Below are 264148 nucleotides of genomic sequence, written 5' to 3' on the forward strand. Positions count from 1 at the left end.
AGTAAGTTAGGAAGTTATTTAGTAGTAAGCAGGGCACACTAATTGCAAGTTGTTTGTTTCTAAAAAAGATTAGGAATGACTTTTACTTGAAAATTTCTTAAATTTACTGGAAAATTGCAGCTCAATTCACAATGGCTAAGATACAGAATCAACCTGGATGATAATTAACTGATGACTGGATAAATAAAATGCGGTGTACATACACAATAGAATACTCCTTAGCCATCCTGTCTTTAGCAACAAAGTGGATGAAACTGAAGACCATTATGATTAAACAAGGCAGTTCCAAAAAGATAAATATCATATGTTTCCTCTGATATGTGATAGTTAATACAGAATACAAAAAATGTCTAAAAATGAAACTGGCATCTTACGATTTGATTATTGTGTTTAGCCCTTGTCTACACTCCTGTGGAATAGTGGTCATTTGACTTGTTGAAAATTATATAAAGTATATTGAAATCATGTTATTCCAGAAATTAAAGGAAAAAGGAAGAAAGAGGGGATTAAGGGCGAGAGAGCTTATTTTCTTAGAATTTTATCTATGAGGGGGCTGGAGCTGTGGCATAGCGGGTAAAGCCGCTGCCTGCAGTGCCAGCATCCCATGTGGACTCCAGTTGAAGTCCTGGCTGCTCCACTTCTGATCCAGCGCTCTGCTATGGCATGGAAAATCAGTGAAAGATGGCCCAAGTCCTTGGGCCCCTACACCCGTCTGGGAAACCTGGAAGAAACTCCTGGCTCCTGGCTTCAAACCAACAGCCAACTGGGGTGTGAACCAGTGTATGAAAGACCTCTCTCTCTTTCTCTCTCTCTCTCTCTCTGACTCTCCTTCTCTCTGTGTAACTCTGACTTCCAAATAAATAAGTAAATCTTTTAAGAAAAAAGAATTACATCTATGAAACACATGAACTCTGTTCTCTTTATATTAATAAAAATTTTAGGAAGAAAATTCCTTTTATCTATTGTCAAATGACCTTGGAACTTTCACTTCCCAGTATACACTATATGCATACATACATATATATATATACCTTTAAACATATATAAATATATTTACACATAATTCTGCTTACTTCTGAATATAGAAGTATTATATATGTTTATGTATTTTATATAAAGCAAATAATTTATATATATCAAAAACTTATAGGAAGCTTATTTTTCCTGAAGGCAGTGTTCCCAACATGTTCTAAACATAAGAATTATCTGATTTTTCAATTTTTTAAAAAGTTCTGTAGATCAACTGATTCCTTGAGAGGAATGTCCCAGGAATCAAGGTCTTAAAGTAGTAGGAATTTATGTGATTTAGCAATTGGAGAAACAATACTTTGAGAGAATATACACAAGGGTTCTATAAAGATATTAATTGAAAATGAAATTAAAAATAAAGCTTATTTTGGTGCAAAACTTTTTAAAATACATGCTAGTCTTTCATAATATACATTTTCTATAATCATTTTGAAGACCCACACATAGGCATGGATTTCAAAATTTTTATACCAAAATAAATTTCTCTTCTAATTCCATATTCCATAAACTTTTATGAGTATCTTCGTGTATAGGAACCTGAGACACACACCATTTTAAATTATTATTTGATTGAGTGGCTAACCTTCAAAAGTTAGTTTGAAACATGCTGAGTACTTAAAGAAGTATCTGGCACCTAAGTTCTTTAAAATGTTGAGTAGTATTGCTTTCCCTTTTCATACTCTGTAGACACGTGTTGTCAACTGCCTAGGTCTAACTTCAGAAACTATTAGCCCTTCTCAATCAGTGTCCCAGAGCCCTACATTGATTAAGTCCATGATTTTGTTTGTCGTCTTACTCAAGTACTTGTCCAACTCCCTGTCTCCTTTCCATTAACTTATCTATTGTGGCTACTTTCTTATCTCTCCTGTTAACTAAGTGTTCCTCCTGATACTGACTCTTTCCAAGGGTCTTTTTAGTCTTAATCTGTGCACACAGGAGTCTTTACTGAAAGCTTTAATATCCGTTGATAACCATCAAGGTATGTGTCTTGATGATCTAAACTCAATTTACTTGCTACCTGAAGTCTCAGATGGGTTACTTAATATTGATCTGAGATTTCCAAGGATTTATGTAGCTTTCCCCTCTGTAACTGGTGTTACTTCAATCCACACATTACCTTGGAGTCTTTCATGTGAGTAGTTGAAACCACCCACATGTTGCTGAAGATGTGAGACATCCGTTTAATCTGGGAGTACCCAGAGAGTGTATGCTTGTTTGTTGCTATAATTCACAAGAGCATCCCTATAGTCAGTCACTGACTTATCTAACGGCAGCTTACATCACAAATCACACAAGTAAAATCTGTGTCACTGAACTAAAGGGAGAGAGAATGAAGCTATAACTTTAGCTTACTATCAACTTATATATGTTTAACCTCTGTACCTAACAGCAGTCACCATGTAGTCAGGGTGTATCTTATAATGTAGAATCCTTTCATGTTTTGATAGGAATTCACACTTTATTCACAAAGAATAAAGAGTATTCCTTTACAAAGAATGCTTTAATTCTGCTGTAGAGAGAAGAAAACAACAATAGCCTTTGTTTTATCTACTGATTCAATCTTTTCAGATATTAATGAAATATATTAGTGGCATGTCAGGAAATTCCTAAATGGCCAGGGTGACTTCCATTACCCCATGTTGAAAGAGGTTAAACTGCCCAAAGCCATAATTTCAAGTCTTAATTGAATGCTAGCAATTCAACCATGAGCAGGATCCCAGAAGAATGGCGAAGTTCTCTGTGGGTTTCACACAATGGGAATGCGTGGGCAGATGCCATCTGCAGCTCAGGGGTGGGGGAACAAAAAGACACTTGAGGAAGAGGGAATTTCTTACAGATATGATATAATGGGAAAGATCTGAAAGTCATCCATCATGACGGTGACACGCATCACATCCAACAACAGCCAGAAGCCACGAGATGTCACGTACCGCCTGCAGCGTGTCAGGCCTTCTGGCATCAGCACTTTTGTGCATCCGGCCACCTCCCCTTTGTTGCCTGCTCTATTTCATTGCATAGGGAAGCCCAAGAATGCTTCTGCCTCTCCCAACCCCCAACATTTGGCCATACAGGCTTTATTATCCCACACCACAACAGGCATTTAGGCCATATTCATCTGGTGACACAGAGTGACAATCAGAACTGGATAAGGATGCCAACGCCACCAGATGTTGGTGAATTGGTTAGCACAACCACACTGTTCCAGGAGAGTCAGAACAATGCAGGCCAGGCAAGAGCACTTGGTGGCTCACAGCCCTCATATACACAACTGCTCAGGGACACAGAGAACAGGTGAACGTTTCCATCAACTTCCTTTTGGTTTTCCTTATAGACCTTCCTTTTAAGTAACTATCTCAAAAAAATATGAAATACAGATAAGATTAAGAGGACTAGAACATATATAAGCTATGTATTACACCACTGTGCAATATCAACCTGCCATTTATATTCAAGTGTTTGATTTCAAAATATTACATGGCATGTACACAAACACACACGCACACAATGTGAAGATAAGTTATAATTAAATTTGAGTTATATTCTATTGCTTTAACCTCTGAATACTGTTTACTTTTAATCTAATTTTCTATGAAAATTGCAAGCTCTCCAGGTCGGGCGCCCTTGGCAGCTGTTCCTCTTCGGCCCTCACAGTGCCTAATACAATATCAAACATATACTAATTGCTTGGTGATTGATCAGCCTATTTTACTGAGACTTTATTTGTTTGTCTTTTAAGTATTCCCAACAACTATATAAGAAAATACAACTTTAAAAGTGAAAAAAAGAAAGAAAAAAAGTAGGAAAAGGTTGGCTTGGACCGTATTGAAGAAATATAAAAGATTTTATCCCTTGATTGAAATATTAGTAGCCTGAAATCTCTATGCATATTCAGAATGATTTTCCAGGTTAATGTTCTAAGAATTGTGCCAGCATACTCCAGGGTTGTTTATAAAAACGGGCTAACTTGTCTAGTTTCTGGTGCATTTGTGTGGGCTGGTTACTGCTCATGGAAGTCCATGTAAACTACAAATAAAGGGCATTTCTCTAGAACAGTAACTTGATTGCATGCGAAAATGATTGGATCTCTTGCTAATTCAATGATTTTTTTTTTGAAACAACCCTACAAAAATGCCAGCCATTTCCTAAAACTGACACTTCAAATTTACCCAGGAAAATCCATGTTATCTGGGCATAATGAACTATTTTCATTTCTACTCCAGTATCCTTTGTATGTGTCCACAGTAATTCTTCCTAGATCTTAATTATTATTCTTGTTTCTTCTAGAATTTTGTAAATCTTAGCCACACACATAGAAAGAATTAAGTTATATTGTAGTCAAATCTGTTTCTGAATACATTGTTCATCTGAGCTGAATATGGCGCTACCATATTATTATTGCACCATGAAGCAACTTACATGTAGGGCACTGTTGTGATAAAAATGTTTTATATTTATCATGTATACAAATGGCAGATTTGATCTAGTGGAAATGACAAGTCCTTATTCTGTTTGATGGAAATTTAATTATTTCTCAATTTATAAATTGTGAACCAAAATGTGGGTTGGGAGAGATAGCAAAACAAAGTCAAGTATATGACTGCCGTAATTATTGAGAAAAAAATCTCATATTATTTAATCATCATAAAATAGCCTTTCTGAGCCAGTTTTTAAATTGTGTTATAGGAGCCGGCTCCATGGTTCAGTAGGTTAATCCTCTGCCTGCCGCACTGGCATCCCATATGGGCACTGGTTCTAGTCCTGGCTGCTCCTCTTCCAATCTAGCTCTCTGCTGTGGCCTGGGAAAGCAGTGGAAGATGGCCCAAGTACTTGGGCCCCTGCACCCATGTGGGAGACCCGGAAGAATCTCCTGGCTCCTGGCTTCGGATCAGAACAGCTCTGGCCGTTGCAGCCATCTGGGGGATGAACCAATGGAAGGAAGCCCTTTCTCTCTGCTTCTGCCCCTCATTGTCTGTAACTCTACCACTCAAATAAATAAATGAAATCTTTAAAAATAAATAAATAAGGCCGGCGCCGCGGCTCACAAGGCTAATCCTCTGCCTTGCGGCGCCGGCACACGGGTTCTAGTCCTGGTCGGGGCGCCCGATTCTGTCCTGGTTGCCCCTCTTCCAGGCCAGCTCTCTGCTGTGGCCCGGGAGTGCAGTGGAGGATGGCCCAAGTATTTGACCCTGCACCCCATGGGAGACCAGGATAAGTACCTGGCTCCTGCCATCGGATCAGCGCGGTGCGCAGGCAGCAGCGGCCATTGGAGGGTGAACCAATGGCAAAGGAAGACCTTTCTCTCTGTCTCTCTCTCACTGTCCACTCTGCCTGTCAATAAATAAATAAATAGTGTTAAAAACAAGAACCTAACTACAGTAAAAATTTATTCAATGTATGTTTCTTATAAGTACATTTTATGTGTTAAAATTATAATCTAGGGAAGGACATTTGGTGCAGCAGTTAACATCACTTGGAATGCCCAAATCCCATGTCAGACTGCTTGCATTTGAGACCTGGCTCTGAGTCCCAACTCTGCTCTCAATTTCCGCTCCCTGCTAATGCGCACCTTGGAAGGCAACAGATGATGGCTCATGTGATCAGGTCCCTACTACCCAAGTGGAAGACCGGGATGAAGTCCCTGACCTGACCCAGCCCCAGCTGTTGCAGGCATTTGAGGAGTTAACCAATGGGTGGAAGATAACTCTCTTTCAAATAAAAAATGAAAATAAATAGGAATCAATATATATAATTTAAATAACCAGATCAAATGCAGGCAGGATACTATGATAAAATAAATTAATCAATATTTTAAATATGTTACTTTTTAATCAGGCACTTGGACGTTGAGATTCAGACTTCAATGGGTAAAGTTTGGTTTTAGCTCAGTGCAAATATGTATGGCAATGCAACTTATATATTATATATATTTTTTATTTAACTGAGGACATGCCAGAGAATAAACTGCTAGAATATATGTTTATTGCCCACATTTAACCTATTTATTTTGGTTTAATTTATTAGTTTAATTTTATTTATTTAATTTTGGTTTAATTTATTAGTTTAATTCTAGTACATAAACTTTATTTATAGGAGATATGCATACATTGTATAAGTCTTTGGGTTCATATTTTTTGTTTGACTTGGGGTTTAAGAACCAGATTATAGATATCAGAATGGTTTACCCTGACACTGTGTTCCTGTAGCAGCATGACCTCTCTCATTTTTTTATGATGTGCAGTTTGTTCATTTGCTTTGCTGTTCCTCTCCCACACTAGAAGCTTACCTCTTAGAGGACAAGGACTTTGATGCTTTGATCCTTAGAACCTTCATCACGCTCAACACAATGTCCGGCACTCAAAAAGGTTCGTGTGAAAATTTGAATATATAGAGAATGACAGATTCTTTTGCAAAAAGATGAAAGAAGAAAACCAAGGAGGCTTTGCATTTGTGTAATTATGATCTTCTAATGTCAATTATCGTGTAAAATATTTCATTAAAATTAAATGCTTTACATGGAGTATTTCAGTAAGCATTGCACAAATAATCTTTTTCAGTGAATCATTTTCAATAGGTACTTTTCAGAGAGCAAATCAAAAGGGAAAGTGAAAAAAGGTTATAGATAAAGCATAATAAACTTTTATGATTAAAATTTCTGAAATCTTCAAGGTATTATTCCATGACTTGGGAACTAAAGGCCCATAAAATCAATTAAGTGAAACCACATACAGCATGTTATATTCAATACTCAGACTTTCAGAATTTATATAAAATTTGTTTTCCAAAAAAGATGTATTATTTATACCTTCATTAAATTTGCTGATGGAAAGCAACTACAATGATGAAAGGGAAAATTTTCTTGATTATGAGAGTTGCTCATGTGGTATTTTTAAAGTTTCAGGGATTGTGTGCAATTGTGGTATAACATGATAAATTACCATTAATCTGAAATTTTTGTAGGTAGTAAGCACCTCTGATTCTAAAAATTAGCTTTAGATACACAGACAAATGTAAATGTTGAAAAAATGAAAAGTAAATTCCATAATGAGAGATTTTAGCTGTTGAAAAATCATTCCTCTAAGGATTTTGATATTATATTTTAGAGAAACTAGGAAAAAAGAAGGGAGGAATGACTCTATAGATTTAAAATTTACTTTCCTTTACAATTGTCTAGGACATTCTCCTTTAGTTGCATTTACTTATGACTAGTATGGTCTTCCGGCTTCAATATCCAAATAACTAAGGCAATTGGCAAAAGACCAATTTTATACAGTCTCACACCCCCAGTTTGTGCGTCTTAAAAATTGTGCAGTGGCAAATGTTTAGCACAGTAGGTAAGATCCTGCTTATGACATCAACATTCCATACCGAAGTGCCTGGGTTCTAGTCCTGCCTTTGCTTCTGACCTAGCTCCCCGCTAACGTGCACTCTGGGAGGCAGCAGGTTCAAGTTCCCCAGCTCCTGCCACCCTCAGAGAGACCAGGATTGGGTTTCTGGTTTCATCCTGACCCAGTCCTGGCTGTTGCAGGCATTTGGGGAGTAAATCAATAAATAGAAGATTAAGATATCTCTCTCCCTTTCTCTCTCTCACCCCGCCCCAACATCCTCCCTCTCCTTCTCTCTGCATTTAAAATTAAATAGATAAGCAACTAAGTGAATAAACAAATAAATTTTAAAATTTTCACAACATCATTATAGAATTTCTCTTTGAGGGAAATGATAAAAGTTCATTTTATTGGGGCTGGCACTGTGGCGTAGCAGGTAAAGCCACTGCCTGCAGTGCTGGCATCCCATATGGGTGGCAGTTCGAGACCCGGCTGCTCCACTTCCCTTCCAGCTCTCTGCTGTTCCTGGCTCCTGGCTTCGGATAGGCACAGTTCCAGCTGTTGTAGCCATCTGGGGAGTGACCCAGTGGATGGAAGGCTGGAAGACCTCTCTCTCTTTCTCTCTCTCTGCTTCTCCTCTCTGTGTAACCGTAACTTTCAAGTAAAAAATAAATAAATCATTTAAAAAAAAAGTTCATTTTATTTTTCAACTTTTACCATTCTTTAAACAAAACTGCTTAAATTTCTTTTTGCAAAAATTAACACACATTTCCATGCATCAAACATCAAAAAATACAAAGGTACAAAAGGCATATGGCAAAAAGCCCCTTCCCTTACAAATTGGCTTCCAAATTTCTCCAAGAAGTAAATTTGTGTTGGGCTCTGTATCTTGGAGGAAAAGGTTCTTCAAAGTGATGTTCATCCCAGAGGTTCCGTTGCCTTGTTTGAATTTTCCCCAAGACACTGGCCTCTCAGGTGTCTCTCCCGATTCCAACCATCCCACCTTTCCTAAAATTTGCTGTTATTTCGTATCATAAAAAAGGAAATTATTCCCTTTTAGTCTCCCTTGCCATTTTCAAAGGTGCCCTAATCTCTTCAGAATTGTGTCAAACTTCTACAAAGCACAACCTAGCACTGTCTTTCCATCCCCATATGCTCAACCTTGAACTTTCTGAAACCTACTTCCAACCTCATAACCTCTGCTCCGCCTGCCGACGCACACACACATACATAGAGCCCTTGGTGGAACTCCTCTCTGCAGAACCATTGAGACCTGCTTATCATTCCCAGCAACAGTGTCCATCAGCCTGGTCTGTCACTCCTGGGCTGCACACACACCCTCTTCACTCCTGCCAGCCCAGGTCCCTCTCTGGGGTCATCACATTGCTTCCTCTCCTCTCCTCAGGACAGTGCCTTCAATGGCATTTTTCCCGTCTTTTGAGTTTTGCTTATTCCAAAGCCTTGTGATTTTGTCGGTGTCCTAAACCCCCACTTCAGATAACTCACCCACAATTGCTTCACTTCAGATAATATAAAATCTCTACATCTTCACCTGTAGCTCTTATCTCTCTGGAATTTCAGGGATGTGTTTCCCAGGCCTCCTGGCTATCGTCACCTGGATGTGCTAACTGTAATTCACAGTCTAAAATCATAGTCATTTCCCCAAATCAGTGTTTCTCAATGGAAAGTGACTTTTCTGCCGTCCCTGAAGCCCTGTCAGAGGCATCACGTATCATCCTGGGAGGGGGTGCTCTCAGCACCTCCAGGGTAGAGACCAGGGCAGCTGGAAAGCACCCGACAGCGCCCAGTTAAGAATTGCCTGGGCCAATATGTCAGCAGTGTCCAGGCTGAACGTCTGGTCTCCACCAATTGTCACTGAAATTTCCCCATTTCCAGCACCTGGTCATATTGGCAGCAAGGCTCAGATGTAATCCAGAGATGTTATCGTTTTTCTTCCTATTTTCTTCATCTCTCCCACTATATTCAATATCCAGAATTTCACTTGGGTTTCTTTCTTGAAAACATTGATGATTTTCTTCATACCTATTTCTGCGGTTATTACCTGTAGATTATAGCTTGACTGATCTCGGTAACAGAAGTCTCTTTTCTCTCCCAAACTTAGACTCCACTGGCAAATTAGATTTCCTCAAATACTGTTTTTTATACATTAAAAATTTTCAGTGGCATTTTTGTGGAACTCGTCTGGGGATTTCTTGATAGTTGAGCCCTGAGTAACACCTTCCCTTTTTGCCACATGCAAACCTTCCATTCTAGACAAACTAGCCTACTCACTACCCTATTTTTGTTCTACCTCTATCACCAAATTAATTCATTTTACATATTGGCACTTCTACTACTTGGTGAAGCAGTTGATCAGTTAATCATTCACAAAGATTAGCTTCTATTTTTGAAGGGTCTAGCCTCAGCACATGTTTGAAAATTATCGAAACCAGCGAACTGTGTTTGTTTCTTGGCTCTGCTACTTATTAACTTGGACAAATTATTTTCCCATCTGTAAAATCGGCTAACAAAAATGCTTGCTTCCAGGAATTATTGTGTAACGTGGAACTGTCCCTGATATATAGCAAGCTCTAGGATATTAGTCCATTATTCCAAAAGAAAAGAGAAATATAACATTTCTTTTATAAACTCACACTTGCTAGCCATAAACTGATAGATAGTGTTAAAAATATTATGGTTGGGGCTGGCGCTGTGGCACAGTGGGTTAATCCTCTGCCAGCATCCCCTATAGGCACTGCTTCTAGTCCAGGCTGCTCCTCTTCTGATCCACATCTCTGCTAAGGCCTGGGAAAAGCAGTAGAGGATGGCTCAAGTCCTTGGGCCCCTGCACCTGTGTGGGAGACCTAGAAAAAGATCCTAGTTCCTGGCTCCCGATCAGCTCAGCTCTAGCCATTGCAGCCATTTGGGAAGTGAACCAGCGATGGAAGACCTTTCTCTCTGTCTCTCCCTCTCAATTTCTGTAACTTTACTTCTCAAACAAATAATAAATAAAATCTTTTTAAAAAAGTTACAGTGTCTATTGGTTTGTTAGCCAAAGCTATGTAACCTACAACACAACTTTTTGTATGTTCTGAAAACATTCTGAATGTACCATTAGTCATATTTTATATATGTTAATATATTTTAATGTATATATATATAATTTTTAAAGATTTTATTTGAGAGGTAGAGTTACAGACAGTGAGAGGGAGAGACAGAGAGAAAAGTCGTCCTTCCATTGGTTCACTCCTCAAATGGCCGCAATGGCCAGAGCTGTGCTGATCCAAAGCCAGGAGCCAGGAGATTCTTCTGGGTCTCCCACGTGGGTGCAGGTGCCCAAGTACTTGGACCATCTTCCACTGCCTTCCCAGGCCACAGCAGAGAGCTTGATTGGAGGAGGAGCAGCCAGGATTAGATTCGGCGCCCATATGGGATGCTGGCACCACAGGTGGAAGATTAACCTACTGCATCACGACACTGGTCCCATATATATATATATATATATATATATATATATATATATTTTTTTTTTAAGAGACAGCAACATTCTGGAAACTTAAAAATCCTTAAAGATGCAAAACCTCAGTTTTCGTGCTATTTCCACAACAGCTAAGTGCTCCATGTTGTTAGGTGATCAAGCTTCTGAAGTTCAGTATTCAACTTGTTCACTGTTAATTACAAATGTGGCTCTGATCTACTTGGGGAAAACTGCAAAAAGCAATTAAGAGCAAACCAGAACAAGAATAAAGGACAGGCTTTCTTTCTCCTTTCTATCTTTTCCCAGAGTTTCAAAGTTCTTCCCTGTGGCTCCCCACGGATAGGTTGAGAGGTAGAGCAATTCACAAGTAATTTATTTTGAAATGAGGTGGGAGGAGGGCTCCACACTTCTTCCCAATCCTGCACCTTTCCTGCAGAGTTCCTGATGTCTTCCTGTTCTTTGTGTTCCTTCCCCAGTGATTTCTTTTCTTCTAAGTGAGGATAAGAGCAGGAAAGCCAAACTGAGAACAAGGAGAATATAACTACAGGACTTTTATTGCTTGTCGTAGAGGCTCCAGATAACCATTTCATTTTGTAACTCAAATTCTTTGCTCTTGTATATACTCTGTGAAGTATCAAACTCTCCCCAACTCGCTTTTCTACCACCACCCTCTCAAGTGGAGCTGGTAGAACAAGTAAGGATCTGCCTGTAATTACTGTTTAATTCATTTGCATATGGATGTTCTCATTATAATGTCATTAGCATGGGGAGGGAGTCTGGTTGCCAGAGCAACCAGGAGTGGGGCAGGTGCAGTTCAGCCTCCATTGGATTCTCTGCGGTGTTTGGTCAAACTCCACCTGTATTCCTGGCTCTTATCACTCTTGTGGCTGCCAGAATGAAAACATTCCACAGTGTTACCCTCTTTATTTTGGCTGTGTCTTTGGAATTTCTTGGTAACCTGTACTGTTCAGCCTTGATTTTTGCTAATAACCCTTTTTACTTTAACTAGCCGTGTTTGAGGACCACAGGTTATAGTCAGAATTGTTTTGGATGGTATCCACTTACCACATGTAGCTGGTAACCGGAGCCCTGAAAATCAGATTCCTCTGAATTAAGATGGGCTGTAAATGTAATCTGCACAAAGGTCTTTAAGGACTTTATAGAAAAAAAGAACAGAGAGCAGGAGTTTGGTCTGGCAGTTAAGATGTGCATACCCCACATAGGCGTGCCTGGGTTTAATGTCAACCTCTAGCTCCTGACACAAGCTTCCTGCCAAAACAGGTCCTAGGCAGTATCCATGATGACTCAAGTGACTGGGCTGCTGCCATCATATAGGAGACCTGGGTTTTGATTCTGGTTCTTGGATTCAGCCTGACCAGCCCCAGTCATTAAAGACATCTGGGGAGGAAACCAGTGGATTTGAACATACTCTTTTTCTCTGCTTCTCAAATTAAAAATAAAAAGTTCCAAAAATATTCTAATTAATTCATTAATTTTGAGTCTATGTTAAAATGGCAGTATTTCAGATATATGAGATTAAATGAAGTATATTGTTAAAGTTAATTTCACCTAGTTCTTTTTGCTTTTTAAATATGGCTACCGAAAGATTTAAAATTACATATGTGGCTTACATGTATGTCCCACATCACGTTTTTGCAGGCAGCACTGTCATGGATAATGGATTCCTCTTCCAAATCCCTCCTCTAATCAGCACTGCCTTCTTGATAATTATAGACACTTTGAATAGCTGTCATCCCATGCAGAACCTCCACATCTAATCCTTTCTGGATTGCCTAGCAATTTGCTTGTTTTAGCTATCATTTTATACAACATTCGGAGGTTAAGGAATTCGATTTTCCTATCAACACAGGAATTCTCTGGTACAGCAGCGCTGATAGATGGTTAACCAGGTCTTGTCTGGGTAACAGGGGAACTACTTAACACAAGAGCAGATAGAGAATGACTCAAATTCTAAGGAAGTTTTTCTGCACTGGCAAGATTTATGCTTCCATGTAAATCTCCCCACTGATCTCAGTTTTGCCTTCAGAACAAAATAGAGGAAGGGCGCTGCTTTTCCACATGACAGCTCTTCATTTGCTTGAGGAATGCTGTCAGGCTCTGCTAGGCTGAGCTTCTCTTTGTTAAACTTTACCCACTCTTCTCAACAATCTCTCATAAGACATGGCCTTCAGGCTCAACCGTCCTTATGGCCTCCCCCACATTTCCGTCATTTGTCAACGTCTCTGTAAAAACGTGGACTCCGGAAGTGAACGCCCAGTTCCAGATGCAGTGTCACACACTAGGCAGAAGCGAGTAAGGCTCTTCTGCCTCTTCATCCAGACATGGAGTTGGGGGGTTTTCATCTCCTCTGCCTTACTGTTAATATATTGATCGTCACATCTACTAAACTTAACTAATCTCATTTAACATAAATGGCTATAAAGTCACAGCTTCCTTATCTTGTATATTTATAATTAATCCTTTAAAATATAAATACAGGACTTTGTGCTTATCTCAGTAAAATGTCGCGTTGAGGCTTAATTTCACTCTTCTAGTCTAAGTCTGGTTCTTCCCAGCTGCATACCAAAGATATGATATGATGGGTGTTGGATTGCAGTGGGTTAATCCACAGCTTGGAACACCTGCGTTCCATATCAGAGGACAGGTCCTGGCTATTCTGCTACTGATCTAGCTTCTTGTTAATGCGCCTGGGAAGGAAGCGTATCTTGGCCGCAAGCTGGGCCAGCCCAGGCTATTTTGGGAATTTGGAGAATGAAGGTAAATGTGGGCAGTTGAAATATTTCTCTCTGTCTCTCCCTGTCTCTCTACCCCCATCATTCTTCCTTTCAAATAAATAAGTAAATCTTTTTAAAAAATGATAAATATACTCTTGATGTCATCTTAATTACTGAAAGATATGTTGAACTAGACAAAGCCATTTAGCCATTAAGATACCAGAGATTCTATCAATTGTCTTTCTAAAAACAAGATACACTATAGTGTTATCTGACCTAATTATTCTACAAAAGAAGAACAAAGTAAACAACACTCTTCTGAGTGCCTACTGTGGGTTAGAAATTTCCCATACATTGAATTAGGTGAAGCAACTAAAAATCACCTCTTTTGTCTCCTTGTTCCTCAGATGTCTAATAATCTTTTAAGATTATTAGGACATTTTGCCAGAGATCATTCTTCATTTAATGATTGATTGTTTCTGTAGTCCAATCTTCTCCCTTTTCAAATAATGAGATGCTATTTGTCACTTGCTGACTTTTTCATATCCCTTTTATTCTCAGGGTACAGTATCAATCATGATTATACAATTGCACCTGTAAATTATTTTATTTTCTTGGGAAACAGTTGGACTGTCCATAGAGATTTATAGTCAGTTAAGGTTGCTATCTTCTTTTCTTTTTTCTCCCAGTCTAGAGAAACTGTGCTGCTTTGCTGGTCATTGTAGCTGGTATCACACTCAGGGATTGATTGTCAACTACTTGAGTTTTCAATCTTCATTCCTGCCTTTCCCTTCCTATTTTGAAAGTACAACTCTTCAACTTAATGAAAAAAGAGAAAATAAAGTTATACATGGCTCTGTCTTTTCTCTTTTGTTATTAAAAAAATTAACAAATGTTAACAATTTTCCCGAGATAACCAAGAAATCAGTTTCTCATTTGTTTTCTGAAAGAAAAAGACACATTCAGTTTTACATACACAATTTTCATCAAGAAATGAAACTAGATTTCAGAAAATTTTGGGGGTTCTACACCTGGGCTAATCATTTGATGGCTTTGTTTAGATGTTTTTCTCCCTTCTATTCTGTGCCTCTAATTAATTAAAATGTAAAAATGCCATTGTATAAAATGTAGAGTTTCTACAAATTCTCATCAGATTTGCTATTACAGTCTATTGAGTTTTCAATTTATAACTGATTTCTTTCCCTGTGTATTTTTGGCAGTTTCTCACAAAGCATATAATATTTTGACAACAACACATTTTATTAAAGGGACAAATAAAATGTTGTGAAAATCATTATCCATCAATTCTTCACCCAATATTTATATTGTTACTTATATTTCATGCATAGTAATTGGTAATATGTGTTTGAATGTAATGGTCTAAGATCGCACATTGAAATCTTGTACAGCAAAGTTTCAGAGTCTCAGAGGAAAAATTCTAAATAGGTGCTTTTGAGGAAGAGGATGATAAATTGTTGCTACCTCTGTTGCCAAAAGGTAAGTGATTATATATAATTGGATGAATCTTGAAAGGTACTGTAGGCTATGAGTTTAGTGCTCTGCATTTATAAATGTTATATCCACACTTAGATTGTGTCTACTCATGTAACGAGAAGGCAAACTGTGAAAGAGTAATTTGACTAATTCAGTCAAAATTATCATATCAATCATTTGGATATTTCAGAGGAAAGTTTTAAGTGCCTGAATTATTGAAATAATTACTTGATTTCTCCATTCCCTTTACTCCTTGCATATGAAGAGATAATCTGATAGACTGTTCTTTTTTTTTTCTTCTTTTGAAAAAGGCAGGCATTTGAAATAGAGAACCACCTAATATAATTTCTGAAAACCTTTCACCGTTTTGCATCTGGCTTCTTTTGATAAATGTTATCTTCTCACTTTTATAGCAATTTTTCCAAAACAAAGAACACCTTTTTTTCAAAGTTATTTTGTCAGTATAATGCAAATTAAAAAATGAAGCATAATATTGTGGAGTCTTTCCTTACAATTCTGCAATAACAGCCTTGAATTGAATTGGATTGTACCAGCTTCCTTAACTCAGTGAAAATTGGTAAACATAAAAGAAACTAGATACTGATGTTAATTTTATGCATGTCTCAGATTTACAATAACCTTAAATTATTTTGTTTGATTTGTTTTTCCAGCAATAATTTAGTTTAATTTATCACTATACAAAATCTGAATAGGTTATCAAAGTATTGAAATATATAATTCTTTTAAGAAACTAGTGATTCTGGCATTATTTTTCCACCCAATGACAGATTTTGTTACAAGTTGCAAGAAAATTTTCTAACCAAAAGATAGCAGTGCGTTGACTAATTAAAAATGCATCCATCTGTTGGTTTGCTTGTTGCCTTGCCATTTGAAACATGCAGATCCAAGTGGGTTGTTTTATTTATGAAGACCCTCTAACTGTGAGAGTTATGAATTCATAAGTCTGCATTCATAAACACAATAAAGGTTAGCATTATAACAAAAGTTAAATATACAGGGCATTTTATATACTTCTTTAATAGGTTTGGATTTTTAAACAAGTAATTTTCGAAAGCAGATCTTTTATATAAAATGCAAAACAGGATTTAACTGTTCTCCTTAAAGAAGTTTTACAGAAAATAAGAGATTTACATTCAAGTGGCATATGACTGGCATAATTTTTACTTTGTTTGTGAATAGTAGGTAATTACTTTGAAGTGACTGAGTATGAACCTTTATTCTTCCCCGGGGGGAAATATGTAGAAATTGCTAGCAGTAGGATTATGTTTTTTTAGAATTGAAAGGAACCCATCAAGATGATCTAGATTGAAAACTAAGGCTTAAAGAGATGCAACTGCTTAGCCAACATCAAACAATCCAGAATCCAGGGCCCATGGTTTTCAACAGGATGTTCCTTTTATTGTTCAATGTATTTCTGTAGAATCCTGAGCTGAACTATTCGATTTCCGTGCTCTACTTTGTGATGCTATAAAGACAGCATACTTTCCATTAAGATATCATCTATGGGAGACAGCAATTGTAGCTATATTTCAATACGAATCTCAGATATAGGTATGTTTCAATAAATATTTCAGCTTGTAGCTCGCACTTTGTGAAAGTCAAGCAAAGACTCAGTTTGTATTCACACACACACATACACACACACACTGCAGTAGTTAAATCTGACATACAAAGCATCTAAATATAAAAAGATTCATCTCCCCAAGAGAAAGCAATGGGAAGAAGATGATTTCTGATACAGTACAGTGCATCTGTTTCAGCTTTTAAGACTTATGACAATGTGAAGAAAAAGGAACTCTTGTACTACTTTGGTGAGAATGTAAATTAGTGCATCCATTATAGAAAACTGTATGGAGGTTCCAAAAAAAAAAAAAAAAAAAAAAAAACAAGTGAAATTATCATATGATCCAGCAATCTTACTTCTGGGTATTTACCCAAATGACTTCAGATCCATTTGTCAAGGGGATGTCTACACTCCCATATTCGTTGTAGTACTATTCATGGTAGTAAGTTATGAAATCTACCTAAGTGTCTGTCAGGAGATGAATGGATGGGAAATACCATCTACATACACATTCAGCCTTACAAAAGAAGGAAACTCTCATTTGTGGCAAATGGATGGAATTGGAGGACATTATTATACCCCACAGATATCTACAATGATGAAGTGAAAAAAAAGACCATGTGATCTGACTTACATGTGAAATTTAACACAATTGAACTCATAGAAACAGAAAGTAGAGACTATACGGCTGAGGGAGTAGGGAGATTGTGTTCAGAAGGTACACAATCTCAATAAAATAAGATAAATAAATTTTGGCTTTTCTTTAAATTGATTGAACAGCATGATGAAAATAGTTACTAACAGTGTATTGTGTATTTCATAATTGCTAAGGGCGTAAATTTCAAAAGTTCCTACCCCCAAAAACATTATAAGTGTTCAAGGTGATAGATTTGATAATTAGTTTGGTTTAATTATTCCACATTGTATTCAAAAGTCATAAGATCATTTTGTACCCAAATATCTACAATTACAGATTGCCAATTTATGACAAAAATTTAAGGACTAATGACAGATAGGTACAGTACTCTTTGATGGAAAAGCACTTACAAATTTCTTTCAAATCATCTTTAGGTGATATTAAATCATAGAATGTGACAGTTGTAAAGAGAATTACTGTGTGTGAGATGACAAGCTAGGTACATGTGGACTGAGCTGAGGTTGGATCTCAGTGGGCAATGAGGGCCCTTCAATAACTCCTCTCGTTTAGCCTCAGAGAATTCGAGTTTGAGTCTCAATAAAGTCACAAAACGTGTATCATGAGCCATCAAGGTTACCAATGCTCAAAAGCCCCAAGGATAAATTTGTATATTAATCCACAGTGCTGCAACATAGAGAAAAGGTCGGCCAATTCTAAACTATCTGTGAGTACTGGAAAAAAATGAGAACAAGTGTAAAAATTGTAAAATACTGGTTTCTCCAAACTCCCTTCTAATTATCAACCTGAGTCTTTCAAACCATCAAATTTTTAAGCACAGTTGCCAATAATCAAAGCTACTTGTGTTTGGTTTGGGTTTTATTTCTTTCCTGTCTTTGTTGGGAACAAGTAATCAGCTAGAAGAAGAAGCAAATGTTGGTGGCTTCTGGGATCATCTTCAAGCCCTTGAAATCAAGAATTGACTACAGAGAGGATGGGAAACCTAATGAGATATTCTGTTTACAGAAGTGGGCACATTTGTCCAATATGGCACAGCACAAGGCCATTCTTTTGGTGTGGCAGCAAGCTAGTAACTGCGTGAACCTTTACACTTATTCCCCAAATGGCTATAATGACTGGGCCCCATAAGAAAAATCATTGCCGATCTTATGTGATCACAGAAAAGAAGCAATGTTTCCAAAGATTTGGGAAAATTTTCGCCATCAGCTAGTTCTATTTTATTTCATGGGATGGTTCTACCTGGATCATTTAGGAGTACATAAAAAGATAAACACTCCTCCACACACAGTGTGACTCCTTGTGAAATTTGTTTTTTATGATTATTTCCCAGATTAAAGACACTGAACACACATGGAAAGATGTATGTTTCCCCTAAAAAATAACTAAAGAGAAATTCAATAACATGGACATAAAAACAGAAAATCAATAGCTTGTGTGGAGGTTTAAAGATGCAGTCTTGCGTAGGTGCTCATTTTTGTTTATTTTTCTTTAGCCAGCTTTTCCCCTCCTCCATTTGCATGGTTTTGTTCTTAGTTGGAAGGCAAGAAGTATTACTTAGAAAGCATATTATCTGGAAATCATGAGCCTCGGTGACTTACAAACAGTGTTTCACGGTTTGTGTGAGTTTGTGCCTGTGTGTGCACACAGGTGTGATATTTGTACAGATAATCTCCAGGTACACTTTGCATTGAAATACACCAAACCAACTCAGATTGAATTCTAAGGACCAATATTATTCTTGGCATTATCTTACTAAGAAGACAATTTACCAGAAGCTTATGTCTTTCTGTAACCAAGAGTAATTTACTGGGGGTTTCAAGAGTTTTTAAATATTAATTCTGAGTACTTCTTCATTTGTTCACACCAATATCATCATTTTGAAAATTAACCAACTGTCAAAAAAAAGTTGAACTCTGATATTAGATTTAAATTATGCATGTGTGTTTTATCAGAACATGAAGTGACAAACATATTACAGAATTATAAATAGGTAAATTATCCTTGGAGAAGCATCTGTGTAAACTGAGAGCACTCAATAATATGGTTTTAATTTTAAAAATTAAAGATTAAACATCTTTGTAACTCTTTCATCTTGCATATATAAATACTTGATTTCCCCCAATTCTTTACATTTCTTAGACCTTTTTTTTCCTATTTTTATGCTAAGTATCAAAAGGAGCACTGTTTTTGAAGATTAACTGTGTTCAGATAAAAAGAATCACAAAATTATTTTCTTGTAATTATTCGCTTTACACTGAGTAAGCGTAAGGCTCTGGTGAATCAAAGGTTTGCCAAACATTCCCCATGGATTTGCCAAGCATCTGTGTTAACATCTCGAGTAAGCTCCAAGGTTATAAAGTTATTTGCTCAGGTTTACTGGTTACACTCTTGCTCCTAAACAACTGCTGCTTGCCTTTTGCCTGGCTAGATGAGAAACCCAATTGTTAATAGTACTCCTAGATACGCAGCAAAGTGGTGTGTTTACACAGGAAGACAAACCATAATATTAAATTTATGTCATTTCTAGCTTTGATTTTTATACCTCCTTATCTCTAATAAAACAAAAACAGGAATAAAAACACAGTCAAGTAAAATTTGAGCACAGCTCATGTAAAAAATAAGTTGCAATACCTTATCATGTTATAATGTGCTAAATATTTTGGGTGACATGTACCTTAACTGAAGCAGAGGCAAATACATTTCACCTCCAGGGACAACGTCAAAGTTCATCCGTTTATTTTTAGAGAATACCAGGGCTCCTGGTGATTTTTAGTGTAAACCTGGAACATTTTGTTTAAAGATTCCGTAATGTTAGCTGTTAAGAATGCCAAGTAAAATTTAAGAGACTCTAGATGATCAGAATGCAAATGGCATCAAATAAAAACAAAGTAATTAAAATAAGGCCTACATCTCAATTCAAGCTTTTTTTTCTAGAGGTTAGAATCTAATTTGTGCTAATGAACCCTTTGACTTTTCAGGAAAGTAATCTACTGTAAAAATAGAAATGCCCCAGTAGTGTGGCTTCATGTTATAGGATACCACTTCCTTCCAATATTAAGACATTAAATTACACAAGATGAAATCTGTACCAAGCCATAAGAATGTTCCTCGGGCTTCTCTCCATTTAGCAACAACAAATGTTCCCAAGTCATTTTACGAGTAGGAAGAGACGTTAGTACTTACATGTCAGCTAAGAATCAGTCAATCCGAGAAAGGGAAAGCTAGAAACATCTGATTCCTCACACTAGGAGAGAAACTAGGACTATTCTGTTAAAGTACAGCAAGGCTACTTTATTCTTTGCCTCAACAAGTCTTGGAATGCTTGCCTTCCCAGGGTGATTTGACAGTACATTGGTGCTGGGCTGCAGATGTGTGGGCTTGGTATATGCGTTTGCATTTTTGGTTTGTTTGGGAAAGCAGTTTCCTAAGGAGCTGTGCACCAAAACCCTCCCACCCATAGTCTCTCGCCCCCAGCTTTCCAAGAATCTCTTGTGTTCTGCCACCCACCCTTTTTTCCATCTAAATGTAGTGCTGGGCCTCAGGAGGCCTTGGCACACAAAGCCTCCCTCCCAGCCTGTCACTTGACTGACAGCAAAAAGGTTATAGGGAGATGGACAGCTGTGTGTAGGTGGACAAGAAAAAAGAAAAAAAGACCTGAGCAGATGAAATCAGAATACGGCAGGGGAAGGTTCTACATCACAGTCCTTTCCCGACTTACAGCTAACCCACAGTGACTGTTAACCCTGCGAAGCACTTCACAGAGGGACTTTAAGCCTGTCTCATCTTATTTTTCGTCTAAGTCAGAGTTTTAAAGCAAATACCCCAGTTTATATACACATAGATATCTATAACACATCAACACATGTTGTAAAATGATGCAAAAGGCCAATTACTAAAGAAAGCTCTGAATGGGGAGACTCTAACAGCCTAAACCTCCTCTTTACCTCTGCAGTCTGCTGTGGTTTCTGCTTTTGCAATGTGTTCTGCATTGCAAATTTAGTTCACCAGTGTGGCCTGCTTAGCAGTACCCACACAACTGGGCATTCATCAAAGTATTTTAAATTGCAACAATTGGAGTGAAAACTATAACAGTTTCAGATGAGAACATAATGAGAGACACAGAGGAAATGGGGCCCAGCTTCACTGAGCTGCAGTAAACTGACCATTTAATGGAACAGACTTGATTAATTTCCTGCTGATGTTCAATTACCTCTGATAGGTGTCTAATGTAATATAAATAGACAGGTTGTGTTTGCGGTGATGAGACCTTCCTCTTAAAGTTAATGTATGTTGGAATCCCTCTCATAATCACCTGTGCATGTTTGGATTCAAATCTGTTCTAATTCAGGGCTGCAGACGATAAAGGTGATAGAAACTGAACCTGTGGCTACAGAAATATTATTCCACTTGCTAATCTTGAATGTCAAAGGGAAGCGTTAAATCTCAAGAGATAAATCCTGTAATATTAATAATGTACAAGTATATTCCAAAGGAGAAAGATCTCTCTCAAACTGGGACAACTAGGCTTTCAACTAGGCTGGAGATATTTGTGGTGTTCTTCTAACACAGTGCCACAAATTTAAATCATACATGTCAGGGAAATACCATATTCTAATTCTGAATTTTTATCTTCTTCATTGTCCAGTAAAATGAGAACCTGAGTTGCAGACACACTAGGTTGAACATGATAAAAAAAAAAAAAAAAAAAACACAAGTGGTTGGATTGATATACTTTAAATGTCAGTTTGAGTCAAATGACCCATTACTAACTGAATTTCTTTTTACCTCCCTACTTCAAATAACTCATTGTTGGCCTGAATTAAGCCATCTATTTGTGCAGATATGGTCAAAGTCTAGGAGAAACTGATTCCACATACGACTAAGCCAGAGGGCCACTTAGCACATTTTACAGTTTTATGACACATGTGTGTCCATAGATGGCTGAGTTAACACTATTTTAAATGACGTCTTCTTTGTTATTAAACATTCTATGTCCAGAAAGTCTCAGAATAGTGCAGGCTCTAGTCAAATTATGTTTATGAGTTTTGTTTTTATATTCTTCTCTTTGAAGTTTATGTATGTTCAGCTGATTCTAATAAGGTTTCATTAATTCATTGTGGAATCCAATGAGTGCATCATTTGGGAAGAAGCCCATACTAAGTTTCTTGGAATTTTAACTGAGAATCTTCCTTAGTCTTTTTGAATAAATGGTCAAAAGGTATAAGGTTTGGCAGGCAAGAGACTCTTCTTACTGACTAACTGGCATAAATGAGATGTTAAAGAAATAAGATAGAATTTCAAATATAACTTTTTCTCTATAAGTACACTTAAAAAATTCCACTATCTAAACAAGCATTTAAACGATTTATATTGTACATAAAGAAATACATTATCTTTCATTAAAGATGTCTTTAGAACATTCAGAGATTTTCTTAATCTGCAATATAAATGTTTTGGACATAAACGCTTTTTCTAAATGCTTTAGACTACGATGTGGAAGGAAAATTTTGGTTGCCAAATTTACATTCCATTATGTAGTAAAACATAAATTATGTTCATGGTCATATTAGTTTCTTACTAACAAAATTTCATTGCAACTATATGTTGTGTTTCAGAGCAAAAGGTGAGGGAGAGAGCTTTTGCAATACTTCCATAAATTGGTGTTCTGCACAGATAATTATTTCTCTTTAAAGTGGCTAAAAAATATTGTGCATCCTTATGTTCTTCACATATATATTACCATTCGTTTTTCTTAGAATGACTATAACTCCAAAAGCTCTTTTAAAAAAACCATACATCTACATAACATCTAAATATTAAAGTATTAATAGCTAAAATATTTAGCAGCTGTGACTTGCAGCTTTTTGTTGGCATTTTGAGTTAGGATAAGAGACCCAATTTCAGAGGTGTTGTATGGAAATATTCTAAGTAAAAAGGCATTTCATGGGGCTGGTCCTGGGGTGCGGCGTGTTAAAGCCCTGGCCTGCAGTAACACAGGCATTCCATATGGGTATGGGTTCAAGTCCTGGCTGCTACACTTCCAACCCAGCTGCCTGATGTGCCAGGAAAAGCAGCAGGGGATGTCCAAGTCCTTGGGCCTCTGCACCCACATGGGAGACCCAGAAGAGGCTGCTGGCTCCTGGCTTGGGATCCACCCAATGCCAGCCATTGAGGCCATTTTGGGAAAAAATCAGCAGATGGAAGATCTCCTCTCTCTCTCTCTCTGCTCCTGCCTCTCTCTGTAACTCTTTCAATTATATAAAATGAATCTAAAAAAAAAATAAAATAAAAAGTATTTCACACAACTTTTGGGGCATGGCTTTCATGACTGAAAAAATAAATAGTCCTGCTGTTTAACTCGTGTGCCCCATGATGTCAAAAACAGTCGCACCGACTGTCCCATGAAGTCTCCTCCAGTGAGACTCGTCTCTGCACAACGTTAGGCAGAGGGTTCTGGAGTTGGTGCCTGACAGAACTGAGCAGGTTTCATGCATCATCTCTCTCTCTCCACTTCCCTCTCCGGCTCCAGGAGAACACAGATTCCGAAGGGTTTCTGCTGGGCTTCCAGATCCTCACGCCACAGATGTCACACACAATGAGGGCTGAGAAGAAAGCTTTGACATCTTGGACATGTGATGCTTGGTACGTAGTGGGCATTGAGGAACATTTGTTAGAACTGGGTAAAATTCAGGGAGAGCATCAAAGGTTCTGAAGAATCTTGCCTGCCTCAAGACACCAACCAGATGACTGGTTGCTTGGACTCTTGCTGTTGCTGGCTTTCTCACCTCCTGATCCAGCAAGTCCTGAGCTGTGTGGCCCTCATTCCCACTCAGGTGTAAATGGCTAATGGAAGCCCTGCTTCTTATTTGCATAGGAAACAGCATCAAAGCTTTCACATCAAAGGATAACATCTCTAATTGGGTTTCCTGGGGGCTTCAGGAAGCCCACCAAATGTTATTTCAGATTATTATATTTAAAATCAGAGCTGGTGACAAAGCTGGAGATTCCATTCAGTAGAATTTTGGTTACTAGTACCTTCATCGTCTGGTTGTGGGATTTTTGATTCTTCACATGTTGTTTTAATTATTTTCCAAACTATTATATTCGAGTTTCACTTACCTATTTTTGAACCTATGATTAGTACAACCCCTAGATTCAAATCCAGTTACAGCATCTAGGAATATGAGTTAGATGTAAATTGCAGTAAGAATGGAAGAATTTAGAATTTATTTCTTCCCCTAGTCTGAGTGTTGGTAAAATAAAGCATTCTCTGCTCATGGAGCATGAAACGTAACTCATAGTGCTTGGTTTCCTTGCAGAAGGCAAGGGTCAAGCTGAATAAGTTATTTCTCAGGTATACTATTAGCAGTTATTAATGCAATGTCATTTGAGAGTAACAATAGATGTCTACCATGTATGCCAGAGACGACATACGCTATAAAACTCATTCAATGTTTAGAAGAACCATATATGGTAACTATCTATAATTTACCAACGAGAAATCATATCTCAGAGACGTTAAATAACCTACTCAAAGACACACAGTTCGTACAAGGTCAGCTGGAATTTTAAAGCAGAGATGTCTGATCTAAAAACCCTGGCTGTCAAAATGACAGGGATTCATTGGCACACAGTAGGCATACTCCATTTGTTGCTGTAAGACTGACATCCATGGAAGTCTGGCTAAGCTAGCTAGGAAATCTGCCACAGCACTTAGAAGCAGCGAAACGGATCCACCTTCTCCTTCTTGCCCTCCACACATTTTCCTCATCCACAGGCCAAGGGACCGTGCCTCATTACTTTGGTGAAACTGGTCCTCTTCTTAGAGGCAGAAACCCTGGGATGCTTGATGCTATTTAAAAATGCCTTTCACAGATGAGAAATACCTTTGAAATTCAACCTTAATTCAAGTTAGCGTTTTCAATGTACTTGTACTCTGTACTCAAATCTTTGTGATAGGCACAGTACAAAAAGGAAAAGTATATCAAAGTTTTCAAATCATTTAATTACTATTTTCATTAGGCTTATAAATGGATATATTTTGACATGTGTCCTGGTGGATTCAAAGTACCCTTGAAATCTTTCTGTATTGGAACACTTGCTTAACTCAAAAAAGACAAGTTATTTTACTTTAAAAGTGAGTGATTTTAGGTAGTTTTCAAAGTAAGGTTTTCTAGTATATGCCTTTGACTCCACTGATTTATAAACACTGAAATATTTGTGAATCCCAGAATGTTTTCCAACAATGTGTCTCTGTGAAGGGTAGGGAGAGGTGGGGAGATTATACATATATAGTGGACAAGGGCTACTATTACTTTTTCATTATTGCCGTAATTCATTTTGAAAATTTGTTTATTTATTTGAAAGAAAGAGAAACAGAGGCAGCCAGAGATCTTCCATTCTGGTTTACTCCCCAAATGCTGGCAACACCCAGAACTGGGCCAGAACAAAGTCAGGAGACCCCAACTCAATCTAAGCCTTCCAGGAGGTTGTCAGGGACCAAGGACTTCAGTCCTCACCTGCTGCCTGCCATGGTGCACATTAGCAGGAAGCTGGAATCAGAAGCAGAGCCAGGACTGGAGCTCAGGCATTCCAGTATGGAATGCAGCTGCCCCAAGCAGCCTCAAACACCTGCCCCTCATTTTTGCCCGATTTTTAGAGGGAACTGTATCTGTTGGAACGCTTTTTCTCTGTGTCCTAATGCACACATGAATTTTCAACAGTTCATTTCTAATCTGCAGCCCAGTGTTTCACAGAGGAGCTTATAGTTCAGTTCAGTTTTTTTTGTTGTTGTTGTTGTTCGCATTTCTTGCATGGTAGTGCTCCTGTTTATTGGGCTGCTTTGGGGTCTGAGATGAAAAATAGGAAGAAAAAAGAGGAAATCAGTGAATGTACCCTAGCAAATGATGCCTTTGCTTTCAGGCGGCTGTGACTGCAAAGACTTGGTTTAATAATCAGTGTGCATCTCCTGGGGGGGTGGGGGGGGGGATGGTACATGTTTTAGATGTTTTGCCGTTTTTAACGGCAGGCAGTTTCCATTTCACCCACGGATACATGCATCCCTGAAGCTCCTGCACCGAGGCAACCAGTCCTATTGTTAGAATGCGAATTGCTCTTTTCCCTTTTGAATTTGTCTGCCAATGACAAGGACCTGTATTCATTTCCTTTGCCTGCACAACTCAGAAAGACACATGAAAGAATCTAGAAATACATTGGGTTATTTTAAATAATGTACACACGCGAGCGCGCACAGGTGTATGCCCCATGTGCACCGCTCTCGCCCCCTTTCCTGCAATAACTCAGGTCCCCTTCCCGGGACAGCGACAGCCCCGTAGTTCTGCCTCAGAGACGCCGCGCACGCAGTCGTCTCCTCGCCGTCGCCCGGCGCTCGCCCCGCGCAAAGCCAAAAGTTGTCCGCGTCCCCGGCCCGGTCGGAGTCCGCCCGAGAAGCCGGTGCAGCGCAGTGTCCGCTGCGGAGGCAGTGACCTGACCCTGCGGCCAGCGACCTGCGGGCTGCTCTCTCCGCAGCGCCCGGCACCCCTCCCGCGCCATCTAGGATTCCATTTTCGGGAAGAGCAGCAACGCCCGCAACCCCTCTGGTGTAGACTCCTCGCGTTTCTCCTCGATTGCTCTTTCCGATTTCGGCTTTCGCCACGCTGCTGGCGGGAGGCGCGACGGAGCCACTGGGGCCCCTGGGTCGCCGTGCGTGCGCGGGACCCCGGCCGGGGATGGAGAGCCAGCCCACCGACAGGTGCCGCCTCTCCGCCGGGTCGTCGGTAGCAGTCTTTGTCCGCTCGCCCTTCCTCCGGGGCCGCGCACTCCGGCGTGCGGCCGGCAGGTGGCGCGGACGGTTCACGGAGAGCCGCTGCGGGGGCTGGAGAGAAGAGACCACCCCCCCCCGGGAGGTCGCCCTCCCGCTGGGACCCAGGCCCGTCCCAGGAGGGCGCCAAAAGAGGGGGCGGCCTGGGCGGAGGAAGGGAGGCCTCGGCGCTAGGGATCGGGGCTCTTTGAAGCGTCCGGAGGAATGTACGGGGCAGCGTCCGGGGGTCCGTTCGCGCCCCGCGCGCTGCGGTGAGCAGACCACGGCCCGAGTGGCCCGTGGTGCCCCGGAGGCGCAGGCTTGCGGGTTTCTGTGGGTCCTGCTGCGGCCCGGGATGCTGTCGGAGCGCGGAACTGGTGCAGGTCCCGCACGCACAACTCAGCCTTTCGCTTCGACCCCCTCCGGCGCGCCTGCGACTCGCTGGGGCCGGTGTCAGGGTCGCCCTCTCCCTCAAGCTAGCCCCGCGCAGCCAAGGCCCGTCCCGAGGTGTCTGGCCGCGGCTGGAGTCCCGGCCCCCGGGCGAGTCCCACGCGCGGACAACGTCGCTGGCTCGATTGCCCGAGGCAGAGACTGCGGCCCGCTGCAGACTGGACGTCGGGGACCGGCTGTGTCTCCATTCCCTTGGGCAGCTGGGCACCGGGACAGAGTCGGGGGAGCCCAGGCTCGGGGGTCCCCAAAGAGCGTGTCTGTTGAGGCGCCCCGAAGCCCTCACGCAGGCCCGGACGCAGGGGACCGTGGTGCGGAAAGCGGTGGCCGCGAGGGCCCGGCCAGCCTGACGCTCTTTGGACTTCACCACCAGTGCCCCGCAGTGCCTCTCACACCGCCCCCTGGGGAGACGAGGCCGCCCACATTTTCTAGGGTTCCCCCCCAGTCCATCACGAGCCTTGCGGAGCTCGCCCCGTTGCCCAAGGACTTGACCCCAAGAGGTGACGTCGGGAACCTAGCCAGTGCCGTCTCGCGCGGGCGGGGACCGGGGCCAGGTCGCCCCCTCGAGCCCCCCGAGACTGCGCGCCCCGCGGAGCCTGGGGGGCGGGTCCGGGGGCGGGCTCCGAGCTGGGGGCGGGGCCCCGGCCGCCCCGTCTGCGCCGCCATTGGTCGCGGGGCCGAGACTGGCGGGCGCGCGTCACGGGCGGGGCCCACCCCCTTGGCAATGTCTTCAGCCCGCTGCTCTCCTAACTTAAGCATTTATTCCACTGGGATAGGAGCGGCAGGAGCGGCGTTGGCACCGGCGAACCATGGCTGGGATTTTCTATTTCGTCTTCTTTTCGTTTCTCTTTGGGGTCTGCGACGCTGTCACCGGTTCCAGGGTGTACCCCGCGAATGAAGGTAGGAGCGCGGGCAGCCCGCCTGTGGTAGGGGGCCAGAGGTCGGAGAGGGGACAGTCCGCGGGTGCGGAGTCCTCGGAGCGCGGGGCCGGCTGGCACGGGGAGGACACAGGCGTGCGCGGTGCGTGCCCGACTCCCGAAGGGGACCGCAGCGAAGGGATCCGCAAAAGGGGAGCGGGGAACGGCCGGGCTGAGGGCCCCGAAGCGGTGACCCGTGCCAGCGGCCGGGCTGCGCAAGTTTACGGCGAAGGCCAAAGTTTACCAGCATCCGCGGGCTAGGCGGGCTGCAGGAGCCCCGAGGGATGCACCGGAGCCGACGCCGGCACTTAACGGGGCGGGAGGAAGTGGGGGCAGAAAATCACGGACCAAGTCCTCCCGACGACCAGCCCTGGGCGAGGGGGCGCGCACTCCGGGGGCGAAGGCACGGCTTAGCGCCCCCGCGTTCTTGCGAAAGCCTTGCCAGCAAGGGTCGGGTTCTGCAAAGTTTCCCGAACCCCGCGCTTCCCGGGACCCGGCGACGGGGCCTCCGCAGCGTGGCGGTAGTGGCGCCGCTGACCTGATTTCTAGCACCCGGCCTCTGATTCCTTAATCCTCGCCTGGCCCGCGCTCCGGGGGTACAATCGCCTTCTATCGCCCCCACCCCGCGTATATCGGGGAGCCCGAAGCAAGTTGGCTATAGTCGAGTTTTCACCCGAGAACAGTGCACCAAGGCTAGTTGGAGGAAACACGCGCGCCCGTCGGGATTTGTGTCGGTGCCCGGTTTTCTGCGCGTCTTTTCGGACGGGTTGGGGGTGCTGCGTGTGGCGGGAGTGCCTGGGTCGCGGGTGGGGGTGGGGAGGGGAGCGCGACGTCTTTTAGTTTCGGTGAGCCCAGAAAGAGACAAGCTGTGTGCGTGCGTGTGTCCGTGTGCGCGCGCGCAAATGCGTGCATGTGGGTGCGCGGAGTCCTGCGTGGACGCGAACGATTGTGTGTCGGTGCTCCTGCACCAAGTGCGCGTGTTCCCGCGTGCACCCGGCCTTGCGTCTGGCTGGTGGGCTCTTTTCCACCCACTTACCCCATCCCTCCGCCGTCCACCACTCACCCCATCCCTCTGCCGTCCACCCTCGCACCTCATCCATCCATCTGTCCGTCTCTCCATCTCTCGGTCTCCTAGGGCATCCCTGTGCAAGCTATCATTTCCCCTGTTCCGAAGGAGGGAGCCAAAAACCAACTTAGGCTTGGCTGGGCAGCGGGTATCCGGAGCTCTGCAGACCGAGGCTCCGAGAGAGGCAGGCACCTGCGCGCAGACGCTGCCTGGGAGCCAAGGAGCGCCCTCCCGCCGTCCCGAGCCCGCAGGCTTTCTAAAGCGGCCTCTGGGGCCGCCTCGGCCTCCGCCGCCGCCCCTCCGTCCCTAGGGTCTTTTCCCCCCTGAGTGGAGTCGAGGATTCCGATTCTCCTGGCGACTTCGCACACTTGTTAGGACGTCCCCTAAGATCGCTCGCCCCAGACGTGCAAACCGTGTTTCTTTCTACCTTTTATCTTCCACATTTCTCTTTTTGAATCAAAACTTTGGAGCCCTAGACAAAAAGGGGGAGCTGAGGCAGCCGTAGGCTAATGTTGAAAGAAGCGGATGGGGGGGGCCTACCCCCTCCCGACGGCTCCTCTCCCTAAAAATTAATTCATTTTGTTGCTCTTTATTCCTATCACGTTTCCTTTTTCTCCCTTTTACCCTCCCTTTCTACTCCCTCCCTTTTTTTGTAAATTGGGTCTTATTGTTCCCTTTGTGTCCCTAATCCACCTTACATAAATCCAAATGGATGTAGCGGGCTTTTCTCTTGGGATCCAGAAAGGAGAATGAGTAGGGGGGCGCAACTCCCTGCGGGAGCGACCCCAGGGAAGGCTGTACATTTTAAAATAATTAACAGACCCCAGGAATTCCATACTCCTCAGGAAAACCCGGCGGGGGGCGGGGAGGGGAGGAGAGGGTGGGGGTTGATTGACTTTAACTCCAGGGACTAAGGGTGGAAAAGAAGAAAGTGGGCAGAATTGGGGGCCTGGAGGGTAGACTGAGTTAGGGTGCACAGAACCCAGGACTGAGGTTTTCCACCCCCACCCTTCCCCCAGCCTAAGGAGCCGGCCTCGCTGATGAAATTAATAACCTAGTGGTTCCTGTGAGAGAGGCCTTTGGGCAGCCCGGGCCTGCGGATCGCGGTGGCCTAGGGGAAGGTGGAGGGGTTTGGAGTTCATCGCGTCCTTTTTCGTGTCCTTGATCCTTGCACTGTTCCAGCCTGATCGGGCTCGGCGCCTCTGTAGGCGCCCTTCTCCATCCCCCGCAGCCGGGACTCAGACTCCAACGTGCAGCACCAGCATACTAAGTCCATTAGGCAGCACTCCACACCTAAAATTCAAACGAGCGAATTCTTCAAGGGAAGAGGACGGCCTGCAATTGTCCTCCCAGAGACCTGGCAAAGTGAGGACACTTCAGTGCCATTTGCATTCTAATTCTCGTAGTCTGGCATTCCCCCCTTTCTGCAACTTTGATATTTAAAAAGAGCAGCCCATACCACATCCGGGGCCTATTTATTTGCAGCAGGAGGAGGAGGAAATGTTTAGGGGAGGGGAGCCTTTCGGTGACCCTTTGGATACTCTCTGGGAGCATTCCCTTGTGACTCTGTCACCATGATGATGAGTTATGTGGTCATCTGAAACTTGCAAAAGCAAATAATCCGAGTAGATACCAGACAGAGATGAATGCAAATTTTGCTCTGGAGTGTAACTTCCCTACCTAGCTGTATTTATTATTATTATTATTTGAGCTGTGCTGGAGATCCTCTATTCATCCTTTTTAGAAAATGAATCAACTGAGGCCTGGGATGGAATTTTAAATGCTAAGCAAGTTAAATAAATAAGAACCTGCAGATTTCAAGAGGGGAGAAGATCAAGTGAGTAATGATTATTTACATAAGTGAGACGAAGTTTAGGTTTTGATCAGAGTCGGCACATATGGAAACGTTCAGGCAAATGGTTTTTGTGTTATTGGCTTTTTGCGATTGGAAATTAATCTATTTTTCTTTTTTCTTTTTTTTTTTTTTTTCTTTTTTTTTTGCAGTTACTCTATTGGATTCCAGATCCGTTCAGGGAGAACTTGGGTGGATAGCAAGTCCTTTGGAAGGAGGGGTAAGTTGTGAGTTGCTTTCTGATCCAGAGAGTAAAAAAGGAGTGATTAGCAACGTTCTGAGAGTCCTAATGGCTTGATTCTTGTTGATTGTGGTAAGGGGGTCAGATTTCCATCATGGCCTATGAAGTGAATTAGGCTTTGTTGGAGAAATCCTATACTCCCTTTGGATAACTCTGTCATAGAAGAACTAGAAACCAAAAGGGCAAAAGGGGTTTCAAAATTAGGAGATTGGTGGAGGCATAGACCTAGATGGCTATTTAAAACTGAAATACCCACAAGAAATACGATCTGGGGACCAAGTTGAATTTGTGCCTACCACTACGATGACCCATGGAGTTCCAGTAGGGTTAGTTTTAGAGCAATTGTTTCGCTTCCAGATGAGGAAAATGAAGAAATAAAGATGCCTGAGAGGATACATTTCTAATTGTACCAGCACATGCAGCCAGGAGGCTCCTGACCTTGCTCCTACAGCCCCAAATCAGCTATTATTCTCTTCTGCAGTCTGAAAGAAAATCCTGTGAACCTGTTCCAGGGCCCTGTGGATATGGACAGGATATTGCCAAGTTTGTGCATTGCTAGTGTTGAGTGTACAAAACTTAAGTATTTGGACCCTTGGATCTTTAGGGATCGGAGAGGCTGGATTACAAAGTGTGAAAACTCATCCTTGTTCATCTATTCGTGATTTTGTTGCACTTGTCCTCAATACCTCGGTGAGAGGATTCGGGGGAATATTACGAGGTCCATGACCACATAATCGCTACCTTGCAACGGCAGGTCAGATTGAATCAGCTTTGGAAAGAAATCAGTACAACATGGAACTCTGAATTCTGCCAAATTGAAATAACACTCACCTCCTTTAAAAATCAAGCAGATCAGCCAACATTCGCATGCTTGACAGTTTAAGACTGAGTCAATTGATTAAAAACAATGGGGGTGAAAGATGAGGATTCTTTACTGGACAAAAAATTGTTAATGCCGGAACCCTGTATGGCACTTCACAACTGTCTTTTGAATAAATCATAAAGGATTAAAAAAATAAAGATTCCTAAGAGCCGTCGAAGATGTGTTTCAGAAATAAAAGTAGATGAGAAAACAGTCCAGGAAATAAAGAATTTTAGGCTGCATTTTCCCCACGCAGATTTTGTAGTCCATCTGAATGAGATGGAGGTAGCCCTGCCTTCCTGTTTTTCTGCCTGAACTTGACTGCCCTTGGTTGTGGTCTCTGCTAAAAAATTCTAGTAGGCCCTTACAACCATTTTTTTTTAAAGGGGTAGGAGAGTGATTGGCAGGCTTCTGGCAGTGTAGACAGGCTGTATTCACTGCTGATTGCAGGCAATTGCCCTCATCCTTTGAATGTGAAGAAAGGTACAGCTTTATCTTGGTGAGAGTTGGACTCATTGTTAATCCCATACCCTGGAAAGGTCACTGAATCAGGCCGCGCTTTCCCAGGCTACACCAGGGGTGTCGCTCCCTAGGTTAAAATGTAGAACTGTGAGCAAATAGGGCATGGAAGATATCAGTACTCGTATTAATAAGTTTAATGAGCCTTATTTTTCCTACTGTCTGCTCGGAAGTGTGAAGACAAAATGCATTTAGTATGATTTTGAGCCTGCCTTTTCAGTAATATACAAATGACCTTTATATAAAAATAAGAAGTGATATGAGAGTGCAGTCTGTGGTCTAATTTCTGGAACGCTTTCATTTCAACTTAATAACTTAATATGTTGAAAACATCAACAGTCCTCCCTCCCTCCCCCGACCAAACACTGAAAAAGCATCTGGTCATTTTTTCTGGACACAAAATTTCTTTGGGTTGTCTTGAAATCTATTTTAAAAATACTATGCGTAGTTTATTTTCTGTAACTGAAAATCCTCTATTGGCTGAAGGTAGGCAGGTTTTTTTTCCTCTTTCTCTAGATGTTAGACTTTTAAGTTTATGAAACTTTATGACAAATTATAAGGTATAATCTCCAGATTTTATCATTGAGAAAAGACTCCAGGCTCAGAGTGAAGGGATGAAATGGGTTTACACAAGCTTCTGGTGGGTTGTTTTAAAAGTTCTTTCTAGCAGGGGTTAGAAGCATGCGGCATCTTCTATTACTCAAAATCACTACTTGGAGTTAGAATATTTCACATCTTTCTTTGCTGTAAAAGGAGGCTAGAAGTTTTGCCTGATAATGATATTTACTTCTTGGTACAGATCTTATCTTTGAGGAGAAAATGTGGGACAGGTGTACAGCAGCTTAAGAACCTAATTGGGACACCTAGTCCTGCCTCCCTCTACTTCCAGTCCAAACCCTGCTGATGCACACCAGCAGAGGCAGCAGCTACTCGGGTCCCTGCCACCTCCAGGGAAAGACCTCAATGGGGTTTCTTTTTCCTACTTTGGCCTGGCCCAGCTCTGGCTGTTGCAGGTATCTGGGGAGTGAACTAGTTGATGGAAGAACTCTGTCTCTCTGCCTTTCAAATAAAATGTAAAGGAAAATATAAATAAATAAAGAGAAAATGAAAACTTGAGTTGACAATAGCACCAAGTAAAATATGAAATAGAGTCAGAGGCAGCTCACGGTCCGTAAGAACAGCTAAGTGGAGCATGAGAATAAAGGAAAGTGCTGGCTCCTCATGACAAGGTTGTACCAAAAAAATTAACTTCTTGGTCATGTTCACCTAAAGGAGTCTATTGAATTACTGATGGTGATTTCCAGTCTAAGGGAGGATTTGAGACTATTCAGGTGAATTGATTAACATGGTTAGAAAATTAAGTGTAGGCTGGGAAGTGTAGTCCTGAATTACCCAGTTCAAACTGGGGAAATAGCTCTGTGTTCTCATTTACACTGATAAATATATTTTCCATGTTCTCTTTGTTCTGAGATGAGAAGCATACTGAGTTGTTTTTTTTTTTTAAAGTGGGGATCTATTTTTGGATTTACATGAATTTCTCCAAAGAGTAAATTACTGATGATTTATTGCTTACTGGATAAAAAAAAATCACCACAGGGCATTTATCCCTCCAAGTTCCAAGTTTCATAATGGTAACAGATGAAAGGAATACAGAATTTTATGCATTTTGGCCTTTCACATAGTAACATTTCTGTCCATTAAAAGTTTTCAAAGGCACACATGGGAAACCTGCTAAAAGATACATTATGAATCTACGTACTTCATTGGATGAATGGAATTTTAAGTGGAATTATTGTAGAATGCAATTTTTTAAACTATCTTTTTTCTTCTAATTGTATTCACGTAGTAGACACTTAAGTTGATTTGTAGCATAACTATATCAATGCATTACTGTATATGCTAATGAAGCATAGGAGGCTGCCTCCCAGCCCAGTAGGAACCCCCAAACTGTTGTACTGCTTTTAGGATTATTTTTAAAAGCAATGCTGGGAGTGAAACTACTATTTTAGTCACAGTGAATTCTGCTGAATTCAGAATTAGCCATTAGAATCTTTGTGTTAGAAAGTAGATTGCAAAGAAAACACTAAGATTCTCCTGTAGTGTTCTTAAGCTTGCAATTATAAATAACATATTTTTAACATCCACCAAATAATTAGAAACAAAATATATGCATATTTTTCTCATGTGTTTATTTTTAAAAATAAGAGCAAGTACAAAAAAAATTTTTATTGAATACATACTCTTGAAAAGTTTTCTACTATAAATGACAGCTTATCTGAGAAACCTAATCATAAAATTCAATCTATTTTTCTGGGATTACCAAAACCAGAACAGTAGGGTTTTTTCTTTCCTCCTTTAAAGAGTAGTAATAGTACCCCCCCCCGCCAAAAAAAAATCCAATCGACTTTTTTTAGATATTACAGAGCAAAGTTCTGACAGGAGCTCCACTAATTAACTGATAATTGTCTTTCTTTGGCAAGCTCTTCTCTTCCTGCTCTTAATTTGCAGGTCTCTCTGTTCAGTGGTTGCAACAACACACATACTAGTTTTTCACTTATGAGCAAATTTGAACTGTTGCCACTTGAAATTGTAGCTGTTGTAATAGGTGAATTCGAGGTTGTTAGACCACCACAAGGAATGGCTTGCAAACTCACAAGCAATAAATCCACCATTGCCTCAGGATTTGGGGCAAAAGAATGAAACCATTTAAAATTAAAAAAAAAAAAACCTACCTCCCTAATAAAATATTATCTTTTTTCCCATAAGATGCTTTATTAATGAGGAATCATACTCAGAAGTTTTCTTCATTATTGAAAGAAAAATAATAAGTGTCCTATGAGAATAAAAAAAGATTGACAAATCCCTGTATGATGAAACTTTGTAATTGATACATTTCCTTTGGATCTTTGCAGTGGGAGGAAGTGAGTATTATGGATGAAAAAAATACGCCAATCCGAACCTACCAAGTGTGCAACGTGATGGAACCGAGCCAGAACAACTGGCTACGAACTGATTGGATCACCCGAGAAGGGGCTCAGAGGGTGTATATTGAGATCAAGTTCACCTTGAGGGACTGCAATAGTCTTCCGGGCGTCATGGGGACTTGCAAGGAGACCTTTAACCTGTACTACTACGAATCAGACAACGACAAAGAGCGCTTCATTAGAGAGAGCCAGTTTGCCAAGATCGACACCATTGCTGCTGACGAGAGCTTCACCCAAGTGGACATTGGTGATCGAATCATGAAGCTGAATACGGAGATCCGGGATGTAGGGCCGCTGAGCAGAAAAGGATTTTACCTGGCTTTTCAGGATGTGGGGGCCTGCATAGCCCTAGTGTCTGTCCGTGTGTTCTATAAGAAGTGTCCACTCACCGTTCGCAATCTGGCCCAGTTTCCAGATACCATCACAGGGGCTGATACCTCATCTCTGGTGGAAGTTCGAGGCTCCTGCGTCAACAACTCAGAAGAGAAGGATGTGCCAAAAATGTACTGTGGGGCAGATGGTGAGTGGCTGGTACCCATTGGCAACTGTTTGTGCAACGCTGGGCATGAAGAGCAGAGTGGAGAATGCCAAGGTAAGAGGGACCATGTTGCACTTTTCATTAGGGCTTAGTGCACGTAATTAAATCAGAGATGAGACTAAATGGAGTAAAGCCAGTAATTAGCTGCCCCTGTGGGATGTGGTCGGACAGAGGGGTCTAATGAGTAAGTGCTATAGCTCCAGGTGGCAAGGCTAAGACGTTTCTAATACTGACAAAATAAATGACGCTGCTGTAATCAGCAGAAGGCAAACACAGTTGCTAACAGGCACTTAGCTCTGAACCCGCATGATATGTCCTCTGAAATGTAAATGAACTCGCTGAAGAAATGGGCTTGATTGATCCTTCCTTAAAGAGGGTGGACATATTTTCGAGGCATGGTTTTCATGTCCATAGATTTGGTAAAATGACAAAGATGGTAAATTTCTCTCATGCATACGTACATGACTGATTTAAATAGGGAATTGTGATTGGTTGTTTCACTTCCCTCTCACTGATTGAAATTGAGCTATCTGAAGAAAGTCCATTTGTTTTCTGACCTTGTGGACCAGTGGGGATTCTCCCCAGCAAAGTGGAGTAACAATATTCTGAGTGCATTCTGTTCCACTGAACACCCGTTGATAGGGTCTCTAAGTGAAATTAATCCTGATGAAAGACCTCTTTATTTCTCTTAGGAGGTGATAATAGAGCTACTAAGAGTCTTCTTATTTCATCAGTAGTAAGAGGCAATCATAAATTGTGATCCATTTGGTTTATTGAGTTTTTCTAGACATCTACATATTTTTATCATGTTCATTACTATTTATCACATTACTAAGGTGATTTTTCTTTTCTCACCTAAGGTTCAGGTCGGTGTATGCAATTAATTCTTGCTTTGTTTCCCCTTTATGGTCTTTTGTTTGTAGCATTTTTGTATTTGAGTGTGGATTTCTCCTCTCCTGTGATTAAGTCTTGGGGTTAAGTGTTTAAAACAATCAGTTATCAGTTTTTGTTTTGCTTGGTATTTATTTTTATTGGTTATCAGAAGTTGCCTGTTGCCAGCCCTGTCATGGTTACCACCAAAGAGTTCAGTGTAAGCGGTCCCTTCTGTGGGACAGATCAGATTAATCTTATCGCAGGGTGATTATGGAGCTGTGGATGGCATTGCCACATGGTTCATCTGATTTGGTGATTAAAGAGTCTGAAATAACTGACTGCCAAACAATTTGTCTGGCATTTCAACTATCTTAATAATAGGGCAGGATTAACTGTGGGACATTCCACTTGACTGACTGAAAATCAACAGTTATAACCTAAGGAAAATTGCATTTTCGGTGATTTGCTGTCATAAATTTATGTGCTTCTCCTTTCATACTTTGTACTTTACTAAATACCATTCTTGATTTGCTGTAGTTATTTCTAGGAGTAACTAATAATGAATGCCATTTAATTTCATTATAAATACAATAGACTGCTGACTTTTGCTGTTGACCTAGAGCTAGAAAAAGGGAAACTTGTAAACTGTCAGTTTGCTTTCAAATAAATAGTTCTTCCTTTTTTGTTTGCCCTTGACTTTGCAACCACTAGATGAAGCTGAAAATGAATTGAAAACCCTGAAGTATATTCTGGTAATAGTATTAGAAAGCAGGTGACTGCATTATTATTGGCACCTACATTTCAATGATCATAGCAGGAACAAGTGATACGAACAGGAGAGAGGCACCCCACCCTGTGTTATAGTAAATTGCTGCACTTTCTGGTTTTTCTAAGACAGGAACTTGAGTATCTTATATATATGTGTGATATATATATACACATATACATATATACACACACACACACCCATCTCCTTTGGCTTCCATTTCCTGCTAAAATGTTCATTCTTCCAGCATTAGCACATCTCTGTATCTGTATCATTGATTTTCAATTGTCACAGAGCCCAGTAACTCATACATTGCTACATGTGCAACTCCTTGACATTTTTATAACCCAAATTAGAAGGAAAAGAGAAAAAGATGGAGGGCGAAGTGAATGTAAAGGCAATTGAACATTTTAGTGGTTTGCTTTATGGAAATAATCTTGAGAATACAGTTAATCATGTGCTTTGTGGAAGGGAGGGGCTCAATGTTTCAGATCCAGTCCATTTCTGAGAAAACTATTCCTAACACAAAGCCAGTTGCTTAATTGAAGAGGAGGATTGATTGAGCTATTTTCATACACATTACTTGGATTTTATTTTCCTGCTCATATAATGATTACTTCTTTTAAAAATATATATTTTTACATGAAGCCTTGCAGTTTGTCTTCATTGCTATGAAATGAGAATCTCTGATGATCTCAGGGAAGAAGGAAAAACTTGAATGACAAAGGATTCTTAAATCCCAAACTTGGGGGTACTTTTTAAAGATGACTGTAAAAATCTTGGGAGTAATAAAAATGGTGGACCTTACTTTTGACATCATTACTGATATCAGGGAAGAATCCAGTTGTCAGAAAGAGTATGGGGACAAGGGAATGCATATCAATTTGGTCATTTAGCTGTATGTCCTTCAGCAGATTTTATAAGCCTTCTGAGCCTTTGTGTGTTCATCCATAAAATGGGATGATAATTCCCATTATGGAGCAAAACCACATGGATGGTTTTGAGAAATGTATCATGAGGCAGTTTTGTCCTTGTGTGGAACATCTAAGTGTAATTAAGCTAAGAGACCTGTGTTGCCATAAGCAATATAAGGAATACAATCTTAAGGAATACAACCTTAACTGTTGTATATGGTAGTCTGTCAGTGACTGAAATATCATTATGTGGCACGTGGCTGATGTACTTGGCATGCAGACTTGCTTTGAGGAGGTGGTAGAAGTCATCTTAGAGATCATCAAACACTGTACCTGGATTAATATCAGCATTTCTTTTACCTTATTCTCTTCCCCCGGGTATACCTGTTGACCTGGAAGAGTGTTGAATTCAGACAGTGAAAGGGATGTCCACCTTGGAAGCCACTCCTCAGAGTGAAGGTTAAAGATAGGAAGCATCCCTCTTCCTTACCTAACAAACAGTACTGTCCATCTTCTCCTGTCATACGGAAAGCAGTATTTGGAGAGTGTCTTTTTTTTCCTCTTTAAGACAAAACTTTTCTTTGAATGAGGGAAAAGTGATTTGGGGGTGGGACAAGACAGAGGGTGTAAAGAGAGCTGAAGAAGGGATATAAAGGAGAACTGGCCAGGTCTTCTGAGCTCTGGCAGTCAGTCCCTCCCTGATTGTCTTTTCAATGGGTCCACTGTGACAGGACAAATAGAAGAACAGGTGAAAGGTCACCTACTTCCTCATCCATCTTCCTAGGGGTCAGAGAGGTCAGAGTGAAGATTGATTAAGATCTTAAATGTTTGACAAAGGATCCTTGGGCAAAAATGGCCAGGGCGGATGGGGGCCTGGGGTGTGCTGTTGTTTGAATCTAACCCTGGTCATCCACCAGAGTCCTCAAGGGACCTTGGGGACAGAGGGACACTTCCTCTTGCAGCTCTTGCTCCCCAGCCGCACATGCTAATGCAGAGGAAGGTGTCTCACAGGTGTCAAGAGCATCAGGGTGATGACTGGCCCGCCCTCCTAAGCAGCTGCAAGTTCATTGTGCCTTGAATAACAGATCTGAAATGCTTTGATTTGGTCTCAGTAGGTGAGCTAAGCATGATAGCCAGTCAGGACTGGAGTTAGCGGCCTTTTGCGCTTGCCTCGTGACTGGACACAGAGGATAACTTAACTGTGCTAGTTTATCTAGTTACCAGGCCCCTGCAGTCTGTCAGGAAAAGGAAACAAAATCCACCTCAGAGTCCCCTCCTCCAAACCAAACCTCAGTGAGGAAAAGTTCCAGATGTTTCACAGGATTGTTTTCATTACCTCCAAAATATTAAGCAGAGGGAGCAGAGGAAAATGTTCTGTATTAACTTATTTTTTGCTTAATTAAAAAGTTGAAAAATGAAAAGAGAGCCCTAGACTTACTCTCTGGGAAATATTAATAAGCAATGTTTCCAGAGAGTATAATATAAAAATAATTCTGGTAAAAAGAAAACATTCTTATGGAGTCATTCAGAAGGTCACATAATCACAACTGTGACAAAATTAAGCTAGGCAGACAGCAAGCCTTGCTGAAATATGCAATTTTGCTATGAATTGAGGCCATAGAGATAAAGGACATAGACTATATATTGTTGCATATTTAACAGAGTCATAGCATCAAAAGGTGTCTTGTTAAAGGCTCTTATAAGATAGAATGAGATAGAAATGCTTTGATGGTTATAAAATAGAAAAAAAGAGAAAAAAAGAGAGCTATGTCAAAAAAATATGATTACTTTGTTTTTCTAATACCTATAGGAAGACCTTAGAGAGAGAAGTAATGGAAAGGGGGCATTTTAAATACAGTTCAGAGAGATGCTGTTTCATATCCTTTCCACTTTTGAGGTTTTTCTCCTGCCTTTGAATCATGTCTTTAAGAATCAATTGCTTGAATCACACGGTTGCTTTTATCTGCAGCTTTGAAGCATGGCTGTGATCACTGAAAAACCCAATTCTTCATGTCTGAGAACAGGGTTTAATTATTGTCCTTTTTCTGTCATACTTTTTTATTTCTCATTCTTTGTGTGACCAGGCTTCTTTTGTGAGCGTGAATCACAATGGTCTCTATTTGGGGTTCACCACGTATTGCATAGGAATTATCTCAGGGATTTTGAAATATGGTATTTAAGGTTTGATGACTTCTTTTAGTCTAACTGTTCTTCCTTGTGCCTTTCAAAATTGTATTAAGACATAATTATTTTGTTAAGACTGGAGCATTTAGGAGAAAGGCTAACTAAATGGTTTCTCAGTTACTACTGAGCAAGCACAGATGACTGATATAAGTTTGACCTTCACATCTTTGAACTTTAATACTTAATTTTTTGGGCATAGTTGATAATTTTTAACATTACTAAAGAAGTACATGCTTCTCAGAAAAATTTCAAATGCACAATTTTTTTTAATGATTTATTTATTGAAAGGCAGAGTCACAGAGACAGAAGGAGAGATAGAGATAGAGAGAGAGAGAGAGAGAGAGAGAGAGAGAGAGAGAGAAATATCTTCCTTCCACTGATTCACTCCCCAAATGGCCTGAAACAGTTAGGGTTGGGCCAGGCTAAAGCCAGGAGCCAGGAGCTTCTTCCAAGTCTCCTATGTGGGTGCAGGGGCCCAAACATTTGAGCCATTTTCTGCTGCATTCCCAGGCACATTAACAGGGAGCTGGGTTAGAAGTAGAATATCTAGGACTTGAACCATATGGAATATGGCACTGCAGGCAGTGGCTTAACCTGCTGTGACATTAGTGCTGGCCCTTGAAATGCACAGTGTTTAAATTAAGATCTGTAAGTGTTCCATTCTGTACACACACACAGGTGTCAAACTCTTATTCTAACTTTCTTTGTTACCATTCTTAATTTGTCAGGTAACCCAAACACCTACATAGATGTATTTTAAAAATAGCAAATTAGGCCATCGCCGTAGCTCGCTAGGCTAATCCTTCGCCTGCGGCGCCAGCACTCCCAGGTTCTGGTCCCGATTGGGGTGCCAGATTCTGTCCTGGTTGCTCCTCTTCCAGTCCAGCTCTCTGTTGTGGCCCGGGAGGGCAGTGGAGGATGGCCCAAGTGCTTGGGCCCCTGTACCCGCATGGGAGACCAAGAAGAAGCACCTGGCTCCTGGCTTTGTATCCGCACAGTGCGCCTGCTGCAGCACGCCAGCCTTAGTGGCCATTTGGGGGATGAACCAATGGAAGGAAGACCTTTCTCTCTGTCTCTCTCTCTCACTATCTAACTCTGCCTGTCAAAATAAATAAATAAATAAATAAAATAGCAAATTAATTCATCCTTTTAATTGTCATCTTGTCTTTTGGAGGCTGACTATCCTGAACATCATTCCAAATTAGAGAATATAGATTTTTTTCATTCTTTAATAATAGTCTGTAGTATGAATACCATACTTTAACATTATTGGCAGATACTTAGGTTGTTTTTGTATTTCCTGGTAATACTTTTAAAGAAACACATAAACTTCTAAATTATACATGTATGTTGGTATTGCAAATAATTAAATGATTAACTTTGCTTTTTTTTTTCTGGTTTAACTGGGTTAAGTGAATTTAATAATACTTTCTTGTCATGAGAATGTAAGTGGAAAAGTGCAGTCCATTTAACTAAACTAGTAACACCAATAATGATTATGGAAATACGAAATCTCATTCACTGAGTGAATGAATGAGTGAATATGTAAGGATCTATAACCAGTGTCATATTATTTGTTGGAGTCCAGTGTCTTGGAGTCAACATGATTTGTATCAAAATCTTTGCATATGACTAATGTTTTATTTATTTATTTTAATTTTGCACAGATTCAATGTGATTTGTAGATACAATTCTATGAACATAATTTCTCCCCCCCCCACTCTCTTCCCTTCCCACTTTTTTTTTGTTTGTTTTTTGAAGTAACATATTGTAAAAATTACAGTAAAAAGACTTACTACTTCAGCGAATAAGAAGCTTATCAACTAAAAAGCAAAATAACACTAGTTTAGTGGGAATATTGACAATGACTATAAACAGCAATTGAATGGAAAAATGACTCACCCATATACAGTGAATTTTAAAGTAGTCACAGTTCATTAAAACTATACTAGTGTAACATTCTTAACCATTGGTTTTTCAAAGTTATAAAATAAAATTTTAAAAAACTATGGAGAAATACTGATGCACCCAGGCATTTTTTTTCTTTTTTCTCTCTTTCTTTTTTGTTTGTCCTTTAAATTTTAGCTCCCCCATGTAAGGGAGATCATGTAGTGCTTGTCTTTCTGTGTTTGGCTGTTTTTGTTTGTTTGTTTGTTTGTTTGTTTTTTTTTTTTTTTGGACAGGCAGAGTGGACAGTGAGAGAGAGAGACAGAGAGAAAGGTCTTCCTTTTGCTGTTGGTTCACCCTCCAATGGCCGCCGCGGCCGGCGCGCTGCGGCCGGCGCACCGCGCTGATCCGATGGCAGGAGCCAGGAGCCAGGTGCTTTTCCTGGTCTCCCATGGGGTGCAGGGCCCAAGCACCTGGGCCATCCTCCACTGCACTCCGTGGCCACAGCAGAGAGCTGGCCTGGAAGAGGGGCAACCGGGACAGAATCCGGCGCCCCGACCGGGACTAGAACCCGGTGTGCCGGCGCCGCTAGGCGGAGGATTAGCCTATTGAGCCGCGGCGCCGGCCCTGTTTGTTTTTATTTGACAGGTAATGTTACAGACAGTAAGAGAGAGAGACAGAGAGAAAGGTCTTCCTTCCGTTGATTTACTCCCCAAATGGCCGCCACAGCCAGCGCTGTGCCAATCCTAAGCCAGGAGCAAGGTGCTTTCTCCTGGTCTCCTATGTGGGTGCAGCGGCCCAAGCACTTGGGCCAGCCTCCAGTGCCCTCCCAGGACACAGCAGAGAGCTGGACTGGAAGAGGAGCAACCAGGACTAGAACCTGCCGCCCATATGGGATGCCGGCGCTGCAGGCGGGGGATTAACCAAGTGAGCCATGGCGCCGGCCCATGGGTTTGGCTTTTTTCACTCAACGTGATGTCCTTCTGTGGCATCCATTTTGCTGCAAGTGGTAGTATTTCATTCTTTTTTATAGCTGAATAATATTCCGTTGTGTGTATACACCACATTTTCTTTATCCATTCGTCTGATGATGGACTCTTTGGTTGGTCCCAGTTTTGGCTGTTGCTTCTCAGCCTTTTGGCTAGATCAAGTGTGGCTAACATTTTAGTGAAGTCCTTGTTTATTCCTATTTCAACCAGCTCTTAACTATTTACATCATGTTAACTATTTATGAATCATCCCTAATCCTGAACATTGAAAGTTCTCTGTAAACAGAGTTAGTACAAAATGGCATGTACCAATGCCATCTCACTAGTCCAAGTGATCAATTTCAGTTTGCAATTGATCATAATGAAAGGACTAAGAGTCAAAGGGAGCACATAAGCAAGTCTAGTACCTGCTAACACTAACCGATAGAATAAATAAAGGGGAGAGTGATCCAACATGGGAAGTGAGATACTCAGCAGACTCATAGAATGGCAGATGCCCTAAATAGCACTCTGGCCTCAGAATCAGCCCTAAAGGCATTCAGATCTGGCTGAAAAGCCCATGAGAGTATTTCAGGCATGGAAAGCCAAGACACTCTGGCAAAAGATCTCTGTGAGTGAGATCTCAGTGGAAAGAACAGGTCTTCAAAGAAGGAGGTACCTTTCTCTGAAGGGAGGAGAGAACCTCCACTTTGACTATGACCTTGTCTAAACAAGATAAGAGTCGGAGAACTCAAGGGGCTTCCATAGCCTTGGAAACTCATGACTGGAGCATAGGGAGATTACTGATGCCATAGACAGGAGTGTCAATTGGTAAAGTCAACAACAGGAGTCACTGTGCACTTACTCCTCATGTAGGATCTCTGTCCTTAATGTGCTGTGCATTGAGATTTAATGCTATAACGAGTACTCAAATAATATATTTCACTCTGTGTTTCTATGGGGGTGCAAACTGTTGAAATCTTTACTTAATGCATACTAAACTGATCCTCTGTAAAAAAAAAAAAAAAAGAAAAGAAAAGAAAAGAAAAGAAAAGAAACTATCAACTCCCAACTTGACTCTCACTGGGATTAAACATGACAATAGGTCTGATCTGATTTCATCATCATTAAAAAAAATCATCTATTATTTTTCACTTTATGTTTCTGTGTGGGAGCAAACTGTTGAAATCCTTACTTAATGTATACTAAGCTGATCTTCTGTATATTAAGATAATCGAAAATGAATCTTGATGTGAATGGAAGGGGAGAGGGAGTGGGAAAGGGGAGGGTTGTGGGTGGGAGGGACGGTATGGGGGGGAAGCCATAGTAATCCATTATTCGTACTTTGGAAACGTATATTCATTAAATAAAAGTTAAAAAAAAAAAAAAAAAAAAAAACAAAATGGCCAAGAATGACTTTGGAGTTTGAGACTTAGGTATAGTTTCTAGTCATGCCACTTAATTCCTTAACCACAAGTTCACATATGCAAACTAGGTATGTAATTCTAGTTTAATATAGGATATACAGGTATAAGCATGTGTGGTATAAGCGGCTTGGCACAGTCCCTAAATCATTAACTACTGACTACCTGGAAATTGTTACCTCTATTTTTATTGTTGTTAGATGGAAAGTGCTGTTTGGTGTTTGCCAACAAGAGAAGACTTCATTTAGGCTCTAGAGCAGAAGGGTGGTATGTTTGTTTCTGTGTGTGTGCGTTTATGAGGGTGTTAGGGAAACAGGACAGCACAAGGGTGTGATTGGTTTTGCCTATATTGATTTTTGATCCCCAAGTCACTGTTCTAGAGCACAAGTTTTCAAAATATAGTCCAGCCAGGTTCCTCGAGACTGCTCATGTGGTGTGCAAGCTCCAAACTTTCTTAATAAACCTGAGATCTTATTTACTTTTCCTTCTCATTCTCTCAGAAGTGTGTCGTAGAGTTTTCCAGAGGCAACATGTGATTGCTCCTTAGGTTGCTTAAGTGAGTATGACAACCCAGGAGTCTTCTATTAAGCTGGACATTAAAGAGCTATTCAATAAAAAGTAAAGCAGTGCCACTCTTCTCATTGATTTTGTTTTGAAAAATACAATTATTCAATAAAATATACTATTTATGATAATATATAATGGATTTATCATTGTTATTTCCAGATGAATTGAAAGACCTAAAAAATTGGCAAGTTTCAGTTGGTGGTGGTGAATATTGATAGCTATTACTCTTACAAACAGAAGCACTTCCCATCAATCTTTTTTTTTTTTTTAGGATTCATTTATTTACTCAAAAGTCAGAGTTACACAGACAGAGAAGGAGAGGCAGAGACAGAGAGAGAGAGGTCTTCTATCTGCTGGTTCATTCCTCAATTGGCTGCAATGGCCAGAGCTGTGCCAACCTGAAGCCAGGAGCCAGGAGATTGTTCCTGGTTGCCCACACAGGTGCAGGGGCCCAAGGACTTGGGCCATCCTCCACTGCTTTCCCAGGCCATAGTAGAGAGCTGCATCCGAAGTGGAGCAACCTGGTCTAGCACTGACACCCATATGGGATGCTGGCACTGCAGGCAATGGCTTTTACCCCCAGGCCACAGCACTGGCCCCTCGCATCAATCATTTTTAAGAGTAGAAAGGGATTTCAGGACCAGTAAGTTTGAGAATCACTGTACTCATCCATCAGCCTTTTAGTTTTTCTGGCATATTAACAATAGAGCGTACTTCTGTCCTTCTGTTCATTTAGATGCTTTAAAAAATAAAATGAAATAGAAAGCTCTGAAGACTTTTTCATAGTCTGTAAGATTTAGGTAGTTAAGAAGAATGGCATTTTATTTATTCAGCCCTTTAGATGTTTCTATAAAATTAGGCAGCAATTTATAGCTCTCAGCTTTCTAGAAACTGGTTATCTGTGTCCAATAACATGGCTCAGTGCTCTCCAGTTTTATTGTACTTGTGAGAAGGAATGATTAAAGAAGGCCTCAGCTGTCCCCTGCATGGGGAGAGACTGTATCTTTTTCACTTAGAGCATAAAACCTTTCTCATTGTATCCTTCTGAGCTGTTTTAGGGAGCAGAGCAGGTGAGGTCACTTGGTTCCCTGATCTTGAGGGTAATTAATAGTCCCATGACTAAATGGACATTCTATGAATATTCAGGGTCTATTTCGCCTTCCTGGGAAACAAACATGTTGGTACCACTTATAACTCCCTTTGGAGACACCAAGCGTTTTCTGGGTGAATGCGGGTCGCCAGCTGTCTGCCCAGCGTTGCTTTTCCATGCAGCAGATTCTTCATTTGCATATTCTGTATGCACCCTCATGCAAAACAGCACACCCATTTCCCCCATTCACAAAGGCAAAGAGGGCTTCCTTTGGAAACTCTAGCCAAAATCTCCTTCTGTTTATGCAGAACTCAATGATTTAGACACCATGCAAATTAATTCGGTTTTGATTTGAATGCTTCCAGAGATTGGGGGTGGGAGGCAAAGAGTCCACTATTTGCACAGGGCTGGTTTTGTGTAGTTCTCCCCCTCCCCACACCGGACACTGCCCCAGTGTGATTGGTCCTCACTCCCTGGCCCCTCACCCCATGCAAAATAACCCAAGCCTCTACTGCTTATTTCATTTTGACCTTTGGAAAAGGAATCCACCCCTGGTGAATCCCTTGGCTTGTCCTTGCAGTGACAGCTTCAGCTGGAATCTTGCTGTTTTTCCCAAGGAGGGAGAGGTCCCACTCTTCCGATTATGCCAGGAATGTTTAGAAGTGTCCCAACAAAGGGCTTTCCAAGTCGTAAGGCTAAAGGACGACATTCTTTAAAGGAGAATTGTCAGATCTCAGGAAGTTCCAAAACTAGGCTTTAGGTCAACCAATGGGCCAGGGTCCATTCACCCTTTTCCACAATAGATATTAAAACAAGGTAGTGCACAAATCACCACTGGTACTTTCATCTGTGTTTCTACATTCGTGAATGAATACTGAGTCTTTACACCTACAATCACAATTAAAATCTCTTATTTTCACTTTCCTCCCCGATAACATTCTTTAAAAGGTGTATTTACCTTCTCACAATCATGTGTTTGGAATTCCTATCTCTACCCGTGCCTCTAATATCTCCAAATTTACCTAGCCTTTGCTTTATTTCTTCCAAAATGGGAATGCAAGTATAGACGGTACATCTTATGCAATAAACTTCACTCTTTGCTTGAAAACAGCACTATCTTCAAAAAGCCCATGGTCATATGCATTCTATAAACTAGAAGAGGATTTTGCATGAAATGTTTTTGAAATTCAATTAATCTTGAGTTCAAACTAATTTCACAGGGCAAGAAGTGGGCATAGCCAGACGTTGCAGTGTAATTAAGTGGAGGCAAGATCAGTTAAAACAACATCAAAATGTGGAAGAGCTTTGGTTGAGCTCCACATGGTTTGATGAAGTTTGATGATGCTGTTCAGAGTCCATTTGGGATGGATTATTAGGATGAAAGAGCAGCAGAATGCTCTGTGCTTGGTACGTTCTCTGGTGTCATTAGTGGATGAGAAAATTCAGCTGCTTATCTGGCTCTTGTTTTGAAGGCTGGATTGCAACAGACACACACTTCTCAAAGGTGATCTTACTAACCTCTTCTTAATAAGTTACAGATCTCAAATTGCTCAAAATCCCTGGAATACCATTTGAAATAAGTTGATTGATAATGATCATTTCCCTTACTTCTATCAGTGTTTTCTGCACCAGTACAAAGCTGTGGTACAGTTTCTCAATTACCCAGATAATCCTGTTTGCCTGTATTTTTAAACTATGAAGTGCTGGGTAATTATTCAATTCTTAATAGAAGGCAAATGGCAATGTAAACAATAATTAAGATGTTCAACAGACTAATGCGCTTCAAAGCAAATTGGATTTTTTTCATACTGTTCAGCATGAAGTCCCATAAAACTAACAATTTAGAAGCAAGGCGAAAGGTTCCATTTTGTTCATATTTTATGGCGTTATCTCTTCATGGCTTGTTTCAGTGAATAGCAGTTTGCCCCAATGAGGCTGGGGCTGCATCCAAGCCAAATGTTTCCGTCACAATCGCTTCCCTGCTGCTTGACATTTGGCTGTGTTCTCCCGGGGCCCCAGATTGGGCCTTTGTCTCCCTCAGATCCGAGGGGTCAGAGGTTAACAGAATACTGATTTCCTCCCATAATACCATGGCAGGTAAATATGGACAACCTCACGATCACTTAAGACACGGCTGAGTTAGGAATGCTTTTCTTTTGGGCTTTTGTCCTAAAGAACTTCCCTGAGCTGAGACTTCAAGTTTCCCAGCTATTGCTTCCACGGCGGAGTCTTCATTAGGACCACTCTGTCTCTTTTTTGTGACTTCTCCCTTTAATAATCACACACAATGAACAACATATCCCCAGAAATACATGACCTGAAAACTGCGAGCAAGTGACTGCTTATGGCGAATTAATTTTGCAAATGTGATATGTTAATCCTTCACAATCTTTTAACACTTAATCGTGTCTTAGAGTCTTATCTGTTTTATATGTTGCATTGATGAAATAATAGACCGACAACAAAGGCAGTAAACAAAGATGTTTTAATCATGTGGCAGTTCCTCAAGCCCCTCCCCCCTCCCCTTTTCTTTTTTGGGGTAGCCTTCAGGATATGTTGCCAGTTAGAAGTGCAATTAAAAGAACAATCAGTTTTATTTTCCATTTTCATCATTTAGGGAGATGCCCAAGCATTCATCAAGATCAATGTTATTAATGTTTTACATCAGTTTAATTATAATTATATCAGCCTTAGCTTTTTCTCCCACAGATTAATATAACTCAATGGGCTCCATCCTAATTGAGTATGATGCACACACAGCCAGCCTTGGAAGTTTAAAATCTGTTTCTAACTTTCAGATTTCTTGCAATGGCCAATTAATTTTAGGCCACCCTGATGTACATTAGCTATCCTGTTTCTGTTTGGCCAGCCTCATCCACATTGCACTGTGAACTTGAGGCTTGGATTCATTTGTTTTCTGTTTTAAGTGTTTGAAAAAGACATCGCCACTTTGAAAAACAGTTTCCTTTTGAAGTGTCCAGCTTGGCAATGACTGAAGCAGCCCCAGGCAAATTAGCATGTTAAAAGAATGGATCAATATCTTTCTGGCTCCTCTACCCTCTCTGCTCTCTTCCAAGGGAGAAGGGTTTTGAAGCACCCTAGGAGGCCCTTGACAGATGTGCCAAGAGGACTGTCAATAGCCAAGTGGGGAACATTGACAGCTTGATCTAGTGCCCACACCGCTTCTCCACTGGCCATTTGAAAATAGATGCAAGAGGAGTTGACAGTTTCAGGAAGGCTCTAGGAGTTCATGTAATTATGGAGAGGATTAGAAGAAAAGTGTTGGGAAAAATAAGAGATCAATACAAGGGCACTAGTTGACTGAACTCACCTTTAGCTGTTAGAGCACTTCATTTTGTAACGTTTAGCCTGTGCTTAGGTAAGAATATTTAATTTATAAGATGATTTTTTAAAGAGTTCTATAAACTTGTGCATAAGAAAAAAAGATATAAGCAGTCACTAATTTTTGAGAGCAGGCTTATAGGTAATTAATGGTCTAATGCTTCCAGTCCTTGAGATGGGAAGGTGCTAATTAACTAATGGGAGAAATTGAGATTTCATTACTCTATGTTCTTTTATGAGGTACTGGCAAACAGGTATAGCTGAAAGTAATATTTAAACATTTAAATTTCCTTTTAAAACACTTTCTTATGGAACTGCCTGTCTGTGTCCTAGAGTTTAAAATGAATATTGATGCAGGGCTACAGTAAAACAATATGAGTGTGTGGTGTTTTTATAAGAAAAGGCACTTAGTGTTGATGGGAAAAAAGAGGACATTATCATTGCATGAATGAAAGGTGCAGCATTTTAAAAAGGTTTGAAACAGACCGGATGGTGTTAAGTGGTTTTGTGTACTTTGGGGAAATTATCTCCCGTAGAGCAAAAATAACTACTATGCCCAGTTGAAATAAACCCAAGTACCTAATTTATTCTAACTTTTGCAAAACGTTCTGGGATCCTGTTTCATAAGTGTTGGTGCTGGGACAGTCTCAGTAGTTTGTAGATGGTGACTGAATATACCAAGGAGTTCTGTGGTGTGACTTCAGCACTTGCACTAAAACATTTTGAAATGCATCGTTAGGTCTTTGCCTTCCATCCCCTTAGAAAACAGAGATTTGTTTCTGAAGAAAAGTGGTATCTTAACCTTATTAAAATCGCAACTGTTATTGCAACCTTCAAAATAGATATGTACTAAAAAAGGGCTTCCCCATCAAGGACTGTTGGCTTTTGCTGTAGATAATGATTTGAAAACACAAACTCGTTGACTTTTTCCAATACTTTCCATTATATCTTCTAGCTGGTTATCACTGACCAACAGGAAAGCTATTGATTTTTTTGTGGCTATCTTACATCCAATCTCTTGTTGAATTATCTCATGAATACTAGTAAGTTTTCAGTTAATTCGCAAAGGTTTTCCAAAAACAGCCAGTAATTTTGATTGCAAGATTTTTTGTTTCTGAAATGTGGACCTCTTGCTTCTGCTTTTTGTGTTAAAACACTGGTGAGAATTTCCAGATCAGTAATAAGCACTAGTATAGACTGTGAACATCCTCATTTTGTACCAAATTTTAGTGGACATGATTTAATTATGAGATCAGGTCTATTTTCTCCATATCATAGTTTCAATTTTAATTATTTATTTAAAAGAATTGAATTTTAAATTACTTCAAGTATTTCTTTGGTTAAGTGACATTTTTTGGTTTGCTGTATTTGAGATCATAATTGTACGTATTATATGCCTTATTTATTTATTTATTTGAAAGGCAGAGTCACAGAGGGAGAGAGATGGGGGGATAGAGAAAAATTTTCCACCTGCCGCCTCACTCCCCAAAGGCCACAACAGCTGGGGCTGGGCCAGGCAGAAGCCAGAAGCCCAGGACCTACATCTGGGGTCTCTTGCATGGGTGACAGGGGCCCATGCACTTCAATCATCTTCCGCTTCTTTCCCAGGCATATTAAGCAGGGAGCTGAATCTGAAGTGGAACTGCCAGGATATGGGATGCCAGTGTCACAAGTGGGGGCTTAACCCACTGTGCCACAACACCAGCTCCCTAGTACATATGTTTTCTAATAATCATCCATAAACCTTTACATTTGTGGGGGAAGAAAAACCCATTAAGTGGCAGTGGATTTTGAAAAATTGTCTTTAAAATTGATATGTTAATTGTAAATGTTGATTAACAGCCAGAGCTTAAGAAAAGAACTGAGTTTTCATCTTAACCCTGACACATGCTAAGTGACTATGGGCTACTGTAGTGCTGTGGTTTCCCTCTTATATATAATGGTAGTGATGATATGTCGCTCCCCCTCTTCATGGAGGAACGACACAGGACCCTGCGCTGTTCTTTTGTCTGCTCGGCCCTTCCCGGGTTTGCTGCTGGTTCTTCCCGGGTTGGCTACTGTCCCTTCCACCTCCGTGGAAGGGCGGTTCCCCCTGGCCACTTTCCCCACTTCCGCAGGGGAGCGGCACACCGCCGGCCGGCTCTCTCGGGGGCTGCACAGGTGTTCCCCTTAGATGTTCCTGGTGCATGCCGTCTCTCTCCTCCTTTATAGTCCTCCTCCGCCAATCCCAACTCGGCTGCCCACACGCCGAGTACGCTGCTCTCCTCCAATCAGGAGCAGGATCAGCTCCTGGAGGTCAGCACTCAAGTTGGCAAGAGGCAGCTGCGTAGAAGCTGCTTTCTCCTCTCCCAGCGCCATATTGTGGGAGAGCAGATGCATAGAATAAGTCTTAATTCCAGTAACTTAGTCTAGTCCGAGTTGCTCCCCACAATGATACCTTGCCTTGATATACTTGTTAAACTGGACAGTTCATAGTAGTCTCACCTAGAATGTGATATCTAGAAGAGTACTTCAGAAAGTTCAAGGATACAGTTATTTTTGTGCAAAAAAATTGGAATTCATGTGTAGTTTTTTTCTTTTCTTTTCTTTTTTAACTGTTATTTAATGACTATAAATTTCCAAAGTACAGCTTATGGATTACAATGGCTTCCCCCCCCATAACTTCCCTCCCACCCACAACCCTCCCCTTTCCCGCTCCCTCTCCCCTTCCATTCACATCAAGATTCATTTTCAATTCTCTTTATACACAGAAGATCAGTTTAGCATACATTAAGTAAAGATTTCAACAGTTTGCACCCCCATAGAAACACAAAGTGAACAATACTGTTTGAGTACTAGTTATAGCATTAAATCACAATGTACAGCACATTAAGGACAGAGATCCTACATGAGGAGTAAGTGCACAGTGACTCCTGTTGTTGACTTAACAAATTGACACTCTTGTTTATGGCATCAGTAATCACCCTAGGCTCTTGTCATGAGCTGCCAAGGCTATGGAAGCCTTTTGAGTTCACCAACTCTGATCATATTTAGACAAGGTCGTGGTCAGAGTGGAAGTTCTCTCCTCCCTTCAGAGAAAGGTACCACCTTCTTTGATGACCCGTTCTTTCCACTGGGATCTCTCTCACAGAGATCTTTCATTTAGGTGGTTTTTTTTTTTTTTTTTTTTTTTTTGGCCAGAGTGTCTTGGCTTTCCATGCCTGAAATACTCTCATGGGCATTTCAGCCGGATCCGCATGCCTTAAGGGCTGATTCTGAGGCCAGAGTGCTGTTTAGGACATCTGCCATTCTATGAGTCTTCTGTGTATCTAGCTTCCCATGTTGGATTGTTTTCTCCCTTTTTTATTCTATCAGTTAGTATTTGCAGACACTAGTCTTATTTATGTGATCCCTTTGGCTCTTAGTCCTATCATTACGATCAATTGTGAACAGAAATTGATCACTGGGACTAGTGAGATGGCATTGGTACATGCCACCTTGATGGGATTGAATTGGAATCCCCTGGTATGTTTCTAATTCTACCGTTTGGGGCAAGTCAGCTTGAGCATGTCCCAAATTGCACATCTCTTCCCTCTCTTATTCCCACTCTTATATTTAACAGTGATCACTTTTCAGTTAAGTTTCAACACTTAAGAATAACTGTGTATTGATTACAGTATTCATTATGTGCATTTTCCATGAACTTTTTGAACATTTTTTATTAAATGGAGAAAGTTTTATTGTTATTTTATTTTGAATTTTTAGTAAATATTCATATGGTATTAGTGTAGTTATTTTTTCTCTCTCTCTCTCTTTCCATATATCTCTTCTCATTTCCTTTCATCAACAGGTTTTGGTACTATGGTGGATTCATCAAGTTAAGGTAGTTTTCCATTTTTTTAAATTCACATCAGAGAGAGTTAGGCGCACATTAACTCATGCACAGACAACTATCTTTTCTTTGCAAGTTTGAATGGGTCTGCCGGCATTTGTGCTTAGGATTTAGACGTTTTCTATTATATGTGTTTTCATTTATATGTTCCTTTATTTGATGAAACATGGAACAACCACACGAAACTAGTTCTAGGACCTTGTTCAGTTGATTTTTAAATCATATAAATGATTTTTTAAACTCATCAGAGTAGACAATGTTCTTGGACTGTGATTTGGGCTGTTCTCAGTCTCCATTGTGCTTATGGTGAAAAGCCACAGTACCACTTTGCTGTCATCCATAATTACGTTATTGAAATTCCTTGTTACTTGTGTGGATTTTAAACATGTAAGTTAGAGGTAATGGGATCATTAAGCTGAGAGTCTGTTCATAGGCATGGTTCAGCTAGTTATTACTCAGGAGCCTGGCTGTTAATGAGAATCTAGTTGAGAAAATATTTAATATCCCATTAGGGAAAGCTACTTTTCACTACAGATGTGGGCAGTCAGTGCGGACGCTGTCCCTCTGCACTATGGTGCTCTGCTCTTCTTTATTTTATTATTATTGAGAGAACAATGTGGGGGGCATGGTGAGAAATGAAATGACTGTGGAAACATCTGGTATTCCTTAGAGCAGCAACTTTGACATAAAAATTTGTAAATATTTTATATTGGTTTTGAGGATTGGCAGATTTTCTTTTAAATCTAACAGAAGAGACAAATTATTCTGTAGACTACAGAGGGCAGAACGAAGGCCGGAGGACAGATCCTGCCTCAGAACTGTCTAACATTTTGAACCATGTGAAAGTGAAGTACGTTGCTATTTGAGCAGTGAGTTCCTATTTTTGAGTGTGTGCACGCTGGCTGGGTGACCCAAGGATATCGAACAGTATCCTTGCAATAAGGGATTGAAGGCCCTGTGTTTCCCACAAGTGGCCCCATTGGCATTTTGCGAAGCACCTTTCCTCACTGAATAGTATTCTGCCAGTCTTTGCAAGTCTGCCCAGTGCCCTGTGGTCATATATACTGCCAGGCATTTAGTATCCCTGGACACTAAGGAGTCTTCCCTAGTCATTATGGTAGGCCATGTCCTCTCATATTCCAGATGCCCCAGGATAGACACCCACCTCATTTATAAACTTCTAGACTAGAAAGCATAGGGCTGCTTGTAATACCAAAATCCAAGATTGTGGAGTTTGGGGTACTCCTGTTTTAAATATTTCATTTTTTCCAGGGTAAGTAATGTAGATATAAAATCTTGTAGCATAGAAAAGATGCAGAAATTCTCCCACTAATGCCGGATGGAACGTTCTGTTTATTTTTATGCTCCTTAAATCTCATTGCATACCATAGCATCTCTAGTTCCCCAGTAAAAGTTAATTGAAGGTGATGGGGAATTTTTTTGGAAGAAACTACTATCATTTCATACAAGCATCTCTATTGAAGGCCATCAACCAAGTGCTGTACCAGTTTTAACTTCTTTAGTCTTGAAACAATCTTTTAAAGAAGGTAATGTTATTATCCTCTATTACAGATGGAGAAGCTAAGATACAGAAAGATGTCTAAGGACATGTAGACAATGAAAGATGATTTGAGACCAGATAGACTGGCTTTGGCCTATGTACTTGCCAACTCTTTATCCTGCTTTCCCCAGATAGAAGCTGGTAAAAAGAAGCCTCTCTTTAAGTTAACTATCAAAATAGGATTTGCCTTGTATTTTTCCATGATAAGAAGTGTTTTTAAAATGCTTGAGTGATAGATTTATGCTAACCATGCCCCATGTTTACTCCATGATTTGTCAAATACTTACCTGCCAATGAGTGGCCTTTGCATTATTGGTAATGGCTTTGCAAGGAGCAAAATCTCACATTGCATGGTTGGAGACCTTGCTGGAAACTATATAATTGAGCAGATTATTCTTATTTTGATGCTGATTCATAGCAGAAAGGAAAACATGATACCTTTCCCTTGAACTTGACTAGTGAGCAATAGGGAAGTGACAAGCACAGCTCCAACTTCACAGAAGACAGAGTGTCACATCACAGTAGCAAGAGGGCAGCCTACACAGAAGAGAACTGTTTGATTTCTTAAATGTTTATGCAATAAATCCAAATATATTTAGAAGGAAAATCAACCTAAAAAGGAAGATGAACTTCTAATATGTAAATGTTGGGTTTGTGATTTTAAGCTGATACCATGAGATTACTTATTTGCAAATGTGTACAGAAAAATATGTCCATGAAAGCATTCAGCAGGTTCGTTTATTTAATAAGGAGAAATCAGACAGTGGGGTGATCTTTTGCAAGGGAGGTTTGTGTAGGTGTCTTCCTCTGGGTCCACACTCCGTTTTCTACTTTCTACCTGCTATGCTGTTATCTTGTGGCTTCATTGGCAATAACTTGTCTTTGAGGTCTTAAAGTCAGCTATGTCCTGCACTGCTGTTAGCCACAGAAATTCTTCCCTTTATTTTCCACCTCAGCTATTTACAGCTAGGTTTCCTATGTCATGCAGCACAACCATAATTAATAAGAGACTGTCTTACTGCAATATTTTAACATGGCAAGCTCACTTTGTATACAAATGTTTCACATATGAACATAATATACTTGCCCAGACTTCGTAGTTCTTCTTCCAAAAGATTTCTTTATAGTTCTGTAAACAATGAGAACATCTTGTTTGTATGTCCTATCCTGTCAGCTTGGTGGCAAGATGGGATGGTTTGAGTTCAGGCTGGGGAAGGCAGAGGTAATGATTCTTCCAGTGTGTGGCCCAGGGAAGGAAGCCATCTCTTTTCCCAGAGTTGGAGGATATTCCAGCTGGAAGGCCCTTACAAAATCCTTTAGTTAGTTCATGCTTTTCCTTTTACACAGGGGAAAACTAAATCTCAGATTAAGCAAGCATATCACAACTAAATAAAGATGGATGTTTAAATGTTTAAAGTCTTTTTATTTTTTTTGAGTACTGCCTTCTTGCTAGTGCTAAAGTTAGGATAAGCCCAGAAAAGAAGAAAACAGCCAAGGCAAATTTGCATCTGCCCATCTTTGAAAGTGGTGTTGGGGAGCTGGATTAATCAGTTTTTCATTACTACAATAGAATACCTCGGCAGCCCAAGTTTATAAAGAAAAGACGTTTATGTTGGCTAATGATTCTGGAGAGTCACGAGTCCGAGATCAGGATTGCCTCACTGGCTTTGTCTCAGATGATAACGCCCTTGCTGGCAAGGTCCTGAAGTGGCCCATGGCATCCTGTGGCAAGAGACAGGGAGTATGCATACGTGACTGTATCTAGGTCTGCATGTCTCACAAAACCATCAGGATTCAAACCTAAGGATTCCACTCTAATAATCCAATCACTTCCCAAAGGCCCCACCCCTAAGCACCATAATTGGATTAAGTTTCCATCCTCTTTCTTCCATTAAAGTAAGACGCTGGGGATTAAACTCTTCAGTTTGGGGAGACAAATATTCAAACCATAGCTGGGCCTAAATTCCAAATGCTCAAACCTACTCAACAATTTAAGGCTTTTGAATTGGGATCAAATTCCGAATTCCATGATCACTCTCATTGGGGTTTAGAATGCTGTTTCTTTTCCTAGCCCACTGTAGACATGAATGCCTGGTTTTCCTGGGTCTTTTTGTATCTATTCCAAAGCAGGCTGAGGTCTCCATGTCCTTTGCAAGAGTTCATAATTTAAGGGAGGATGTCAGAACTGTAAAAACTTTTATAATATCTGATAAGTGAAGTAAGCTTAGGTGAGAACATGATGGAGGTGCTGAGCCCTGCAGATAAGATGTGAAGAGAATTTAGGGAAAATTAAAGGGAGTTGTGACTATCAGATGTCTTAAACATCTGAAGCAGAAAGACATGACATAACTTTCAAGTGTAGAGTCTTGTGAATACACAGGAGTTTTTCAGGTGGACTGAAGGGAGACATTGTTGTGTATGTGTTTTATGTATGTGATGTTTTGGGGTGAATCTATCAATGGATAGTGGTGAACAATTGGATTTAGGGAATGTATGAAAGTTACTCTTGAATGACTTCTAAGTTCTAGGCTTGGTCTATTGGTGCATTATTATTCCATTCTTAGTTTTAGGAAATGCTAGAAGATCTGATTTTTAAGGGATGGTAGTTTGGAGGGACAGGATAGAGGATATGTTTATATTTGCTAAATTAGAGTATATGAATGGATGAGGGTACTGGTTCAGAAAAGGAGGATGCTCATATTTTAAATTGATTTTTAATTTTGAATTTGACTATGTAGTAAAATGAGTTTGGGTGAGACTTTGGAGAGCTGTACTAGGTCAGTCTGCCATAACAGGGCGTTACTTTCACAAAGCTCTGGAGTCTGAAGCCATGCCCAAGATGCCACCAGCACTGGTCTCTTGTGAGGCTTCTTCCTTGGCTTAGAGATGCTGCTTCCTCACTGTGTCTTGACATAGACTTTTCTCTATGTGCCTAAGAAGAGAGAGAGAAAGAGAGAGAGAGATCTGGTATATTATTCTTTTTTCTGATAAGCATGCCATCTCTATCAAATTAAAGTCCCATCTGATGACCTCATTTTAAATTATTGTCTATTTATAGGCCTTATTTCCAAATATAGTCAAGAGGGAGTTGGAGGGATGTAGTTCATGGCTTTCTCCTTGTTGATACAGGTTGTGAACATGTGGCAGATCAGTAGGATTAGTCTTTGGATCATCCACCTCTGCCTGTATGTGTTTGTTGGTGAACAGTCTCTGAGTGCTTGTGTCCCCCACAGTCAGAGGTGTAGAACCTGTAAGGGGATGGTATTAGGAGGTGTAGAACTTTGGGAAGGTGATTAGGTCATAAGGGTCCTACTCTCAGGAAGACGGTTAGTGCCCTATGAGAGAATCCCCAGAGAGCCAGCTAGTCTCTTCCACCATGGAGTCATAGCAAAAAAGTCACCATCCATCGGTGAGCCAGAGAACATGCCCTCCCTAGATACAGAATTGGACCTGATCTTGGGTTGTCATAGCCTCCAGAACTGTGAAATAAATTCCATTATTCATAAGCTACCCAGTTTATGATGTTTTGTTGTAACAGCTGAAACAGATGAAGACACTTATGTCCTGAAACTTCCACCCGGGTGCCCAGGGCTCTTCCAGGTACATGGATCTTGTAGAAATCATTTCAGTCCTGTAAGCCCGGTATTCCTCATCTGTGAAATGGAAGTGATATCTACTTTTAAGTTTCTGCTATAAGTCATACAATTCACACACATATTGATCTTATTTATACACTTACTAAGTCTGAAGAAAGGAGTTTACTATTGTATTTATATATCATCTATTTCAGCAGATTAATACTTCACTAGATTATAATGAGCACTATTCTGATTAATTACACCCTGCCTTTATCGTGTGCATAGCTGGCAAGCAAAACATTGAAAACTCCACTTGGGGCTTTGAAGTATGGTTAAAGCCATACTCAATGCTAGTAGGTTTAGAAAGCAAATCATAAATGTGTGTCGTTTATAGAAAACTGTGGAATATAGGCGAGTCAAAAAATGCACAAAGTCGCTTATAATCTCACTACACAATGGGAACCGTGCTTGTCATTTTGCTTTCTGTGCTTGCAGACCTTTGACGTACATACAGACACCCACACCCACACACACAAACTAGTTAATGATCATGCAGCATGAGACCTTTCCGAATTAATAAACACAACCCTACACTGTTTGTAATGGTCGGAGACTTTCTGTTGCTTGGATATACCATGATTTCTGCAGCTCTCCTCCATAACTGGACATTTAAGTTGTTTTCAGTTGGGTTCTGTTAACACTGGGCTGAGTCCCAGTCAAACCTTAAAATGTAGCCTAAGTTATTTCCATATAATTGGTGGGTTGAAACAAATATGCATTATAAAAAGGCTTTAATGCATACTAAGAGGCCTCAGTTTTGAGATACATGCCTACCTCAGCGTGAAACAAATAAAATAAGAAGTAACATCTACATATGGAGTCATTCTATATTTATTTTCTACCCCCCAAAAATGTCCATTAGTGAAGTGAGTTCCAAAGTGGAGACAGGTTTTCTCATGAGCACTTGCATAGGAAAAAACTTCTTTTGAGGATTTACTTTTTCCCATTAAATGCTTTCTTTTCATTCTGAGTAATCAATGATTTTTTAGCTTGCTTTCACACAAGTGTACATTCTTTGGCTATGTGTGACAGCTGCTAGCAACTATTCTTTATATTAAAGAATAGGATTATGTATTTTAGTCATCTTGTGCACATTATTGCCTCTAGTTCTGTTATAAATTTTCTCTCCCACAGTTTTAGAAGCATCAAGACTCCTGAAGCCCAGAGAAAAGCTGCCTTTCAAAAAGCCATTGTTGGAGAGAACTTGATGAGGTTGATTGTTTTGATATAATCGCTTACACACTGTTGTCTTACAGTCTTACAGAATGCCTTCAGGGGTTCACCAACTGGAGAGGAAAATGACTTCATGGGCGAAGCATAGACTTATAATACATACACATACAGAAACCAGGAGTTCAAATCCTTGTGGAGTTGACTAATTCTCCTTCTTTATGAGTTAAATGCATACATAGCTGTGTAATCTATTGTTTCTTTGACCTGAACATTCATCTTTACCTAGAAACTGAGTTGTACAACTACTTACACTAACTACTGTTCCTTGTACTTCCAGGATCCACTTACTAATTATCCAGTGTTCATCTTGTTCTTTAATACAAATTAAACTTCTCTAAGTTAGATTTCTAGTTGTGTGGAGAGAATGTGCAGAAATGCTTCATCTTTCTGTCTCATCCTCTCCTATACATTTTTCTTTCATTGTGAAAGATTCCTGCATGGAGCAGGTATTTGGCTAAGTGGATAAGTTGCTGCCTGGGACACCTGCATCCCATATTGGAGTCTCTTGTTCAAGTCCTGGCTCTGCCTCCCATCAGGTTCCTCCTAGTACAGACTCTGAGATGCAGCAGGTTGGGGCTCAAAAAGTTGGGTTTCTGCCACCCCATGGGAGACCTGGATTGAAGGTCAAGTTCCTGGCTTTGTCCTGTCATAGCCTTCGTTGGGGTACTTGAGGAATAAAGCAGTGGAAGAAAGATCTGTCTGTCTCTCATCATCTCCCTGTCTTTCAAATAAAATAAAAATACTCAAGCTTAAAAAAAATAAGGCTCATGAACATGCTGGCTCTGTCCTGAAAGGCCCTGATAGAGTTTCCAATAATGGTGAAATCATGGGTGTATTTCATTAGACCTTCAACATTCATTCTGCTTTCTATAGATCTTCTCTTAGCAATAAGAAATATCAAATTGATTATTTTTGGAATTTTTACCTCTTGAATTAACACATTATATTTATGAAAGTAATACTGTTTATGGTGGAATATTTGAACAGTACAGGGAAAGAAACATACTGCCACCTAGGAAGTTCATCTAAAGTTATGTTTGTTCACCCCTTAGTATGCATGCCCTGTCTCCTTGCTGTACATGCCCTGTTAGAGAGTAGTTTCATTCCATCTGGGTGCTGGCACCTGCTGTTTCCTTTCCCCTACCCCTACAGACCAAGGATAATCGTTTGTTGGTAACTTCAGAATCACCTGGAGCAAGCACTGTGGTACTGTTGGTCAAGCTGGGGCTTGAGATGTCCGCGTCTCACATTAGAGTGCCTGGGGGTGAGTCCGCCTCTGCTCCCATCCAGCTTCCTGTGAGCATGCCCGGGAGACAGCAGATGGTGTGCCAAGTATTTTGTTCCTGCCACCCACATGGGTGGCTCCAATGGAGTTGCTTGGCTCCTGACCCAGCCCCTGCTCTTACTGGCATTTAGGAAGTGAACGAGTGGATGGAAGATCTTTTTGTCTTTCACCCACTCTCTATCACTCTCTTCCTTTTACATGACAAAACAAATGCAAGCTAAAGAAAAGTAGAATCACCCACTTTCTGAGCAGGGAACTCACTTTGCTGTTGGAGATTATGTTTCTGTTTTTCTCACGATGGACATTGGCATCCACACACCTGCGGAGTTACAGCTTCCCTAAAAACTAGAACTACTTCTGTCTCTCTGGCCCAGCATTCCAGCTGCCTACTGGAACCAGCACCCTGGTTGGAACCCTGAAATCCTCTGTGAATGAGATCTTGGCTGTTCCCTTCCTCTGGGGTGCTGCATCCTGTTTCTCCATCCCAGAGACTCTCATTTTGAATCATTAAGGAGCGTGTGTGTGGCCCGCTGATCTGTGTTCTGAGGAACACCTGCTACTTCTGTTCTCTTCCCTCTCGCTGGATGTCCTGAACGTTTTGTGTTGTCCCAAATCAGGATTTCATCCTCCCCAGCATCTTGGACAGTCATTTTGCCCCTGTATCGGTTTCTTTTGATCTCAGCCCCTTGGATTCCAGTTGCTTTCCCTCTTCTTCTGTTGCCTATGTCAGTGAGGTTTCCACAAGCCTGAACAGACGACTCTTCAAAGGTGCAAGATCTGTGTCATGGAACGTGTTTAAATCAGAAGCTAGAGGGAATCTCGAGTAAGAGAAGCTTCAACAGGTATCCCCTTTGGAAAGTGGGATTGTGCTGGTCCTTGCTGAGACTGCTCTAATTCAACTTCCTACTTAACAGATTTAGGGGAAACTCCTTTGCTCTTTTCCTGATCTGTGCTGAGAGAAATAGTTGATATAGTTTTCTTGTGTGCTTTTAAAATTTAAATTTTACAAAGTTTGCATTAACACAAAATGGAAAATGTAAGTTGGTCAAAACTGGTATGGTTGATGCTTTAAATTGTGTTGGCCACATTATTTGTATTACCCATTGATACTGTTTACTTGTCAGGCAGAGTGAGGGCCCAGGCTTGGATTCACAGGCTGAGGTCAGTCTCTGGTTGAGCTTGTACCTGTGTGTTTTGCCTTTGGAAACAGTCACGGGAGTGGCGGCTGGATGCTTTGTTTTGAATAGAAAGAATGTATTGATCTAAATAAGAAAACTGTCCTGTGAAAATGCACAGGTGGAGTATTTGGGTATACTGATGAGCTCCCCTCCTCCAGCTCCCTCTGCCCTCCAATGTATAGGGACATTACAGATCTTCCCTAGCCTGTGCATTGATCACATGTTTATTCCTGAACATGACCATTTCTGTGAAACTGTGGCTGGCTTTTCAATAGGTATAATTTCACAGGGAAAGTTCTCCAGCCTATTCCTTCAGTGTTCTTGGAATCTAGCTGCTGTACTTTTTGTTTGTTTGTTTGTTTTTTATCTGGCCACACAGTTTATGCTGCCCCAAATCTTCCTGCTTGTCATATTTTTACACATTTTACGAGACCCTGTTCAAGTATTACTTTCTTCTCCTTTGTGACTCTCATGAGGGTTTTGATTGTTTTCCTCTATGTTGCTTAATACTTCCTGGTGGTATTTTATCTTACGTTTCAGGACAGAATATTGCTTGGTGAGAAAATGCACTACGACTTCTTAACTCTTTGACTTAAAGGAAGTCAATTAGCTTCCCCATACTTAGTTTACTCACATGTAAAATATAGCTGTCTATTCTGGTTGTTGTGTGGTTTAAATAAGTAATACATGTGATACCCCTCATGCCTGTGTCAGGGTCCTAACCTTGGTGAGAGGAATGTAGGTTGAATTTAGACCCCATTTTTCCCATCAGTTGGGTCCTTTTGTTCAGTGAACAACCTATACAACTGTAAATGGAACTTCTGGGCTATAAACTATGCTCCTCCCAGGCTAAGTCCATGTTTTATTCATCTTAGCATCCAATGCAGTTCCTGAAACAACACTGCACATAGAGGCCTGTGTAGTACTTGCATTCTACATGTGATCATTGATGTGAATGAATAAACAAATGTAAAAATGGAAATATAAAAATGTCAATGTGGTTTTGTTTATTTGTGAGCAACCCATTGATTTTTGAAGCATACTCACAAAATGTATCATGTATTTTCAGTAGGAAACAAGTATTTGTGACCATCTTATAGTACTGGCTGTGTCATAAATTTAAAGAGTAATTGAGGCTGAATTTTCTACAGTTTTATTTACCAGATCAAAGAATGACTGCAACTTTCAGCACTCATTTTATTTGCCAGCATAAACTTATGGGTTTAGCCAAGTGCCAAGAAAAGAAGTTAATCATCTGAATGATGTAGGTTTTGGCAATTCACTCTTTTTGGGGGAAAAAAAAAAAGCTTTAATCTCCCTTCAGCAAATCCAATTGATTATAGTAGTAAGAATAAAACTCTATTAATTAATCTAATAGCTCTGCTGCTAACCATTCCAGAGAAGTGACGTTACCCAGAATGTACCGGTTATTCTTATTGCACGTCATTGATATAGAATTCAATTGATTTTCACACATTTTACATTCTGTTATGAAATACAACTTTTTTCATGTCACTGGATTGTGTATCTTTCACAATATATTAACATGCCAAAAAAAAACATTACCCACAAGAATAATGTGGAAATAAATTACAGGTAGAGCTGTGTCCCTAAGGAGATTTTCATTTGTGTCTTGGGACAGAAGACTTATAACCCTACTCACACGTCTACTTTCTCCCAGTATGTTTTAAGGCTCTTAGTCCAATCCAATAAATTACTCATTTTGTGCTTGCTGCATAGCCAGCACTGTCAGTTTTACTGGGCAGTCTATGTTCACAAAGGAGTCTGGGTAACTCTGAAGTGGTATTTTTCTGAAGAGCAAATGCAGAGTTGCTCATGCAGATGAATCCCTGAAGTGGAGGTTTTGTAGGTTGCTGTAATGTTGCCCCTACTTTTGGGGAAAATTTTTTGAACTGTTTTGAAAAGGTTGGGGATCTTCTTTTCAAATGTGCTGAGTCCTAGACAGATCTGTCCTTTAAGGGGTATTTAAATTAATCGTGCTGTGTAATACTGTTGGTCAAGAACACTGTGTGATTGTGAAGCACCAAACTCTCGTTAGGGATGACTTTTTGAAACCATTTATTGCCACGTATTAGAAAGTCAGAATTACAGAGAGAGGGAGAGACATGTTCCATCTTCTGGTTCACTCCCCAGATGTCCTCAATAGCCAGGGCTGAGCCAGGCAGAATCCAGGAGCCAGGAGCTTCATCCAGGTCTCCCACATGGGTGGCAGGGGCCCAAAAACTTGGGCCGTCTTCTGCTGTTTTTCCCAGTCCATCATTGGATTGGAAGTAGAACAGCCAGGACATGAGCTGGCACCCATATGGAATGCCAGTGTCACAGGTGGTAGCTTTACCAGCTATACCACAATCTTGGCCCCATGAATGACTTTTTCTAAAAAAAATTATTTTTAAAGATTTTTATTTAGTTAGTTTTTTAAAGATTTATTTATTTATTTGAAAAGCAGAGTTACAGAGAGGCAGAGGCAGAGAGAGAGAGAGGTCTACCACTCGCTGGTTTACTCCCCAGATGGCCGCCAACAGCTGGATCTGCACCTATCCAAAGCCAGGAGCCAGGAGCTTTTTCCGGACTTTTTCTCCCACATGGGTGCAGAGGCCCAAAGACTTAGGCCATCTTCCACTGCTTTCCCAGGCCATAACACAGAGCTGGATCGGAAGTGGAGCGGCCGGGACGCGAACTGGTGCACATATAGGTTGCTGGCACAGCAGGCAACAGATTTACCCGCTACACCACAGCACCAGCCCCTATTTATTTATTTATTTGAGAGATAGAGTTATAAACAGACAGAAAGTTCTTCCATGCACTGGTTTACTCCTCAAATGGCCATGATGGCCAGATCTGGGCTGATCTGAAGCCAGGAATCAGGAGCTTCTTCCAGGTCTCCCACATGGGTGCAGGAGCCCAAGCATTTGGGCCACCTTCCACCGCTTTCCCAGGACGTAGCAGAGAGCTGCTTCAGAAGAGGAGCAGCCAGGACATGAACCAGTGCTCATATAGGCTGCTGGTGTCACAGGTGGAGACTTAGCCTACTACACCATAGCATTGATGAATGACTTTTAACTTGCTCTGAGTGCAGGATGAAAACAAGTATTTGGAGTGTTGGGAACACAAATGGGGTGAGGATAAAATAAATTTCCAGTGTTCTTGGAGTTAGCTACCAATTGCAGTGAGACCTCCATGAAACCACCAGATTTCTTGTTTGTTTCTGCTGAACTCTCAGAGTCCAGAACTGAGCCTTATGCTCAATTGCTTGCCATTGAAATGGATGAGCTAGTAATCCAGTGTGTGCATTAGTTAGTCGTCACAGAAGCTTGCAGATAAATCCAATGGCCCATGGCCTAAGTAGGATATTTTTTCTTCCTTTCTGGCATTCATTTAAGTCATTTTTGTTGAGGTTGTTGTACATTTACCTGTTGTGAATATGGTTTTGTTCTAAGCACTTTTACTTTCAGTATTTCATCATCTCCTCCAGAACTTGCTGAAATACTGACTGTAAGTGTCCTTTGTTTATAGATGAGGGAACTAAGGCCCAGAGAAACTAAATAGTGTGCCCAAAGTCATGCAGCTAATAGACCAAGAGTCTAGATTTCAACTGAGAGGTCTGACTGCTGGCCACGTCTACCTACTTAACAACAATTCTGTTTCCTTTCAGTTCATTGTTGTCGTTCACATTTGATGTATGCTCTCACATGTGGCTTTCAGTCATCCTCTACTGGGCATATAGTAATCATCTTTCAGAGAGAAAGGAATTGACCAATTATATTCTCTAGAAGGATTTTTTTTTAAGTTTTAAAGACAGAGACAGAGATAGAGACAGACAGAGTCCCATCCACTGGCTCTCTCCCCAGAGGCCAACAGCAGCCAGGAGTGGGCCAAGTCAGATCTGGAATCTGGAAACTTAATCCAAGTCTCCAATGTGGTTTGCAGGAACCTAAGTACTTGAACCCTCACCTCTGTCCCCCAATGTTTACATTGCAGGAAGCTGGAATCAGGAGCCCGATATGAGACATGAATATCTTAACTGACATCTTAACTGCCAGGCCGTATGCCTGCCCCTTGTAGAGGGGTTTTGAAATTGAGAATCAATAAGGATTTGGGGAAATACCTTTCAAGAGTGCCAAGGGTCTCCTTTAAATCATCTCAAGGCAGGTAATCTGAAGGCCAGTTTCCAATAAAAGGGGAAGCACTAAGTGTATTTACAAAATTTATTTTTCCTCTGGATCTTAAACTCTCAAAAGGTGTTCAGTCTTGAGAAACACCTTACAGTCAAGAACAGATCTTCTAAACTCTGTTCTGAATACATCGATTAACTGATCAGAAACATGTTTCTTAGCTTTTCTATGCCCGTTTCTTCATCTAGAAAGCAGTAAACTTACAATAAGTCATGTACTGGTTGCTCTTTAGCTCTTGAATGTCAGAATGTGTGATATGGTAATAGGTGCTCTTCCTCAGAGATCAGAAAAGACCTATCTGTGTTGGCTGTAGTAATCTGGAAAGGCTTCCAAGGAGAAAAGGAACTTGATAACCTGAGCTGAAGACAGAGTTTGGTAAAGGCTTGAGTATCCCTTGATCCAAGAACAGGAGTTACTTCCCAGCTGGGGTTGAAGATGCTAAGGTGGCGCTGGGTTTGGAAAGACTTTGAAGAACAGGGAAGGATTTTCATCTCTGCCCAGCTCATTTATCAGGTATTCCTTGATTGCCTGCGGTCTCTCAGCCATTGATCATAGAAGATTCTTTTCCATAACAGGGCTGGGATGGTAGTCGCTTCATCCTACCAAAGGGAATTTGCCATTGATAGGAGGATTTGTAATGTTTGCCGAAATCTTTGTTCTACCACTCTAGGCATGCAACGCAAAGATAAGGAAAGCCTCAGAGTAAAGTTGACTTGAAGGTTATATTTAAAGGATGATTTGCTTTATTTAAACAAAAGGAGAAAATCACAAATCAGTTGTTTGAAGAGAAAAAAAATGTGCCCTTGATTTGGCGTGATTGATGTTTATTGCCTTGTAGATGGGTGGTATAAGGGAGTGGACAAGAAATGATATTTATTTAGATTTGGAATTTGGATCTGTTCTAGAAGGTAAACACATTGTTGTTACTTTTTGCAGGTCAAAGAGTGGCATAAGATAAGTTGGTGGAAGATAAATGCTTTCTGGACTTTTCTGTCTGATAATGAGCCCTACTGATTCCAAAAATGAGCTTGTACATTTGAGTCAATTGATGTGCTTGTTACCAATGTCCATTTTTAAGATCACATCAAGAGTTGCCGTCTGTGACCTGTTTTTCTTCATAAACTGTCTTTATTTATTATCATTGTCAAGCAAATGCACCACCTATAGTTTTATGTGTTATACCTTTAAGCGCTGTGGTCATGTTTACACTACGTCATCAACACTTGAATAATGTGCTGCACTATGATATTGTGACTTCCCTGATAGCACCAGGTGATAGAATTTTTCACCGCCATATATATAGTCCATCATTAACCAAACCATTGCTATATGGTGCATGAACAGTTTCTCATCTATATTTTTATTAGTACAAAGAGAACAAATTTAATGTAGTTCACATATACAATTCTAAGAATGATGCTTCCTTTCCTACTTTCCTCTCTTCTCTCCTTCACTCTTTTTTCTTTCTTTCTTTCTTTCTTTCTTTCTTTCTTTCTTTCTTTCTTTCTTTCTTTCTTTCTTTCTTTCTCTTTCTCCCTTCCTTCCTTCTGTCTTTTATGTTTCTTTCTTAATTCTTAAGATAACATTTTAAATTGACTTTATAATCAAAAGCTTAGTGTCTCACTAAGTAAACAGTAAAAAGACCACTGCTCAGCAGGAATATAGACAAGGACTATAAATAATGTTTAAATCAAAAGATGCCAATTTCTCTCATACACAGTAAATTTTTATATGCTATATTTTAACTACCACAAATCAGACAATGTGGTATTTGCATTTTTGGCTCTGGCTTATTTCACTAAGCGTAATGATCTTCAATGGGCGATCTGGGTTTTAACAAGCTCATGCAGAGTTCTGATGATTTGAAGTCGAGGAATTGCATTCAGAAGCCACCCTGCACTTGACTTTTGCCTATACCACTGAGTGATGCAGAATTGGAAGTGATTGGTAGATCCTCTTGATAACCAAAAGATGCAGGGAGCTAATAGTGCTGCTTGTTTCTTCTTAGCTTGATAGAAACAGAAGGATCTGTGGATTCAGTAGCCATATCCAAAGTGTAGAGCCTGCACCCCAGATGGCAGATGAGGTCCAGCTCAGACAGGTAAAAATTATGAGGTCCAGCTCATACAGGTAAAAATTAGCCAGTATACATGTGTTTATCTTGAATGCTGTGAAGAAGAATAACCTTTCTAGTCAAGTGAAGAGCAGTTCTGTCTGCTAGAAAGGTATGCACTACTTCCCTTGTTTTCTATGGACGCTTGTTTCATGGGAGAAGGAGTAATTGGAAATACAACTACACAGAAGTAAAAGGCTGTTCAGTTGATTATAGGCATACAATTATATTATCAACTAAATATTGTAGCTCTGGTAGAACAAAGAGAACTAATCAAAAAGTTACCAACTACTGAAGCTTTTGAACTTATCTAACAAACTGACTGTGTGTCTGAGAGATGATCAGAGTGTGGGAGCTGTTAGTTCTTCTCCTTCTAAGGTGTAGGAGAATTCAGCCCTAGCCATGGTAGCCAGAACAGTGGCTGCCAGCTTTTCCAGCAGTGAAGAAGGCTGATTGAGGCTGTTGTCGGAGATTCTTCCTGGGTGCCAGAGTTAGAACTTGGAGCACTTGCAGAGAAAGAGTCCTGCAGTCAGTCTTTGGGAGTTGGCATAGCATTTGGGTTAAAAGGAAAATGTTTAGAGCAAGGTTGCCCATGGATTACCGCAAAAGACCTACAAGTGGAGCTGGGATAAGGGCAGAGAATTTTTTCAAAAACATTTGTAGGTATCAAAAGCACAAATGACTTATTTATTTCAGATATGCTTCTAAAATTTCATCCTTTTTTAAAATAAGATTTTATTTGTTTATTTGAGAGGCAGAGTTACAGAGAGAGGGAGAGACAGAGAGAAAGGTCTTCCATCCTGTGATTAACTCCTCAAGTGCCCGCAATAGCGGGAGCTGGGCCTGGCCAAAACCAGCAGCCAGGAGCTTCTTCTGGGTGTCCCACATGGGTGCAGGGCCCCAAGCAGTTGGGCCATCTTCTACTGCTTTCCCAGGACATCGGCAGAGAACTGGGTCAGAAGAGTAGCAGCCTGGATGAAAACCAGCACCTGCCAAGTGCCACAGCACTCGACCCCTAAAAATACATCCTTTAAGAAATAGGATACTGTTTATTCTACTTGTAGGCCATTCTAAAATCATCCTTTTAAAGGCATCAGTTAATGTGATCCATACAGGCATCCTTCAGGAGAAATGAGTGGATTGATTTTTGCAGTAGAAGTCTGTGCTTGCCCGGACTGGACAGAGCAACAGAGAATTAGCAGTAGAGATCAGGGTCTTCATAGGGCTGTTCTTATATGAGTATTTTATTTACTTAAGTGGGAGACAGTTGGAGAAAACCCCAGAGATGAGGGAAAAGATGATCTCTCAAGGGTCTGATGCCCTTTTAGCTTTTGGTGCAGCTCTACTGGCTCTTACAGCAGGCCCCTGTGCTGGCAAGGACTTGGCCTGTCAGTGTAGTGGCCCTGTAGAAGGCTCTTCTGATTTTTCAAAAGTGAGGGATTCTCTATCCCTTCTTTACACTTTGAAAACCCACACAGGTGCACTTTGACTGAGTAGTGACAATACAAAAAGTCAGGAATCATTTGAAATCGGGTTGATTGGCTTGGAAGAGCACAGGCCCAGGTGGCATCATTATTATTACACACACATCAAATATGTCAAATTTGATTGATATATATATGTATGTATTTGATATTCCATAAACTGGAACTCATTGTGTGTGCTATCATTCTGTGTCTATAAAATGTGTTGACTTTAAGAGTCACAGATGGGTGTAGACTGGGTTCCAACATTTTTTCTTTCAGCGACACACCTTTGAACTTGTGCTTTGCACACATCAGCTTCTTCCTCCCTCAGAGTCATCATCCTCCTTGGTCAAGTGCACATCTGCATTTTTATTGATAGACATGGGGACAGAAGAGGGGGTGGTTACTAGCACTGCCTCTTTCTTCATTCAGACATTAGCAGAAGGCCACAAGCAGAAATAGGAAAATGAACCCAGAGAAAAGCAGACTATGCTTGCAATGGGCTACATTGCCAAGTGTGAACAGTAACAAAACAATGCCAGTGTTTGAACATGTGGAGCTACCTGATGGTAGGATAAACAGTGCATTTATCATAATGCCTGTGTATATTTTAAATATGATTTCCCATAGTTTATATGCCAAAGCTATTTGTGTGACTCAAATGAAATACAGTATTACAGTAGACATTTTTGTTTTATTGTTCTTATTTCTTTTTCAGTTTTTAAATTAAAAAAAAAATTCTGCATGAATGGAAGGCTGACAGAGGAAAAGAGAGGAGAGAAATATCGTCCATACACTTGTTCACTCCCCAAGTGCTCACAATAGCCAGGGCTGGGCCAGGCTGAAGCCAGAGTCAGGAACTCCATTTGGGTCTCCCATTTGGGCCCAGGCTCTTGAGCCATGATCTGCTGCCTCCCAAGGCTGTATTAGCAGGAAACTGGATTTGAGTTGGAGGGGGCAGAAGTACTCAAGTCAGGCACTCTTGTTGTGCGATGCAGACATCCCAAGCAGTGGCTCAACTCACTGTGTCACAATACCTTCCCCTGCCTTTTTTCTTAAGCCCCTCTCTGCTCTAGCTCTTGAAAAATCAGCCAGAAAACCAAGTAATTAAACTCAAAAGAGCTCAAAGAACCAAAGCAAACCTGCCCCAAGTGTAGCAGGCTGCCTTCCTTCCACGGGAGTCAAAAACCAGACACTGGGGTCTCCACTCAGAGCCTGGTATAAAAGCTGGTGCTGTATATGGCAGCTGCAGAGGCTGAAACTAACCAGGCCCAGCAGGGCCTTCTGCATGGGCACTGCTAACCAGGCCCTGCTGGATGAACGGACTTTGTTGGCCTTCTCAAAAAGCTCCTTCCAGTAGGCATCTGGGAATAGGGTGCCCTGCACCTTAGGAGGCCAAGCCGAAGGCCCCAGCCCCACATAAGACACCCGGATGTCAGAAAGCAGCCCCCAGCCCCACCATGGCGCTGGATGTAGAATAGGCAGTTTTGCTGTGACTGCTTTGGTTGCATGCTGGTCTTCTGGACGTTCACAGAGTGGCTCTGAGATGTTGGTTCCTTCAGCAGAAACGGGAAGTTAGTAGTCTGGCCTGAAGGTGATGAGGAATTTGGCTTATGCAGACACTTGCTTAGCAAATGAAAGTGGCCAAGAATCAAAACTAAATTGCTCAACCGCAACTGATGAGAGTTTCTCTCATCTTTTCAATAGAATGGAATGAAGTTTGTATGTGACTGCTGATTGGTCCTTGAAATTCGCCTGTGCAAGCACCTCAATACCTTGGGTTTGTCTCTGTGGATCTCCCTTTAAAAGAGCACTGACTACTCCCTTCATAAAGGGGAAGGTTGGTAATGTAGCTGGAGGTCTTTGCTCCTGATATCTTATCATTAGAAATTTAGCACAGGGATGCCTCACTCTTTTGTCCCTTTGCTCAGCAAACATTTTTCTTCAAAGCCTCTGCGTCCACTAGAAAGACAATCAAGCTGTGACTATTGCAAAAAGACAAAATTCTGTTTGTGTTTGAACAGTTGTAATAGATAAAACAAAAACAGGGACAGGTATTTGGCATGGCTGTTGAGGCACTCCTTGGGATGCCCATTTCCCATATCAAAGAGCCTGGGTTCGAGTCCAGGTTCTACCACTGGTCTTGATTCCAGCTTCTTGCTAGGGTATACCTTAGACGTAGCAGGTGATGGCTTAAGTGGTTGGGTCTCTGCCACTGACGTGGGAGTCCTTGATTAATTTCTCACTCCTGGCTTCAGCTCTGATAAAAAGTAGACATCTAGATAAAATATTTTAATGTGCCTAGGTGAGTATACATTACTTAGAACAGACATACAAGTGAGTGTGATATGGAGAGATGAATATCACTGCTATCCAACTTTTTATATTATTATATATCATGTTCTTTCAAAAAATGTTGTTTACATACATCAATCAAGACGAAGGATAATCCACAGTCAGCCCTGAATTGGAAAGCAAATGTGCCTATTTGAATAAGAAGTAGATTCATATATTTTTCCCTATCGTAGTTCATTCTTAGATTAAAATACCTTTGTTTTTCTACTATCATTTGTGATTACTATGAAATTCCTGCCTAAGGACTGTCAGGAATTTTGTAAAAATTTTGCAAAAACTCCTTGCAAGAGGATTTTGAGTGCGCAGCATGCTGACTCTAGGCTCAGCAGGAACACATGGCTTTTGCAAACAGAAACAATACTTTGAAGAATGTTAAGAAGTGGTCAGTATTTCAGAGGAGTTGAAGTGGTTAATCTATTAATTTATACTATGGCAATAAACTCTCATTTTTCACCTGTAGTTTGGTGTTCTCTGTTTATCTTAGACAGTTTAGCACTGCTTTTCTAATTTTACAGTTGCCACACTAAGCACAGGTGGATTTTCTGTGGCTGTCTTGTGTCGTCTCAAACATACTTGTGCTGTAACTGAAGCAGTTATACACGTATCTTCTTAATTTGATTATAGCTGCATATAACAGACTGATCATGTGACTCTCAAAATTAGCCATTTGAAGTTCATTCCTAGGTTTTTGAGAAGTCAGCTGTCTTCAGCCACTTACAGCTGGTGTCTGAAGGGTGCTGGGGTGAGAGATGGTGCTTAGAGAATCCTGTGTGTCTACAACACAACGACGTGGAGGAATCCGGGCTTGAGTATAGGATCTGCTGACATTCCTATGCTCCCGGGAAGGATGCTCAGGATTCAGAGGCCTCCTGGGATCCCCTTGCAGGCCTCTGCCCATGGCAGAGCCGCCTCTAGTCCATTGTCTGACCCAGGTTTTCACCTATCCCTAAGCTTCCCCCTGCACTCAAGTATCTCAAAATATCTCGAATGTCTTAGAGAACATTCACTACCGTCTTCCCTGTCGTGGACATTGCTGAGCGTGACGGCCGATGAAAGTAGCAGTGTGACCACATCCTTTCTCTTACTGTGCTGAAGCGTGAGTCGGTCTCCTCGCCTTAATGTTTACTCAGATCCTTAAAAATTAATAACAGCTGATGGTGACTTGCTGAGGCACGTACAATAAGGAAAGAAATTGCATAGTGAAAGATTTGGACTTTGTCCCAATTTTTTTTTTTAAGGAAAAAAAAAGGCAAGGAGAGAAAACCTTGTTGTAATAAGCAGTTTGTGCAAGAGTTCCTTATGTCAAACCTAACAAGGTCTGATCCCTGCAAGTATTATGATTGATCACCTGCCCTTCCTGGACTGTTTGCTTTTGGTGTTTTTGATTTTGATACTTAGTTCACACAACACTAGGGATAATTTTGCTTTCTGAATTGGTTTTTCTTCATTTTCATGAATGGTTTTGTGGTAGGTCGGATTTTCTTATAAGAAAACAGCACTCACCTGGAAACACCTTCTCTGCCATGTTCTGTCCTCACATTGAAGAGGATATTGGGGAAATATGTGTAAGGGTGGGAAAGTGGTTCAGTTTGTCTCAAAGCGCCAAAGTGCAGCACCTGGAAACCTCACAGCGTGGATGACTTGTCTCCCCTTTGAGGCCATCAGAAACGTGCATTGCTTTAGAGGGTGTAGCTTCAGAACTACGACATGTTTGAAAGGCTGTAGCCTTCAGCACTGTCTCATTGCATTTTAAAGTCTAGGCTTAGAATGTCTCATGACCTCTCTGGTGATGTGGAGCCACAGATTTGCTACCGGGGGCTCTCAAAGAAAGCACTAGGATAAAATAAAGCACTCTGTCTGCAGGATGATCAACTCCCTCTCTGCCCGGATCCAGAAAACGTTTAAGCTTGTTTTAGAGACAGGCATTCTCTGTTGGCACACATTGGCATGTTTTGGTGTGGAAAGCGCTCGTTGCCCTTAGGGAGAGTGCTTGTTTCCCAGAATCACAGTTCCTGGAGGAGAGAGGAAGCCGTCTACTCAATTTCCCTCCCGTACTCCGTGAATGGTGGCGGCTACCTCCACCCCACCCTGCCTACAATGCTCAGGCCTGGACAAAATCAGTCCCCTGCTGTGAGGTCCCTTTCCTTCCTCAAGAGACTTGGCATTTCTCAGTGCTTTCATTGCTTAATGTTTTTTAGTAATTTTTTTCTGATGTCACATGGTGTAATATATACAGTTAGAAAATTTATGAAGTATAGAATATTGCAGTGGAGGGGATCACCCACAATCTCCTTACTAATGGAAAACTACTGTTGCTATATGGTGTAACACTGGGATATTTTTGAAAATTAATTATTAGAGTTTTTTGATATAGAAGATATTTTTTATGATGTATGCTTTTGATCTATTTGAGACTTCAGATGCTAATTTGATTCCTTATCTGGTGGCATCAGAGGCCTTAACAGACAGAGGCCAAGAGCGTGCCATTAGATGTGTAGGCATTTGAACAATATTTAAAATCTGGGCTGTTGCATACTTGGTGGTGGTGACAAGGAACTTGGGACCCAGAAGGCGAACGTGGAAAAGGAAACTTTTGGAGATGGCTGCAGGAGGAGCAGCAAAATGCAAAATGCAAAGCAGCACTGGATTTAGATTCAGAAGAATGCGATTCCTGCTTCTACTGCCAGGGGTATGTCCCTGAAACTCAGTTTCCAAATCTGGGAAACAGCAGAACTCCTACTTTCCGGTGCTGATGATTCAATTCAGTTCATTAAATGAGGCACTGTGTAGGAAAGTGCTTTGCAAACAAGTACTGCAAGAATCGATAATGATATTTTAATGAAAAAAGGTGTTCAGACATGGCCATGGTGATTCCAAGGGAATAAGGATAAAGTGAGCAAGAGGATGCTGGGAGTTGTGTTATGTGGATGAGCAAAGAAAACGCTCAATTTCTGTTTGACTTTTTGGGGGGGAGGGGTTTGGCGTCTAATGGTTAACAGATACTTTCTGCTAGGGTGGTTCTGTAGTCTGGAAACAGGATTATTGGTGTAGGAGGTTTTATAGCAGAAAGGCATCTTAGCAAGGCAGCTATTTGCTGTTTGGAGCTGATCACTCTTTCTTCTTCAGTCTGTGTATTTTTAACTCAATGAGTACATTCTCCTGTAAAGCTAATATGTTTGCTCTCTCACCTAAGAGACTCTTATCAGACTTTTGCTGTGGATTACAGGTCTCCTATCAGGAATCTCGCTGCATTTACACAGGAGAGAACAGGATAGGCAGAACTCCCCATTTTAAACAGCAGATAAGGCCTGTCTGTTGTGTGTGCAGAGAAGGGAGGGGAGGGGAAATGGAGAGTAGCTGGGTTGGGGTGGGGCCTGGGAAAGATGTATAAACACCTTTAATATGTGAAAGAATGTCTTTGTCTCTGTTCACAGGCGTCAGAACTTGGGGAAATAGTAAAAGGAGGGGTTTGCAGGGCAGCGCTGGGGGCTATGGAGTCTGACGGCCTCTGTGTAATCCTGCTCCACCAGCCACTTAGATACCTGACAGATAAGTCACATCATCTGTTTGTGCCTTAGTTTCCTCTTCTGTAAAATACTGCTACTTCTGTTGACCTCATAGGGCTTCTGTGAAATGTATATATATGTGCATACACACACACACACACATATATATATATATATATAAGACATTGATATATTCAGGACTGATTCAAGCCAAGTTCATGTTGAATCCTTGTGAAGGATTTGAGAAGGTGGTTTTAAGGAGGCATGGACATCTCATGCCCCCGGGGTCTAAAACTGGACATGTGCCTTCCTGGGGCTGGGGACCATCATGTCCAGCTGTGAATGGCCAGATGGAGATGAATAGACCATCAGGGGGTTCACCTCTGACTTCCATTCTGTGGGGCTGCATCATTGTCCCAGATCTGGAGATTGCGAAGGTCTGTCCAGGGTTTCTTTTGAGAAATATGTCTTCATTTCAGGTGCCTCCTCCCAGGGTCACAGTGTCATAATTCTCCTTTGCTGTTCTCTTCCTCTTCATGTTTTCTGATGAGATACTGGGCAGGTGGGCACAAGTACTTAGACATTAATCAGAGCAGGACTTCAAAAAGTAGGTTTATTAATAAGAGCCCTCTGAACTAAGAGAAGATGGAATGTGTTGAATCCATCTAATTTCTGCAGTATTCTAGTTTATTCTCTAATGCTGGCCTACAAAAAACTTGTAGAGTTGGACTTTAGTTTTTCTTATGTTAGACGTATAGGTGTGTGTGTGTGTGTGTGTGGGAAGTTTTCGTGACCTTAAGCTCTTATATTTCCCAAGCAAAAGAAGAGACTTCGGAGGTATGTGTGCATTGTGTGTGTGGCCCTAGAGTCAACTGCCTTGGTTCAAATCCTGACTCTCAATTTATTAGGCTTGTGTACTCAAGCAACTGTTTAACTCAGTGCCTCAGTTTTCTTAGTTTAAAATGGGGATAATGTTTTTCCTTATTCATTAGCTGTTGTAAGTATTAGCAAGATTATTTATATTAAGAACTGAGCTGTATGAGCTATAATCATTTACAAATATTTATTATTATTTTTGGTGAATGACAAACCTCAGCTTGAATCTCACATTGGTCATTTAACTAGTTGGTATCTTTGTTGAACTCTGTCTTATGCAGGAAACAAAATGGGAAGCACAGGCACTAATTTGGAGTGGTCAAGAGGATTATACACCAGATCTATCACTGTGGAGACAGCTCCTAAAGTACTCAATCAATTCTTTTTTCTTTCATGTCCACTCCTAACTTCTTTTCTTGGCAACATTTTTCAAGGAATCTTAACTTCAGGAAGAAACACTTCTATAGAGCGGATGTAGTCTCTGAGTTCATGTTTCCTAGAGGGGACCTTGGGGCAACCAGTCGTGGTATGGAAGGACTATGTCAAGTACTTTGTGTGCCAGTTCTTATTATTCCTAACATGACATCAGCCCCATTGCACTGAGTGAGCTGCAGTGTGGCTTTTTTTTTAAACTTTTATTTAATAAATACAAATTTCGGAAGTACAACTTTTGGATTATAGTGGCTCCCCCCCCCAATAACTTCCCTCCCACCCGCAACCATCCCATCTTCCACTCCCTCTCCCATCTGATTCTTCATCAAGATTCATTTTCAATTATTATTATACACAGGAGATAAACTTGGTATATACTAAGTAAAGATTTCAACAGTTGCATTCACACAGATACACAAAGTATAAAGTACTGTTTGAGTAGTAGTTTTACCATTAATTTGCATAGTATAACATATTAAGGACAGAGATCCTACATGGGGAGCAAGTGCACAGTGACTGAGCCTATGTCTAACCATTGGGCTGTTCTGTCCTGCTTCCACTATTGAAACACTGGGAAGGGGTGACCATGAGTATCCCTGCTGCTGGAACTAAAGGATTAAATGAAGGGCACATCCTCCTCTCACCTCCCTCGTCTTCTTTAACTGAAAGGTAATTTGGTGAGCTTGTGATCACTCATTTTCTCCCACAGCTCTGATATCCAGATCACAAGTCAGAAAATTAACCTTTCAGTTGACTATATATACATTGAATCTGGCGCCAGTTTCCCTCTGCCTAAATGGGAGGTTTCATGCAACATAATGGAGGCACCCTGTGTGCACACATAGCAGGGGCCACATGACCCACAGCTGCTTCTCCCTGAGGCCATTGTGAATGCCACATTCTTCCACAGATTGGTCTGGTTTACATCGTCAATTTTTATTGCATTCTTTTATGAAACAGAAATTTCGATCATGGGCTTGTAATTTGGTGAGCATTGAAAATAGTAAGCTGTTTCTGAAGGCTGTAAAATTACATATTTATAGATGTATGAAATTTTCTCAGCATTCCTCTCAGGTGATTGAGGCAATGGGTAGAATATTTCTGAGAACTCAGGACTTAGAAAAGCAATCATTACTTACAACACTTCATTTTAAGTCCTTGAATTGGAAAACATAGATTATGAGCTTGTACATTGTAATTCATGGACAGTAGCCATAAAATTCTATTGAATCAAGGTTTGGGATCAACTGTGTTGCCACTGGTGGTGTTTAGCAATTTGAATTGAACCTTGAAATGTTCAAAGTACTGACAAGTGAAAGTACAAATTTCTTACATGTTGTATCTTCCTGGCTTAAGTAAAGCCATTAAGATATATTTACACTTTTTGTAGATTGCTCAGCATTTAGTAAATTCTGACTACAATGCACTTCCTGTCTTCTCAAGTTTGCTTTTCCATTTGGCATAGGCCTTGCTAGGAAATAACCACCACCCTTCCCAGGTGGCATTCAGGTTGATGTAAAACTGGCTATTAGTCTAAAGAGGGTTATAACAACATATTCTAAGATTTACCACAGACTAACCATTGCCTGCATTTTTGTTCTCATTTTCCTCAACAAAAAGACTTGGAAAAATAGGCAAACATTTGAGGATTTATTTCACAGATCATGCACCTCATTGACTTATGCAGATGACCGAGATTTTTTTTAAATTTCATTTTTCATTCTTTTATGCAAAAGCTTGGTATCAAAATGTACTCAGAATCGGATGGGATTAATACTCAGGTATTGTGCGGCTATGGTGCTAAGAGGTGGGGTTAGCTCCTGTGGGGGTGGAGGTGTCTCATATAAATGTCTGGAAGTCTTTCTCAGGAGTCATTCTCTGCATCTAACCCTCTTCAGTCCCACTTAGCAAGTACTGCATTGCCCTAACAAGCAGCCATTGTTGACATACTTCAGTTTTCTCCATAGAAATATATCTTCTTATTCTTTTTTTTTTCTCCTTCAAAAGTTTCTCAACATTTGTTTTTGTTTTGTTTTGTTTTCTGTCTTCTACCCCTCCTCCCTTCAATTTAACAAAGGGAATTTTCAAAGATTTATTTACTTGAAAGGCAGAGTGACAGATGGAGAGAGCGGGAGAGAGATCATCCATCTGCTGGTTCACTCCCTAAAGACTGCAACAGCTGTGGCTAGGCCAGGCCAAAGCAAGGAACCAGGAACTCCATTGTGGTCTCCCACAAGGGTGGCAGAGGCTTGAGTACGTGGGCCATCTTCTGCTGCCTTCCCAGATACATCAGCAGGGAGAGATGGATTGGAAGTAGAGCACAGGTAACTTGAGCCATATTGGAGTCTGTTATCCCAATTACTTGCTGTGCTACAATGCTGCTTCACAAAAGGAGTTTTGATTGATCTTTAGCATATGAAGCATTGCAGATAGTATGTGTTCAAAATATTCCTTGAATAAGTAAATTAGCTAATCAATGAATATTAGTCCCTAGTTCTCAGGCTGTTGGAAGGATCAAATGAAGGAATGAAAGTAGACATCAGAAGCCCCAGTAACTGCTTGCTCTGATCATTTCCCAAGCCAACAGTGTAAGGCAGGAATGAATTTCCAATTCCACAAGGTGATAGCTTTTTCTTAAATTAGGAATTTTGTTTTATTGTAATTTTCCACATATGGCAAAGGATAGTGGTTTTTGACTTAAACATCAGGAATAAATGTTGTCAGAAGATAAAATTTGTGAATGTGGAGTCAATGTAGGTGGGAAACTTTGCAAGGGCTGTGTTCCTGAGTGAGAGTGGGCATTTACTGGGTATGCCAATTCAGGTTTAGAGGACACGGTTTCACTCAATGTTTAAATCCTTGCAATGATGCGTTGTTGTGACATGAATGTATGATGTCATTTTCTAGATTATTCATTGCACAGGTATTTTAGCTAACTTGTTTTTAATGGGCATTGGAACAATTTTTAATGCCACATAAAGCATTCCTTCATAGTGAGTCTTTTTGCAAACCCAAATGCGAAGAAGTAATTTATTAATCTTTTTAAAATTGAAAGTTATCTAACTTTTGGATTCACTATAGTTCGTCAGCTGCACCAGTGCTACAAGCTAGCTTCTGTATATGTCACTCCCCTGATACTGCTGTCCATGATTACAGGCATCTTTGACATTGATAATCCAAGTCTCCTCCTAGGCTCATCCTCCCGGGTATCTTGCTGTAGGGTTTGAATTCTGATATCCTTTGGCTTTCTTCACATTCTCTCCTATTTCCTCAACAATGAGTGCAGCACTTGATCTGGGACCTTGATCCCTGAAGTTGCCAGGTGCCTCTTATGTGCAACGGGCATACCTGGCAGTGCCCTTGTCAAGAGAAAATGGTGAAAATGGCCTGCGCTGCGGCTCACTTGGCTAATCCTCCACCTGCGGCTCCAGCACCCCGGGTTCTAGTCCCAGTTGGGGCACCGGATTCTGTCCCGGTTGCCCCTCTTCCAGTCCAGCTCTCTGCTGTGGCTCGGGAGTGCAGTGGAGGATGGCCCAAGTGCTTGGGCCCTGCACCCCATGGGAGACCAGGAGAAGCACCTGTCTCCTGGCTTCGGATCGGTGCAGCGTGCTGGCCGTAGCAGCCATTTTGGGGGTGAACCAATGGAAGGAAGACCTTTCTCTCTGTCTTTCTCTCTCCCACTGTATAACTCTGCCTGTCAAAAAAAAAAAAAAAAAAAAAAGAAAAGAAAAGAAAAAAGAAAGAAAATGGTGAGAATTACATGAGGAACTACATTTAAAATACAAGCTTAGTTGTTGATAATGCCCAGTGGACCCTAGTTTCCTTTTTACTCTGTAATTCTTGTCTATGGCTCCTCTTTTATTCTTTTTTCTCCAGTTGCCTCTGAATTATGGTATTTGCGAGGTTATTCCCTGAATCTACAGTTCATCTACTGCTGTGACTCTGTGCTTTTTGCAGTTGTTCTCCAAGTCTCTGTCTCTGCCGGTGCTGATCTCCAGAACTGTACTTTGAATTGCTTCCTGAACATCTCACAGCCTCGTAACTGACCTTCTGTCCTTCCTTCCAAAACTGACACCTCTTCCTCTATTCCCTATTTTGGTTATAGTATCTATGGTTTCTGGCATTGGGTGTGGAAACTTTTAAGGCTAGCTTCAATTTTACTTTTTTTTTTTTATGTCCTGAGGTCCTCCTGTTGGTTTTGTCTTGGATAAATTGTCTTCCTTTTTTACTCAAAGGCAGACTTGGAGGGACTTAGGCTAAGCAATAGCTATGGCATTGGCATTCACAACATAGGTAATTTGGCCCTGAGATAACATCATATAGACCAAACCTTGTTGTGCATAAAATAATCAGAATTTTATAATATTGATTTAAGAAAAAAAGAATCAAAAGAGGGAGATATAATAAAATATAGCCTATAGCAAATTTCAAATAGATGCAGATGCTATTATAGTTAATAAATTATGAGTATATTTTAAAGTTATTGAATATGTACTAGCCTTTTGTCATCATATACTTTTTCAGAGTGCATACTGAAAGTGGAACTTTTAAGAGGGCTTCATCAGAATGTTATGATGTCATGTTATGAAACACAGACTTCAGGAATGATTAACGACTTTCTTTAATTTGTTCAGAGTCATCAACCCAGGAGGAGAAAATAAGAGAGTATTTGAATTTCCAAAAATAAGATTTTAAGGGGAGAGAGATTTGAACTGAAAGTCTGAAAGCATTTGGCTATTGAGTTTAAAACTCCTGCTTGCTGAAGACAGCTCTGCTGTGGGCAGAGGAGCAGCAGGGGTAGTACGTCTTGCACTGTGGGCCTGCCGGATGCTTGCAGTATAGTGAAGAAAATAAATGTATGTTCAAGGGTACATACAGGCAGGAGTGCTGTGTACACAAAAATTTGAATTTTGATTCCTGAATGTGGTAATGCTTGATGGGAGAGGTGGTGGCTGATTTTAAACTTGGAGGAGAGGTTAAGATTTCACTATTCATCCGTGGTTGGAACTGTGTGAAGCACAATCCAAATGAGAGCAAGTAGCATGCAGTCTGTGTGATTGATGTGTAGGGCATTTGAGGAACAAATTGGGGCTGACTCTGGGGGGGTTTTAAATTTCTCTACTCTTCAGTTTGAATTTCATGGTACAGGAACGACAAGATGAGCTTCATAAACATTCTATTTTCTTGTTGCACAAAATGAGCCTTTAAAGATTAGACAATGGCCCATAAAAGAACAAAGAGAGGAAGTAAAAGAGGAAAAGAGCAGAGCACCAAAAAACTGGGAAACAGTGCAGTCCAGAAAGATGGAAAGGGTGACACGGGGCTGATGTTGGAGGTAAAGTGCCTTGGTCTGCTTGGGCTATGCGTATAGGATGTTTTCTGGCCTCGCATTTGCAAGGTTTTGGTACCATTATGTACAGGTCTTTTAAGGTTCTTTATTCTCATCTCCTGTGGGGCTTCCTCCCCAGGGAAGGGTTAGCTCTGGAATTGACATTGGGTGGCAGGGCAACTGCCTTCATGCCATCCACAAGCAGACTATCCTAACGAGACTGTCCTTATGGCGAGAACAGAATAGCTTGTGTTGGCTTTGCCAGAGGAGTCCAAGGAAACCAAAGGAATTGTCTCTGCCAGTTTGTCCCGTTCTCTTCTCCACCATTCTCCTGTCTTCAGCTTCTTACCTTAGATCACTAGATGTTTTCCATGCTGTAGTGCACTAGGGTGACTCCGGTCTAACACCCCCTTTTCTGACACTGTGTGTCAGTTACAGGGAGGAAATGTGGGTTTCGTTTGTGGCCATAGGAGCCCTGTATCCTCAGATTTCCTATGGATCAGGTTTTGTTATAGCTTGGCCTCTTGAGTGCTTTTGAAGAAAAATGTTTGACATTACATTGGTAGGCACCCTCACTGTTGCATGGCACCGTTTCCTTGGTTAAAACGCGAGCCTGCTTTGTTAGGAATGGAACGTGGGCTTCTCTGCCAAGTGAATTGTATGTGGGAGGGTGTGACTAACTCAGCAAAGGGACTTATCGCTTATCCTATCTGCCTGAGCTCCCAAGCCTGCCTTTGATATGACTTATTCCTTCCTCTACCAACACCGCCCCCTCCAACCTCTTGCTGCTGTCTTTCCTCTGAAAATTATTCACATCTAAATATTTGAACTTTTGAAAACGACTCTGCTCTCTGGATTCATTTTCTGGTGGGTGATCTGAACCGTACCTTTCCTCCTCCTCTGGGTGACGAAGTGCTCCCAAGCAAGACAGCATGAAAATTCTGCCTCCCCTATGCCTCTCCCCCTTTAGTGTTATCAGCAGAACTTCTTGCCTGCCCCTGTGAGATTGTCCGGTTTCCCTTTTGGCAACCAGCATAGAACTGGTCATGCTGCGAGGCTGTTCGAAGGGAAATCTAAGTCACAATGGCAATGCGAACAGGAAAGCAGATCTGAAATGATCTTTGTACAGCTTGGTTCACAGAAGGGGTGGTCTGAGATGCCTTCTGGGTCCAGACTTCCCGGGATATCATCATCCACACTCAGATGTTCGAGACACTCTGTCGTCATCCATTCATCCAGTTATGCCGTCTACATATTTGTAGTGAGTAGCTGCCACCAGATGATACAGGACTGCGTGCAAAGAACAGCACAGTAAACAGTAAGACTCATTTGCTGCTGCTGTGCTGGGAGTGAGGTCTGCAGAGGAAGAGGGACATAAACCTCGCCCCGCACAGTTCATTACTGAATTACGCACATGCAAGGGAAGGGGTGCAGAGTGGGTCTGGGTGAGAGAGAGGGAGACTTTCTCCCCACGTCTGTAGACGTCAGGGGAAGGTTCTTGTTTCTCAGGAGCTGCAGATGATCATTTTTTTTTAAATGCTTTTATTTATTTCTTTTTACTTATTTGACAGATAGAGTTACAGATAGTGAGAGAGAGAGAGAGAGAGAGACAGAGAGAAAGGTCTTCCTTCCATTGGTTCACTCCTCAAATGGTCGCCACAGCCGGCGCTGCGTCGATCCGAAGCCAGGAGCCAGGTGCTTCCTCCTGGTCTCCCATGTGGGTGCAGGGCCCAAGCACCTGGGCCATCCTCCACTACCTTCCCGCTCCACAGCAGAGAGCTGGACTGGAAGAGGAGCAACCGGGACTAGAACCCGGTGCCCATATGGGATGCCGGCGCCATAGGCGGAGGATTAACCAAGTGAGCCACTGCGCCAGCCCCTGCAGATGATCATTTTGCGCTGCTGGATACAAGCTGAGCTCTGTGACAGCAGGAGCAATTTAGGAAAAAAAAAAATAAATAAGGCACGAAGCCTACCTGATCTGAACAAATCTACTTCTCCCTTTCCCAGCTTTCCTAGAAACCAGCCAGTAATCTGCTGTCTCGCAGTTAGGTCAAATTCTGGTCGGTGAGGAAACAGGAAAACAAAGACCTCACTTAAAAAACAACACCGCTGCCCACACCAGCAGCTGCCTAATGTCAACTTGAAGCCTAATAACTCTTCATTTACGCCCGTTGCTGTTGACAGGTGCTTGTCAGCTGCAGTCTGAGTTCCGGTTTGAATCATGCTCAGGAATCTGGCCCCTCAGCTGGCTGCCTCGTCAGTGGGTGCTGTCATGCAGCGGCTGTCAAGGTGTGGCCCACCTGTAAGCAGTCTGGACTCAGGGCCTGGTTTCCAGACTGTTGCGGCAGCACACGCAGGAAGTGTTGTTGAGCTGTGATTGGCTGTGGAAGTGATGGTGCCTTCTGCCCAGGTAGCTGGAGACGTGACTCATTTTGAGGTGTAGAGCCAAAGGGAAAATGAAAATCTGCTTCTGAAGTCACTTGTTTGGAATCCTCATTCCACTTAAAGGACCATCTTGTGACTGCGGGTGAGAGCACTAGTCCCTTATGTCACTTACTTGGAACCTGGCTGGCAGCTGTACCTCCTCCGCTCTGGCTCAGGTGACCATTGTATCTCCCCGACTACCTCAATGGCTTCCTACTAGTCCTCCTGCTTCTAAAAGTACTTCCTATGGCCCGTGTTCCACCCACAACTGTTGGCATCTTTTGAAAAATCTCCAGGCATCGTATTGCCATTTTGAGAATGGAAACCTATACTCCACACCAAGCCACGGCCATGACGTGGACTACAGTGACCTCTCTGATCTTAAATAGTCTTTTTAAAGATTCTTTTTAAACATTTATATTTTAATTGAAAGGTAGAGTGATAGAGGGAGAGACAGAGAGAGGGAAAAAGAGAGAGATCTTTTATCTGCTGGTTCACTCTCCAAATGACTGCAATGGCCAGGGCTGGGCCAGGATCCACTTGGGTCTCCCACATGGGTGGCAGGGGCATAAGCACTTGGACAGTCCTCCACTGCCTTCCCAGGTGCAGTAGCAGGGAACTTGATAGGCAGCTGTGTAGCCAGGACTTGAACCAGCACTCGGATGTGGGATGCCTTCAGTGGCTTAACCTGCTGTGCCACAATGCTGGCCTCTTGGCATTTCCTAGAAGAATTTCCCAGTTACAGGAGTCTTCTGTCTGTCCCTCCAAGACACTTGCTCACTGCAGTGCCTCTGCAACTTTCCCGTTCTTCTTGAATGCTTCTGTGAGATCTTCACATTTGCTCACCTTTTCTTAGCTCAGGTCCCACGAAACACCTTGTCTGAGCATCTGTCGTGACATTCCCAAGATCACCCTCAGTCTCTGTCACATCCCCAGTTTTATTCTTCTGTTAAAATCTGTCCTCACCATGAGAAAGCACACACCTTGTCAGTTATCTCCTTCCCAAAGCAGGCCTGTGTGGCTAGCAACAGTACAAGTGGGACAAATGCACCTCAACGCCATAGAGAAAAGTCATCCTCCTTACTGACCTGGTTTTTAGTAGTGGCAAAAAGGGCCTAACAGTACTTGGTGATCTGCCAAGATGGGTAAGAGGAGGTTCAGGATAGTCTGAACAGATGCATTTGTTGGAGAGGGGATTGTGATAAGAAGCCCAGGGCTCAGTCCTGGCTCCTGGTTGCAGGGCTAGTGAGTGGCAGAACTCAGATTCTCACCTCTGTGTATGAGTCTGTGCCAATCCAGGAAGGAAAGATGCACTCGCACTGGTCTAATCTGCTTAATCGTGACTGAGCCAAATTGTAAATGGCTTCAGTGTTTATGAAAACATCCTGGGTTAGTTCAGAACCATTGGGTCTATCAGATCTCAACAGTAGTGCAGGACTGGGATTTTAGAGGTTTGGAAGGCGTGCTTTAAGTTGTAGACTCTTGTGCCCTCGTCACAGAAGACTGAAGCCTAGAGACTTTACATTGGTAAAAGCCAAAGCAGGAATCCAGATCCTCACTACCTCTACCCTGTCCTTGCACTTCCAGTATCACTTCCTCCACTTCACGTATGTGTGGAATGGCTTCTTGCTTGTGTGTTTGACAAGACAAGTGTAACTGTAACTTAGCCTAGAGGGAAACAGCCTCATTCTGTTCATGGAGGTGATCACCTGTCTGCCAACATTTTCAATGCTTTTTTTTTTTTTTTTTTTCTGGGAGGATTTATGACTTCATGGTTTTTTTTTGTTTTTTTTTGTTTTTTTTTGTTTTTTTCTTCCTTCGAATCTGAGCCTCTTTCAGAAGGATCTTTCCTTAGGGCTAGGGAAAGAATTTCCTATTGTAATAAAACGTCAATCTTATGGTCTCAGTTTTGTGGGCAAAAAAGTGATCTACTTTTGATAGCTTTGATAGCTGGCTGGAAGGCCTTTTTAAAAAAAATTGCTAAGAAATTTACTTGAGAGACAGATGCATATCATATATATATATATATAGAGAGAGAGAGAGAGAGAGTTTTTATTTGCCAACTCACACCCTAAATGCCCACTGTGGCTGGGACTGGGGCTGGACTGAGACAGGGACTTGACTTGATTTGAAATGTGATAGCCAGGAACTGAATTCAGATTTCCCATATGGGTGACAGGAACCCAGTTACCTAAACCATCAGTGCTGCCTCTCAGGGTCTGGGTTAGCAGGAAGCTGGAGTCAGCAGCTAGAGGTGGGTATCCAGTCCAGGGGAATGCAGGGATCTTAACTGCTAGGCCAAATGTCCACCCCAGGAAAAACCGTTTTAAGTGACCTTCAGCTGCTTTATAATGTACAGAAAGGAAGCATCAGTTCACTAAGCAATATAAAACCCTTTTTCTTAAATCCCAGCTAGGCTACATCTTGTAAATATAATCCTAGAAAAAGGTTTTCAACTTCCTGTAGTGTTCATAATCATTTATGAGGGTTGATCTAGGGATTGCTAGAGGTATAAATACATTTGCACATCTGAGATGAATTTAGGTTGCCAGTGATACCCCTTTCTTTGGTGTTTGATAATAATCCTGATTTGCTCTCCTGCTTTCTTTAAACGGGTCTACTCTGGCTTCTGACCCTTCCATATTTTACAATGGGCAATTGTTCCAGTTTTTCTTCCTTCAGAACCCAACACTTTGGGTTCTTATCATCCATTTTCATCCCAGTTGCTTGAGTTTAATATTTGAGATGAGTTGCACACAGATTATGATTTGATATTTCTCTTTCTGCCTCGCAACCCTTTTGCGATTTATAATTTATACCTGGGAAAGATTTACTGACCCAACTAATAATCCTTCCCAACAAAAGATAAACACACTTTTAAGTCATCAGTGTAAGTCAGATGTACTTGAAAGGGACAAAGAATTCACCTGCAAGCACTTTTGGCATCTTGCCCTTTCCCATGAATTCAGAGTGATGACAGAGGATGCCTAGGCTGCCAAAGCATTCTCCACAGAACCTCCCAGAGCCCCCGAGGGTGGGACCAGACTGACTTGCTCTACAGTAAGGAGAACCTAGGGGACAGCCCTTGGCCCTCTCCAAGAGGGCATCAAATGAAAGCAAGGAAACTGTCCTGTGCTCTGAGGCAAAGCGTACCTCCCTTCCCTTCCCTTTGGTGCATTGGTTCTTATGGAAATCTCCCAGGTGAGCTGTGACAGGTTGCAAGTTTATCCTTGTCCAGGTGGGAACTCTTGCTGTCACACTGCATAACGATGAGTTCAGAAGGCCTTCAATATATTTTCACCTTTCCCCCTGCTCCCTCCCCTCCCCCACCCCCAGCTTGCTGGACTGTAACTGAGTCAAAGGCAGAGGGTTGACTGGTACTAGCACTATTTTGTCTAATAGCAGGATTGTTAATGGTGTCCCAAGTTTGGCCTGTTGGTCTTTGCTACAATCCCTTGGGCTGATTCTGTACCACACAAAAACAGACAAACAGTGCAAATTCCCCATAAATTTCACTTGGTCTAGACTAGGTCTCTTCAGGGAACTCTTGGAGAGTTTTCATTTTATTCTCCTCAGACATAGCAAAGTTGGAATAGTCAAACACATATAATGGTAAATGTTGGCAGATAGTTATATAAAGTCATTAATCTGCTACATGCAATACCAAAACCAGATGTTTAACCTGATCATATCTGTTAAACATAAATCACTTTTTATTATGTGTACTCAGAATTTTTAAATCCTTTCAAAAGATTCTCAATGTACTAGTTTTTAGAAAGTAAACTACGAAGGACTCCATGATCCAAACTCTGGCAGAGGATCATAATGCATTGCTAATAACGCTGGGGAATTCCGTCCTTTAATGCTTCTGCTGCTTCTACTTCTCCTTCTTTTTCTTTTTTTTAACCATAGATTTTGGGGAGCTTTGGGGAGTTTATTTTTAAACCATTTAGTCATGCAATTAGGAAGTTTAAAAAAGTAAATATGACAAATATGCATTTCTGAAGTATAAACTGACATACAAATATATATGTTTTCTTAATCTTTTTTGAGATCTCAGGACCCCATCTACATAACAAAAAAGAGGTTCACTGAGCAGTTATTACTCCAGTCATTTCAGCTGCATAAATCATGATTCCTGACAACTCAGGCTATAAAGTCCTTTGGATGACAATGACTAGCACACTGTCGGAGCTAATCAAATAATTATTTAACACGTGTTTCTCTTGCTCTGGCCCTGGCTTCAGACCATATTTCTTTCCCAAGTGTTTCCTTGCAGCCTCTAGTTTTAAGTAAATTGAGGAACCTGAGCAAGTATAGGTAATACTTGAAGTTAATGAGGGAGCCACTTCTGTCTTCACTGGGGTTATGAATGCCCTAAAACGAGGGTCCTTGTCTGCATCTGTTTGATCATTATCAACAGTGCCCACCAGAGTGATTTGCTCCTGGTTGATAATCATAAAACATTATTTTAGTTTCTTCTGGGTTCCACTAGCTTCCTGGCTAAACCTTTTTATTCTGCTCAGGTGATACTCAGGGGTCACTTTTTTTTTTTTAGATTTTTCCCCCCTCGTTTCTTCTACAAGCAGACAACCTGGGGTGAGTGCATAGGGTGGGTCTCCCAACAAGCCTGCAGGCTCCTCTGCCTGAGAGCCCCTCCACAGGGGCAGAGTTGCAGTGATCTGCTTCCTTCTGGAGATAGGAGCTTCATATTCCCAGCCTCTTGGCTCTCAGGTTGTGCTCAAGGCAGTCACCGGCATTATTACTATTACTGTTATTTTCTAATGGCTTAATAAATGTTTGCTAGAACATGAATGGCCCAGTGAATTAATACATGCACAGACCTAGTACAGGGTGCAACTTTTATATAATAGTGCTAATCCACATAGACCCACATATGAAATTCAGATGGGTTAGTGCACGGCATAGAAGAAGAAAGGAACAGCTGCTTCCTTTATTCAGCACTCTGACCTGTTGTTTGTAATCAGGGGTTACGTAATGAGCCGCTCCTCTTTATATAGCCCCGGCATCAAAGGTTGAAGAAGACAATAGCAACTCATCAGAAAAGCCTGGTCCGCTGAAATGTCATGGGTAATCAAGCTCCGTGTTAATGGCTCCTGGTTTGCATGTTCCTGGCTGTGATTGATGCGCTGTCAGTGGTGAGGATGGATAGTTTATATGACAGCAGTTATTCTAGTCTTTCAAAAGTATTTTTTGATACTTTCAGTAATTTTAAATTCAAATTCAAGCAGGGATTTGTGGTGGTTGTTGTTTTAACATGATTTTGCGTGGAGCTCTTTTTAAAGCATTTGGTTTTCTTGATTTGTCTTTACATTGTGGTCATCTGTGACTTTCAGCTCCTTCTCTCTCTTTTCCTGAAATAAACGTCAACATATTAGACAGATAAGTTTATATCATTTTTGTGACCTTCAAACACTATTATTGAGTCAATCATTTAAGTTCTGCTCACTGTGATCAAATGTATGCTTTCAGTAGGTTCAATAAATTGCAAACAGATCAAGTTACTCTCTCTTTAATCTCCAAGTTTACCAAAGAATGTCATGATCATTATTATGTGGAATTCTTGTATGACGGAAAAAAGCACCCCCAAAACTATAAAGCTTTAGGGATTAGAACTCTTCCCTAAATTAATTGTTTTTCAAGGCAATATTTAAATCCATTATTTGTTTTCCTGATACAGTAAATATTCAGTGAACTAAGAGGAGGGAAGTAGAAAAGGGTCACAGTAGAAATAAAGGACCTTTGTTTGACAAAAATACGTTTACAAATTATTATAATTGCAGGTTGCTGTGTTTTCTTCTTTTTTTTAGATTGCCATTTTTTATCATACTGAAATGATTCCATGTGATTTATACAAATTCATAATAGCACCCACTTAGAGAAAACTGCAATGACCAAACTAAGTAAAAATTGTTAACTCTGCTTTTGTCAAACCCAGTAGCAACTTCTGGGCTTTAGGACAGAATGCACTGTATCTTTTTTGAAATTGCTGGAGAGCATCCCTTGTCCTATCAGTCACTTCCATGTAAATCTAGCAGCCTAATTGCCTTTGTGTGGAGCCCTGATGGGTAGGAAACCTGGGCTTCCTGGCCCAGATTGGAGCTAGTAGTCTTCATTTGTTTACCTCTACATATACATGAAGCAGGGCTGCTTTGTTATAAATGAAAACTAAAAGAAAACAAAACAAAAACTATATTATTTGTTAAAGAGAAAGAGACAGGTGGACAAAGCTCTCATCCCCAGGTCCACTTCCCAGTAGCCTGCAATATGGGCCATGGCACAAGCAGGAAGTAAGGAATGCAATCTAGGTCTCCCACAGGGGTGGCAGGGACTTAATTACTTGACCCATCACCACAGCCTCTCAAAGTCTGCATTGGTGGAAAACTGAAGTCAGGAGCCAGAGCCAGAAATGGAACCCAGCACTGTAATATGGGCCATGGGTGTGTTAACTGCTAGGTTGACGATAGAATTGGGCCTTATGCGTGTGCTGAGTGTACTAATGAATTTGCTTCTCTTTAGTGTTTAGTTGAATGTTGTCTGCTTTGCAGCTTATACTGTTTAAGTTCACTCCCTCCGAATTCACCTAAGAGAAATAGCTCCCAAATAATGAGATGATCTAGTTTAAAGACGAGATGGGAAATAATATTTAACTACCTTATTACATTCTTTGGTTTGTGCTCAATAATTTTTATGGAATTAATTTAAATTTAGAAAGCTTTGAATTTACTTCTAGAGGACTTGCTGTATTTTATGTGAAAACCATCTTCATGCGACCTTTCAGAATCACCCACCTAATGATGGGATTATGCTTCATTCTGCTCTTGAAAGGGCAAGACAATTTTCAACATAGTTTTTTTTTTCCCCCCTCTGTCTTTTCCCTCCTTGTCTGGTGTTCTGAAAGCCACTCCTGGGAGAGAGGGAAAATAATGCAAGGAGATGGAGGGTAGAAAATAGAATAGAACTGTGGCTTGAAGAAAGAGAAAGTTTGCATCCTAAACTATTCGTGGAGAGAGAGAGAGAGAATCGTCCATCCACTGGTTCACTCCCCAAATGGCTGCAATGGCCAGTGCTGGGCCAGCAGGGCCAGGAGCCCAAGCTTCTGGGTCCCCCACATAGGTGCAGGGGCCCGAACACTTGGACCCTCTTTTCCAGGCACATTAGCAGGGAGCTGGATCATTAATGGAGCAGCTGGGACCTGAACCAGTCCATTATGGGAAGCCAGCATTACAGGCGGTGGCTTAACCTGCAGCACAACTCCGGCCCCAGTGATACCTTTCAAAACTCTTGAATACTTCTCTGCTTATGCATATCCCTGACTTGGATGAAACTGAGAGTGAACCATTGTCCACAGAGGGAAGGTGAAGGTTGCTCCATCTACAGGAGCCACAAATGCAAAGCATTTTGACTGCTTCTGTGGTTGTTCGTGAATTCAGTGGCTCAGAAACCAAAATCCAGTGTCGTCTGTTTATTTCATAGTTGAAAACAGCTCAAGCTCAGGATTCTCAACTAAGAACTCTCAAACAATGCTCATTATTATGCATCATTGCACAAATCTGAAGTGACTCAAAGAGAAGTCCCCCAAATAGGATAACAGTATCCCTCAAATCAGGCTACATCATTTAATCAAAAAAGAAAAGAAATTTAAAAGTGATTTTACTAGTAATAGTACCAAACAAAATCAGTGTTTTCAGTGAGAACTGGCAAATCTTTAGCAACAAGACTTAAAAATAAAGTGCTGTTTATTAAACTTTGTCATTTCAGCACTCAGGAGGCATTGTAGAGTGACTTGATTGTTGCAAATCCACAAAGAATCTGTGGGCAAGTCATTCATCTTGACAGTGAATACTAGTATTTTAACAAATCTGTGGAAAGTGGAAATAAAAGCTAACTTATGCGGGTGGCATTTTAACAGGTGAGGCTGCCACCTGTGATGTCAGAGTCCCATGTGGACGCTGGTTCAAGTCCCAGATGCTCCACTTCTGATCCGTTCCCTGATGGTGTGCCTGGGAGCACAGTGGAGGATGGCCCAAGTCCTTGGGTCCCTGTACTCACGACGGGGACCTGGAGGAAGCTCCTGTCTTCTGGCTTTTGCTGGGCTCCTGGGTTCCTGGCTGGCCCAGCCCTAGCCATTGTGGCCATTTGGGGAGTGAATTACTAGATGGAAGATCTTCCTGTCTCTGTCCCTCCCTCTCCTTTAAAACAAAAAAAGATAATTTCATGGGGCAACTTTGTGGCAATACTGGCATCCCATGTAAGCAACAGTTTGAATCCTGGCTGCTTTGTTTTTGGTCCAATTCCCTGCTAATGTGCCTGGGAAGACAGCAGATGATGGTCTAAGTACTTAGGCCCCTTGTATGCATTTGGGGACCAGAGGGAGTTCCAGGATCTTTGCTTCTTCTTGGGCCAGCCATGGCCATTGCAGCCATTTGGGGGAATTGAATTAACAGATGGAAGATCTGTGTGTGTGTGTGTGTGTGTGTGTCCCTGTCCCTTTTAAATGAATAAAAATTTTAAAAATGTATCATTTATTTTGGTGCAAAATTTTCTTAAATTCATGCATTTTTTTCATGATACACTTTATACACATTTCCCTATGTCTGAATAGATCAGTAATCAGCAAAGTGTGGCCCCCAGCACCACTCCAGCTGGCCACCAGTTTTTGTACGATATGAGAGCTAAGAACGTATTTTTATAGATGACATTTGCAAATTAAATGAGAGGTAGGAAACATGTTCTTTGAACCACAAGTAAGTAACATGTTATCGCTCTAATAAAGAATCCATTCTCCTCTGTAAATCTGTATTTTTAAAAAGTACTTAATTATTACTATGAAATTTTGAGTTTCATTGCTAAAATACTTTGTGGAAATTTGTTCTTCATCTTATTACATAAATGCCTTTGTGGTATCCTTGGCCCCACACTCTTGGCCTGCAAAACCTATTTACTATCTGGCTCTTCTCAGAGGTCTTTATGGATGCCTGTACGTAGTGATCTGAAAGCTTCCTTCAGCTATGCAGATGTTGATTAGTCTCAGCACCAGGGTCATAAAGCACATTGTGGAGTGCAGGTGATTCTGGCAATATGAATATGCCAGGGATTGGCCATGTTTTGCTATGTGTGAGTGTAATAGTCTCAGATGGACCCAATAACAGAGCTCCATCTTCCTGCGCAATTGTCTGTCTTCACCCTGTAGATTTGAAAGTAAGGAGAGGTCTCTAGCACATAAGATTAAACCACATTTGCTGGGCTAGAAAAACAAAAGCAAACCTCTTTGCCTCAGTTTCCCCATCTGAACTCAAGGGAATTAGTTGGCTAATGTTCACAGCTTCCTCAGGGGTGACTGTGGCTCGCACATGTGCACATGTTTACAAAAACTTGAAACAGACAGTTTTGCTATTGTTTCTTCCTACATTATTAATATACTAAATTGTCTAACAAGTGAATAATTAATCAGAGAAATGATTTCATGATGATCATTAAGTATCTTTTTAAAAAGACTTATTTATTTGAAAGGCAGAGTTACAGAGAGAGGGGAGGGAGAGAGAGAGAAAGAGAGAGAGAGAGAGAGCTCTATTCACTGATAATCCCTCAAATGACTGCAACAACTGGGGCTGGTCCAGGCTGAGAGGTCAGGAGCGTGGAACTCCATCAGGGTCTCACATGTGGGTGGCAGGGACCCAGATATGTTAGGCATCTTCCACTATTTTCCAAGGCACATTAGCAGGGAGCTGGATCAGATGTGGAGCAGTCAGGACTGGAACCCATGCTCATAAGGGATGCAGGTGTTACATGAACCTATTGTGCCACAACACTGGCTCCCATTAAGTAGCCTTGCTAGTTCTAGTACTCCTCAGTGTACTGCATGTAGTGTGTTTCCAGTACACAAAAGACAGAGATTCCTGCCAAATCCATTTGGAAGTATGTGCCTAAAATCAAGTCCACATGATAAAGTTGGAGAGACCTACTGGTCTTCCTGAGCCAACATTCCTTGGGGACCGTTCTGCATAAATGGTTTAAATTCCCCTAGAGCATCACTGTTAGAATTTCACTTTGACCTTCAGGAGACTCCATATTAAAGTGTTAAATCATTACCTGAGCAGGTAATTTTTAACCCTCCATTAATGTCTATTTGTTGGTACTTTAGTCCAAATTAGATCTTTCAAAGTAGCTAGCTGACGGAAAGCAGAGTGTAACGAAGTCTATCAGATTCTCTGAGTGGGATAGGTTTTGGAACAAAGGTCCTTGGATGAATGTGATACGCCCTTCATCATATGCAGTGCTCTGCTTTTGCGAGAGAGCTCGTGACTGTACGTATGCACACACACAGGATGTAGTGCCCTAGTCTCTAGTGCAGCACTGCCTGATAGAAACCAGTAGTCACAGGGCCTGCACCGTGGCTCACTAGGTTAATCCTTCGCCTGCAGCACCGGCATCCCATGTGAGCGCCGGGTTCTAGGCCCAGTTGCCCCTCTTCCAGTCCAACTCTCTGCTGTGGCCCGAGAGGGCAGTGGAAGATGGCCCAAGTGCTTCGGCCCCTGCACCTGCATGGGAGACTAGGAAGAAGCACCTGGCTCCTGGCTTCGGATCGGTGCAGCGCCAGCCATGGCGGCCATTTAGGGGGTGAACCAAAGGAAGGAAGACCTTTCTGTCTGTCTCTCTCTCATTGTCTAACTCTGCCTGTCAAATAAATAAATAAAAATAATAATAATAATAAAAAAGAAATCAGTCACACTGACAAATATTTTTAAGAGATAAAATTAAATTTAATCATACAACTTAATTCTGTATTTAAATATTATTGTTTTAAAATGTAAACAATATAAAAATTAGTGAGAGACATTTTATTTCTTTAAGACTTTGAAATCTGGTGTGTATTTTACACTTATAAGCTGGTTTCCACGTGGACCAGCCATGTTCTGAGGGCTCTATAGCCTCTTGTAACATGAGTTGTCAATTTACTGAATGCATAGCTCTGGAAGGACTTAAACTGGAAATTGGATCCCAGGAGCAAAGTAGGACAGATGAAGGCAGCAATGAGATGAAGCGGGGTAAATAGAACTTGGGACCTCCCTACTTCCCTACTCTTACATCTATTCCTAAGTCGTATTTTTGCTGAAAGTCATTCCTAATCCTACAAAACCACATACAAACTTTTAAAAGAACATAAGCACTGGAGTTAGATGCTTGATATTGTCTTGAACAAGTTACTTAAAACCCTCAGTTTCTTCATCTGCAAAATGGGAATAGTATTAATACCTCAAGCATAAGGTTTATTGAGAATTAAATGAAAAAATGAATGTATACACAATAAATAATCCCTGGTTTCTGGATATTTGTTATTGCATTTGCTGTTATTAGCTACTTCTACAAACTAAATTTGTTTAAAAATGAACTATAAAACAGACAATCAGATATTTTTAAGAGTAGGAAAAATCAACTCATTTAATTGGATTTTGCATCCTCATGTACACAGTGTATTGCAGAAAAGAAATTCAAAAGATACTGCATTACCTTTAAAAACACTTTTGTTTTTAATCAAAAGTAATTAGAACTGAATACAAATGAATGATTAAAATTTACAAGGAAACCTTGCCTTATTTTTTATTTGAAAGACAGACAAAGACAGGTACTCCATCCGCTGGTTCACCACCCTAAATGCTCCCAGCAGGTGGGACCAGGCCAACCCATGCCAGGAACCAAGAACTCCATCCAGGTCTCATGTAGGTGAGAGGGACCCCAGTGTTTGAATCAATAGCTGCTGCTTTTCAGGGGACGCATTACCAGGAATGCTGGATTAAATGCAGAGGAGCTGGGACTCAATTAGAGACTTAACCGCTATGCCGAACTCCTGGCCCAGAAACTCTCTGTTAAATGCCCTATTGTTAGGGTAGTGAGTGAGCCAGTGAAAGGAGTTACTCTCGTTTTCTGCATGCCCTCCTCCTCTGTCTTTTACTTAAAGTCCTGAAAGTCAACAAAAAGAACTAATTCAGGCAAAATCTAAGTTCAGTACGAATGTGAACTAACTTTTTCACAATGTAAACTATGTACACTTTTTCATGTACACTTTTCCACAATGGCATGATCAGAAGGCCAAGTAAAGAAGCATTCAGGCCAAACCCCGTCTATTGAAGCTTTGCTGGGAAAAGAGCAGGAGAGAGATGTTTCCGGAGGATGCACTTTAGACTGGCACACACAGTCCTTTGTATTCAAAAATAAAGTGTCATAATTCTTACCCAAAAGAGAATGATGAGAGAGAACGCCGTGCCGATGCTCATTATGCCATGTGCATCTTTCACAGGGATATTGTTTAGAATGAAAAAGATACTGACAAATTTCAGATGCAGGTAAGTGGCGAGTAAATGCAGGATGTACTTACACATCCATGCACCGAAGGCTGGAAGGCTGTGAACCACACTGAGTGAAAAAATGTACTGAACCATCAATTTAGTAGGTCATTTTAAATGTAGGCAGCAAAATGGCTGTGTGCATGAAAAGCCACTGCTGTATTTTGAGAGAGCCTTTCTAAGAATCCTGAAATATTAATAACATGGTCTTAATGTAGTTGAAGACAAAAGAATGTGTTAAGGGTAGCAAGGGTTGCCGAGAATAGCACAATGACAATTTTGTATTTCCTGCTTGTGCTTGGAAAAGCAAGAGGAAAAGAGGGTAAAAATAGCATGTTTAAAGAATAGCAGCCTTCAATTTTCCAAATTGATATTAAACTCTAATGCCCATATGAATTCATGGACATTTATTCTTGTTAATATAGTAGTACCTGCTTTGAGGAAAAATAGAAAAAATGTAAGCTTACACATTCATTTTTTTCTTTAAGTTTATGTACTATGAGGGGACTTCAGGAAGTAAATTAAAAAGTTGCGTTATCTTTTAATTCCCTCTTCCCGTGAACCTTTTAAAGCCTCCTCAAATATACATACAAAAATTTCTGCTTTAACAAATTGGAAATGACATCCTCTGTTTTGATTTTTGTGAGTTCAGTTTTTGAAGTGGAAGTAAGTAGTCTTATCAGATTAGAAGTTGAGGAAATAGCAATGCCCTTTTTTTCCTTACAAGTATTTTGATTATGCTGTTTTCACCTGACGATGATTCGTCACTGGCCAATTTTTGTTGCCATAGTTCTTCAGTTCTCACTGTGAGTTTTTAGATTTTGATGGTTGATAAAATCGAGGTGTGCAAGAATCAGTCAGGACCATGCAGAGTTTTCTCAGAAAAAATAAATAAAAGCCATTTGTGTCTTCTTGGCAGCAACACAAGTTGCCCCAAGTGGCTTGTTCTGAATGCGACTGACTGAGCGACAGACGGGACCCAGTGGATTTGCAACTGTGTGCAGGGACTCATTGCTTTTGATGTGGGAAGAACAGGCTTGACCCTTTGTGCTTCTTCCTGCCAAAACCCAGGCTTCTGATTTTAATCGAAACCCTAGGGCCATCTTAAGCATGACCAAAATGCACCTTGCAAGTTGAACCTTATCTAATTATGCGATATGTGTAAACTCAAGACACATAAATCTCAGTCATTGGAGCGATTTGTTTTTCTAAGATGCTCTGGTCCAGTGAAAGACGAAAGCAAATAAGGGAGAGATTGATCTCTGAGTGCTTTTATTGTCGGTGCTCCACACATCATAAAGTTTTGACTCGTTAAAGGAAATTCCATAAACAACTTTAGTTAATAAGAGTGAAGTAACTGTGCCTTTCTGAGCTCCTGCTAAACTCCCTTTCCTCTGGCCATTACAAGAGCCTGATTAAGAAAATGCCAACAGGATATGCCAGAGCAAGGAGCAGGCTTCAAGTGGAAGCCATATGTATGCTCCATGGATAAGAAACAGCAGAGACACTGTTACCATATCTCCTCAGAGAACCAAGCGGTTTTGTGAATCTCTTTATCTACCGATTTCTGTAAGACCTGCTGGATTGCTAGCATGGTTGATCACTTTTGGTGATCAGGCCAACGGGAAATGTTTGATGGGTCTTTATCCCAGCTGGTGGTTTTGATAGTATATCACATCCTAGGATATGATAAATGGAGAGAACAGAGAGTGAACAATGACGCCAAGAGTGTGTGTAGCTGACAGTTTTTTGAAACCTCTGGTGTAATGCAATAACTTTATTTTTAACGGCCTTGCCTCTGTGGATAGTGTTAGTCAATTTTTATTTCAGATTGAGACAGATTTGGGAGGTGATCATGATGGGTATAGAAGAGGGGAAAAAAAGAGGGGAAGTAAAATCGTATTAATTATTTTTTTATTTTGAGGTTGCATGGAATTATTGAGTCTTTCCACATTAGTAAAAGTAGTCCTGAGTGTCAATGCGATGTTTATGAAGGTGAGATCATGGAAAGCATGTCAGGTGCGTGAAGAACTATATGACCCGTGTTCTGTGCATCAGCCTCTTGGGGAGGTGTGTGCATTGCAGGAGAGGGGTGCGGAAAAAACAGAGGGAGAGGGAAAAACGGAGTGTTTATTGACTTGAAAATAAACACAAAATATCTCTTTGTACATCTAAAAAATTTTTAGCATGTTATAGTCCAGAATTTATAGTCAGTAGTTTTTAATTACTCGTCCCTGAAATTGTGACCCAAGTCTTATAAACTCCTGGCCTTTTATACTTCATCGCATTTGTTGCTCTTTCGATTTGGTCCTCTCTGTAGCTGTAATTAGGAAATAATCACCAACCAATTTTTTGTTAGCACTTGGACACACTTCCAACTGATTGGCTAGAGACCATGCCTGCTCTCAGATTCCATTGCATGTGCCTAAGAGGCTTTGGCTGCAGGACACTTGGGGTTCAGAGCTGGTTGCTGACACTCACCAGATGCACGGTCTTGCCCTAGTAATTAAGTGCTCAAAACTAGAATTCCTCATGTCTCATGGAAAGATGCTACTATGCCTAAGGAAAAGGCGTGCTGTAATGATTAAATGACATGATGCATAGGAAGCGGATCTGGCATGTAGAAAGGCGTGCAGTAAACTGTAGTTGTGATTTTATTTGATGCCACAAGTTCCAAGAAAAATCCCTGCCCTAGGTTGTCTGTCTCCTGATCCGGAATATTCATGATCCTTAAAGAGTGACTTTGATCAGCCAGTGTTTTGGGTTGCTGATCTGCAAAGCCGGCCACATGGATCACTGATGATTAGCAAAAGTCTCCCTTTATTTGAACCAAGGAAGTACCTTCACATTTTGCTTTGCTGCATTCACAGTGTTTTAATTTTTTTTTCTTCTTCCCTGTAGCTTGCAAAATCGGATACTACAAGGCTCTCTCCACGGATGCCACCTGTGCCAAGTGTCCACCCCACAGCTACTCTGTCTGGGAAGGCGCCACCTCGTGCACCTGTGATCGAGGCTTTTTCAGAGCCGACAATGATGCTGCCTCCATGCCCTGCACCCGTAAGTGGTGTGCTTCTCTTGTTTCTGTGATGCCGACAGCTTTCATTACCACCTAGCAGGGTACTACCGTGATGGAGGTGTGTGGGGGGAGGGCAAATTAAATCAGACATGCATCTCTTCTCAATCATAGCAGAGGAATGCATATGAGAAGAAAGGGTCTTGTCCCTGTTTGTGCCTTCAAGACACAGCTGCCAACAGACTACTTTGTGCAGCAGACATGGAATATTCAGGGTTTGTCTGACAGTGTAATTAGAGCTGAGGCTGAAATTTATAAATGGTTTTACCATTACATCGAGGACTCAGGGAAGCTTGACAGATGCAGGAGGAGCAGGTATAGGGCAGGGTTTGAGAATGTGGTTTCAGTGTGTAAAAGGCGCAGCTCCGTGTGCACTGAGATCATTGCTTGTATTGTCATTACACGTCTTCCTTCTTTCCTCATAGTTTTGTGTTCATAACACTGAGGCCTGGAACCTAATAAATGCTTGCTTAATGATAGGCACTTAATAAATGCCAGGTTAATGAATGGATGGGGCCGGCAAGCTTGGTTTGAAGGGGTAGAGAAATCTCTTCTCATACTTTATATGGACAATGTTCCAGGTATTCCTGTCCCTTTTGTGTTTGCTCTGGGCATCACAAGCCCACAGTGGCTATGATATTCACCAGGACAAGGAACATGGGCCCTGACGTTCTACCTGTGTGTGTCCCTTAGGTGAGGGGGCCCACACACCTTCCAAAGACTTTCAGTTTGTTTATCAGCTCTCTGTTCAGTGGCTGAGACTGCTGAGCCTTTTAAGTCTCTGTTTCCTCCTCTGTAAAATGGACTAAAAGTAGATGTTGAGACTTCCTTATCTGAAATTCATGGGATCAGAAGTGTTTTGGATTTCAGATTTTTTTTTTCTGGCTTTGGACTATCTGCAAATACATAATCTGGGGGATGGGATCCAAGTCTAAATACAATATTCCTGTATGTTCATATATGCTTTATACATATAGCCCGGAGGTAATGTTATACAATATTTTAGTGTACTTTCATTTTGACTGGTTGTCACATGAGGTTAAATATTGAAATTTCTACTTGTGGCATCATGTCAGTGCTTCAAAAAGTTTTGGATTTTGGACCGTTTTGGATTTGAATTTCCAGATTAGGGAACCTGTGTTTTCTCCATGACTGTTGGACAGTTTTCAGTAGCCTCAAGTTATTTTTATGCTATGTAAAATGGATAAAATGATGCTACTTGATACTATATAGCTTTACTACTATGGTTGTTGTTGTTTTGTTTTCTAAGTACCATAATTTCATTTTAGCCATCCCAATATCATGGAAAATGAAAGTTTTTTTTTTTTTTCCTGGTTTTTAAGTGGTTGAGGCTGCTGTGAGACAATTGTGTAGCACAATAACCAGCCACCTCACAAATAGCAGTGAGACTGCAGGTCCAACCCAAATTTGTAATAAAATTGCTATAACCTCGTTTCTTTTATAACAAGAGACAACAGTAGTGGTAATAAAAATGATGATTTTATAATTACACCCAGGCAGTATATTAGGTACTTTCAATAAACCTTATCACATGGTTCACACTATAATGAATCTGTAAGGTAGGAATTATCTTCATTTTATAGGCAAGGTAAGTGCAAGCTCAGAGGTGTGAAGGAACATGACTGGACCACACCCCATCCGGGTTACAGAGCAGTCAACCTAAGACTCACATAGTTTCTGCTTACTGGAGGGTTCTGTTGTGTATTCTGCCAGGCCAAGCATAAACTTCCAGAGTTAAGGTATTAGGGTCAGGGTCAATGGGTTAAGCTGCCACTTGGGACACCCGCATCCCATATCACAGTGCTGATTCCTATTCCGGCTCCTCTGCTTTCCATCCAGCTTCCTTCCATCATATCCTAGGAGGCAGCAGACAAAGGCTCAAGTGCTTGGGCCCCTGACACCCACCCATACAGGAGACCCAGATGGAGTTCTGGGCTCCTGACTTCAGCTTGGCTCAACTCTGGCTATTGTGGGCATTTGGAGTGAACCAGCAGAGGAAAGGTATCTCACTCTCTCTTTCTTTGTTGATCTGCCTTTTAATTAGATGAAAATAAACAGGTAAGCATTAAAAAACAAAAATAAAGCCAGTTTTTGGTGTAACTGTAAATAGTCCAGCGTTTCTTTATTTCCTTATCTTTCTTTTCTCTGGCCACTTTTGTTTGACCTGCTCAAGTCTCAGCTTTTTTGTGTCCCAATCTAAATATTTTTATGCTATGTTGCATTTTGGGTGAATAGTTTAGTAAGGTTTCCCAACTCTATCCACACCATTACCAACAACTCTAGTTATGGGATTTAGGACACAACAGCAAATTCAAGGGGAAATGCTCTGGTCTGATATTTGAATAACTGTCCTCTATTTGCATCTTGTAGTCTACTACTTACTTTGCACACAGTTAAAGATTTCATTTGGTTGAGGTTTGGTTTTGTTATGAATGTCATGAAGTTCATTTTTTTTTTTTGAATGGCTGTGGGGCCTGGCTCTTTCTCCTGGGTACTTTTCTGTCTCATGATTCTTACAGTTGTCTAGCATTTTAGAGGGTTTTGTGCCATTCATGCAGTTCCTAAATTTTGCTTCTTGCAAGTTTTGGGACCCTCCAATGATTTCTATACACCTGTGTTGAAGGAGCATTTGCCATATGCTTAACACTTAAATGGTGTTTCTTGTGTTTCTGTAAGTATACATTGTTAGCTTTGTCCTGAGGATGCAAATAAATAAAAGAAAATATTAAGTGTATGTAGATGACCAGAAAGTTTAAAATTAAAATAAGTTTTGCATTTTTCTGAGATTTTTCTCAGCAAAGTTATGGGAGGAACACTGGTGGCTTTTTGGGTCACTGAGTAAAGCTGCTTGAAAATACCAATGCAAAAAGTGATCTTTTTCCTCTTGCTCTGAGAACTGCTTCTCCCACACTTTACTGTTTCAAGGTCTTGTGCATTACTTTAGAGGTTATTACAACCCACTGACTTGACACCCAGTGCTTCTCTGTTGAAATGAAGCAAAGTACTGATGGCAATATCACAGACCTGCCAGTCAGACAACCTTGTCTCTAACCAGGAACCAAGCTTGCGAGGTTGAGAGCGTGTTTAACTTTCCTACGATCATTTTCCTGATCTGCAAAAAGGAATTCTCACTACCTACCTATGGGGTTGTTTTAAGAATCAAGCAAGAGAATACTTGCGAGGATCTCACCTGTACTAGGGAGCCAGCAAATGTTCTTTTCCTCCTTTATCTCGAGCTTGTCACTTTCTTCCCCAAACTACCTCCAGATTGCCATTGCATGTCACTGTCTGTCTATTTGTGGTTGTCAACCTTGGCTGCACAATTAAATCTCTCAGTAGCCACACAGCACCCCAAGATCTCTGGAGTACTGCTCAAGCATCAGTAAAAGTTGAACATTCCTTATCCAAAATGCTTAGAATCAGATGTTTCAGATTTCAGAATTTTCTGATTTTGGAATATTCGTGTATACAGAGTGAGATATCTCGGGGGTGGGACCTAAGTCTAAGCACAAAATTCATTTATGTTTCTTATACATCTTATGCATATAGCCTGAAGGTAATTCTGCACATTGTAATAGTTTTGCGCATGAAGCAAAGTTTCATAGTGTGGATCTTGCCACTTGCGGTATCATGTCGGCTGTGCTCAAAACATTTTGGATTTTGGAGCATTTCAGATTTTGTATTTTCAAATCAGGATATGCAGCTTGTATTTCAAAAGTTGGTCCCTTAATTTCGTTGTACAGTCTGTATTGAGATGACTTTTTCGCACGGTTGAATTTTTAAGTTCTCCATCTCTCCTTTTCTCTCTCTCTCTCTGATTGTTTCGACATAAATGTTAACTATATAAATTTAAGACACCTTTTGAAATAGGGATAACCAGGGGGTCGGCCATACTTTGTTAATAGATACTAGTAAGTTAGGAAGCAGAATTAGAATCTACTTCTAAGCCTCTTCCTCTGCCTCTGGATTTCTCCCATGCTGTTGAATTAGTGGAACTGCATTGTCCACTGCAGTAACTGTTAGGCCCATGGGGCTATTTAAACTTAAAGTCATTGACATTAAATCAAAAATTCAGTTCCTTATTTACATTTGTCACTTTTCAAGAGCTCCCTGGCCACATGTGGCTGGTGGTGACCTTTCTAGAAAGCACAGCCATAGATGTTTCTGTCATCACGGAAAGCTGTATTGGCCACTGCTGTGGTAGACATTTCAGTAGAGAAGACAGTGGGAATCTCGGGAAGAAGCTCTTGCTCAGATACCCCACAGAGTAACCCTCCTTCTGGCACCCCTCCCCCTGCTTTATCGGATTCTCTTGACAAGATGTGAGGATGGAAAGGAACATAAACATCAGGGATCCTTTCAAACTGATTCCAGCTTCTAATCAGTTCTTACCAGTTGGTTAAGCCAGGTGACAAACCCAATTCCCTTGTGCTGACAGCCATGATAATCAGGCACCCTCTTTGTTCATTATGCTGTCTTTAACCCCAGCATTCTTATGCAACCCTGCATTTAGTGATCGCTCACTGTGACGGCACACTAATGAAGAAATAAAACACACTATCTGAGACTCATTCTTCTAGCCAAAGAGAGACTCTGCTCCACTGGCTTGTAAAATCAGGTTTTTGTTCACTTGGAGAACGATTAGTCCAGGTGAATACAAGTAGCATTGGCTAATTTAGAAGGAGATGCCTGGGAAGTGTACACCATCTGCACTGCTGGTGGACTTAAGAGAATTTATAGTAAGTAAAGTTTAACTTTGAGAAGATTTTTGATGGAGTCTTGGTTAGGTTAGCATACGTGACGGCCATGAGAGGTACTGAGAGAGATTTCAACGTAAGCATCTTCTGAAGGTTTCCAAGAAAACAACTCATACCTGTTTAGAACAGGGAGTTTTAGAACAGTGCCTCTTAAACATCAATGTGCGTAGAAGTCACGTGGAGATCACCTGGAGATCAGTTCACAGGGCAGAGGCCAGGCTTGAAGTTCTGCAGTTCTAACAAGTTCCCAGGGTGATACTGAAATAAATTGCTGGTTGGATCCTCTTTCGGTTAGCAACGGTTTAGACTTGTTGTGCAGTAGATGGAGGGAGACTGGAGGTCCTCTCTGTGTCTGCTACTTTCAGGTCAGTAGTGACTTCTTCTAAAGGTATTTCAAGGATTCTGAACATTCTCCCATTATAGAAATTGGATACTTTGTCTCCTATGTGGAAAAAAGTAAACTTGTTTTGGCATCACATAACCAGTTGTACACGTGGTAGAATGTTTTTGCTCTGTGTTCCTTGTTTGGGTTTTGGTAACCCATTTAGGCCAAGTAAATGTGTAGGTCGACTACCAACAAAAAGTCAAGAAAGCTAACAGAGTTTTCTGACAACATTGTGAGTAGGACAGACTCCATTGCTTTTACGCACACAAAGATGCTCTTTAAACTGATAAAGGAATGTTGATTTTGTGAATCATTTCGCAGCATGAATTTTGATGTGATCTTTATTAGTGGAATTGATATCCTTTAACTCTGCAGGTAACTGGCCCCCTCCCCATCCAGATCTCGTTCCTTTCAGTTTGTAGTGCAGCCTATCAATCAGTGGTATTGGGAGGGGCCACTGCATGCCTGTGCAGGGAGACTTTTGATTGCCTGAGTCATTTAGATGCTTGTTTAATGATTGGAGTCAGAAATGTCTTTTTTGTCCCCATGGGGAGACTGAGCCAATGTTATAGTTAAGGTAGCTTTCCAACCCCTATTGTGTTTCAAAATATGCTAGAAAAATGCATTATAAAGGTAGTAAATTGGATTTGTATACCTAGAAAAAATATCTAATTTGTTATTTTGCACGTTTCCTTCTGAGCACCATTACCAGAGTGCTTTTCTGTTTCAGTTGGAAATCTGTCCTTGTGCTTTTGGGTGCTCCTTATTTAACTTGTTTGATGAAACTTATTAGAGCCTTGTGATTGGGAGCGCTCTGTAAATGAGAGATTATTATTTGAGATTGCCGACTTGAAGGGCCTTCACCAATCTGTAAGTAAACGGCCTTGAATAATTCAGTCAGCTGTGCCAAACAAACAAAGAGTGATTGATTGATACTTACATGTGGCCTAAAATATTCCAAAATTGCAGCTTTTAAGACAATTTATACTGGAAGAGCTTAGAGCTAATGAGGGCGAATTTACCAAGATCTATGACGAAAGGTCCTGATTTGAAAATGCTTTCTGCAGGTTTAGGTTATCAAGAAATTGAAATAGCCAAGCTCCAAACAGCAAACATCACTTACTTTGCCTTTACATTTGCCTTTTCTAATTGAATTTAGTGCACCGCTCTATTTCCTCCAGAAAGTGTATTGTTTTAAAATCACCATTTCACTTCTATTACTCAAAGTCCTCGCTCCTAATGCCTTCTGACAGTTATCAACATAATGAGCCATAATGAAATGATGAGCAATCTTCAGTGCAAACCCAACGTCAATCCCACTGGTGCTGTGTGACTGTGTTGTTCAAATTTGAATGCAAATTAAAATAACATCGTCCTTACTTGTTTCCAAGGTCAGGAGAAGAAAGTGACTCTTTCTCTTTTTCTTTCTTTCCTTTTTTTTTTAAAGTGCTTTAATATTGGGAATCTCACATTCATTTTCAAACAACCTCTTGAAGGTGCCCCTGATGTTCAGTTTAATTCTCTACCCCAAAGATTTACATGCTTAACAGTCTGGCTAAGGGATTTGGAGAGGGTTGTCTAGAGTGAGGCTTTGATGTATAAACCATAGGATAAAAGGCAGCCTTCAGTTTCAAGTAAACTATTTTTTTCCACCCAACAGCATATTTCTTTTTGCTTTTTAGCTGCAAGTAACTAATAATATAATGATCAGAGTGAGGTTTATTCCATGGAATAAGTCAACGAGGGTACAGTTAGCTTTAGTGAAGGACTAGTTAGTAGAATCGTGAGAACAAAAGCCCAAGGTTACCAACGTGTCATTAATGAAAGCTTTTCAGAAAATACTTGGGTTGATCTCTGACTCTTCTACGCAATCAGTCATTTTTATGAACATATTTTTATGAAAAATCTTAAATCCAAGATTTCCACAGGAATTTATTTCATGTCATTTATCAAATTTGTGATGTAGTGCTGCAGTTTCATAGTGCATTCCATTTGTCATAGGACAAAAACTCAAATTGAGACACCCAATCCCCATTGCCAGATTATGTGGTTGGTTTTCAGTTCCGAACATGTGGTCTCACTGCCTCTCAGCCAGTTGATAAGCCAGCTAATGTGTCTATCCCTGGCCCATGCAAACTGATCAAAGCAACTGAAGACATTTTGATGATTCGGAAGCAGCCTCCAACCCATTTCTTTTCTAGTTGTTTCTTCAGTTAGATCTCAATAGTTCAAGGCCTGACATTAGCTAGTGAGTAATCCACATCCTTGTCTCTTCCTTTTGGATCACCCTTCAGCATTTTAACCATTGGAATAAAACATCCCGAGAGAAGCAATTCATGATTTTTGCTTATCATTAAGGATGCAGGAGAAAAGAGCACCAGGTTTACTTGCTGGAAGGCGCTAGTTGGATTCCATGCTGATCACCTGCCATTTGCTTTGCAAAATTTTTAAAGCTTCACAATACTTCACAAAAGTCAGCTATAACTTCATGGAGTTTTAAAAAATAGGCTGTTTTAGCTTTCCCTTTTCTCTCCATTCTACTTTTCAGTTTATCAGCCCAAGACTGTCCATTGTGGATTCACTGTTTAAGGAACACTAGCGTATGCTCCAGTGAAAGGCTTAAATCAACTGCCCATGCCACTTGGCCAGGTTATTACTATTTTTCTACCACCATGAATAATTAAGAGTGGCTTGTCACCAGACAAGTCCTGTCATCTCTGGATGGCATTTTGACACTATTCATGGAAGTCATACACTGGTTACTCACAGCATGCTTCTATGAAGCAGAGTCAATTATACAGTTTTCTGAGATCCCCTGGGGTGACAACTGGGTATCTTCTTTGCTATCAGCATGTTGATTTTTCTTTCATAGTTCATTCTTGGTCCACATTCTATCAAAACCCATCAGAAGGTGAGCTGGGGGAACAGTCCCATTATAGAGATATAATTGCTCCACCCCTCCCCTCCTGTGAAAAGAACCCTGGAAAAGAACCTTTAGTATAAACTCCTGACTACTGTGTTGCACGAAAGGAAGGAAGTAGGCACAAAGGATAACCCAGCTAAGACAAGAGCATCATTCAAGTGATACTAATCTTGAAGGGCAAGGAACCAGGAGCAATGTAACTTCGGGGCAAATTGAGAAAATAAGAATGAAATGCCCACCTCGTTCCAATAAAGAATCCATAGGCATGTTACAATATAGTTTTAAAATCATTTGTCTTTAGCCTTGGAGTGAGGCTTTTGAATATAGCCTTGAACATATTGACTATATTAAATTGAATGAGTTGCTTAACTTACCTTTGGTCATCAGATTGCTATGAGTAATAAATACTTTTCTGTCAGATTTTATTACAGGGATTAAATAAGGTACAAAAAGGTGCTTTGCAAGAGATATTTTTTTTTTTAAATTTCTATTATTTTTTATTTATTTATTTATTTTTATTTTATTTTATTTATTTATTTTTTTTTTGACAGGCAGAGTGGACAGTGAGAGAGAGAGACAGAGAGAAAGGTCTTCCTTTGCCGTTGGTTTACCCTCCAATGGCCGCCGCGGCCAGCGCGCTGCGGCCGGCGCACCGCGCTGATCCGATGGCAGGAGCCAGGAGCCAGGTGCTTTTCCTGGTCTCCCATGGGGTGCAGGGCCCAAGCACCTGGGCCATCCTCCACTGCACTCCCTGGCCACAGCAGAGAGCTGGCCTGGAAGAGGGGCAACCGGGACAGAATCCGGCGCCCCAACCGGGACTAGAACCCGGTGTGCCGGCGCCGCTAGGCGGAGGATTAGCCTAGTGAGCTGCGGCGCCGGCCCGCTTTGCAAGAGATATTAATGTATAGGATAGATAATTATAAATTGAAATGGCCAATCATGCTTTTTTTGATTTTTAGTATTGTTGTTTCCCCTTGTTAAACTGAGAATTTGTTTTATAAAGTACTGCAGCCATAACTAGACACCTTAATAGAAAGAGACTAATCCCACTTGTTAGTCCAGCAGCTAAAAGACAAAAGATTCCTAGATAGGTGAATGGGAAAATAGATACAACAGAAAGTTAGTGATGGCAAAACCTTAGCAAGGAGTTAACCTCTATAGGAAACCAAGAATATTTCATGACAGCACCAAGTGATTGATGCATCCAAATGGTTCTTTTTTTTTTTTTAATAATGGACAGCTCAGCATTGGCTGCATTCATTGTTAAGACACATAAACTGCTGTGATAAAAGGTTATGCACTGTTCATATATCTCAGAAGAGGTGTCCCTGAATAGCAGTCTTTATGTAAACTAACCCACAGCAGCAAGGGCTGGGAGAAAGCAATTAGTGGTGGCAACATATACAACTGTCAGGGGGAAGCATGGGCTTTGTTTCAGACTCAAAACGTAGACATCCCAACCGTTTGCTTGGCCTTATAACCTGTCTTTCAGCTGGAGAGAGATGAACAACAAAAGCTTAGCTGAAAGGTGGAAGGGTTTTACAGCTAACTCACCGAAGTATTATTGACAGCCCAAAAGTTGCACATGATTAATGAAGCTATATGAAATGGAGCTTGAGACCCAGGGTGCTTCCTCCTTGGAAGATGTGTCTGACTGTACCAGCTGCCTTGGCATTTTAGTGGGGTGACAGTGGTGCTTAAAGAAATTGATCATTTGAGAGTTATGTTCTGCCCATGCTCTTTGGGGATCTTCCTTTCACATCCAGAATTAATTTCATGGCTCAGGCATTGAATTTTAAAATGGTGATTAAAAATCAGTTAAGTATTAAAAGTGTGTGATAGCTCTAGAAGCCACTCTATCACGAGGCCAGCTACTTTGTTTTTTTCTGCCATCTATCTCCTTGCCTTGGTTGCAGATTTGAGGTGTTTTTTTTTTTTTTTTTCAGTATTTTAGTGTGTGATTGCTTTTTCTCCTTTCTTCTCATTTTGGCTCAGTTTTTGTGACATGGACAAGTGCTCTGGCAGTGATGCTTCTGATAGTGAGCTGGACTGGGCTGAAGAATCAGCATCCATTCCTGTGTTCATCTTGCAGATCATTACTGAGCGTCTACCAGATGCCAGCCATTGTGCTAAGGGTCAGGTTGTTTGCATAAACCAAAAAAGAGAAAGGATTCCTGTTCTGGAGGTTCTGTGGGAACCTCCTTAAGGACCTAAGGTAGCCCTTAAATGAACAAGATCATTGAAGCAGCAGCAGAGGATGGTGCAGTGGAGCAGGGCACAGGAGGACTACAGTGTAAAGAGAACAGTCAGGAATGAGAGTTAAACCTCAGGGCTAAGGAGTCATTGATGCGAAGTGGGGGGCATCAGAGATTAGCGTTCTAGGCTGAGCCACCAATCCAAAGCATTTGAGTCGCAAGTTTTAAGTTTTGCTCTGAGTTTTCAATCTGTCCTTTCTCCCTCCGTCTTGGGGTCTGTTGGCACTTTAATTTTAGTTGTTATAAAAAGCACAACTTTCAAATTTAGATGGCACATTACACCTTGTGTTCATATACATTAAACCTTTGGTAGAGCTCATTTCATGCAGACCCACTTCTAAATAGGGAAGGGGTGAAACACACAAGGTGCAGACAATCTAGCTTAGGCTTTCCATGGAATGGTTCTTACCCGACTCATAGATCACTTTGGAGATGTTTGTGACTTTGAGTTTGGTGTTGGCTGATAGTGTTTGAATGACCTTATTAAGACTCATACAGATTTCTTGTGGTTATGTAAATATTACATTATCCCAAAGGGCTACCTTAAGTCCTTACATATTAAATCCTGACATAAGCCATCAAGTGCATTCTTTAAACTACTGAGGAATTAAACTTTAATCTAACCATTGGAAGGAAGAATTAAGATGTGTGCAGGGACCGGCGCAGAGGCTCACTTGGCTAATCCTCCACCTGCGGCGCAGGCACTCCGGGTTCTAGTCCCATTTGGGGCACTGGTTCTGTCTCAGTTGTTCCTCTTCCAGTCCAGCTCTCTGCTATGGCCTGGGAGGGCAGTGGAGGATGGCCCAGGTGCTTGGGCCCTGCACCCACATGGGAGACCAGGAGGAACCACCTGGCTCCTGGATTCGGATTGGCGCAGCGCGCCGGCCGTAGCAGCCAGGGGGGTGAACCAACGGAAGGAAGACCTTTCTCTCTGTTTCTCTCTCTCACTGTCTAACTCTGCCTGTCCCCACCCCCCCCCAAAAAAAAAAAAAAGATGTGTGGAATTACTGGAATTTTATTTTTTGCTTGGAATACTGTCTTCCTTAGATGTCTCATTCACTGACTTCCTCTAAATAGTTTCTAGTTCATTTCATAATTGATTAAGGAAGATCAAGATTCCTTTTATGATATAACATGATACAGTATGATGTTTATGATATGCTATCGTAGTCTTTTGCATCTGCTATCATTTGGCTGCAGTGTTTTTGGGGCTTAATACTGTCAAGCTCCTGTTGAATGAATGCAAAGTGACATCTTCCTAGAAAATAATAATTATCTACTGAGGTACCTTTCACCAGTACCTGCTGTGTGACGGAGAAAGTATTTCACACCAGAGCAGTAAGTGGATGTTCATGAAATTCATCCACAATGGCAGGAGGTGCAGTGCCTATTTTTTTCCAGAGCAATGAGAAGCTCGAGAAACAAACTAGAATATTTCACATGTTTTATTCCTTCCTTAGACAATGAGATTAGGTATCATTTGGGCTTGAGAAGCAGGCTTGTTTCCTGAGCTCTGTAAGTGCTTGTAAGTTAACTAGGGACTCCTGGACTGAGCTCCCTGTAGTCTCAGGATATGCTGGAAGTCTCTAGACATAATTTTGTGCAAAATTATGGGGATATCAGAGAGCACCTTCCTGGGAGAAAGGTACGCTGCACTCATCAAATTGTCTGCAGCATTGATTGGCAAACCAGGATCTCAAGGCCAATTTCAATTACTATCTATATTTTGTAATTAAAGTTTTCTTGGAACATAGCCATACCCATTTGCTTAGGTATATTGTCCATGGCTGCTTTGCAGGTACAATGGCAGAACTGAGTGGTTGCCAGAGACCATATGGCCCATAAAGCCTAAAATATTTACTATCTGTCCAGATAGTAAAATTTCTTTACAGAGAGGCGTGCCAGACCCTGCTCTAAAGATTCATAAACTAAAGATTATTGCATTTCACTTGTTTCTGGTAGTATAGCTGTTATCTGTGCTACTAAATTTTATTGAAAATGTGAAAGTAAGTTTAAACATGAAAATTTTAAAATAATGTTAACAAGCTTGCTCCACTTTAGGGGATACAGAGAGGAGGAATTTGAGGCTTCTATGTGAATTTCACAGGGAGTTACAAGTACAACCACAAAATGTAAAGGAAGAAAATTGATTTGCTCTTAAAGATATGCAAGTGTTTGATTCATTTATAGAAGTCTTCTGATCATGACAATAAAATTAAAGGAAAAAAGACTGAAATGAATTTTGTTCAGATATAAACTTTTCCTTTTCTTCATACCTGAATAATTCATCATTTTCAATCAGGATGGAGAAAGAAAAGTCGTAATAACCAACCCCAGTTTGTCAAAACTTTAACTGATGGAGCACACGTTTTAAGTTCCCAGCCGTAGTGGTTGGTTTTACAGCAAAAAAAAAAAAAAAAAAGGCAGCACACTTGCTCTTACATCCAGTGCACAGAACATCCATTTTAGTTTCCTTTAGTCTCTTTCCTTTTCCTCTAGATGCTCTACCCCTGCATCTAACTATCTAGGAAGCTATCGGTGAAGTATTATAATGAGTCAGAATATATTTTTCCTCTCATCTAGAAAATGTGACAAATGCAACATTCAATCAATATTTTTTGAACAAATGAATGATTCTACAATCTCTCCCAGCAGGAGTAACTGCCAATAATTGCTATGTAACTCTCCCTGTAAGCTCAGGATATGAGCTTTTTCCCTACCTTTTCCAGAGGAATTCTCTAACTATTGAAAATAGGGGGTGGGGAGAGAGGGGCAGTGAGCAGCTTGGAGACACTGGCATCCCATATGGACACCAGTTCAAGTCCCAGCTGCACTGATTCCTATCCAGTTCCCTGCTAATGTGCTTTAGAAAGCAGTGGACAATGGTCCATGTACTTGGGCCCCTGTACCCACATGAGAGACCCAGAAGCTCCTGGCTGCTGGTTTCAGACTGGCCAGCTCTGGCCCTTGAGGCCATCTGGGGAGTGAACCAGCAGATGGAAAGTCTCTCCATCTCTCTCTCTCTGTAACTACCCTTCAAATAAATAAATAAATCTTTTTTAAAAAGAAAAGAAAGTAGGAACTTGTATTAAACTAGTTGCATTGAGATTCTGCTTTATAAGCTTAATGTTAATGAATGTGTTTATGAAAGAATGACTGTGAGTAGAGATTTATCTCAGAGAAGCCTGCATTAATTCACACACTTCCTAACACTGCAGGTAAATGGATATAAAATACATTAAAGGACTTTGCTAGTTTTCCAACCATTTGTCCATTCATTCATTGACTCATCAAACTTATTGAGTTTGCTATAAACTAGGAACCATGAAAGACACTGGAAAATGATGAAGACAGCAGTTCTCTTGAGGAGCACCTAGACTGATGATAAAAGTAAGCGTGGAATGGATGTTTGATTAGGAAGACACCTTACTTGTTCCAAACAAAGTAGGGCATAGAAATAAGGAAATGAAATGTAGAATAATACTGTAAGCAGGACTTAACTGCTGGTCCCACATTCAGGCTAGTAGTGGGTAATTTTGAAAAGCACAAAATTTTGCCATTCATAGGGACCTCCAAGCTACCTGTTGTCAGTGCCCAGTAGGTATGATGTCAATGTGGTTACTAGAAAATAAGAACAAATTGTACAATTATCTCTTCCTGCTGTAATACTCACACAGTGATCCCATGATAGCCCTGGGGGATTGCCTCCAGGACATCCACAGATGTCAAAATCCTCACATGTTCAGTCTCTTCCATAAAGTGGCTCAGTATTTGCATAGAACATACAAACATCCTCCCTTATACTTTCAATCATCTCTGTGATATTTATGATACCTGTCACAATGTAAATCCTATGTAAATAGTTACACTGTATTGTTTAGGGAATAATAACAAGAAAGAATGCATGTGTATGTTTAGAGAAGATGCAAGATTTATTTATTTGAAAGGCAGACACACACACACACAGAGGGAGAGATAGAGACAGAGATCTTGCATCTACTGGCTTACTCTCAGATGGCTGTAATGAATGGGTCTGGGCCAGACTGAAGCCAGGATCCCGAAACTCCATCCAGAAGTACCACATATCAGAGGACCAAGCGCTTGAGCTATCACCTGCCACCTTCCCAGGCACATTAGCAGGAAACTGGATGGGAAGTGGAGCAGCTAGGACTTGAACCCTGCACTCCGACATGGAATGCTGGTATTGGAAGCAACAGCCTAACCCACTGTGCCACAAAATCGGCAACTTTTTAAAACCTCTAGTTGATTGAATCTGTGAAAGCAGAACCCATCTATGCAGAAACCAACCGTATTAGTAACTGCAGTGTACTGGCAGGTGGACCTATTTCTGATGAGAAGGGCAATCTTACGTCAGAAATTTAACTGCTCCTAAATATTTAGACACTATACTGACATAAATGGAAGAGGAAATAATCTACGTTTATTGCAAGTGAATTCTTGTTGCTCCAAATGCCTGTTTTCTTTCCAGCCATCTCTACAGGTGATTTATTTTCAGTATGATGGTGCATCCAGATAGGCTTTTAGTTGTATTCAAGTCCATTTATTTCCTTCATTGTCTTGGCTAGAGGATAATTTCTTTTCTCAGGAGGTGATGTCCCCTCCCTATAAGTGGACAACCCATTGTTACATGTCTATCATCTTTGAATTGACAAGAGTTCACACACACTCACACACACACACACTCACACGCACTCACACAGAATCTCCAAACCACAACACAGCCACCATTATGATTTAATTTGTAAAGCTTCCACCCTTCCTCAGATCTTTGCAACATTAAAATCCAGTGGGTGCACTTTTCTATTTTTTGTCTACCCCTGTGTAATAGACCAGTTTCTAGGATGCTACTCTGTCCACATACAATAATCACTCTCTATGAAAGCAAAGCATGAAACACATACAGTATAATTCTCCAAAACCTCTTCATGGTGCAGCAATGAACCTGGACCTGCCTAGTTCTCCATCTTGCCATGAGAGTCCCTTAGAGACGTTTTTTAAGAATTCCTGGGAAGGGACGCTGGCTGTTCCAGGAGAGCTTTCCTGCCAATTCTCCATCTTCAATCCTGCAGCATCTTTGTGTTTGTTTTCTACGTGGCGGTGTTATATCTCCTAGTACTGTGACCGTTGGGTTTTCTGCTCCATTTCTCCTCTGTTTAGACATTGCCATGCCCCGTCCTACATACTAATTGCTGACTTTTTGCCTCTGTGGTGCTTGATTCATTGTGTCACATTTTCCCATGTGAAAGTGGACCAGGAACCTTGGCGAGGAGGTTAATGGATTTCAGAATCACTCTTGTTCAACCCTGGAAGTCAGAGCAAAATGAGAGCCAGTGGTTGACCCATTTTTATAAACCCAGCCATGCCATAGGCACTTGCGCTGCAGGCTGGTAATGGGTTTCGCGGTGGTGGCAAATGTTATGGAATTCACACATGGTTGAAGATGCATACACTCCATTCTCCTACCTTTACCTCTCAAAGTTCAGCTAGAACTTCTGATCTTGTTGTCATTATACCTTCACTGAAGAGCACATGGTGGAATAGAAATAACCCCACAATAGAAGACAATATTTTTATATTTTAGTCAAATTCCACAACTAATTAAATGGTGTGAACTCTTAGTGCTATCTGATCCACTTTCTGAATCTCAATTTCCTCATCTTTGAAATGAGGGCATTTAGCCAAATGATCTTTAACATCTAATCTGCCTCTTAGAATCCGTAATTTCTCTAACTCCATTAATGTGTTTGAAAACCAGATATTTATCATGCTACAGTCACTGTGCCAAGGACCATAATTAAAATTTTAAAATCTAAATATTAAACAAGAGTTTAGATTTTATTTCTGAGAATTTCGGTAAGGTGATCTTACTTTTAAAAAAAAAAAGTTTTTATTTATTTATTTGAAAGGCAAAGTAACAGAAATGGAAGGAGAGAAAGAAAGATTTTCCATATGCTAATTCAATCCCTAAATGTCTTCAACAACTGGGGCTGGGCTAGGCTGAAGCCAGAAGCCAGGAGCTCTCTCCAGGTCTCTCAAGTGGATCCTAGGAATCAAATACTAGGGCCATCATCTGCGGCCTCCCAGGCACATGAACAGCAAACTGCATGGGAAGCAGTCAGGACTTTATCCCTGGCATTTTGATATGAGATGCAAGCATTCCAAGCAGCTGCTTACTACATTGTGCCACGACACCTACCTCTAATCTAACCTTTAACACAAATCTCAAACACTTTTTGAAAAAATTTTAGAATTTTTCCTTTAACATTCGTAGTAAGGGAAGTGGGTCTTAATGCTAAGCAAAGTTTTTGATAATTAATCCCAAGAGGGGTTTGGGAGAGCCTGCTTGTCTTGTTAATGTAAAATCTTCAATTAAATGGCATAAAGTGAAAAGGAGACTGCATTGCCCTTATTAAATGGTACCACCAAAATCTGCTGGCCATTCCTTACTGCAGGCTGAGAAACAGATCTTTCATGTGACGACTTAGTCATGGGTTCCTTCTTCAAATTCCCTCTCAACCTCTGCCTTGGAACAATGCATTCTGTCCCAAGTTCATCCAGGTCTTCAGCTAACTTCCTTTTCCTCAGGAACATATACAAATTTCCCTCAAGACAGTCATTCCAAATACATTAGCAATGGTAAAGATACAGTAATTAAGAAACCTCAGGTTTTCATTAAAACTCATTTTGGCCCTTCTCATGGAAGACCAAAATGGAAAAGAAACAGAGAGCTCTCCAACTGTCATATGAATAAGTTTTTCATGTGTGTGGTAGGTGTCTTTTCAATCTTTTAACACTGGCTCAGATCAAGAAAATTTCCTGTCTGTTCTCCCAGCCTCATTCTTCCGTGTGGTAGCTGTTTGTGTCACACCTTCTTGGCATAGAAAGACTAATCTGCAGCAAGAGGCAAGAAGTTCATCATAGTCTATATTTTTCTTATTATTTTAAAGCAATCATTATGTGGTTAGTGATCAGTTACCCTATTTCATAACAACAATGGCCGCCATTCATATTTCAGAAGTTACTCGATGTTGGTGAGAATGAGTACCTTTTTAAGCAGCCTGCTGCAGCCCTGCCCAGTTGAGGGGTGGCAGGAAGGATCTGGTAGCTTTGAGCAGTCTGACAGCTGTATCATTGACATCTCCACATTCCTGTTAAACTGGTTCCTACTAATCAACCATAAACAGCTTAGCTCAACTGCCATATAGAACTGCGGAGGCCTATCTGTACATTTCTGTTGATTTGATTTGCTATTGATGACGTACTATACTCAGGAATGATTTTTCTCTAAAATAGGTATAACTATTAATTTACCAGAGTTCCACAACAGCCCTGGGAAAGACAATCCCATTCCTATGCCCGGTTTTTAAGAAGATAAGATAGAGACTAGATAAGTTATGCTATTTTCCTGCCAACTGAGAGGGAAAGCCTGGGCGTGGAGCCCATTTGCTGTAATGTTGCTTCGCATCTCAGAGTGGCAGTTGATGCTATGTTTGTTTGCACAGGATGAGAATGGCACTCAACGTACAGCCTTCTTCCATATTGTTCTTTTAAAAGATCTTTTTGCTGGCTGGATTTGCTTTTTGCTTTCATTGTCAAATGGGCCCAGCGTACTTCTTAAAGCCATGAAAAATGATACGAGCTCTTAGTGATCCTGAAGGGATATTTCCGTTCTTGGTGTGATGGGTTCTCTCTTCTTCCTCCAGGCCCACCATCCGCTCCCCTCAACCTCATTTCAAACGTGAACGAGACATCAGTGAACTTGGAATGGAGCAGTCCTCAGAATACAGGTGGTCGTCAGGATATCTCCTACAATGTGGTTTGCAAGAAATGTGGAGCTGGTGACCCCAGCAAGTGCCGCCCCTGTGGAAGTGGGGTCCACTATACACCACAGCAGAACGGCCTGAAGAGCACCAAGGTCTCCATCACTGACCTTCTAGCTCACACCAATTACACGTTTGAGATCTGGGCTGTGAATGGAGTTTCCAAGTATAACCCTAGCCCTGACCAGTCCGTTTCTGTCACTGTGACAACCAATCAAGCAGGTAAGAATCAGATTACTTTATTGTATCCTCTGAATGTGCATAAAGAAAAGGCTGTGCTGATACCCATGGATGATAGCAACATTCTACAGTGGACATAGATCCCATGATAAACCCACCTGCAATGCAGAGCATACTTAGAAGGGTGTTTAATCATTCAGCAAACATTTCTTTGAACATGAACTGAATGTTAAGCCTTGTAGTAGGTGGTAGAAGTAAAGTGATGAGTGGGGGAGTCTGACTGAAAGGGAATGGCACTGTAGTGAGCTGAGTCACTCCTCCATGCTGGACTTCCCTTGTGGGAGAGTCATAGTGGGCATTTTAATCACAAGTGCATGGCTGGACATCATAGCATTGACAGATGATATGTGATTATAAAACAGATTTTTGCCAACACAAAGATCTATCTTGGCATTTGTTGTATTTTCTACCAAAAGCCTTAGTATCTGTATATTTGATCTTGACCTCTAATGTAAAATTGTATAAATAATCTACATGGGCCGATACTAGAATCACTATATAAATGTTTGTGTGGTTAGGAAAGTTTGCCTGAAGTTATATACCAGTTTTGTAGCCATTTTCGTAGTGGAATCCATGGATGATATGGAGACATGAAGCAACCAGTGTGAGGGTACTTCACAAAGCTCATGGAAAAATGGGATCCAAGATAAGTTTATGGAACAGATGTATAGCCTCATCATCAAGATGCTGGTTGAAATACTCATGTGGCATTGATTCCTGACTCCAGCTCCCTATTCCACCTTCCTGCTAATGTAGCCCCTGGGAGGAGGCAGATGATGGCTCAAGTAGTTAGGTCCCTGAACTTTATGTGGGGAATGGCATTGAGTTTCCCACTCTTGTCTTCAGCCAAGCCCAGAGCCATTGCAGGCATCTGGGGAATGAACCATCAAATGGGTTCTCTCTCCTGTCTGCCTGTCTGTCTCTGTTTTGGTGCAAATAATTTTGAAAGCATGCCTGATCTTTTCATAGTATTCAATTCTATGAACTTTTTGAAGACCTCTCATATATCCCATTTCCTGCCTTACTTCCTTCTAATTGGGATGGGTAGAGAACAATTTCTGTTTGTGAAGTACTTCTGCTGAATTAATTGCAGACTGTCACAAAACCTTGAATATCAAATGTTTCAAACTCTGGATTTTTTAGGACTTGGTTCTTGACCTACTCATCTGAAGTCCTTCCCTGAAAAAAGTTTGCTTCACTCCATTTTTTTCTATTGCTGGGTTCCTATTATTTCTGGAGAGTTCAGAACAGGAAAGAAAGACTATAGTTTAGCCTCTTGTGAAACTCTTAAGGGCAGCAAACATCGCCGGAAAAGGATCATAAATTGCCAGCAATCCTATTGCCTTTTGCTGCATTTTTTTCTTAAATGAATGTTTCATAAGTGCACTCTATAGTTAAGTAAAATATCTGTACTAATTGATCCTATGTTGAAAAGTACTCCAGCATCCTAATCCAAAGCCATTATTTTTCCATTTTCCCCGAATGCTCTAGAATAAATAAAAAGTTAAGACTTGGAGAAGATTTTGAACAGCAAATTGTACTGGAATATGTCTCCAGTTATGCAAGTGTCAACAGTCTTTCTAAAATAAGTGGTGTGAACATGTCATCTGGTTAATGGTCGTTGGTTTTATTTTTCTACAAAGACTAGAATGGTGTAGGAGTTTTTGGTTGCATCACAAGTACTCCATGATTGCCAGCTTTTTATTAGTTCTCTTTTGGAAGAAAGCAGTGGAAACATCAGACACAGATCCTGGGAACGTACATAGGTTCCTCTGAGTTAGAAGGAGCCAGTTTAATACAGAGTGGTCACTGCACCCCTGGTGAATCTGGTCCTGTGACCTGATCAATATGCTTATGTTCAGAACTGTTCCGCATTTTTGGCTGTCTTTAAACCCATCGCTACATCATGTTCTTAACTGAATTAAAACTAGAAATGGACCTCTGGAGGCCTCAGCAGTACAAGGTGAAGTCATTCTTTTTGGCAGATGAAAGCCCCAGGGAGACTTGCCAAGAAGAGGCTGGGCTCCCCCAGATTCTGGGGGAGACTTTTATTACTGTCTATGTACCAATACAAGCCAAGAGATTTGGTCAACCCCTAACAGGCCAAAAGGCCCAAGGAGCACAAAGAAGACACGCTGAAATCCTCCAAACACATTACTAGAAGGGGAGAAAAAGTTGAAGTCATGCAAAATGTAGGTGTAGTTCTTTCAGATCTAGGAGAAAAAATGGACAGGAAGTTCCTGTGCTCCAAGGAGCTTTTCTCTACCACAGCAAGAAGCCCTGCCAGGATGTTTGCCGAGTACGACCAAATTCCAGCTCCTTTATTTTAATTTTTGTGAAGGGTAATGCTGGGAAGCTGTTCAAAATTAAAGATAAATCTTTCAGTAAGGAGACCTCCTATGTGGCCAGCCAGAAAGCTTTTCGCTTAGCAGAGAATTATATATGTGCACAGCACTGCCTCATTATCCTACCATAATTTGAAGTTCGCTAATTCAAAATCATCAGGATAGTTTGTCTTTGATTAACAAACCCTTTCCTCGCAGTAGTGCAAATTAATAACACAGGCCAAAATCTGGGTGCATGCAGCATCTTTAAACTCTATCAGGGCTCCCCTAAGTGTATTTACATACAGACAATTATATCCTAATTGCAATTGTTCCTATAATTTCATTAAACTCAACTCCTTAAGGATCACTATAAGCAATGCTATCTCACTCTATAAGGAATACGTAGAGTTAATGAATGTTTAGAATTTAGCACCTGGATGCCACAAAATTTAGTGGTGTCTGTCTTTGCTCTGTTTTCACAAGCTTATTTATTTCATCAATAATGGGTCAACCAAACCAAACCAACAATACTAAGCCTCCTAGATTTCTTTGCCTGATTCTCTCCAACTTTGAGCATTTAGCAATTGAGGAATAGCTGCATGAAAGTGAAGTGAGTCATCCATTTTCCAATATTGGCTAATATCAGAGCCAGTATTAGGAACCAAGGAGGAGCCTATGCCTGAAAGTACCAAGTTGCTTTCCTTTAAAATTCTTAGATAAGAGCATTCATATATTCAGCTGGACATCCTCCCCATTTCTAAGACCAAATTATGTCCATTTCTGGCCCTGGAGCTCTGGGGTTACCTGAGTTTTGATTATTTCACTGTAGAATGTGGTGTGAACTGCTCTGTGTCCTCACATAGTTACTGGAACCATTCTAACCCAAATCTTACTGTTTGGGTCTTAAGGGGCTAACAGCACCTTTTTCCTCCCCTCCTGTGTTTAAAGGCAGTTGACACAAAAGACAAAGGAAATCAGGGTGTCTGTCAGCTTTATGGCCCCTAAGCTGATTGAAGATGTGAGCTTTCTATCTGTGGCCAAAAGGGCTTGCTTGAGTGACACAGCATTGCAGGCTGACTACAGCCCCCTCGCAAGGGCAAAGCCTGAGCTGCTAAGACTGTGGGAATGGCTGCTGTATGCACACAGCGGGTCCGAAATTCTCTAATAAGTCACCTCCTCCCCACCTCCATTCCCAAGAGGTGGGTGGGCAAGGGATACTGTGGGAGTGTGGCTCCAGAAGTCTGTATCAAGTACAACTAGAGAGGAGGGAACTCACAGAACTTCCTCTAGAGTTACTTTGTTACATGAGGGGCCAAAAGGAGCAAAATGAGATTGCACTTCCTCTATCTTCCTCCTGTGGCAACTCTTCTGTCTTCTCTGGACGAGGAGATAAATCCTGATGTTTATGAAAAATGGGAGAGCAGATTGCTGGGTGATTTGTTTTCTAGGTGGCTTTGCTTCAGTTTACTTTGACTTAAGCAGACCATCTCAAGCAAATGAAGACAGGGTGTGTTAGAAGGAGAGAGAAATACTGTATAAATGGAACAGGGGTTTCCATCCAATGCAACAGAACTGTGACTATTTTTGCTCAAAATGCTGTGATGGCAGCCAGCAGGACCTTAATGTCACAGAGGCACTTGTTTCCTCCTGCACCCTCCCCAAGCCACCCTGTGTTTGCTTTTTTTAAAAAAAGATTTATTTATTTATCTTAAAGTCAGTTATACACAGAGAGAAAGAGAGTTGGGGGGTGTTCTTCCATCCGCTGGTTCACTTACCAATTGACCACAATGGCTGGAGCTGAGCTGATCCAAAGCCAGGAGCCAGGGCATTCTTCCAGGTCTCCCACACTGGTGTAGGGGCCCAAGGACTTGAGCCATCTTCCACTGCTTTCCCAGGCCATAGCAGAGAGCTGGGTAGGAAGTGGAGCAGCCGGTACTCGAACCAGTGCCCATGTGGGATGCCGGCACTGCAGTCCGGGGCTTTAACCCGCTGCGCCCTAGCACCAGCCCCATGTTTGCTCTTGTAGCTGCAAGGCTAGGTCATACTCTAGGTATGTTTGCTTCTTATTTCTTTTTTTTTTTTTTAAGAATTATTTATTGATTTTGAAAGTCAGACTTAGAGAGAAAGAGAGAGAGAGAAAGAGAGAGAGAGAATGAGAGAGTTATATCCATTGGTTCACTCCCCAGATGGCAATAATGGCCAGTGCTGGGCCAGGCCAAAGCCAAGAGCCAGGAGCTTCATCCAGATCTCCCACGTGGGTAGGTGGCAGGATCCCAAACCCTCGGACCATCCTCTGCTGCTTTTCCCAGACCTTTAACAGGGAGCTAGATTGAAAATGGAGCAGCCAGGACACCAACTGGCACACAAATGGGATGCTGTTGGCATATGTGGTGACCCTGCCCACTATGCCATAAGGGCAGCCCCTAGATGTGTTTGTTTTAATTGTCATTAGCCTCATGCTCTGAGTGATATACAGTACTAACCCCAAATTGCACCAAATGGCAATGATACCATTTCTGACTTTTACTTTGCATGTGACGCTGTTCTACAAACTGTATGATGAGATAGATCAGGCCATGTGTGTCTGGCACAGCTGTAGAATCCTAGTGGCAAACATCTCCAACATTTTTGAATTTGGAGGAGTTCAAATGTTTGATGGATTGCATAATTGTTTAAACCAAGCTGATCTTTGAGATATTTTCCAAATCTGAAATTTGAGCTATAAGCATAGGGTTCATAGCTAGCAGCTATAGAACATGATTTCAGAAACTGATTTAAAGTCAATTCCAAAAGTGCAACACATTCTAAAGTTGCACCAGCAGAATACATTTGGGTTCTGCCTTTACTCAGTCCCTCCTGCCAAGGTATTTACTTTGAAGGGAGAGTAAGATAGCTGCAAAGATAGGGCAACTGTTCCTAACTGGGAGTGATTGCTGCCTCTTTTCCCCACTTTTCCCAGTGTCTGCAGACATTTTTGGTTCTGCTGCATGTGTTGGGCGGAGGCACAAGGGTGAGCCCTCACAATACAGTGTCATCTGGTGCATAATGTCCATTGTGCCAAGATTAAGAAACTGCCCTAGCAGTAATGTTTGGAAACCAGATCTCTTCATAGCAATGCCTGTATGTAAAGGGTCTGCTGCTAGCAAGTCTGCTTGGGTTGGCTTATGGCTCAACACAGGGGAGGTTCCATGTTTGCTTGGTTGCACTGCTTCATGCTGAGAGCATGATGCTGTCATTAATGTTCTTAGAGAACAGGTAGTTACAAAGAGCGTTTCTGGGCTGCTGGTGAATCCTTTCCCAATTGTTTTGTCTTCAGATGAACTGGTACTGCTTGTTAGACTGGCATTGCCATCAAGGATTGGAACATTAAGAAAAATGCAGGGAAAAAACCCACACCAATAATAATAAAAAAGTGGTTATTGTACAGCTCATATGGTCGATACTCGTTATCTGTTGATTAACATATTTACTTACAATACAAATAAAACCAGTTAACTCCCTTTGTCAAGTAGTGATAAATTTAATAAAACCAAAATAATGTGTATAGAAAAGAAAATAACCAAGTGTAAGATACACTTTGTCTTTTATTACTCAACTGGTAAGTTCCCATTCTCTTTTCTGCCATCTTTTAATTAGACGTATTGTGCAATTTGAGTGGGATAATGGAGAACAGTGGGGATTACCATCCCCACTGGGTGTAATTGCTGCCTGTCTTCCAGAGAGTAAGAAGAAAGCTTCAAGGAAAAGTAGGAGAAAGGGACAGTCCTCTGAGCAGTGAAGTTAGGTAGTGTAGGTATGGTGCAGCCAGGTTTTTCAGGATTTGAAATATAGACTTTTTTTGTGTGATTAAGGGGGAAAAAGAACCTATAAATTACATAATTTTCATAAAATTAGGAACAGAGCTTCAGAAAGATGCTCATGTAAATGTCTTCAGCTGCAGGATAGAAAATTCTGCCTCTGACAGGTTGAAATGCATAGAATTTTCAGATAGGGGGACTACCGCATAGTGATGCCTAAGAGTTGGAAGAAACAGGAAGAAAGAGATGCTGGGAAGCCCGATTTGGCTTGACAAGAGGGTGTTGGGAAAAATGTGGTGACAGGGAGCTGCTCTGGTCGGCAATTCAGTGTGAGCGACGGCTCTGGGGAGAGCTTGACATGTGGTGTAAATGGACAAGCAGAAAACACATTCCTGCTGACTTTAAAAATCATGTTAGAAAAAGGAACACTAAACTCAAATGAAATATGGCTTTTCTGTATTTTTGGGAAGGAATAAAAAATATTTGTGGATATTTGAAAGACACAGATGGTTGCTTTTTTTAGTGACCTGGAATAGGGGTCAGCAAATTATGGACCTAGAGCCAAATCCTATTCTCCACCTGCTATTGCATGGTGAAACTTTCTTTAAATGAATAAATGTGCTTTCTGTAAATAAAGTTTTATTGGAACAAATACCCCTTTATTTGTTTATGTCGTGCTAAGTTGTCTGAGGCTGCTGTCTCAGGACAAGAGCATAGCTGAGTAGCTGCAACAGAGTAATGGCCCACAAGGCCAACATATAACTATCCTGCTCTTTACAAAAAGTATGCTGGTCTCTGCTCTGGAGAACTGAACATGGAAGGGGACCAGTCAGAGAGGAGGTGGAGAAGGTGTTGAACGCTGGTGTCCTCAGTGGGAAGCTGTCCTGGGGCAAAGGAAGTGGCAGATTAACACTTGGGCTAATCTTACATTTGAAATAATTTTTATGCTTGGCAAGACACCTTCTTTTTTAGAGACTTTGACTATGTAAAAAGAAAATTAACTAAAGTAATTAGGATTTCAACCATGCCTTTGATTTCTTGGAGCACAGATCTTTTCCCGCTGACACTGGGGGTTAAGTGGATGGTGGGGCGCATGCGCCACTGTTCTGATAAGGGGATGTTCCGGTGTAGAGCACCTGCATTGTTAACTCTGTTGTGTGGATTCTAGGTGCCAGCAGCAATTTCCCTCTAGATAATCATGTACTCTGTTCTTCTCCATTGTTCTCTACTGAGATGATTTCTTCTTTGCCTTTGATCTCAAAACATGTTATTTTTCCTTACCTCTAAGAATATAAAAGAAAAACAAATGATAAAAACCAGTGAAATCTAGAAAACAGAGAACTCGCTCTAATGACACATTTTTAAATCCTTATAAACAAGTTAAAAAAAACAATTCTATTGAGTTTGCTGAAAATTTGCTCATCTTCAGTTGTAGATTTGTAATGGTTACAACCTCCCACGTGGAAATGGTTGGAGTCTTTTCAGTGCCCGTGTGATTAGAGCCCTGAGCAAGCATAGATGGGCTCCAGAGGATCCAGGCTGTGGGTTTCTCATTAATAGCTCTGGGCCAGCCATGGGTTCCTGGTTTAGTTCACAAGGCCTATGAAGTGTGTATTAAAAACACACGGTACATTTTATTTTTATAAGAAAAAGATGAAACAGTCTTATGTTTCTAACTTAATACTGAAAATAATTTTATTTCCATGGGAATATTATCACTGGTACTGTAATTAGTAAACATACTCTCTAACTATAATCGTAATTAAAAATAAATCAACAGATATATAATGGTGTAGCCTGCTATGTGTATTATGGATTCAGGAATTTATATTTAGGGCGAGTTCCGTAAGTCCTAGAAAGGAAGGGAAAACTAAAAGCCTTCCAAAGGAACACACTAAATTATCCAGCTTCAAGGATGACTGAGCAGCATAGACAAATTGTCTATGGACCCTACCAGTAATTATTGCATCTAAGTAAAAGGTTACATTTTTTAAAAGAGGTAAATATTTCATTCTAAGAAAATGAAGCTTTTATTTATAAACCCAGGACCAAGAATACTATTTTTCCTGACTCCTTTACCATTGCTCCTACATAAATATGCACATGTCTTCATTTGTAAGAAGGGAAATCCATTTGCTGGCATTCACTTGACAGTCTCATTCTGATTTGTATTTCATTTCTCACTGTTGTGTTTCCTACATCAAACACTACCAGCAGCCTGTATACGCTCTGGAGAAGCCATCGAGATATTTGAAAAATAAGTGTCAAGCTGAGATGAGAAATGAACAATGCAGGGCTAGCAAGGGCTTGAGGTGGGCTTCTAAATTATCTAGTTGCCATTTCAACTGGCTAAATTAATTACTATATCCTCAGAGGAGCCAAAAGAGCCTCTGGAGTCAGGTCTGCTATTGAACATCACTAAAAAGATTGAGAGAAACTTTGTCAAAAGCGTCCATTAACCCCCTGCTGATGTCTTTAAATAGTTTTTTTTTTTTTTTTTTTTTCCCTTTAAACATCATGAAAACCCAAAAGCCATGCTGCAGGACTAATCCTGCATTGAGAGATCTTACAGGGCTTAATTGAAATGCTTGTTCATGACACCCAAATACACAGAGCCTTCATCTGAATCATGATGTGGGTAGACCGTAGGAGAGCATCTTGTATGTGGTCTTCAGGTGGAGACTGGAGATTTGTTGATTTGTTTATTTATTTGAGAGGGAGAGAGTGAGAGAGTGAGAGCCAGAGAGAGCCAGAGAGAGAGAGAAAGGTTTCATCCACTGCACTGGTTCCCTCCCTACATGCCTGGAATGGGCCAGGGCTGGGCCAGGCTGAAGCCAGGAATCAGAAACCCTATCCAGGAGCTAAGAACTCAATCCAGGTTTCCCGCATGGGTGGGAAAGAACTCAACTACCTTAGCCATCACCTGCTGCCTCCCAGGATCTGCATTAGCCAAGACTTGGAACTCCCGTATGGAATGCAGGTGTCCCAAGCAGCTGTGCCAAATGCCCTCCCTACAGAGGATTTTTTTTTTAGAATTCAAATTTTAATGTATCAAGATAAGCAAACCTTAGCTCTATCCATCAGTAGTAAAAATCTCTCTGTTAATGATCCTCCCCCTTTCTTCTGCCATCTCAGCACACACACATGCACTCTCCTCGTTTGTACCCTAAGTGAAGAATAAAAAGGCTTCCATAGATTCCCTCCAAAGAGCAACAGTAGAAAACGAGAGGTGGCGGCAGACATTAGTGTGGTCCCTTGCCTGGTGAACACTGAACTTGCACTGGGAAATGTCACTTAATGCTTTGCTCACACATGAGAGTCAGCATCAAGAGTGCTGTGGGAATCCAGCCAAACTGTCAACCAAATGACCTCCAAATAGACACAGGCCTAACAAAACAACTCATATTAAATTCTGTCTTTTTCCCATCCATTGCCTAGCCTGGTCTGGAGGAATCATATTAGCACTCTCCTCTGAACCATCTTTTTTTATAACAAAGCATGGTGCCACTTTCTAAAACATAATCTCCCTAAAATATCTTCGAGAAGAAATTACAGTGATTTGAAATATTTGTTCTATTTTGTTATCTCTTGAGAGGGGAAGAGGAAAACCATGAAGGATGGTTCACCTTTTTTTCTTCACAATGACAATGTGTATACCCAAATTTCTCATGCAGTTGTATTCTTACTTTCCAACAAAGATGAAAAAGTTTTTTATAAATTCTTTTGTAGAAAACTTTTATCTATGACATATACATACAAACAAGTCTTAACTCAGTAGCTTCAGCTTTTTCATGGGGACTAAACAGGGATCTGCCACCAACAATCTCACTCTGAGTAGCAAAGCTTGAGTTAGCATCTGTCTACTAGAACCAGCATTGAAAAGGGGGCAGGCTCACAATGGCTCCCTGGAGGGTTTGTGTTTATGTAGATAACATACTTCAAGCTGTAAATCTGCCTCCTGAATCAGCCCTATTTTTTTTTAATGTAATAAGTGTATTTGGAGCATAATAAGTCGAAGGGTGGAAGAGAGTACAGCTTTGTCCATGTTCCCTTACCAAAACCAGGACTCAGAAAGAAACAAACCAGGGCCAGAAAGCTTGATCAAACCTCCTCTGTCTGAAAATTGCAGATGATTCTAACAGTTGCTGGTAGAGCCCTTATTTGTATCTGAAGCTCCAGGAATCTAATCCTGATCCTACAGTGATCTGGGAGAGCATGATTTTAGGAAACTTCCAAGGAGAATTCTTTTGGAATCCTGGGAATTCCTGGAGCTGAGGTCATCTCATTTTCACTGCTTACAATAGCTGTAGAGTCATCAGTATTGTATGTAGTAGGTTTTCTTGTTGCTTTGTTCTACACTGAAAGCAAGTAGCACAAGGCAGAATCCTACTCAGTGAAAGTTGGGAATGTCTTCTTGTAACCACAGACAGTGGGCGGAGAGTTTAAAAAAAGCATGCATTATGTATACAACCCTTGTCATATACTCCATGCGGACAAGGCAACTAATTCAGGTACAGCTCCAAGAAGGGGTCTTCATGTAATAGAAAAGCTTGTTGTCTGGGGAGACTGATGGAGGAGACAGCTTTTGAATCTCCCCATGAACTTCACAAGGGTGTACCATAACTATTTGTAATCTTTGGATGATGGCTTTTTTTCTCTTAACTTCTTCCTCCTCTTCCTATCTTAAAGCACTTCCATAAAACTTCTTGTAGGGTGCTAGAACCCTGTTTCAGTGTCATTCTAGAGACTCTAGGTGGGATAATGAGGTCCTTCCAGTATTTAGGGATTGACTCCTAGGTGGAGCCAGTTACACTGAATTTCACACTTCAGCAAATTTTGTTAGATTGGCCCCTGTGAGATGCTGTGAACCCTCTCGTTAAAAATAAAAATCAAATCCTCAAACAGTTATAACACATTCTTTGTTATTCCTTATGACTATAAAAGTCATCTTGAATTCTCAAGCACAGATCCAGTTGAAGAAATCTATTGGCCTTAATAATATTTTAAAATTTAATAGCTCAGTTGTTTCCACATTGGTCTTGTAATGCCTGTAGGAGTTTAAACTATCTGGCACACATAATTTAGTTCCTGGCTGATACCTCAAAATTAAAAAAAAAAAAATCTTTGGTTGCCAATTCCTGAGCTTAAAATCCCTGCTCATAAATTATTCTCTTGTTCCTAACCTATATCATAGCTTTTAAGAGAATTGTCAAAAAGATAGAGTTTCATATATGAGGGCTGCAGAAATACAATTTCATGACCATATTTTTTGAGAATATAGCATGTGGTGACCATTTGTACTTGAAACATTTTCAAATGTACTGGTTGTAATTTAACCCAAGGGTCCTTCTCTTTTCTCTCTCTTCACCAGTTGCTTCTTTGCTCTCTTTCACATAATAAGCCAGAAGCTGGACAGGAAAGTTTGGCTATACATAAAACTGTGGCTCCCTTAGGTGGCACTAAAACCCAGCTTCTCAGGATTCAGTGGTTTATGGATATTGTCCCTTGAATATTTTGATTCTTTGTGTTTTTTGGAACTTTCCCAGACTTCTATGCAGTGAGACTGAATTGGGAATAAGATGAGGTGTGTCTCAGAACCTCACCCTAATGACTGTTGTTCTTCTCCTTCTCCTCCTCCCCCTCTCTACTTTTTGCATCTGTAATATTCTACTTTATCTTTACTGGTGATCACTGCTTAGCCTTTGGTCATTTTCTTTAAGCCAAGCAACATATGGACTTGGAAAAATTCCAAGTAGCATAGAACATATTGATTTCCAACTAAAGTTTTACTGACATGTCTGCACTGCCAATCTGGCCCTGTCAGTGATAATCTGTAGCCTATAATTTTGTGATCCAATTTGTTTTTGTCAAATATCTTTTATCTTTCGTTCTCTATTCTGCCTATGTGTTTAAATGCATGAAGAGGAAGGTAAGCTATGGAAAAAAAGTGTTTCAGAGATTTTAAAAAAGGACAATGGCTGATAAAAACGGTAATATTCCCAATTTATGGTCACTATCACTTTTTTTCAAATGGCTCATATGATCTTTTTAAGTGAACATTAGGAAAAATAGGTAACCTATATGCAATGGGGAAATGGATAGCTTGGAAGATGACTAATGGCACTCTAGACCTTTCGTTCTTTAGGTCACCTCCTTGAATGTGGGCTACATCATAAGTGGTTCAAGGCCAGACCATCTGGCAGCCATGGAGTGACTATGTTAATGGAATTGGTCTCAGTCCAGGTCTTAGTCGACAGGTGTTCACATCATAAATGACACTAATTGACATCCCAGTCTTTCAAGTTGGAAGACAGTGGACCATCACTGAAATAGAGATGAAGAAGGAGTTATTCATGATGTATTCAGGCTCTTTTGAAGGCCAAGGAATTCAGCTGCTTTAGCGGGCACCATCCTGATACCTTGCAAATATCATACTTGTCTCTCACGGATTCCATTAGCTTAAGATATATATATATATATATATATATATATATATATATATATGTATATAACAGGATAACAGGAATTTAATTTCAGAAGATTTCCAATAACTCAGAATGGCTACTGGTGTTTCTCTGAGATTACTTGCATCTCATGTTTTCATTTTGTAGTATAGTGATTAAATACCTCCTATGAAAATTATTACCTTCTTTGTTTTGGGGTTGGTCACCAAGCAACTGATTCATAACAAAAGTTACAGGTGATCTTTTGATAGAGAGTGTAATAAGATTGTCTTCATTCCCTTGTGAAATGGAGACCTGTGTGAAAAAGACCATGCTATCCTCAGGGATTTCAAAGCATGAAATTAAGGGGCCTTCATCCAACACATACTCTTTTCTGCTGTCACAAGTTTGTGAATCCAGAATCGGATACCATTCACTCATTCTCACTCTGGGCCATGACCTCAGGATGATTTGGCCTCCATTGGAGGAGATTATTAGTATGATTAATAGCTTCTCCCCCGACATTTCCTAGGTTCATCTACTAGCATCTTATTTTTAATTTCACAGATGATTTCAATTGTCCCCTTAGCAAGCAGCAAAGCCACAACGCTCCTGAATTAGTTATCACACTTAAAAAGTCAAAATGACAACAGGCACCACGGATCTATTTATTGAAGCTGACAGGCTCTTTTAGCAGAGTGATCAATGTCTGACTTCTTTCTGAAAGCCTTTTCAGAGGTAGGAAATCATCAAGCATCTGATATAAAGTCATGCACGAAGCTTTTTTATTGGTCAGTTTCTGGAGCAGGCTTTTAAGAATTGCTGCCTGTAAGTGTAGAAATCTTGAGTGTGGAAAGTAAAAGGCCAGAGCAGAGATTTACTGGGTGCATCCATCATGCTGGCTTTTAGAGTCTTTGTGATTAATACATGTTTAATTGAGGACTGATCTAGATGCCTTGGAAGTCAGAAGGCTGAATTGTCTCAGTGGTTCCTGACACAGCAGGACGATTAGCAGCTGTCTGAGGAACAAAAGGACCTGAAGCCCACAGTACGGCTTTTTATTTCCCACATTTGGAAAGCCTGGAGCGCTCCGGTGGAGCTGACAGCTAAAGGACCAGAAGCCTCGATTCACAGCAGCTAATCCCCTTCCTTCCTCTCTGCTCCATTTCTGCTCAGTAGAAGAGAACCTTTCCCTTATACTGTTTTCCATATTCCAGATTAATTCTGGAGGGCATCATAGTTCATGGAGGGCCTTGCTTCATCAGAGTCCCCTGGCCCCTCTAGCCCAGGCGTGCATCAGATCATTTTAACGTAGAGTAGGCATACTATTTATTTTATTGGAAAAGCAGAGAGACACAGAGATATCACTGGTTTACTCTAAGTGCTAGCAGTAACCACGGCTGGGCCAGGTGGAAGCTGGGAGCCAGGAACTCCATCCAAATCTCCCACGTGGGTGTCAGGGACCCACACACTTGAACAATCATCTGCTCTCTCCCAGGCTGCATATTAGCAGAAAGCTGGAATGGCAAGTGCAGCCGGGACTCAAACCAAGGCACTCTGTATACTTCACTTTTTCAATATATTGAGGCCTAATCTTACTAGAGATTACTACTTTTTTTTTTTTTTTAAAGATTACATCTTACTTCATCTCACTAGAAGCAATCAAAGGGAAAACATATGTTTTTTGTTGTTGTTGCTAGTTTTCTTATCTTAAAACAATTCTCTTGCTCAGGCAAATTCTTATAAATTGCATCCCAGTGGAAAGACTTGTTTTCCTATTTGCCTCAAGTTGGCGTTCTTACTTAACAGGAAATACACACACTGACTCCTGCCATGTTTCTATTGGCAAATGTTGGGCTATCCTTGTCAGAACCTGCCAACAAATTTCTTAGTAAGCAAGAAGAAAGTAAAACAAGCAGCTCTCAGGCAAAACAGAGGACACACTTAAACTGCAGCAGAGACACTTGGCTGCTCCTTAAAGAATTCACTGTTAATTGGTCGATGTGGGCCTTGGTTTCCAGTTGAGAACTGTGACTGTACTTGCAGTAAGGGGAATACTTTAAGTAATGCAAAAAATACTAGCTATTTTTAAAAGTAAAATAGGGTTTAAGTATTAGGGTGTTTTCTTTACTACCAAGAGTGGGATTGCTGTATGACTCAGGTATTAAGCATAATGATTAAATAATTTCAACAGCTCTAATTTGCAAAAACTTAGATCTTTCATGACACTCTTAAAGCTTTACCTAAGGATTTGTGGATGAGTCCTTCTAATGGTACTCATAAAATTTTATCTCTGTTACACATACTTAATATTTATATTTGTTTTATAACCATTTGATTTTGAGACAGACACATATACAGCAAAGTAGACAAAGCCCAAAGGTACAGTCATTGACTTATTGCAAAGCAAGCATCTATGGGACTATCACACAGGTGAAAGAACAGAGCAGTGGGACACTGGCAACCTTCCAGAAGTTTGACTTGCCTCCCTTCCAACTTTCCTCCCTCCAAATACTAGTATTTTATTTTATAATTGATTTCTTTAAACATTTTAGTCTCCCCCCTGGACTTTAAGTTAGATCTAAGGTGATTCATCACCAAACCTTTAAGGTGTTTGAGCAGGGATTGTGTCACATGTGTCTTTGAGGGTTCTGGCAACCAACAATAGATAGGGATATCCTTGTGCCTAACACATATCAAACCTCAGAAAGATTTATTCTGCTGCTGCTGCTGTGAGAAAACAATCTCCTTACCTTTTAAGTATCTAATTTCTTGCCAGCAAAAGGAGGGCAAGAAATTAGACCTTACTATGGACCCACGGTTGCGTATTGGGGCCCTATGTTCACCTATTCAAACTGTCTGTACTATTTTCCTCATATTTGTTGTACAAGAATTTTGAAGAGTGCTTGGCATATTGTAATTATTCATTAGTGCTATTTTGGTGTCACATGCAGGTGGATTTGAGTTTTGATCTGATTTTATACCTGTGGTCAAGTTACTTAATTTTTTTATGCTTGAGTTTCCAAATCTGAAATGGAAGAGTGATAATTAAGACTACTTCCAATAGTGGCAAGGATTGAGTGATGTTACATGTGTGCAACTGCCTTGTAGAGAAAGTTGATCAAATCTTTTTTCCTCATTTACCCATTCTCCATTTAGCTCTAATTCATATGGGCCAAGACCTCAGCTGCTTAAGCTGTTAATTGTGCAATGAACACTAAACTAACTCTTCTAAAAAGGAAACTTAACCAAGGAATTTTGAGAATCCTACCGTCTTTTCCCGTTTAACATTAACATAAGCTCAGCTGAAACTTTTGGCCAAGTGTTTTGTAATTCTGCCGAATTCATTCACTGTGGGAGTCTGTGGCTGCTGTTGGTGTCCTGGGGCCTCCGTTGCTGGCTGCACACTCCAGTTTCTCACAGATAAATGGACTCATGGTGCCTGGCCAGGAGCTGATCTGGTGGCCATTCAGGCAACTTCAGACCATAGATCAATATTCTGTGGGCCACAATATTGCTACATGTCATTTGAGTCCGTGGTTATAGGCCTCTTTTTGCTGACTGGCCCTATTGAGTGAGTACCTGCTGTAACTCCAATTATAGTAAATGTGTTCTTGCTACAGAAGATGATCTCTTGCTCAAATCAAATCCAGTTATTGGTGGTTAAGCTTTGGATTGCTGTGGGGCTTCCAGGATATGCCTGGGAAATAGCGTCCAACTGGAAGGTACAGGTGAGAGAGGAGCAGGAGTTACAAGGGAGCTAATTACGGGTCAGTTCTAGAAGATGGGTAATCATTTAAACCCATATTTTATTGTCCCTCATGCAGTCCAGTGAACTAACCCAGCTGTAAAGGAGCCCAGGAATGCAGCCCAGTCTGTGACTGGGCCGCTGCATCTCAGAAACAGTTGTTTCAAAGAAGGGAGCTTGCATCTTTGGACAGTAAGCCAAAGAGACCATCCCAACTCCTTCTACTTTCTCATGCAAACTATGAGTATGAAACCTAAGAAATCATCTGTTCCATTATATAGCATTTTACCAGTAGCTCTCTGGAAAAAATTTCTGAAAAATAATCTGGTGTCCAATTCCATGGGAAAAGAGGATGGCATGCCATATTTGAAGAACAAAGTCTCCTAAAATGTTGATCTCATTTTGAACCAAATATAAAGACTGTGCAAAATCCTACTCTTGAATCATATAATTCAAGTATTGTTAGTGCTCTCAGATGAGATTCTTAAGATCCTTAGAAGTGTGGGTTAATTGTACTCACATCCTTTAGTAAGGTACATGCGCTGCTTTATTTTATGGTGTTTGTTTAAGATACACTGTGTACTGACCTTGGAAATCACTTTACGGGAAATATGTATATGCATGCATTTCAAGTATAAACTTAGTTAATGTGAATATTTCCATACTGAAATATATATGGACCTCATTTAATTTAGATTGTCCTAAAGGTTTTAGTTTAGAGTTTGGTTCTGCTTTTTTGTCAAAGGAAAAATAATTCATGCAAATTTTAGAATAGTTTTGTTCTGTAATTTTTGTTTAATTGCTTTAAAAACAATTTCACTTATTGATTATGAGAAAATGTGCTCATGTGGATGAATGATATAGCAACTAAAGGCTCTGGGATGCAGAGCTGACTTTGTCCATCCGTGATGTAGCTGGGGAGGAAGGGTAGGGTAAGAGATTAGGAATTGAGTCTTGTGATGATTTTACTTAAAAAATAATAAAGGAGTTAACCCAACCCATTGACTGTGCTGCAAATAAGCTCCTGTGTGTGTGTGTGTGTATGTGTGTGTGTGTGAAAGCACTTTTTAAACTGATGCAAACAAGCTCGTGTGTGTGTGTGTGTGTGTGTGTGTATTTGTGTGAAAGCACTTTTTAAACGGATGGTTACCATAAAATATTGTTTGTGATAATAATAGTACAAATAAATATGTGGAAATGGCTCAGTGGTGTTTGGTACCATAGCTATTGCTAAGCTCGTGAGGAGAAACCTTTCTTTCCCTTTGGTGTGATGTGGAAGAAGGCAATTCATATTAGCCTCGGAGTTCTTAGCTTCCTGAGAAGCAAAACCCTTAATCACAAGGATATCATTAGCTCTCTGAAGCATTTAATTTTGATGCTTGACAGCATTTTAAAACGAGCAGACCTTTGATAAAGCGCAAATCAGAGCTGCGGTGTTGCATTGAGAAAGAAAGAACAAAAACCACCTTAAGCTCCAAGTGATTAAATCTAAATATGTTATTTGCATTAGCAGAGATATGTATAAACTGCAGATTCATTTTACCAATGGAGAAAGACCCCTTGAGTAAACATGGGGAGGTGAAGGACAGCCCTGCTATGGTTAAGAATCCTCCCTCCAGACCCCCGCCATTGTGTGACACTCACACCCACAGGCTCGGGTTTCTTGACTTTCATAAAGAGCTGTTTTCACTTTGCCTTGCCCACAGGCTGGAGACCTTTCATTGCATCTTTTTATTTCCTGCATTTCCCTAAATTGAGCCAGTAATGAAATACAGTCTGTCTGTTTTAGCTGTTCCTTCCCAACCCCCAAGTTCCCTGTTTTTTAATTCGTCACCATACTGGACTAGAAAACAGTTTTATAGCTCAGGAACCAAGTGTATTCTTCCACGCTTGGCTTTTTCCGTGCCTCTTTTTCTCTTCTCCATCCCATTTGGGTGTCACAAGTACCAAACTGCTGCCGTAAAATGACTTGTAGGTGTTTAATGGCAAGTCATTGAGGAAGTGAATAAAAGAAAATTGCAGCATTCGCATCAGTGGGGAGCAAGGAGAACTGCTGAGCTTTGAACCCAAGAAAGTTAAATGTACCATTTTCTTAAAGGGAGCCACCTCTGTTTGACATCAAAGCATCTCCTGTAATTCTTCCTTGTGAAATGCACCATGGTTAGAGAGTCATAATAGAGCCCCCTAATCTATGCTGTTTCTGTTTATCAAAAACACACACAGAGATAAAACCCACATGTGCCTCCTGAGCACATTGTGAACTGCTCTGAGACCAAATGTAGCCACAGGTACACAGCAAATGGGGATTCTATTTGAATAGATTCTCAGTTTCTCAGGGATATGTGGGACTTTGAATATGAAATTTGGAGGGGAGGTTTGAAATGCTTCATGGCTTTCTTTGAGAAAACTCAGTTCATTCAACTTCTAAGCTTTAGTAGATTTTTTTCTTTTATCCTTTTTTTTTTTTTTTTTGCTTTCTGTTTCAAAAATGGCATTTTATTACAATTCTACTTGTTTCCTCTGGGTATTTGAAAAGACAGTGTCTGTTCAAAATGCTTAATTTTCCTGCTTGTACTTTGAGTATAGAGGGCCCCTAACACTCTCATGCTTCAGTCTGTCCTTTGGGTGGGTGTGCAGGAGCATATGCAGTAACTAAAGGTTTCTCCTGGCACTGACCAACCCTGTCTACAGTGTTACAGCTTTGGAGGACCACTAGTCTTACAAGATGAGTGGGGTGATTTTTGGACTTGAGGTTTTGACTTGAGAATCTCAACACCACTGTGCCTGTGTAGAGAGAAAATGAGGAACACTATTCGCATGTGCTTTACAGTTCAGAGAAGAAGTAAATTGTCAACACTTCATCAACCTAAAGAGCAGTCCCTCAAAATGCTGTCTGTAACAGGTGCAGCAAAACCTAGTTTTAATGTTAACTTGCCTTTGAGTGACATTTTACAGCTTGCATGTCTGAAAAAATGTTCTGAAGCACTACATACACCATAGAGACTCTACTTAGAATTAGTATCATCATTTGTGTCACCTCTAATTGTCAATATCTTGGTTAGCTAAATCGTAAAGCCAATCCCACGAAAGGTCACCGGAAACAGGTGAGGATGGGAAGATGTTTTAAGAGTGGCTTTCTTACATTTAGAAATTTTTTATCTGTTGACTGAGATTTTTAGAACAATTTTAACACGCATTTTACTTTCATTCATTTAACACATTTATTGAACACCCATTATATGCTACACATGACCTCGAATCCCAGGCTATAGAGATAAACATGGAAAAACCCTGTCCTTACACAGCCTGCATTCCAATAGCTTCCATGCTATACTTTCTGCAAAGCAGATATCTTATCAGTAGGGAAGCTGACACAAGAGGTTTAGTAACCTACCCACTATGGCAATGAGTAAATGTCAAACACAGATTTTTTCCAGAATCCTTTTAAAATTAATTTGTTTTCTTAACAGAATAGTAAGGAATACTTGCAGTATGTAGAGCAAATAATTTTTAACTTTTTCTTTCATTGCACATGTCCTAGAGGAGCCTCCTCTATTCCCACAGAGCCAGGGTGTGTGTTAGAATCTAAAAGTTTCAATCATACTTACAGCAGATCCCCTGAGTCACCAATACTTTCCCCTTCCTGCTTACCTTTTTTGCCTACAGATCTTACCACACCTCAGAAATTCACCCCAAATCCTTCCATGGTTACTTTTGCAATCCACAAGCACACTCCTTCTTATTCTGGCTTATCCTGACTTCTGGTCCCAGCCACTGCCTTTGTTCAGCCAAGCAATGTTTAGCTTTTTAATATGAATGCTGATTTGGCTCCAATGTGGATTGTAAGTTCCTCAAGCAAAGGTTTAAGGAATGATTGAACAGATGTGTAAGCATGATTTGTAAGTTAAAAAAGAACAGAAAATGAAGGACATCTTTTGGATTAAAAGTTACTGAAAAACTCCTTGAGTGTAGTAATAAAGGATCTTCAGGTATATACATCTCAGAATAGGAAAAATGACGTCTATTGGTCATGAGAGATTCTCCTTCAAAAGTCTGAATATTGTTGACTTAATTGAATTAAGTTAAATTAAATTTATTTTAAAATGATCCCCTATTAGTTCTTGCTTTTGTGATTTTTGCATCCATCTACTTCGTTTTAACTATTGTACTGTCAACTCTCACAAATAGCTCTTGCTGAGTGCTGTGATGAAAATTCTGGCCCTTAAAGAAGACTTGCTTTTATCTGGGGAAAGAAACTTTTCTTAAAACAAGCATCTCCTTTTTATTTTATTTTATTTATTTATTTATTTTTGACAGGCAGAGTGGACAGTGAGAGAGAGAGACAGAGAGAAAGGTCTTCCTTTGCCTTTGGTTCACCCTCCAATGGCCGCCACAGCCGGCATGCTGCGGCCGGCACACACTGCGCTGATCCGGAGGCAGGAGCCAGGTACTTATCCTGGTCTCCCATGGGGTGCAGGGCCCAAGTACTTGGGCCATCCTCCACTGCACTCCCTGGCCACAGCAGAGAGCTGGCTTGGAAGAGGGGCAACCGGGACAGAATCCGCACCCTGACCGGGACTAGAACCTGGTGTGCCGGCGCCTCTAGGTGGAGGATTAGCCTATTGAGCCAGGGCGCCGGCTAACAAGCATCTCCTTTATGAAGGAAGTCTGTGGGTAGATAGAAATGCTTTTCCATTGATGACATCTCTTTCTTCTAGTTAGTATGTGAACATCAGCCCCCAGCTTCCTCCTGGCTTTGCTTTTGATCCTTCAGCATGTGTATTGTGCCTTCAGATACAAGGTGAGGAGGAAGCACCCTCTCACTCCTCTCCATCACCACGGGAGAACTTGAATAGGAAGAGTGTTAGCAGGGAATGTCTCCTCTTGAAATCCAGAGGAATTGGTCCTCTGGGTTGACATTAGAAATTGTCTTCTCTGTAAGACTGTCATAAAATTTTCTGATTTTCTTTTTTTTTTTCACTTAGGAAGAGGCTATAAAGTATAAGAGAACACTTTCTCTGCTACAAGGGTTGATTTTGTTCAGCCTTGCTTACCCTTCCATATACTTGCCTTATTCCATCGGTGCTCATTAGGCATATCATCAGTAGACAAGTCAGTATTGACAAAGAACCTTGTCTCTAAAAGGTTTTGGAAAATAAGCCAGAGGACTGACAGGAAACTGAGGAGCGTTTTTTCTCCTTGGGCTTCTTTTTTGTTTGTTTGTTAAAAACATGTATTTAAAAGGGAGAGAGAAAGAGAGAATGAGAACTCCCATCTGCTGGTTCACTTCCCAAATGCCCACAACTGTGAGGACTGGGCAAGACCAAAGCCAGTAGCCAGGAACTCCATCCAGATCTCCCACTTGGGTGTCAGGAACCCTGAGCTATCACCTACTCCCTCACAGGGTGCATCTTGGATCAGGACTAGTCAGGACACAACCACAAGCACTCTGATAAGGAATATGGGCATTCCCTAGCACTGTAGCCAAAAGTCTGCCCCTCTGCTTGGGTTTTTATGTTGACCAAAAATTCCAATATGAATAGCAGCCTTCTTTTTTAACAGAGGCATTGATTTTTTTCAGAGCTCCTACTGAACTGTCCAATTGGGGAGAGTTTAATCTATTATTTTTTTCTTCTAATAATCTCTTCTTGTAGCTCTGTTAGCAAAGAGAACCCTTGTGTACTAGGATTCAATATCTAAAACATTTCTAAATGAAGTAAGATTGGACAGTGTTTACTGCACCAGTGATAGCATCAGAGTTGTGTCTAGGGAAGACACAGATGTCATGTTACATCACAGTGAATTGCCCTATGTGAAAGTGAGTTCTTTTGGAGTTATCTCCCAGTAATTCTGAGTACTCAAGTCTTACAACCTCAAGTTTGGGCTCATCTATCTTCAGGACTTCTCTAACACTGGGTTATCGCTCTTTCTCTGAAAGCTTAGAGAAGCAAGATTGTCCAGCAAATATTGGTAACGTTGCTTCAGTTCCATGTTGCACTCATTTTTTATGGTTATTTTCCATTCATTGCAAGTAATTTCAAGGTTTCTTTTATACCGGTAAATGGGTACTTTCTTTTCATATGTAACCACTGAAGTTGAAAATACTGTACCTTTTAAGGAAAATCTTAAAGATAGTATAAATTGCATAGGATTGTGGCAGCAAATGTGTGACATGAGAAATCTGGTGCCTGGAAACACCTGGGGAAGGAGAATGACTGGAAAATGCCATTGCCAATGCCTCATCTAAGGAAGTAAGTCACGGGCACGTGCCCATGGCAGGGTGAGGTCTTCCAGGGGAGAAGTTGGGAACAGAGCAGGAAAGGTAAGGACAGAGCCTCTGTGAGGCTTGGGAAGGGGAAGACACCCAGATTGCCTCTTCCCGAAGTGGCAGCTTGGCAAAGCCCAGTTTTTCTCAAACTGACATTTTTCTTGCTGGAGAAGGTAACCCACTGTCCTGGGAATGACTGCTCTATTACACTATTACTCTATTACTATTACTATTACTCTATTACTATTACTCTATCACACTACAATGCAGTGCATGTTTTAGCTGTTTCCCAACCTCACATGTCGTGGATTGCTTTTGTCACTGTGCCCTGATAACGCTCTTTCAAGGAACATCTGTAAAGTAAAAACGTCAGACTTTACAGCTTCATAATGTAACACTCTGTGAATTAGAGCTGCTTATTCTATTGCCTTGGTTGTGTTTCTGTAGTAGATACTAAAGACAAATATCAGTACAGCAACCAACATTTTATTTTCATTCAGTCCTTCTTGATTCTCACTTGTATTTCCCTTTCATCCCTCATTTTCCTGCATTTTTATGACAGCTAAGTCAAGGTACAATGAGATGATTTATTTCCACATTTGTGCATATCAATTTTCAAAGTCGGCCTGCACTGGAAATATTCTATTAGTTAACATGACTCTATTATATGCATAACTCCTTGCTTGAGATTTTTTAGCACCTTGGCTGAGCTCATATTCCATTTGAATGGTCACAGAAGTGCTGCTGCTCAAACTTCCATTGTAGACACCAGATGCATCTCCCACTTGTACCAAGTTAGCGATCACCCAACCAGGGAGAAGCGGCCTCGGTTCATGGGTGCATGCTGAGGGCAGTCAGGCAATTCTTTCCCTAGGAATCACTGATTATCAACTCAGACCCACACCATTTCCTTGAGAAAGTTCATTGTATAGTTTTATGATTTACCTCCCTCCTGCTTTCTTCCTAACAGGCTCACTTTTCTATTTCATTTCCCAATCCTGAACATCATCAGTGTTTAAAGAGCCCCCTTTTTATGGAGTGTATGCTAACGTGCTGTTAGGCAATATGTATATTACCTGGAGAGAAATGGCTTTGCACAGCCAGGCTGCCTTCTGAGCCGTCTGGCTTCCTCTATGTTTAACAAAGTCTCTGTGTGCATTTTGCTGGACAATGACTGTCAGCCTGTAAAAAAGAAATGTGTCTGTGTGTCTGTGTGTGTGTGCATGTGTGTGTGTGTGTGTGTGTGTGTGTGTGTTTTGGGGGAGGGGAGCTTTAATGCATCTAATGAGCACATTTCCGATTTTCATTTTCCTCAGATGTTCAGTGGCTTCCATATGTCTGCTGCATGCAGCTTTGTTCATTCAGTTTGGTTTTACTACCCTTAGGGTTGCCTTTGATGGAGGACATGTGTACCCACTGTATCTTTGACTTATGTTTATGCCTGAGATCCAGTCTGGAATAGCTTTGGGACTGAGAGAGAAAGAAAAATAGGGAGATGGGTGTGTGTGTGTGTGTGTGTGTGTGGCCATCTCAAGGCATCTCCAACAAATGTGAAGCTGTCTCATGACCACCTCCAGTAGATGGTCCCTGCTGGTTCGGCTGAAAGATGCCCTTTTGTGTCTGGTCAGCTTCCCTGCCATCAGGATTCCCATCAGATATGGTCAAATGGGTTCGAAGCTTTTCCCATTCTGTTCCTGCTCCGAACAAGCTGCAGCGGGCTGCGCGCACTCCCCCGAGCTGCGGTGGGTCGCCGCCTGCGGGCAGGCTTGGCCCCAGAGAACCTGGCCTGAGCCCCTGCCTGCTCCAGACGAGCTGCAGTGGGCTGTGCGCGCTCCCATGAGCTGTGGCAGGCAGCCTCCGCTTTTGGGACGCTACCGCCACGCTGGGCACGGCCCCGGGAACCCAGTGCGAACCGCACAGGTTCCCGCAGAGCTGCTGCAGGTCATTGCATTTGGAGCCCAGGTGCAGGAAAGCCGCACTGGTCGGCCGTGTTCTAAAGGGCTGGCTCGAATCGCGCTTCTCCCCGCTGGGCTGGCAAGGCCCCCCTGGGGGCTCGGGCGAACCGCCCTTGAGACCCCTGCACGGAAAAGCTGCGCCCAGATCTGGCTGTGGAGCCTGGGGCAACCGTGGGCCAGGGACCTGGCCTTTGACCACCTGCCCAGGGACCAACACTAGGGCCAGAGAAAAAGACTCACCCCTCCCCCAGCAAAGTTCGTGAAAGCAACACACCAGGGCGGGTGCTTTGGAGCCATGCGGGAAAGCACCAACCAAGATGGAGGAGAGAGAGGGTGCAGGCAGAGAGAGAGTCAGAAGCCACAGTAAGTTCACCACCACCATGCTGCCTAGTTTTAAAATTTCTTAATCCCTTCTTAAAAATTATAAATCCCTTAAAAATTTCATATTTTATATGCCTTCGTGGTTGTCTTATGAAATCGAACAAGACCCCCTAAAATTTACCCTGAAATGTGGCCCCTTAAAGTTCCCTAGAAATGCAATCCGGGGTGCCACATGAGCCACTGGAATTTGGGGTGCCTTACGATTTCACCACGGGCTTATTACTAAATCCCCAATATTAATAAGCCCAAGAGGGTTCTTGCCTAATATTTAGAAAAGAATTGTAAATATTGGCACAGATAAACGAGGCAGCATGGCACGTTTTAAGCTTTTATTTAGTGAGAAAGGTGTATAGGAGAGTGAGAACTTTATTTAGGAGAGAGAAGTGAATGGGGGGTCCATACCAAGCACCAGGAACCAGCCACGTGGATGAGCATCTAGACCAGGAAGCCTAGAGCACATGGCCCGAAGGCCATGCGCCCTGGAGGCGTAGGGCTACAGCAAGCCCTGTCCTGGCAAGAGGCCAGGGAAGAGGAGAGTGGTTAATTAACCTGATTGGCTGGTGGGCACCCCGGTGTGGCCAGGTAGGGGAATGAGGCCACACAGGGGCGTGGCAAAGGCATCAGGTAGGAGCATGAGGTCACACAGGGGCGCGGTCTCCCAGTTCACAAATCTGATCAGTTTTAACCTGTATGCCTGCCTACTTCAGATGGTCCCTGCTGGTTTGGCTTCAGCTGAAAGATGCCCTTTTGTGACTCTCGTGTGTCTGGTCAGCTTCCCTGCCATCAGGATTCCCATCAGATATGGTCAAATGGGTTTGAAGCTTTTCCCATTGTGTTTTCAGTGACAATTTATTTTCCTTTTTTTTCTTTTTTCTCTGAGTTAAGGGTTGACAGTTGTATGTGCGTTGGAATAGGGCAGGCAGTGGCAGGGGGTAGGTGTGAACCAATGCTAATTTGTTGTTGTTCACTGGCCAATTTTTGACGTTTGTTTTCACATATTTCCACAGTTTCAGAACAAAAAAGAACATACATTCAATTTAGGAAGACCCCCTAATCTCTGGCTCCACAGGCTAGCTTTGTTAGATAAGATTAAGGACTCCATGAATGCACCCTTTTTCCCTGGAGATTGCACATTTGTACCAGCCATTGTCAGTCAAGCAGAGCTTGATAACAGCTGGCTGGAGATGTGACCACCGCAGTAGAGCAGCAAGCAATAGGCAGCTTGGTTTTATAAATCTCAAGTGTATCCCTGCCTCCCACCCCCAACAACACACCCTTAGAAGATTGCTTTTGTGTCTTACTCAGTAGAAAGAAGGTTTGCTACTCAGCAGGCAAAAACAATACTTCAACTCTTGGAAAATAGCTGCAGAACACCATTTATGTCCAGAGAGACCATCATTGCTTTATTTGTGTTTCTCAATATTTGCTTATATGGTTCAAACTGAAAACTCTTCCTGTAATTAAGGAGCATTTTTACTTATATTAGAAAGTATGTAAATCGTTTACATTTCTGCATTCTCTACTGTACCCATGGAAGAGTTGCAAATTCCCTTGCTTACAGAAAATTGAAGACCAGTAAGATGACGATCATAATAATAGGAGGTCAGCTGGGGTACAGCTTCACCGAGCTTTAACGGAAGTCTTCCAAAGGCTTCCCTGCTTTGAAAAAGGTCAGAACCCAGACCATGTTCTCTAAGCCGTTTAGGTGTTACAGAAGTGGTACTGTAGTCCTGCGGACTCATCAGCCCTTTGCTTGAGAGATCAACATTTTGAGATTAATCATATATAAAAAATATATTGGCAAGAATGATGAAGAATGGTAAGCTCTTGTATTGAAGAAAAGCAAAGTGGTTGGGGAGGGAGACAAAATGATTGTTCCACTTTTCTTAAGGTCAAAGCAGTGACTTTTGATCCCCAAAATAGTTTTTTAATCCTAAAGTGAAATGTCTTTTGTTTATTGTTTTCTCTGATAGCTCCATCATCCATTGCCTTGGTCCAGGCTAAAGAAGTCACAAGATATAGTGTGGCATTGGCTTGGTTGGAACCAGATCGACCCAATGGGGTTATCTTGGAATATGAAGTCAAATACTATGAGAAGGTATTACTGGAATGAGCAACCCTCCCTGCCTTCCTGTTTTGCCTCCCTTCCTTCTCTTCCTTCCTCCCTCTCCCTCTCCTTTCCTTCTTCTGTTTAGATGTTGTCTAGTTATAACCTGTGGAATACCAATGAATCCAAAACCAATTGCATTTTGCTTCTCAGTCAAATCTGATTATGAAGTTTATTATTTTTGGCCATCTTAGAAAATAGAAAAAGTATATTGTATTCTGATAACAGTGTATTTTCTCTTTCTACTAATGGAAACGAAGATAGCTAATAAGTTCTAATCTGTAAACCTATCAGGGAGAGTGACTTGTAGCAGTTGAAATTGTGATCTATTTAAGTAGATCACTGCTATTCAGAATGAAGGTGTGGGTTTTGATGACTTTTAATAGAAAATCAGGGAAAGAAGATTACATTCTTCAGCCTCTTAAACTTACAGAAAGACATTATTTTTACAAATAACTTGTCTTTCTTAAAGGACAGAATTCTGAAGAGAGCTATTTGCATTCAAGGTTGTCTAGAAAATGAACAATCGTCTTCTCTTTCACTTTTAAAGAGCACCACTTATTTGCTTGCTTATTAAAAGCAAGAAAGGGACAGACTTTTTTTTCTTTTCATTGCAAACAGATTACAATGCTTTCTAACACCTTCTAGACAGAAAAATAGAAAAAGACAAGGGACCTTCTTAGAGTTATTTCTTTGAAATTGCTGGGTGTGGAGTTTGAAAAGCCACCAACCATCATTTAATGTTCCTTTCAAAAAATATTGTGAGTAAAGGTCTCGGTATGGTCAGTGTCAGCTGCAATCATGCCTGAACTCTACATTTCTTTCAACACCTAAGAAAAGCAGCCATGTATTTATAACATTCAAGAGAATATAAGGATTAAAGGGTTTATCAATCTTCATGTCCGACTCCTAAGTAGATAGATGGTTTGGCCCTGTTAATACTGTGCCTAGAGTAAGCAGAGGGTTTAATCTTGCCAACTTCACCAATTCTGTCTTCTTGTAATATAGGATCAAAATGAGCGAAGCTATCGTATAGTTCGGACAGCTGCCAGGAACACGGATATCAAAGGCCTGAACCCTCTCACTTCCTATGTTTTCCATGTGAGAGCCAGGACAGCAGCTGGCTATGGAGACTTCAGTGAGCCCTTGGAGGTGACGACCAACACAGGTGAGAAGGACCACCCAGACCTACTCAATCTGATGTGTTGTAAAATATTATAGACTGAATCCCATTATGGCAAACTCTAAGGAGATGTAGATTTCTGGTTAGGAAAACATTTTGTTGCAATGAGCGTTGCTTAAAATAAGATAGGGAATGTTCATAACTTAGAAAACCTTTCTATTTAGAGAAAAGAATTTTACATGAAAGTGTCTGATCTGTCTTATTTTTTTAATGGACAAACATAGCAAATCTTTCAGCACTGTGAATTGGATCAACTGGTTGATTGACTAAAAATGTTTATAGAGAGACCTACACATGAATAAGCACTTGGCATATGATATCTCTATCTCCTTAATAATCCAAAATTTGGCCTACTTGATAAGGAGATTGTGAGCCACAATTTTCAACATCAATTCTAGAGAGTAATTTATTTGCACATTATTAAATACAGTAAGAACAAAGCATAGTAGAAGAAAAAGTAGAATTATCTGAAGAGGAGTGACATCTCCTTTGACTTTCCAGCAAGGCTACAAGGAGGAAGAGCTTTTGAGGTGGGCAGGGTTTTGGTAACTATTTGTTATTTCTGAAATCTTCAAGTGCCTTTCTCACTAAGCAATACATCTGATCATTGTGTAAGAGTTAAGGTGGAGATAAAAAGGAAAGAAGAAAAAGCAATGAATTGTGTTTACCATAGGATTTAGTGAGTGTCCTGATCTAAGCTCCTCGTGCATAAAGGTTGTCTTGGAAAATGCTGTTGCATGAATACTGAGCCAGGAGGCTTTAGAAAGTTGAAAATTGTGCCCCAGTCAGAAGCTCTACTCCTCAGACCTTCTCAAAGGTGACCCTTGTGTAACTGTCATTCCTAGTGCCTTCCCGGATCATCGGCGATGGGGCCAACTCCACAGTCCTTCTGGTCTCTGTCTCAGGCAGTGTGGTGCTGGTGGTCATCCTCATTGCAGCTTTTGTCATCAGCAGGAGGTAAGCACTGCATATCTCACCTTCCTGGTTTTTATGAGGAAGTCTTTTTTTCCTTCTGTGCACAAAGCAGAGGCTTTAGATTAGCATCATAAACTTTGCATTTGCGTCCCAGATTCCCTCCTTGTTGCTGTAATCTTCAGTATTCCTATTAGAGCTGCAGACTGTGCTCAGGTGGAAAGTAAGGGGAAGACCTAAGAAATTCCAGAAAACCAAGTTGAAAAACAAGCCGGTGGACACCATCTAGATAATTTAGGCTGCGCAGCACTATATTTTTCCCTCTCTAAGCCTGGACTTACTGCCAAAGGCAAGAAAAGCCATTGTATAAAACCTTGGTCCTAAACTTGAGCTCTGGCATCTACCAGCCACATTACTTAATTTCTTTTAGTCTTCATTTCTCTTTTATCACATAGGGATAATCGTTATCTGTCTCCACAGTCTATTGACAAGAGAACATCAATAGTCCAAGTAGATAATTAAGCATTCAGTAGGTGCTTCAACATGATACTGGTTAACAATACTGATAACTAAAGCAAAGAAATGGGTCCCCGGCTCAGTCTTCTCTCAGGAAAAGCGATTAGCATTTCTAGAGAATATTCATTGAGCACGTGCTAGATTTGGGACTGCTTTTGAAAATGAATCTAAAATATCAGATTACAATATACAGATTAACTTGATATATGAAAAGCAAAATCTAAAAAAGAAGGAGAAATAACAATGGTATGGTGGCATATTCTTTTGAATCAGTTTTCCTTTTTGTTAAGAATTAAGTCCTTCCACCTATTCACTACGTCCTGTTGCCCAGCCTTTCAAATAAATAAAAGAAGGTTTTATAAAAGGGAATTGTCATTGATATGGACCCCTAGGCTATTTTGTCCCTTATGTGTAAGGATCCGCCCTTTCTCTGAACTCCACGTCCATATACCCTCAGTTGTTTCACAGTGTGGGTTTTTTGGTGAAAAAAAAGCAGAACCTGGGGAATGTTAAAGTGATCCTCCTAAATATAAAGTTGTTCATGTTTTAGAAGATGAAAATGACATGAAGAAAAATTCAGTTGTTGTCCAGGTTCATGATATTGCCATTGTGGTAGACAGACCTACTACTGGTCCCCCAGTACACATGCTTGGCTCTCAGTCTGTCTGTTGCATTGTCCTTCTCTGTCTGCTGATGAATTCATGAATGTGAGAACAGCACATTTAGCCATTTGCATGGGCATGAGCAAGCCACCATGCCTTTACTTCACTGTTGTTGTTGTTGTTTAAAGATTTATTTATTTGACAAGTACAATTACAGAAAGAGAAGAGAGAGGGAGAGAAAGTCGGAGGAGACAAAGAGGTCTTCCATCTACTGGTTCACTCCCCAAATGGCCACAACAGCTGGAGCTGGGCCACACTGGAGCCAAGAACCAGAAGCTTCTTCTGGGTCTCCTACATGTGTGCAGAGGCTCAAGCACTTGGGCCTTCTTGGGCTGCCTTCCCAGCCCAAGCAGGGAGCTGGATCAGGAATGAAGCATCCGGGACTCGAACTGGCACCACAGGCAACTACTTTACCCACTATGCAACCATGCTGCCCCTACTTCAGTTTTTAAAACATAACTATTTAAAAAAAAATGGATATAAACAGTGTAAGCATTTGTAGGGTACAATGTGATGCTTCATCGCATTATACATTAGATAATGTCTAATCAGGGTAAAAATACGTATCCTTTCAGGCACTTAACATTTCATTATAGTGAAAACATTTAAAAATTCTATATTCCAGGTTTTTTAGAGAAATGTATAGTAAAATAAATTATTTTCTCTACCCTAGTATGCAGTAGAACTCCAGAACTTCTTACTCTTGTGTAGTTATACCCTGTACCTGTCAATCCCCCTTTCCTCATCCCAGTTCCCTCCCCAGACTCTGGTAACCACACTTACATTTTTAACTTTTTTAACTTCTGTAAGATCACCCATGTTTTCTTCTTAGTCTCTACATACAAAAGAGATCATGTGGTATTTGTCTTTCTGTGCTTTTTCTCATTTAACATGATGATCTCCAGTTCCATCCAAGTTTTTACAAATGACAACATTTCATCCTTTTTATGGCAGAGTAATATTCTATTATGTATACATACCACATTTTCTTTATCCATTCATTAGTTAATGAACACTTAAGCTGCTTCCATTTCCTGGCTATTGTGAACAGTGCTGCAATAACCATAGAAATGCAGGTACCTCTTTTATTAAAGATTTATTTATTTGAAAGTCAGAATTACCCACAGAGAAAGAGAGAGAGAGAAATAGAGGGAGAGAGAGAGGGAGAAATCTTCCATCCCCTATTTCACTCTCCAGATGGCCATAATGGCCAGGATTCAGCCAGACCAGATCCAGGAGCCTGCAACTACATATGAGTCTCCCACATGAGCAGGTCTCAAATGCTTAGGCCATCTTCTGCTGCTTTTGCCAGGCCATTAATAGGGAGCTGTATTGGAAGTGGAGCAGCCAAGACTGGCACAGGTGCCCATATGGGATGCTGATGTCCCAAGTGGTGGTTTTACCCATAGTACCACAAAGCTGACCCCACAGATGTCTCATTCACAAGTGAATTTTATTTCCCTTAGATATATATTCAGAAGTGGGATTTACTGAATTATATGGTAGTTCTTTCAGTTTATTTAGGAACCTCCATAATGTTTTCCCCAATGATTGCTCTAATTTACAGTCCCACCAGCAGTGTGCAAAGAGTTGTCCTTTCTCCTTTTTCTTGACAACACTTGATATCTTTTTTTTTTTTTTAATAGCCAGTCGTATAGGGAGTGAGGTGATATTTCATTGTGGTTTTGATTTGCAGTTATCTGATGATTAGAGCTGATGGCCATTTGCTGGTCTTCCTTTGAGAAGTGTCTGTCTAGATCTATTGAATATTTTTAAATCAGATTGTGTTTTTGCTATTGAGATGTTTGAATTCTTTATACATTCTGGATGTGAACCTCTAGTTTGTATGTAGAAATTGCAAATATTTTCTCCCATTTTGTAGGCGGTCTCTTCATTCTATGATTTCTTTCCTTGGCTGTGCAAAAGCTCTTTAGCTTGATGAAATTTCATTAGCTTATTTTTGTTTTTATTTCTTTTGTTTTGGGGTTTGATCCAAAAACATCCTTGCCTATTCCAATGTCCTGAAGTGTTTTCCCTATGTTATCTTATTTCAATTTGATGTACATTATAATTAGTTTGATGACCATACATCCTAGTTTTCCTGAATAGTCCCTGTATCACATACATTTCTTAATATCATGCCTCCATCCTCAATCTCCAAAATGTACTGCTTTATAGAAACCAATTATGTTAACTGCAATAATAACACATAATGGGACAACTCCTCATCCCATGTAGGCATCTATATTTGTCATTGTGTTCATTTTTTTTTGATGCAAAGTCTGTAACTAGGTGTGCTTGATTAGAACAGGAAGATCCATCTCAGAGAAATTAAATCCACAATAAATGCTCACCCCTCTGGCTACAATATTCACTCGTAAAGATGCTGATATGCTCAATGTATTTGTGTACAAGTATATCTCAGCCTTCAGGACTTCAGCTTGACCTGAGAAGAACTTTGAGTCTTCAGTGTTCTTTCCTTTCATGGCATTTGATTTTTGTAGTCAATCATGATGGGCCTCTTCCTTGTCCATTGTCTTCATTTTGAGTATGTGCATGGGCCATGCATGTAAACATATGAGGATCTCTGTATATTAGTATATAGCCATGTGATAGTGGGGTACAGGAGACAGGAGGAGGGAGTGTGCAGAAACTACATAGGCATTTGCTTTCAGTATTACATATTTCTGTGCTTGAAATTTTTGCAGTATGTTTGAACAATCTTTGTTATCAGAAAATACAAAATAAAATAAATAAAAGTGTAAAAATAGAAAAAAACTTACCTTGACCTCAAAAACAAAACAAAACAAAACCACTTGACCAGAGGCCAGCACCATATGTGACTCTCAGAACCATATGAGAGAATGTTTCTTTGCAGAAAGTGGGTTTTATCTTTGCCTTGAGCAGCTCTTTGATACATGTGTTTGTTGCATTGGAAACATTTTCCAGTTGTAGGCTAGCTTTGCTACAGATTTACTTTAAATGTTTTGTTCATTTTCATTTCTTTTTTCATTTTAAGTAGCTCCACATACGATAGTCAAACCAAGGTAATTAGAATCAAGTTGCCTCACAAGTTTCTTTCAGATGTTCTGCTTAAAACATTGACTTTGATGAAAAGAAAGAGAAAATACATGAAACTGTAATGTGGCGAGACAAGATTATTAAAAGCTGTAGCTATAGAACATAGCATCCTCAAACTTGATGACTTAATTCCTTTTCTGCTTGTATTGATCACTTTATTATATAAGGCAGGATTGATAGCAGAACACATCGGATTTCCAATTATGAGTCCCCACCCCAGAGAATTGAGCCTGTCGAGTTCCCCAGCGATGATTCTTGTCCCTTCTCCCCCATTAAAAAAAATGTCACTTCCCAAGGCTGATAAACACTGCTTGGTGATTGGTCCTCAATGGATCACTTTTTAGAAAATGAAATGTCAACCCCTTGCCCTCATATTGATTCTTCTTTAGTGTCAGCCATAAAGCTGTCATGGGAAGGGCTGCCTGGAGCCAGGTAGCTGACAGGCTTGCAGCGGCTGATGCACGCTCAGCCAATTCTTTTCCCCATGCAGGTTGTCTGCTCTTATCTTGAACTAAAAATGTTTAAATGGGATATGAACAGGTGGCAGAGAGAAGACAGGATGTACTGGCAAAACTCTGGCCCCGGCTTTCAAGGAGAGTATAAGTGAAAGGAAGTAAATGGTACCCCCGAAATAATCTTACCAGACTTCAGCTAGCAGAATGAAAAGGCAACAGACTGAACTCCCTATCCTGTAAGATTTGAGTCAGGTCCTTTGATGGTGCAGCTGCTGATGCCAGAAAGGATACTAGAGCCAGATCTGATCTCCTTGTAGGGTGCCTGTTGGTAGCGGGCAAGGTTTTATTTTTGTTTTTTTGTTTTCACAAAACAGATGGACAAAAAACTCACATACTGGGAAAATGTCAATCCTTCTAATAACCTCAAAAAGAGCATCCTTTTGGTATTAATTTGTCCTTTAAGAAAGGAAATAGCTTCAGATTTATAGTTGGTATCTTGCTAGATTTTGTTTTCTAATGGCAACTGTTTCATTTATTTCATTGCATTCACTTTATACTGAGGAATGTAAACTTAAAGCACGCAGAATGATCTCCAATGTTTTCCCTTGAGATCTACTTTTTTTCTTTTGGACAAGTTAAATCTGTAAACATTTAAAGAGACAGACTGCTAATTTTATGTAATTTATTTATGTATATAACATGAGATGTACAAAGTATGTTGGTATATTGCTGTTTTTGAGCCACCTTATGTGAAGTAAATTAACTTACATTAAAAAAATTTTAACAGACATAAAATTTGCATATTATGCAGTACCATGTGATTTTCTGATGCATTGAATATTGTGTAATGTTCAAATCAAGGCAAACATACCTATCTACTCATTTATCATTTCCTTTTGTGAAAACATTAAAAGTCCTTTCTTCTAGATTTATTTTAGAAAAATATGCAGTACATCATTGTTATCTCTTGTCACCGTACTGTGCAATAAGACATCACAATTTGGACTTTATATTCCTCGTCACTCAAGTTATAATTTTAGGACTCTGTCAGCTTTCCAGAGCACCCAGATGGACTTGTTGTCTAGTGCTTTCTTAATTCTTTTAAGATACGACACTTCTTGTATTCTATGTGATGTTGTACCTAGAAATTTTATCCCAATCCTACTGCAGAGATACATTTTATTAGCAGACAAACACCATTTCCCTATTGATTACACTTGTATGTTATTTGTGATCTTCACAGTGTAACCATTTTTTTAATTGCTTTTTAAAGTGAGATTTAAAAGGACTGTTAACAATGACATCATAAAATGGGATTGTAAGGACATAACCTCTAGGACTAATGATTGAATTGGTGTTAAATTTCTCTAACACCCTTTCCCTTTTATATTTGTGATTTCATCAAGTTACCTCCAAAAACATTCCAAACTAATATTAATTCAGATTATTTTAGACCAATATGTTTTTCCCAAATCGTATTTTAGTGTTCAAATATGAGAAAGGACTAGAAGACAAGATGAGTCCTCGGGTGATCAGGGGAAGTATTGATTGATAACTGGTCAGATACTGCTTTTAATATTGACCTTCTAATGATTGCCAGTGATACTGAGTTTCCATTTATTTTAAGGTTATAGAGTGCATCTGCTACCTGACTAAAGAAAAAAGAGTAAATTGATTTCAAGAAAAAAATCAAAAGGCTATGGCAAAATTCTCTCTCTCTCTCTCTCTCTCTCTCTCTCTCTGACACACACAAAAACCACAAGCACTCTAGGTCCTTGAGGCCTGAAGAAGTTAAACCAAGGTCATACAATAAGTTAGTTGCCTGACCAGGATAGGAATCCAGCTCTCCTGACTTAACAGTGGCATGGGTAGCTTTAATGTCGTCTTCACTGAAAACCTTGACCTGTATAAAAAGCTGACATTGGCAGTTCTATCAAACCAAAATGTTGTCTCCTAGTGTGTAGATGAGATCTGTAGTTTATCAATGAATGTGCAGGTCTAGCCACAATATAACGTCAGAGTTGTGCTGGGTAGTTTTGTCTGCTTATTGAAGGTTAAGATTTTTGGCTTTTGTGTAATGCTGAAACATTAGAAACTCAGCCTGTGTCTGTCTTCCCTTGTGCCCTAATTTTCTTCCTTGGAATATTATGATCATATAAGAATGAATACACTTAAATGTGAGCCTAAATGGGGCCTGATGAAGTCATGCAAATTCACACAATTAGAGGACAGATGGGACCTTGATAACTTTTCTAAACAACTGGTGTGCAATTGTATGGTTCAATTCCAGCCATTTCAAAATGCTGCTCATGAAGAACATTTAGACATCATTCGGTGCGAGAACAATGACAACTTAAGGAAGGGGAAACAGAAGGATGGCTTCTATGAATCTTCATGGGTGATAAGCGCTGGAGACAGCCCTCCTGGAGCCACCTCACTATTGCTTTGCTTTATCTTCTTTAATCTGCACTTTAGCTGAATGGATTACTTACCTTTTACTAATTAATTTTGGAACAGTGAACCACATCAGTCAAATCTGTCCACTTGACAGGGCACGTTAGCATTTTCATAAAAGCAGGGTTTAGTCTACATCCCTACCTCGCTCCCATGGCTCCGTTTTGTTTGTTTTATTGAATAGCCAAGATTCCAAGAACAACACATGTGTTGGAAGAACTCATGCCGTTCATCCACAGCATCAGTGAATACCCTGATTACCCTCCTGTGACCGTGGGGGGCTCACGCTTTCAATGTTTTACCTGTCCAGTTGGCCCTTTCCAAACCTGCAGCTGAGAGGTTCCGTGTTAACTTCTGCAGCATTCATTAACAAGCCACTCCTCTTCTTCGCTTTTCTAATCAGCTTGTCCATGTCCTCGTAATTAGAAACACTTCAACAAAGGTTTCCTCTGCTGTTGAGGTGATCTTTCTGGGATGTCAATTAAGACTTAGCACTCAGGCCCTGTGGTTCCTCCCGGCTGGCTGACCCAACAGCAAGCTTCAATGGGCTTTCTTTCTTGAGACAATAACAGGCCACATTATCCTCCCCTGAACCAAACAGAAAGGGTCATCAGGTGACAAAGGTAGAAGGGGACACAGGCATTTTTGCTTTCAAGGTATTATGAAAGAGTTCATGGGCTATAATTAGCCTCTGAACAGTAATCCCTGTGTTTCTTTTTCAGCATTCCCTGTACTCCCAGGATCCTCCCCTCCAAATACACTCTAAGTAGTGTCTTTAAAAATGCACCTTCCTTGTGGACTTAATTCCTCCTTCTATGTTTAGAAGGCTGAGGAAGGGATGGGCGTGTCAGTCTTAGAATTAACGACCCTGCCATTTTACATTTCCTCCGGCTTTGTGCATGCTTGATGAATGAGCTTGATGTAAAACAGAGAGCTTCAGCCACTTGTCTGTATGGTATAAACCAGGTTTTGAACAAACACACTGACAATTTAAAGTGGGTACCAAAGCTTTCTTGCTTTATGAAATTTTTCTCCCTTCTTAAAGGAAAGAAATTCAAATCAGTATTCAGTATCTAAGTGCTTTAAAAGATATATTCGTGGTTTTAAATAGTGATTTTAAGAACCCTGGTAAGACAAATCTCCAGGCAGGCAGGACACTTAGGCCCCAGCCATGGTATTTTCCTGAATTACAATAATGTTGTTTTAGTAGTTCCTGACCTATCATTTAAAAAAATTATTAATATAAAGAGAACAGATTTTATGTATTTCGTAGGTACAGTTCTTTTTTTTTTTTTTTTTTTTTTTTTTTGACAGGCAGAGTGGACAGTGAGAGAGAGAGAGACAGAGAGAAAGGTCTTCCTTTGCCGTTGGTTCACCCTCCAATGGCCGCCGCGGCCAGCGCGATGCGGCCGGCGCACCGCGCTGATCCGATGGCAGGAGCCAGGAGCCAGGTGCTTTTCCTGGTCTCCCATGGGGTGCAGGGCCCAAGCACCTGGGCCATCCTCCACTGCACTCCCGGGCCACAGCAGAGGGCTGGCCTGGAAGAGGGGCAACCGGGACAGAATCCGGCGCCCCGACCGGGACTAGAACCCGGTGTGCCGGCGCCGCTAGGCGGAGGATTAGCCTAGTGAGCCGCGGCGCCGGCCGAGTTCTAAGAAAATAATATTTCCATTCCTCCCCATCCTTCCCTCAACCCCCCCTTCTTTCCCTTTTTTCTTGCATTTTTGCAAAAATAACTTTAATCTACTCCATGTAAGGTTTAGCATACAAGAGGTCTTCAAAGAGTTCATAGAAAATGTGTTATGAGATTTCAAATTTTTTGCACCAAATTTATCTTTGATTGCTCTTTTTCCGCAAACTTTTGAACTACTTTTGTGTTTTCTTTGAAAGAGTGAAAAGGAGATGGTGAAGGGAAAGAGTTTGAGACTCTTTCTTTCACAAGAAGTTGTTTGGTTTCAGGGTATTTAAATGTCTAAGTAATGGATTTCAAGAGCAGTTGAATCCAACTTAAGTAGAACTCCTGATATACAATGTAGTATTATTTATAACTAACTCCCACAAGATAGATGCCCTTAGGTAACTACGTCTCTACTAGGAGAGGCACTGTGAAGTCTTGGGCTGGATCAGGATATATAGAAAATCCTGTTCTTGCACAAAAGGGGCATGGGTGATTCATCTACCCTCTCCCCAGCTTTCTGTTCTGATCTGTATAGTGGAACTGAATGTGTGTCTGTCCACTGGATTGCTTTGCTTTCATAAGGTTGTCTTGAAGATACAATTAAATAATAGACCCTTTGAAGGCCCTTTGAAAAGTTAAACACAAAGGAAATTGTAAGCTATTATTTGGGATGGAAATATGCACTTTGCAGTTGACTGTAGTAACTGTGGTCTCTGTTTTGCTAAGCTGGTTCCTGCTTTGCAAACAGCTGGGGGAGGAGATAATACATGTGATGAGAACACTTTGAAAAGTTAAATGCAGTGTAAAAGTGCAAAGTATTATTATTTGCAAGGGAATTATCCGTGCAGAGGAACATCTGTAGGCTCTGTGGGTCTGGCTGGTGAGCTGGTTCCTGCAATTCGAAGAGCAACGTGGGAGGGAAGCTTCTGCGCATGTGATGCTCCTTGGGCTGCCTCTCTGGTGGCACACGTGCCTGTCATCGCCTTGCTTCCTGATGTACTTGTGATCGTGCTTGGACTGCCACTGCCTGCCTGGCTCCTTTAGGTCTCTCTCATTCCCTCTCTTACATGATCTTCCTGACTTTCTATGTGTTCAGAGTTCAGGAGTTCAGGGTGTAGATTCTGACCAGATCATGCAGCCCAGTCATTCTGTGCCTCAAGAACACTTTCCTCAACTCACAGTGTCCGTGTCCTCACCTGCGAGAATCTTGACTTACCTCGTCTCTGAAGCACTAAGAAAACACAAGATGATTACAAATTCCCATGTAAATTTTACATTTTACATTTTGGAAGTTGGGTTTCAACTTTCCAAACTTTAGAGAGCTGAATTGTTTTTTTCAGTTATCTGAGTTGATATATATTCTCATGATTCAAGAGGTTTTTTTTTTGTTTTGACAGGCAGAGTTAGACAGTGAGAGAAAGAGAGAGAGAGAGAGAGAGACAGAGAGAAAGGTCTTCCTTCCGTTGGTTTACTCCCAAAATGGCCACCACGGCCGGTGCTGTGCTGATCCAAAGCCAGGAGCCAGGTGCTTCCTCCTGGTCTCCCATGCGGGTGCAGGGCCCATCCTGGGCCATCCTCCACTGCACTCCTGGGCCGCTGCAAAGAGCTGGAATGGAAGAGGAGCAACCGGGACAGAATCCGGCGCCCCAACCGGGACTAGAACCAGGGTGCCGGTGCCACAGGCGGAGGATTAGCCTGGTGAGCCGTGGCACCGGCCATGATTCAAGATTTACATATATTTAATATTTTTGACTCATAAGACTTGAGTTGATTTTCTAGTTCTTGTAAGTGATACATTATTAGGTATGTGAGGGTACTTGAAAAAGTTGTTGGAAAAATAGAATTAAAAGATAATATGCAAATCCCATGAACTTTTTGAAGGCCCCTGCATCTCCCTGATTGGAGTTTCAAATGAGATTTCTAATTCCCAAAACTTTTTATTCTAAACAAACTATATCTCATTCCAAAAGGACATAGTGGCAGAATGCCAACTTTGAGAACATACATCATGTTATTGAAGGAGAATTAGGCAAAGCAAATGAAATCTTATCATTTACTCTTGTTAGTTTTCTATAAACTTAAGGAATATAATCCAGTACAAAGTAAACATTGAACTTTTAGACTTTCACTAATAATTTAGGAATTTGTATGCAGTGTTGAAACCAAGAAGCAGAGACTATTGTTTTAAAAGTATCATTAAGGGTACATGTTTAGCCTAGTGGTTAAGACACCCACATCCCACATCAGCATGCCTGGATTCGGTTCCCAGCTCCTGATTCCATCTTCTTGCTAACACGTACTGTGGATCACAGTGGTGATGTCTCAAGTGACTGGGTCTTTGCAACCCACATGGGAGACCTAGATTTTGAATCTGGTATTTGCCTTCAGCTGCCCTGGTCCAGCCCTGTTCCTATTGGCATTTGGGGAGTGTACTATCAGATGGCATTCCTTCTTTCTTCCTGTCAAATAAATATATGATTTTAAAAAAAATTCAGGTTAAACTACCACTTTTGATGCTGGTATTCTGTATCAGCATGCTGGTTTAAGTCCCAGCTATCCACTTTTGATTCAGTTTCTAGCTAATGCTCCTGGGAAGGCAACAGAAGATGTTGCAAATACTGGATCCCTACCACCCATGTGGGAGGCCAGGATAGAGTTTCTGGTTCCAGGCTTCAGCCTGGCCGAGCCCCAGTTGTTGAGTTTATCTGAGGAGCGAACCAGCATATGAACGATTTCTCTCTTTCTCCATCTCACTCCCTCTCTGCCTATCAAATCAATCAATGAATCTTTTGAAAAAATGTTGCATATGATACTACAGTAAGTTGGTGAGAATAGATATTGTGGTTATAGAAATAGAACTTACCTTGTCCCGTCAGATACTAAACATGTGATTTGTAATATATAAATATTATAGCCAATAATCTTTCCTCCAATGAGATAAAAATCTCTTTTGGGAATTTAAAATTATAATTATTTTATAGAATATTTGCTTTATATTTAAAACTGTAGTTAAGGGCAGACTCTCTGGACTCTTAACAGCATGAGCTTGAAACAAGACCTAATACCCAGGTGACAAGTTATTAACCCTGTCATTTCAGCTCTGAGAACCCTTAGTTTTCTTGTCAATGAAATGTGCGTAGCATATTTACCTCATTTTTCTTGCAGTAGCAAAGAAACTATCTTTTGGCTTGTGTTATAGCTTTTATTTTGGAGGGAAATAATTTTACTTTTATAAACTTTTTTTAATAGACGGAGTAAATACAGTAAAGCAAAACAAGAAGCAGATGAAGAGAAACATTTAAATCAAGGTATGTAAATAAATTTAAAATAATTTTCTTTGTAGAGGATTGTCTCATGTTTTGTAGTTGAGAAGTGTTTACATCCTATCCATGTGGCTATTGGTATTAAATTATGTCTCCTTCATCCAAACCATGGATTTCCATGGTATCACATGACAATAAGTGATTTAGGATTATTTAAGATTGCAGATAGAGGTAAGGTGGGAAAAAATGCCATTAGATTCTCCTTTTTTACTGAAAAAGTGTTGGTCTAGCTGGCTCATTCTGGTAAGGGGAGGGGCAGGGCAAGATAATTTTTCTCATATAAGCTAAAAATTTGAAGGGAAGCAAAGAAAAGAACAGGAATTGCTACTCGTCAAAGAATTGCAGCATGTGGTATAGAAGCTGTGACTGTCAATAATTTCCTAGTGGAATTTAGTTAATTTGGTGTTCTAACTGGGGTCAAAGCTAAATCCAAAGAAGTGGCTCCAGCATGAGTTAAGCAAAGCAGCGAAAAAGGTTGGTGATCATCCAAGAGCACTGCTCTCTATGACTTGACCCACTCTTCTATAGCTGCACTGTCTAATGCATTAGCCGGTTGCCACATATGCTATTGAATAATTGAAATGTAGCATGTGAGAATGAGGAAGGGGATTTTATATTAATTTGCTTACAACTTATTTACATTTAAATAGCCTCATGCAGTCAGTGTCACACATCTTAGCACAGGGAACTAAAATGGGGAAACCAGGAAGAAAAAGAAAAATCTCCAAGGAGATTTTCTAGCAAGATCATAAAAAGTGATGAAGGATATAAGATGTTTAACAACTTTCCATTTGTTCACCCAGTTTTCTTCCTAAAACAATACTTTTAAGTGTTCAAATGGAATACAAGTTTAAAAATAAAAATGATCCATGAAAAATAAGCAACTTGAAAAAACCAATTTAAGTGGATTATTCATAATGGCAGGTGCAGAGACGAGGACAAGACTGACAGGCGTAAATAATCGAAGGGATTGGGCCAACTGGTGCTCCGCGCTCTCAGGGCTCCCAATACTCCAGGAGCTCCAATGAGGAGAAATGTAAATTCCAGTAGAAACCTCCCAGTAATAACTTCCACCTCTTGGTTCAAATGTTTAGTTTTTAAGTGGGTATGAGGTGAGGCTGAATTGCACTTCCTGGTATTCCAATTCATTTCATTAGGCTATAATGATTATCTCTGCCTGAAGCTTCCAGGTGAACCTCAATATCTTTGCTTAGGGTAACTTCTTTCCAAAAGAATGTAAAAACAGAGATGCAGTACAGAGACTATATCTCAAGTCAACTATCTTGTATTACCCCTTTTCTATATTAACCTAAGCTTAACCTAAGTTGGCTAATTCTCAGTCACGTGTTTCATTGTTTCAGATATTGGGCAAAATATGACACCATGTAGACAGAGCCTACAAGCAAAGAAAGTTTGTATAATTTTTCCTACAGGAAGATAGCCAGAGTTGCTGGGTAGGACCTAGTTTCAAGGACAAAAAGATCAAAGCAATTGATTTAGACTATTCTGCTAACACATTCCCAATTTCCTTTTAGAGAGTCTCTTCTCCTACACTAGTTAGGTTTTTTTTCTTTTTTCTTTTTTTTTTTTTTTTTTTTTTTATCTTGTTTTTGAGGTATGAAGACATTCTGGGAAGTCAGTAGAGCTACGGCCTCTTAAGTAGCTAACAATTCTTACTTTACCCACAAAAGCAAACCAGAGTAAGAGTTTATACATCTTTGCATGTCAAGGACCATACAGTTAACCCAGCTTCTCTTGTGCTAAGTATTTTTAGACCCATACTACTGAAGTGTATTAGTGATTCCTGAGAAATGTTCAGTCAACCTATCACATGTTCATTACTCAGGTGTTAGAACTTATGTGGATCCCTTTACATATGAAGATCCCAACCAAGCAGTTCGAGAATTCGCCAAAGAAATCGATGCATCCTGTATTAAGATTGAAAAAGTCATAGGTGTTGGTAAGTGTCGATCATCTGTTTTCTTGGTAGATATTAAAATTATTTATGTGGGTTTTATAAATATATATCATTAGATTGCTAGTATGTCTATAGGCACAACTATCTGTGTACATGAGATTTTTCTTATTTGAGGAATAAAATGTTGTGTATTTTAAAGAACTTCGGTGCCAATGTTGACTTTATTCTTAAGAAACTCAATAAAAAAGTGTGTGCTATCAATACTCTACGTCTTACTGACTATAAGGCTTTGGGCAGGCTCTCCATGAAGCCTCAGATTTCTCTGATGAAATGGAGCTAATGATAGCAAGGTTTGGGGAAGGGTTTGGGGAAGAGCACAATGCAGTGATCTTTGTAAAGCACCAGCATGGTGCCTGGCATGTGATGTGCACTCAACAAGTGTTAGCTATTACTCTTTCATCCTGAATGCGTTTCAATCCATCATCATAGATTCTTTTTGCTCTCCCAAAGGTGAATTTGGCGAAGTGTGCAGTGGGCGTCTCAAAGTGCCTGGCAAGAGAGAGATCTGTGTGGCCATCAAGACTCTGAAAGCGGGTTATACAGACAAACAGAGGAGAGACTTCCTCAGTGAGGCCAGCATCATGGGACAGTTTGACCACCCGAACATAATTCACTTGGAAGGTGTCGTCACCAAATGTACGTAGGTCACTCTTTTTACAAAGCCAAGTTAGAAGTTACTGGGAAATTAAACACACATTTTCTTTCCAAGGGAAATGACAGATGGAACAGACCCACTGATTGCTAATAAGAGGAAATCGGTGCAGGACAAGTCATTAATCTTGTAGTCAGCTCTCAATGGGTCTCTGGTTTTGGCTGATACTCTATCTATGAGGCAGCTTGTGTGCGATTTTAGGGAAATTAATATTGCAGATTTTTGGTATGCCATACCATCTTTCAAATCTTTGCTGGGCCAAACTGATTGTCACAGGGTAGGCATAAGCAGATGGTAAACAAAATAAATTTTAAGTACTTTTCATTTAAAATACAACAGAACTTCACCGCACCTTGCGCTGGATGTTTCTCTCCAGATGCAGGGAATGAATCTTGGGAATCCTTATTATATTGGGGGATTTGCTTGTCTACCCTTCCTGATTTATGGCCGTTGCAGTTCAGCACCTATTTACAGTAACACCTGGTTGAACCTTCCTTTTTTAGTCCATTAGCATTCGCTGAGCCTGTGAACCACGCTTCAGTTAAAATACGGCACAGCTCAACAGATGCATTTTGTGAAACAAACCCTGACTACATCTGTAAGGCTAGGTAACGCCAAGGTATAAAGTGCCACATAGACAGTGCAGCCGAAGCGGTGACTGTTTAAGGGGCATTGATTCCAGGAGCTCCCAGCACCTCCCCGGCTTACTGCAATCACCGACCCTGTAAGCTGTGACTTCCCCTACTTGAACCAAAGTGTCTGTAGAAGGCAACCTCAATCAGCGTGGCTGCTTCTGGGGTTGAAGCAGGCAGCGGGCAGGTTAAACAGCAAAGCTGAGACATTTAATCTGGGGCAGAGTGAGAGTAGGACAGAAGGTACACGATCTTTAGGAAGAGGAAATGAGGAGTTTACTAACATGTGAGACAAGGCATGCATTCGTTTGGAGGTCCTCACATTTAAACATACCGAGGAATCTTCAGGAAGATTCTGCAAAGCAGTTTACTGCAGTCTGCCCCCAGAGATTTGACTCAGCAGGTGGGGTAGGGCTGCTGAGTTTGCAACCCCAAAAAGCTCACCACAGGTAAAGCCACCAACACAGCAGGTCCAGGATCCCACTTTGGGAACCATGGACGCGTGACTTGCATACTAGCTCTACTGCTAGTGAAACAAGAGCCTTGGAAGAGATGTTCAATCTTTCTATTTCTGTTGCCTCATTGGTAAAGTGGAGGTAAAAAGAAAAAAAAAAAAAAAAAAACTTGTCTTGCAAGATTTGGGAACGTGAAATAAAATAAGTAGAGCATTTAGCACAATGGCAAATTGCAAACACAACTTCTTAGTGTTCCATGATGTTATTATGTCTTAATATGTACATCTTTCCCCGTCCCTCAAAAAAGGAAGCTTGGTGCTAAGGATATATAATTTCCGCCTGAGGTGAGGGCTATAATTAGCATAGAATAGCTCTATTTGCTTTTTAAGATTAGTTTTACAGACAGGATATTTTTCTGTTGCCTGTGGCCTTCGGGGCTGCCCAGGACCCTTCACTGCTTTAATTAAAAGATAACATTCCGGTTAAATACTTCTGCAGGTCCATTTTCTAAAAAGGAGCCTCTGTTCAGCTCAGGGTGTTTCTGCTGCTGCAGACAGTGATTTTCATAGCACCTTTGCAGAAGAAAAAAGAAACAGGGGATCTTTGTATTAAAGTCCCACCGCGCCTCTAAAACCCGTAGCTATTACAGCTGTAACTGTTATAAACGACTGGATACATTTGCATAATGCAGTTGTCACTGAATTAAAATGATTTAGAATTTTCACCAGAGAAGCTGTCCGGGTCTCCACTCCCCACTGCATCTCTGCCTGTCTCGCAGAAGGAGCTTCCTCCATGCACCAGCCCAGCTCAGGCCCATTTTATAGGTCTGTCTGCTTATGGAGACATTCGTCTTTATTTCTCTTGTAGAACTCATAAAGACTCTGACAAATGGGTACTTTTAATAAAGAGAAAAAGGAATGCAGAAAAATTGTGAAGATGGTGCCAAGAGTCAGACTAGGGAAGTGTGAGGTTGAAAGGGTGGAATGGAAGAGTGTGAATTCATTACCAGCAGTCACTTGAGTAACTTTTTAAATTGACAGGAGAACTGTAAATTCTCTCCATTACTCCATCTCTTCGGGATCCTCTCCTCTTGTTTCCGCAGCTATAGAGGAGCTGGTGAAATGGAAGTAGGTGTTAATGCAAGGCCAAGAGTCACCCTTGCTCATGAGGTGACACAGTATTTTTTGATTGAGACAGGTTAATTAAAACTCATTTAGACACATTTATTCTGTCTGAAGACTGTGGTCACAGATGCTGAGGGCAGGTGAATTGGAGAACCAGGAACTTCCTATTTATGTTGACAGAGGTTGGGAAGATACCTTGGAACCACCCCTTCAGTACAAGGAAAAGACTGGGAGAGATTTTGTCATTCTTTGGTCTGTGTCAAAATTCCTGTTTTTTTCTGCTAGCTTTCATTCTTCACTTGAAAATAAGAATCTCTATAGTATTATTTTGTAACCCAAAATGTTTGCCTATGAAAACATTTCTTAGACACAGGATGGAAAAACACAACGAAAGAACAAATTGATAAATTGGACTTCATTGAAATAAAAAAACTTCTGCTCTTTCACTTTTTTGCCTCTAAAAGGAAGTCATTTTTCTTTTTACCACTCCAGATATACTGGTTGAGGGTCCCTGGTTAAATACATTATTTAGAATAATTGTGGGTGTTTTTCAGCAGTGAAATATCCTAGCCTGTTTCCCCTAACTGAATGTCTTAGATTCAATCAGTGAGTACAGGGGGAAAAAAATGCCAATAGCTTTTTGTAGCCAACTGACGCTTTAATTTTCTCCATGAGAATCTTTTACAGACTCTACTCTTGTACCCTTTCCCAATAAGAAATGAAGGATCACCCCTCTGTGCCCACCAACAAAACCCTTTAGAATGAAGAGGATATCAAACCAGGGGTCACTGCCAGACTCGGGAACTGAGAAATCCTTCTTACTTCTGCAAGTCCTCAGAGAGAGACCTAAAATGAAACAAAAGCATTGCTCTGCCCCACACCCACTCTGAACTTCAATCCATTTGATTTCTTGGCTAACATAGGGGGGAAGGGCGCAAGAAAGTTCTAGAACTGCATTTAAATTCCTGTGTTAGGTGAAATAATTTCCTGAGCCTTTTCTGTGACCGTTGTTCTTTTGTTGTTCGTTTTTGAGGCGGGGGTAGTTTAAGGAAGTAAACAGGACAGAGCTTATTCACAGACAGGGAAAGGGAAGAGAAAGGAGACAGCCGTCATGTGAATCCAGCATCGTAAACCTGAAAGAGGCTGCATGCTTGGGCTTTAGATGTGTCTCAACAGTGAAGTGTCTGACACAGCTACAGGTCCCCAAGCCCAAGTTTCTCAAAATAAAGAAGAAAGTTTCCCTGTGCAGTGACTTCTTTAGCATCACACAAGTGTCTCTTCTGGGAACAAAATAATTATCATAAAGGTTTATACTTTTCTTTTTTAATGTTTGAACTGCCTATCCATTTATCTTTTCCCCTTTTGCTCAAGAGAGCAATTATCCATTCACATGCTCCCTGGATACCAGGGGCCACTTTAGTTTAAGATTTTGTCAACAAACCACCCAAAGGGTTAACCTTCCAGATGGAATTTAAACCTACTTGTCCTTTTAATATTTCATTCCTAGCTCCCCACAGCTGAGGCATAAGCTTGGCTTGTTTTAATTAAATTAGATCACACAAGACAGGTGTCTTGGCAGTAAAATTGTGCACAGCCCATTTTTATCTCATTAACTGCGGTGCTCATCAAGGGTTTGTGTTTTTCTTTCTGAAAACTCTAGGTAAACCAGTAATGATCATAACAGAATACATGGAGAATGGCTCTTTGGATGCATTCCTCAGGGTACGTGTCTAATTTATGTTAAACCCAAGAATTGTAGTACTTAGGAAACTTACAGATCCCCTTGTATACATTCTGTTTGGTTGTACTAGTGGAAGTTTTTAATGGATTAAAGGAAGAGGAAGAAGAGAAATAGAGAATGATGAGATTTTTAAGGCTGTTAAATAATCCATGGGCAGTGAGGGTAGCGTTTGATTTATTCTTGCATCGTGGAGCTGTTTGAGTCCTAGATTCATTACAGTTGGCTAATTTCCATCTATCACAGGAAGGAAATCCAGCTCCTAGGGTACACTCTACCAGTGAATTAGTGACTTTGGTCAGAAAGGCCCGGAAATAATGTAGAGTTTCATTGCATGCCGGATACAGATATCAAAAAAGACCCAAGTAATAAATGTTTGGTGGTAATTAATTCGGCCTAATGCTAATGGGATTGTGTCTCACCCCTTCCCTATGCAGAAGAATGATGGTAGATTTACAGTCATTCAGCTGGTGGGCATGCTTCGTGGCATCGGGTCCGGGATGAAGTACTTATCTGACATGAGCTATGTGCATCGTGATCTGGCCGCCCGGAACATCCTGGTAAATAGCAACTTAGTCTGCAAAGTGTCTGATTTCGGCATGTCACGCGTGCTTGAGGATGATCCGGAAGCAGCGTACACCACCAGGGTAAGGATGACCTCGGACCTCTGGGCTTCACTCTGATGCAGCTTGTTCTCTTCTCACCTTGATGTTTAAGCCTTTTATGACTCGTTTTAATTTTTTTGAGTTTCCTCATTCTTCAGACCCTCTTTGTACCCCTGCAACCATTTTAACCTCATGTTTCCAAGAAGAATTTTTAGCAGACTCTAGATGGGTAACCATTTTCTAAAGCTAAAAACTGCAAGAAAAACTAATTATTTTCCCTTCCAAAATTTTTGGGCAAAGGCTAATGAACAATAAGAAACTGTCTAGAAATTGAGCTAGATGAGAAGTATCAAAGATAATTTTTATGACAGATGATCAATTACTGAGAAAATCTGGAGGTAGCTTCACTTACTGTATTTTTCCACTTGATCTTTCTTGCTTGTTTACTTACTTGTTTCCTTGCTTTCTCTTCCTTCTTTCTATCTTTCCTTTCTGTCCATTTGAGATTTTCTGTTTGACTCTTTTGGATTCCTAAAAAAAAGCAGTCCTTATTCTAAACAAGACAAAGCAATGTTTCTGGTTGGTTGGCTACTGAATCTGAGAATGTATATACAGGATTTAGGAAACATTTACACTATACAAGATTGCCCTGTATCTAATGGCCTTCCTTTTACTACTAGCAGATAAGCAAGGATTAGGACGCAGTTAAGAGTTTTCAGTATACAGTTAATGGCATTGCTATCTTAGCCTGGTGATCTGAATATAAAATACTAATGGAATAAACAGAGAATCATAAAACAGTTATTGGCTATTAAGGCTGACACTGTTAAAATCAACATGAAGCAGACAGTTACCAGCTATTTTCACCCTTTTCAGCATCTGTAATCTCAAGCATTGTATTTTTTTAGTTTGGCTGGTTAGTGTTTTTCTTGTCTGTTAGTTTGGGGGCCTAATATTCAATTTCCTTGGCTAAAATTTTTATTCTTATATATATATATATATATATATATATACCTTTTTTTTCAATTCCAAGCCCATTCATTTAGAAAAGAGTATATCCATGTGAGAGCAGAAGACCTTTCGTTTTTTTCCCGTTAGTTGGAGAGGTAAAAGTTACATGAGGATTTGACAGTGATACATTTGCATAGATCAGACCTTAGGCAAAGGTTTAAGAAAGGCAGAGGGCATAACAAGTATCTTTCAGTATGTCACAAATGAGTGCAATACACTGGGTTTTCAGAGTAAGCTGCAGTGTATCAAAGCAATGTCCAGCACAATTTGTTGTCCTGTTTAGTAGCCCTATCTAATAAAGCAAACTTTGAAATGATGGCTATTTGAACAGCTCAAGGGTCTGAATTCATGTTGAATTAATTTACCCTGATAGAACACTAGGGGATTTGAAACTTGATTAAAAACATCTTGCACACAAAGATAAACAAACTAGAGATATTTGCAATTTTAAAAAGGCAGCATTTTAAAATTTTTCTTGATGATACTAGTTGACTTGCCATTTTCACAAGTTGTTTTTTTTTTTTTTTTTTAACTGAATAATAACTAAACTTCTACCACTAGTTGGAGACAATGGTAGCTCTTTGGTATTATTACTTCCACTGGGGCTATTTAGCATATTATCTTCAAGCTACATTGAGGATGTTTCTCATCCTATGTAAAAGTAGGTAACATTATGAGGGATGGAAATTTTCATATGTATCTTCAATTGTTTTTTATTTCTGAGGCAAAATTAAGCATTGCCTTTGTGCTGCTGGGTGAGACAATCCAATAAAGAGTCAAAACAAATGTCAGCCACATATCCTTTGATATACCATGGATAACATGTATTTTGTAAACCTGAGATTCTCTCTTCTACAGTATTGCCTTAAGCAGAGCTCAGATAATAGGTAGGCTTTTGAAAAATAATTAGACAGATTACTTGAGCACTTCCCTGTGACTAAAGAAAACATATGATGAGAACTGTCTCAACCTGGAAGACTTTAGTTAAACTAAATCAGTCTGTTATTATTGTTTTGAGAGCTTTCTCAGGAATGCTGTTGCCCTGCTTAGCAAGTAGTAACTACATTCAGAAACTAAAATGGCACATCAGTGATGTACTTAGCAAATAACTTATGGCTCAAATGTTCACAGGGTGGCAAGATTCCTATCCGGTGGACCGCGCCAGAGGCAATTGCCTATCGTAAATTCACATCAGCCAGTGATGTATGGAGCTATGGAATCGTTATGTGGGAAGTGATGTCGTATGGAGAAAGACCTTACTGGGATATGTCCAATCAAGATGTGAGTCTATGTGTTCTGAAATATATGTATCTATATTGAGGTTAAAGATATTCCTTATTACTATATGATAGAGTGAGTATTGGGTTTAAAATGATACCTTAAACTCCAGGTTCTTGATACTAACTTGTCTAGTAATCTAGGTCACTATTATGACGAACCATGATCATCAGCTTTAAGGACCAAAATTGGGTGACTTATGTGGTACAGTGTAGAATATAGATACATAGATAGATAAATGCATCAATTGATAAGTTACAATAAAGGAAAGTATTTTTATGTGGTGAGATTTCAAAACCATCCTGAAATGAAAGTAAACTTTACATTTAAAGAAAATGCAGAGGTCATAAAATGATTTTCACATATGATGATAGTGACATGAAGAGTTTACTGGGGGGAAAAAAACTAGTGAATATTTTAAAGCCGTCATAATTATAATTAGGGCCTGCCCCTTGAGAACTCTAAAATAAAGCTATGCCAAATGACCCTTTGTAAATTATGCACCTCCCTTTAAATGTGCCATCTGGACTACTTCGTCAAGGAGGATCCCGATGCTGGCAATTTCAGAACAGCATTCAATAATGACACTAATAAGATTCTAGAGGCATAGAATTTAATTACAAACATCTCTAGTGAAAAAGAAAAGACAAAACAAAACAAGAAAAGGTCCCAGACCAAGGGGTCTTCCTAGAATATGTTTTAGGTAGTTTTGGAAATGTTTTGGTTAGTTGTGGAAGCATTAAAAATCAGATTAAAAATGAAATGGCTACCTGTACTTTTTGAACATTCCAATTTTTTATTTTTTCATTTAGGAGGTAAAATATTACCTGAGGATGTTTGGTTTACCTGTTAAAATGGTATTGTAGAGAGTCTTCTTTTTAAAGTTTCTGATGGGGCATGTTCCTGACCATCTGCCCTCTCTGTTGAAACATGCAAAGCCTTAACAGTTATGGGAAGAAAAAGGTGCCCTTAAGAAACAGGACACAAGTCACCTTGTCGATAACAGAATGCTCCAAGCAATAGAGAAGCTTATGTGCTATGTATCCAGACAGGCAGAAAGAATTCTGTTCTCTAACTAGCCAGATTAAGAGGAATGGTAGTGTTGACATTGTCTTAGCTGAAAATTATGAAAGAAGATTCATAGCAGGTGGTAAGAATGACAGTGGCTAGCTTAAGTGATAAGTAATGACAGATAGGACAAGACTACAGAGAGGAACAGCGGCGTGTCATCTACTGTGTGATGTGATTACACTATGCAGATACCTTCAAGTAGTTTCTTGTAGCCACATTTGGATTAGGTGAGAGATTTTCCAAGGGAACAGCAACTGCAGTGAGCAAGCAATGCCTCTCTTTGCATGTCCTATTACTTGATAGTAAGCCTTCCTTTATTATACTTGAGAGTCATGGCCAAATGTTCACAACAGTAGAGTACCTGAAGATAACAGTTTTTTTCTGCCCTCTTTTCAGACCTGTAATTTTGACTATATAATGTATTAAAACAATTTTGTTGCAAACTTTCAGTTGTCTGGTTTTATCCATGTAAAAGCATTTGCAGCCATTTCTCACCCACAACCCACCAATTGACCTATCATTCATGTGTATTTGTCTTTGTGTTGGTTTCTGTGTAGAACAGGAATCAATAAGAAATGTAACTCAAGAATTACAGGAGTAGAATTCATCTGGCATATGGTAAATGGAGTGAAAGTAACTGGGGAAGATATGTCAAACTTTGCAAGTTTTCTGTTTGTTTTAGTCCTCAGCACCCCCAAAATACTCAGCAGTAAAATGAGAAAATATGCTTTGTTAACCCATGAGTCATCTCCCAAGCTGGCGGTGGATAAGGAGCTTATTAATGTTTGAGGGGTTATAACAAGTTGAGTTACCCTGGCATCAGTCCAGTGTTGTTTGCATTCTCATCAATTCAATGTAAAATCTTTTCATCAAGTCCAGAGTCAATACCATGTACCTGGAAACATAAAAGAAAGCCAGAATATCAAATTGACCTTGCATAATTGCTAGAAGTAGAATAGGGTTCAGTGAGATGGCACAGAGAATTCTCTTAGAAGGAGTAGATCATATAGTACAGCAAGATCCTGGCAAGATACATGGGAGGAAAAGGATCAGAAGGCTTAATAAATCACAAAATGTTCGTTCATTAAACTGAAGCAACATGCTGGTTAAAAAGACAGCCATCACTCTGGAACACAGAAACTGGGTCCAAATGAAGTTTTCTGTTGAAGGCCAGTTGTTAGCAGTCAAGAGACCCACCACAGGATAATCTAATACGGTCTCTGAGACAGCAGAAGCCACTATTTGTTCTTCTAGCAGCTAGCATTGTTTAAGTCTGATTAGGTGAGAACACCACTTTGGATGTTCTTGGGCAATAAAGCAATTACCGTCTGCCATTATAACTTATTTCCTTAGCTGCAGAAGGTTCTCCTTTAAAATGTTAATGCCCTAAAAGGGGGTCATTTCCTTCTAGTTTTCTGTTTTTCCTAACACTTACTTAAAATTAAATCTACTTGCATCTTTAATGGCATCCATGAACAGCAAACAGACCCAGAATGAGATACCGAATTGGTTTCTGAGGTTATAGTCTTCCAAATGGACTTGTGAAGGTGGGCGCTGGTGTTGACCCACAACAGTCTGAGCAAGAAGACACAGGCTTCAAATAATGCAAAGGGAATTCCGTCTGGAGACAGCTATGAATTGCTTTTGGAGGGAGGTCTTTAGCACTAGATCAGAGTCTCTGTTGCTGTGAGTGTTTTGGGGATGATGATACTGAAAGGAAGATTGGAGAGGAGCAGAGGGCAGGACCTTGTGATGTCCGAGGGCCATTGCCAAAGGTCTGATGCCATGTCGTAGGTATCAGTGGGTCCTAACTACTTTGGAACGTTTATACGTTTTCACGTGAGAAGTTCAGATTGGAATTGCTTGCCATGAGAACACCTCGCAGCAACAGCTGGCTTCCCTCTGCTGTTGCCAGCAATACTGAGGTTCGGCTTTGGTTTCTGGGAAGGACTTGGAGCTGTTCCGGTGCTCAAGCTCTCTGGCAGCTGAATGGAGAAGAACATGCCAGTCAGGAGAGTGAGCTCTAACAACAGCTTGCCTGGCAGCTTAACATAGCATCCTGTTGTCTTCAATAGGTGATTAAAGCCATTGAGGAAGGCTATCGGCTACCCCCTCCGATGGACTGCCCCATTGCACTGCACCAGCTGATGCTGGACTGCTGGCAGAAGGAGAGAAGCGACAGGCCTAAATTTGGGCAGATTGTCAACATGTTGGACAAACTCATCCGCAATCCCAACAGCTTGAAGAGGACAGGGACGGAGAGTTCCAGGTTAGCCGTGCTTGCTTAATGGTGATGTATGAAAGAATATATCAGAGGTGGCAGGCAAGTGGTGACTCCCTTTAATTCCTCCTGCCTTTTCATTGGCAGCCATCTCACAGCTCTCTGCCATGCAGGTGGCTGCTTTTTCAATTAGTGGAGTATTTAAGGTAGTTCTGTTCACCATTTCCAGGAGCCTCAATTAATAGTAAGAAAAGAAAATGTTTGAAAATAACAACAAAGTGACCAAAATGCTTATTTTATGCTGTTCCTAAAAATTTAGGAAGAAGGATGGGTTGTGCTTTGGAAAAAGGAAGGGAACACTGGCATAGTAGGAAGTAAGAGAGGACTCTTTAAGCTCTGCAGTTTTAAAAGGACTACTCGATGTTAATTATAGCAAGAGATTCCTTGGGTTTCAGTTCTTCTGCTTTGTTTTTTCTGAGTCTTTCAGAGTAGAAGGACACAGGGCCAAGATACAGACGGACCAATTTACAAAGCATGCAGATGAAGGTCTGAGAAGGGTTTTAAAAACTAAAATGACTGAACTGCCTGTGCAAGAGGTAGTTATTTCATTGAAACAGGGCAATATGAAGAAGCGTATCAGTCAGTCTAGGAGTAACATAAAGATATTATAATTCAATCTCATAATTCAGTAGGAACTCTCGACCTGGAGACTGGGCTTAACTGCTGTCAGGTTGTGGTGCTTAGATGCCAGTCCCATCGGAGAAGGCATACATCATCCGTCTTAGACTATTTATGAAGACAGGCATAATAAGACCAGGTGACTTGGGCCTTTGTGAGTTGATGTACCCACTGAATTCCAAATTGGAGTTTCTAAAAAAATTTCTGTTTCATCATGACCCTTAATTAAAAGAAAAATATCTTTTCTCACAGTATCCAAGCCCTTTGAGTACTCATGGGGTCTATGTTTTCCTCTGATCTTTGCCCTGAAAATTTAGCCTAAAAATCCTAGAGGAGGGAGCATTTGGCACAGCATTTGGGACATCTGCATCCTATATTGGAGTGCCTGACTTCAAATCCTTGTTCTGCTCCAGATTCCTGCTTATGCACACATTGAGTGGCAGCAGGTGATGTTCAAGTACCTGGGTCCCTGCAACCCATGTTAAGAGACCAGGACTGGCGTTCTGGCTCCTGGTTTCAGTCTGTCCCAGTCCCAGTTGTTGAATGTCTTTGGAGAGTGTATTAGTCAGTGAGATCTCTCTCTCTCTCTCTCTCTCTCTCTCTCTCTCTCCTTCCCTCCCCCCAAATATTTCACTAAAATTAAATAAATACATTTTTAAAATCCTAGAACAGAAGAAGGATTGTGCTCATTCTTGCAATATATGACAGAAAGAATGTAGACACCAGAAATGCCCTCTATTCCCCTCCAGGCTCTTTCCAGTCCCTATCATTGACCAGTGTATAAAAAAGCTTAAAAAGATTTATTTACTTACTGATTTGAAAGGTAGAATGACAGAGCAGGGGAGAAAAAGGGAAACAGAGAGATAGAGATATCTTCCAACTGCTGGTTCACTCCCCAAATGCCAGCAACACCCAAGGCTAGCCCAGGCCAGAGCCAGGAGCCAGGAACCCCATCTGGGTCTCCCATGTGGGTGGCTGAAACCCAAGTACTGGAGTCATTATCCACTGCCTCACAGATGCACTAGCAGGAAGCTGAATCAAACACACAGAACAGCCAGAATTCAAACTCTGCACTCCACTGTGAAATGTTAGCATTCTAAGTCAGCTTACACTAACCACTAACCAGTGGTGTTTTAAAAAATAACATTGAAAAGGGCTGAATTCATATCTTATCACTGCCACTTGGTAATTGTGTGAATTGAAAAAAACAAGCATATCCTAACAGTTGGGGCTGTGTTTTGCTCTTCTCTTCTCCACAAGGGTGAAACAGATGAGGACAGGGCCTCCTTGCCAAGTCCTGTGAGCTTCTTCAGTTCCTAAGTAAACCTCTGCCTCCTTTTCGATTTCAGCTCCAGAGCCCATGTATCTTGTTTGAGGGTCCTAAAGTGAATACTTAGGTATGGAATAGCATATGCTGTTCACCCACTAATACTACATAACGTCTGCTTTGTACCAAAGTGTAGCGCAAATTAAATTATTGGATATTTTCTTATTTCTTATTTTCCCATTGATGACACTAACATAACTTTGATGCTTATTAGTGCTTGCTGATGATAGGATGTGGTTTAACCTGGTATGTGATTCAATGCAGAATTAGGCAAATGTCACAGTGTTCTCCACAAAGAGCACTCAGACTTTCAGAACAAGGTTGAGGATGACCCTTAGAGTTAATTGATAGCGAATGAAGATATTTTCATGCCAAGGTCATTGTGACCTTGTTTCAGGTACTCAGAGCCTACATCTTGCTCTGTTAATGCTCCTGAGTTGCAGCTAGAAGGGAATGCACTCTATTAGTCTTTGTCTAAAAACAGATATTCTTGCTGTACATCTAATACACAATTGGATGTCTAAAATGCCACATGGTGATATTTGCTATTGTCTTAAAATTGAGACAGAAATTGAAAGTTGATGATTTTTACTGTAAACATATGAAGATTTTTACTCAGAAAATTGGACTTGATAGGAATGACCAGCACAGGGCCGGCGCCATTGGCTCACTAGGCTAATCCTCTGCCTTGCGGCGCCAGCACACCGGGTTCTAGTCCCGGTCGGGGCGCCGGATTCTGTCCCAGTTGCCCCTCTTCCAGGCCAGCTCTCTGCTATGGCCCGGGAGGGCAGTGGAGGATGGCCCAAGTGCTTGGGCCCTGCACCCCATGGGAGACCAGGATAAGTACCTGGCTCCTGCCATCGGATCAGCGTGGTGCGCTGGCCGCAGCACGCCGGCCGCGGTGGCCATTGGAGGGTGAACCAACGGCAAAGGAAGACCTTTCTCTCTGTCTCTCTCTCTCACTGTCCACTCTGCCTGTCCAAAAAAAAAAAAAAAAGGAATGACCAGCACAAAAGAAAGGTCACAAAGACAAGCTACCATTTGGACACACAACTGTTCATTAAAGCAAATATTTATTAAAATACTTATGTAAAATGAAATAATGCAAATTAAAACAATGTAAATAAGAATTTAAACTGGAATTGAATGAAATCTTCTCTTACAAAATTAATCAAGGCTTTACATTCACTTAATTTTGTTTTTATATGAAAATAATTTTTGGCTGAAATCACTAGTAATATAATTCTCATTTAAATGTATTCAAACATAACTCAGGATGAAAATCAGATCAAAATCTTAAAACCAGACACATTCTGTGATTTTTTAAGGGAAAGGGGAAGTTTGAGAAAATATAACTTAAAGTACTGGTGTTGCTACGCAGGTAATTATAAAGGTGGTGTAAAATACCCCAATGGAAGTCTACCTTCTGATTATTAAATCATTTAATGAAGATGACTATAATTATCTTGATATGTATTTTCTGTAAGTAAATAATTTATCATATAATTAATATCATGAATATGATAGAATTCCTGTCTATAGTCACTCTTGGTAGTGACCTAATGTAAAACACCTGGCCTAGGAAATGAGTAAACTAATAAATAGGTTAATAAGAAGTGCTTTGAATTTGCTGCAGCCATTATTTAGGAACCCTAGCAAGGGAATACGAGAAGCACATTCCACAATCCAAACAGTGATCAAAGTGGCCCTTCTTTCTGCCAGTCTTGGCACACGTGCTGGTCAGGCATGGGTTGATTAAAGAGGGGATTAACTCCCTGCTGTCCCAAGTTTGTTTGAATGCACTGAGCCTGCCTGCAGACCTGGCTGGAAGCATGCGAGATTTGAACGTCCACTGTTTTCTCTGCTTCCATCAAGTCTGGCAGGTTGCAAGCTCGCGGTTTTCTTTACTCATACTTCAGTAGGGTTTCCATAGTTGCTGAGCCAACGTCTGTAATATTCGGTGCTAGCAAGGAACAGATTCTTTCCCCCAAAGATTGAACAGTTTTTATCCACAAGGGCTCCCCAATCTTTACCCCAGACTAGATACTGAAAGACACGCTATGAGCATTAACACGTTAAGAGGGCCACATAAAACAAATGCAGGACGTGACATTAAAAGCAGGTTGGGTGATAGACACATGATTAGCAGCTTTATGAAATGAAGAATGAAAAATGTCACAAAGTTACATTTGGTGATGATTATTCCACGTGATGATTATTCCACATAAGACTTTCTCTTGGCTTAAGTTCCTTGCTTAGTCCAGGCCAGCTAACTTATGAGTCTTACTGATAGCTCCTGTCTCTTTATACATACTTGTTCCCTTTCTAGACCGAACACTGCCTTGTTGGATCCAAGCTCCCCTGAATTCTCTGCCGTGGTATCAGTGGGCGATTGGCTGCAGGCCATTAAAATGGACCGGTATAAGGATAACTTCACAGCTGCTGGTTATACCACACTAGAGGCTGTGGTGCACATGAACCAGGAGTAAGTACTCAGCGATGTAACACGAAAGGGTAAATCTAGATTTAATAGTATTTTTCTTTTTTGCTTTGAGCTGCATAATCATCCTACTCATTTAAACAAACAAACAAAAAACTGGAATGCCTCTCATTTTGATTGAGTGTAATTTTACACAGACTCTTTGAAGCGCCTACATTGTTGCATTAAATTGCTTTAGTAAACATTGTAATACACCTGCCTTGTTGTGCTGTATTAATTGTGGCTGATTCAAATGTGTGTCTGCATGCAGCTGGGAAAAAGCCATACTCAGCCCTCCTGACTTTGTCTGCCCCTCTTTTTTTCACCCTCTGTACAGTGACCTGTCAAGAATTGGCATCACAGCTATCACCCACCAGAATAAGATCTTGAGCAGTGTCCAGGCGATGCGGACCCAAATGCAGCAGATGCATGGCAGAATGGTTCCTGTCTGAGCCAGTACTGAACAAACTCAAAACTCTTGAAATTAGTTTACCTCATCCATGCACTTTAATTGAAGAACTGCACTTTTTTTACTTCGTCTTCGCCCTCTGAAATTAAAGGAAAAAAAAAATCTGCAGCATTGCTTGGTGTACAGATTGCTGAGACTGTGGGGCTTACAGAAATGACAGGCAGTCATTGGAATCAGACCTGGAACAAATTGTTTCTCAGAAGTGCTTCTGTCCATCATCCGTCTGTAAAATACATGGACCTATATAAATAGGGCACTGCCTCCCGGTTCTGATGCTGTCTTTGCTGCCAGACACTGAGCTGCTCGGAGATGCTCTTGATCCTCTCTGCATTTGGAATTACAACCGTCAGTTCTGTTTGTGGCATAAATTACAGTCATCTCTCTTTCACTGGAATGAAGACCATGCCCAGCAACATTGCTGAAGGACTTGGCTGTAGCTTTGAAGGCTTGGCTCATACCGTGGAAAAGAACCTGGGTGGAAATAGCATGCGTGGCTCCTCCTCCATGTGGCCTGTTCAGTGCCCGGGCCACCTGGTGGATTGCTGTGACAGGCGGGGTTAGGAAGAAACAGAAATGCATCTTAAAGATATATACACAGAAACCCAAGCCCTGTAAACTCCTAACTGGACAAATGAGGCTTGTTTTCTTTGGGCCTGAGGCTGTGCCATATAAAGTCTTGTTTTGGGACTCTACAAACTTATCGTAACTACCTTATGGATAGTGGGCTGTGACAATCTTGGATGGGGAACCTCCACGCTTCCCTGCTTTGGAGATGGAACCCTTCACCTGCAAGGTGAGTCAGAAGAACCAAGAGTGAATATTTTTTCAATGAATTATTTCTTCTTGCAAACTTGATCTCATTTGGAACACGGAACATTATTCTATGATATCTACTGGGTAGTTTTGGTTTTTTGTTTCAGGATTTCAGTCCTTTTTTTTTTTTTTTTTAAGGTTATTTATTTATTTGAAAGGTGGAGTTAAAGGGAAAAGAGGAGAGATACAGAGATCTTCCATCTGCTGGTTCACTCTCCAAGTGGCCACAACAACCAGGGTTGGGCCAGGCTGAAGCCAGGAGCCTGGAACTCCATCTGGGTCTCCCACACAGGTCTCAAGGGCCCAAGTACTTGGGCCACCTTCTGCTGCTTTCTAAGGCACATTAGCAGGGTACTGGATTAGAGGTGGAGCCGCTGGGACACAAATCAGTGTTCATATGGGATGCCAGCATCTAAAGGCCTCAGCTTAACCCGCTGAGCCAGGATGCCAGCCTCGACAGCCCTTTCCTAATGACAGGAGAGGAGTTAAAATAGCAGTATGGCTCCTCTGCTGTTCTCCCAGGAAAAAGTGAAACGTGGGTTAGATGAGGTCAGGTTTGGAGGATGGGTTGCTCTTGTCCTTTGGTGCCTTTCAGTCATGCCACATGTGCTTAGCATTTTCTGGGGGCAATGGAGTAACCTCAGGAACATGCTGCCTAATCTTGTGGGGTCACATGCCCTGTGTGCTTTGCAGAGTTTGCTTTGATTGGGAAGTCCCTTCCATCAGTCTCATTTTCTGTCCTGTAGTAGACAAAAGGGACCAAAGAGGATTTAACAAAATGTCAGTGGTGAGACTCGGAACTCACTTTGAATTCTTCATTTGTGACCTGTTTAAAAATGTGCTTTCTGACCATAAGCCCAAAGTCTCTATTTGGTCTGTGAATTTTCTTCCTGAAACAATTGAATTAAATGATTTTATTTATTCCTAGAGACAAAGGGCCTAACTTTAGACTCAGAAAGTTTGAACATTTTTTTCTTCTTTTTAACTCTTCCATTTTTATCATCTTTAAACAAGAGCTTGACTGATTTTAATGACCTTTTTTTCTTTTGTTTTATCCTGAAAGCTCTTTCTTACAGAGCAAGGAATGCTAAATTTGATGCTGTCAAATCATGACACTTTAGTAAAAACCTTTTTTGCAACATTGGTTGTAAAAGCTTTTCTGTTCGCAAGGCATGTAAAATTTGTTTTTAAAATGACTTACAGTTTTTTGTTTTATCTGCACTTTTGCTGAAGTCTAGGTGTTAAGGGATATGCACATATTAAAGTTGACAAATGTAAGTTTTGCTTGCTGTTTTAAAAATTATTAATATTGTTTCCTTCAGCAGAACTATGGAGTATTTTGTTTTCAGTCTCCAATAAGAGAGCATCATGGCATTCTATTTTAAGTTATATCAGAACATTACCTTTTACATGTTGAATAATTAAGTTTGGCTTTCTTAAAGTTAACCACTTAAGACTTCAGGTATTTTTCTACTCATTGAACGTATTCAAAGCAGAACGGTTCTAGAGAAAGAGTTGTCAATTCTAAAGTATCCTAACAAGCTAACATTATGCACTATGTTGGAGTCCCCTTGTTACAGCTCAACAGGTATTGCCATAAATGCAATATCAGGTGAGGATTAAAGGAGTGGTGGGATATGAAATTTTATCTCTTTCAAATACCACTGAATCTTACCAGTTTTAGTATACTCATGTAGCAGAGTCAAGGTCAGTGTAAACAGGAAAAACTACTTTCTAAGTGCCTAAAATTATGCTCAGTAACAGTAAAAGTGTTTATGATCTCCACTCAGAGAAATGTGAGAACAATAGAAATGCTGCATTGTTTCCCAGGGTGTGGAGCCTGACTCTGGCATCTGGACAAATATGGATTCAAAAGCAACTGAAATGTTGACACAGAGAAATTTGCACCAGTTTGTTTTTTACAACTCTGTTCCTCCACCTGTAAATTAAAGATAATGATATCTCAAAAATAACACCTTTGCTAACACACAGTGTTGCGCTAAGTGATGTGAAGCACTCTGATGTAAAACGCAGTGTGCTCCACAGGTGTAATCTTCCACCACGCCAGCCCAAGTGTTACTCATCCATCTTTCATTTGTGATCCCAAATGTTATATCCTAATGCATCAGATCAGGGTGAAATGAAGTTCAATGGCAGAGGGCCACACGAATGACGCTTCTTCACACTAAAAGGATTTATGAGAGTTTGGGGGTAACTATACAGAAGGTGGTAGACCTAACAAATTATTCCTGTAAGACAAACATGTAGTATCAAGCCATAACATTTATGAAACTTATAATTGGAAAGACAATGGCACACAGACGTAAAACTCCATTGCAATGAAGGCACTGGATGGTAAAGACATACCTTCATGACTGTAGGAAAAATTCTGTGTTGATGTAGCCATATAAATTTTAACTTGTGATCTCATGCTTTGGCCTGGGAATTCAAGAAATTTCCCATGATTAAGGAGTTGCTTAAGTTTAAAGGAGAAGAAAGGGCTTACCTTATTCTGGCGTCAACTTGATAAAAAACATTCACATGACCACATTTCTCACTTCAAGCATCCAATCATTTTCAAATCCCAAAATGGCCCACTTAGTATTATTCATATATCTATGTAATATGTATTTATATTCAGGCATTAAGTGAAGAAGGAGTTTGGCCGACTGAAGGAGTATAAATACGTTTGTGAGATCACTTTTTTTTTTCTTCTAAGTATAGCGTTTCTAGTAGCAAAAACAAAACATCAAAAAGTTGACCTGTCCGCAAGTGTTGGTTATATACTCTAGGATTTTAAGGTCATTTTCATATTTTCCTCATCTTTCATCTAAATACATGCCTACCTAATGAAATGCCTGCACAATCAGGTTTCAAAAACTACATTTGAAAGATTTGCTTATTTCTAGAGAGGAAATCTTTGGAAAAAGTAATCTGATCTTTCATTTTTTGTTAATTGTCAAAATGAACAGCATTAGTGCTGACAAGTGGTTCCTTGAAGAGACTGAATTCCCCCAACCCACATCTCTCATTTTATATTGTTAAAAAATTTCTATCAGGATAATTTATGAGAAATTTTTATTTCTTTCTCTTCCAAATAAATTAAAATGTTTTCTACAAGTAGAAATGTGGTCATTTACCGCAATCAATTTAAATTTTATTATTCTCTAAATAATAAACACACGCACATGCAAGTAATTGGTTTGATAAAATAAGCAAAATCATCCGTAAAGATGCCTTTTGGTCTTAATCATTTGGTGCCACCAGTGGCTAAACGTGGCCCCTGTGGAGGGAGACAGAGTCCGGGAAGCAATCACAAAGGTCATTTGTCACAAACAAAAGAAGGGAAATTGCTTCTTTTTGCTTAAGTTGATTAGTTGATAAATGAGAAGACAATGAGGAGGCACAGTGATCCCCTTGTTTTGTGCCAGTCTTGCTGATTTCTAGACCATGGTCTAGGACTCTAGGTTATGGCTGATCACTTGTGGCGGGGGAGGTTTGAGCCCAGGAAGTCGCTTGCCTGTCTATTCACATGCAGATTGTATGGATCCTTCTCTAAGTTAGAGACTCTAAGCTCCTAGAGGTTACTTTCCTTTTAAGAGACACACCTAGTGCTTTTTATCTTTTAGTTTGCGTGATTTTCAATAATTGTTGACTATCGCTGGATTGTGAAACAAAACAAATTCAGGATTTTCATTTCAAAGAGAGACCTCAGCATCATGAGTGTAGACTCAAACTTGGAGAGTTCTAATCCCAGCTTCTCTATTTCAGAATGTGTGACTTTTGGCAGATTCCTCAGCCTCTGTGTTTTAACTGCCTACCCATGTGATAGGAATAAAAATAGTGTCGGATTCAGATTTGTAAACTGTTTTGTTTGTTTGTATATTTATTATTTTTCGGGGGAGGAAAGTTAAGAATTGGTGATCTCTCTCCTGAACTGCTTTCACTGAGACATACCAACATCTAGGAACCTGAGTTCTTTCTAGCAATATTGGTTAACAATTGGCTGGCAATATCAATTGGTATTTTGTCTGAAGTCTTGTTCTTGTTTTCTGCAGGGAGTAGATTCTTCTGTCTTGGCCTCACAGCCCTTCCTGTTGATTACAAAGCCCATGGAAGAAAACAGAACACACCCTCCTCAGTTCCTCCTGGACATGTTTCATCAGTTCTGGGGCAAAGACACTGATGACCAGCACCTACACCTGAGAAGAATAAGTGTATGATTCTCAACTCCTTGTTCCCAGTGAAAGAAACAGCAAACGTTGAAGGTTCAGCATCTGTTCTCCAGTTGCACTGAGGAATGTACTGTCTTGCAGCACCAGCTCTGCAGAGCCCTTGTTCCCGAACTCCTTGTGGTTTTATTTATATGTATTTCCATAGTTCATTCCTGTACGTCACTGCTGCATTGGGGTGGCAGCTAGTGACCAAAGGCTACAGGTTTCATGGACACCAGGTCAGGTGCCACCACACAAAACAAAGCCAGTTCCATGAGCTGCCTATGATATGCATTGCTGAAGTAACATTTTACCCAGGGTGTGCCATTGCAGTGATATAAATATATTTTTTTCCTAGACTAAATATGAGCTGACTATCTCTTTTGATGTGTGTACATAGGTGTGAGTGTGTGTGTACGCGCGTGTGTGTGTGCGTGTGTGCGATTATAACCTCATGCTTAGAACTGCCTGTGAATGTTGTGGAATGCTACACCTGGAGAGTTCTGGTTTCTTACCAATTCCAAGATGAAGAGCCACGTGGTATAGTAGGCCTGGAGACCATGCCTGTCCCCTTGGAAAGACAACCCAGAAGTGTTAAATAGTCTGTATCTATAAGTATATTTTGTAGCTGCCACACTAACCTTAATAAGTAATTCCACAGCTTTGGACAGAGGCAATTTCACCTTAATGGTGGAAGTAATTTTAGAATATAAATCCATCCAGGTGGCAACCCGTCATCAAAATCATGAATTCTGATTGAACTCATCTGAATCACCAGTTTCTTGATGGAGACAGAGAAGGGGATGGAATTTGTTTGGTAACCCCATATGGAGTACAAGTAGCCTTTGTTTTCCTGCATAAATGGACTTGTTGAATGCGAACAAATATATGCAATTCGTATACTTTTTGGAGATGAACGTGGATATGTGTGTCAGCTTTGAGATAATGTGTCCTGGATTAATACTTTGTCTCCCAATGTCACAGAAAAATACATGCCAGTGACTCTTGGGGTTTATGTAGTTGGGATGGAATGGCCTCAAGTAATTTCAGGATCCCAAGTTACATGGAAAGTTCTGTAACTAATATGCAGTGAACTCCTGTAACCCTCAAAAGTATATCAGCCTTCTAGAATCTGAGTTCTGTAGTGTGAAGATTTCAGTATTGAAATGATCTGTGTACCAAACTCCAGCCAACATACTGCCATTTTCCATAATCTAAGTGGCTGCCTAAGCTGTGGTTGCAGAAACTATGGCCATTTAAATAAGCTATAACATCAAATCAGGGAAAAATGGGGAAAAAAACAATTCTGAGTCATGTATTGTTGAGTAAGTAGAGAAAATCATCAATAAATATTTATTACATTCTGACAGGGTGTGTGGCATTGTATTCTCATAACTATGCCCAAATGACAAAGTTCATTCACCCCTTTTGGGGGACCTTAATATATTTTTAAAGGGATGTGCCTATGCATTAATGCCTAAAAAATATGTATAAAGAAAAGAGGTTGAATCTCCAAGCAGATCATCTTTCCCAGAGTCAGGGGTAGGAGGCCAACTTCAGGGTCTGTAACTAGCCCATGAGCCAACCAAGTGAGCTAGATTACCAGATCATACTCAGATCTTCTACTAAGCAGCTTGAAGCTGTTCTCCTGCACCGAATCAAGTAGCTTCACCATGTGTCTACTGGCCCCAACTTATTTTTTGGCAATCCTAAGAATGAAATGTTCTGGTGTGTTTAAAAAAGTTATTATTTTAAAGAAAGATTGTGCTCACTACACTGCTGGTGTGTGTGTTCTGAGACCATGTATTCAATCTGTGAAGGATATGTGTATTAATCCATACACACGTAGAGCCTCAATATTTGTCTGAAGACACTTAAATTTTGACCCGTAAAGGAAAATTCTAGAAGCAATATTTTCACTTATTTAACATTGTCCAAGCAACATCAAGCATCAATACACACTGAAGAGTGCATTTATTTTTTTGTATCACTCCAAGTATGTTGGAATATGCAAGGACTGTGGTTAAAATCAGAATGTATAAGGCATATTATAATTTAGTTCATACTGAAAAAGAAATTAACAGAGCATTTGTTTGGTTCATACATGTTCCAAAATTTGAGCTATCTCTTGAGTTAGACATAGATTTTCTATTTTGTTTTAATTTGTCCAGGTATTTTTCTTCCCTTCATGAACTTTAGGTACACATAACTTATGTCATTTATTTATGGTCTTTTATACCTAGTTTGTAAAATTGTAAAATAGCAAACTAAATGCAAAGAGTTTGCATTTGAATATAATAAAGTAGTTGCCGTATACAAACCTGGAATCTCGTTGTCTCTTTTCAATAATCTTTGTCATTTATGATATTTCTGAATTTCTTATTGGTTGTCACTTGATTCAAACACAAAATCTTCAATTCCAGCTGAGCAGACTTATTCGGAGAGTAAAAAGCATTAATTTCCAAGTGGCCCCCACCCTTGAGAATACAGCTTTCAGTCTCCAAGATCCTGTGTCCCATTGTAGTTAAGATTATGGACCTGGGTTGGAATTCATGCTCTACCACTTACTATTTATGCAGTCTAGGCCAAGTCTCCTAAGTTTCCTCTGCCCACTTCTTTGTGTATATAACTAATAACCATGCCAACAGATTTTTATACAAAAATTAAACATACGAAAATGTTTAGCGCGGTAGCATGTAGCCAGAATTCAACAAATGGTTAGTTATTCTCAGTAGCCTTTCTGATGGTACAAACTTTCTTCTGTACCATCCCTAACTGTGTACTGTTTTACGTCTTTGTCATTGATCCAAGCCCCATCTACCATCCCTACCAAGGTCTTTTAACCTGGAGTTTATGGAAACTTACGGGAGCGTTGGAGCTCCAAGAGGTCCTAGATGGTACATAGCACTGACAAATTTTGATGATCACAACTGTGTATGCATTTTGATGAGGACATTTCAGAAAATTTCCTCAAATTAAAAGTTGATTTGGTTTATAAAACCATTAAAGACCACAATTTAAAATCTATTGTCCTTATGTTATTTGATCAATTTAACTTTTGAAAGCCAGGCTCGACATTCATTATAGAGGGTGTGCATTACGGTGCATGGGCTTAAGCGTTGCATGCCCCCATTCCTATATCAGAGTGCTTGGCTTGAGTTCTGGCTACTTTAAATAAATAAATAAATCACTTTAAAAAGATTTATTTCAGTAAACTATTTAAAGTTCTTAAGAGCACTTTGCTTCAAAGGACCAGGGACATAACATTTAGTGCTTTGGTCTTGAAATAACAGAATTTCAGAATCTGGGTCATATTTTGCATTTCATGTTTATTTCTTACTTGAACTACTCTCTAAAATCAGTTATATCAAGAGATAGGTTAGTTGGCAGCATATTCATGATTTGAAAGGTACAGTTCCCCCGCCTGCTCCTTGTTTAGCAAGACAGAAAGTTAACCAATAATGTATTTTTCCTACATTTTCTATAATGAGCTAGGAGAATGGTATCAATCACCACAAGCAATCTTACCAGTAATTTTGAGGTTGATTTCCATGCAGTTTAATATGAGATTTTATATTATTTGGAGTAATGAATGGTAGCTTCTGTAATAAATGACTGAATGTTCACCAGGGTTTAACAGATGGGAAGTTTACTTCTAGCTCTCATCAAAACCTAATGAAGACCCAGAAGAACTTCTTGGCAACTTTTCAACTGCTGAATAATGGATCCAAGCTCCTTCCCTCCTATGATACAGCCATACAGCCAAGGTTACCTGTGAGGAGAAAAGAATGTAGACTGTGTGGCAAAGCTTTAGGGCCAGGATTGTAAAGGACTTCTGTTCCTACTCCTCATCATAATGGCCAGAAACCAATTACATGGTCAAGCATAAATGCTAGGAAGCTAGGAAATGTCTTCTGTGCGTACGAAGAGGACTTGAACTTGTAGAACAGCTAGCCAGTCTTTAGCACAACTACAAAGGAGAATCGGGCACCTATGGGAGGTCACGGAAAGTATGCTGGAAATGTCAGTGCATCTAGAAGCTTTGTTGTTTCCCACGAACACATCTAAGGTCATTTCCAAGACTTCTAGAGAAACATGAGAGTGCTCAGTCTTGCATTCCCATCCTCCATCCAGATGTTTTAGGATTGAATTTTCCTTTTTGCATCCCAGATATCTGTGATTTTTTTAGTCACAATCTGTTTATACACAATGCCTTTTGGGGTTTAAATTGCCTTAGTCACTGAATCTCCTTGGAGAAGAGAAGGGCTAAGGGAGTATATACTTAATCCTGATCCTTGGCAAGATATGTGAAGCATTACTTTTTTCCACGAAAACAAAGATACAGTGGAATACACAAAGCCACCCCACATCTGATTCCTCAGCTCCATGAACCCTGTCAGATGGGCAAGCCATTGGTTCTGAAGCTTCATGACAATCGGAACTAGAGACCAGGCTAAAGACTTTCATTCCTTTCCTTTTGGCATGTTTGAGCACCATCTTCCAGCTATGACAAAAAGTTCTGTTTACCTAAATTCTCAAACAGCCTATGACAGAGATACTCCCATCCTCATTTTGTACATGAGAACACCAAGGCATGGAGAGGTTAGATAGGTAATTTGAGGACACCCTGTTAATAGGAATTGGGGATTTTAACACAGGTAGTGAGGTTCCATCAATTTGTTCCTAACTTCTACAACACACTAACAGGTTGTATGATGAACCCAAATTGCTCCATCCTATCTGATTAAACAATTTGTCAGGTGAGTGTGTTCCAGCCAGTGACATTGTTACACATGATCACTCACAGGCATATACGCCATTGCATTCATCCCGAAACACTGTTTGCCTATTCTGTTCATGGGTGTCTTATTTTTTACTGATTTGTCATGCTGATTGTTTTTGGTAAGCTTTAGTGGAACAAACCATAACTTAAGTACAATGTGCATCTAACACACTGTATTTTGTAAGAATTAACCTCCACATTCTACTTGTCGCTAAAAGCAGAGTGTAATCTATTATCACTAAGATACCACAGTCTGATGTATAGTCGGGGAAGAGGTAGTGATTTTCTTTAATTATCGTTTTTATTCCTTGAGCATAAAAGCCAAGGACAGCACTTTTCACATGCCATTCTTCACTTTGATGAGGGCCTGTGACAAAAAAGAGTCTAGTTATTAACCAAAAAGAAACAAAAGATGGCTCTCAAGACAAGAGGAAAATTATCCGAGGTAAAGACAGAACATGATGTAATAAACAGCTTCAAGTAGACCTTTCCTTGACTACTTTCTAGCTGGTCATCTTGTGTACAACCTCTCTGATACTCAGCTTATTCATCTTTAAAATGGGAATAATTGGTGTTCCCTATTTTGTCAGGGTATTGTGAGAATTCGGTGATATCTAATCTATGGAAGACTGCTATGGAAAGCAGGATCTATCAACACAGATGTCTACATGCACTAGTTAGGCCACGATGAATGAGTGAAGCTTTCCAACTGTAGTACTATAGAGAATGGGTAAACATTTACATACAGCATTAGATTTGTAAGGTGTGGATGAGTATTATTCATTGGATGATAAGTTGAGGCAGGAAGGGTTCCATGGCCAAATAAGACTGATGAGCAGTGGTGCATTTCACTGTCCCTTTTTGGAGGTTCATAAAACACACTGGCATATTAAAGACTCTGACAAGCACCTCAATAAAGAAACAATTTTTCCAGTTAAATCTAGCATTTTCCAAACACATTTGAAAATTAATGTGCTGTGGCGTAGTGCGTGAAGCCACTGTCTGCAGTGCTGGCATCCATATGGGTGCCAGTTCAAGTCCCAGCTACTCCACTTGTGATCCAACTCTCTGCTGTGAACTGGGATGGCAGTGGAAGATGGCCCAGGTCCTTGGGCCTCTGCCCCCATATGGGAGACCCAGAGGAAGCTCCTGGCTCCTGGCTTCAGATTAGCACAGCTCTGGCCATTGTGGCTACTTGGGGAGTGGGCCAGCGGGTGGAAGACTTTCTCTCTCTCTCTCTACCTCACCTCTCTGTACCCTGCCTTTCAAATAAATAAATAAATCTTAAAAAAAAGAAAATTAAATCCTTTCCACATCTCCTTAGAATCAAAGTTCACCGAAACACATTTTAGAAATCCTTGCTGTAGTTTCACATGAGAAAACTTGAAGAGAGGCAAGGCTATTTAATGTTTTTTAAGCTCCAAGGTCAATAGAAGGAGTTCAAGTTTCCTGAATCTCAGATCACCATGACTTCCATTTCCAAGTACTTATCCATATCCAGACCTACAGCTGAAAGGAGACTTGGCATATTGCATGGAGAGGGTCTAGGGACTGTGGTGCTGGTTGGGGAAAGACCATGTGAGCTGCAGGGCGAGGCTGGCAAGACTGTGTCACTGGAAAGTCTGAGCATCCTGCTCCCAGAGCCTGTACAGGAGGTCGTATATCATGAACTACATTGGAAGTGCCAAAGTCTTGACCTGCACTAAGATGTCTGGATTCTTCTAGTCATCGTAAAGAACCAAATGGATTTTGACAATGAAATAATGCACCACACACTTAAATCAACAACCTAATTAAGACTTTGGCTATATTGTGGGCTTTGCCTCAGTTATTTTACCCTTTCCCTTTGGAGGAAGTGCCTTGAGCCATTGACTGCTCCCAGTTGAGTGGGTAATAGATCCCTGACATATCTTATTTCTGGCAATCACCCTGGACATAATTCTTTGTTTACAGCACTGCTGCAGAAAACTTGATGAATACTTAGAAGAAAATAGAATTAGGACCCAAGGACCCAGCTAAAATCAACTTAGTAGAATATAGACATTGCTTTGTAAGGAGCTTCAAAAGATAGCTATGAGAGAAAGTAGCTTTAACATATACCCAGAGAAACTATATATTATACACATAATATGTTAGAGGCAATTATGGCCTAGTAATCTGCAGTGTATCACTACCTAGCAATCAGATTGACATATTCTAATGAGACCCATGTTGTTTGTAATCAGACTGGCATTGCTTATTCATATCTCTATCCCATAAGATGCACTTTTAAATGGCTCAGATTGCACCAGATGCTATAAGAAATAGTGTTCCATTTTATTCCATTACTAGCATTTTCCCTCTTCCAATTAGCATAATTTAAAATCAGCCAGAGGCAAATGTGAGGGGCTGAAAGTTGTGAAGAAGTTCAAGAAATACTTGATAGAAAAAGACAAAAAACACATTCATGTGAAACAATTTTTATATGGGCAGGTGAACACTGCAATTAATAGAGTTTGTATTTTTCAAATTGCTGAGAATTTATTTCTGTGAGTTAGTGAAATATTAGAGTCTCTCAGGGGGCTAATTGCCCTGGAGGTTCTTGCTTTTACATTATCTTGTGGATGACATAAGAGAATCACCACCTCATTTACCACTCAGTTAAGGTTTAATTGAGTTCACTTTCCCCTCCTTCAAAATGGCCAGGAACTTGCAGAATCAAAACAAATTCTCATTTGTAAAATGAGGAGGCACTCATAAATTGCCTCTTTATTAGCTATGGCCTGGCTATTTATAAGACAGCTGAAGTTAAAACCTGAACTATTGTAATAAACATTTTTCCTTGATGCAAACTTCCTTGGCGCTAGAAACAGCATTTGCTTCATCAGTAATGATTCATATCTGAAGTTGACAGACAAGTTTTCTGATTTTGCATCTCCACTATCTCTGCATCGTCCTCACAGTCAGTTTTTAACTTTCTAGTCTTCTGCCTTGGGCTTTCACTGGTAACGCATCCAACATTCATTCTCCTTTGGTTCTCTTCTCAATAGCATGTAGTAGTTTTAAGTTGAAGACCCACGTTTGCTCTTTCATTTCAGTGTCATTTCAGTGCAACTGACCTGTCCCCAGTTAAAGTTATCCTACTGAGTGTAAACCAGAGTAAACTCTTGACACAGGACTGGTTCAGAAGTCCAAGTACAGTGAAACTTGAGTTTTCTCTTCCATGGTGTGGGAAGCAATTTTTCTGTCACCCTGGTCCAACCTCATATGAACAAGACATCTCTACCAAGGATGAAGAATTGCACTAAGTACTAATTCTCTATAGCTCCAACAACTTACATTTACAAAATGATACTTTTATCATTTTGAAGACACAAATAAGGAAACTGATCTTTAGAGTATGAACATCACTATTAAGCTACAATTTTCAAAATGTACAAAGTCTTTACAGAACTTGATGTCTTCCCTTTGCTATTTTGCCTTTTTATACACTGTGTCTGCATGCTCACTGTCCATTCATCCTTCAGGATCAACAATACCTGAAATCTTATCTTTTTTTAACCTGTATTTCCATGCTTAAAGCCATAGTTGCCAGGGTAGCTTCTGTGGCTGACTTACCTGCATGCATGAATGAATGAATAAATGAATTCTTAGGATTCATTTTTATTGCATTGAAGTTAAAGGAAAGGGAAATACTTTTAGCATACATTTTTACATTAAATATGTGAATCATCACAAGGCTATTAAAATCCCTTGTCTTCACTCTTTGTTTTTTCTTCATCATCACTAACATTATGTTCCTCACGATCATATTTTATCTGTCCAAGTACTGGGCAGATCAAAGAATGTGTGGAGGAAAAATAGAAAGATCGGTGGCTTTTATGTCAATGGTTGGGCATAAATTCTAGCTCCACCACTGTTTCATTTCCTCATAAATAAAAAGGGAATTACGTTTGACATTTAAGGTTGCTATGTGAGCGTAAACAACTGGTAAATTTTGTGGGTGTTTTGGCACAATGAGTTAAGTGCCACTTGGGATGCCTGTGTCTTATATCTGAGTACCTGGGATTGGATTGAGTTCCATCTCTATTTCTCATCCAGTGTTCTGCCAATCAAACTTGGAGGCAGTAGATGATGATCCAAGCACACAAGTCCCTGCCACCCACATAGGAAATCCAGATTGCTGGCTCCTAATACTGATCTGGCCCAGATCCAACTGTTATGGGCATTTGGGGAATAAACCAGCAGATGAAAAGATCTCTCTCTCTCTCTATTCCTCTGTGTGTGTGTGTGTGTATGCGTGTCTATATGTGTCCTTGTCTTCTTCTCTATCACTCTGCATTTCAAATAAATAAATCATTTTTAAAAAGCAGTTGGTAGTGATTAGGTGCATTGTAATAAACACTTAGGAAATGGAAACTCTTTATCTTCATGTCCTGCAACTTTAGTCATATTTTACTTTTCTTTTTCTTAAGATATCGCATAAGATTCAGTATCTGATATCCATTTAATTTTTTTAGTTATTATAAGTTACTAGTACTGCATCATACTTAGTCTAATAATAATGAATAACAATGGCTGCAAATATTACACAGGAATAGGAAGTAAAAAATGTTTTAAGCTGAAACCTTGCCATTTATGGGTTTGTAAAAAGTTTCTGATTTTTAGGATAAAGTTATGATTTGCCTTTGGATCCCTTCCATGTCTTTTATTGATTATGTGCATGCTCACACATCTATGCATGGATGTTTGTATGTGTGAAGGTGGGGGTGTGGGTTCAAGTGTTGTACGAAGCTGAGCTTTTACTCACAGGTCAGAATTTGAGACCGGCCATGAAAAGAGCAATGTATGTACATTGTCATGTGTCGCTCCCCCTCTTCGCGGAGGAATGACACTAGACCCTGCGCTGTTCTTTTGTCTGCTCGGCCCTTCCTGAGTTTGCTGCTGGTTCTTCCCGGGTTGGGTGCCGTCCCTTCCACCTCCGTGGAAGGGCGGCTCCCCCTGCCACTTTCCCCACTTCCGCGGGGGAGCTGCACACCGCCGGCCGGCTCTCTCGGGGGGCTGCTCAGATGTTATCCAGATGTTCCCCTTAGATGTTCCTGGTGCATGTTGTCTCTCTCCTCCTTTATAGTCCTCTTCCACCAATCCCAACTCTGCTACCCACACGCCGAGCACGCTGCTCTCCTCCAATCAGGAGCAGGATCAGCTCCTGCAGGTTATTGGTCGAACTGGAGGCAGCTGCGTAGAAGCTGTTTACTCCTCCCCAGCGCCATATTGTGGGAGAGCAGATGCATAGAATAAGTCTTAATTCCAGTAACTTAGTCTAGTCCGAGTTGCTCCCCACAGTCATGCTCTTGAGTTCCAGGCCTTTGGTTTTAGTCACTTAGACTGAACTACCTACATATGGTGTTATTAAATATGAATAGGTCAGAAATATCCCTTTGACTCTTATGAATGTCATGTTTAGGCCTACATACCCAGGGCGATATGTAGTGATGTTTTTATCTCAATGAGAGGCAAATAAATCACTGTTAATCACCTGGTTCTGGACACAAGCTGGCCCTTGGATTGCTGCAGAGAAAGACATTTTTCTTTTATGACACCCCAGTTGGGGTAGTGAAATAGTGAAGCTGGCCTCGAACTCGAGGAATGGAATGTGTTGAGTATTTTGGTGGATGAGAGTCGGTGGGCTCTTTGCAAGGAGGTAGACTGGAGATACACAGGGTGTTGACCTACTGAGGGAATCTAAATATACAGGAAGATAGCCCTCATAAGTTATTCTGAGTCTCTAAACTTCAGCTGCATTTGGGGTAAACAAAACCCTCCCTAATCCTTTCCCAACTATGATTTACAAAATTAGGTTGAGTGGCAAGCTCATGATAGGATCATGGGGGAGGGGGTGAGACCCCACCTGGAAAGTAGCTGCCGTCAAGCTTCTCATAAGGATTGTCATAGGAGGGTCAAGGGGATCTGACAGGTGTGTTCTGGACTAAATAGGAGGCAGGATTTTGGGAGATTCTCAGAGGACATGGAGGAAGCTCTTTACCAGCAGATGCTTGCAGAGAATCCAGACCATAGTAGTCTGGACAGGGAAAGAAAATCTAAGATTATCATAGCCACAGGCAGATGAGGTTGGTTACTTATAGGTTACACATGGATTTCTTATTCTATTTCATTTTCACAACAATCAGGCTGCAAGTATCACTGCTCCTATTTGACAGTTGTGGAAAATGAGAATTAAATAGATTATATATTTTTCCAAGTTTTACTGCAAGAAAATGGTTGTGCTGAGATTTGTGTCATATCTGTCTGCTGCCAAAGATGATGCACTTTCTATAATATCAAGTCTTTCACAGGAGTGAACATAGAACTGGAGGGCAATGTGGTCTTTGGTTAATTTCCTATAGCATTTCCAAAGAAGACTTGCAAAGGCATTGTTCTCCATGAGTTTCAGCAGTTCTTCTGGTATAAATTGCTAATCATTGTTATCTGCCCAAGTGTCTTGATGGAGGAATGGGTTGTAGGGGAAATTTGTGTTTTCATGAGAACCAATAACATCCCACATTTTAAGTAAGACTATAGTCAATGACCTGAAATTGATTTTCCCCTGGCTGTAGATCAAAGTGATAGAAAATCTGCTAAATGTAATAGCTACCCTGTTTGATTTTTTTTTTAAGAAGACAGTGGCCCAAACTGCCACAAATAGATTTGTGCACACAAGAATGTCACATATGACTCCCTATTCTAAAACAAGGACTTGGGCTTCATAATCTATAACAGCTTTCGGCTTGGAAGTTCAGTATATGCTTCAAATTCCTTGGTTTCTATAACTGAGTTTATCAGGGCAAGAGGTTTATGCACAGACACTCAGAAGAAAGCAGCCCTGGCATTTAACAGTCATGTACTGGATCTGTTATTGCAGTTACTACCACATTGAAGTACTTCCATGCTGGTGGGTAAGGGATGCTTTTCTGAGACATCTGATGTCCTATTGTCCCAGCTGTCCTGATTGTCCCCCAGTGCAACCCTACAATCACTGAGTTGAGATATTTAATAGAAGTTTACTCTCTTTTTGAGAATATTTTTGTGAAACTATTTTCACACATACAAAGAACTGTAATCCTAAGTACAAATGTGAAGATGTGGGTCATAAATTGAAGACATTAAGGTCAGAAGGGAGAAAGAGAAAAAGAGAGTGAGATAAAATAAAGAAATGACGTTCAGGCTAAATCAAGTCAACCTGAAAACTTAACATCGTGTTAGAAGCAGTCTCTTCTTGTGTCACTCTGTCTTTTCTCTTTGTTGTTTTCTTCCTCCTCCTCCTCTCCTCCCCCTTTCATCCAAGCATTAAAGGTAGAAATTTCTATTTTTAGATTTTTTCCCTGAATCTTTTACTTAGGATTGTTGATAGAACAGAAATTTGAATAGATAGACATCTTTCATTAAGAAAATGGACTTATAGTACTTTAAGAATGGGAACACAGAGAAAAAAAAACCTTTCTAGTGCATTAAATGAACTGAAAGTCATGCTTTTATCCATTCCTTTATTCAAAAATGAATACAATGTTCTTTGGTACTTTGGATGGTAAAAAGAATGAGACACTCACAATGCAAGGTATTTTTCCGATCTACAGACAGTGCTCCTTGCAAAAGGTAATCTAATATTCTTCTATTACACTTAAGGACTATAGGGACTTGTACATTTCTAGACATTTTAAATGATTTGCCCGATGACCCTTCAAGCCATTCAGATCCAAGCATTTTTATGACTTTTGCTTGATGGGTGTGTAGGTAGGCTGAAACTGTGTGAGATCTTGGATGCTAACATATGCTCTGCTGCTGTGTGCTATTCTTTTTCCTTGTAAGTCAACCACTTTGTCCATAAAGGTCCCTCCAAATTACAAGCACATGGCTCTGAGTTTTGTTCTTCTGATTGACAAAAGTAACTTTCCGAAAGCTGTCTAAAGTTCTTTGAGGATCTATTGCTATTCTTGACAGAGTTTTACAGCTGATTGCTTTGAATCCACTTATCTTTCTTAGCTGATTGAAGATGTCACTGATGTGCTCTTTTAATTAGTTCGTGAAGTGGGTGGAGTTGGAGCAAAGTCAATTCCATCTTGCCAAAATCCAATCAATGCTAGTTGACTGAATGACTTTAGTTTATTTAGCTGATTGACCCTGGAATTCTTCAGCAGTTGTTTTCTCTTATTTTCAATTTTGATGATTAAAAAATGATTTAATTACATAAGTCACTTTTATGTTTCCTAATGTGTTTGCATGAAATTTCACTCCACTCTTCCACCTTATGTATACCTCATAAAGCATACAATGTGATTTTGCTGAACTTAATAGCAATTGCTGTTCCAATATGAGTGAGGCAATGCCATTTTCTCCTTTTTCTTTTAATTTTCTTTGCCATGAAGACAAGTATTTACAGAAAGAAAAGATTGCCCAAACCTTTGCCAAAATATTTACAATGCAGTAATTTTTTGTGATTTACTTCAGGGTTTTTATGATGTAGCATTTTGCAAATTCTTTCGCTGGCTAAACTTTTCTTATTCAGGTAATGAATAGAAAAATGGCAGGTCCCGTTTATTTGAAGAAGAATTATTGTGACTGCCTGCCTGAACTTCATGCTAAAATGCTTAGAGAACAAGTTCATATCCCAAACAACAACCAACCGAATTTTGTTTCTGTCAAAATAATAGAAACAAATAGTTCCAAAGCAGAAACTCTGCTCGTAAACATTTTCATCAGAATCAAACACTGTGGCTATTAAAATTCATCCAAATTAAGTGTTCATTCCTGAAATAAATGCCTTCTTTGTAAAACATTGGCTAGCAAAGATATCAATAACCCTGAGCAGTGTGTTCACTTACGGAAAAGACCTATGATTCAAGAGAGCTTAATTAAATAGAGAAAACTTTAGTAAACTTCTCCCTAAAAGGAAATATTAAGCCTGAATTTGTAGGACGGTAGTAAAAACTTGTTCCAAAGCTTTCTTTCCATTTTTAAGAAATTCTACAGACTGACTCATGAGGAACATGCGCTGGGCACTATTGGCTAAATGCATCAACACATCCCAGAAGAGCACACATGGAATGCAAGCCTCTGTTTCATGTTGATTGACTTGGTCCTGGAGTGTCTAAGGGGATGGAAGGACATTGGAATGGAGGAATTGATGTCTACCATCTGGTCAGTCTAAGGTACTGGCTTGAAGATGGTACACAACCCTATCAGCAATTGCCATATAATAATTGCATACAAAATACCCTAAAATAAAGTGTGCAGCAATAAGAATTTATTTTTCTCCCATATACTTGCAGGTTAGCTGGCACTCAGATGATATAGGCCAGATTTACATATTTCAGTCCTTCAGGTCAAGTCTAGCCATATTCCATGGGTCTCTTATTCCTCTTGGACCAGACATTACATAAGGTATGTTTTTCTCATGGCAAAAATAGGAGAGTGGTAGGTTCAGCTAAACCTGGTATGGACATTTCAAGTTCCTGTGTGTGTCGTTAAAAAGTCCAAACAAGTCAAACATAAGAGTAGGAATAAGAGAGGGAAGAGATGTACAATTTGGGACATGCTCAAGCTGACTTGCCCCAAATGGTAGAGTTAGAAACATGCCAGGGGACTCCAATTTAATCCCATCAAGGTGGCATGTACCAATGCCATCTCACCAGTCCAAGTGATCAATGAAATTGATCAAAATGAAAGGACTAAGAGTCAAAGGAAGCACATAAACAAGTCTAGTACCTGCTAATACTAACTGATAGAATAATTAAAGGGGAGAGTGATCCAACATGGGAAGCGAGATACTCAGCAGACTCATAGAATGGTGGATGTCCTAAACAGAACTCTGGCCTCAGAATCAGCCCTAAAGGCATTCTGATCTGGCTGAAAAGCCCATGAGAGTATTTCAGGCATGGAAAGCCAAGACACTCTGAAAAAAAAAAAAAAAAAAAAAAAAAAAAAAAAACCCTAAATGAAAGATCTCTGTGAGTGAGATCCCAGTGGAAAGAACAGGTCTTCAAAGAAGGAGGTACCTTTCTCTGAAGGGAGGAGAGAACCTCCACTTTGAATATGACCTTGTCTAAACAAGATAAGAGTCGGTGAACTCAAAAGGCTTCCATAGCCTTGGAAACTCATGACTGGTGCATAGGGAGATTACTGATGCCATAAACAGGAGTGTCAATTTGTAAAGTCAACAACAGGAGTCACTGTGCACTTACTCCTCATGTAGGATCTCTGTCCTTAATGTGCTGTACATTGAGACTTAATGCTATAACGAGTACTCAAACAGTATATTTCACTTTGTGTTTCTATGGGGGTGCAAACTGTTGAAATCTTTACTTAATGTATACTAAACTGATCTTCTGTAAAAAAAAAAAAAAAAAAAGAAGAAGAAATTATCAATTCCCAACTTGACTCTCACTGGGATTAAACATGACAATAGGTCTGATCTGATTTCATCATCATTTTAAAAATCATCTATTATTTTTCACTTTATGTTTGTGTGGGAGCAAACTGTTGAAATCTTTACTTAATGTATGCTAAACTGATCTTCTGTATATAAAGAGAATCGAAAATGAATCCTCATGTGAATGGAAGGGGAGAGGGAGTGGGAAAGGGGAGGGATGCGGGTGGGAGAGACGATATGGGGGGGAAGCCATTGTAATCCATAAGCCGTACTTTGGAAATTTATATTCATTAAATAAAAGTTAAAAAAAAAAGATCACCTAATCTAGCAATGTAAATATCTGATGGACCAGACCAATGGCAGGAGAATTACTTCCTGTGCTGACTTAAAGTGCTAGTGTCTGGGCATGACCTTGATCTAGTGAGCTAACCATCTACGAATAAACACTAAGAATCTACATACCAAGGAATTTCAAAAGGTTGGTGAAAATTCAAGTTAAAAAATAAAAATTAAAAAATGTAAATTATATTTCTCAACATATGCTATATAAAGTTCAAGATACTTTAAAAAAAAAAAAAGTAGACAAAAAAAAAAAAAGTCCAAACAAGTCAATAGTCAAGCTCAAGATCAAGAGATGGGGGTGGGGGAGTACATTCCATTTGTCATGAGGTTAAAGCAAGTTACGTGACTAGGACAAACGTCAATGGGTGAGGATATATTCCATTTTCTTGAGGCAGAGGGAAAGAGGTAAATATTTCCTGAATAATATCATAATCTACCACAAGTGGTAAATCCAGAAAATGAATATAGGGGGTCATGAAGTACTCCATGAGGTTCTGGGTTCAGATAATGTCAGAGATTATGGTTCAGTTTTGGCACTCCCAGGGTTTAGAGTAGCCACCAGGGCGGAACTGATAAGCATGGTGAAATAATACGTCTCCAGAGGCCTCTTGCCTAAAACAGAGTACCTGGTGCCTTGGTGAGGAACCAGAGTGTACTTACTGCTGAGCACAACAAGGTGCAGCTACACCTGATGTGACTGTGCCTGGGATCTTGGAAATCCCTGGGGGTAGTCTCTGAGGGATGCTCAACTCCTGAACAAACCAAGAAACTGGCACAGATCCATTGGCATCCACAGACTTTGGACATTATTGTCACGTACATGAAGTGGAGAATTGAATTCATTTTGTAGAAAAATTCTAAAATAAAACTTCATATGAATCTTATGTGGGTGTTTTGATGATGAAAGAAGAGGTTTGGTCTGCAACTAAGGATTTATAGATCGTGTGGTCTAGAAAACTTACCTTTAAACATATAGTAGAGTGGATATGCACATCCAGTGATGATTTTAGTCAGAAACAAATGAAAAAGTGAGAATAGTTTCTGTTTTTTTTTTTATAAATCTTTGTTTTTTATTATTATTTTTGACAGGCAGAGTGGACAGTGAGAGAGAGAGACAGAGAGAAAGGTCTTCCTTTTGGTAAAGAGACAAATATTAATACACAACTGATCCAAAAGATAGGGTAAGTGTCGAAGAGATTACACAGATAAGACCAGTATAAGCAAATAATGAAAGATAGAATCAAAAGGGTTGAGAATGATCCTGCGGGGGAAGCAGGTCACACAGCAGACTCATAGAATGGCAAATGCCCAAAACAGCACTCCTGTCTCAGAATCAACCCTTGGGACATTCGGATCTGACTAAAAGGTCCATGAGAGTCTCTCAGGCATGGAAAGCCATGACATGGTGGCAAAAAACAATCTAAATGAAGGATCCTGGTGAACAACACTCCAGCAGAAGGATCAGGCCATCAAGGAGAGAGGCGCCTTTCTCTGAAGGGAGGAAGGAACCTCCACTGTGATATGGCCTTGACTAAACAAATTCAGAGTTGGTGAACTCAAGGGGCTTCCATAGCCTAGACAGCTCATAGCAAGAGTCTTGGGTGATTGCTGACGTCATAAATAAGAGTGCCAATTGTTAAATCAACAACGGGAGTCACTGGGTTCATGCTCCCCTCGCAGGATCTCTGTCCTTAATGTGTTTAACTATGAAACTCAAAAACAACACTACTAGTCGAACAATACCCTATACCTGGTTCAGTTGTGTGAGTGCAACCTGTTGAAATCCCTGCTTAGTATATACTAAATTGATCTTCAGTATATGAAGGTAACCGAAAATGAAACGTGATGAAGGGGGGGGAGGGGAGAGGAAGTGGGTGAGGGGAGGGCCACGGGAGGGAGGGAGGTTGGGGGGAAGCCACAACAATGCAAAAGATGCATTTTATATTCTACTTAAAACTATTGGTTGAGCTCTGTAATTAATACACAATTACTCTTAGGTGTTTAATTAATGCTATAACTAGTACTCAAATAGTATTTTACACTTTATGTTTCTTTGTGGGAGCAAAATGTGGTAATCTTTACTTAACATACGCTAAATTGATCTTCTGTATATAAAGATAATTGAAAATTAATTGTGATGTGAAGCGGAAGGGGAGAGGGAGTGGGAGAGGGGAGCGTTGTGGATGGGAGAGAAGACACGGGGCGGGGGGGGGCGGGGAGGAGGCTATTGTGGTCCACAAGCTGGAAATTTATGCTCATTAAATAAATTTAAAAAAATTAATGACTAAATTTATATTCATTAAATAAAAGTTTAAAAAAATAAAAATAAATTAATAAAAAAAAAAAGAAAGGTCTTCCTTTTGCCGTTGGTTCACCCTCCAATGGCCGCCGCGACCGGCACGCTGCAGCCAGCACACCGTGCTGATCTGAAGGCAGGAGCCAGGTGCTTCTCCTGGTCTCCCATAGGGTGCAGGGCCCAAGCACTTGGACCACCCTCCACTGCACTCCCTGGCCACAGCAGAGAGCTGGCCTGGAAGAGGGGCAACCGGGACAGAATCCGGCGCCCCGACCAGGACTAGAACCCGGTGTGCCGGTGCCGCAAGGTGGAGGATTAGCCTAGTGAGCCAGGGCGCCGGCCGAGAATAGTTTTTAAACAACTGTTGCAACACTCCAAAGGTATACAATACGGTTTTTGTACTTTCATTCTAAAATGTTACAAAGTATCTATTTGTTGAAGCTGCTCGGATTCTGTCTGCTTCACCATCAGACACCATTCGCCACAACCTCAAAGTGTTCACATCACAGTGGTTACAGTTATGAGCATGCGATCTGTGAGTCTTGGAGACTGCCAGCCTCTTAAGTGCACAGCTAGGCTACATTTCCCCATAATCCCTGCAGGTGGTTGTGGTCATGTGATTGAGTTCTAGCCAAGAAGATTTGAATAGAAATAATATTATGTGATTTAAAAAGCCCATGTTTTATTCTCTGCTTTCCCTTTCAGGGCTGATGCAGGCAAAAACGTCAGCCTTGAAAGTTGTGTGTTGAAGAGGATAGGGCATAAAATGGAAGCATATTCAGATTTTGAGTTACAAACCTTTAAGAAATATCCACTGCTCAAGACTATATGTGAGCAAGAAATTAAATCCTTTCACACTTGAGACTGTGTGTCAACAAGCAAATTATTTGACCCCTGTTTACATCAAGCTCCTTATCTGTAAAATGATATGGTGGTTTTAAAAAACGTGTGAAGACTCTCCAACACTCTTCTCTTCAAAAGGTGGATCTTAGGGGCCAGTGCTGTGGCACAGAAGATTAAGCCTCTGCCTGCAGTGCTGGTATCCCATCTGGACACTAGTTTGAATCCTGGCTGCTCCACTTCTGATCCAGCTCCCTGCTAATATGCCTGGGAAAGCAGCAGACGATAACCCAAGTGATTGGGCCCCTGCACCCACGTGGAAGACCTGGAAGTAAACCAGCAGATGGAAGATTCTCTCTCTCCCTCTCTCTCTTTCTCTCTCTCTCTCTCTCTTCTCCTCTCCCTGTCTGTAATTCTAACTTTCAAAATAAATAAATCATAAAAAAGAAAAAAAAGAGCAAAACCAACCCCTCTCCACTCTCTAGCTCTGTGTTTCCCATATGATCTCTCACAATGGCTCCACCCACTATGTCATCCACCATCATGGGATGCAGCCAGGGAGCCCTCACAAGAGCTGGTGCAATAGTGCATTGGTGGTTGGACTTTCAGCCTCCTTATGTTCTTTGTAAGTACTCAGCCTCTGGTATTTTGTTTTAGCAATGCAAAAATAGACTAATACATGGGAAATTATGAGATCTAGGTCATTAAGGTCATGAAAGTTGGTGGCTAAGGTGAACTGAAGGAAAGATTGTTTGAAGTGATAGGAATATGAGAAGGTAAATTAATTTGTAAGATATTGAAGTTTATCAAAACTGATGACAGAGACAGGTGTAATTTTCACAAGAAAGTCTTGGTCCTAACATTTTCAATGAATATGGGAGCCTGATTGCACTTTTTTATGAAATGAACACAATAAGGAGAGGTAGTGATGAATGTGGCACCTGATAAAGAGGTACCTGGTAAACGTGGCTCAGAGAAGCCCGTGTGCTTGAGAAAGGAGGGGCAAGAAGTTGTACAGAAGTAGCCAAGCAGAGCTGGTAAGATTCTACCTCACATTCCAAGGTGCATGGGGGCAGTAAAAATATCATCATTGCTGTTGAAGGCTGTTAGAGTAGAGCTATCAGACCATGGCCATACTCTGGTTAGAGTAAGACCCACATGGAAGAAAAGTTAAGATTCAAGAACTTGATGGGTAAAAGAATACAACAGAGTACAAGAGTTCAAAGAGTACAAATAGAAGAACGGGGGAGGGGGGGTAGACAAGAAAGTGGTAGGAAATGTGCTCAGATCAAGAGACTCTAGGGCACAAAAGGATAGAAGTGCATAAAATCATGAGAAAGAGGAAATCTAGAGCTTCAGGAAGTGGTTAAGGTAAGCAGAGAAGGCAAAAAATAATCTGGTTAGCTAGAATTGCCTTTTAGGGGAAGAAACCTAAGAAGCTCTGCTTCTTGCTATTTCCAAAGATTGTTCTAAGTCAGTTTGCAGGGGCGAAATGGGTGTTGCTGTGGCTGTGGCAAATGTGATCTTGCCAGGGGCATATGGGGCTTGGCCTAGGACTCCCTGAATACCCCAGTGGGTAGCGTCAGAGTTGAAAGAGACACAGTGGAGATTGGAGGTGCCTATGGCACCAAAAAGCCTCAAGGCCCATCTGAAATTATGAAAAGTCTAAAAATCCAAAAATCTTCCTTAAGTTCTTGTTTGCTGAGCCCTCACTGCCTGCCCTGTTGATAGATAGATCAAAGTATCAAATATCCTCAAGGTTCAAAATGGTGCATTTAATAAAATCTTGCCTCACCCCGGTCACCACTTCATAAAAAAGGGAAAATTGAGTCAAGACAGCATTCTATACTTAAATGCTTCTTTTTCCTTTTTCTCACCTTAAATTACTTTCAAAGGCTAAAGTCATTTTCTGAAGGTCTTCAATTATGATTAAGCACAAGTGAGTGGATTCAAGTCTTTGATGGCTTCTGGAAGTCAGGCAGTGCTTCTTCACCTCTAACAGAAAAGACTGATGAGAGGGCCGTGGGGAACTGAGTACAGCAGTGGAACTTCGAAGCCCAGCTTCCTTGCTCTCACTGAAGCGCTCTGCAGGCCTGGCAAGGCACTTGATCTTGCTCTGCGTGTTTCCTGGTCTGTAAGATCTCTCCAGAGTGCCTGGAGGAATAAATAATTAATAGTTGTAAAGCATGAAACCCAAAGTGCTATGGAGACAGAAAAGTAATAATAAAGAGACTCCCCTTGTTGCTCAACTCTAGCAATTGGAAGAATTGCACCTTAACAAAAATAGCTCTCACTCAAGCTCCAGCCCAGCCTGGCTGGGGAGTGAGCCAGGCTGCCTGAGCCCCAGCACCACTCCTGCGAAGCCCAACCTCAACTACTGCTGCTGCTTTGACCCCTACCCATTCTCCTTTCCTTCATCTCACCCAACCAAGAGGAAAACAGAGATCAAATACGATCACTCGAATGTGATTTAATTTCATTCTTTCACTTGTCCATTTACCATTTGTTGTGTAACTCCTCTGTTTGGGCTCAGTGCTCGACCTGGACTCACAAAGGTGACAAGGTCCCTGCTTGAGTGTGAGCTGCAGGAACAGCTATGTGCCCACACATCCGGGTATGCGGGAGATTCTGTGCGGCCGGCACCCTGAGACTGAAAAGGCGCAGGCACAGAGCAAGCTCGATCCTCGGCCTCCAGTATAGACTTCATTGTCTCTGATCTGGATGCTGGTGTGTAGAAGACTGAGGACCAGGAGCTCTGAAATCTGAGGGCAGGAGAGGATGGATGTCCCAGCTCAAGAAGAGACTGAGAATTTTCTCTTCCTGTACCTTTCTATTCTGTTCAAACCCTCTGTGGATTGGATGATGCCCACTCTCACAAGTGAGGGTGAACTTCTGTACTTAGTCTGCTGATTCACATGCATCTTTTCCAGAAACACTCCCAGGCACACCAGAAATGTTTGGCCAACTGTCTGGGCATCCCTCAATCATTCAAGTTGATACATAAAATTAACCATTGCAATGGGAGTTTCAGTGTCTGAAACATCACTGTGAATTTGTAAGATGCTGTGGTCCAGAAAACACTACTTATCATCACAGCACATCTAACTACTTGACTCTTGGAGCAGATTGCTTCTTAGTGTCCCCCTTCTTTACAAACTCACTTTTAGTAATAATCACGTAATCACCCTTGTCAATATTTACTGGATTTTATTCTCTAATTGAAAAACAATAAATTCGAAGATAACATTATTAAAATTCAGTGAAGTATTGTGTTTACTGAACAAACTTCAGAAATGCACTAGGCCTTTTCTGTTTTTAAATTTCAAACACAAAGACACTGCAAGATCAGGTAGAGAAGCAGTGGAAGTAGCTCAAGGTCTGTCTTTTCATCTTTGTGATCAACATGCTGCATGTGTACTATTGACATGAGGTCATATGTAGCATTCGGGGTCCTGAGACATAACCTGCACCTGAAGGAACTGAGTCCAAATAATCTCTTCCTCTTTGAAGGAGATGTAACTGAGCCTGTGTGGAGGCTGACTATCCAGCACAGAGGATTCAAATTAACTTCCAAGTAGAATGCTATGTGTAACAAAGGATACTTAACAAAACTTGATCACCTGAAGCCTATATTATTGGCACTGTTGATATTGCTTTTAAAAGCTCAGTAATACTGTAATTGTTTAAATCAGGGAGGAGTACTTTTCACCATCATGGTTAGACTCACTGGTGCATAGTAATTGGCAAACCAACTTTTTTTTTTTTTTTTTTGACCGAGTTAGACAGTGAGAGAGAGAGAGAAAGGTCTTCCTTCCGTTGGTTCACCCTGCAAAAGGCCGCTATGGCCAGAGCTGCGCCGATCTGAAGCCAGGAGGCAGGAGCTTCCTCCTGGTCTCCCATGCAGGTGTAGAGGCCCAAGCACTCTGCTGTGGCCCACTGCCTTCCCGGGCCACAGCAGAGAGCTGGACTGGAAGAGGAGCAACCAGGACTATAACCCGGCGCCCAGATGGGATGCCGGTGCCGCAGGCAGAGGATTAACGAAGTGAGCCACGGCACCAGCCCCGGCAAACCAACTTTTGATCGGTTTTATTATTTTCAAATTCTTTTTATTGCCTTTACCAGGGAAGAAACTCCCCTGTTTTCTACCATTCATACTCCACTACTAATTCAAGAAATTCTGCAATAAAGCAAAATATAGACAGGCAAAAATTTCCCCTACTTGCCCATAGAATACAGCTCTATTTGCATACAAGAATTTTCCACAGTGCCTGACAGATCACAAATGAATAGAAAATGGGGAGTCCAGAGCTGTGGCACAGTAGGTTAATCCTCCGCCTATACCACCGGTATCCCATATGGATGCCGGTTCTAGTCCCGGCTACTCCTCTTCCAGTCCAGCTCTCTGCTGTGGCCTGGACTCAGTAGAAGATGGCCCAAGTGCTTAGGCCCCTGCACCCACATGGGAGACCAGGAAGAAGCTCCTGGCTCCTGGCTTTGGATCAGCGCAGCTCTGGCTGTTGCGGCCATCTAGGGAATGAACCAACGGAAGGAAAGCCTTTCTCTCTGTCTCTCTCTTTCACTGTCTGTAACTCTACCTCTTAAATAAATAAATAAAATCTTTAAAAAAATAGGAAATGGGGTACAGAAAAAAACAGGTATTCCCCCACTGACCTGCACAGGCCATAGTACCTGCCAGACAGAGCAGCACTGTAGGGGTTCCCAGAAATGCCTTGCAGATAGGGGCCTGCTTTGCAGAGGTAGGACTCTGTGCCACCAAGTTATGGAAAGAGGCAGCCCTACTAGAAATACCCAAAAAGAATTTCTGCCCTCAGGAGATACATAGTGTAAGTAGGGCAAAAGTCAAATAATTATACATTAAAATAGAATATAATTTTCTTTAGTATTGTTATTTTTTTCACCCAGAAATCTTTTATTTAAGGTATACAAACTTCATGCATTTCATAAATACAACTTTAAGAGCATAGTGATTCTTTGCATCATATCCACCCTTCCACCCACTCTCCCACCCTTCGTCCTCCTCCCTCTCCTATTCCCATTCTTATTTTTTACTAAAACCTATTTTCAATGAACTTTATACACAGAAGATTAACTCTATGCTAAGTAAAGAGTTGAACAAATAATATTAAAAAAACTTCCTCAACAGGTTTTTGATTTTGCTGTTCTGATTTTTTCTATGACCCCTCCGCTTTCAGTTAGTTATAGGATGCTGATGCCAGGTGGTGAGGGAGGGAGAAACGTGCCCCCCCTTTCTCCTCTAGGTCGTCAGATATACTGTCCCCCACAGAGCTCCAAGCCAGACTCATGCCAGGCTCTTCCAGCAGCTGCGTCGCCAGTGGCTTTGGCTGCTGCATTCTGGTCTCACCTCACTCTCCCACGCTGGTGCTGAGGTTCCTGGCTGCTGAGGTCCTGAGCTGTGTGCATCCACACCCTCCACATAGATCCACAGTGTTCCCCTAATTCTCATGGAGTTTCTTCTGCAGTTTTCTCCCTAATTCTTCCCTGAGATTGCACTCTCTCCACATTTTTAAAGCTCTCTCTCCCTAGACTAGAGCAGAAAGCTCTCTCTCTATTTTGCCATCTTGGTTTCTCCTCATGTGGTTTTCTAACTCTAATATTGTTTATAATCATATTAGCAGAATACTAGCCACACCTGTGTAGGATATCTGGGGAAAGTTCCTGGAAGGAGTGATGCTTGAACTGACTTTTAAAAGAGGAGTAAGAATTCCTTTTTTAAAAGACTTATTTGTGTATTTGAAAGGCAGAGTTACAGAGGCAGAGAGAGAGAGAGAGAGAGAGAGAGAGGTCTTCCATCCGTTGGTTCACTCCTTAGATGGTTGCGTGGCTGGAGCTGGGCCTATTCGAAGCCTGGAGCCAGGAGCTTCTTCTGGGTCTCCCACACAAGTGCAGGGGCCCAAGGACTTGGGCTATCTTCTGCTTTCCCAGGCCATAGCAGAGAGCTGGATCAGAAATGGAGCCTCCAGGACTTAAACAGGTGCCCACATGGGATGTCGGCACTGCAGACGGCGGCTTTACCTCTTATGCCACAGCGTTGGCCCCAGGAATTACTGACTTTTAAGGATGAATTCATCCTGTGGTGGCTTCAGGTGCAGTTACTGAGTAGAGAAGATATTTGGGGGCAGGGACTGGCCTAATGATTCCCCAAAAGTCTCCTGAAATTAAACGTTGTAATATCCAAGATTTATTGAGCATTCAGTGTGCCCAGTAGTGTACCTGGTGAGTTATATTCATTACCTAATTTTATCCTGTACATATTCCTATAGCATAGGAGATGTTATCATCCTTATTTTATTAAGGAAGAAAAGGAGGCTTTGAGTAGCCAAGAAACTCAACCAAGGTCATGAACAATGAAGTGGTAGAAATCGGATTGAATGCAAAGTCTGACTCAGAGTTTAGGATTTAATTTTTCAGTTGTCTCCTAAAAATGAACACAGGGTCATCATTCACTTGAAACCCAGAATTCTCCCTCTTCCCACGTTGCATGTAAGACTAGTGTTGCTCTACTATGACAATTCCTGCAGATATTCATCTAAGCTGTATTTGGCAAAGACAAAAACCATACCCAGTGATTACCCCTACAGAAAAGTGTCAACCTTTTTTTTGGAACTTTGTCTCTGGCTCTTATTGATGAGGTCATTTTGCTAACTCTTTGAGTTGTTTCCTCGTCCATAACATGGAGCTACTAAGTATAAATCTCGGAATTTTTCTGAAGATGAAATGCAAGTATGGGACATAGCACCTGCATGCATAGTAGACACTTTGTTACATGTTACTCTGATGCTAAGCAGGGGGTTTCAGGACTTGTTTCAGATAAAATTTCATTGGCATTCAATTTAGCACTTCTACACTGACATATTTTGAATCCTAAGTAAAAGACCCCAGGATTGCTATTTCTTTTAAACAACAAACACCTGTCATTGCTCAAATTAGAAGCACTTGCAGAACCATGCTACAAAATATTTATAAATTCACAAATGTGTTTTAATTGCTGCTAAGTAAAATGAATTCAGCTGTAGTTTTTCACTTTAGGAAAAAATTGCCTTCATTTCTTTTTCCCTGTCCTAATTATAGTTGTTGAATATTGGATTTGTGCAGCCAATTGTATGATATTGGTACTGAAGTGAAGTTTGGGTTAGGAGGAAAGGTAGAAGGTGTTGGCAAGACATGGCTTCACTTCACGTCTCAGGCAAAAATTAGGACAACAGGGTATGTCTGTATTTTGCCTCCAAAGCTCCTATCCATAGCAGGAAATTCATTTACCTAATTTCTGAGATTTATTTTTCATTCCATTCGCTAATAAATCTGAACATATCTATGCATTTACTCATCAAAGTTTCGTTTCTTTATAAATTTCAGAGGAAATAATATTTTTATCTAAAATAATAAATTATGCATTTCAACTTCCACTGCTTATGGCTTTTATTTGAATTGCATCTCTGATCCAATTTCCCACTAGACTTTTAAATATTAAGATTTCTGAGACTTATGTTCTTCTAATTCAGGATAATTTCTTTGTGAGAGAGAACCAAGAATATTCAGTCCAAATCCAAACAAATAGACTTTGAATGTTTGAGAACTATTCAGTAAATCTTTTTGAAGATTCATTTTGTCTTTTTGATAATAGCCATGCTAGCAGATGTTAACGATATCTCAGGAAGTTTTGACCTGTATTTCCCCGGTGATTAGTGATGTTGAGCACCTTTTTTTTTTTGACACCTGTTGGCCATTTGTGAGTCTTCCCTGTTCAGACCCTCTGCCCATTTGGAAAAAAAAAGGTAACTTGTTCCCCTGCTATTGAGTAGATTCAGTCCCTTACGTTTTTTGGATATTATTCTGCTATGGTTTGAACATTCATGTTCCTCCAAAATTCATATGTTGGAACTTAAATCCACCAAGAGGTGGAGTCTTTAGAAGATTCTGCCCTCATAAAGAGGTTGTTTCTCTTATAAAAGGCCTGTAGTGAACTAACCAGTCTCCCTTGCCTTTTTGTATCTTCTATCATGAGGACACAGCATTCATCTCCATCACAGGACACAGCCAAAGGTGCCCCTCTTGGAAGAGGATAGCAGCCTCACCAGACCATGGATCTGCCAGCACCTTGATCTTCAACTTAAAGTGTCAAGTTTGTTATTTTTTATCATTGTACAAATTATGATACCAATTCTCTTGCAAACTGTTAAGTTGATGTTGTTGTTTATGTATAACTCCCTCTTCATTATGCTTCAAAGTAACAATAATTTTTTAAAAATTTATTTGAAAGGTAGAGTTACAGATATAGGAGAGACAGGGAGAGACAAATGTTCCATTTGCTGGTTCACTCAATGCCACAACGACCAGGGTTGAGCCAGGCCAGAGCCAGGAGCTCCTTCTGGGTCTCCCCTGTGGGTGCTGGTTCCCAAGTACTTCGAGGTATCTTCCATTGCTTTTCACAGATGCATTAGCAGGGAGCTGGATTGGAAGTGGAGCAGCCATAACAGGAACCTGTACCCGTATGGGATGCTAGTTTCACAGGCTGCCGCTTAACTTGCTTCTCCTGTTTAGTTTGTGGTCTCTTTTGTTGATATGCCATTTGTCAACTAGAATGTTTCAAAATTGTGCTTTATAATTGAGCAAGAAATACGCAAATGTGATTTATTGTTACACCGCTGAGTGAACATATGCCAGTGCTCAGCGCTTTGGAGTACGAAGGTTTTGCCAATTAATCAGATGACACTTTTCTTTTCTTTGTTTTGCACTTCAGAGTCCTTATTCCACATTCAAAATTTAAACCAAAAATTCAGTCTGGAGGAGGAGCAGAAGTAAGAGGAGGGAAGTTAGAAATGACGTCTGCCAGGGTGAATCCTGGTATTGTGAAGCTTGAAGGTTATATAATTTAGAGGGCTCTCCTTAAGAGAAATGATATAAAATTAGACCTGGAGATCAATATGGATCCAGGAGGAGTCTAGGAATAAGCGTTTGGACATATGAGTATCTTTGTCTTTTTGAGAAATTTACCTCTGGTGTTTGTTTTTTGGTTATTTTAATGTAGGACAAGGGAAATTTTATACTATTCTGGTTTTAATTCCACCTACTATGATTCTACCAATATCATAGTTACTTTATTTTTATTTCTTCTCCCAGGGATGTCCAGTGACTGTTCTTATTTTCGTTGTGACTAAGAGAACAATCCAGCTCTATTTGCTTCTAAACAATAGCTAGAAGAAAAATCGCAAGGTCTATAGATGAGTATTGTGGAAAAGAGGATTAGAGTAGGATCTATGACTTGTTCCTGTGTGAAATCACACAAAACAGCATGCACCTCACCATTATCACCGAACTCAGAGCCCAGAGAAGGCACACATACTAGGGACTGGCCATGTACCAGCTCACAAGTGACAAAGTTAAGCTGCATGTAGTCGTCCCAAAGACCTTCTGAGATGAGAGTTATTACACTTGTTTTGTAGCTGGAAATAGCTCCTAATTCGTCTAGAAAGTAATGCTTGAGGCAGCATTTAAACTTATTTATTTATTTATATATTTTTCCTCCTATGACTGCTGCTCCAAGCACCGCACTCTGCTGCACCAGTCAACTGGAGCACTTTCTGTCACAGGATGGGAGATCCAAATGACGGCTATCTTAAGTTCATGGATCTGGAGTCTGCTTTTCATGCCTGTAATGAGAGAGATGAAATGTGGAAGAGTTGGATTTTGGAGTCCAGAATGGCTAAACCAAGAGGGCAAAAGGAATCAGCTTAGCATGGTTCTCATGCTGAGGCTCTCACTTCTCCTGAGAGCAGTGCTCCTCACTAAGCGCCTGTCAACCCTCCAGACCCCAAAAAGAAAAACATGAAAATGATATATTTTATGAATAGAAAAGTGCATCTGGCTGAGTACATTTGTTTTTTTCACCTTAATTTTCATACTTAAGTCACTAAATTAATGCAATTTCCTAGTTTCTTTTCCTAATTAAATTATTTTCGTCTTACACCAGCCAACTAACCTTACCAAGATAGTATAGGGACATAGATTTTTTTTTTGAAACAACTTTTTGCTTTACTTTGAGTGATTTTTATGAAACTCCATGCTACAAGGCAATCAACATTTTTATGTCTCCTCTTTCACTTTAAGGTACTGACAAACATAAATAAATAAGCCTCAAATTTTATTTATAAGTGAACTTATCCAGGGTCAGATGCTTTTCTGTAAAAAATCATATGGAAACTTATGTACTCTTCCTGCTTTGTATAAACCCCAAATCAGTGTCAATCAGCCTGTCTTGATTTAGTATCAATCTCCAGAAACGTGACTGGCAAAGCTTAAATAGGTTTCAGGGACCAGCTGAAAAAAGACAATCACTGGTGGATAGAAAACAGTTAATCTTTTGAAGGCAGGCATCTGAGAGCATTTGGTAAAATCAGGCTACCCTTGGCTCTCATTAGTCCTTTCTTTCCGGCATGAAAATCTGCTGCCTTCATTCAGTGACATTGTCCATGGACCAGTTTTCTGCCATACACAAAACAGATATGTTTTCCTTATAGGTCTGGCAAACAAGGCTTGTCTTTCGTTATAAGGACAAGTTTATTGATATTGAGACAAGCCAAGTTCCCACTTCCACTTGTGTTTGAATTCCATGGCCTGCAGCAGAGGCTCTCTGGAAGGAAGTACAGAATCATGGCCGGCTGCTAATTCAGACCTTATTCTTTGGAGCTGAAACGTCTTTCTAGTAACTCAAGACATGGATTTTAAGTCCTTTATCTTTTGGCAAACTGTTTTTACAATCTTGGGGGCAGTGGGTAGGGAACAGATATTCAGCCATCAACTTTTTCAAAAAATTGCAGTGTTATGAATATATTTGGTATTTATTCTCCCTGCCCATCTCTCCTTTGGGAAGACTCTAACCTTATATTTCTTGGGAGTAGAAAAGGCAATATGCTCATTTCTACTGTAAATGACATTTGGGCTGGGCAGGGCTGAGGTTTTTTTGAGGTTCACCCCTCCATGTTCCTCTTGGAGGACCATTTAACTGAACACCTCTTGGGACACTGGACGAGACCCTGCCCTCCAGGGTGTGGCCGTACTGCTGCTGTCCATAACCTCATAAATCTTTTCAAGAACTCTTTAGAGAGGGTGAGGTATGTGTTCATCAAGCGGAGGAATCTTTTAAGAGTTGATTTCAGTTTCCTATCAGTTTCCAAAAGCAGTTGGAGATGACAAAATAAAAGTGAGGCCCAATTATTAACACTCATTCATTGCAGCTGATAGTCAAAGAATTCTAAATAAGATATCACCTTTCTTTACAACCATGATGTCAATGTAATGGTCATTAATAAGATAAACTGGTAAAATTTACAGTAAATTTAATAGAAACCACGGATTATACATGAGCCTATAGCTTCTTTCTCCCTTGCTAAATGCAGCCATTATCCAACAAATATTTATTCAGTGTGCCAAAATAAGGAAAATTGGCTTAAAGTTTGGGTGAAACATTGCCCCAGTTACCAACCACTCTGATCAGAGGGAAAATGAGTACGAGAAGCAGATGTGAGCACTGGAGAAGACTGAAGCTTACAAATAAACAGTGTCTAATGAGCTCCAAGTGATTGCGAATGGACCACCTGGCTAATTTCAAGGTAATGAACTAGAAGTAGAGGAGAATGAAAATGAGGAATTCCATAACCTCAAAGAGCTAAGCTAGGATTTTGTTTCTGGAGCCATCTTATGGTTGACAAACTGTTTGGAAACTGTGCAGAGACACCAGGAGCTGGAACACGGTGAGGAATGGAGCCTTGAAACTATCTTGAACTGTTTGTTCACATGTATGTAATTACAGGTTACCGACAAAAGCAGAAAGACTTTTGTGTTTGGTGTCTCAAACTACTGCTGATGGAAGGAGTACTGATGGATACTTAATAGGTATCTCCTGCTTCTAAACATTTTTAGAAATAGGAACTGTGATTCAAGAAAAGTTCTGTTTACCAGGTGACAGATACATAGCTCATATGAATTAAGAATCCAGCAATTCAGATACACTTAAATTTGCCACAAATGAAAATGGTAAATGTTTGCACACATAGCCCCAGACACAAAGACTAGACATATTTGTAAATGTGTGGTAGTGGCTCTGGCTTCGCTCCCAGGGCTAAGTATCATAAGACTTTTGAGGAATTGTGTGCTGATATATGGAGACAAAGTGGATAATGGAAAGGGGGAAATGCATGGAGTTGGTATAATTCTTGGAAACTTCTGAAAATTTAAACTCAGCTTCTGATGCTGGAAAACATAATGAGAAATGCTGTGATTTTCCTAAAAGATTTTTTTTCTTTCCAATATTGTAACCACAACACTAACCATAATAGATATTGTAGAAGCTTTAAAAAAATTTGGCCAATTAAAAACATGCTTCCTAGTGAGTAGCAAAACTCGATATCATTAACAACATGGACTGGCCAGGTCAATCTGGTGCTGGTTAGGTTATCTTGCATGGAGGCACTGCATATAATATCCGCTTTAGATAGAGAGAGGAACGACGGATGTGGATAATGCATTCCTTACTCTAGTATCTTGCTCACTCATCTTACATCATTTTTTTTAAAAGGGAAGCCTGCCATTCTGCATCTAAAAAGATGAAATTACTTTTAAGTTTTGAGATTTTTAAAAAGACCATGCTGGCATATTTCTTAAGAGATACACTGGCTTGCTAGTCTTTAATCAGTTGGAGAGATTCATTGAAAAAGCATAGCAAGATCGAATTTTCCATTGATGGGATCCTTGAACTGATGAGGGTTGGTACTGCCAAGTTGTACTTGAAAAGTGACATCAGTGTTAGCAGAATTTGGGAGGCTTTTAAAAAAATTAGGTTGTTGACCAAATGCATATAATTAAGCAGGGTCTAATGAAGCTTGTGTGGTTCAGAGATTTATTCCAAAGTGTTTGTCTTTATTTTGTTATTTCTACTACTGAGAGGGAAAGAAAAGGCTGAATGAAAAATTGACCTTGACAGCCAATCAGAAGACTTTCTGTCGGAAAATTTCCCTCTGAACTCTAAATAAAGGTGGGTTTGATTATAAATCAACAAACGTACCACCCACAGGGGTTTGTGTATATACACACCAGCAGTGCATCATTAGGTGGCACAGTGACAATTGTGCCTCCACAAGCCAAGACGTTTATAGCTATTTTAAATTTCTGTATCTAATTTGTTCATGTTTTGCTCTTTCAAACACCTTTCTTTTTCCCTTTAACTGTTCATTTTACTTGCTTTTATAGGAGAGAAGAAAATTGAACAGGAAAAACAAATGTTCCACCAAATAAGACGGTGAGATCCAGTTCCATTTAGTAGGTACCATATACATGAAGGGAATGCTATGTGTAAGACCCTGTGTTACATTCAGGAGTTCTGACTGCAGTCATTTCCACCAACTCTGTTTATTTTGCATCATTTGGAGCCTTGACCTTGCGTAAGTCTAGTGTCTAGCAGATCCTGATCTTCAAGTCCATTAAGAAAAAGTAGCCCTGAGATGTGCACTTAGTCTTCCCAAGGCCTTGGGAGCCTGAGTTTTTGGGAGGTGCTCTGGCCTCTGAGGATGGCTTCCCCAGCTACAAGAAGTGGTTGAGGGGCTTCACTGACTCACCTCACACTGAACTTGAACCTTGCCTTTCAGGAAAAAGAACAATGTATATTAAAAAGATCATGCTAAGAATAGGGGCTGCCGTTGTGGCCTTGCGGGTAAAGCCACCTCCTGCAGTGCCGGTATCCCATATAGTTGCCAGTTCAAGATATGGCTGCTCTACTTCTGATCCAGCTCCCTACTAATGGCCTGGGGAAAGCAGCGGAAAATGGTCCAAATGTTTGGGCCCCTGCGCTAATGTGGGAGACCCAGAAGAAGCTCCTGGTTTCTGGCTTCTGCAGCCATCTGGGGGATGAACAAGCAGATGGAAGACCTCTGCTTCTTCCACTCTCTCTGTAGTTCTTCCAAATTAATAAAATATTTTTTAAGAAATGATATGCTGAAAATAGTACTGAGAAAAAATCTTGATCTCAGGATTAACTGTAGTATGGTGTCTATAGGAGATAACTGTTTCAGACATTGTTCAGGAAAGAATAGTGAATTTGGAACAATTAACAAACTAGCATTGAATGATCAGGTACTAATTAATGTGACTGTAAAATAGGAGAGGAGTTTGGGATTGACTGGACATGAGAGGCAAAGTTGAGTCTCTACTAAGATTTATACCAAGATTATTTCAAGTCTCCCAACCAGTTCTCTTCTTTCTATTTCACCCTCTCTAAGGTATTCTACATAATGTCAAGTTGTCCCTTTTAAAAAATGCTTTGAATTTTATATCATGACATCTTGAAAATCTCCAGTGGATATAATTCATGCTCTTTACAATATTCCATGGACTTTCTCTTAAAATCAATTTTCCTACTCTCATTACAACACTTTGTAATGCTCATTTCTTCCTGTGTTCATTAAAAGGCTCACTTTTTTTTTGACAGGCAGAGTTATACAGTGAGAGAGAGAGAGAGAGATAGAGAGAAAGGTCTTCCTTCCATTCATTCACCACCAAAATGGGCACCAGGGCCAGCGCTGCGCTGATCCGAAGCCAGGAACCAGGCGCCTCCTCCTGGTCTCCCATGTGGGTGCAGGACCCAAGGACTTGGGCCATCCTCCACTGCCTTCTCGGGCCACCGCAGAGAGCTGGATTGGAAGAGGAGCAACCTGGACAGAATCCGGCACCCCAACTGGGATTAGAAACCAGGGTGCTGGCACCGCAGGAGGAGGATTAGCCCAGTGAGCCATGGCGCTGTTTTTTTTTTTTTTTTTAAAAGGCTCACTTTCAGAGATTGGATAACAAGGCCCTGGATCCAGAGTAAGAGTTACTCATTGTCTGGCGGGCCTGTCAGTGCCATCTCTTCTCCTTACTCTTCTCTCCACCCTCTCTGCCCTGGGATTTGCAGAACGAAACCTTTCACTGAAATCCTCAATTATACCCACTTTTCATCTTCATTGTTAATTAACCCACAGAATTTTCAGCCCAAGAACTGGCTACACAAATGAAAATTTGTCTTTCAAGTTTAGCTGCTTATGTAATGTCATTACAGTACAGCTTGTCAGTGAATGTTGAGATACGCTGAATTTGTTACAAATCTCCTTTAGACAGCAAGCCTAGGTACGCACTATAATTTGTAGATGCATTGTGTTGCTGTATCCAGTTCTACTTCAAGAACACCACACACACACACACACACCTGAATCAACATGGCTGATCCCTGGCAAATAGGGGTGTTTCTCCAACGTGGATGATTCACTGTCTGCTAGTAACTCACTCCCCAGTGCACCCTAACAAATGACTTCATGCCTGCTAAGGTAGGAGTCACACCTGCAATTAGCTTGGAGTCACCACGAATGAGGGAAAAAGGCAGATGCTGGAGGAGAAAGGGTAATCTTCCTGAGTGTGTAGATGCTCTAGCACTTAGTGCAGAATGTGGAGTAAAAGGCTAAGATTTTAGTACAAGTAAAAAGACCCAGAAATGGAAAATGAAAGTAAATTTAATAGAATGATGATGAGATACCACTGTACACCACTTTTTAAAAAACAAAATAGATACTACCAAATGTCAGCAAATAATGAGAATATTTGAAACTCTCAGAAGCGTTGTTAGAAATGTAGAATAAGATGTAAAATAGAAATGTAAAACAGCCACTCTGGAAAACTGTTTTGCAATTTTATATTAAGGTAAATATATATTTTCTATATGACTCCACATTCCATTTTTTGGTATTTATCCAAATGATATTAAAACTCATATTTCCACAAAATATATAAATGAATGTTTGCAACAGTTCTGTTTGTCATCACCAAAAGTTGAAAAAAAACCCTCAAATTTCTTGCAGTGGTCAAGTAAATAATCCATGGCATACTAGTACGATGGGAAACTAATGAGCAATAATCTGGAATGAAATCCTGACGCCCTGAATAGTCTGGCTGGAACTCAAAGGCATTGTGCTCCATGGAAGAAGGCAGTTTCAAGAGATTTTGGACTGTATGCTTCTATATAAGTGGAAGTCTAAGAAGACAAAATAATAGTGACTGAGAAGTCATCAGAAATGCTGGGGATAAGGATAGAAGGGACACTGCAAACAAAGACACAGCTTGAGGAGATTTGAGGAACAATAGAATTTCTAACTCAAATGCTGTAGTGCTTATATTAATCTATATAATTGTTAAAGTTAGGAAAACTCTACTTCTAAATATGAATTTTATTCTGCTAATTTAAAAAAATAATTTTTACTACATTTGATCTAGCAAAAAGGCCAAAAGTGATCTAAAAATAATTTTAAAAGATTTATTTATTTATTTGAGAGGCAGAGTTAGAGAGAGGGAGATACAGAGAGAGCTACAGACACAGAGAGAGGGAGAGACAGAGAGAGAGGTCTTCCATTACTAGTTCACTCCCCAAATGGCTACAACAACTGGAGCTGGGCTGGTCCAAATCCAGGAGCCAGGAGCTTCTTCTGGGTCTCCCATGTGGATGCAGGGGTCTAAACACTTGAGCCATCTTCTACTGCTTTCTCAGGCCATCAGCAGAGAGCTGCATCAGAAGAGGAGCAGCTGGGGCATGCCCATATGGGATGGAGACTTAACCACAGGAGGAGACTTAACCACAGTGCGAGCCCCCCAAAAATTAAAATTAAAAAAAAAAAACCATGGACAGAAAAACATATCTAATGCAAATTACTCTTTCTTTCATTTTTAAAAAAGATTTATTTGTTTATTTGAAAGGCAGAGTTAGAGAGAAAGAGGGAGATACAGAGAAAGAAAATCTTTCATCCACTAGTACACTCCCCAAATCGCTCCAACAACTGGGGCTGAGCTAGGACCAAGCCAGGAGCCTGGGGCTGCTTCTGAGTCTCCCACATGGGTGTGGGCCCAAACACTTGGGTCATCTTCTGCTGCTTTCCCAGGCACATTAGCAGGAAGCTGGGCTTAGAAGTGTAGCAGCCAGGACATGAACTAGTGCCCATATAGGATGACTATGTTACAGGTGACAGCTTTACCTGCTAGGCCACAATGCCAGCCCCCAAATTACTCATTCTTAAAAACTCAGGTGTAATTAAAAAAAAAAAAAAAAAACTTGAAAAAGGGATTTCTTTCTGGCTATAGAAATTACTACAGAGCTACTACTTAAGTTGGTAGTTTACAATTTTAAATAAAACTAGTTTTCTGATATGAAAAATTGAAATTTAAATGAAGAATGTTTGTTTATGATAGAAAATACAGAAAAGCCACATGTCTCCCCTTGTGTATTGATTGCTTGAAAAAGAGGCTTTACTAAAATGCAAGTCTACAAAAAATATTTCCTGTGGAAAGTTTAAAGTGTAAGTCAACATATTATCTTTGGACATGACATTGGCTAACAAAAAAACCACTGGCTTTGGTAGGCAAGGTTTGCTCCAACTTTCATTGCTTTGAGGGTGGTTGTCATGCACAAAGAACATAGCAAATTAAGGCAAGTCCCATTTGTTTGTTTGATTTTGTTTCTTGCTTCAGCTTTAGCTGTTTATGCTCATCATTCCCCCAAATTTATGGGCTTAATCAGCAGTCAAGGGAGACAGCTTTGTTGCTTACATGGGGAGATATGATTTTGTATAGCTATGCATTTCAAATGTTCATCAATCCACATAATAAAGTAATTTCTCTATTGTTTCTGTGCGGTGTCATCCTTTTCACTGTGCCTTTGTGTGTGGTTTTATAATTAGGCTACAAATTTACCAGACCTTTCTTTTACATTTCTAATACTAAGAGTTCTACCTCAGTATTTGCTTTTCTCTTTGCAATTTTTAATGTGCAGGAGATTTATTTACTACAATAATTTAATTTTGTTTAGATATCTGTATTGCCTTTGCACAAAGAAAGACGTTTTAATTGCTGAACTCTCATCTTTGGAAATCTGTTGTCTCCAGCGCCTGTGCCTTGTCTCTTTTCTACGTATGGGTCACCTGCAATTCCAGACAACTACCCATCTTTAAAGCACAACACAGTAGGCTGGCACTGTGGCTCACTAGGCTAATCCTCCGCCTGCGGCGCCAGCACCTCAGGTTCTAGTCCCAGTTGGGGCGCTGGATTCTGTCCCGGTTGCCCCTCTTCCAGTCCATCTCTCTGCTGTGGCCTGGGAGGGCAGTGGAGGATGGCCCAAGTGCTTGGGCCTTGCACCCGCATGGGAGACCAGGAGAAACACCTGGCTCCTGGCTTCGGATCAGTGCGGTGCGCAGGCCCCAGCGGCCATTGTGGGGTGAACCAACGGAAAAGGAAGACCTTTCTCTCTGTCTCTCTCTCACTGTCCACTCTGCCTGTCAAAAAAACAAACAAACAAAAAAAAAGCACAACACAGTCAAGCTCAACAAAGATGGCAACTGATAGTGAAAAACTGCAGCAGAATTTAAGGGCCAGTGCAGGGAGTAAAGAGTCTACAACCTATGGGTTACCTATTGTTACCTATTGGAGTTTTATTAATTATTTTCATCAGAGAGATTTCGTTACATTTTTAAAGAAAAGGGTGGATGTTTGGCCTGATGATTAAGACACTCACCGCCCATGTGAGAGAGTACCTAGGTTCAGTTTCTGGCTTTGGCTTCTGACTCCAACTTCCTGCTGTTGCTGACTCTGAGAGGCAGCAGTCGTAGTCCGGTAATTGGGGTTCCTATGGACTGTGTTTCAGGCTCCTGGCTTTGGTCTTGGCCCAAACCCCAGTTGTTCTGTACATGGAGGGAGTGAATCAGTTAGTGGGAATTTTCTTTCTGTTTCTGTCTCTCAAACAAATAAAAAAGAATAATCTTATAAAATTTGCGTGTGCTTCAAATTTTTCATGTTGAAAACCCTCATAAATTTATTTTCATTCTGCAGTCACACAACATGTAGAAGACACAGGGATTTTATTCTTTAACTCTTAAAGAAAACACTATTAAATGCAGCTTATTTACTTTGATACCAATTATGTTTACTTATTGATAAAGGGGACAATTTTGAACCAAGCGATTAAAATGTGTCATTCATATCATTTGGAATTTATTGTTGACTACTTGGATTCTTATTTTAAATAATTTATACACATTATCTACACATATCTACCTTACAGATTAGAAGAACTACCTTATGTATTGCTAAGAAGTTTTAAGCATGATTAAATTCAAGTAGCATATTCATTACTTCAAACATTTCTCGTTTCTCCATGTTGCAAATATTAAAAATTATCTTTTCCAGTTTTTTGAAATATACGTTATTGTTGACTATGGTCACCTACTGTGCAATAGAACCACAGACGTTGCTCCTCCTAACCATAACACTGTACCTGTTGATTATTCTCTTCCCATTATCCGTGTCGCCTTACCTCCTCGTCCTTTTTTTCCCCCCAGAAACGTTTTATTTAAGGAATACAAACTTCATACATTTCATAAGTACAACTTTAGGAACATGGTGATTCTTCCCACAGTACCCGTCCTCCCACCCGCACTCCCACCTTTCTTCCTCCTCCCTCTCCTATTTTCATTCTTATTTTTTTACTAAATCTATTTTCAATTAACTTTATACACATATAGTTAACTCTATGTTAAGTAAGGAGTTCAACAAATAGTATGAAAAAAATTGTTTCTCAACAGTCAAGACAAAGGCTGTTTTCGCCATTGCTTCTCAAATTGTCAATTTCACTTCTATAAATTGCCATTTAGGTGCTCTATTAGTTATCACAGGTTGGAGAAAACATATAGTATTTGCCCCTTTGGGACTGGCTTATTTCACCTAGAATGATGTTTTCCAATTTCATCCACTTTGTTGGAAATGATTGGATTTTGTTTATATATTTTTTTACCACTGTGTAATATTCCATGGTCTACAGAGTGGACAGTGAGAGAGAAAGACAGAGAGAAAGGTCCTCCTTTTCTGTTGGTTCACCCCACAATGGCCACTGCGGCCAGTGCGCTGAGGCCAGCACCCCGCGCTGATCTGAAGCCAGGAGCCAGGCACCTCTCCCGGTCTCCCATGCGGGTGCAGGGCCCAAGGACCTGGGCCATCCTCCACTGCACTCCCTGGCCACAGCAGAGAGCTGGACTAGAAGAGGAGCGACCGGGACAGAATCCGGAGTGCTGGCCCCGCAAGGTGGAGGATTAGCCTGTTGAGCCGCTGCACTGGCCCCCATAGTTTTTTTTTTATCTAGTCTTCAGTTGTCAGGCATTTAGGTTGATTACATGTCTTAGCTATGGTGAATTGAGTTGCAATAAACATGGCGGTACTGCTAACTCTTTCATATGCTGATTTCATTTCCCTTGGGTAAATTCCCAGGAGTGAGCTGGCTGGGTCGTATAGTAGGGCTATACTCAGATTTCTGCCTCTTTATCCTTTGTAACCATTTTCCTACTCTCAACCTCTAGGAGATCAGCAGTGCTGGATTGCACATACAGCAAGCTTTACCTTTCTGTGCCTGTCTTTTTATCTAACAGAAGGTCCTCCAGGTTCATCCATGTTGTCAAAATGAGAGACTCATCACTTTTTATGGCTGAATGGTATTCCATTATGTTTATATACCACCTCTTCTTTATACATTCATCTGTTGACAGGCACTTAAGTTGATTCCATATCTTAGCTCTTGTGAACAGTGCTACAGTAAATAAAGGGGTGAAGATGCCTCTTTGACATACTGATATGACTTCTTTGGACATACACCCTGTAGTAGTATTCCTAAATCATAAGGTAGCTCTATTTTCAATGTTTAAAGCAATGTTAAATAACTTTTGCAACAATTTTGGCAACTTGTGTGAAATGCACATATTTCTTAATAAATATAAATTAGAAAACACTGACAAGGAAATGAAAATGTTTGAATAGCCCCATATGTATTTAAGAAATTGAAGTAATTTAAAAACATTCCTCCCAGAGAAATTAAAGGTGTAATTAGTTTCACTGGTGACTTTTACAAAACATTTAAAGGAGAAATAATAGCACAAGAATATGTTCTTTAAGAAAACAGGGAAAGATTAAATGCTTTCCAACTCATTTTAAGAGACCAGTGCAACCCTGAGATCAAAATGAGTACCAAAATTTTTTTCATAACTGTAGTCCTCATTAATACAATGAAAAATCATTAGCTAAATATATAGCAAATAAAGCATGGGGGAAAAAGTAAAAAAAATATATGTCATTAAATTTTTCTTCTTCCTCTTTTTTTTCTCTTTTTAAAAGATGTACTTATTTTTTAATTTATTTTAAAGGGAGAGATCTTCCATCTGCTGGTTCACTCCCCAAATGGCTATGATGGCCTGGGACTGGGCCAGACTGAAGCCAGGAACCAAGAACTTCTTCTGGGTCTCCCATCAAGTAGTTGGGCCATCCTCCACTGCCTTCGCAGGTGCATTAGCAGGGAGCTGGATCGGAAGTGGAGCAGCCAGGACTCAACCTTGTGCCTATATGGGATGTTGGCATGGCAGGCAGCAGCTTTACCCACTATGCCACAATGCTGGCCCCTTCTTTCTCTTGTGATAACTGTTTTACTGTTGAGATTTGTACTTTCTCATATTTTATGATAGCATTTAGCATCCTCTTGCTTTTAATGTAGGACTCCTTTAAACATATTTCATGGAACCAGTCTGGTGGAGATGAATTCCTTTAGTTTTGTTTGACATGGAGAGTCTTTATTTCTCTTTTGTTTTGGAAGGAAAGCTTTGCTAGGTATACTATTCTTGACTGGTCTTTTCTTTTTCTTTTTTGTTTTTCTTTCAGGAATTTGAAAATTTGATCCCATTCTTTCCTGGTCTGTAAGGTTTCAGCAGACAAGTCTGCTGTTCCTCCAATGGGGTGGCCTTAAAGTGAACTGACACTTTTCTCTTACTGTTTTTAGAATGCTTTTTCGTCAGTTTGACTATACTGTGCCTCTGAGAGAATATTTCTTGTTCAAATTTATTAGGGGTCCTTTGGATTTCCTGGATCTGGAAATCTTTATCTTTCCGAATATTTGGAAAGTCATCAACAATTGTTTCTTTGAAAAGGTTCCCTTCTGGAACACTCATAATGTGAATGTTTCCTTGGTTAATGGTGTCCCATAAATCTTGAAGATATTCTTTCTTTTTAAAAAAATTCTTTATTTAAATTTATTTTTCTTTTTTATCTTTTTGTTGTCTGACTGGGTTATTCAGAAGACTTGTTTTAAAGCCCAGAAATTCTTTCTTATACCTGCTCAATTTTGCTGACAAAGCTCTAAATTACATTTTTAATTTCATTTGTTGGCTTCTTTAACTTCAAACTTCATGACTGGTTCTTTTTTTTTTTTTTTTGACAGGCAGAGTTAGACAGTGAGAGAGAGAGAGACAGAGAGAAAGGTCTTCCTTTTTCCGTTGGTTAACCCCCCAAGTGGCCACTATGGCCGGCATGTTGTGGCTGGCGCGCTGCACCGATCCAAAGCCAGGAGCCAGTTGCTTCCTCCTGGTCTCCCATGGGGTGCAGGGCCCAAGGACCTGGGCCATCCTCCACTGCACTGCTGGGCCACAGCAGAGAGCTGGACTGGAAGAGGGGCAACCGGGACTAGAACCCAGGGTGTTGGTGCCGCAGGCGGAGGATTAGCCTAGTGAGCTGAGGCGCTGGCCCATGACTGGTTCTTTTTTATGATCTCTCTTTGCTGAATTTCTCATTCATGTCATGAACTATCCTAGTGCTTGAATTGTCTGTACTCTTGTATCTCATTAAAATTATTATTTTATAAAATTCTCTGTGAGGGAATTCACTACATTCTTTGGGGTCTGCTGGTAAAGAGTTACTGTGTTCCTCTGGAGGCACAGAATCACCTTGTGCTTCTTGCTTCAGATGTCCCTAGGTTTTTGTGCATTGGATAGTTCTGCTTCTTCTACCAATTGTACAAAGTGACTTTTTTTTTGTAGTAAAAGACTGATAGCAGTGTACTGGCTTTGATTCCAGATAGATGCTTTGGTGTAGTTTTGTGCAGCTTTTTGTGGGTGTCATGAGTGTTAATGGTACCTGCAGCTATTTCAGTGGTCTAGACTGTAGGAGTTGTGAAATTGCAGTTCTAGTTGGGATGTAGCTCCGTTAAGCAGAACAGATTGGTTAGTGGCTCTGGACGGGGTGCACCTGGCTGCAGGTGTGGGGCATTTGTCAGTTTTCATTGGCTGTGTGAGGGTGAGGCCACCCCTGAGGGCCCAGGTAGATGCAACACAGTGGCCCTGGTAGTTGGGAGGGGTACCTGCCAGTATTTGAGGTCTGTAGGCAGGTGGAGCCATACCAATGTGCTGCACAAGTAGCTTTTATAGGGTCTCTAAGGGGCTAACCCACTCGTGAACATCTGACCAGCAGGTTCTTGGGACATGAGTAGGTGCATTGTCCAGGATGACTGACTGCTTCTCAGGGACTCAGTTGGCTGAGCTTCTGAAAATGGTCTACTTGAGTTCTTCTTAGGGCCTTATGAAGGTAGGCAGCATTACCCAGTTGCTTCTCTGGGGACCTTAGCAGCCCAAACCTTTCAGGAAGGGCTGATCAGCAGCTTTGGGGGGCTATGGGTGAGTAGGCAGGGCCACTCACCTGCTTTCCTGGGCATCTAGGAGCTGAGCAGCTCAAGGCTGCTTGTGTGGTTGCTTCTCAGGTTTAAGGTGGCTGGACGTGGTCATCCATCTGCTTCTGGACAACAGGAAGATTAGCAGAGCTGCCCATTCCTCTTTTGGAGCCCTCTACAGGTCAAGCTGTTCAGAGTGTGCTCTCCAGGATCTCTAGGACCCCTGGGAGGGTGACTGGGGCTTCCTGGCTGGTTCCCAGGGCTGGTCAGTGTTGTTGGGAGCAGCTGTCCAGATGCTTTAGAAGACCCCTGGGTCCTGGGTATGGAGTCCCAAGATGGATCCATGCCACAAGAACCTGAGTGAAGGAGGGTTCAACCAGTGTTGGATATTTTTCTCCTGGGCAGCAGTTCAGCTGGGTGGTTACCCAGCAGCTCTACAAGTAGGCTCAGGGCCTGAGAGGGCCACAGAGCTTTCCAGTGACATTTGCCTCAGGTATCCATGGAATGAGTGGGGATTGCTAGGAGGCCTTCTTGCTTAACCTTTCTGCTCTGAACAAAGTTCTTGATTCAGGATTGATACCAAGAGACAGAACATCAGATACTGTATGCTTAGTTCTTTATGAGGCTGTCATGTATTCATGCATCCCCATGCTCAGAAAGGTCTAGTCCTAGGCTATTTTCTGCCCCATTGCCTAAGAAGTGGGGCTTTACTATGCACTATGCTTAGCTGAGCTTGGAGGAGGGGTTGGTGGTACCCATCCCTTGGCTACTTGGCTAATATGGTTCCAGAAGCTCAGTCCATGAGTACCTGCTGGGAAAAATGGGTTGTGAGGCTCTGCCTGGCACAGGGCTTCACCATGGCAGACCTGGTTCTATGTCCTGTACTTAATTCCCTCTCCTGTCTTCAAGCAGTGGGTTTTTTCTTTCCGTGCTGTGATTCTTAAAGTTGGAAAATGGCAATAATTCCTTCCTGTCTTCTTCTTCTTTATCCTAAAATCAAGCACCATGGTTTGCCACCTGGACCCCTCAGCACTTGTAAAGGTAGGTCAGTGTGGAAATAGCTGGGGTTTTTGGGAGGAGAGGAATAGTTGGTGGAAGATCTTACTCAGTTGCCATCTTGCAGCATCTTCCATCCTGCCTATGTTTTGTAAACGAAATTTTATTAGAACATAGCTATGCCTATTTCTTTATAGTTCCTATCATAGTAACATGGCAGAACTGAGTCCTGACAGAGGCTGTATGGCCCACAAAGCTGAAATATTCACTACTTAGCTCTTTATTGAAACCAACACCTGCCCAGAACATTTATCTCAACCAGTGCTTCATTTTTTGTTATGACAAATTTTATCTTAAATATTTTAAAAGCTCAAAATATATTTAAATGAAATCTTAATTCATTTCAGTTGAAAACACCTTGGAAGAATGTTAAATGGAATTTGAAATTAAGCATCGGGCAAAATCCATTGAGATACTTCTTATCAAAGCCTGAATGTAAGGCTAGGGCTGGGTCTCCACAATGAAATCCACATGTAATATTCACAAAGCCGTTACACATCAAAGCTCCCTGCTATGCCTATGCCCAGCCTTGCTAGAGTGATAGGAAAGGCATAACCTCAAGAATGGGCATTTGAGTCATGAGAGAGTGTGCTAGGTAGCACTTCACTTGGAAGATGTATATTTTTTCCACCCTAAATCCTAGCATATCTTTAATGAAAACAACCCCTCTATCTCTGAGGCATAACTTGGAGACTGTTAAAAGGAATTTGGGGCATCCAGTGGCAGTCACTCAGAGGAGCTAAGTCTTTATCATTTCCTTTGTTGAGTGGATTTGGGAAAGAGCCAACAAGAAAAACAAATGCAAATGGAGCCATCTACACATTTTTCTTTATTTGGAAGTTAGATGTGTTATATTGATTTTAATATTCAATTGTCATTGGTTTTAGGACCTCACCTGATTGATGTCAGGAGATGTACCCTGTTTAACCACCAGGCCAAATGCTTTCCCCCAGAAGTAGTTCTTTCTTTAAAAGCAGTGGAGATCTGGGTTGGGTTGGATGCTGAAATACAGATGGGCTATTACTCCAGTCAGTGCCATTGGCTGCTTACTTTCTGCTTTCAGTTTTGTTTTGTGGGTCAGGGAGGGGGAACAGGGAGTAGTACAGGGAGCCTGATGTTGACTTTTAAATTCAGAAGCATTGTGATTAAAAACAGGCATTTGAGATCACCCTTTCAAAAGGAAGACACCGATTTTTTTTAACTTTTACTTAATGAATATAGATTTCCAAAGTACAGCTTATGGACTACATTGGCTTCCCCCACTCCCCTGATGACTTCCCTCCCACCAGCAACCCTCCCCTTTCCTGCTCTCTCTCCCCTTCCATTCATATCAAGATTCACTTTCAATTTCTATATATACAGAAGATCAGTTTAGTATACATTAAGCAAAGATTTCAACAGTTTGCACCCACATAGAAACACAAAGTGAAATATACTGTTTGAGTACTCGTTATAGCATTAAGCCTCAATGTACAGCACATTAAGGACAGAGATCCTACATGAAGACTAAGTGCACAGTGACTCCTGTTGTTGACTTTACCAATTGACACTCCTGTCTATGGCATCAGTAATCTCCCTATGCTCCAGTCATGAGTTTCCAAGGCTATGGAAGCCCTCTGGGTTCTCTGACTCTTATCTTATTTAGACAAGGTCATAGTCAGAGTGGAGGTTCTCTCCTCCCTTCAGAGAAAGGTACCTCCTTCTTTGAAGACCTGTTCTTTCCACTGGGATCTCACTCACAGAGATCTTTCATTTAGGTTTTTTATTTTATTTTTATTTTATTTATTTATTTATTTTTTTTTGCCAGAGTGTCTTGGCTTTCCATGCCTGAAATACTCTCATGGGCTCTTCAGCTGGATCCGAATGCCTTTAGGGCTGATTCTGAGGCCAGAGTGCCGTTTAGGACATCTGCCATTCTATGAGTCTGCTGTGTATCTTGCTTCCCATGTTGGATTGCTTCCCCTTTATTTATTCTATCAGTTAGTATTAGCCTGTACTAGACTTGCTTATGTGATCCCTTTGACTCTTAGTCCTTTCATTATGATCAATTGTGAACTGAAATTGATCACTTGGAATAGTGAGATGGCATTGGTACATGCCACCTTGATGGGATTGAATTGGAATCCCCTGGTATGTTTCTAACTCTACCATTTGGGGCAAGTCAGCTTGAGCATGTCCCAAATTGTACATCTCTTCCCTCTCTTATTCCCCCTCTTCTGCTTAACAGGGATCACATTTCAGTTAAATTTCAACACTTAAGAATAACTGTGTATTAATTACAGAATTAAACCAGTCATATTAAGTAGAACAGACAAAAAAAAAATACTAAGAGGGATAACGTATTAAGTTGTTCATTAACAGTCAGGGCTATGCTGATCAAGTCACCGTTTCTCATAGTGTCCATTTCACTTCAACAGGTTTCCTTTTTGGTGTTCAGTCAGTTGTCACCGATCAGGGAGAACATATGATATTTGTCCTTTTGGGACTGGCTTATTTCACTCAGCATGATGTGTTCCAGATTCCTCCATTTTGTTGCAAATGACTGGATTTCATTGTTTTTTACTGCGGTATAGTATTCTAAAGAGTACATATCCCAAAATTTCTTTATGCAGTCTACTGTTGATGGGCATTTAGGTTGGTTCCAGGTCTTGGCTATTGTGAATTGTGCTGCAATAAACATTAGGGTGCAGATCGCTTTTTTGTTTGCCAATTTAAATTCCTTTGGGTAAAGGGATTACACCGATTTAAGACATTTTACTGACCATGATCTCTGGATAAGGGTCCCAGAAATTTTACATTCTACAATATGTCGTTTACCCATACATGAACACAGAAATCAAAAGAATGTTCAGACAGGAGGGATCCTTAAGTGCCTGGAAAAATGGAATTGAAAGATAAATTTAATTTTTTTTTAAAAAAACTACAAGCATAGTTTTTCATAATATGCATTTCCCATGAACTTTTTGAAGACCCATCATATTCGGGGTTTATAATGTTAGCTATTGAAATGATTGGAAAGAAGTAGTTAAAACTTATATTCAATCCCTCAGTTTTCATCAGATTGTCTTACTAGATCACCTTTGCATTAATATATAAATGAGTATACATAAACCTGTTTATCTAATTTTTACTAATTATGTGCTGCACTGATCATCTACCATACAGCATTTTCAAGGCAGATGGTCTGCTTGCTTTAGTCTGTTATAGTATTTCATTCTTTTCTTTTTTTGGACAGATAATAATTGTACATTGTGGTAGGATAAGATATGATGTTTCAGTATGTTTATACTTGGTGTAGAATCAGTTCAAGGCATGTAGGCTATCCGTCTTCTCAAATATTTATCATTTCCTCATGATGAGAACGTACAAAACCCTCTCTTCTGGCTGTTTTGAACTACACAGTACAATATTGTTGATGTCATCTTCCTTGTGCTTGGTAGAACACCCAGACTCATGTGCTTTGGTTTCTTGCTGTCCCCTCCCTTCACCACATCACGCTTTTTCTGTTTTCCCTGCTTGTGCCTGGCTCCTTCAGTCTCCCTCTCCTCTTTCCTTGTTTCTCAGTCTCCTGTAGCTCTGAGCCCGAAACTAGGTCACGAGCCTGTCAAGATGTCAGCCTCAAATGTAGTTCTCAATTCCCTGTCTTTAAACCACTTTATACTTTGGGGATGATTTGCTCTTCTTTGTGGTTAGATGGAACAATTTGAATACCCTTTATATTGCACAGGAGTTTTGCTTTATATGTACCTGCTTCAATGACTTTTTACAAGTCATGTGTATTGGTATTCCCACACTACAGGATCTGAGATGACTTAAAAACCTTCAGGTCTTGATAAATCAAAAAAAAAAAAAAAAAAAAAAGGAAAATTTACCTTACAGAAGGAACACGAAGTTAATTTTTGTCACCGCATTTATAAAACAGTTCCAGTAACCAAACACAGGCTATTTCTTACAAGTGCAATTATGGCTATGCCTCATTGAGGGAAAAGATTCTTAAATATTAAAAATAAAATGAGCCACAGAAAACTCAAATATCCTCCCCTAGGAACAAATAGTAAAATCTGGGATTCATTAAAATACTTGAATGCTAATGGGAGAGAAAAATGTAAGCCCTGTGTGTCTGTTTCCTTGGACCAAGGCAGTGTGGTTTCTCAGTTTTCTCAAGGCCTGGCCAACTTAGGATCTGGTGAGACTCTTTGGAGACAGGAAATGTGAGGCTGGACATGGAGTAGAAATGGGTGCAATGGTTTGGGGCTGCCTTGTACTGTACATCGCCTTGACCTTCCCTGTGGGAGGTACTTCCAGAAACCAGGATCCCATTCCGCTTATTTGTTCTCTTCTGTTGCCAGCACCTCACTGCCATCGACCCAAGGAGAATGATATCAAAACAAAACAGGACAAGAAGCAGAGACTGTTAGAGGATCTGTGGAGTTTAACGCACAGACAATGAAGAAACTGTCAAAGTCACAAACTCCGTAAAACGAAGCAGCCTCCTTCCCCCGTCCCCAACTCCATCTCCGTTTCCACCTCTAGGCAGACCATTAGCCAGAGTGGGACTGTGCAGAGATACCGGCCTGGATTTTCTCACTGCAATTGCTGTACAAGTTAGCATCCCACCAGTGAGTCATTTGGATTACAGCATTCCCTCCCCCTTTACATCTTAATTTTATTTTCAATGCAAATAACTCCAGGAAGATCAAAAGGCTGTCAGCTATGAATATTTCAGGGAAAAAAAATTAATTGAATCAGATTGCCTTCCCTATAATTCCTCGATAAAACCAGCTGTGCGAAGGAAATAAGAATTCTCATTGCTGTTAGAGAAAGGGATTTGTTGATGACAACTGAGTGGGGAGCAGTAAAAGTATGTGCGGGTAATAGATTCTGGGGTGCAGGGCGCTTTGTTGGTTCCGGGCATCCAGAGGTATGGGGAGTGCAGCAAACGGCAGGAGGAAGGCTGTCAATGTCAATACTGGGTTGTTGTGGATGTTTGCCCCTGGCCATGAAAGGGAGGAAAGCTCTCAGCCTGATGGCCTCCAGGAAGAGCAGGAACAGGTTTCAGAACGGCAGGCAGGCACCGGTGGAATCGCTGACTTGCCAATTAGGTGAAAGGCAGTGATAACTTCATTATGTGTTCATTGAACTATTTGCTGCCAGCTCTCTCCTCTTTTACACTGGTGTATGCAAGTGACAAATTCTGGTACATCTGTGTAGTATGTGCTAAGTAAATGTTTCTCACCGTTAGTAGTACTACATAGCTGAATAGCCGTAAATAGTAACTTACTTCTAAATTTAATTAACTAATTAACTTTTAAAGTAGATAACATAAAGAGAATATATAAGCTTGAGAGTTAATTGGAAAATAAAATATACATAAATAAAATGCTTACAATTTTACTTTAAAAATAGCAATGGAGTTGTTAATTATATACATAGATTCCTGAAAAGAAATAATCCTATAATGATATTTTATGTTTTTTCACTAAATATGTGTTCATGGTTTCAAATTATTTTGCATGAAAATAAACTTATCCTTGAAAATATCTTTCACAAGCTTTTTGTATATCTTTCACAAGTTCCCATTTAACATATAGCAGAAATAGTTCGATGTCAGTAAATAAAGCACATATCCTTTTAAATTATTGAAAATAATTTTATTATGTAAAGTCACATATATAGCAAGTCAATTACTGATATATCCTTAAGCTATTTCTAGTTCCTTTTAAAAATTACTATTATGCTATAATAATGCTATAATAAATCTGAATCGCTACATTTTTATCTAAAACCTTGGTATTAGTCAAGCACTTTTAAAATACTGTATTAAGGCAAAATCATGAAGGAACACTCTAAATTTCTCCATCAAAAAAAAGAAAATTCAAGGGCAGGTGTTCAGTCAGTTAAGACACTTGAGTACCTGGGTTCAATACCCAGCTCCTGCTCCTCTTTCCAGCTTCCTGTTAATGCAGTCCTGGGAAGTGGCAGTGATAGTTTGAGTGATTTGGTTCCTACTACCCATAGGAGACCTGGACTGCATTTCCGGCTCCCAGCTTCGGCTGGCCCAGCCCCAAGCAATGTGGGCATTTGGGAAGTAAACCAGCAGACATTAGATCTCTGTCTGTGTCCTACCTCTCAAATAAACAAATGAATAGATATTTTTTTTAATCTGTACTACTCAAAAAAAGGAAAGAGACCAATCTATCTTATAAAGAATTTAAAAAGATGACATACAGAACTACTTGTAACATAACCAGGAAATATTTAATAACCTCAAAATACAAAAACTATTAAAAGGATTATCTAAACAAAATATGGGAAAGGCTTTGTTCAAACAGGTAATAAAAATAAAGTGGTTAGTAATTAGATGCTTCTTCTTGCCATAAAATTAAATTTATATTATTGTGTAATCATATTTAAGACCAAAGAGGGAATGGGAAAATGGGCATTACTACAGGGCCACCATATGATTATATCTATCTTCATCTTTAGATGGCATATACAGGGGCCAGTCTTGTGGTTAAGCCACTGCTTGAATTCCACATGGGAATGCTGGTTTGAGTCCTGGATGCTCTGCTTCTGATGTAGCTCCTTGCTGATGTGCCTGGGAAGGCAGCAAATGATGACCCAAGTAGGCGGGCATCTGCCACCCATGTGGGAGACACTGATGGAGTTCCTGACTCCTGATTTCAGCCTGTTCCAGCCCTGGCCACTGCAATCATTTGGAGAGTGAGACAAATCTCTCTCTCCCTCTCTGTCAATTTGCCTTTCAAATAAATAAATAAATAAATCTTCTAAAAAATAAATAGTATATATATATTACCACTATTCCCGGTAAGATACATTTAGGCCACATTTTTTGATGTACCAAGTACTTTGGTCCCTGCCACCCACGTTGGAGACTGGAATGGAGTTTCTGGCTCCTGGAATTGACCCGGTCTAGCCCTGGCTGTGCGGGACATTTGGGAAGTGAATTAGCAGATAGAAAAATTGATAAAAATCAATCTTTCCCTCTCTCTTTCTTTTGTTCTCTCTCTCTCTCTCTCTCTTGCTCTCTCTCTCCCTCTCTTTTTCTCACTTTTTCTCTCTCTGTTGCTCTGCTTTTCAAATAAACAAAATAATTAATAAGTAAAAACATTAAAAATAAGTGTAAATTGTTCCTCGTGCTTCTTTTTTTTTAAATTTTTTTTTTAATTTTTATTTTTTGGCAGGCAGAGTGGACAGTGAGAGAGAGAGACAGAGAGAAAGGTCATCCTTTGCCGTTGGTTCACCCTCCAATGGCCGCCGCGGTTGGTGCGCTGCGGCCGGCGCACCGCGCTGATCCGATGGCAGGAGCCAGGAGCCAGGTGCTTTTCCTGGTCTCCCATGGGGTGCAGGGCCCAAGCACCTGGGCCATCCTCCACTGCACTCCCTGGCCACAGCAGAGAGCTGGCCTGGAAGAGGGGCAACCGGGACAGAATCCGGCTCCCCAACCGGGACCAGAACCCGGTGTGCCGGCGCCGCTAGGCGGAGGATTAGCCTAGTGAGCCACGGCGCCGGCCCTCCTCGTGCTTCTTTACAGCTTGAAACTCAGTGTTTTTTTATTCTTCTTTATTAAGTTCTGGTATCTGGAGGCTCATGTGAAAGGCACACAATAAATCTGTGTTAGCAAAGTGATCATCAAGGTCATTTATTTTGTGTTCGTGACCCTCCCCCCTGGCCACAGTTTGGGGTAGTCTTCTGCCTTCCCCTTGCCTCTTTTGTCTTCTATCAGCATCTGCAAACAGGCTTAATCCACACTTTGGGAAGAATATTTTCACCTGCGATTCTCCTTTTCTTGGTGAGTCTTTATTTCACTTCTTATCAGCCTACCTCCTGCTTGTGGTTTGAGACATAGTCTGAAGAGACTGCCTCTTGAACACCTAGTCCACATTAGTCCCCCTGATTCTCTCAAGCCCCTCTGTATTGTTTTCCTCCACGTAACTTATCAGTTTGTGTTGTGGAATAATCTGGTTGTGAAATAATTTGATCATGAGACCTCTAGGGCCATGCCAGGGACTGCATTTGGCTCAAATCTCGCTCTTTATGCTTCTCCTAGTGATAATCATAAGCCAAAGCAAGGTGCAGAGGCAGGATCATACGAGCTTAACATAATGATCTCCAGCTCCATGCATTGTGTTGCAAATGCCAGGGTTGCATTCTTTTTTTTTTTTTTTTGTGGCTGAGTAGTATTCCATTGTGCATGTATTCACCACATTTTCTTTATCCAGACATCAGTCGATGGACATCTAGATTGACTCATATCTTTGCTATTGTGAATTGGGCTGCCGTAAACTAGGTGAAATATGTTAGGCACAGAAAGACAAATATGACATGTTTTCTCTTATATGTGGAAGTAAATGTATGCAGAGAATTAAAAATTGGTGAATATCATATTGTTTGGTATGTAAATATCACCATCACTGAATTATACCATATATATGACAATATACCCTTGGTTTCTCACTTTATGATAATTATCATGAATTCCACATTTTGTTACATTAATATCCCCATTTTCAAGACAAGATAGAATTTATATTATATACATAATATCTACATATGATCTGAATGTGGCAAATAATTAAAAATTGTTAAATCTTAAAAACTAAATTAAAAACATAAAACCTCCCATTGCTTTGTAAAAATCATACCTGCTAATGCTTATCACATTTGGAAAATTTCTGTGTATCAGGCATTCTGCCTTGAAAGAAATGATACACAGGTTAACACACATAAATCATGGGGGGATAAGAAGAAGGTATGACACTTGGAAGCCACATTAATATCAGTAGGCACACATTCTCTCCCTGAATCCTCAACATTTATCCTACCCAGAAATTTCCACTGCTCATCTTAGGTGTGAGAAAACTGGGACCCAAAGAGGTTAGGCAATGTCCAGAGTCTGGACCCGGACTTGAGCCACCTGACCCAATAACCTCCCTTTTATCGCCACTGAGAAGCGCCTTAGGTGTCCTGTCTGCAGAGAAGCCTCTGTCTGTGGGACTGAACTTCACCTCAGTTCCCAACTGAAGCAGGATCTCCTATGCTTTCTCTTTGTGTATTTGCTATTTATATTTTATTTATGTGAGAGACAGAGAGAAATTTTCCATCTGCTGGTTCATTCCCCACATGCTCTAAATAGCCAGGTCTGGGCCAGCCTGAAGCCAGGGGCCAGGAACTCAATCTAGGTTATCCAGGGGAGTGGCAGGGACCCAGGTGCTTGGGCCATCGCCTGCTGCCTCCTAAGGTGTGAATTAGCAGGAAAGTGCACTGGATGTGGAGCCAGGACTCAAGCTGCTAACTGCTGTGCCGAATACTGCTGTATCCCCAGGTTCTTGCATTTCCTATTTTATTTATTTATTTATTTATTTATTTATTTATTTATTTTTCTTTATTTTTTTGACAGGCAGAGTGGACAGTGAGAGAGAGAGACAGAAAGGTCTTTCTTTGCCGTTGGTTCACCCTCCAGTGGCCGCCGCGTCCAGCGCGCTGCGGCTGGCGCACCGCGCTGATCTGATGGCAGGAGCCAGGTGCTTCTCCTGGTCTCCCATGGGGTGCAGGGCCCAAGCACTTGGGCCATCCTCCACTGCACTCCCGGGCCACAGCAGAGAGCTGGCCTGGAAGAGGGGCAACCGGGACAGAATCCGGCGCCCCGACTGGGACTAGAACCCGGTGTGCCGGCGCCGCAAGGTGGAGGATTAGCCTAGTGAGCCGCGGCGCTGGCCCTATTTTATTTAAAAAGATGTATTTGCTTTATTATTCATTTATTTATGATTAAAGATTTATTTATTTGAGAGGCAGAGTGATAGACAGAGGGAGAGACAGAGAGAGAGGTCTTCCATCCGATGGTTCATTCCCCAGATGGCTGCAACGGCCGGAGCTGCACTGATCTGAAGCCAGGAGCCAGGAGCTTCTTCCAGGTCTCCCACTTGGGTGCAGGGGCCCAGGACTAGGGCCATCCTCCACTGCTATCCCAAGTCATAGCAGAGAGCTGGATCGGAAGAGGAGCAGCAAGGACTAGAACCGGTGTCCTCTTCCTTTTTTAATTGCCCGGTAGGGTGGGTATGTGGGCCTAGACATCCCTAAAGAAAGGACAGGCTAAAATCACATCATTCTCATTTTCTCTCTTGACACTGTGCATACTAGAGTGACCTTCCATCTTGGTTTACCAGTTTAGTCCCATTATACAGGCAAAATCATGACTAGGAAGTGTCCCAGTGTGGACAACAGACGACATGGTCACTCTGCCTGCCACTGGCTGGCTTGCGGTCCTCCACTACCTGCTCACCCTTCATTCTCCATCAGGACTTGCTCTCTGTGCTCGCTGGCTTTAACACCTTGCCTCTCCCGGATAGTGGCCAACTCCAGCCAACGCCGAGGTCGTCTGGCCTCCTGGTCCGCCTTTGAGCAAGCTCCTCGCTCGGTCATGGTCACAGGGGCCTGTAGAGCACCAGGACTGGGAGTTCAGCGTCTGGTTCTCGCTCTCCTCAACCGTGCAGCCAGTGGAGGAGGGCCCATCATAGTTTTCCGGCTGCCACTGCAGACCTGATTACCTTTCATCCGGTGCTTCCACAATTGACTAGCTTCAAAGATGTTTCGGAAGCTTCGGGGAGAGCGAGTGCACTCCCCCGCTCGCTTGCCGTGCGGCTGCTTTGCTTCTTCAATGGGGCTGATTTATTTCACCCTGTCAAGCCCTTACAGGGAGGACATGTGTCCTAGTGTTTTCATCTCTGCACTCACTGCTCAAACCCCTGCTCGGTTTTGAAATGATAATGGGCTGCTGATTTTCTTCCTTGGTTTGTCGATTCTCTTGCTAAGAGTGAATATTTTGTCTCTTGATTCATCATTGGAGAAGATGAATGCCATGTGTCCTAACTATACAGCTTCTTCCTGTCTGCCTCCTTGCGCCAATATAACGATCAGTGGATAGATGTTGGGCAGCCTGGATTTATTTTTCTCTGCATTCAATCAGGCACATGACACCATGCAGGCGATGCCAGTTTATTGCAGCTCAAGGTGAATTTCTTTCTCTGTAAGGCAGTGACGTAGAAGTTCCCTTGGCGGCAGTCCCTTGGTAATCTCTGGATTTTTCAGTGAGTGTGAATTCAGGGGAGGGCCAGGCTCTAGTGGGATGGAGTCTGCAGGCCTGCAGGTAGGATTGGGTGCTGTCATCCCAGAGTGTCATTGGTCTCAAGGCTGGGTTGCTGCCTTAGTTATAGTAAGAAAAACCTGGGAAAGCAAAGTGCTTGATTTCCAGGCTTTTTTTTTTTTTTTTTTTTTTTTTATTATTTTTGACAGGCAGAGTGGACAGTGAGAGAGAGACAGAGAGAAAGGTCTTCCTTTGCCGTTGGTTCACCCTCCAATGGCCGCCGCTGCAGCCGGCGCACCGCGCTGATCCGATGGCAGGAGCCAGGAGCCAGGTGCTTTTCCTGGTCTCCCATGGGGTGCAGGGCCCAAGCACCTGGGCCATCCTCCACTGCACTCCCTGGCCATAGCAGAGAGCTGGCCTGGAAGAGGGGCAACCGGGACAGAATCCGGCGCCCCAACCGGGACTAGAACCCGGTGTGCCGGCGCCGCAAGGTGGAGGATTAGCCTATTGAGCCACGGCGCCGGCTCCAGGCTTTTCTTAAAAAACAAAACAAAACAAATGGGGAGCTCAAAGCAGTTTCATTTATAAAGAGAAGAACAAACCTCAAGCCTGGATCTCATGGATCATCCCAGATAAACATCATTTTTCTTACTGTTCTGTCTGACTGCTATCACTCTCAGCAGAGGACACTTGCGTTTGCCAGAATGGCTGAGTGTGGGGGAGGGTGGCTACCTGTGGAAGGAAGAGTAGCTGGAAGCCAGTGCAGCCGAAGTCATTACCTAGCACCAGGTTCTCCAGGAGGTCAGCAGGGAGGTTGGAATGTCTAATGTTGCACTTTTCCAGCTATTCCAGTTCTTGGTTGTTTCTTTTATTGCTAACCAGACTTACAATAGACCTCCTAAGTCTTCCGTTAACTAAAGCAAGAAGAGAGTCCAGGTCTTCAGTATCCAAATATAATTTGAGAAGAAGAAACATTTCCAACATGGAGGCATGGTGTTTTGACTGGAATATAATTTAGTACTTAGGAATATTCATAGGAAAAGCACATTTCTAAACTTACTCTTGCAAATACAGGTTGAGCAGCCCTAATCCCAAAATACGAAATGCTCCAAAATGTGACACTTTTAAAGCACTGACTTGGTGTCGCACGTGGAAAATTCCACATTGGAGCTTTTGTATCCAGCACACAATTATTTAAAATATTGTATTATCTTTGGACTATGTTTATAATATGTTTATAATATGTTTATAATATTATATGTCTATGAAACTCAAGTTTAGACTTGGATGTCATCATTATGTATATGTAAGTACTCCAAAATGTGAGACATTTGGAAATCAAAAATGTTCCAAACATTTCAGATAAAGGATGATCCTCACTGAGGAATGAAGGCACTGCCCCTAATGGATAAGGGCAGTGTCTGGGGGTTGCAGCCTGTTTCGTGTAAAAACACTCACCAAAATTGTCCTGCTCTTCTTTTGAGATACGATGGGTGTTTTTTCTTGGCTGAAATTCAAAGAGATCTCCAGAATGAATGAGAAAGCACTAGTCCCGGTCGGGGCACCGGATTCTGTCCCGGTTGCCCCTCTTCCAGGCCAGCTTTCTGCTATGGCCAGGGAGTGCAGTGGAGGATGGCCCAAGTGCTTGGGCCCTGCACCCCATGGGAGACCAGGAGAAGCACCTGGCTCCTGGCTTAGCGGCCATTGGAGGGTGAACCAACGGCAAAGGAAGACCTTTCTCTCTGTCTCTCTCTCTCACTGTCCACTCTGCCTTTCAAAAAAAAAAAAAAAAAAAAAAAAAAGAAAGCACTTTCAGTCACTTGCAAACCACAGTTTGTCTCTCCTGATTGTGTAAGTTTGTTGCATTATTTTTAGAATGTTTCAGAGCTGGTGTAACAGAATATCTGAACCTTTTCTTAGAAAACATCTATGTCTTCTATCCCTGGTGCCCACTACAGAAGGGTGAAAGTAGTCCACCAAACCCTTCCCTTGGAGGTTGTCTATTTGCCAGAAGAGGAGAGGAAACAGAAGCTCCTCCTTCACTAAATCCCCCTGGAACTGACTTCATTCTTCCCTCAGTAACTGAGGGGCATTGGGTCCAAGGCACCCTCTGAGCACCAAACTCTGAGGGTGCACAAGTCTCTTATAGAGAACTCCAGATCATTTGCATATAACTTATGCAATCCTCCCATTTGCTTTTTTTTTTTTTTTTTTTTTGACAGGCAGAGTGGACAGTGAGAGAGAGAGACAGAGAGAAAGGTCTTCCTTTTTCCGTTGGTTCACCCTCCAATGGCCACCGTGGCCGGCGCGCTGCGGCCGGAGCACCGCACTGATCCAAAGGCAGGAGCCAGGTGCTTTCTCCTGGTCTCCCATGGGGTGCAGGGCCCAAGTACTTGGGCCATCCTCCACTGCACTCCCTGGCCACAACAGAGAGCTGGTGTCGCTCCCCCTCTTCATGGAGGAACGACACAGGACCCTGCGCTGTTCTTTCGTCTGCTCGGCCCTCCCCGGGTTTGCTGCTGGTTCTTCCTGGGTTGGCTACCGTCCCTTCCACCTCCGTGGAAGGGCGGTTCCCCCTAGCCACTTTCCCCACTTCCGCAGGAGAGTGGCACACCGCTGGCCGGCTCTCTCGGGGGCTGCACAGGTGTTCCTTCAGATAGATGTTCCTGGTGCATGTTGTCTCTCTCCTCCTTTATAGTCCTCTTCCACCAATCCCAACTCTGCTACCCACAGTCCAAGTACGCTGCCCTCCTCCAATCAGGAGCAGGTCCTACAGTTTATTGGTTGAACTGGAGGCAGCTGTGTAGAAGCTGTTTCTCTCTTCTCAGCGCTATATTGTGGGAGAGCAGATGCATAGAATAAGTCTTAATTCCAGTAACTTAGTCTAGTCTGAGTTGCTCCCCACAAGCTGGCCTGGAAGAGGGACAACCGGGACAGAATCCAGCGCCCCGACCGGGACTAGAACCCGGTGTGCTGGTGCCACAAGGCGGAGGATTAGCCTAGTGAGCCGCGGCGCCGGCTCCCATATGCTTTTAAATCACCTTGGTATACCTAATATAATGTAAATACTTTGTAAATTATACTTAGCATAATGATTATTTTTTATTTGAGAGGCAAAATTACTTAGAAGATATACATAAACATAAACACACACACACACACACAGAGAGAGAGAGAGAGAGAGTGAGAGAGAGAGAGAGAGAGAGTGCTATCTTTCATTTGTTGGTTCACTCCCCAAGTAGCCCCAACAGCTGGGCCAGACCAAAGCCAGGAGCCAGAAGCTTCATCCAGATCTCCCACATGGATGCAGGGCCCCAAGCACTTGGGCCATTCCTCTGTTGCTTTCCCAGGTGCATTAGCAGAGAGCTGGATTGGAAATGGAGCACCTGGGACTTAAACTGGCACCCATATAGGATGCCAACAATGCAGATAGAGGCTTAACTGGCTACATGACAGCACTGATCCCCGTATAGCGTATTGTTTAGGGACTAACAAAAAGACAAAATCTGTACGTGTTTACTACAGACGAAACTTTTTCAAGCATTTTCGATTTGTGGTTGGCTGACTCTGTGCATATGGAACCTGTAGACCTGGAGGGCCAGCTCTAACTGCTTTGCCCCAGAAATAAAAATCATCTAGCTTGAAATGAGCCCAACAAGTCACTGACACCTTCCTTATTTGTGAAGCTGGTGGGAATAATTTTGGTCATGTCACTTGCCTGCCCTTGAACTTTTAGGAGCTTACTCCATCTTGCTGTGTGGCAGGGCTGAAAAGTCCTGCGTGTGGTTCCTGTGGATCTGCAATCAACAACACCCCACCCTGGTTTCCCGGCATCAGCCACCACCGCTCCTGAATCTCAGCTGCAGATTAGTCTCCTCAGTGCTCCCCACGCCCCGCCCCCCACCAGTACCCTGGCACTTGCTACCCTTCTCCCTATGCCAGAATGCCAGACTCTTCCTATAAACCATCTGTTGTTGCCCATATTTCCAGGAACAACACCAGTGTCCCTTCCTGAAGAGGCCTCTTTCCACTGCTAAAGTTAATTCACATTTTCCTGCCTCCTGAAGTACTCACAGTCTGTACCAGTTCATTCTTTTTGACACTCGAGCAATGAGAGAGTCTCTGTGGCTACTTCTCTTTATATGTGTACAAATTTTATTTTCCTAGTATCTTGAAAACTTCTGGGAATAGTGACAATTGGTTTCAGTTTCTGTAGCCACAATAGTCATTGACAAATCGTAGGTGCTTAATTATTGCGTGAGATTGATTTAGGGATTCATTCTGTCCATATGGACCGCTGAGAACTCTTATCATCCCTGCGGGGACCACTCCATCCAGGGGCAGAGCTCTTTAGGGTTTTTGTAAAGTCATATTTGACAAATGCTGCTTCCCTTCAATGCTTGCAGAGGGAGGCAGTGGTGTTGTGAGGAGAAAGGTCACCTCTGTGTTAAAAAAAATAAAGGAAAGAAATTGCTTTGTACAATGTCCATATTGAGTCACAAAACCCTTGAGCATATTAAAGGTACCAAGAAATCCTGCAATAAAAAACTCTAGCCGTATTATTTTCTTGAATCTACTATCATGTACCAGATTTATTTTACCGTAGAACTTTTATCCTGCCAGCTGCCATCTCCCTATCTCTCTCTTCCCCCTTTCCCTCCCTCTCCCCTTCTTCCTCTCCTCCTCCTCCCTCCCCTCCCCCTATCTTGTGTAATATGGTAGATTCAGCATCTAGAACCCCTAGGATTCTGTTGAAACAGTTGGAGTGTTCCTCTTACCCAGCATTCCCTATGCTCCCTGCAGGAGAGACCTCCAGGAAGTCTCTTAACCTGCCTAGGATGTGGTCTCTTGGATAATTGGGACTGCAACACACTATGACCTGGGTCTTCTTTTGCCCGATTCTCACTGCGCACAAGCTCCTCCCATGTCTGCTGCTCTTCTCCATCTTTTGTGTTCAGAGAAAATTAATCAGATCAGTATTTCTGGTGATTTAGGTAACCACTGGTTTAAAATAACTGAACAATTTCTAGTGCCTCTGCTGCTAGCTTATTATGTGAACATTTTAAACATTTTCCCCTCTAACCAGATTTTTCTCCAACACATGAATCAGCTAAGCACTTGGAAAGCAAGTAACAAACTCATCCAAGTAGGGGCAAAATAGACTGAATCCCAGTCTGCTGGTTCCCAGGTAAGTGGCCTATTCCATCTAATCTTAGACTTCTCAGTCATATGGACTCTCCTAAATCTGAGATTGTTTCGTTTCGTTTCTTTTCTTTTCTTTCTTTCTTTCTTTCTTTCTTTCTTTCTTTCTTTCTTTCTTTCTTTCTTTCTTTCTTTTTTTTTTTTTTTTTGACAGACAGAGTGGACAGTGAGGGAGAGAGACAGAGAGAAAGGTCTTCCTTTTGCTGTTGGTTCACCCTCCAATGGCCGCTGCGGCCAGCGCCATGGCCGGCGCGCTGCAGCCGGCGCACCAAGCTGATCCGATGGCAGGAGCCAGGTACTTATCCTGGTCTCCCATGGGGTGCAGGGCCCAAGCACTTGGGCCATCCTCCACTGCACTCCCTGGCCACAGCAGAGAGCTGTCCTGGAAGAGGGGCAACCGGGACAGAATCCGGCACCCCAACCGGGACTAGAACCCCGTGTGCCGGCACTGCAAGGCGGAGGATTAGCCTAGTGAGCCGCGGCGCCGGCCTGAGATTGTTTCTTAACCTCTTTCATTCCTCTGAGATCTTCCTAAACAGAAAGGAGAGCTTTTTCATGTTTCTTGAATTTTTAGGGTAACAGACAACCATACTTTCTCTTCTTTCCTGGCATAGCATAGCATTCTTCTACTTCTCCACTCTGTTCACCTCCTCTGGGTGCTTTGAAATCAAAGTCCTTTTACAAATGTGACCCTTGAGACAAAATCCATGTCTCCATATGTTGCCCAGTGTGACAGAGCGATCAGTGGCGACCACGTGCTTGCTTAATACGGGTGCTGTTCTTTTATTGCCATAGCAGAATAGTGTTAGGATTTTCAGTGGTCCTAGGTGTTCTTTTGATCTTGTCCTTGCCTGCCTCCAGGCCTGGGCACAATCTCCTAGTCTGTGGTAGCTCTCCCAACACTTATAGCCTCACTGGTTTAGTTCGTCTCATCTTTCTTCCCACTGTAGGCGTTTGTCCTCCTGTTGGAAAAAAGTACCTGACATTTCCCTGCACTTGTGCCTGCCTCGCTTTCTTACATCTCTGGACTCTGAGCAGTGGTTCCTTCTGTCAAATCACCATTTCCCCTTCCACATTTCCCTTCTTCAGGTCTTTGTTCCAGTCCCATCTTCCCTAAGCCAAGCTCTCCCAGCTCCCACTCCGCCACAGGCACTTACCGTTTTCCCTATTTTCTCTTTCCATGGTCAGGATTTGGGGAAATTTTTTGCATATCCTTGTAATACTAGGTGTAGCTTTCTACCTTTTTTCTCCTGTGAGTTATCCTTCTATTGGTCTCACAACATTAATGACTGCAATAGTGAGAGTTTGCATATTGATTGACATGTCACACAAGTGACAAAGTCCTCTCACAGACATTGGGTTGGCTGCTGGCCTCAGTCTTGTGCTAGAACAGGCTAGAGCTAACATCCTTCTTAATTTCAGATGAGAATAAAGAGCCTCAGTGAAGTGATGTAGTTTGTTCTATGTTTAGTTATCAGGAATGCAAGGACTTCTAATTTTGGTGTGACCCCCGAAACTTACCACATTGGCAGGTGGGATAAAGTTGGTCATGAGTACAGAGTGAGATCAGGACATCCCTAATATTTCGCAGTAATCTTCTGATTCTAAAGTTTTCAGACAGACAGGAGCAGCACTGCTACAGCTCCTCCCTGGTGGTCTTGTGTGAAAAGCACTCATTCATCCTCAGATGGACTTGGATTTCTGATCTTTGTGTTCTCTTTACTTCTCTGTTTTATTGCACGCATATATTTTGCAATTCCATGTTCTTTACTTGGCTGGGAGGCCAATATTGTATCCAAGAACCAACGCCTTAAAAATCAGGCATGAAGCATTCATTGACAATGTGAGCAATTTCATATCATGTTATGTTTTGGCACTCGCCATCATTGACCAGAACAGGTGAGAGTTTAGTTGATGTGTACTAGGACAAGGTAAGCCATCATTGACTAGAACAGGTGAGAGTTTAGTTGATGTGTGCTAGGACAAGGTAAGCCATCATTGACTAGAACAGGTGAGAGTTTAGTTGATGTGTGCTAGGACAAGGTAAGCCATCATCAACTAGAACAGGTGAGAGTTTAGTTGATGTGTACTAGGACAGGGTAAAATAATGTGAGTCCAAAGTGAGTAACTAATTGATAATATTTGGTTAAAATCAACAAATAAGGGGCCACATCATTATGCATCATTCTCCTCCATCAGTGGCCACTGGAAAATCAAATTCAGCTTAGGCTGTGAGTCCTTACTCTGTATCAGTGCAATTCTAAAAACTGCAGGAACTGAGCGAGCAGTATAGGCAAGATTCCCGAGCTTAATAGCTCATATTGTACATGAGAAGGCAGGCAATAGCAGGTTCCTCAACAAATGATCTGTTTCCAATAGTGCCAAATGCTAGAAGAAAACTACATGGTAAAACGTGATGAAGAACGACAGTGCAGCCTCAAAGGTCCTTTGAAGAAGTGATATTTGAGGTAGAGATTTGAATGGCAAGACTTAGGCAGTCAAGGAAAGACTGGGAGCAATGGTTCCAGGCAGAAGGACATGAAGATCAGGAGGTGAGAATCATGTTTGAGGCTTAGAAAGCAGGTCAGCAAAGCAAGTGCATCATGCAAGAGTGGGCAAGGACAGAAAGCAGCCAAGTTTACCCAGAGGCCTTTAGATTAAGGGAGGCACTGGAGGGTTCAATGGGTGTTGGGCTGGGGTACAATGCATTCTACATTTCAGAAATATCGTATTAGCTGCGTGGTGTACAAGAGGATTACAGGGAGGCAACAAGGAACCAATGAGGTTATTCCACTAATATTACTCCAGGTGAGAGAGAGTTATAGGTTACAATGATGATAGAGAGAAATAGATTTGGAATATATTTTTGGGATGGAAATGATACAATAGGTTAACGCATTGAACATGGATGAAAGAAAAGAATAAATTCAAGGGTGACTCCTAGATGCTGATGTTAAATGGAAATATTTGTCAGTACTATGGAGAGCAGGTGAGCAAAGTTTGGACTGAAAGATAGTTGTCATCCTCCAGTATGTGTTAGCCAACACTGGCTATTATATCCTTGCTGGTTAGCTCTGTGAATGGAATGTTGCAGACATCTTGGATAAATACTTTATATTTCTTTCTTATGCTGAAGCTTATATAATTCATTTCAAATCATAAACTAGGAAAAATCCAGAGGGACATAGTTTTTAGAGTAAAAGAATTAAAAGCAGAAAATCTATTTTATGATAAAAATACACATGATTCATAGTATACAATTAGTCCTATATATGAGTTAAAATTATAGTGAGTTGCTGAAGAGATGGGATATGCAGTTGTATCCCCTAATGGGGAGATAAGGCTTCCTGGCAAGAAAATCAAGGCATAGCTCAGAACTAATATGAGGAGGAAGGGAGCTGGTCTCATATCAGAAACACCCTAGGAGTGGTTGGAGGATGGCCAATTGGTTGGTGGTATGAACTGCAATATAAAAGGGACACTATCTTTCTCTGTTGATGAGTGTTTCAGAGTCTTGTTTGGATAGACTTTTTCTAAAGTTTTGTTATTGTGGTTTTAGCAACTGTACTGATGACATAAATCTTAGAAACTGATGACAAAGAATTTCTGCTGCAGAATGTGCCAAGGAGGACTTGTCTCCTTGTTCCTTTCCTAGTTGTGTAAATCAGCCAGGATCCTTGAGAAAAGGAACAGCACATGTAGCTGAGAGTTTTGAAGACTTCCAATAAGGGACCATTGATAGAGCCACCCAAGGTTGCTGAAGCTCAGAGTTTTCAAATGATGCTAATATGTCACAGGTCAATGGAAGAAGGGGTGGAAAACTGCTACTAAAGCTGGAAGGAAGCCAGAGAAGTAGAAGAAACGCCTTTTCAAGGAAGCTGTGGAGGCCACAGCTACCCCAAGAACTGAAGCCCAGCAGAGAAGGAACAGGGAGAAATGCTCACAGCTCCCTCCCCCTGCTTTCAAATTAGCTGCTGGGGTCTCCCACTGGCTGGTGCTTATAGGAAAGTCAGGGGATTGAGGATGCTGGCACACTCTCCTGGGGCACAGGTCAGGGCAGAGAAGGATTGAAAATAGATTTGGGGGTGAAATAGGGAACTACATTAGCTCCTGTAAGATCATGTTTAATTATATGGCTTCATATTGTACTCATTCTTGTGTGGGTTATTTTATATTCTGCCTTTTACACGTTGATCACAACATAGTAAGTCGTGACCACTTTAGGAATAGCAGGTGGCTATTGATTCGGAAACCTGCAGCCATCAATTTGTCATAAATGTGCAAACTTCGTTTCTAAATGCACAGGCTGAAGGTGAAACAATAGTAACCGCACAAAGACAACCAAATTCAATTCCAAACCACACTGTCAGAATATTTCTAGCAGAGCTACTGAGATGTTCATGTGAGAATAGTTACAAGAAGGATAGTTGAATCTGTCTCTGCTTTTCATGTCTCTTCTATGTCTTTGGCACTAGAGAAATGTTTCAGGGTTTGTATCAACAAGGGTCTGGTGCCAGCAAGGAACTGAAGTGAATGGAATGTGGTGCAACTCAAGGCTTGGGAATTCTATGCCACATAGCCTCATCTTCATCCCTACTTGGCTACTGGGTGCAGCATAGATCCTTCTGGTATCTTCCTTGTTCTCTGAGCTGTACTGTGGTTACTAAACAAATTGTGGATCTAGTCCACATCCTCTCTAATACTTTGAAAACTTCACAATATAAGGCTTAATGAAGGTGGCATGCCTCAGAATGACTTCGAAATAAAAATATGACTACATCAAAAGCCTTTAGAAGGCAGGGTTTTAATGGCTGAATAATATGCTGCAACAGAGGAGTAATTTCTTCTCAAATGCTAGGATGAATTATTTATGCTTTGACAACATTATGTGTCTCTAAAGCAGCTTTTAGTTATTCGCCACTTCTGAGCTACAGCTGATCCTGCTGCCCATTCTTGTAATTACATTAACCTCTTGACTTTACATGACAAGCTTTTCCTGTGTGCTACGATCAATAGCCCATAACTATACCTCTTTAATAGGGCCATAGTTACACTTCAGTTCAGACACAAGTAACTTGTGTACCCCTTTTCTTTTTGATAGGGCATGAAATAAAATTTCTTCTTTTAACATCTGAAAGAAAATCATTTTGAAGGGAAAAAACACATAAAACTACACAGATTGTGTGGGAAGTAGTGATTGCAATGATAAATAAGATGATTGAAAATCCATTTGTGCAAGCACATGAGATTAGAAACCCTGGAAGAAACAGTGGATTTCAAAGGCTTAGATTTGTGTCGTAGCTTTAAATCTCTGCTTTCATAAACTTTTTTAGTTTTGGTAGGATTAAAGTCACTGTGGACCACCTAGTTTTCTACCCTAGCTATACCAATAAATTATCATACATGAATGTAAACAGAAAAGGTATAATGTTAAATGATAACACACCTTTAAGATGTTAAATACTCCTGTTTATCAAAAGTCTTCTTTTTTTTGACAAAAAGAAGATGCAAGCAGTATAAATCAGTATATGTACACTCAGGAAAGTTGTGGATGTCCAGTGAACTTGTAGCTTTCAATTAGCCATGCTGGGAGTATTTATACCATAGAAATTGGAAAATACTATAAACTAGTGACTTTTTGCCCAAAGCATGGTTAAACATTTATCTCTCTACCATTGGACTCATATATATGGATTCATAGATTTATCTATGTAAATATATATCACACACCTATAAAAGGATTTCAAGAAGTTGATGAAAAATGTAGATTATGAAAAGTATGCATGAATTTCAAAAATGCCTTATATCAAAATAAACATCTTTTAATTCAATTTTTCCACTAACATTTTCAAGTACCCTTGCATTATGGAGATATTTAGTCTAACCTTCACATGGAAAATAACCTCATAGGATAGCAGATCATCAGCACAATTATGAAGCTTGTCACCACGCAGTGAAGAGTGGTCTTAGGACATTGCTTGCTACTCCCCTCCTTCTTGCTCACCTGGGAAGTAATAGCAGAAAAAAAAAAGAAAATAACCTCATAAAATTTTCCTAGGTATGTCTGTGATGACATTTTAATGTGATTTTAATGCTTAATAACATACTGACACACACAAACACAAATATAGGTACCTACAAAAAGAATCTGTACAAACTTATAGGAACTTGTATTTCTTTCTTTAAAAAAGAATTATTTTATTTATTTGAAAGGCAGAGTTACAGAGAGAAGGAGAGAGAGAGAGAAAGAGAGAGAGAGAGAGAGAGAGAGATTGACAAAGACATCTTCCATCCACTGGTTCACTCCCCAGATGGCTGTAATGGCAGGTCTGGGACAGACTGAAGCCAGGAGCCAGGAGCTTCTTCCAGATCTTCCATGTGGATGCAGGGGCCCAAGCACTTGGGCCATCTTCTGTTGCTTTCCCAGGTACAATAATAGGGAGCTTGATCAGAAGTGGAGCAGCTAGGACTAGAGCCAGCACTCATACGGGATGCCGATGCTGCAGGCAGCTGCTCAACCCATTACACCACGGTCCTGGCCTCAGGAACTTGTACTTCAAATAAAGTTCCACATTGTCTAGAAGACTGCTAAGCCTGTGGATTCCCTGAAAAAACTAAAAGAAAATCTTGTGAGTCAACTCAACACAGTTAGGCACAATGGTCAAGGTGTAACCTATGTTTAAAACACACAGGATACTGGATATAGAGTGAATTCATTTTTCCTCTAATTTTACAGTGGTATAAAGGAACAAAATCTATTACTATCTTTCTTACTATCTTATCATGACCGTATATCTTAGAAATGATAAAACTGTTACTAATAGCAATAATTTAGGACCCATCCAATGTTCCCTCTAGGTAATGCATCTGGTTTAATATCACCTTAAAAATAACTGGTGGCTGCTTAAATCCTGTCAGCCTACTCTAATTTTCTTTTATGACATTGTCAGACTTGCTATATTGAAGAAAAGGGATCTATATGACATAGATGTTTGAAGCCAATACATGTTACATGATCAGCAAATTTAATGTGAAAAAATGCTGTCGTTACAGGGTGTGGAATTAGTAAAAGGGAACTAGACAGCAATCACTACCACAGGAAACAAAGGATAGAGAATTTACAGTGACCTACGGCTTACATAGCCGTAAATAGGAGAGTAAATAGGAGAGTGGGGACATTCACACCAATATCTTCTAGAGTGTTAATTAAATATACAGATTTCTAGGCAATAATCCTTGCCCCACTGAATCAAATTTCATGAAGTAATTCTTATGAATACTCAAAACTGGGAATTAATACTATTGGTCTTTCCCAAATGAAGAGGTCTAAGAAATAGGGGACTTTCAGCATGTGCTGAGGTTAAGTTTGAAAAAAAAAACACACACACATTTTATTTTTGGGTAAAGGGAGGAAGACACAATGAACAACACCGAGGCTGCTCTGAAACATGCAGGAACCACATCTTCCTCTTACTCCTGCCTGTCTGCGACCTTCTCCTGGGATTCCCACAGGAGACCAAGATTTCCCGACAGGATTCAAGGCAGTGTGAGATGATGAAGGTGAAGACATGGAGGTAGCATTTTCTTCTATGGCCTTTGAGAAATTACTGACTTTTTAAAAAAAGATTTATTTATTTATTTATTTGAAAGGCAGAAGCAGAGACAGAAGCAGAGATCTTCCGTCCGCAAGCCCACTTCCCAAATGGTGGCAACAGCCAGAGCTGGGCTGATCCAAAACCAGGAGCCAGGAGCTTCTTTCAGGTCTCCTATGCATGCATGTGCAGGGGCCCAAGCACTTGGCCATCCTCCATCGCTTTCCTAGGCCATAGCAGAGAGTGGATCATACGTGGAGCAGCCAGGACTCGAACCGGTGCCCATATGGGATGCTGATACTGCAGGCGGCGGCTTTACCTGCTATGCAGTTACTGACTTCTTATGAGCTTCAGATGCCTTATTGGTAAAATAGAAATAGTCATATTGCTTTTTTGTATATCAGAGACTTGTTATAAGAACTCAAGGATAATACAGAATGTAGAAAATTAACACTAAAAGGCTAGGTACAGGACCACATCAAGATCCCCTTGACTTATTTCTGGGGTGCTACTATTTGCTCTGAAATATTTGGGGGGGCCTCAGAGAGGGGGAATCTCTGTTTTATGGTCGAGGATCTGAAGGTCTGAGTGAGAGGCACCAGAACTAGATAGGAAAAAAAAGGATAAAGAATGAATCAATGGGAGGTCAGCACTGTGGCATAGTAGGTTAGCCCTCTACCTAACACACCGGCATTCCATCATGGGTGCCTGTTTATATCCCAGCTACTCCTCTTCTGATCCAGTTGTCTGCTTATGGCCTGGGAAAGCAGTAGAAGATGGCTCAAGTGCTTGGGCCCCTGCACTCACACGGGAGACACAGAAGAATCTCCTGGCTCCTGGCTTCAGATCCTCTCAGCTCTGGCCGTTTTGTTCATTTGTGTAGTGAACCAGTGGATGGAAGACCTCTTTTTGTCTCTCAGTCTCTCCCCCCCCCCCCCCCGCCTTCTTTCACTCTCACTCTCTCTCTCTCTAGCTCATAAATAAATAAACCTTAAAAAAAAAAGAAAAACAAAACAAACAAAAAAAAAAAACAGAGAGAGAGAGAGAGAGAATGAATCAATGGATCAATGGTGGTAGCTTTAGGTGTATAAACACTCATATAACTACCAATTTTTGAGCACGTACCATTGCCAGCACTTAGAATAAATAATACTCTTTAAACAATCTGTTGAGTATATACTATTATAACTACCATGTTCCAGATGAATAAACTGAATGATTATGTGATTTGCCCTAAGTTGCACAGCTTGTAAATGGGAGAGTCGGATTTGAAAATGGAAACTTAACTATCAATAGTAGAAGGAGATTTAGATTAGCAATAAGATTGGGTGAACCAGTGATAACTGTTATAGCTTTGCACCCTAAAGTGTAGGACCAGATAGCTCTGAAGGTCAAGAAAAAATGTGAGAGCATTTCTTCTCTTACTTACCAAATATCCCAGAAATCATAATATGGGAAAGTGGGCTGTTAAGACCCAATAACTGGGGCCAGCTCTGCGGCATAGCTAGTAAAGCCACCCCCTACAGCTCTGGCATCCCATTTAGGCGTTGGTTTGAGTCCCCACTTCTCCACTTCTGATCCAGCTCCCTGCTAATGTTCCTTGGAAAGCATCAGAAGATGGCTCAAGTACTTGGGCCAGTGCACCCAGATGGGAGACCCAGAAGAAGCTCCCGGCTCCTGGCTTCAGATTGGTCCAGCTCTAGCTGTCGTGGCTACTTGGGGAGTGAACCATCCGATGGAAGACCTCTCTGTCTCTCCCTCTCTCTCTGTGTAACTTTGCCTTTCAAATAAATAAATAAATCTTTTTTAAAAAAGACCCAATAACTGAAAATAAGCAGAATTTGCTTTTCCTTGAAGGTCTGCAAGAGCTAGACTGGGCTAACAATAAAGAGTATGGAATCTGCTTCTCTAAGGGGCTTTCAGAGTCCTGTATATTTTATTGGTTGGAAGTTGTGGCAAATATAATCTGTTCCAAAACTGAGAATGGAGATAATGATGGATCACTTTGTTTGGGTCTTTCTGGTCCATCTAAGTTCTTTTAGTTTAGTTCAATGGGAACAGCCAATTTTTGTGAGGACATAGTGCCTAATAAAGTAGTAAAAGTTTACTCCCTGCATTAAACTCTAGGGATGGCCATTTTTCTTTTCTTTTTACGGGTGGTCTATGGGAGCCAGCAGAGCAACAGTGTCAGGCCCATCAGAATGGAGTGCACACATTACACAAGCATTTTGCATTTCCATTGGTTCTAAATCACACAGAAAGGAATCGGGGTCCTTTCATGTGATGGGGCTGAAGAGCCTGACATCAGTCTACAAAATATCACTTTGCAGAAAAGCTCCCGGGTCTTTCAGATCCAATTCAAATTCTCCTAAAACATCTGAATCCATTTCCAGATGAAAAATGTGGGTTAATGAAATGGCCAGATGTGACTACTTGCCAAAATAGCATGATGCTTTTGTGAGTGACTTGCTATTTTAGGGGTACTTAAGATAGGGGTGAATTATCATTCTGATTTTATCCTTATAACACATAAACATTTTCAAACTTTGCAGGCAAATATCACTATTTGAACAGTTCATACCAGAAAGGGCTCTCTACTTCACAGATATCTAGGTAAAATCCTGACTTCAAAGCATCCTTCTAGTTTTCCTGTAGAAGTTATTGATGCACTCCCCTACCTATTCTCTAGCATAACTCTTGATCATCAATGTAAAAATTAACAGCAAAATCTGTTTTGGCTAGTTAAATTCTGAAATGCCTGCTTTTAATCTTGTTTCTCTGCTTAGTTTCAGTTGTGAACATTGTGAAAAAAATCTCTCTCTGCTTGGGAGAGGCAAATATTTCCTTCCTGAAGGGTGAATCACTCAGAGAATAATAAATCCTGCTCTGCCGCTCTTGTTTAATGTTACAATTCCTTCCCTAATGGGGCTATCTGACCCTGGTAACCCCTCTTCCCATTCGAAAAGTACAACTTCAAACCCAAATAAATAACTTTTCCCATCAAAGAGCTCAGAAACAAAATACATTTTTAAAAACAATGGTGACATTGCCTCAAGCCTAACTGTAACAAGTGATTTTAACACAATCCCTCTAAAACCAAGCAAGATGTTAAGACACTGATGCAGACAGATTACTAGTGATGGCACTCAGCCCCAGACTAACAGCAGGTTCCTTCAAAGATCCAAGAGTTGTCCCAAATGGCATACAGAAGGCTGAACAATAGATGGGATCTCAAGTGACTGGGAAATTCCTTATTTTGGTCCTCAGTCATAAAAACAAGAAAGAGAACGGCAGACTATGACAGATGAGCAGGAGTTAAGGGAATGCCATGGGACCGCAACATTGCTTGCTGTAAGGATTGGGTTTCCTGTACTGGAGACCAGAGAGGCTGCTCTCCTGGGCTGGGAGGAGAAGGCTTTCTTCATCACACTAGGGAGATTTACTATGTCTTTCCAGCCAATATGTGAAAACTGTGTCTTGTGGATAAACAGGCTCCGCTGTCTCAGTAGGAGTCTCTTCTTTTAGGGTGAAGCTGATACCATCATACAACACAACACCTGGACAAAACCGTTTTGGGGCTGGGTTCTAGCCAAAGTTTGGCAGTCTTGATGTAGGGGTAAGATTATTTGTGGTTTGCGCTACAGTGTAGCTCAATGAAGCCTTTGCCTGTGTGTTGGGGAGAGCACTGTCCAGGGACTGAGGAAATTTGTGTTCTGTATCCCGTGTGTAGAATTCCCCCAACTGGAAATTGTTATGTTTGGATTTGAGGGTCTTCAATTTGTTTCTCTCATTCTTTATCCTACTCAGCTTCAAACCTTTTTTGGCAGGTGATGTTTAGCCCCCAACTCCTCTTTTGCTGCAATTCATGTATTTCCCCTCTTGTTGGAGTGCTGTTTTTTGTGCAAGTTTGAGTTGGACACTATGACTAGAAGTCTGTCTTAAATGATGTCTCTAGTGGCAATGTTCACTTGCTACATTCTATCATGCAGTTTCTCAACACATAAAAGGCAGGGTGCTGTACGAATTTTCCTGTTCTTACTTGGAAGCTTAGACCTATACAGGATAGATGTTTCCAGAAGGAAAAAAAAATCTTGATTTTTTTAGTACCTAGTTTGCCACCCTCAATCATTAATTCTAGCTTAAACCTAAGGTCCAAATATTTCTTCAAAACCAATCTTGCATACCTTCTTATATTTCACTTTTTGGACCTAAGGTATCTGGAGATTTTTCGGATAAAAAGAATTCAAGACTAAAAAAACAAAACAACAAAAAACTGACACCTGCCACCTCTCTTACCTTGGTCAAAACAGTGCATTCTTTCATTTGTTTTCTCTGTGTCTCTTTCTTGCATGGGCAATTCTTATAGATTTCAAAAACTGAAGTTTGGTCTTTTCATTCCATGAAAATGCTAAATGTTCCATGGAAGGCTTTGTATAAAGAACAAGTCACCTTTCTTTGGGAACGTAGATAATCATTTTCTATGCAGACAGCTGTCTCAAAAGGCCTTGCTATTGCATACCTTGTAAGCTGAAGAAATAACATTTCTATGAAAATAAATGACCAAAGCCACTTCAGAAAGCAGTGTACTTCAAACAACTTGGTAATTTGTAGACCCCTCTGACATCCCAAGTGCATAATGGATTTGCAAAGACATTGAAGATTAAGTACATTGACTATGAAGTCACAACTCTATTTAAACATTTTTCCTGTAAAATTTTTTAGTTTTTGGAAAATATATTTAGTGATAAATATTCCCCAAGAAGCCACTGTGGTTTTCATCCGTGTCCCAGGTAGCTCATCTGTCCAATAGAGGCAGTTGATAAAATCTGCAGGCTTAAGGCCAAATTTAGCCCTTGTGAGTCATAGAGCCCTATTAAAAAACAGCTTCTGATAATCTGAGGGTTTCCTTGGAATAACAGTTAGAAAGGGTATTTTTTTTTTTTTCCTACTCATGTTATGGGCATTGGGGAAAAAAATCCATGGTGTGTCCAAAAGTGAGCCATTTGAGGCTTCTGTTCCAGTGATGGGCTATTTCATTGAGCACCGTCACCTTCTTTGAATTTATGGTGACTAGCAGAAAGCCAAGGACTGTAAATTCTTAGGCCTGCTTATTAGGATCCAAGAGCATTTGACAATGCATATAATTAATGATCATTTGCTGAAAGTATTTTGGGGGATTTCATTCAAACAAAGTAAAAAAGAAACACATTAAATATTCGTCCTGTTATATGTTATGGGACATTATATCCATTTGTGTGCCCATAAATCATTTAGCTATGAATACTTAAGAAGAGCAAGAAAGTGATACCCTCGATACACTCTGAGATAATATTGTCTTAGTATTTGATTACAGGCGTGGTGTCCTTAATGGATAGATTCATGTTCCATATCCAGTGTCCAGTTGGAGCTGGGACATGGAGAAATAGTCACAGAATGACGTTAGACCAGGATCAACCAGAGTTCAGAAGTGTGAAATTGTTGACGAAATAAGACTTTTACTGGGCTTGTCAGAAGATTCCCTTTGTCTCTTATTGTATTGCTTTTCAGCAACTGATTTTTTTTTTTTTTTTTTTTTTTGCCCCAGTGAGGGTGCTTGTGTATGTGTGTGTGTGCATGAATGTGTGTTTGTGGGTGATGGAGAGAGCTATTCGGCCTGGGTGAACTATATTTCTGTTAGGTCAAAATAAAAGCAGGGGGATAGCTGCTTCTGTGAGAGCTGGAGGAATAAACTCAACTATTAAAACAAAAAGAAGATTAATTCTTTTTGAATGCCTATGAGAAATCATTGCAGTTTGAGTTAAACCAGAGCCACTTTTTTCCCTCCATACACAGGCTGGATAAAGCAGAGAAGTTAGAGAAGAGAAGAGGAGGAAGAGGGGGAGGAGAAGGAGCAAGGCACACAGAGAGAGGCAGATAATGGCATGGATCAAGCTAAATATTGTCTGGAAAGCTCGCACACCCAGAGCCAGCTTTGAGGAGTGATGAGAAGATTTTAGGGGCTTGTTACATGCTGACTGCCATGGACATATCATGTAATTTGGAATAAAGCACTTAAATTTTCTGGTCTCAGTGTACAATCCTAAAAAAATGAAGGAAAATCAATCAATAAGATCACTCAGGACTATATACTTGCAAATATTTGTAACTCTAAAAAGATATTTTTAGGAAATATGCGATCACAGAAATAAAATGTGGAATTTCGACCCTTACAATTCATCTAATTGTTTTCTAGCTCTGATCCACTTGACACAGCTATGTTATGACTGCTGCTGTGTGTCTGCCCTGGATATGAAGTCTAAGCTGTTAGTGCCTACCTGGGAAGGACACAGTGTCTAAAAGAAAAGCATTTAAGGCCATACAAGCAAACTGTTGGAGACCTTTTAAAAAATCTTTAAAAAAATTGAGCAGAGAGCAATTAAAATTTGATTGTAGAAAGCAAAGGGCTTCAAACTTTTAGTGAGACACATTGGTGAAGAAAGCCTTGACAAGTAAATTGACTTCTCATAAGGTTGTTCATATTTTGTGTTAGTTTATAGATGCTAATGGTGGGGTATTAGGAACTCAGGACTGCTAATTCAAATGTTTTTGTGCTTATCACACTTCTTTAATTTCTGTTGATTAGACATAATAATACAAAAATTCATTAAAAATAAACAGGTCTCCCTCTGAAGTTTTATACAAATTATTTAAAGAGATGAATACATACATACATATATATATAAAATATGTGTATGTTTGTTTTTGAGGGAGTAATGTCTGTCTATATATATTATATATGCACGTTATATAATTATATATGTCTGCCTATTTATATGTATATATAATATGCACATTTGTGTGTTTGTTGAGAGGATAATGTCTGTCACTGTTTGTCCCTAAATCTTTAGCTCCTCATTGTTGTATTAATTAAAGGGTGAGTTTCAGAAATGACAAACAACCTTTTTTGATACATATTACTGAGATTTAGCCTATATTTTGTTTAGAAAAATTCTCCTGCTTTTTGTGGCTTCTGAAAATTTACACTAATTAGATGTGGAAAAAGATGAAAAGTGTATTTTGAATGAACAAATACCCATGGTTATAAGATCTTGAGTCCTCTTTAATTTCTTAAATTAAAAATTTCACCATTGAACTTACATGAAAAGGTTCACTTGCCTGGAAAATGGCATCTTTGAAATGGATATCCTCCTCAATATGTTAGCCAAGTTGAAAAAAGATTATCTGGGCTGGTGCTGTGGCGTAGTGGGTAAAGCCACTGCCTGCAGTGCCGGCATCCCATATGGGCACCAGTTCGAGTCCTGGCTGCTCCACTTCTGATCCAGCTCTCTGCTCTGGCCTGGGAAGGCAGTAGAGGATGGCCCAAACCCTTGGGCCCCTGCACCTGTGTAGGAGACCTGGAAGAAGCTCCTGGCTACTGGCTTCAGATTGGTGCAGATCTGGCTGCTGTGGCCAGCTGGGGAGTGAACCAGTGGATGGAAAATTCTCTTTCTGTCTCTCTCTCTCTCTCTGCCTCCTTTCTCTCTGTGTGTAACTCTCAAATTAATAAATAAATCTTTAAAAAAAAAAGAAAAAAGATTATCAACCAGTCACACATAGTATTTTGAATTACCAGGGAGTCTTTGAGGGTTGGGGCGTGTGGAGGTGGGCAACTAGCATTTAGCCTCATCAGAAGTTGGCAAATGAATCAACAGCTGAGCTTTTTCTTCTCTGGGGCAGTATTAAGACTTTAGACCCTAACTATACCTGCTTATGAACCAAGAAAGGAAAGAAAACACAATATGCTTTAAATAATCCATGCCATTTTGGGCAAAGCATTTATAGATTTCTAAGAGAAGGCAGCCAGGAAATTTCCTTGCTGGTGTTGGGAAAAAGCAATCTTTCGATATAGAATTGTTACATTCATCTCCATGTCTTCCTGAATGTTTGAGAAATTTTATCATATAAAAAAATGCGTTGAGTTTGGAAGCAAGCCACAAGGTTCAAGTCCCTATCAGCACCACCTTCTTCTCCCTCTTTCTTCTTTCTTCTTTCTCCTCCTCCTCCTTCTTTTAGCCATGGTGATCTTGTACCAATTATTTCACTTCACAGAGCCCCAAATATCTCGTCAACATAACACTACAATAACACCCCATAAGAGTCAATTCCCTATAACCATCACCACCTCTCTCTTCTTCTTCTTTCCTCCCCCCCTTCCTCTTCCTTCTTCTTCTCCTTCTTCTTCCTCTTCTTCTTCACTTCTTTTAGTCATGGTGATCTTGTACAAATTATTTCACTTCACAGAGCTCCAAATCTCTCATCAACATAACACTAACAATAACACCCCTTTCCAGGGTTGATTTTAGGATGCTCTGGAATGTATAGGCAGGCTGACAAGTGGCTGGTTTCTTAGTGGTAGTGACTGGGACCCACTTTTAATTCAGAACTCAACTGAGAGAAACCTCTCCAGGGAAAATTCCTAGGAAGCAATACATTGCATCTGTTCTTACAGATCTTCGTATTTACTTCAGGATTAAGTCAAATCACCAGAGATCCTTGTGCCTGTACCATATCATTCATAGCACTGTGTGTCGAGATGTTTATCCTCCGTTTTCCTTGGGAAATATGCCACAGGCTTTTGGTGGGGAGCACTGTTCAAACAGTTCTGTGAAGCTTCCGCATCTCCTGGTAAGCTGGCTCCAGCTTATGGTCCTCTGGATTCTTTTCCGTGGTCCCCATGGGAGACACTCCTGTCTGTTCTTACTCAAAACAATTGTGTTTCTTCTGAGCGATGCTGTTGTATTTCTTTTAGAAACACTGTGGATGGTTTGTCCTTTCTTTGTGGGACTGAAAGGAAGGAACTTGAGAGCAAGACTGGTGATCCATCCAGAGCAGCTGACCTTACGCAGTAGAGCTTTGTATTGTCTTTGTGCTAGAACCTATTTTCTGTCTGTTTGTGTTTTCTTGACATTTCCCTCACATATTTCAAATTGTTGTCACATTGCTGCATTTTATATATTCCTATGAACCATCTTAATTTCTTTGGTAGAATAAGTAATCAGGTATCATATAAACTAATCAACAAATTAGTTAATATTCAGAACTCATTATTATTATTATTAAAATACCAGGTATAGCTGATATACCAGGTACAGTTAAAAAGAGAGAAAGATGAGGGCAGTAAATGTTATTGAAAATGATAATTGCTATCACAGCAAAGCTGAATATTCTTAAATTGCTGCTAATAACCCAGTATATTATATATTGGGTTCATTAAGAAAAAGAATTAAAAATATTTAGAGAGTGAAAGATATGTGCTAAGCATGATTTTAGGCTGCAGTGGGAAAACCATGGTTGAAATTTCAGAATGCCTTATAGGGTAAAAGAAACTGCCTTTAAGAAGAAGGAATTTGGGAGGATGGCACTGGGGAGCAGCGGGTTGAGTTGCTGCCTGCGACATCAGCATCCCATATTAGAGTCCCTGTTTGAGTCACAGCTGCTCTCATCCCTTCCACCCACGGGAGACGTGGATGGAGTTTCCAACTCCTGGCTTCAGCCTGACCCAGCACCAACTGTTATAGCCAATTGGGGAATGAATCAGCGCATGGAAGATTCTCTCTCTCTTTCTTTTTTCCTTCTCTCTCCCCTTTCTGTTACTGTACCTTTCAAATAAAAAGTAATCAAATCTTATTTGTTTTTAGAGGAAAAGTCTTATTGGTGGGGAAACTCAACAGACCAGAGAGATGAGGTGAAGAGGGAAAAAGAGAGAGAGAAGAAGAGCGTAAGAGAGGAGAGGGAGATCAAGAGAGAGAGAGCGAGAGAGAGCAAGGGACAGTTACTTGTTCAGGAACAGCTCCTTTTGAAACTTTGCCAGGGGGTAGGCAGGGAAGTAGTAGCAGTGAATCCCATTAGGTTTTGGGGGTGGAGCTGACACTGGTTTTGGGCCATGGGGCCTAGGATGGAAGCCTGTGGGCCAGGGCCTAAGATGATGAGTGAGGCATAGATGGTGTCACATAGATTGAGTCGTTTTACTAACATCCCCCCTCCTCTTTTTTTTTTTTTTTTTTTTTTTTATAAAGCAGGTGTTGTATGGGATTACATCAGTCCCAAAAGTCCAGGAGGGATGGAGGGATTATGATCTGTTCTTAGAGCTACTTCCTGCTTATATGGGGCAATGAGGTACTCTCTGCTGGCATGGGGCTACGTCTCAAGCTGCTGTCTTCTGGGTGGGGAACCGAGTATATCCCTGGAGTAGCATTTGGTTGACTGCATGATTGGTGAAGGCCTTGGTTTCTTCCATTATCACCTCCTGTAAACACTTAAAACAGACATGGTAGTATGAAAGACAGAATCTTTCTGCCTCTCCTCTCTCTGTGTGGCTCTGACTTTCAAATAAATAAATAACTTAAAAAAAAAAAGACAGAGTGAGAATAGCAACCAATAATCCTGAGTGGCATTAACCTAGTAATGAGAAGGTTTCATAGAGGAGAGGAAATGAGGCGGGTCTATGGACCCTTGGCGTGGTTTAAAACTGATCCCAACCAAGACTGGGAGAAAGGCCACTCATCTTTTGCAGGTAGAGTAGTTTGTCTGTAGAGAAAATTCTGAGCAATCATATATTATTAAGTAGGGGAGAGGACCATCAATACACACAGGTTGGGAGTAGAGCCATTGATGTTAGAGTAGAGGTTATGATTACAAAGGAATGAGGCCACAAATCTTTTTTTTAAAGGCTTATTTATTTGAAAGGCAGAGTACAGTGAGGCAGAGGCAGAGAGAGAGGGAGAAAGAGAGAGAGGGAGAGGTCTTCCATCCACTGGTTCACTCCCCAGATAACTGCAATGGCTGGCGCTTCACCGATTCGAAGCCAGGAGCCAGGAGCTTCTTCCAGGTATCCCATGTGGATGCAGGGGCCCAAGGACTTCAGCCATCTTCCACTGCTTTCCCAGGCCATAGCAGAGAGCTGGATTGGAAGTGGAGCAGCTGAGACTCGAACCGGTGTTCACATGGGATGCTGACACTGACGGTGGTGGCTTTTCCAGCTATGCCACACCAGCAGCCTCCCAAATAACAAAAGCTTTAAAAATAAATAACTAAAAGTCAGAATTTGGAAGCAGGCAGGACTGAGGGTAGTGGGTATGATAAATAGGGGAGAACTGTTGGATTATCAGGTGGTGCTGTGAGGAAAAGAGAAGAGGGAAAACACAAAATGAGAAGACACAAGTGATGCCACTGGGGTGGGGATAAGAAGAGAAACAGTACTGGACTGGGTAACGAGTACATGAGGAAGAGGCCAAGTCTGTACTGTTTTCTGTTATTTCCTCTGGAACTGGGAAATTCTTCCAAAGACCTTGATATAGCTTTTGCAATTCAAATTCAGAGCTCATTAGTTTAAAATATTCCTTAGTTTAAAGCTATTGTTTAAATGCCCCCTCATATCATCTTATTTCTGAGTTTGGGAGAGTTCTAAGTGTTTCTCAGAAGACACAAGTGCGTTCTAAGCCATGCTTGATCTCTGGGAGCCTTGCAGGCCATCTAGAACAATCTAGGAGTACACTGGGCCCCAAAAAGGAGGTCACAGAATATTGGTATTTGCAAAACATTTTTTGCATTTACAACCCTCTCACTTTTATAAATAGCATGATCTTTTTTACGAGCTTAAGGTATAAATGCAGTCACCTCTGAATATTTTAAAATTGTTTACTTCTCTGCTTAGTTTTACTTTTTGTAAGAAATCTAGTACCTTTGTTGTGGGATCTACTACCTCAAAATAGTCCAAGAACAGTAGAGACAAGTTAGCCCAAGGGGATTTAAGACTTTTTAAAATGCCAAAGAGATTAGGAAACAGAACACAAATAGTTGGGGGAGGTGGTAGAAGAGGAAAAATGAGGACCCAATCAGTCTGCTGTATCCCCTGTTTCTTTTAAAGAATGGCCATGTAGGACCCAAGGTAAAGCTTGGCTCTCTTAATCCTTCACAGAATACTATGGTGACCCACTTTAGTTAGAAGTTTGCTGCTACTTAGTTCATATACCAAGAATCAACTATTATTCTCCAAAGCATATCATTTTTCTACCCTGGCATCCCAACTTACACTGAGATTTGAGTGCTACCTTGATCCAGGTGAGCAAGTCACTTTGATATCATATCCCTGTGAATAGTGATTAGGGATTTGGGATTTTAAGAACTTTTTTAAATTTGTTTTTTTAGTTTTTATTAATATGAAGAGAACAATTTCATGTATTTTAAATACATGTTTGTAAGACGATAACCATCCTTTCTTCCCTCCCCCTCCCCCAATACTCTCCATTCCCTCCCTTCTTTTCTTTTCGTTAATGTTTCCAAAGACATAATTTTAATCCACTCTATAATCACAGGCTTAATTCACTACTAACCATAATATTCAACAAGTAAAAAGAAGGAAGACCACAGTTCCACATGAATATAAACAAGGACATTGATTTCTGGTTTCATACCACTATAATCAGAAATGATACTTCATGATTTCAATCTTTTTAAATTTGTTAAGACTTGCTTTGTGGTCTAACATATGATCTATCATGGAGAATATTCTATGTGCACTTGAGAAAATGGTGTGTTTTGCTGCTGTGCAGTGGACTGCTCTGTTTAAGTCTGCTAGGTTCATTTGCTCTAACGTTAGTTTAAGTACAGGGTTTCTTTATTGGTTTTTTAAAATAATTTTTTATTTATATAAGGTGAACAAATTTCATGTATTTCATATATATACAGATTTAAGAGGATAGTGTTACTTCCCAAACTACCTACCCTCCTTCCTCCTTCCTTTCTTATTCTTTTAATTTTTATGAAAACATACTTTCAGTTTATTTTACAATCATAAGCTTAACCCTCCACTAAGTAAAGAATTCAACAAATAGTGGGAAGAAAAAGAACACTGTTTCTCAATAGTAGAGACAAGGGCTGTAAGCAATAATCGATTCTTAAAATGTTAATTTTGCTCATGTACATTACATTCTTTTGTACAATGTTAGTTACCACTTATCAAGGAGAGCATATGATATTTGTCTTCTGGGACTGGCTTATTTAACTAAGTATAATGGTTTCCAG

The 264148-nt window shown here is 40.9% G+C and overlaps 1 protein-coding gene across 2 annotated transcripts; it reads left to right on the top strand.

Moving 5' to 3' along the window:
- The first annotated feature begins 28279 nt into the window (after positions 1 to 28279).
- On the top strand, positions 28280 to 186217 carry EPHA4 (EPH receptor A4). 2 transcript variants are annotated; one of them, XM_008259229.4, is made up of 18 exons: positions 28280 to 28445; positions 31533 to 31600; positions 35915 to 36578; positions 101269 to 101424; positions 119506 to 119844; positions 146755 to 146879; positions 147897 to 148056; positions 148917 to 149028; positions 161079 to 161137; positions 162999 to 163112; positions 163581 to 163766; positions 167654 to 167715; positions 168169 to 168378; positions 170479 to 170628; positions 173772 to 173965; positions 178252 to 178436; positions 178739 to 179663; positions 183742 to 186217. In XM_008259229.4, the coding sequence occupies exons 1-16, from the start codon at positions 28355 to 28357 to the stop codon at positions 178409 to 178411; spliced, it is 2850 nt and encodes a 949-aa protein (XP_008257451.1). In that variant the 5' UTR covers positions 28280 to 28354; the 3' UTR covers positions 178412 to 178436; positions 178739 to 179663; positions 183742 to 186217. The 2 variants fall into 2 exon arrangements, with proteins under 2 accessions (XP_008257451.1, XP_002712542.1); XM_002712496.5 differs by having other exon boundaries at positions 178252 to 178407.
- The last annotated feature ends 77931 nt before the right edge of the window (positions 186218 to 264148 follow it).

The sequence above is a fragment of the Oryctolagus cuniculus genome, chromosome 3, assembly GCF_964237555.1.
Source record: "Oryctolagus cuniculus chromosome 3, mOryCun1.1, whole genome shotgun sequence".
Taxonomy (NCBI): Eukaryota; Metazoa; Chordata; class Mammalia; order Lagomorpha; family Leporidae; genus Oryctolagus; species Oryctolagus cuniculus.

What these genes read in the sequence shown, in the direction of transcription:
- EPHA4 (XM_002712496.5), top strand. Translation starts at nt 28,355, where the DNA reads ATGGCTGGGATTTTCTATTTCGTCTTCTTTTCGTTTCTCTTTGGGGTC. An exon ending in GGAAGGTGTCGTCACCAAAT is followed by an intron (nt 163,767 to 167,653) that starts GTACGTAGGTCA and finishes TGAAAACTCTAG; the next exon opens with GTAAACCAGTAATGATCATA. An exon ending in AAGCAGCGTACACCACCAGG is followed by an intron (nt 168,379 to 170,478) that starts GTAAGGATGACC and finishes AAATGTTCACAG; the next exon opens with GGTGGCAAGATTCCTATCCG.